Here is a 288358-nt window from a genome sequence, read left to right as displayed (position 1 = left end):
GGCGGGCGCCAAGAGTGGGGAATCACTGGGGAGTAGGCTTTTCCCTCAGTGAAACCTCCAGAGTCTTGGGCCACCCCAAGCTCTGTGGTGCACGGTGTCAGGGGTGGAGGCGAGAAAGTAGAGGAGTCTCTCTTGGATTGAAGTTCCCAGTTTTATTAGGTCGGGGAAAAGGCAGAACCCACATTGGAAGGGTTCAGGCCCGAGAGAGCCTCATGCACTTCCATGCAAGGAGTTAAGTACAACCCAATCTCCAGGGGAGGATGCAAACCGTGGACCAATGGGGAATCTCGAGTAAGGGGAGGGGATCACAGATTCAGGACCAATAGAGATACAGAGAGGGAGGGAGCAATATACATTAACCAATGGAACCTCAAGGGGAAAATGATTGACACAGAAGGGTTTGGAGGAAGGGGTGGGGTTTACAATGATGGATAGGGAATAGGGGCAGGTCTAAGCTGACTGGCAGGGAACATTTAGGAAAAATAGGAGGGGTTTACATAACTGACAACTGGGGCCAAACCGATACAATCAATAGGGGGAAATAAGAATTTACCAACAAGCTTTAACGAACCTTTAACAAAATTAAATAAACGAACTATAACATATGATAACTGTATAAAACAAATTGCCATATTAGGTAGAAAAAACCCCTTTTTCCAATTTACATGGTGTTTTTCATTGTAGTCTTCCTGTCAGACTTGCAGAAACAGTGTAAAGGGATACTTAAGACAAAAATCTAAAATGCTGTCTGAATTTTTCAGCTATGTTGAATTTTGCACAGGGCTCTTAAGGTGAACTCTTCTTTGTGAAAAATGCTATAGATTTTGACTATTGCTGAATGCTGTAAATATTCCTTTTTAGTTTTTCAAGAAACATTTCTTCTGTTTGTGTGTTTGTAGAAACTGATTTTTAAGGCCTGCTGGTGGTATCTTTGTGGATATTAAGAAATCGGTGACTCACTATCTTTCATTTATTTAAAAAAAGTTAGCCAAATATTGGAATCATCTAACATAAATGGATCATTGTATTGAACCAAAAAAATCAATCACACAGACTACTGTTAATTTATGAGTGCCTGTTGCTGGTTTGTACCAAGTCCTGCATACCTCACAAGAAATCTTACAACTCAAATTTGTTCAGAAAATTGTGAAAATTTTCCACTGAGTAGATATTTTTATATAGTTACAGAGAATTGGCTATAAAGGAACATGCTATTTTTGCTCACTGATTTAATGAAAAAATTATTCATTACAATGTAAGTTCTCTCTGAAGCAGTGTAAGCTCCTGATACTGAAGAGATTTATATGCATAGTTATTATAATCATAGATAAAGTTGGTAGGAACATCAGCCAGTGAATTTAATAAGAATGTTGCCTGTCTGCATTTCCATCACTGTGAAGTGGTTGCATTCATTACAATTCGGATGAAATGTGTTTGTAGATTTTTGTAAAAATAGGATCTTCATTTAACTAGGTTTGCTGGGGTTTTTTTTTGCTCCCCAATTCTTAGAACTAAGTTCTAAACTAACCATTTTTGATTGCAGATTTTTGTGTTATTTATGCAGGCAGAATTCTGAAGCTTTTTTGATGCCTTATTAAAATTTTATATGGAGATACAGGGATGTGCATAACCTTCAGCTAGGTTTCCAGTAGAACCATAAAGAAATCACATTGTGTTTCCACCCTGTGTTTCATATTATGGAGGCTCCCCTTCTACACCCATGCTTGGAAAATTCAGGTCCTATAATATGGGACATAATGGGTTTATTTCCCAACTAATTGATTTCTGCAGTTAATATGGAGTGAGTCAGGTGGATCTCCTGCAAAAGTCAAGAACAGACTATTATAGTATATTTGACAGGATTTAGGGAATACAATGCATAAATCAGTGTTCCTGTCTTTGTTCAAGTATATTAATTTCTCAACTGATTAAAGACAACTGGAGAGTAAGAAAAGCTTTATTCGCATAATAACATCTATTTTTCTTTTGTTTGCATTTAAAAGCAAATGTTTGCTTTCTCATGTTTGATCTTGTTACAAAATATATGCCCATATAAAACCAGAGCTCAAAATATTAATGTAATATTGAAAGAATGAGATGAAAGAAAAATAATTACCTCTAGTCTAGGAAGTCTTTAAAGTTTTTTTACAGACAGGTTATGAACATTAGTTTTGATTAATTCATTCAACCAAAAAAAACAATAGTTTGGATAGTTGTAAGCTTTCAGTTTAATTCCTTTACAGCTGTCAGTCTGCTGTGCTGAGATGCCTGCAATGGAATTTGAAGTTATTGGCACTACTAAGGCACTACTGAATAGTTTACATGTAAATCCATTGCAGTGGAAATTCTGTTTGCCTTGTAGAAATGGTCAAAACTGTCCAAATTATCGTAGTCAGTTTTGGTGTGTAGAGTCTCATACTTTAATGCAGTTAAGCACAGTATGAAAAAGGAAAATTTCTGAGTGGGCAGAACTGCAAAGTGAACCAGGAAGAGAATAATAAGAGTTTGTAAATTTTTAATGACTTCTAAATTCTCTATGTGAATTAGTTATTTGGAAAGTTACTGAAGCCCTTACTGCCTTAAAAAAAATAAATTTCTATGGGCATCTGTTGGTTGGTTTAATTTAATAGCTGGATACTAGAAATCACAAAGAAGGCACACAGTGGCTCCAGACAAACTTTTGACAAAGGCTGAGACCTCATCATCAAACCACTGCATCATGTAGTTGAGAAGATGCTGTTTCCTTCTGCCAAGGCATAGGATTTCTTTGCTAAGGTATGAGCCTTAAGTTCAAAAGAATATTAAATACTTGTAAATAATTGTCCAGAAGAGGAAAAGTAATGTGATGTGTTTTGGAATACCGTTTGAACAGTAACAGACTGGCAAGGCATGAACTGTGTTAGAAAGTGTTTTGGTTGACTAGCTCAGAGTTTTTTTGATCCTTTTTTCCTACAGGAGAAAAAAACCAAACACTTTGTTTGCTCCATCCTTCACCTTCCCCTTATTATTTTGAAATGAAATGTTGACTAATTTAATCCAAATTTAAGAGAGGGATAAATGTGCTGAGGAAAATATTTTAATATTAGAATTGGGGGGAAAAGTATTAATGGTGATACAGAGGAGAGACCTGTGTGAGCACTGCTTGCAGAGAGATCTTACATTTTACTGTTCTGTTTCCTAGCAAGATGATCAGCACATCTTTTCTTCTGAACCAGTCATGGGCCAAAGGAATCTCTTATGCATTTGAGATCGAGAAGTCCTTGAACAAGGCAAGCACATTTTGAATGAGAAGTACTCCTAATGTTTTATTATGAATCTTCAGGTGGAGTCGATGATATTGGTTTGATAGTTTCTTGTTAAATAATCCAGTTTCTATGTACAAATGCTTAGAAAAAGAATATCTGGAATATATCAGGTTTCAGACTGATCAATACCCATCAGTATACTATATGGGTTTGTGACAAAATATTTTAGAATAGTACTAAATGGTATTATCTTATAGACCTGTAACTACCACTTGTATTCAAACATTTTTGAGTTCTGTCTTAGGTAGAGGAGGATACAATTACCTTTGAAAGAGCAGGCTTCCTGGGCTGGCATGAGGCCATTGTTACTGTCCTTTCCTTACTTGTTAGATTCTGTAGGAATATGGTTAGCTATGTTCTAAAATGTAATTTCCCAATTAGTTGCCTTCACCTAAATGAAATTAAAGGCATTCTGCATATTTTGACTGTTCAAAAACACTGAACTAGAGGATCTTTATTTTATTATTTATTTTAAATTGAGAAAATGTATTGCCCAACTAGTTTTAGCTAATTAATTCTCTGAATTATGTTGTTATTAATCTAAGAATTAAAAACTACCTTTTTCAATCAAAGCTCTATAGGAATATTTTTAAAAGATTTTTAATGGTCTCACTTTTTATAAAGTAGTAAATGATGGCTTTTAGAAACATGCTAAGGATTTTAATGCAACTTGGGTCTCCCATTATGTGACTGACACAAGATTGAAGCAGGGCCAAAGGCATTCATAAAAACCAAAACCAGATACAAACAGTAGGTCCTCTCTCAGGAAGCTCTGCATTACACAACAAAGATTTGTAAAGATGGCACAGCTCTCCAGGCTAACAAAGGAAGATATTAGAAGTACTTACATAAAATTCTGCTATTTGTATTTCAGAACTTCAGCTATAATCTTCAGGTGGGTTGATGAAAAGTTGGATATGAAACTGTTTATATTAATTTATTCTAATATATAGAACTTATGTACACAGAGGGAAGACTAACTGAAATAGTATTCCTGGGTTTTGTAAACAGTTTTCATTCTTTGTGAGGAAAATTGTTTTTTAGTAACTAAGAGAGCACAAAGTAGAAGGAAATCTTTGTGATTAGTCTTGATATTTTCTGGTCTCATCAGTTACGGATTTTAAAAAAAAGTTTGGAATCATATCTTAGTATTTCTGGAATGCACATTTTTATTATACACATAGCAGTAAAAATTAAATGAAGGTAACAGAAGGGGAAGGGCTGTGAACTGAGGTAAGAAAGAGGGAAATGACTGAAACAAAAAATACTGAGTCACAATGCAAAACAGAAATCGAAAGAAATAAAAAAAAAAGCCAAATTTTTTTCTTAATTTCTGATTACCTGCTTAGGCTAAAAAGCCCTAACCTCAAGCACATGTAAAAACACATGCTTTACTGAATTTGTATTATTTTGAATTATGTTATAAAGTTTGAGTTTCAACTAACTAAAACTGAAAATGTAAAGAAATTCCCATGTAATTGTACTTGTAATATTTCTATCAACTCTTAATCAGCAAGGACTTGTGATACAACCCTGTGTCATAGACTCACTTCTTTTTATAGATACGGCATTCCATAGAGAGGGTGAACTGACTTGAAATTGAGGAACCTTTTGAAATTTACTCATCATTAATTTGCAGTTTGCCATTCCCAAGAGTCTTGGTTTGTTTGGATTCTGACATTTAAGTCACTGTCAGTCAGTGTAAATGACATATATAACATGCATACTTGGCTAAGAAACCTGTTTCTATTGAGTAACGCAGAGCCTTAGCTTTCAGTTTAATGCCATTTAGCTTTTAGGCAGAAGAAAGCAACCCCTTAGGATATGGTTGCTTGTTGGTTTTTTTTCGCCTTGCGTAGGGTACAGTGATCTTAAAATGTTTAATTGCTCAGATGATGAAGTGTCCCTTACACTGGAAAATATTTATGTTGATGTTTTTGTTGTCCTCTTTATATCTTGATGTCTGAGTCATAGTTAGAATTGAAGGAAGACTGTCTTCTCTCTCAAAAGATGTTTGACAAGAGCTCTTGAAGCATGCACACCTGCTGCACTGCTATCATAAAGTAACATCAGGAAATATATGTGAAGTAAACCTCAGGTGTAGCAAAGAATGAGTACAACTAGCTGGAATTTACCCACATCTACTTGGACAACGCAAAGTTTACTCAGTTCTTACCTTTCACCTGTGGTGCTGAAGTCAATGATTTTATCTCTCTTATGAAAAACTAGTGCAGTTTTGTCTGCTGGTTACTCTGCTAGGCTCAGACCAGGAACTATCAAGCAAATACTGGAAACATTTGAGACTAAGTCTACCTGTTGCCAGTTAAAAACAGTGGAGTGCACAGATCCTGGGTATCATTTTGTTTCTTCTATAAATTTCAGAGGTGTAATTGCTGGAAAAATGTTAATTTCCTATGAGCCCGATGGCAAGCTACCCACATTGTGCCCAGTCACAATTTATATGTGGTTGAGATCAGGCACAATTTAGTTGATGTAACAGGTGTGCTTTCCAGAATATTTTTCTGATTTTATGTTTGTGTTGTTATGGTACCCCTTCATATTGCAGTGGTCTAGATCATTGCAAATTAAATGAGATTAGATGAAAGCTTCTTGTTTGTATTTGCTCTACTCTCTAAGTGTGGCATATGGTATTGTACAGACTAGGAGTTATTTCTGTGCCAGATGAAATACTCAAAATGTCAACAGCATATGAAAACTAAGCAAAAAGAAGCATGACAAGAAAAATGGAAAGCACAAATTAATATCCATAAGTGTAAGCATATAATGTTAGTGTCTTTGTGTTAACAAACGCGTCAAAATCCATATAATTTTTCACTCTCTTGTAGAAATTCAATGGCCCCAGAGCATTAGCTCATGAATCACTTGCAACACTGAAGAAGTTAATATTTCTTATCTGTTACAGCTTCTTTGTGTATGAATCACTAAAGGAATGGGCTAATATGGGATCTGCTAAGGCCTATGAATTCCTTTTGGGAAAAATGGGTCAAGTGGTGAGACTTTCTCAATGGGAGAAGTGGTGACAGAATTTAATGTCATTTGGTTGTGCTAGACCCAAATGTACACTCTATCTATTCTTCCCCTGTGTATTACTGTTATAGGAAGCCAGGGGTCCTTTGAAAGGTGACTTCTCTTGCTAGGGAACCTCTCTAAGAGGCTCTCACAGTTTCAGACATTTAAGCATGTGCCTGTATGAAGAGGGCTATAAATGACATTGATGTAAGGAGGAGGTAAAGGAGGGTTTTCTCTGACTGGACAGAATTTGGTAGTGTAGGGTACCAGAATAACACTGATGGTAAGTGCAGTAAGTTTCTACACAGGATAGAGTGTGTACAAATCCTATGCACTCTCTGGCTTGAACTCTGTCCCACACTAAGAGTACAGCTTCCACCCTTCCTTGTTTGGATTTAGTATGTGTCTGGGGTTTTTGTCAGCTTCAAGTGTGTTAGTCTCTCTGGGGAATGGGAAGCTTTTCCCCTCAGGTTAGTTCAGGTTGGAAGCTTCACACCAACCAAAGCACTTCCGTGTCTTGTCTATTGAGAAGATAGTTCAGAATGCTACATCAGGCAACGGATTGCTGGCACAGTTTGGTCAGAAGGGAACTGGAACCTTAATAAGACACTAGAGCACAAAAAGCAATCAAGAATGTGCTGAGGAGGATTAGAACACTGAGGGAGGAATTGGGTAAAAAGCTTCAAGAGAAGGCTGTGAAGCCTCAACTGCAGTAGAGGGACTGATGACAATTCTCTCATCAAGAGAAGCAATCAAGTAATATACTGTGATCTGTGCTGTTTGAGGCAGTGCTGAACTAAAGATTTTGCTTAGATAAACCATCTCTCTTGCATGGTGTCTTTTTTTCTTGATTTCTGGTTAACAACTCCAACTACCTTTTCTATAAAATAGTGTTCACTGAAGAATGGAATAGTTCAGCTGTGAAAATGATCAGGAATTCATTTTAATATTTGAAGTTTGGAGGAATAATTCTGAAGCTCCATCAAACATTTCAAACTCAGAAATACCACAGCCAAGATATTTACCAGGTTGTGATAGAAACTCTGGCTTCATAATTTAACAACAGCACAGTTTTATCTTTATTGTTCCTTACATGTAGGTGTGAATATATATGAAAATGTGAGTTCAGGAGTACCTTGGAATTTATTTCCCCTAAACCTCAAAATTACAAGCAATTATTTAGGACTAAGTGGATGTGGTAGAGTGTAAGTTAGTCCATAGACCTTCATTTCTGAAAGCACGTGCTGAAGACAAGTGGTTCAGTTCACCAGCAGAATGAATTGGATAAACTGGAACTTTATACACATTCAGTCACTGAGCTGGGATATCCAGGATTTGGCATTAAGTGGGACAGTAACTTATCAACCTTCTAATGCTCTCCCATGCATCTTAGCTTTTTATACTATGCAAAAAATTATCATTTAAGTTGCAATTAGTCTTTCTGATGCTTAATGGATCAAACATTTCCACCATTTTTCCAGTCTTGCAGCTAAGAAAACATGACAACAGTGATTAAAAAACTGAAAACACTGACATGTGCAAATCTAGTGAGAAATGTTTTATTACATTGAAAAAAATTCTGAGCAAAATAAAATAAATAAATAAAGCAAAAAAGCACTAAAATATAAATGATATAAAAATGTTTCCTGTCTAAAAACAGCAAAGTGGCTGTCAACTGAAAAAAATGAATATATTTGCTCAATAATTTCATTATTAGTTCTTGGATTTCATTTGTATGTGTAAAATTTCATGGAAAATTCTTACAAATCAACTCAAAATCAAGACTTCATTGTTTGGTTGAGCATGAAAATTCTTACCTAGTATTCTCAACCATTTGGTAATAACCCTCCAGAGGTACAAGCAGACTAGGAATCCTGGTCAGTGTCCAATTACTGTACACTCAAAATGATTGTGAGCACTTGGAAAAAGTGGGAGAGAAAACAATTGATTGTTGTGTGAAACCAATGACCTGAAAATGAGATATGCCTGGTTTTGTATTTATTGATGGCTCATCTTAACAGCTCCATAACCACAAAGGAAATAGTACTCTCTCTATAGTCCCTTAAAAGAAAGCCATCTGAAGAGGGCTTATTGCTTTCTATCCTTCATGAAAAGATGTGGCTTTTAATGAAATATGCATAAAAGTCGTTTTAGATATGTGACCTACATAATCACATTCATCCTGAGAGGCCAGGGTAAATTTTTTTTCTATTCAGAATAATTAAACTCCCCCTTTGTATTACTCCTCATTAATTCAATATTCTTCTAAAAAATAAAGCTCCTGCAACAGTTTTAGTAATCAGCTTTTCAGATTTATGAGCTATTTTTATGCTAGTATTGTTCTGTGAGACAAGGCTGCTTGATCAATTGCCAGGTAACTGTTTCAGTCCTTTCCCAACACTCTGCTAATCCAGCACATTAAATTATTTTTAATTGAGTAACTTCATTATTCAAAAAATCCCCTTTTTCATGATTCTGTAAACATTAAAAGTGTCTTATACAAACAATTATCTAAATATAGTTAAGTTGCTTCCTTCATCCCCATATCTCTCTTGTGCAGAAAAAAAAGTTCTCAAGCAAAGAAGGAACATACTGGAAAAATTAAAGAAGCTTATTATCATTGAAATAATTCCCCAAAGTACAAGACCAGTTTTAATCAGAGGTCCAGATATAAGACAGCTCTAAGAAACATTTTTGAGAGGTGCTTTCAGTATACTTTTATGTATAAAAAACCAGTTGTTCTATTTGTCTGCAAGGAAATGTTCAAACCTTCGTAAGTACACATAAAATGAGAATGTGAAAATTAAGCAGAAGTGATTCAGGTAGTGTATTTTCAGGTTGAAATAAAGAAGAGATTACAGGAACAGTTTGCTCTTAAGCAGTATGTTTTATGTTACCCAAAATGATGGAATCATTGAAATTAATGTTCATGCATTCTTTGTTGCATAGTTACAGGGCACCAGCTGCCTCCTTTTCAGCTGAAGAGTGGCTTTTTGAGTTCAAGTGCTCCTCCTGAAACACTTTATTATTCCAGCAACAGTCACAACATAGCCTCTCCTAAAAAACACCCAGGAGAAAATGAGAGGTGTGTCTGAAAGGATCGAGAGGGACTGAGGAGGAAGATGGTGTAGCTGCCTTTTCTGCAGCATCTTTGTTCTCATAGTGACTCCAAAATGCTTGACATTCATGACAGAAGAAGAAATCTTTGCTCTCTGTAGAGAAAACTTTATATTTTGAGTTCTTGAAAGAATCCTTCACATAACAGTATTCTTATTTTTACCAAGGGTGAGAAAAAGGTATTTATATCATCTGACATATATTCAAAGTATGTTCTCTTGATCAAAACTTAGGCCTCCAGTTGTCTTGCAGCAGATTAAAAAATGTAGCTGTAAAACATACCTGAGCTGCCATTATAGTTGATTTTCAGCTCTACATGCTGCTGAGGATCAATTATTATCAATTATGTTAATTTTTCACCTAACAGCAGCTCACATAGCAGACCTTGTTGCACTGCTGTCTGTTCATGACCCATGCTAAAGGTGACAAAGACAGGAGTTTCCACCCAGACTTCAGGCAGACCAGTTGTACAGTAGCTGATAGGTCAAATAAACCCCTCTCTTGATGGAAAGAGAAACCTACATGGGTCTTCAGTGAATGTGGTGTAACATCACTTCAAGGAATCTAGACATCTGCATGGATGATTTAGAGCCTCTATAGTGAGTAATTAGCAGTTGATGTGTATGAAAGGCAAACTTGTGGAAATCAGCATAAGAAATTACAATCTGTGCTGATATGATTGTTTTTGTATAGTGCTTTGTGGGAGCCTGTTTAGATTAGATAGAAATAGATGTGAAATTTGGAGGCTGGACTGCTAAACTTTAGGCTGCACCTTAAATGTATAAAATTAGGCAGTGCAATTGTCCTCCCATTCATTGACCAAATACCCCATTACATGTTGAGATATCATATGAATTAATGTCTATTTTTGCTAGTAGTGTTAAGTACGCTTTTACTTTTCCTTAAGTTCTTTGATGAATTTTCTTAAGAAAATGCATCTGGTTTACAATCCAAGTAATTCCTGAGTAGAGGCTTGATCTCCAGTCAAATATTCAGTTGATTCAAACTGATCTTGTGAAGGCAATTCACTTCCCAATAAATGGTTGCTAAACTGAATGCAGTAGTTTTTTCTTAATGAAGTAAAGTGTGTTGTTTTGTGTAGGTTTTTTACCATTTTGTATTCAGTTTTTTAGTTTAAAACCTATTCATAATTTGTCTTTCTGTGTTGAAAGACAAATTTTTTATCCTGAAGAGCCATGCTGCATGGTCTCTAGTTATGCTCTCTGCCTAATGTCTGCAAGTGCATATTAAGGTGTTGAAAGTGCCTTTTTTTTTTCTGTTGATTAGAATGACCACAGTTACACCTAAGAGGTCACATGAAGGGTGCCAAGGAGCAAATAGCAGCCTGCACATTGATTTAAGTAGATATGAGCAAGTGCCACTACCTATGTACTTTACAAATACTGCAAAATCTGAGTGCAGTAGAGTTCTTTAGCTTGGTTGCCATGGGGTAATTCAAGATGAAACCCACCCATCATGACAACTGCTGATCTGACTGAGATTAATACTAGCTATTAATAATGTAGTACTGGTACTACTGCTGCTACTAATGCTGCTATAAGCTATTCCTCCTGCTACTGACTACTGACCATGCAGTCATTTCTAAAATTCTACTTTCTAACAGAAATTACCCTGCTTCCATTTGCTTTTATAGCTGGTGCTCTTTGGCATTTTTGATAAGATGTGTGTTAGAGCATTTAAGACTTCTTTAATGCTTTGCTAATTTAGTCTTTAACAGAAAAGGTGAGTGCCATATATATATGTATGCCTGTTGAGCTTTTTTTCCTTCTCAATTCTGCCTTTGTGCAGGCTTGTACCACTTTATTCATAAACTATCCTTGCAAAGAGTTGTGTGTAGAGGTTGATGGTAAAAAATTTCTCCTGTTGAAATTGCCTTAATACCTTTATGTGATAAGTATGTGGTGGGTGGTTTTCTTCAGTTTCTTTTGTTTGAGGTGACTTGTAGTATGAAATACATAGTCCTTTGCATATTTTTTCTCTACAGGCAGTTCATTGATGCAAAACAAGTTCTCTCTTTCTAACTATCCAACCCCACTCACTCATAACAGTTAAAGACATGAAAAACAGCAAGGGATTTGATTCACTGCCTGTTACAACCCATTCAGAAAAGCATAATGAATGAGATTTTTATTCCTACAATTTAATAGATTAAAAAAAGAGTTCCAGTCTCTCCGGAAATATGGTGTCATGCATGGTAGTGTACTTGATTTTCTCTTCCTGGAAAGTTTTGTGTTTCTTGTTATTCAGTGGTCTGAGTCACCATTTCTGTTGTCAGTGTATCCTTGAATGCAGGCTATTCCTATTTATACTACACTGTGTGAATCTTGTCAATCATGCCTGCATTTCTCAGTTCATGTCCCTGCTGTATCTTCCTGCCTTGTGTGTTTTGTCCAGCTATTTCCCAGTTTCTCTCTCTGGGAGTTTCCAATCACAGTGGCTGACTGTGCTATCCATGATTCTGTGTCGTCCTTCTCATTTGGCCCCTGATATACCAGACTTCTGTAGGACAATACATAGTTGTCTCTGAACTGGAAAAATCACTGGCTAAATACTAAGGAAAGAACTAAAAATGCTCTTTCTATTAAATCCTTCCTGTTCCTGTGGTTTTGATGTTTTTTTTCCTTTGTTTCGTATGATTTCATTGTGAACTTAATTCTGTGTTGATAACTAGTTTGTATATTCAACATCTGTATTTACATTTACATTATACATATACATTATATCTTAGTTTGTATATACATCTATAATTTAAATATATACTACTGATCATCAAAACTGGGAAAACTTCCTGGGGAGAAAATTGTTTCAAAGTCCTGCTTCCATAATAATTTACAGTTGCTAAAAACATTTTTGAATTTTGAAAGGAAGAAATCAAATTATTGGTGTAACATGGATCAAACAACAAAAGATTGATGGAATAAAATAATGCATCACTGTTTTTAGTGATTTCTTTGTACTTGAGAGGAAGCCAGGACTAGAAGTAAGGTTTTTCAAAGGGAGTGTCAATTCCAGTGCTCATGATTGTATACATTTTATATATAGGCACAGTTTGAGGACCAGTTTGAAAAACTCAAAGGATACCTAACACTGCAGCAACTAAGCTAGCTGCCTACCAGATCTCCAGTACTGTAGTAAAGATCAAAGGTTGTTACTGTAGTGTGCTATGTGCAGAAAACGTGGTTACTAAATGATCCTTGTAGATATCTCAAAATACAGTAAATTAATTGAAATGCTGGGAGAGGTATTCATGCTTTACTGTGTCTAGGATGATGAGGGGAAATTGCTGATCTGATGAGGAGAGGAAACCCAAATACCTTTGAAGTTGGCAAATAGCATGCAAATGGCACTCCTGAGGGATATTAATGGAAGCAGGAGTGGGACACCCTGGTTTTGTCTCCCTGGAGAGCTAGTGCCAATACTCTGGGGCTCCTTGTTATAATTTATGCATTTTCTAGAAAGTTGGGATGTTGTGGTACTAACATTAATCCAAGCTTTTCAAGTTTTGTATTTTACTGAAGGAAGGTTGGAATTCATAGAAAGTAGATAGTATGAAGAAGATAAAAGGCTAAGTGTGGATTTGACCTTGTATTTAAAATTCCAGAAATGATTGCTATTAGTTAGTTCTTAGGCTTTTGAATCCTTCTGCTTGATGAAGCAATTTTATTCTTTCCATTGTGTGCCTTTTTAAACATAGGGTAGGGTTTTATGTACATCAAGGCTATACTTTGTTTTACAATATTGATTTATTGTTAATTGAACTAAAATCAACTCTGAATATACATATTTCCATACATTCTCCTGTTACCATTTATAAAATGAGGAAAAATTAGATTATGGGGAAGTGTACTTTTGGATGGGCCTTTTCAGGGACAGAAGCCATGAAATACATTCTTGTATTCATACTTCTCTTTCACAGACACTTCACTTGGTGCACATAAATCTTCCTGCTCCTTGTAGCAGAGGAGCAAGACTTGCCTAGTCTTATGTGGTTTTGCAGGTACTGGAAATGTGTCAGTCCATTTGGCACTGAGAATTTTGGTTTATACAGCTCATTTTTATTATCCAGCAGTTCAAGAACTATATTTTTATTCTAAAGATTTTAAAGGAAGTTTTTCAATTAATAGGTCTGATTTTTCTTGTCTTTGAACATTGTTTTTGATATCTCTTTCACCCTGGAAGCCTACCACACCATTTGGAAGCTGATCACAAGGCTCCAAGTGATGTGTCTGCCTGTATTTACATTCTACAGCTATCAGCTTAAATTATTGTGCTTAAAAGTTAATTTATTATAACACGAAGCCATTCTTTTCCTTTTCTCTCCCTTGTCTCCTCTTGTCTTCTGCCTCCTTTCTGCTTTCATTAACAAAGACTGAAAGACTTTGGTACTCAAAGGCAGATTTACGTTTCCTCTATTTCCAGTCTAAATACGTTCCATTTGCTTATGAAATTAATTTTAGATGAAAAAAAAGTTCCTTTCCAATTACGTAGTAGTGTAGTAGTGGTTTTCTTCATCCATCACAGAAACTTTATGGAGCTTTAGTATTGTATTTATCCTCAAGTATTTATGGATGAAATAATGTTAATTTCAAGCTATCTCTGCCATTTGCAATACATAATTTCTTAAATTAAAGCATTTGTTTCTTTTTCTCTGTGCACAGGCTTTAAAAACTTATGAAGTACAATTTATAGATTAAGTTCACTCTCCTGCATTGGAACTATGGGATCTCTTAAATGCAGGTTAAATGTAGCAGGACAAAAGTAGTTTCAACACCAAAGGAGATAAAACTACACTAAAAGATCAGGGAAGCTGATAATTAGCTGTTGAGGACAATTGTCGAATATTTGGGATTTTAAGTTAGGATTCTGTGTCTGCTTTCCCTAGACACTATTATTTAGTTTGTTTCTTGAGTTTTGCTTGCTGAGTCTAGGACCATATGAATGTTTGATGACAACATCAGTGAGGAAAGAAGAAAAGTCTCCAGACCACAGTGTTCTGGAGTGAAGGCTGAGGAAACCACTGGGCTCAGAGTATGACAATAGCCAGATTATACCCTCTACACTCCCCCTTAAATGCCTGTGTAGTTCTGAGGATACTGACTTCTGGCTTCCTGAAGTTCTTCACTTGCTTGACAGTCTGGCAGTAAAGCAATTGTCATGCTAGCTAGGAAGTAATTTAGCCTAAACCGGCTAAAAATGGTTAGATTATTTTAGATTATATATTTAGATTTTAATAATCTTAAACTTTATGCCTTAGAAGGTGGTAATTTACAAACTGATCCTGAATCTATCTAACTTATCTACCTAATAGATCTGTCTAATCTATCTAATCTATCTATCTAATCTACCTATCTAATCTATCTATCTATCTATCTATCTATCTATCTATCTATCTATCTATCATATCTTTGAAATAATTTTTACAACCTGCACCTTCTAGAATTAGCTATAGCAGAGTATTGAGGGTAGTTACCTGGTAAGAATTTTAATTAAAAAAATGCTCATGTAATTTCACATTTTGCATAACAAAAGATCCCAGGAGCTGAGAATAGAAAACTGCTATTATCATAAATACATATGTCATGATGAATATTTAACATAGCTCTTCAGTCTAAATGTAAGTACATTTGGTTGTGTATTTAATTTCTCCTTCTTTTCTCTGATTTTCACCTAGTTGGCTCTATTTTGAACAGGCACAATGAAGAAATTAGTAATGCCTGAATGTTAGCCTGGCTCAGCCTAAAAACAATGCCAAAAGGTAATCAAATGTTAATGTAGGTCAGCATCATCCCATGAGTCAGCACTGGCATAGAGTATTAGATACTTTTATGCATTCAAGGTCAGCATCAATTTCTTCCTATTAATATTGTTTGTAATATTCAGTGAGGCACAGGTTCTGCTCCTTGTATTTGAATCAAGATTTTCCTTTTGATGCTACATGCAGACATAGAGCATTCTGAGCTAGCATATTTTTTCAGTTATGTGTTTAACCATTTAAAACCTGGATAAAACCACTTCATAATATAGCTTCTCCTTAGATATATCTTTTTAAATAATCTTCATAATTTTTAATTTCTCAGAATTTGAGAAATACAGAACAATGAAATGTCTCACAAAATGGCAAAGCAGTCCAGGAGTGCATGCATTTGTTGGTGTGTTCCTCATAAAATTTGTCACACTGTAAGTGATGATTCCTTATATTGAACTCACAAAACAATTTTAACAGATCACTGTATTAAGGAATTATCTAATTCTACATTTTAAAGCATGCATTGAACAAATTTTAGTTTATGATTAGTAAAACAAAAAAGCCAGTTCTGTTAAATGAATCAAAAGACTTGCATTCTTACCTCTCAACTGTTAATTAAACCCCAAATACTGGAAACACCTGGAACATCAAACATAAAGGATTGTGAGGAATTACCTCTAGAGTCAATTTCCTGTGAATTCTTTGTGAAGAAAAAACCCAGGCCATTTGGTATTTTTAGAATCTTGTTGAACATCCTGACTGAACATGAACATGCCATCAAATAGCAGATGTCAAAGTAAAAAAAATCCAGAATGCTAAGAGATGTTTAAAAGTGGTTTAAATACCATCATCCTTTTATATTTCCTATTGAAAAATAGAATGCAGGGCGCAGGCATGTAAAACCACTTGAAAAGACAGCTTGTCATACTTCTGGATCTATTTGGGAAAATAACACATTTCACTGAAATGCCATGGAAGATTAACAAATTAATTATGTACAAGCTGACCTCTTATATCCTTGGGCTCTCACTGCTATCTCATTCTTTCTCAATGCCACTCTGATACAAATTTAATTGGAAGCACAGTTCCTTATGCCAGCTTGAGTTTGGGTTCTGTTGTTTTTACTGCTGATGCCTTGTATGGGGAGGATTACATCTAAAAGCAGGAAACATGCTTTCTTTGTTTTTCCTCTGCTTCAAATAAGAAACCTAATTTTAAGGAATATGGAATGCAGAAACTGCTGAGCTCCATATTGACATTAGGATTAAACAGAATTTCTTTGTAGATTCCTCAAAAATAAAACAACAGCATTCTGTAAATAGCATTTATTAAGTACATTACATGCAAGAAAGCTTTTAGAGAAGAGCAGATGCAACAAATACATATAATTTGCTCAACTAGTTCACTACACCTCCAGTATAAAGATTTTATGCATGTTTTTCTTTAGTGTTTTAGGGACTATTTAAAAATGAATCAAGTGATGAAGCAAAAGAAAAGCATCAGTAAGCAAAGCTCTGCATTTTCACCCCTGAAATTCTCTCTTGCCTTTGCTTTTCATTAATTCATTTTATTCATTTATTCTCTCTGCTTCTAATGACTTGCTATTCAGAACACTGTCATTAAAATATCATTTGCACAGAAGCATAAATAGTGTCAAGAACAGGCTGCACAAGAAACAGCATAAACAATAGCAGAAACTTTTTGAAACCATATGTCCTTGAACTCTTTACCGCTTACGTGTTCTTCCTTCATGGTACTGGAGGTGTCCCGAGGGCACAATTGTCAGAACACTGTGGGGAGCCACAAGCAGCCACATCGTGTAGCTGCAGACAGGAGCACAAAGTGAGCCTGTTCTTTCCCTCTCCTAACACTGTACTGCATGAGTGAGTGCTGTAGGAAGGAACATGCTGTTGTAAGATGAAGGAATGTACCCATGAATGGAATAGATGTGATTTGAGGTCATAGTGTGGGGGGTAATAATTGCTATTTTTTCCAGAGATTTGCAGTGTGTATTGGTGGCGTATCACAGGCCAAGTCTGGAGTCTAACTTCATTCTCCAAGGAAACCCTTCTATGGTGTCAGTTGCACATACATTCTCCTTTTCCCTTGTTAAATTTTCTGTCAGTTCAGAAACAAAGCTATCTGGTGTAACACAGCAGATATCCTATATCCTGCAGGTTTAACCTGACCTTTAGAGATTAAATTAACACACTTTTATCAGTAATAGTATTTTTTTTCTCTTTAAATTCCTTGGGCCTGCCTGGTCCCTCAATATTATTGATGCGTTTCTGAAATTATTATGTAAATTGTTATGGAAAATTTCCACTTTATGCTAAGCCATAAGGCAATAGCTGTGGGGAATAACAGCACAGATGCTTGAACATTGTGAATCCAGTACTTTAGACTCTGCATTTTGGAGGGAGGTGTGAAGAGAGATAGAGGTGCCCTGGAGCATGCTAGAGAAATGCTGGAAGAAGGAGATAGGGTTGTTTGATGGGGAAGAGGGGTGCTGTATAGCACAGCCCATCTGGGAATGGAGCCTGGGGCTTGCATGGTAGCTGCTGCTGTTGTGTAGAGTCCTAAAGCAGAAGAGACACTGCTGCACTGTGTTATGAAGTTAGTTGATGATTATAGTGGCAGCAGAAGATCAAAACTCAGTAAAAAGGTCTCTTACTGACAGGTTGAGACTGTGGTAAAAAAGTTAGTATATTCCTTCTAAATTCTAGAAATGCATACTTGTAAACTTTGGTGATGTGAAAATTAGTTTCCAAACCTTCAGCTTCAATATTTTCACAGTTTATTTTCCAGCAATGTTTTTCTTATCTGCTCAGCTGCAAGTGAATGTAAGTATGTGCAAGTTAGGGAATAAGAGATTGAAAGATTTCAGCAATGAGAGTATTTAGAATCTGATAAATCAGGCCACTTTGAAGCTTCAAAGAGAACTGTACTAGAGTGGCATTTAGTAACAAGACATATTGCCAGTGCCTCATTTGTAAAATTCATTAATAACTGTCAGCACTTCAGAGCAGTCAAATCTTATTAACAAGGTTGTCCTAAATTAATGGTGGTGCCACAGAGCTGTGCAGTTAGTGCTAATGGATATGGTTGTAATCACTGAGATTGAGATATCAGGCTACAGGCCTCTTTGACGAGAGGAGACGGAAGCATAGTGGGTAAAGCCAGCCTTCCCTATATTTCCTCTCCCACTGTAGGTGTTTCTGTATTCCTTGCCCATTTTGTCATTATGTCTTATCTGCATTACAGAATGGTTATACATGATGACCGTGTATGTTTGTGTTAATTTAGAATACCTATGCCTGTATTCAAGAGAAGCAAATATTAATTATAACCTGCTCAATATATTTCTACTTTATGAGTTAAGCAGGCATCTGCTCTTGCTACAGCAATGTAGAATCTTTTGCTTTATTTATTTTTGTAGCAAGTGTAGTGTGTGATTTTCCTGCAGTCCAAGCCTTTCTAATGTAAAATTTTTAGGTACTTGCTTTGGAAAAAATGGTACATACTGAGTTTATGTTAGTGTCTGGGAAGAGCAGAGATTGCCAAAGCATCCTCTCTAATACAGAGGGGAACATGTCATGGTCAGCCTGTGTGGATTCCTTGGGTTCAAGCAGAAAAAGAGCTTCACTGCTGAAGGAAAAAGTTATTTCGTTCCCTTCTAGTGTCAGGAAGAGGCTGTTCAGATGAGCTGAGTGGGCAGGGCAAAAAAGAAAACTCAGCCTTTGAGAATCGGTAGATGCTGCTAGCTTCTCACTGGAGCTTGAATTCTGGACCTTCTTGTTCATTATGTCAAAAGAACAGAATGGCCTTTTTGCCTTTCTCCATATTTTTTAGCTTTCATGATGTTGTTAAAGTGTGAAGTGTTTCATTTTTACACTTTATGGGCTTTTACTACTTAGTGACTTATACTACTGTAGTGTTGGATTGTGGTGGCTCTGACTTGGTGGTATGTGGCTTTCTGAGCATCTGAGACACTGATTTCACCATGAGGTGGTCTCTTGGCACCTGAATCCTAATGGTTTACAGAACAAAGAGCTTCTTTGTACCCTAGATGAATAATAATAGAAACTGCATGGCAAGCAAAAGCCCTGTCTGGATCAATACAAAAAGGGCTTCCCATGAAAAATTTTATGAATACTGAGATAAAATGTAGAACCAGGTGCTTATTTAATTTCTGTGTATTTGTTATACAGATGTCTCAAAATATCACCTCTGAGTAATTTAATACCCTGAAAAAATATTCTGTTCTTTCCTTACTGCTTGTTTCATTTTTTCTTTCTTACAGTGCTCTTACTTAATAAATAAAAGTTACTAGCCTTATGGTCATCACTTGTCTTTTTCTTGTGTTGTATTTTGGCAAGATTGTAAGTGTTGTGACTCTTGGTTTTTTTCCAATTTCAACATCCCCTTTTTCTCCTTCAGCATCTCCATTTACAAACATGTAGAAATATTTACATAGAAATATATGGTAAAGACACTGAAAAGGTAAAGAATAGGAATTTTTTATTTCAGCTTAGATTTTTTCACATGTATCCAACTGAAAGTTTCTTTAAAACATGGAGTGTCCTGAGCTCTGTCACAATTTAAAATGAGATCATTTCATATTCCTTTTGCTTGGCAATTGCTAAATGAGATCTGGAGCAAGCACAGCTTTGATATCACCTTCAGACACCAATTTTGTGCCTAAGCACAGCAGATACGTTTTTAGCTCTTCGCCTCAGTGCTTCCTATGACTAATCCCTGTAGCATTATCTTTTCTCCCCAGTTTTTAGTTTCCTTATCTGCCCCCATAATTATTGGCAGGTTTTCTGTTTCTCAGCTGGACTATTTCACGTTGTGCTTTTTAACACTATGCTTTGAATAGCAGCTTTCTCTAATGTCTTGGTACTTTTTCTAGTCATTGTGGTTTTGGTTTATAAAATGATGTTTATTTTAGCCAAAAAAACCCAAATCTGAAACTAACCAAAAGTTTAAAAAGAAAATTTAGATAAAATGATAAAGATGCAACAAATTCCCTATTGCTTTACCTAGATGACAAATTCTTCAGTACTGCAAATACCATGAAATTACAAAGGAAAATTTTCTTTTCTGTGCTTTCAGTTTCTTTTTTTTTGTGGGGAAAGTTCCCCCACCAGAACATTTGGTAGCCAGTTGCCAGTTAAAACCCTCAGTTTTCAGTCACCCCTGGTGACAGTCATGTGAGGTGAGTGCATGTAGATTATGGATTCTTAGAACCACAGAATGGTGTGGGTTGGAAGGGACCTTAAAGATCTGTGGGCGGAAACACCTCCCACTAGACCAGGCTGCTCCAAGCCCCATCCAGCTTGGCTTTGAACACTTCTAGAGATGGGACATCCACAGCATGTCTGGGCAACCTGTGCCTGTGCCTCATCACCCTCACAGGGAAGAATTCCTTTCTAATGTCTAATCTAAACCTATTCCCTCTCAGTTTAAAGCCAATCTCCTTTGTCCTAGCACTGCATGTCCTTGTAGATGTTTAGAACTTCCTGTCTGAGTAGCATGACCTCAGCTAATCCTGCTGCAAGGCAGTAAGGGAACACATCACTGTGAGCTCATTGCTCACCTGACAGTGAGCTTTATTGCAGGCAAATCTGGCTGAATAATACTGTCTTTCCCCAGGCTAATATGTCAAGGTGTAGAACCGGCTCATTTTGTTGCAAACACAACAGGCATTGGCATTGTGTTCTGGCTGTGAATTTCCGTATTTTTCACCTGATTATATGTTTCTCCAAGTTTTTGCAGTCTTCAAGAGAAAGAGAAGTTTGGCAAAATGTGAAGTATGTTAGGAGCATGAATGAGAAATATTTTTCTTACTCCTGAGGACTCACTCCTTTTACTAGAGTAGTCTGCTCCCTTAAGGACCTTTTATGATTACAGCTTTGTGCCTTTTAGAGAATTGGTGGCTAGTAAGGAAGGTAAGTTGTTAAATGCCCTAAATCAGCAGGTAATTCAGGATGATAACCAACAGAGTTAGAAGGGAAAATGTGTTGGCTTATGCTACAATATTTCTGACAAGTGTATTTCCCATTTGTGTTATATCTGTGTTTATAGGTAGTTGTGTTGGTTTTTGTTTATTTTAGAGTATTGAAACACTGTCACTGGAGTTAGTATATTTTAAAATAATTTTTGTAAATGAGCTTCTGTACTTGCAAATATTAAAATTATATAGAATTGGGGAGGCCAGTCATAGTAAACAGTGCTGCATTTAATTGTTTTTTATGAAGAATCTTATACAACTGAAATGCTTATTTAGACTTCTGGTTGGACTAAAGTTTGAACCCTAGAAAAGCAAAGCTGTTTTTTTTATTCTAACTAGAAATTGGCCTAACAATTGGAAATCCTAGGCAACTGATTGTGAGATGCCCCCTGCCCAGGGAGGCAAAGATTCAGTTTCAGATAAGCATTGATAAGTGAGAGGTGTGGTTTTAAACCTGAAATTTAAATCTGAATTCCATTCCTCTGCTTTGGGGGATGGGCCCTGTGAATCCAAGAAGAGTTTCCCCACCCCAGACCCCTTGTAAGATGGCAGCCCAGGGGTTTCTCCCTTGCTGTGTTCCTAATGGTCCCTGACCCTGAACTCCACCCTGACTCTGTCCCACAAAACACATCACCCTACCTCTGTTCAGGGCTTTCTGTCTCTGAATCTCCATTGTTCCTGTGCTGAATAAATGGTTTCATGAGCAGAAGCCCGTCTCGTTGGTGTCCCATGCTGGTTCCTGGTAACTGTAACTTCTCTGGGGGCGATCCTGCAGCTGAGGAATGCAACAATTGGTTCCTTTGGTAGGATTCGCTCACTCTGAAACAAGCAATGTCAGATCATCCTCTCATCCCTAAAAATTTTCCATGTAAGTCCAAGCTGAGATGTGGTGGCAAATAAAGAAAATTATGTTCCTTTTTACTTGTGGCAGAAAGTGAATCTTAGAAGAAATTGGGAGAGTCAGATTAGAATTCTTTTTAACTTGGGAAAATAATAGGAAATCCTTTGGTGATCCCAGTGAAGAATATGCTAAATCTGAACTGATAGGAGAGTAGGAAAAGAGTGCTTGAGGTTAGAAGGAGCCAGTGAGGGAGAAGGTCTATAACAACATGTATTGCACCAATGTAACAGAGCTGACACAGCACACTGCAGGTCAGATATATTTTGGAGAGTACCATATTTTACCAAAACTCTAGTTAAGCTCCAAATGTCTACTTATGTGCTTTTCTTTTTACTTGCAGATAGTTTAGATATTTACGGTTGAATGTAACCACTGTGTCATACTCTGTCTCATCTTTTTTCTGTACTTCTGTACTATCAATCCAGTTGTCCTTTCTATCCTGTCTTTATTTGTATCAGGTCAGCAGATCTTGTCCTGCAATGATTTCCTTTCCTTCATCTCTTAATTTGCTTAGAGTTGAGACTTCTTCAGAAAGAGATCTTGTCAGAACTTTGAAATCCTTGTCTGTTTACAGTAAATTAAAAATTGTGTAATAATTGAATTAAAAAATATGCATAATATATATGCACATATTGTGAACCTCTATTGTTCCCCCAGCAGGAGTATTCACAAGGAATGTGAAAACAGAAGGATTTTAATAGCTTTTAGTTATGACCATGTGTTTCCAATAGATGTTAGAAAGTCTATTTCAAATTTAATGTTTTCAAAATTCAAAAGTCTATGGCATATGTTTACCATCAGGCAGTAGAAATAGATTGTTCCCTAGAGAACTGGCAGTGACAACCAAATCATTTGTTCTTGTTCAAACGGTGTGTTATGAAGAAGGGATTGTGGGAGATGATATGAATCACAGTCCATCTCCTCACCATAAAAAGAATTGCAATTACACTGGGAAAATATTGAGTCAGCTACATGTTGTGAGAGGTGCTCTGGTTTTGCACTTTGCAGCCAGAGCCATTGACTACAGCAGATCACTGACTAGTTTAAAGATCTACAAATCAATGTCAGAGCCTATAATTCATCGCAGTGTCCTAAAAGAGAGCTGACAATTTGTTCTGAAAGGAGTTTTCTCCTCCAAGGTGGCATGGGGGTAATATTAATGCAGGGAATTACTGGGTCAGACTGAGAGTCACGCCTGCGAGGATCACCCAGGCTTCTAATGGCTAAACGCCTTGTTCATAAAGAAGTTAGAATCTTCATGAATTTAGGAAATGTAGGTCAAAAGCCTAATCCCTAGTACAACACCATGGACTTCAGCTGGATTTATATATGGAAATGAGTTTTCTTCCCACAAACTTTATGGCTTTGTAACTATTTTAACTGAATGAATCATGCTTTATAAATGTTTAATAATCATTGTAGGAGGGTGTCAAAGAGTGTTCCAACTTATTTATTAATTTTTATAAAAATTGGCCAATATTTCATCTTCCTCAGAAGGCAATTTCATGTTTTCCCAGTACGTGGTGCTAAACAGGAAGATGTTTCAACTGGAATGCTGCAGTGAAAATGTTCCTAACACAAATATGATAAATTTAAAAGAAAAGGATGGATTTATGGTAACAAATCTAATGATGCTGTTTTTTACTCAAGTAGCTGCTATGATTTTAACAAAGGTATCACACAAATAAGGAGCTTAAAGTGTAGTGTAAGTGAGAGCTTGTCATACTATTCTGGGTTATCATTTAGGTAAGTTTTAATGTTGCTAAATGATCTTTAGACACAAAAGATCAAAATTACTGTGTTTTTAAATAACTTACAGTTCTTTTCTCTTAATGTGTCAGTTTATAAATAACACTGTGCTTAGTTTTTATATTTCAGTTCTCATTAATCGGTGAGAAAGAAGGTAAGTATTATAATTTTCTCACTTTCTGTGTGAGAAAAACTATGGTTTTCTTTATGTGACTCATCAGCAGAATGGAGACAAAAACACAATTCTGTTAAGTTGCCTCTAGTATACAATCCAACAAACCACTTTTAAATTAAGTTCTTTAGGTTATTAACATGATTCAATTCAATGATGAAATTCTCTTTAACATTCAGGAGGAAACCTGCAGGATATCCTTCAGAAGCACTTATGCAACAACTGCTAGAACACATAAACACCTTTTATATTGCTTTACATAAAGGCTAAGCACTCTTCATGATCTTCTGTCTTGTTCCATGCCATAGGAAATGAAGTCAGCTGCTTTGTGATTTGCAGATGATTAATTTAACTACTTCAACACTATCTTAAGTAATTCTCTCTTGCTTCATAGAGTCTTCATTTGTAGTGGTGACTATGGTATAAACTCCAGTGGAAAATCTGGCCATGTAAATACCACCGTGGTCTGAGTGTAATTGGGTCTGCTTTGAACCAGACAAAAATTATACAAGAAAAACTATCTGTTCATAATTTTTATAAATTAACTTTTAGGTTAAATTCACTGGAGGCAGTTTCTGATCTCAGTTGTGCTTATTTTAGACTACTCTAGCCATTACTATGTAGCTCACATTTCTCATCAGTGTGAGGAAGGAAACCTGTTCATAGAATGATGTGGTTTGTATTTATCTTCATACTTCAACACTTGCATTTCTTTCTTCAATGAATACAAACTGTATTTTTCCATGTAATGTGTTGGATTGAAGTCTGATTTTTTTAATAGTTTTTTTTTGGTTTGGAATTCAGCACTACTAACAACCAACGAACCAGAAAGCCTTCCTATAAGCTTAAGAAGCTAGTAAATGAAAGCAAGCGTAAGTCTCTTGTGATGTTCTTCAATGCCAGTGTAAAAGGAAGTCAATGACTGATGCTTTGCTATCTAATCAGTAAATCACATTTGTAGAAATTATAGCCGTTTCATAAGAAATGTTTTACTTACTTTTCTGAGTATACAAGTGAGGGATAGAAATAAAACTTAGACCAGTGAGTGTACAGCACAGGAAAACTGAACCTGGACTAATACTTTCTGTTTTGGGTAGCAGTGGAGCAGGAGCATGAAGATTAATTAGAAATAATTAATGGGAAAACAAAAATATGTACAGTTATATATATGTACACTTTAAAACTGTGTAAGAGCTATGCATGTAGCTAAGATTCTACTTGTTGAAGGATAATAAAGACATTCTAGCTAACATTTTAAGTGAGAAAATAATGTTGGGAATGGTCCAGGCAGCAAGGAGGCATTGGCACAAGTCAGCAGCAGCACTGATGTTACAGGAGGCAATGTATATCCATTAGAGACATGAAATTTTGGCATAAGGTGCAGGGAGTTAATAATATTTCCACTTTTTATATCCTCCTAAGACTTTCACTTTCTTCAGTCATGGAGCTGTAGCCATGACAATCTGTGTATCAGGTAGAAGTTTTATGAAGGGAAATACAAAAAGAAAAATTACTTTTTGGCCCTAGTAGTAATGCTGAAAAAACAGGACAATCTTTGGAGTGTTTAGGATTTTGCTCATGTCACTGGAAATTGGGAGTTAGGTTGACTAGAAATTAATAGGTTACAGTTGAGCTTAGAATAAAATAATACTAAGTTCTATGAAAACATGCTTTTAGGTATGTTTGAATTACTTTGATTAAGGGAATCTCTTAGCCATCAGTACTAAATTATCTTTGATCTGAGGGTCTAATGTGGTTAATGATTGCTTACAGAGTCCAATTAATTACTATGGACCTTTCAGTTCTTTCTAGCAGGTAGACAGTTCTCCTTTTGCTCTCTGTTGTAGCATAGGTTGATTGCCCACAAATGGTTCAGTCATCAGATAAAGTTTTATAATGATTTTCTGGTTAATATCTATATAACAGGACAAGTGTTATGTCTGTGGTGTTTTGTGAATAGCATCATATACCTGTTTTTTAGCTGGGTCAGTCACTACAACACATAAACAAAAATTGCCACTACAGTTGAATTATTCTGTTTGTTTTTCTCTAAGACAGGAACTGTGGTGGATGTTTGAATTGTCATACTTCACTCACTTGGCTATGGAATGTGATGGATAGATTAATAGATGCACTGCAGTTATAAACTGAGGAAGGAAAGACTTGCCAGCTCTGAAGATTATCTGTAAAGTAGTAGCGCCCCTGATAATAGTCATGGATGTTTACAAGGCTCTAGAGCAGCCACTGGCCAGTACAAGCTTAATACCCAGGAATCTTTCCAGGGACTTGAAAGTGGCGGGTTCTCTGAATTAATTTTAAAATAGGAATCTGAGCTTAATTTTGTTTTCCATGGAACTCATGATTTATTTCATAATTTATATTAAGGCATGTACTTAGGTGCTTTTCTCTCTGATTGTGTGCATGAGAGCAGAATTCTAAATTTCAGGAATTACAAGAACCTCAGGCATCTCACTTCTTGAGTATGTCATAGAATTGTGGGATAGTTTGGGTTTAAAGGGATCTTAAAGATCACCTAGTTCCAACCCCCTGCCATGGGCAGTGACATGTTCCACTAGACCAGGCCACTCAAATCCCATCTGCCTTGACCTTGAACACTGCCACAGATGGGGCATCCACAGCTTCTCTGGATAACCTATTACAGTGCCTCACCATCCCCACTTTGAGGGATTTCTTCCTATATGTAATGGAAGTCTGCCTTCTTTCAGTTTGAAGCAATTCCAGGTCATGTGATCTGGTTTCTAAGCCATTTAATTTCTTAATCACTTGGCTGATTAGGATGACAAGGATACTGTCAAAGTAACCCTGGTTTTGTCATCTCTGTTTCTTTAAAATATAAAGAATTAAAAAAAAGGGAATTTCTAAATATTGCTCTTTTTACTAGGCATATTCCATATGGATATAAAAATATAGTTTTCTAGCTGACCAAAACATAATAATAATTTGAAAAAAAACCTTACTAGAAGAAGAGCAGAGGAGAAAATGCAATATCCAAAATGGTGTATACTCAGGTTAATTGCTTGTTGTGACACTTGTCAAGATTTTATATTCCAATCTCAAAGTTTTATAAGGGATAAATGTAGCAAGTTAGTAGAAAAATACTAGATCCATAAATTATTTACATTCTTATTTTAGTAAATCCATCTGGGAGAAACAGATTCATATTAATATATTTAGAAAGCAAGCTGGATAAAAAATACCATCTTCAGGGTACAACTGAAAATACTGTGCTAAATACAGATTATTATTACAGAGCAGAATGGTTGCATAAAGAGTAAATTGTGGGTTTACATAGGTGAGATATTATGTGTTAAACTCCCCACTTTTTAAAATATAGTTTTAATCTTATGCCCCATTGATTTTTCACCAGCAGAGCTGGAGTCAGGCTTGGTGGTTCTGGTGATGTCTGGTTATGCCAGCAGAAGTTTTGCTTTGACTGGAAAGTTGGGCACTGTTTATGTACTGAAGTTACCTTGAGGTGATTTACTGTGTGCCTGTTGATGTGATGATGAAAGCCAACATGCAAATTTGCAAGCAGTCATTGAATGATAAAGAAATAAAGCCGGTAATAAGTACTGCTTGCTTTTGTTCAAAGTTGTATTTTTCTAATTTATTTTTTTTTTAATATAACACTTGTAATCTCTGTTTAGGGGAGATTATAAATACACCATCTGTGTGTTAGCTTTTCCAAATAGTTGTTTTTGAATAGGTGTGTAAAAAGTCACATCTTGAAGAAATATTTGAAGAATAGAAGAAGAATTTGAAGAATGTAATTTGAAGAAGAATGGTAATCCAAGCAGTGCATTTGATACAGCAAATGCAAACATACTTGGCTGGGAGGGGGAAGCAGAACTCTTGATATAGAAAAAGAGTCCAAATTTGGACTCTTAAAATGGGAAAGGGCCATGAATTGTAGTGTAGAAGAGAAATTTTAATTTAAGAAAGCATTTTTCAGGTAAATGAAAGAGCTATTATAATTTGATATTTTTCTATGTAAATAGTGACTTTAATACAAATGGTATGCATTTAAATAAATGTGCTTTTGAATAAAACTGTGCACAGTTTATTAATAAAAAATCGTATTATGCTAATTTGTATCTGCTAGGTATTCACTATTTCTCATGCATATAATAAGTATTCATTTAGAACTTTAAGAATACTGAATTTCAGTGTTTAAACAATGACAACCTATTACAGGAATTAAAGGTTACACCTAGCAATTTTAATCTTGTTCCAGCAAGATGTATAGAAGTATTTTGTGGTACTGATATTGAATTGCTGTTAATTTCCAGAGCTCCTTTATTCTTTTAAACAATCAAGTATACAAAAGGTAGTTTTGATGATGGGGTATGATTCATTATATTTTAAGAAGTTACTGTTTCTCTGCTCTCTGAATTTCTTTGCTTTGTGGAACTTGTGTTGAGGGTTTTTCCCCCTTTGCTTCTCAGCTCCTGTATAATAACTTAAGGAAAGTTCTTGTACTTCCTCACAATTGGCTTCAACAACTCTGTATGGAACATTTTCACTGCAGGGTTTCTCTGAATTATTATCAAAGTAGAAAAGAGACACTGTACTGTTAAGTTGAAAGTCTGAAAAATATTTGATTCCTTAAGATTACCTTTTAAGAGCAGAATTCATGCTAGTCAAACAGTTATTTTACAGCAGATGAACAATGATGAATAATTACATTTTCTGTGAAGCTCCTGGTTGGTGTAAGGTGTATCCAGCAAGGCAAAAAACCAAAAAACTAATCAGTAAGATTATAAGAAGCAATTATGAAGCTAACAAGACTGGTTAGTTGAAACAGTGCTTGCAGGTACTTGAAGTCTTTCAGGATTTGGCTGCACATAGCCAAAATTAAAGAAATGTCTGAACCTAAATAATATCTTAGGCCCAACTGTGTCATGACCATAAGGGAAGTGATCAGTTATACTTGAGGTTTGCTAGGCCCCAGTACAACCGCAGTGAAGAGTGAGCTGCAATTGATTGTAGACCAGAAGGCTGTAGTGACAAAGATGCATTCAATAGTGGATTTTTTTAAAATTGCAGTGTAAATTCTTCCTGAAAAAAGGAAAACTCTGACCCTAATTCCTAAATCACTTTGAAAATTCTTAAAATTCATACTTTCCTGTTCTAATACACTGGACATATTATAGAAAGTTGTGTTCTCTGAGAGTCATTACATCTCCAGTTGTTTTATTTAATTGGTGGAAAAAAGTGGTATTAACTGACCACTCATTTAGCTTTTAAACACAACATAAAGTTGCCATAACAGCTTTTAAAGCCATTAGAATTGTTTAAGTTTAGTCAGGAATATAAAGGATTTTGAAACTTTTGATGCACTTCCTATGAATTATACATGCAGTAATTTTTAAGTGCCATGGATGATTCAAACTTGCCTGTGAAATTTTTAATTTTCTAATTATTGCTGTTTACACTTGTCTGGCTGTTTACAAAATTTTGGATTCTCATTTATTTATTCCTTCTGCTGCAACTTCGTGTAGGTATTAAATGGTGTGTTTCAGTAGGAATAGATAGAAGCACACCACAACCTCTATTATAAATTGAAAACTTTAGCATGTATGCAGCATTCACACAATGACATCCCAGAAGGGGAGAAATAACCTTTCCCTTAATTCCCTAAATTAAGGAAGAATTGAATGGATCTGGTAGTCTCAAGAGTACAGCCTGTATGTATGTGTATGTGTAATCCTTTGATTACAATACATGTAAGAAGGCTAAATGCAACTTTAGGACATTGATTATTGTACCTTTGTAAAATAATATTTTGTATTGAATATTTACTACCTTAGTGCTAATCCTTATATGAGAGATTTTTTTCTCTTGATGTCTGAGCAGTGCTTGAAATTTAGAAGTTGAATATACTAAATGAAAAATTAAGATGATGCCTTAATATGCTAATGGTAGAGAAGCATCAGCACCAGCACAAAATACAGATCATAGCTGGAAAAAGACTTGAGGCTTTGTGGGTATTTTCCATGTTTCATCACGCTAAAAGAAAAAACTTTTTTAGTCTAAGCCTAGTCCCATGTATGTGACATGCCTCAGAGTTGTTGCCCGAGACCTTTGTAAGATTAATTACTATAAGATGAAGTCTGGTGATGCCTCTGACAACCTGGACTATGACAGAGGCCATATGAAGACAGCATCTTTACAAATGTACCATAAATCTTAGTGGGTCACATGCTGCATGAAGGAAAAAAAGAGCTTATTATAAGAAATAATTTTAACAGAATGGTTAACCTTTATTAGGTGCATATAAGAGTAAATTGATTTACTAAGAGTTCATGGAAAATGTTTTCTTGTCTCTGTGGATACTAGCTTTAAGATTTGTCTGGGAGAGTTAAACTGATAAATAATATAAAAATAAATGTAACTGCATCCTCTTCATGGTTTTCAGAGTGTTTGGAATTGATCAGTGTTCTGTTCAAATAAGAACAGTGAATTGTTCAATTTAGGGTTATTTTGTGCATTGCACATCTGTGACTTGAATTTCACTTGAAATTACTTGACAGTATTGCTCAGTGAAGATATTGAAGATGTCCTTGTTATCTACTTCTAGAAAGGTCTGGAAGCATTTTAAGACACCAGTAATCCTAAATTCCTGCATTAAGATTAATTCTGTTGCCTACACTTTTAAGACCATCAGAAAGTACAGTAGTTGAAAGTGGTGTGTAGAACTGGACTCTTTTCAGAGCTACAAATAAATTTAAGGCCTTGATACTTGTTACTTTTTATTTCCGGTAGAAAACATGATCGTTTCTCTACATTGATCTAAAGCATCTGATGTTATCACTGGATGAATAAATGATTGTATGTCAACTTTTGACTAAAAGGTAATGGACAGACATGTTCACACCAGAGCTTAAAGATCCTCTATTCCAGATGAACAGAGTCCATAACAGAAAATAACCCCACAATTGCTAATTAGAAATAGATCTGTATATTTCTGGAATCTGACACAAAACACCATCAGCTGAACTTCTCTTTATAAATCCTTTCCAATAGAAATAATTTACAGTTTTTATTTAGAAGGAAATGGGCCATGGCTCTGTTTGTATCTGCAGTCTGCATTACTTTTGTTCCCTTGTAAATGAATGCTGACAGAACTTAGCCAAAATGGTAAATGCTGGCCAATACTGTTTAGACTAACAGTATAAATTAGAGCTCAAGAGCTCTCAGCATCCACAAGGCATGTAATTAACTACTCAGCAGCCTCCTACCACCACTTACTCAGTTTTTATATACCACTAGTGACAAAGGTAATTGCCATGGTTCTTTTATTGGAAGATGTGCACAGGAGCCCTTCCCAGTGTGGTTACCCAGGGTGTTGCAGGTACTCTTACTGGGGTAGATGCTGGTAGCCCCTGATGACCAACAGAGAGGAGGCACTGCCACACCACGGGATGAGCAAACACTGAAGTGTGTAGGGTTTGTCTCAGCTTTCAGCCCAAACTGCTGGGACAGACACAATGTGCGTGAGGCATTTTTCCAACAAGCAAAGTGACTGCTGGGATGAAGGAAACGCTTTGATGACAAAGTAAAAGGAGAATGGAGTGGTAGAGTGGCAGTGAATCAAATATACTGCAGAAAAAGAGAGAAAAGGAGCTCTGAACAACCACTTACAAAACATGGGGAGACAGAACTGAGGCATAATCCTAGAGACTCTCGGAGTGTCTGTTGTTGGGCTGTTTCTGCACCTGCTATTTTCAAATTACCTTTACTTCTCCAATAGGATGAGCTTCTAGTGTCCCTGAAGCAAAGGAAGGATTTTCCTTCCTCTTTTGGCTTTTTTTTTTCACTCAGAATTTTTCATGCTAAAACCAAATTAATGATAAATTACTGGATGAAATTTTACTCTGCATTTTACCAGTATCAATCGGATGTTACTGACTTCAACTTGCCTTCCTGGTTTTTTGGGGTATTTTTTCCTGTGTGGATGTATCCAGACCAAATTTTCTAAACAAAGTTTAGCCCAGTTGGTTCCTAAGGGTAGAGCTGTGAATTGTTTTCTGGGGATACTATAAATTCCTGTGTTTGTGCTACCAGTTACACTATGAATAAAATTACCACAGATGGGCCTCCAAATGAGATGTCAAAAAGTGGTGTGATGTGATTTTAATGATAGAAAATAGCAGAATGTGAAAAACAATGTACAATATTTAATCAGTTTATCTCTTATTTTAACTGCCACAGTCTGGAATTCAATAAAACAAAACTAAATAATTTCATGGGCACCAGACACAATGGTAAATTTATTTTTACTTTTTATAATGTAGTGAACATATAAAGTACCTCACATAGCAATAGAAAGTTTTGCAAGAGGACAATAATCATAATACTCAGGTAACGATCAGAATACATGCCATTATCTGAACTGTTCACATTTTGTATAAATTCATGATCCGCTTCAGAGAAAAAGTTACAGTTCACAAGGGGGAACTGTGAAATGGTTCATCAGAGAGATGGGGAAAGTACACTGACCCCTCCCATTGTGAAAGTTCAGTAAAAGGTGTTTATAGTTTAACAGGAAAGGGGCAGCACATGGACAGAACACTCTGAGAATTCAGCCAGTGTAGTCTGGCACAAACACAGAACTACTACCAGACAGGCACCAGACCAAACTAGGAGGAAAGGCATTTTATCATCTTTATGTTATTATTTACCCACTTTCTTTCCTATTTCTGAAAGGCAGAGGAGTAGCAAAGATGATATATTGTCCTGTGCAGGAATTAGAGGTGGCAGATGTGCAGTATTTTGTGAACCATTGTCTAGATGGCTAGAAAGTCAAGGGAAGTAATCTAATTTTTGTTCTGCATAAACCCCTTTTTTTGCTTGTTTCAAATTAATCACTGGATATTTCAAAAGGTAACAGGAATGTCAGATGAGTTAACCTTCATTGCTCAGATGATGTATCAAGTTTCAGGAGCAAAGAATTGGCCTCTTTTCTGCTCCATTAGCTCCACTGGTATCACAAGGACAGCGTAATTATTTACTCAGCTCAGTGGGAAAGATCAGCTGTATTCCATTTAGTGCTTCCTCTGCTTCATATCTGTAAGCAACGGGAACCTATCATTAGGAATACTTTAACATTGTAAATATACTAGACAGGCATGAGACTGCCCAGAGAGTAACAATGCAGTATCTAGTAATTTTTCATGGATTCAAATTTTTTTTCCAGACTGAGACTGCTCCTTGGTAAGTCCCTACTATTGTATGTTGCAGAGCATTTCATTGCAGTGAAGTAGTTCGTAAACATTTTCTGAATTCCTACTGTATTAATAAGTTAGTGCTAAAATATATAGAGCTATAAGTACTAACTGTTGGATCCAATCTTTAAGTTTAATGATGAAAGATTTGTACAGCTTGTTTGCAACTTCCTTGTCACCCCTCAGTTATGCAGCACCCCTTATCTAGTCAATCATTAAAAATACATTTGGGATCTTCATAGTATCTTCAAGATGATGGAATGGAAGATGCTGTAAAATATTTTTACTTGTATGAAAAATAGGTATTTCATTCAATATGTGAAAAACAGCCTGATGGGAGAGAGGAAGCAGTTGGTTTTTTTTTACCTTTTTTCTTTTTTAAGAAGGAAGCTTTAAAACTTTTTCTGGTTTGTACTCCTTGCATTCAGCATTGTGATGGGACTTTACAGTCTGAGCAGTCTTTTCTGTTTGGAGCAATGCAAAATGGTGCTTTTCTGTCACTGCTAGGTCATCCATGGTTCCATGCCTCTTTTTACTGAGTGTGTAGTGTTTCCCTTTGTGAGATGTAAGAGAAGCAGGTATAGTCTTATGATTTCAAAATGTGTAATCCATTATGCTGATTTCACACGAAGAAGCTATTTTTGAAACTCTAAATTAGTCTGCTTAAAAGACTTTGCAGTGAGCATCTTTGGAATGGCAGAATTTTCAAGTATTTCCTTCACTTGTTTCTCATATTTCCACAGACTACACCCTTCTGAGGCCATTTACATCCCTGCAATATTTTGAATATTCCTTTTTTGCATATTTTCTCTGAAGCTGGAATGTGGTAGCAGTCTGGTTTTGCCTTTTGAATTTTTTACTATTGTTTGTTAGTGTTTAGGTAATGAGAAGATGTAGTCCATCCTTCTTAGCTCAATGGAATTTACATATTTTATAGAAAATGCATCTTCTCTATAAGGAATTTTGCTACAGTTGCATAAAAAATAACTGGGATATGATGTTTCTACTCCAAGAAAATGGAAGTGGTACCAGGTGATACTGGGAAGAGTAAAATGGAGGGAGCATGGATATGTAAGAGGATACTGAAATAACTTAAAACTCTGAAACTGTACTTTACATTGTAAGAGAAAACAAATGTTCATCATGAAAAGTTTGGTAGTAGGTTCCTAAACAGCATTGTGTAGAGATGTTAGCAGATGCACATGACAGAATTGTCTTCAAACCCCATCTCAGTTTCTTCAAAATGTACTGTGTTTGAAAGAACAAGCTCTGTTTGCTTTGAGAGAGAGAAGAGAGAGAGAGAGAGAGAAGGGTGGGTCAGCCTTCTCATATTAAAGGAGGATGAGAATTTTGACAGTGGAAAGGCAGTGTGTAGCACTAAAGCTAGGAGGAAGATCAGGAACATGAGATGGCTTTAGATAATTGACAGCCCAGGATTGTATTTTCCAAGGAATGTCTGCATTTTAAAGAGCCCAAATGGTCAACCCTGGAAGCGAATGATTTCAAGTCTATCTACTTAGTATGCAAACCAGGCTTCTTCTTACCTCTCTCTTATGCATTTGGTACCATGCTAACTGTCCATCTGTTTCTTTCACAAGTCCCTGATAATTATTGTGCTTTTCTTGCTTTCCTTGGATGACGTTTTAAGGTTTGGGATATTTTTCCACTACAGGCTATCAGCTAGAAAAGAATAAACTGTCTGGAAGACTGGGTGGGGCCAGGCCACTAGCTCTCACCTGCTGAACACTTGAAGCCAATGTTATTTTTTACCACTTGGAAGCAGCGTGAATATCTAATTTCTTCCATTGTGCTCTTTCCTATTGATTTTCACCATAGCAGCCTCACTTGACTTAACTCCTGGCAGCCAGATGAATTTATATCAGACTGATAGCCTGTGTAGCATCAGCCATCTATAGAAGCAATGCATAACTGCTTAATTCTCCACAGAAGATACCTGTGATACTCTTATATGAAAGAAATGTGAGAAATATGTAAACATACTGGTTTTATACAAATGGTGTTCAGTAATGTAAAACAGTTGTAATTTTGCATCATACTGTTTGTGCATTAAATGAGTTTTTATTAAATTCTGTTATTAAACTAAGCACATCCTTGACAGTATTTCATTATTGTAGCTTAATTAATACTTGTAGAAGGTGCTTTTATAAAGAAGTATTTAAATGCAAATGCAGTTCTTCAGACAAATGTCCTTTCTTGTGTTTGGACAGTGAAACAAAGCACTGCTTGTTACTGATTCACTGCAAGGCTGTCATTTTGCACAGTTCAGTCTGCGCAACATAAATCTAAAGAACAAAAGCAAATAAGTAATTTCCTCATTATGGATGGGACCAAGCATAGCACTATAACCTGCAGTGTCTGTAATGTATAATGGGGTATAGCTGTGTCACATGCAGTATTTAACTCAGCAGAAAACAAGCGCTATGATAAGCCTTGCGATGTGAATACATTGACCTGTTTTCACTTCTGTTGCTGTTCACTGCACATTGATTTTTGCTAACTGATCCTGTTTATATTACTTCATCTTAGTGTATATTCATATATAGCCTTCATTGCTGGGATATGGGAGTGATTAAAACATAAATTCCTGGGTATTTCAGTACACTGTAATGCAAATTCTGTGACTGTTATACAGTGCTTCTCTTCTGCTTTTAGAGAGTCACTCTGATAATTTAGGTTTCATGCTTAGCCCTCCATTACATATAAATTGTTAATGGAACCTTTTAGGGTTTATAAAATGTATCTGAAGCTTATTCATGCATTAGTTTTTCAGTATTTGCACTGAGCTTGAGTGGATTTAGGGAAATCATTTTCACCATGAGGACAGTTAAACAATGCGGTTTGCTGAGAGAAGCTCTGCCGTTTCCATGCTTGGGGATTTTCAAAACCAGACAGTATAAAGCCCCAGTCAACCTGGTTTGGTCTAATAACTGGTCATATTTGGTTTCTAGCATTAATGTGTGTAAATTAAAATTCCAAATACCTTAGAAAAAGCCTGGTCTATTAAATATCTGGCTGTGCTGTGTTGATATCCATTGACTATAATTTCTTGAGACTGGGATAACATTTTAAAGTGGTTGGATAGCCTATGATTACAAAATGACTTTAGTCATCTGGGTGCACAGAGATGAGCAGCAAGTGAGAAATCAACATGAAGTGATTGCAAAATGCCATTGCTACTTTATCATGTAATAGTTGTGTTCCCACAGTAAAGTCATGCCCAATGGTGGTAATTTGACTACAGACCATGACAACATCACATGTCAAGACAGAAGAGCCACTGTTCAGCTGAATTACAAGCATATAAATGAAATGCATGGATATCTGTGAAGTATGATTATGGATCATTTGCTGGAGAACCACAACGTATGGTTGTATCATGGTACTCATGATCACGCTGTGTAATTACTACATACTCTATCTGGTGTCCCACAGCCAGTGGGCTTCATCTCTGCCAGTGTGCATTCCAGCTGCTGTGACATCCCTCAGCCTAGATCTCTCTGTAATAATTTCTATTTGCCATAGGCCAGGAGGATCTTCCTCCTTTGCAATTTTTTGTATCTGTCAAGATATATCATTAGTTGCTATTCCTGAAATAAAACCAGAAAATCAAGCAAAAGATGACGAGAGCCTGCAATTTTAAAAAAAGAGCAGAATGTGACAGATTTATTCTTAAATCTCCAGAATTTTTGTTTTGTGAGAAGATGTGTTTCCTGAGTTCTATGAAACACAGGTAACAAAGATTAAAGACCGTGAGCCACTGTCATGTCAGTACTTTTGACCTGGTTCTTTTTCTGTCCCAGGGCATTCATGTCAGACTGTGTTGAGAGGAAGAATTCTTGTTTTCAGGAAACCAGTGCCCGTTCTCCTGCCAAATACTGCCTTTGATATGAAAAGCACTTTCTTTGTGCTTTCCCTTCTTCCAAGTAACAATGCTTTTCTCCTGACACAGGGTTTTAAAGCATGTTTTTTGTGCATGAAAAAAAATTATTTTTTTTCCTTGGTGTGTCTACCTGGGCAGAAAACTTGTTGCTTCTGCGAATACCCTCATGTCGAATTTAAATAGAATATTGTAATGCAAATTGTAGTAATATATTTCTATTTCATTTGTATGCAGTCTTATCAACTGGATTTCTACCCAATTAGGAAAGGAAACCTATTACAAAGGGATTCTATTTATTGTTCTTTCTGTTATTATGCATTTTTTGTGTTTCTATTTTCCTGAGGAAATGTAATATTACATTATTACCATTCTGTGTTTGCTTTGTCCTTTGTTAATCATATGCTCCTCAGTTTCAATAGCATGAGCGCACAGGTATGATCCATAAAAGAGGGGAAAGCTTCATCCAAATCTGAGTGAAAAATAGTAGGTCTGAATATGGTTTCAGTTTTGGAAATCTATTTTCCTACGGTCAGATTTCAGAAAATTCAGCAGTTTATAGGAGCAGATTGCTTATTTATTCATTCTTTTGGTAGTTTGGCTGAGGTCAGAAATTGTGTGTGCAATCTGAGCATGATTACAGATCAGACTAAGTGCCGCTGTACTGAAATAGTAACAACTTGTGATATACATGGTGTGAAAATTCTTTCTCTTGTATCCTTTTACAACTGCAGTTGATTTTTCTCCAGTATAGTATGCAGGCTTAAATTTTAGGAGTATGCAGTCTATTTCCATATTTATTGGAGAAAAAGCTAGGAAACTGAATCCTTGAAAATCTTTCTGCAAGCATACGTGAGAACTGCAACGCTAGCCTTTCCTTAGACCAGCAGGTCCAATTGCATGAATGAAAAGCTTGTATTGGTCTCTGAATTGTGAAAATTTTCACCTTGAAAATCTGTCTTTTATAATGAAACAAAATAAAAACTGAATTCTGTTACTAAGTTACAGATGTGGGACCATATGGCAATGAACTGAAAGGTCTGTGAGAGATTAATTGTAATATAGTTTTCCAAGTCCAGTTTGACCTATCTTCTAGTACTAAGTCACTCAAGATGTAGGTATTGTCCTGGTGTTGTAATTAGGATGGCTTAGACTGCATTAACCTCACCAGTTGTGACAATTCCTTTTTCTTCCCCCTCCTGTTCTTGCTTTCTTTTAAAAGCATCAATTTAAAAGAATCAGTTTGATTCTTCAGTAGAATCTTTTCATTGGCTAAGCTGGATTGGAAGAAAAATCAAAAGGACATAATTTTCATTTTGTCACCTGTCATGTAATGGAGTTGTTTATAATAGTTGTATACAAATGTTTATACACACACATGCGTGCACACACACATTTACCAAATTCATTAAACTGTAGCTATTAAATATTGAGTTGATTTCAAAGCCTTCAAGTGACAAAATAGAAGGCTAATGCTTCTACTGAATCTGCTTGACTCTTATCAGTGAACAGAGTGCAGCTGTTTTTCATCAAAACTATTTCTAAAAAATCTCTTTTATATTATTCTCAATAGTCAGAATGAATAATAACATATTCAGAAATCTGGAATGCCAAATTATACCTGCTTTGCATACACATAACCATGTAGTCCTTATAAAACAGGTAAGTCATGTGAACCCAGAGATGGATAAGCCCCTTAGTTTATTTATAATAATATATATTATTATTATTATATTATATAATTGTTTATAAATGGTAAAACCCAATCTGTGCCCATATGTGTTTACTTAATAAATTGATTAATATTAATTAATACTTAATTAATTACTTAAGCAATTAAGCAATTACTTAATTATTTGATGTAATTTACTTAATTTCTGATAAAAGGGAATCTTTAAGGTTTGATCAAGTGCTTGCCAGAGAACCAGAGAGAAGTTAACAAATATTTCTTGTCTTGTAATTGACAGATCTTTCTGTCTGTCAGTCTGTCATTTGTAGTTTTCTCTTCATGCACCTAAACTCATATTCACTTTATTCAGGTACTTATGTTTGGGAACAAAAATATTGAAAGATATCTTGAAATAGAAATTTTTTAGGAGAATCAGCAAAGTTGAAAAGCATTCCTATGTTTGAGAGGAATGTCCATAGAATTTATTGTTTGAGCTCACCATCCAAGTAATTTTATTCAGTTCCAGCGCTTGTTTTACAAATGTTCTGAAAACCTGTGTTTGAGACTCTCAGGTGAAAGACAAGCTATTTATTTAATTTGTCAGGTCTGGCATAAATCATAACCCTGTTGCACTTGATGTTGTACAAACAGAGTTAATAAATGATCCTTGCCCCAGGTGCTTAGGAATTAAGTCTAAGACATAAGGTGGTGTGTAGGTATGACAAATAGAAGAGGAAAGAAACCAAATAAATAGTGCCAGTTTGGAAGACAGATTACCTCCTGGCATGTCAGCATCAAGGGTTTTGTAGACTTCCCAGAAAGGCCAGGTTTACATAAAGGATTTAAAGGATAGGGGGAGGGGACTATCTTTACAGTATTTATAGAGAAATCCTAGCAATCATGAGAGGGAATGTGGAAGAAAAGCTGGAGGTGGCTTGTATGGAAGATAAATAAACAAGTAAGCTTTTTATACAATTTTAGGGTGTAACATTTCTGACTGAGGGTAAGGTGTGGCTTGCTTTATTAGAATTTTCCTCTAGATTTAGGACATAACTAGGAAAAAAGTAGGTGGAGGTGTTAAGTAAGATACTCTGGAATTGCTAAGGGAGATTCCAAAGACTGTTACTGTTCTTCCTTCCTTATTTGACTGACAGCCCTGAAGGCTCAGTGTTAGAACACTCTGGATTTCCCTTCAAATATTTCACTTCAAATTGCATGAGCAAAGAGTGGTCTATTGAGAGTTTCCTAGTCCTGATATCAAGATGAGTTTGGGTAATTAATTAATTTAATGAGTAAATAGATAGATATATGTGTATATATATCTATATCTTGAGAGGAACATACATAAAGAGAGAATACTGAGTATCCCATAACAATGTAATAAATGACTTCCTCATACCAATAATAAAAAAGCAAACTGGCAGAGTATCTAAAAATGCAGAAGTAAAAATAATTTTAGTTCATCATTTAGAGGAAATTATCCATTGAGAAGACTGGTAGACTGCCAGTGCCTCAGCCTTCATACCCAAATGCATGGGAAGAATAGAGAGGCAATTAATGAAAGGATTTTTTTTTTTTTGTAAGAGAAAAAGTTTTTTTAATGGTTCTACAGAAACTGTAGTAATTGAAGAACAGCACTTGTTCCAAGCAGAAATCTGAATATATGGGTAGTTTGTGCAAGCCCTCACATTTGTACTGTAGAATGAACAAAAAAATAATTAACCACATTTATTTACCAAGTAACCAAAAGCAGCAAAAGCTTTTAGCTCCGAGAAAGCACTATTATGAAAGTATATAAGGCAACAGGATTAAAAGAACTAACTGAAATCATCCTGATTCAGCAAAGCTGGCTGAAGCACTTATATGTTCCATGTCAAGCAATCTTTCTATCAGAATGTGATCAGACTGAGCTAAATGTGCATAATCCTTCAGCAGCTTGCAGCCACCATAAGCTATAAGGAAGAACACAAATGCTGAGGAGTGTCTGTGGAAAAGAGAAGAAGTTACAGTGTACTTTTGAGTCAGTATACAGCTATCGGTGACAGTTCAACAGGCTGGAAAAGGTAGATTGTCTCAAGGAAAAGCATGGCAAAAAAATTCTTGATTAAAATTGCAAACAGCACATAACGCTGCTCTAAAGATGTAGCATGGTTATATCTGAATACTGTTGGTTTCTGTTACTTAACATAGGTCTGGTGTAACTGTTATTTTCAATGACTGTACCAATGTCATTCTTTATAAACATGGACAAATACGTGATGGAAACTACAGTTTCTCTCATCCTCTGGAAGAGGATAATTCTCTTCTGATAATTGTGTAAGGCTTCCTTGAAAGTCCAGTGTGGGTGGGCTTTTTGTGTGTGTGCTGGTCTTTCTGGTTTTATTTCTTTGGTTTTCTTTTTCTTTTTTTTTTTTTTTTTTTTTTTTGTAATTTTTCTTTTTCTTTCTCTTAAAACAAACCACACAAGCTGTAGTAATTGTTTGTTCAATACTGTGGATCTGGGATAAAACATACAGTATAATAATCAGACCAATTTTTTTGTGTAATTGTAACTGACAGATGTCTGAGGCTCACAGTCATTTTAGCTTGACATTTGCAATTATTGCAGCAGTATTGATGGAAGAGGATTAAGGAGCTCTCAGATGCCAAACCTCATTATTTCAACTTTATGTAGAGCTGTCAAGTCCTAATAATTCCTCAGGGATTTAGCCTTTACAGTGTAAAAAGGCATGCAAAAGGTTTTCATAACAATCTTAAAACTATTATGGACCATCAAAGTGTAAATGATCATAGTTTAATGAATATCTAATGACTGTATTTTTTAACTTTCACTTAGTAATTTTAAAATTATGTCCTATTTTCTAAGTGGCATAGTGGTCAACAGTAATATCCCTTAAATAAGTCCTAAAACTGTATTTTTCCTGGCATCTTAGAATTGTGATTCATGAGAGTGCATATACTAGTCCAATGAAAATATATCCAGTGTGCAATAAAATGGATTGGATAGTTTTTCTTTTCATCTGACATCTTCATGTCAACAATCTGCAGTCTGGTCTTTCAAGTCTTTTCAAAGGGAGATAATTCATAAAGAGCTTCTGTGCTTTATTTTTAAGACACTTCCATGAAAAATGAGTCATACTCAGTACATTGCTGAACTCTTTTGTAGTATTGTGGGATACTGTAAAATGAAATGATTCCATGGAGAATTGATTTTAGTCTATACCCTCTTCTTTTGGAGATTCTGAATATTGTAAAATGCTATTTTTTAAATCTTACTGTGCTCAGGAAGCTAACTCAGGCTTAAAATCTCAGATGAAAGAAACATATTCTTTGTATTAGACATAGCTATTTCTCTTTAATGACTTTTTTTCCTGACACCCTTTGCTAAGGCAGATACTGGATTGTCCCTTGAAGATGACCCTTTATATCTCCTGGCAGACCTTTTACCGTAAAGACTTTTTCATGCTGAAGATTCTATTCCTTTAGTAGTTTGAAATTTCACAAGAAGTTTACATGAAACTTTGCACTTTCACCAGCACAGTTATTTCATCTTTATGGATGAAAGAAGCTGATGTTTTTGGAGATAATGAATGGGCACTGAAAATGTATCCAGAGACAAAGTAGGCTCTTATGGAATTCCGGTGTGTTCCACTCAGCTGTATTTATCTGTTGAAACCTAGATTGACTGTATTCCATTTTTCTAATTGGATTCAGCAGTGTTGCTTTAATTCCACATTTGTAACAATGAATTACAGCATTCCAACAGAGGAGGTGAAAAATATGGCAGTGAGAGGCCACTGTATATCTGTTTGACTGAAATGGACCAAGGTTTAACTGCTGTGATAATGTGTTTGTTCGAGAATAGCAACAGTTCTATAGGCTTTCCAGTCTTCCTAGAGCTCTTCTGGGGGAAAAAATACCCGTAAAATGTAAGCAGACTTCTGTTCACTCTCTCAAAGTTGTTTTTGGTTTTCAGCCACAGCTGGTAATAATTTCATAGTCTGATAAAGATGCTGAAATAAAATCTATTTATTATTTATTTATCCATTGATTTACTGAAACATATTCATACTTCTGACAGCCTCCCATGATGTCTTTGGCTCTCTCAGGATGGAAGATGTTGCTTTATAGTGACCAGGCTTTCATTGCCCTTTCCTCGTTGCAATTAGGCATGGATTAGAGACCACTGTAAGAGCCCATTTGAACTCCAGCTTTCTGCATTGATCCTTTCCAAGGACTATCCAAACTTTTCAAGGTAAGTGCTGGAATATATCCAGTGAGTTTTAACACTAATTTACTTTTGAATGAAACTGTTGGTCTCAGTGATAAAGTAGATGCTCACTTTGTGAGCAACAGACCTCCACAGGAGAAAATAAAGTCATGGAATATCTTGATTTGGAAGAGATTCCTAAGGATCATCAAATCCAACTTCCTACTACATCAAAATTAACCATGTAACTTAGAGTATCATTGAGATGGTCTTTGGTTTCTGACAGGCTTAGGACTGTCACCACTTCCTGAGGGAGCCTGTTCCATTGACTGATCACCCTCTTGGTGGTAATTTTTATTAGAATATATAAAAATTCCATTATTAAAGAGAATGCTTGTTTTTTTCAGTATAGCCAAAAGCCTGTGATTAGTGGATAATAACCCTTCCAAATCCTACCTATCACTTTTGGATTTTGAGAAAAATGTAGAGACAAAAATCCAGCCCCTTTTGAAACATAGGTCTGTTTCTTCTTCAGAATGCCATAGGACTGTGAGAGTAAACCATGATATCAGTAAACCTAAAGAATCCTTTGTGAGATACAAGACTCAAAAAGAGAAATAAGAATAGCAGAAACAAACAGAAATGAATTTATAAGTAAGGCAAAATAAAAAAAAAACCAACCCTATAAAATCCTTTGCCCAAATCCTGAGCCTTATTCATTTTTTTATTCTGATTTACATTGTGTAATTCCAGTGAAAATTGATCTACAACAAATAAAAAACCACAAGGTATATTGAGGTGCAGACAGCAAAATGGTAAGAGGACAATTTTGTGCAATTGAAAATGATGAATAAATCTCTCTTTCTATCTAACAGTGATAGCACTCTAGGAAATTATGTGTCCTTAGGGAAACTGTTCTTTGGCCAGAAGAGTTAGAACTCTGCTAAAGTCATAGAAGTGCAGTGGGCATGCTAGAGGGAGGGAGGTACATAACATCACTGACATGGAAGTGCATATGAAGTTTTGACCTGGCAAAAGTGTTAATCAGTTCCCGGGCTGCAGTACTTGCTTATTGCATTTTTTTTTGTTTAATTTTTTGTAACAATCAGTTTTTATCTGTTAGTCATCAAGACATGGTAGCTTTTTGTGTATTCTTCCTTGGCAGCTCAAAAACCATCAAGAATTTGGCTGTTGGTTTGACTTTTGTGTTTGCTGTGAATGATTACTGTGTATCTTACGCTCACTCTTTTTTCCTGCTTCAATTTGTAGTTAGCTAGTTTGCCTGGAGCCCAGTAATTTGTTGCTATGACTGTTGGATGCTATCCCATGCTTGTGTCTTTAATGAGCTCAATGGTTTGTTTTGAGCTTCTGCATCTGGTAAAGATAATAAGGATGACATCTCTGTTAGTCACAACCCTGCCTGCAGTGAAGGGCACACTGAGTTTTGGGCTTAAAATAGATTTTTCTTCTGTAGTCTGTGTGCTCAAGCCTACAATAATTACTGAACAAAATGTTCTTAGACATTTGCCTGAATAGCATCAATCAATGGCACTGTTTATGAAGGAGAAAGCTATTTCTGAGACATAAAGAGGCTATGCATATAAGCTGGCATTTACTTTCCTGTAGTTCCAAAATCTAGACCTGACATTTTGTTTCCATTGTCATTTAATCAATAGCTACACTTTGATCAGACAGCTAAAACTCTGTGTGTGTTCCTTACCTACAAAACAACAGATGGGGAGGGCAACTCCCTTTTGTCCTGAAACAATAGACCATTAGCTCTTCATCACAGCAATAGCCATATTGGAGTGGTTTTAATGGAAGCTCACATAGTTCATCTGTGCAACAGGAAACTGCCAGAAACAGGAATAAAATCCAAGGAGATACTTCACATAGTGAGTGACCTGAAGAGGTGGGGATTTTTTTATGCAGAGAATAGGGATTGTCTTGGTTTATTAAAATGGGCTTTGTCTCTCTTTTGTAGAAATTCTCCAAGACTAATTTAGCCTCTTGTTCTGCAAGTTCTCTTCAGGAATCCTCCATGTAACAGGCAGAGCCTTAAACGAGGTAGCTTCTATAAAGATTCATGTCTGAGCCTCTTCCTTTGAAAGATGCACATTAAGAATATATCTTTTGGGGCCGACTGTTGCAGCTATTAATAGTCACAGTGGGGAATTATCAGCACATTTCTTTAGATATACTGTAAAATGGTCTTAAATGCTATAGATGATGTAATATCTGGTGTCTGGCAGTTCTCCATAGATTAGCAAGTCATGAAGTCCTATGGTCATGTGAACAGGGCGGATGAGTAATTAGAGCACAGTCACACAAATGTTGCTTTGGAGTGACAGGTTGGGGCTGGCTGCTGATCTGAAAGAACTGCCACGGGGCACACTCTCAGTCAGCTGCAAATGCAATTAGCATTAGCTGAGTACTGCGACTTGTCCAGGCATGTAAGCCATTACTTAACAAAATATTGTTTCTGATATGCAAGTTATTAAAGAAAGACAAGGGAGTAGCTATGTTTTAGCCATAGGGTACAATTAGCTTTTTGGGAAATGGCAAAGTTTGGAGAAAACATCAGATAAAACACAATTAGGACAGCATAAAAAGTATTTTTAAGTTGGAGAAGAATGAAAAAGGAAGAAACATAACATTTCAAGACCTTTCCTCCTCATGTGATGACAACTGAGGCACATGTGGTTTTGAAGAAAGGAAGAGAGTTTCATGATTTCTTCTATCAGGTGAAAGAAGCCACCAAAAGTCACCAAAGCCTCATGGCTGTGTTGAATAAATTACTGCCAATGGCTCACAAAGGCATCATAGTTGATTGCCCTAGACCTTACACATCTGATTTTTTCTTTCCACTTGAAAATCAAAGCAAAAATGAACATATGTAAAGATCAGCAAAGGAGAGAATGTGTGATTAGTTTGAGAATCTGTAGAACCTGGGTCTCCAAGTGAATTTACAGTGGATCTTCTTTAAAAAACACAGTGGTTTTTAAAGGAGCAGTGGTCTTTTATATACCAGCAATTTCTGAAGAATCTTGCACCACAGACATAAACTGTGAAAAATTATACAAATAAATAAATCAAGAAATCCAGTAATAGCATTTAAAATCAAATATGTATCTTTAGAGTGCTTAGAAGATACTGGTCTAGATTTAAAAATGTGTATTCATATTTGTTTTGGTTTACTACTGCTGAGGTAAGATATGTAGCCTGTAAACAGTTATTGTTATAGCAAGCCAAATCAATGTCCTATTGACAGGAATTGACAACGAATAGTTTCATTGCCTCATTTTAAAGAATTCAATCTTGTCTAGTAACTTGAAAAGGTAACTATTTGAAAGCAGTATCTTTCTGAATTGGGGTATAATGATGGAAAAATGATTTCTCAGCTCGAGGTGCAATTTGAGTTTCAGATACTGTTGACTTCTAAATGTAAAACTGCCTCTGTGTGCAGTGACATTACTGTTATCACACCTAAGATGTGCACAGGGTCTAGGCCATGCGTGTTCACTAGGTTTTTATATCTGGATCACATTCAGAGAGAAAGACAGACACATCTGTGAATCTGGTCATGTTTTGCTGCTGAATGCTTCATGGAAATGTTGGTGGCATTAGAGTTCTGAACTAGTGGAGAAGGCTATAAATGAAAACCATGGTATTTCATGGAGAAGAGTTGCAACACAAAGGGAATAAGTACAAGTTCATCCTTTCTAAAATCAAATAGAATTAAAAAAAAGTCAAGTGAAATAGTGTGAATTCTTCTGTTATGTTTTGGATGAAAAATCTGTCATGAGAAGTAGGAATAAAAAAGTAGCTTCTTGTCCCATATTGCTATTTTTTTATTACATTTGTATTGACTTAAAATTTGAAAATTATCAAAATAAACCCCACTTCTCTTTTGACATTTAGTTTAGAATAGTAAATTCTTACAGAGACAGATTTTTTTTTGTGCCAGGCATTTTGCTGGGTGATGAGCTGCTAAATAAGATTCTTCTTTCCAAGAATTTTAAAGATTTATGGGCAGTCTTCATGAACCCTCTCCTTTCTCCATTGTTCTCTTAATTTCTGCACCAAAATTGATACCTGTAATTTCAATCTGTATATGTAATTGCTACAATACCAGTTAGGGAGGCATCCAAGAGTGAAAGCATCTGTACAGTTTTCAGATCTGAGCAGCTTGTGCTTATTTTCCTTTCCTAACCCAAAGTCTTGTAGGGCTTGAAGGGAAAATTAAGTTTGATAAGCACTGAAGTGAATCTGCAGTTGGACAGGACTTGTTAAGTCTCTGCACAGACTATATTAATTTAATCCTGAAGAATGGTGACACCATAGAATGTTGGAATTTCTCAGTGTTTCCTTATTTATTTGGACAAGAAGACACAGAGACAATATATAAGAAATACCTTTTCCTTATCCCATAAATTTTCCTTAGAGCAGTTTCAAATATATGTCCTTTAAAAAAGGTAGAGGTAAATCTCTACAAATATTAGTGCTTTGAAAGACATATCTTTCCAGATGAATAAATTACATTAAACAATATAATTAATATGTCATTATATGAAGCTCTTATAATTCTATAAAAATATTAATGTTTCAAAGTGAAACTTGGCAGCTTCTCTAGTGTTCCCATAGAAACCAATAGGATGTCATAGGAGGAAACAATTGTAGTTTTGCATTGGTATGTATTTCCAAGTTATATATATATATATATATATATATATATATATATATATATATATATATATATTTATTTTTATTTTTATTTTTAAATTTTTTTTTAAAGTGGGTGCAAACTTCAAAGTTCTGGCTGAGGTCCTGCTATCAGCCGTGGCTGAATTTACAGCAGGTCTAAGGCCAACATGTCAGGATACCTGGAGAGACAGTGCATGGATTTAATATCGTTTGCCAGTGGGAATTCCTGGGGCTCAAAGTAATAATGTCTTCTACATTAATGTGCAGTGAAGTGAGTGTAGCATTAATCTTCATAGAAAGTTCAGTTCTCTTGAGAATGTGGAAGGATAATATAAATCATGGTAATAGGAGATAGGAGCCAGGTAACATGGGGTTACTTATATGTAATTTCAATCTGATTAAAGAAAGTTAGAATTTTCTCTCCGCAATTTGCCAGAAGCATGGTAAGATGGCAGATACGAACTGTCTCAAAAATGAGAGCATGTGTATGTGACTCATAAATCTTACTTGAAATTTAAAGATACAATTAATAAAAAGAATTATTTCTATGTTACTGTAGCATCATAATTTATGCCATTGTTCCTGAGAAACTGGATATTATAAATGCCCTCTTTTTCAGAGGCTGAATTTCTGCTATGAGAAATGTGCCTTGGTCTGAATCATAATTCATGATTTACCAGCCAAGAATAAATTATTTTCTATATTATCAGTATTTACTAATGTAGCTAGAATTTGTTTGATTGTGTATGGGAAAGGGATAGAAAGCTGGCTGACTTCAAATGGGCTGACTTGGTAGTACAGAAGTGAACAAATGAAAATGTACCACTGTGGTTTGTTTTTTGCCTTTATAAACAGAAAAATCTTTGTATTTGCAAAAGTAGTTAATTGTTGCTCCTTTAATGAAATGAAGTGTGACTTCGTAACTTTCTCCTTTCTTGCTGTCAGTGTGATTAGAATCTCATCAATTGATTTTAAGCATGACTTCAGGATCAGAGAGATGTAGGGTAAGAAAAAGCAGAGCACGTGACCGTCATTGAACTTGATGTTGCAATGGAGGGAGTGCATGGGAGAGAAAATGTGCCAAAGTACAAGAGGGGATTTGATAAAGAGGTCAGAGTTAGCAGGAAGATAGACTGGTGATCTGATAGGAGAGCTGTGCCCTGCATTCTTTATGAAATGTTGTGCAGGAACAGCAAGGGCTTTTTTTCACGTGTCAGAAAAAGATTTCTGTCCCTATGGCTAATCCACGTGACAGCCTCAGCTCACACTTTCTGTCAAGGTCAGCTCCCCAAATACTTGGACAAAGCAATACTCCAGGGATGTAGGAGGAGTAAGATGACAGAGGGATGCTAAAGTTCATGTGTATTCACTGAACTGTACCTAAACCAGCATGACCTTACCATGCCCCATGTCTGCCCTGCCACTCAGCTGCTGTCTCTGTACACATCAGGCATTTCAATTTACTTGCTCTGCTGAAGCCTAAGCACAATTTTCCACACCCAAGTTTTCTTATATGTCCTTTGTCATTTTAGAAATAATTGCTGGATCAAATCCATTCATTTTTGTAGCTGAGGAGACTGGACTAGAGTTGTGGTTTTCTTTGTGCAGCAGAAATCTCAATGATATCAAGGGAATAGGCCTATACAATACCTCAGTTTACAAATGAGAAAGAACACAGAATTTCTGAGGTTTAATTTATGGATGTTCATACAACACTTCAAAATTTCTGGATATATGTATCACTCTGCAAGAAGTACAGTGCAGCCTCCTCTTACTGCACACAGGGGCGACCCAGACTCTTGCCAAAGGTCCTTGAAATCAGTAAAGCCAGGCAGCTGAATGCAGTTTTGGTGGGAGAGTATTTTAATTATCCCAGATGACAGTGAACAAATTTTAGATAGGTGCATGTTGTAATACAGTATCTAGATAGAGACATACCTATTTTAGTATTACTAGGTTCCTTTAAGTGTCAAACTCTTGATTTTTTCCCAGGCATGTAAGATTTTATGAGTAATTTCTTTTACTATCTGCCTGATCAGTGGTATCTGCTCCAAAAAATTATTAGACTTCCTTATCTTCTCAAGCATGGGCCACAAATTCCTTTTATACATAATAAGATACATTGAATGGTGTGACAATTAAAGACCTTATACTTTTTTTATGCTTGAAGTTTGTAGTCCAAAGACACTCATAGATAAAGGAAACTAAAACTCAGGTCGGGACAAAATTACAATCAACCAATAGGTTGTAGGAACTTTTGCCTTCCAGATGCCTTCAGAAGGTGAGGGAGGCTTTGCTTGGCATTACAGAGTTTTTCACATACACAACTAATGGACATAAATATCAGAAATCTTAGGCTGCTGCAGTTTTCAAATATCTGCACTGAAGTGAAATGGTCAGCACAAATTCCCTGAATTCTCTAAGCTGGCCATGGCTCTTTCCATCCAGACCTCAGACAAATGGGACAGTATCCACTGCTGAGTTCCTCTCAGGGCTTTCCTACTGTTCTGTGCTGATGTGGTGAGGGAGCAAGAGGACAGCTTTGATGTGCTGATGAGAATTATGGCCAGGTTTCTCCTTTATGTGGGGTGTGGGCTCTGATATTCAAAGACAGAACACCATCTTTGCATCCGTTACTCATGACAAAGTCAAGCAGGAATGTTGTGGGTGTGAATGTTTCCACTGACAGTGCCAGCAATGGAAAGCATATTCAGGGAAACCTGAAACAAAAACATCAGTACCTGGGTCAGATATCTACCTTTCAGAATATATAGCCACCACGTCTTCCTAAAAAATAGTAGTACCTTAAGAAAGGCAGATCACCTGAATGAGCCCTTAAGAAAAAAACCCCACAAATCATGCTGTTTTAGTGATATATATATATATTGTATTCCATATATGTGTACATATGTATAAGCATGTCTTAACTGTCACAATAATTTCAGAAGTATATTCAAAACTAAAATGGTTCTTCCTGTGCCTTTTCTCTGTTCTTTGTAGAATACTGTGTTACACAAAAGGACTGCAAAGATTGATTTTTAAATACCTGGAGTGTAGACAGCAGAAATTTAATAATTACAGCTAATTAGTTCACCAGATAACAAAGGGCCATGCTTCATGCCTGCATGCTGTGAGGTTGTGGGTATTTAAAGCGAAAGGAAACAGGTAGACTAACCTGCAAATTAATTATGAAAGGAATTAAAATAGAGCTGTATTTAGGACATCAGAATTATATAAGGTTGAGTTTTTCATTAAAGTCTGAACCTTTTATAGCTTCTGTCTTCAGTTGCTTAGAATTTCATTTTAATGTACAATATTAATTAATATAAATTGCTTTTTAAATTATTTTTTCAAAGAACTTCTCATTAAAATAAATTCTGACAATTCAAGTGTTCTACAAGGAGTCCACAGTAAATTCAAAAGGGCTTTTCCTATATTACACATGATGGGCTTCTCATTGTTTAGTTATTTATAGCTGATACAGTAGTGATACATTGACTTTAATCTTGCAGTGGTTAATATGTGATAAGGTATAGAAACCAAGTTAATAAAAAAGTATAATGAAATATGAATTCTGTCTTTCTGAGATAAGTTAAGTGCAGAATTCAGACCTGCATTTTCTCTTGAGCCAGGCAAGTAAATGATACTTGTAGAGGAAGAGTGTTCTCTTACAGTATGAGTGCTCTTTGTGGGTTTCTGTCTTGCTCTACACAGCAGTGAGTTTCTAGAGTGCAGTTTGTAGAATAGTGTTGGGATTTTTTTCACTGATACAATTTTTTCTAAATGGTGAAGTGCTAAGCATCCCCCTTTTTTGCTGCTTTTCTTCACAGTTACTTGTTTATCCACTGAAACCTTTTATTTAATTTTTAGATTGATTCCCTCCACACCCTCCCCCCCACCCCAATTTATCTTGGTCATTACATCTTTCTGTATAGTGCTGAAATTCAATCTTATATTTAATGAATCAAATAAAAATCATTGCTAGAAGCAAATGATCATACAGACATATTAATTGTTTGAGCTAATAACATTTCTTTCCACAAGGCCATGAGTTAATGGTACAGTAACAGAAAAACTATTCAAAGCTCTTGAAAAACACTCAAGGAAATTTTATATGTCAGCTTGAGAATACTCTTGCCTAGAGATTATAATGCACAGACATTAGAAATAGGGTTTGTGGTTTTTGTCCCTTTTTTTTTTCTGAAAGGTGTGAAAGAGGAACAATTACCTGACTAAATGCAGGCTGGAGCTGGGAATTGTAGTTATGGGGAGAAAAAAAATCCTACATTAAAATGCAGATAAAATGGAAAGTAAGGTAATTGATGATAATTTAATTAAATATAAGCTATAGAATATGCTGTTGTACTACTAAAAGTTAACGTACATATGAATAGAATTGAATACATTTTTGTCTGGTTCAAGGGTTCCACTGAATTTTCTTCCAAAGGTCTGAGATATATCCTGAAATAGGAAAACATTTTAGGGAAACACCAATTAAGTGTATTCAAATGCTTCCGGAAATTTTAGAAAGCATTCACACTTTATGTTCTCACATAAGACAGCAGCTACAGGAGAGAACAAAGTTGTTTTATTATTTTATTTTTACTGAGCATGCAGTATTTTTGTCTGTCTTTGGGGCAGAATTTAGTACTGGGTATATGGTGAGCAAAACTTCAGTTACCATTCAGAATCCCTTTGATGTGTGGAGACTGAACAGGGAGAGCCTGAGAAGATGCTGGAGGAATAAGGAAAAACTTAGTCATGCTTTCAGAAAGTTAATTGTAAGTAAAAGTGGTAAAATTCTGGTGTGAGTCACTCTGAAGTCAGGGTGATTTGGTATGGTATAAAGCATTGATTGAAAAATTCATTTAACACATGCTTTAGTAGTTTGAGAAATTGTGGCCAAACTGGGCAGCGTCACTGGGAGAATATAACTAGAGAAGATTAAAAGAGGTCCAGGAACACAACCCAGCACTGAAGTTTCCCAAAGTTTGAAAATCAGTTTCACTGCTTTATCATGAATCATTAGTTTCCATCAAGTCAGACTTGCATGCAAGGTAATAGAAAAGCTGAAAATCATTTTGGGACAAAGAGAGAATTTTTTTTTAATGTATTTCATGATCTTTCTTTTGTATTTCAACCTCTTGTCTTTCTGTAGCTATAATGAAGGGAAATCCATATTGCAGACTTGTGATTCTAACTCCTTTTTGTTTTCTACTGAATTTTGTTTTAGGCACAACAAAGCTGCTGGATGAAAGTGTCATAGTCATAAAATAGAAGAGTGGGTTAGCAAATGGAGAGGTTATTTTCTAAAATAAAAGTAGAAATGGAGAGAAACTCTGTTGATTCCTCTTATCCTTCCTTGCAACAAGGTCTCACAGTACTTCATACTCTGTTTAATTAACATTATTCATACATTAGCAATTCCCTTCTTTATTATTGGTTAGAAATTTTTTCTACTTCACTGGGGGCATGTATAAATAAAAATAAAATAAAATAAAAATAAAATAAAAACATTGTGGCATCTTCAGATGAAGATTCTTGTCCTTTTACTGTAAAAACAGAAACAGTTTATCATGTAAAATATTTTTTAAAGGCAATGTTAACTCATTGTTTCAAATTTTTGTAGAGCCTCCTAGGAAATGCATGTTCATGTAGAGGATGTTAGTGTTTCTATCTATAAGGGAGTTGGGCACTGCTTGTACTTAAATATTTGTTTAGAAAACTAGATTGATTTGCTATTTAAAAGGGAATGATCTTCTGGTTTTTATTTTAGTCTCACTTGCAGGACATATGAGATTATTCTGGAAAAAAGTTGCTTTCATTATCTGTGCAATGGAGGTGGATCAATATTCCTTCACAGCTCTTGTGGGATGTAACATGGTTAAATTCAGGAGTGAGTTTATCAGTAAGGACAAGGGCTGTGATGAGGAAGTGGCTGTGTGCCTGTTCAGCCCTGAAGCCAGATGACAGCTGGTTCCCCTTCTCAAGTACAAGTTGGTTTCTCGACTACTTATATTTGCTTCAGTGAAATCTAGACCAGCTTGTGATTTTTGGAGACATTCTGATCCATTTCTGATTCCATCACTGGGGTTTCCCTGCAGACCCATTGTGAGTTAAACATTCAAAGTCTGAGTGCTGCTGAATCCTGATGAGATGAATCTTCACACTGTAAATATTTCTTTGCCCTATTGTGTAACAACAACAAATCTTGATCTCTTTAATGGTAGCAATTTTTTGTTCATGGAAAATTATTTACTACTTACTGTTTTCATATACAGTATAATTGACATGAAGGAACTTTGTATATGTAATTACACTCCCCTGAGATTATTCAGGCTAATGGTTTATAGATAATTTAAGCATTACCTTTGTAGCTTAAACAACAAATTATTTCACATGATCTGTGTAGTGCAGTTTTAGGCAAATACAATATTTCAAATTCTTTGCATGAATTATTTTGTCTTACATTTTCTTTTGTCACTTTAATGCCAATCCTATTTATGGATGTTATTCTACAATAGCTACTAGTGTATTTAAATATTTTATTTATTACATGCTATTATTATCCTGGCATGGAATGATTAGTATTTTTTATGTCTTTGAAAAAGAATGTTCTGCAGCATTTTCCAGTCTTTGGTGTTTCTTTGTATAAATAATAAATAAGAAAATAGCTATGTATATATTGTTTGTAAGAGAATGCAGATTGTGTTTGTACTCTGTTATCACTTTATTTTTCTCTTGTTAATCATGCTGAGCTTAAACTTCCTCTTTATTGACTTAAGCAGATGAAATGAGTGCATTTAGAATTAGGTTATACTTGAAATACAATTGCAATATATAAAGTATATTAACTTTTAGCAGCTATATACCTCTCTGAGCTTCAGCCATCTCTCAATAGTCAAAGCAAGTTTCTCTTCTGTTGTCCCTTTTTGGACAGTAGTTGTTTTCTGAGATGAAATAGATTGCTCTTGGTATCACAGGTGTCATTTTATGTGTCTGTGATGTCAGAAAGAAAAATCTGTAATCTATAATTTTGACATGATAAAATTGCAACAAAGCATGCTTTAATAGCATAGTTACCTAACATTTGTTGTTACAAGTGCAACAATGCACCACGACAGGGTCTGATTAAAAACATTGATCAATCCCAGTTCTCACTTCCTGCTGTGGACAGTCATGGGAATTTACTGAAACACCTCATGTTTCTTATTTCTGATTTTTCTAGAGGGAAACTGTGCCATGAAAAAATTGGTCAGTGTATCTGTATTTACAAAAATTACCATGAAATTTATTAGAATTGATGGATAAAGACAAAAACCGGTAATTTTTCTATATAATTTTTGCTCTTCTTACATCACTTCCAATACACAAGTGCTTAGAAAAACAATCTATTTGATTAACAGGGTTTTCACAATCCAGGGCCATTTTCTTCCGTATTAGGAAAAAGAACATATACATAAAAAAATTACATAAAATTTACCTACGATACTGTGTTTGTAACAGAAAAGTTCCTCTTTTTTATTTATTCCACTTTTCCCTTGTTCTGTCCACTCCCTATTGCCTGCCAAAAGGGATTAATTCTATTGCCCATGTCTGCACATGAATCAGACTGGGCTCTACTTTACTCTGAAGTCTATTGTGCTGTGCAGAGTGACGTTCAGATAACTCTAAGTAATTGCATGAAATATTTTAACAATACACAGTGTAGTAATTCACTTTTACAAAGCAGTGCATTAATTATGGTTTGATAGTTGCTGATGCTGCAATACTTTGAGAGAAAATTGATTTGTTTATTGATGTCCCTTTCATCTGTACCTTGCTCTTACTTTATATGCCTTCCTCCTTTGCTAGTGTATGTGTAAACAGTCCCAGTTTAAGCTGATGCATTCATTCTGAGGCCAAAAAAGAGGCTGAGGGAAATTCAGTGGCAGGAGAGAGATCGAACTGGAAGCTTCTGAGCCCTATGCATGACCTATCATGCATTCTTTTTAATTTCCTAAAATGCTTCAAATAGGATAAGGAACCATATAATTTTAAATGTTTGGATCTTACAATATATTTTCTGTGATAGCTTTTTTTTAAGATTGCCCTCTGTATTTCTGTATCTCCTGTCCCAGGATAGGTGTGGAGTGATTTTGCCTTGAGATGGAAGGTTGGTAACAAGTCTTTACGTGTCCTGGATGTAGGAGGCAAGAATCGCTATGGCTTGATGAGGAGAACTGCTTTTATATGAAGGAAAAAAAAAGTAGTGCCAACAGAGATGTGTGGGAACACCATATGAGCCCTGCAAAGTGATGCTGTGACTCTGGCATTGATCTCAGTGACTAAAGCAGCTCTATTGTCCTGGATTTTAAGGGGGAATTCAGATATCCTGCCTCTGCCTTTGTTATCTCTGTAGAGCAGGGTTTTGGTCTACGACAATAGTGGATTTCACCCTTAGATAGCTATCGAGATGCTTTCGTCTACTCTGAGGTTTAAACTGGTGCAGGGCATTGTAGCTTGAGAAATTATGCATTATTATTTCTATTAGGTTCAGCAAAATACTTGATAAGAGGTTTGCTCCAGAGATTATCTCCATGGCTGCTGCTTCTTTCTTTTAAGCTGAAGAAGCCATGCCACTGAGAAAAAAAGAACCTTTGTCAGAAGATAAAAAAGCTGGTGATGTCTGTGCTTGGTCAAACATCACTAGGTTAAATTTGTGATTATCAATTAATTGGTTCTCCATATAGGCCAGCTGACAAACAAGTGACTACCAAGTTCTAGGAGTGAAAGTGTGCTTTTAATTAATTGATTAGTAACAAAGACATTAATCCATTTGTTACTCTTGATCATTACTCTTACTATTACTCTGACCTCTAAATATTCCTGTGGATGAATACTTTTTATTTTTGCCTCACTGTTCATAGAACAACATCATCTTACCCACTTCCTCATTAAAGACCTGTTTTTATCATACACAGTGATGACAAGAAAAAAATTGTTGTCTTTAGGAGGAATAGGAAAAATGATACCACTATTTAATCATCCACCTTAAATACCATCATCCAAGGACTCTGAAGTTTAGTCTCTGGACTCCCCAGATATGTACTCCCCAGATCCATTTGGTATTAGATTTGTGAAGAAATACACTCTTTTGCTGAAGTTCTTGCTCCCACAGAGCAGAAACTGACACCTAGGTTTAGAGATTACACTGGGTGTAGTGAGTTAATGATTTTCTATTTATTGTCGAAGTGCCGTGTCTGAAAACAAAGCTGTATTGCAGGGCTCTTGAATAGTCAGTTTCTCCCATACTGTGCTGTTCTGCATTACACTTTCCACCTTCTTCTGCCACTTTCCAGAGCAAACTTTACAGATGCTGCACAGTTTGTTGCTTCTATTTTTTTGGAGGAATACCTGGAGGGATGCTGCTGAGAGCACTATAAGATGTAGCAAGGGATCTGATATGTCATGAATCATGTTATTACTAGGAGCTGGTAGATTCTGAGTTTTTCTTTCCTCTGCTTTTTCTTAGAGAGAAAAGTGAATAAACCTCATGAAAGATGTGCTTAATTTCCTCCTGGTACTTTCCATTAGGGATCTTAGAGCTTGTTTCATTCCTTTTGGAATTCTGGTTGAGCATATGGAAGCCCTTCATAAAACTTGTGGTATGTTTCCTTTTTTAGTATTAATTTATTTAGGATTATGAATTTTTTCTTTCTGCCTTAATGAGGTTTAAAAAGGAAAATCAAAATCAGCTGACTTACAAAAGGGAGGACTTTCCACCCATATGAATATGAAAAGTGATAGTCACCATTTAAAAAGATCCAATTCGCTTGAAAAAGCTTTTTTTCTCTCTCTCATATTAAAAAGACCCTTATGAATGCTAACACCAAAAATGTCTAGAAGATTAAAAAAGTAGCTCACCCTAAAACAAAAGCAAGCATAGATGTGATGTGCAGAGCTTTCAGTACCGGATGACCCCTGGCTATGGACTGTATCTCTAAAAGGAAGGGTTTCTGTTCCCCTCATTCCTGAGGCAGCAGAGTGTTTATCTTTAGATTAGAGTGAGAGCCCACTATGTTGTACAAGATATCTTATTTTTCTTGCACTTATTTCTACTGCTGTTTCTCCTGTCTGACAGCATGTCACTTGCATTCATTCTGTGATTGAGCTGGTTGTGATTGACCACATATAAGTGGTTTGGTTTTTGTGTTTTGTTTGGGTTTTTTTCCCTGCACAGCTTTATTTTACTTTTTTTTTTTGCTTTCATATAGTTACCAGTGCTACAAGTAGGGTGGGGAAAGGGAAGCATGTTTCTGACAAGGCCATTGGCCTTGTTTTTATTTGATGGCACTCATAGCTAAAATCAGATCTGTCACTGATGTCAGCACTTAAAGCTGCCTGGGTTTCTTCACCACTGTTTTCATCCTCAGAATTGTAAATCAATACCCTTTGATCTAAACATAAAAGCCTGGGAGGCTTATGTTGAGGATATCTTCCCTTGTGTCTTGCTTCATTCAGTTCAGCTGCTAAATCTGGTCTAAGGAAATCAAAAGCGATACTGAATTGACATTTAATAGCTCTCCTCAAGACTGCCAGAAAGTAATTTCTCAGAAAGTTTGAAGTTTGAAACAAACTTTGCATTTTACTGGTTTATTATTAGCACTCTACTTAGCATATGCAAGTAGGTTTTTCAAAGCAGCAGATAATATCTGAACTAGGAACTATAAATGCTTCTGCTTTAATTAAATTGAATTTTCTGAGGAATATTCAAAGGAATATGGAAGAAGAAGAATTCCTATTGGGGAATTCTGAGGAACAGATGTGCTTTGTCAACTGGACCAGTTTGACCATATGGAGTAAACTGCAACTAAACTAAAACACAGTTGCCTCCAATTTTTGAAAAATGAATTTTTAAGCTTCTCAGTGTCTTGTTAGTTCACTTCTACAGACTAATACTCAATGGTGTGTCTCTTTTAGTTGCTATTGCACAGTAGGAATTAGTGTTTTTTTCCAAGGTGCCAGGAATCCTAATGTCTATTAATCAGCTGCTACAAATCTGTGCTTTCTTTTAATTGATTCTGTAAGGCAGTAATGAAGTTTTTATTCAGAAGTTTGCAACACATTGGAAAACTAAAATGTTGGGAAACATTAAATGGCTGTTTTTGTTGAGCATAAAGTAAAAAGCAGTGTCTCTGCCAGTTGGACTAACCTGAGGAGACTTCCTGTAAAAGCCAAGATTTTTCTTGTGTAACTTCTGTTAAAAGGGTGGGGACTTATATCATTAGCTAACTCATGTCTTCAGCATTGGAGCAGTACGTGCTGTTATGTCTGGGAACTCAGCCCCCTGGACTGAAGGAAACCTTATTTCTGTTTGTTTGCTGTTTAGGGGCAGCTTACCCATCACAAATGGTTTGTTTGTGACGCTTTTCGAATATTTTCAGCTGAGAAAGCTTTGATATGGCTTGCAGTAGAAATATTTTATTCTGAGGAATATGGATATATGGGAAAAATGTTACTCCCACAAAAAACTTCACACAAAAAGAAACCTGGTATGACTAATGAAGCCTGTTGTTTGCTCAGGAATTATCTCAGCATAGCTGAAAGCTGATTTTGACCTATTATTTTATGCTTTTAGATTTTTATTTATTAAAAAAAACCTTATACCTCTTAGATGTAACATAGCTTTCTGTTTGCTTGTTCAGGTAGAATTTAAGTAAAACTAGAGTTATCATTGATGGGCAAAACCTTTCATGGAGAAAAGTCAATGAAATTATGCTGGGAAAAACAAGATTGAAATTTAATGAACAACTGTTACAAGCACATTTCTTATTCAAGTTCTACAGCACTTAATATCTGACATCTGCTGCAAACTAGTAATTAATGAATCTTCATAGAAATGTGATTTTAAAGCACTGAACTACCTGGGGAAAAAAAAAAAAGCTGTTTTGGTTAATTGCACCTTTGCAATTGGATTTACTAAAAAGCATAGCAATTTAATATACTTACAGAAATGGTGAGGTTTTCTGCTCTCAAAAATGGTGTTGAAGTGATTTCCCATTTAAATGCAAAAATAATCATGCATTTCTGAGATAACCTAAGTTTTGTAAACTCAATAGCATCAGGAACTAAAAACACTCCAAATCATTACGCCCGAAATTGTCAGTCCAGTTTTCAGCTTTCACTCCAACTCACAACTAGAGTTCTAAAAGGTTCTAATAAAGATTTTCCTGGTTTTTATTTTATTAACTTCTAAATGTATGTAAAATAAGCAAAATGTGTATTTTAGATATTCTCTGTATTTTATTTTGCAATGGGTATTTGGAACTGAAGCACCCATATTGAGAAAATCTTGGCTTAAAACTCAACAGGTGTTCCTTGGCCTTCAAGGAAAGAAGGTGTGTTGTCCTAGCAAGAACTGTGTAATGAGCCATCACCACTCTTTTATTTTTAGTGTTTTTAAAAATATTTTTTTTAGGAAAAATGCTTTGAGAACCACAGGGAGAAGGAAAAAATGCAGAAATAAGTACATTCTCTTTCCAAATTGTATGTGTGTTTCACAGGATTTTGTTACAATAAAAAATTTCTACCTTGCTTCTTCCTGCTTCCAAAGGAATGGTGACATTCTCTTTGATTTTAATCTTAGCAGTGATGTGAGCACTGAGTGTTTCTGGCAGTTGAGTTCTCTCTGTGACAGGTCTGTGGACTAAACCAGCCAATAAAGCAGGGAGGTGGGTTAGTTGACTTTTCTTTGCATGAATGCAATTTAAAAATACAATGGTTTTCAAAATGTCATTTCCTGATTAGTGCTGAGTTTTATTAACATTACTGTGGTGTGGGCTCACTGTTTCTGCTGAATAGAAATATATTTGGACTCAGTAAAATGGCAACTGTTTTATTGCAACTTAGTAAGTGTGTGTATTGCAAAAAAATGCAGTGTGTTGCATGGCAGAAGTGAAAATGTAAATACAGGTGGTACTAAATACAATAAGAATGAGAACAGAAAGAATACCTGTGTGTGTGTAATAGTTCTTATCACAGAACTAAGATATTGGAGGTAAACATGATAACCTGTGTTCAGCCTAGCAGATCAATAACAATATCCTTAGCTGATGCTTTCATAAAGCTCAGGTGTCAGTGATTGTCACAGCTTTCATATCAATTTGACTAAATTACCATAACTTTTATATTTTATTTTTATATTGTTTATCAGTGTTCATAACTCAGCTGAAGCTACAATGGTATTTCTTTTGGTAATGTATTTCTGGTAATTACATTTCTATGTTTATATCAAAATGCCTAAAATGAATTTTAGTAATTTTCAATTTATTTCTACTCTTCTGGAACCTAATAATGAAAATTAAAGTTTTGTCCTGCATGTTAAATATATGAGGCATAGATACAGGACAGGAGCTGCTATTTCTTTCAGGTATTTTTAACTGGAGTTGCTGTGGCATCATTCTGCTGGAGTTGTACAGAAGTCAGTATCCTCAGCTATTTTCAATGTCAGGGATGCTGAATTCTTTCATCATGATGATGATGATGATGAACATGATGAACAGTGAACACCTGAAGTATTGCTACAGAAGTTGTTTGCTGTTTGCTGTTGGATCAGGAGTCTAGAGAACATTTTGATTTATAGTGAAATTTGCAATCTGTTTTCTGAATTGTCATCATTCCAGAGTGAAAGTGATACTTTGATGTCTCATGTTATTCATCATCACACAATGTGGGAAAACTAACTATATATACTGATAACAGTGAGATACATGGGGGGACCTGTGCAGGGCCTAAATATTCTATTGAATTGTCTCATTGCTTCTCTGCTTAATAACACTCTTCCCTTGCTACTACCTTCACATGGATTTCCTATATCACTTCCAGAACAGAGGAGAATATGATGGAATCTTATTTTATCTGAGAGATAAATATTTTTGTCCTCTTTTATCAGTCTGAAGTAACAAACAATACAAGAACAGGGAGTTTAAAGGCCTTGCTGTCTCCTTTCAGTACATTAACCCAGGACTTCACATTACTTTAAACTAAGAGTTTGTCACATAGTTTACTCTTCTTATCAGCAGGGCCTCTAGTCAGAACTAAGTTCCTGGGACAATCTCCGAGATTTTAAGTTGCTCTAGGTGCTACTCCAGCCGTCTGAGGTGGAGGGGTCACAACCAGAATGTGTCATTGCCCAGAGGGAGCTCTCAGCACTGCTTGTGATGGGAGCATTCAGAGCTGCCTGATTGCTTGATGCCTGATGTTGAATGAGATTAAATTTACCTGAGGAGGTCAAGTGAAGTCTTTAGCAACCTGTTGTTTATAAGTGCTTTTTATACCTGAAAATTATTTTCAGGCATGAAATATACTTAAGTAGACACTTCAGGTGTGTGTCTGTCTATCTATCTATCTATCTAATCTATCTATCTATCTATCTATCTATCTATCTATCTATCTATCTATCTATCTATCTATCTATCTATCTATCTTTATTTTACTGGTGTACTTTGAAATTCCAGAAATTCCTCAGAGATTTATTTGTTGGGACCAATTATATATCCTGACATGTTAATCAGTATTGCTGTTGTATTTGTAAGACCATATTTTCCTCAATATCAGTGCCTAACTGTCCCTTCCCACCAACATAATTCTCATGGTTTTCCACTTCTTTGTGTAATTTAGTGGAGTTAGTGCAGTTTGTGAAGCCTTTTTATGGCTATAGGGATGTTCAAATAACAGGAAAAATTTATAAGTCTTATAATCCCAACTCTAAAGCAAGGCCTGTTTGTCAGTGGAAATATATAATAAGAGTTTTCCAGCTTTCCTAAGGGAGGAATAGCTTTTCAAAAATTTGAAAAAGAAGATTTTATTGAGAATTTTTTTGGAGAGGTTAATAGTTAAATATGTTTGGATGCTTGAGGGATAGCCTTTATCCATCTTGGATACTGTGTAATGTGGAAGGTGGTAGTACATTGTGTGCTTTAATAGATGGGAGTTTAATTTTAAGCTCTTTTCTAATGAATTTGTCATTTTTCCTGTTTGAATTTTGAATTTTATTGAAAGGAAAATAAAGAAATAAATAGCTATATATTTTCTCCTGAGGAATTAAAAAGGTGGGTTTTGAACTTTTTGGCTCACCTAAAACTGCAGTAGCTACACATCTATGGATGGTTGAATAATAGCAATGACAACTAGCCTGAAGTTTTCTGAAGAATATATTTTACATGGTAGCTTTTCAAACTGCAAGATGAGATCTAATATATAATCTTTACACATATCACCACCCAAATGCATGATGCACGTGTTTGTATAAGCTCAGAGACATTAAACTATTCAGAAATACTTTAATAAGACTGATTTTTTTTATGTTTTATGTGAGCAAAGCCACACTGTCTGAAACAGCAAAATCTGAAAGTCTCACAGACTTTCAGAGAGAATCCCTTTCCTCTTGCTTCCCCCCATCACTTGCTCTCCTGGGAATGTACAGTAGTCTGTCCATGACACAGAGAAGCTGCATCTTCCCAGTAATGACAGCATCCCTGATGGCTTCTTCCCTCAGAATCTGATACTTCTAAACACAGTTCTGTCTTTTCCTGGATGAAATTCCCAAATCTTTGTTCAGACACAGTCTTCTTATATCTGATGACCTTTCCATTTTCCCATAAGTGAAGTGGAAGTTTTAATATGATTTTTCCTATTGTCAGAGACATTTTCTATTATTTTTAATATTTATGATTTTGCTGGAACAGATTTGGTTGTGTGTGAACAAATAACTGTATAAGTTCAGAAAAGAGCCCTAGTCCTGCTTACAACACAGAAATCTGGTGCTGCCAGCGGTGGTCTGACAGTGGATATGAGAGTGGGAATTACTTGTGCTGAAATGTTCAATGGGGAAATAGAGCATTGGAAATCTCAAGGGCTTCTGAAATATAGAACATGCAAGAATGATTTTGAGAATATGTATTACTTTGCTGCTTCCTCTCACACCATCTACCAAACGTCTCTTTCCTCTCTTCAGTTTCTAAAAATCAATTTTATGTGACTGCCTCCAGTTTGAAATTAGTATGACATAATCTGGTACAAGAAAAATCTCTCTCCATGGAAAAAGCCCAAATGGGAAATCTAATGATAGCATATTCCCCAAGGAAAGCTGCCACCTTAGACAGTGTCCCTGTAGGAGGGAAAGTGAACAGCTGCAATATTTCCTGTGTAAAATGTGTGTGTGCATGTGTATGGTGACATGACACAATGCTTTGTGACAGCTCATTTTATTCTGGGTTCTTCACATGACAGATGAAATGATTTCTGTAATTATTCTTAGGTATAAAACCCAAAGTCAGTTCTGTTAGTACTTGGACTGTTCAGCATAAAATACATTTAGGTATCTCATTGGAGCATCCCTCTGAAAAAAAAGCCCTGGAAATCAGAAGTGATTGAGTGGATGAGCTGCAACTGTATTGCTTCTAGGCCCAGAAAAAAGGCAAGTGTAAGGGGCTGATTTTCATTTCAAGTGTTTCATTTGAGGTGAAGTTTCATCCCAAGGCTTACATAACTAGACTAGCTTTTTTTGTAGTTGAATTAGCTCTTGTTTTACTTCTAAGTGAAATTAAGATCATTATAATTTTATTCTAAGGAGTAGGAAAAGTTTAAATATATCCTTGCTTTAGAAGAAAAATGTACATTAACCATAACTACTTGCCACTGCAAGCTTTTACCACTACTTAGGATTAGAAATAGATCAATTATATAATTTGACATACTTCTGGGGAAATTATTGTACATGTATCTATGCCTTATTTTAAAATAATTGTTAGGTTTATAATTTAAAGTGAATGTAGAATATTTTAAAAATACATACTACAATTAGTAAACTAAGTAAGAAAAATCTATGTAATCTCCTAAAGATTGAAGAGGATTTGTTGTGTCTGTATTTGTTGTACAGCAATAATACAATTCTTATTATTCATTTAGAGAAAATACTCTTGAACTTTGGTGAAAATTCTTTTTTCTTTCTGAACAGTCAGTGTGACTGTCATACGTTTTGAGGTTTCCAGCTGGGCTGGTTTGCTTTCATTCAGGATTGAAGTCCGTTGCTATATTTCCAGTGTTACTGAAAGATTGAACCTTTTCAATGATGTATAGGGTCTACAGAATAACAGTTTTGTAACTTATATGCTTAAGATAGAGGGAATATATTCAGAAAAATTCACTTAAATCATCTCTCAAAGGTGCCCGCACAGCTAGTGGCTTTATTTCTCAGGAAAGCACAGAGAGATGGAAAGGCATGAGGGGAGCTTTTATCGATTGCTTTCTGGAAAAATTATTCTATGAATTACTTTTGCAAAAAATGTGATTTGCCTGGGGTATAGCAGGAATAGTATGAAAAGCTTCAGGAGAAACAGTTCCCTGATTGATTTTTTTCAGTGTGAAATGATGGTGTTCTCTCAGAACCAGAACTATATCTGTTCCACAAATATCACTGGAGGTGGGTATGACTTCATGTGCTTCATAATGCTACAGGTAACTTTTGAAAGATCTACTGGAAGGAAAAAATGGAAAATGGGAAGAACAGAGATTTTTACTTCTCAATGCACTGTTCATGTAACAACAAAGAAGGCAAATAATTAATTGTGGGTTATACTGACTTACAAGGCTACTTTCTTTCCCATATCTGTGCTGAAAGCCTTGAAAATATACTAGTGCAGGTTATGATACTTTTAACCTGTACTGTAATGTTTACTGTTTTAAGATCTGAAGCCAAAACCATCATCCTTAAAATTGAAACTGGGACTTTTACAACTATCAGTTTTTCCACATAAAATTCTATGTATATGGGTGCCAAACTGTGATTCAGATATAGGCCCACCTCCCACAGGTGAAAGCAGCTTTAAAAAAAAAGTAAAAATTAAAAAATCTCAGTTTAGACATTATATTATTTTATGAATTTGTGTAATATTTACCATTTTGCAGTATTATAGAAATGTGATAAGTGAATTGAAGTTGAAATTGAAATTTATATAAATATTCATGGAAAACTATTCTTTTATAATTAGGGAAGAAAAGCAATATTCAAGAAGATAAAGCACAAAAAGAAAAAAGAACTTGGTGTCCCTGCATGTGACAGGTGGAAGGTCTAAAGTCTGAGGAAATTGGATGTCACTTAGTTACTGTCAATCCTCATTGCTCACTGTCACCCTGCAGAAGAACAGTTAATTTTTTCTGAGTTGCAGAGCCTTACTGTACAGCCACAAACTGACATCATTTCACATTGGCATTAATGTACAATATTTGTAAAACAATCTTGTTGCTGGAAAACCTTGCTTTGGTAGTCAAAGTGATGGAGCCATGTTCTGAATTTAATTTTGATACACTATATTGTTTCTTAGAGCAATTGCAGGCTGTGTATGTATTTTTGTGTTCAAAAATCAAGAATGTATTGTAACTCACCTCACAAGAAGTGACTTGTTTTGTCCTCCTCCAGACTAAGAAGAGACCCATATAATTTGAAGTTCACAAAGACAGCAACCAACAAACCAGCAGAACTGTAGATGAAGAACTGTTCTGTGGTGAGTAACCTGAATCTTTCATACTTTGGGCTTCTTGAATGAAGATTCTGTGGCACATGCCTCATATAAGTAGAAATGACAAAGTATCAGTAACAGATTGAAACCTCAAGGAATTGTTCTTGCAAACAATAAATATAAAATAAAAAAATAAAATGAAATATTTATTACTGTTTTTAGCTAAAGTATTCCATTCTACTGCAGACCTTTATTTTTCTTCTGGTTTGTTGAATATTCTCACATTTTACTGTTATTTTTTGACATCTAATACTACATATTGTAGTTTCCTCCAACAATTTCTGTAGCTGATACCAATTAAGCACTTTTGATTGGTAAAAAATCTAATCTTTAACAAGCTTGTATCTGAACATCCCATCGGTGCTTTAGTTGCAGTTAAGTACTGTGGAGTGGCACTTCAGGCACTGACTGTGTAAGGACCTCTCTGTTTTCATCTGTTCTGGTCACAGTCAGCAAATAGATAAAGCCCATTTTTGCCAGGTTGCATCAGTTCTCGCTGGAGATTGTAATGTTGCTCCATGAGGATGCTCCTTGGTGCAGCCCCTGGCCAAAGAGCTGAGAGAGAATTGCAGCAGCCAGACCAGGAATCTTCCCACAGGGCTGAGCCCTTGAATGCAAAGCACTTCCTGAGCTGGGTGCAGGGGTTCTAACACTGCTCCTTTCTCTCCTGATATGCACAGTCTCTGCTTTTCTGGAAAGCAAAGCCCAAGTATCTGTAAGTGATTGTGAAAATACTGAGCTTCTTTCTTGTGAATTTTCTCCTTTTGGAGCACTGACTGCACAGGGGAATAAATAAAAAAGGAACTAAAATTTAGGAACTTTTTTTCCCAAATTGTCTCTTACACTGTTTTACTGAGGCCTTGACTTTGTTTAGTGGAATAAATGGTGGAATAAATTAATATTCTGAAAATTATTTGGCATGCAGATACCACATTTTATAGCTGAGAAATTATTTTAAGGATCTCTTGATAGTTACAGAGAGAAAACCCCACAAATTCTAGTGAGATATCCATCCATAAATCCTTCTGAGCCAATATACTGGTCAGTAGCAAGAAGATGATGGCTGGAAAAACTGTTGCCCAAGTGAAGACATTTTCCTAATTCTCCTTCAAAAGGAGGCAAGGCTGGATCTGCAGTGGTTTTCTAGAACATACAGAACTTGTCTTAATGGGTTAGCCACACTCTCTTGTGTGGCTTTTCTCCATTGTAATTGTGCAAGAAAATGTGTTTGCTATGCAGAAGCATTGAGTGACTGCCTCATCCTCTAGGGAAAAACAAAAAGACTTTACAGCAAAGTAGATTTTACTCCTTAGTAGTTGTAATGAACCACAGAGAGCTTGTCAGTAAAAATTATGTATGTGTATATACATATATATATATACAGATATGACATGCACGTCTTTGTTGTTGTGTATGTATAATATTTATATTTGCTATATGTATGTATATGTTTAGTAAATGCATGTGTATTTAAATGTATTTATAGCTATATATGCACATATGTGAAAAAGGAATCAGGAAGTGGTCTTTAAGCTCTGTGGAAGAAATAGAAGATAGTGCTATTACTTCCAATATATGTCTCATGGGAAGTATCACTTAGCATGATACTTGTTGGCTGGTAATGACTCTTTTCAGTGTTTGCTCACTTCTTCAATCAAATGTAAGACTGCTGTTAGAGCTATTACCTTCTTTAGATCTATTACATTCTTTCCTCTGTTCTTTATTTTCTGCCCAAAGTTTATTGCCCCATCCAAAAAGCCTTTAGCTGGTACTTTCTGGATGCATTTGCACTCAGTTCAAAGGATTTTGTACTTCTCTGGCAATGGTGCCTAAAATGAAGAGCTCCAACACACCTTGTGATTGAGCAAGCTGCCAGCATAACAGATGGATGTGATTGCTGGCAGCCAAGAAGCCTTATGGAATATCGGTGTCAAATGGTTAGAGACAGAATTTTTAAATCAAAAATACATGTTAGATGCTCTGGGTTTATGCACATGGTGGAGCACAGTCTAATTGGGTTGACTGAGTTATTTTAAATTTTAAACTATAATTCTTTGGTGTACCATTTGAGTGTTAGTTGCATAACTTTCAGCTGTTATATTTCTGTGACTTCAAGAGTTATATTTACTTTTCCCTAAAAAGAATTGTGTTAGGAATAAGTTCAAAGATTAATACCTGTGCCGGCTTCTTAGACCATGTTGTGTGTGATGTGATATGGTATCAGTATCATGCCATATATCCTGATCCCTTGCACAAATCTAGATCATGTGGAATTTATTGCAGACATTAATTTTCTTTTCTCTTTTAATATCACATATTGCTGCATTTTCATGTTGTATTCTTTTATTTTAGCTAACTTAGTTATGCTGAGGTAGGGTGACATTTTTGAGATAAAACTGACCTACTACTTTTTCCTCTCCTTTTCTGTTCCACATGGAGAGAAAATATTTACAGGTAGAAAGCAGGGTAGGTATTTAGGAGATCCCACTGGATGCTTGTCTGTATTCCTTAGTTCATAATTACCTTGGAAATGAACCAATTAAATAATGTTAAACCATACTGATTTTTATTAGGGTTTTGTGACCAAAAATCAAGTAAGTGCTTTAAGACAATTACCCTAAATAAAAAACAGTAGGCTTCCTTTTTGGAAAAATTATTTGGTTATCCTGTTGAGTATGAAATGCATATTCAAAATACTTGAGATCCTCTGGTTTGTTACACTGCTTAGCATAATCCCATAAAACCAAGTTCCTGCCTTATTTGTTAACATGTTATCATGTATTTAATTTAGTTAAATTAATTTAGTTAATTAATTAAGTTAATTTAATTGCAAGAGAGCTTTCTGTATCAGAAGGTGAGAGGTGTGATGGTATGTGGAAGATTTAATTTATCGTAACATAGTGTTCACATCCAGATAAGTGAAATAGAAACAAAGTGTTCTGAAAAGAAGATTCACAGCTTATAAAATCACTGTAATGTGATAAATTAGCACATTAAATCTACTCCCATAAATCAATTTTAAGCTAAACACAGATAGTTCTATTTCATATTTAAAATTAATGTCTGAGGATATTTTTTTTAAAACTGAGATAGTTTCATTTCAGCAACTATCAGTATTATCCTCTGAAATCCAAAGCACTATTAAAGAGATAGGCAAGCCAGTAGATAGCAGGTTGGAGAGTCATTTAAAAACACGAAGTTCCATATTCTTATCATAAATATGCTGAAATGACAATAGAGAATGTCATGAGGAATTTAATGGAATTTCCTTCATCTTAAGGTTAAGAAGGCTTCTGAGTTTGCATTTATTGTGGTTCTCAAGTATACTTAGGATACCTGGAAATGAGACATCACAAGCACTTAAGACTGCATGAATATAAAGTACAAGGAGAGATAGAATAATTTATAATGCAGTGTTGATGTTTCTGATTTTAAAACACCATCATGTCAACCCCATTTTTTTTCTCTGTCACGTTAAAAAGAAAAGACATATATTATTCCACAAGAGAGTTTTACTTTAATTCAGGTTTCATATTATGCTTTGCTTATTCTGCAGCTGCCAAGATATTTTCATACCAGATATGATAATGAAATTATATACTGGATGAAAGTGTATAGTCAGCATTTAAAAAAAAAATGAATTTTATAGTCATCCAAAGTGGCAGATTCTAAGGTGACAGTAGAAAAACTTCACCAATGTTCATGTAGTCGTGTATATTTGTAAGATTCTTGCCTATTCTGTAAAGTAAGTCCAAATTTAGGATGTTTTAATATTAGACTTGAACCATAAAACCCCTCCATAATTTTTAGTCATGTGTTTGTTACTAGAGGCTCAGCCTGTTCCTTTTCTTCAAATATATAGAGAACTAGAGTTTGGTGTGGGAACAGGAGAGATCACCCTCATACTGAGAAAGTGATGACAATATGTATCAGTGCACACGTCTATACCCTAAGGATATGGGGAGGGCCATTACTATTACTAGGAGGAAAATTCATCCTCTGTATTTCCAGGGCTGACTCTCACTTTTAGGCATAGGCACTCACACTGAGAACTATGATAAGGTATTGAATAATTCCAAAAGCCAGGCCAGCCTTTGACTGCAAACCTCAGAAGCAGGATGCCTGCTGATGCAATTGTAAGAATCTTCCAGGAAGTCAAGGAAATGCTCTCAGACTTGTTCCTTGGAAAATGCCTTCAAAGGAGTTTTTGCAGTGAAACACCTCTACTGCATTTCAGCTCTCCCTCTTTTCAGAGCAAGACAGGCCAATGTACACACTATTTTTAGATCTACTGTGACAGCATATGCTCCCTCTCTTACTGAAATAATTTTATTTGACTTCTAGAAAAGCAGCAGAACACAGCAGGTTGAAATGGTGCTCTTTTTGGAAGTGGCAGAGCAGTATGTCAGTGTTCTGTGTGATGCTGTCTCTCAAATGAAAGTAAAGAGAGAGGATAATTTTTCCCATCTCCCATAATAAAACACACTTTGCTTAAGTCAGAAAATAATTTAGATTAGTTTGTGAATTTTCTACACTGCTTTTAGGGGCAGGGTCAAAATGTTCTAATTCTAGTTGATAGGTTGAAGCTGCATCAGCAGAGATTAAAATGCTGAGATGCATCTTTTAATTCATGGTACTGACTGATGAAATGAAGTAAGGAGGTGGTGGTGTAAAGCAGTGCAGGACAGTGCATGGGATTTGGATATAATTCAGAGTGAGCTACAGAATCCAAAGGTGCTGCCAGGCTCAGCAAAGGACTGATGCTGACCCAGCACTTAGGTCAGTGACTTCAGTGGCTGAGTGAGACACAGTAAAGGGAAGAAGAGATTCAGGGTATTGCTACAGTTCCAAAAGTGCTGGTAAAGGCTAATATTTTATTTCTAGAAAGAGTGTCTGGAGTAGATTTAATGTATAAAGATAATATATTTATATATATGTATATGTATATGTATATGTATATGTATATGTATATGTATATGTATATGTATATGTATATGTATATGTATATGTATATGTATATGTATATGTATATGTATAAATAATAACACATGAACTGCAAATACAAATGAGCTAGAATAAGGTGTAAATTCAGAAAGAGGCTATTAACACTAATCTAAGACCTGAAGCTGGCTAGCAGCATTTGAAACAGCCTTTTAGGTTAAGGTGGGGAAGTATCACTAAACTGGGGATAAGTGATTAGGGTTGGATTTTTGTCAAGGTTCAGGTAGCAGGTTCATCAAGTTGGAGAAAAGTTTACCTAAAAAAGGCTTGGTATTGATAGTGAGGGGTCATTGTCTGGGGCTGGGGACTTGTGCAGGGGAAGGATGACATGTCCAACTTGCCCAGGCTGATCACTGGTGATAGCACTGGCTACAGACTGCTGATGAGGCTGCTTATGGGTGTTGGACACAAGGTACTTCACTTCCTTTGGCAGCCGTTCGTCAAGGTGATGAATAGCTGTCTTACATGGGGCTGTGTATTCTTTGTGAAATGAAGATATGACTGCTCAGACATACACACCATGAATAGCTGCTGTTTTGGCAGTTACAGAAATTAAACACATTCAATTGTGATTCCCTACATGTAATATTTAAATCAACTCTTTTTTTAATCAGTAGGTTTGTAAAAAGAAGATAAGGCAAAAGGCTGTTGAGGTGGGTGCTGCTAGAAAAAGGAGATTGTGAAAGTAAAGAAAATTTAAAGAAACCAGAGGAAATAGAAATCAGAGATGGCTGGGTTTACTCCTTTCTATTTGAAACCATTTGCTTTTTAAATCATATTAGCATCTGCGTAACCTTTATCACCATAACAGTCCCTTTGATTTCAGTGTATTTACATGGGTAAAGTTAGAGATGTGCAAGAATCTGCAAAAAGTAAAATTAAGGTAGACATGGTGGTAATATATTTATACTCTTTCACCCAGCTATATTCTAATGCTGCGTGTCGAAATCCTAATGAAATAACACACAGAACACCATGGTAGTGATAAGCATTCTAATTCTTAAGTTTCCCACTGGGATTTAAATTAGAATCTGATTTGCAGACATCAAGGCTACATTCTGAAGGCAAGTCAAGTCTTGTTGTAATTGCACAGGCTCTGATTTGTTTTCTAAACCACCTGTTTCTATGGTTGTGCTTATTTTAGGAAATAAAGCTTGTGTTGGATGGGAAGTGATCTGAAATCTTACAAAATATCCTCTGTATGTGTAAGCATTTAAGACAAAGACAAATTAACTGTTTTGAAAAAACATAAGTACAGCAGGAATAGAAATGTAATGTATAGATTGGACAAGGCTTTGTCATTGGAAAATCTATCACATATTTAGGTGAGTTTTCCTGTAACTAGCTACTTTTATACACCAGTATTTCAATGATTACTGCATGTTTTTTATTCAGCAAAGGCTGTATCTTCCCTTCTGGCCATTGCTGCGCTTCCAGTTTCCCTCAGTGGAAGCTCTGCCCTGTGTTCCAAATCTACTCTGCTTTAGCATTTACCAAAAGCTTGGCAGTGGTGGTGGTTCAGCAGGAGAGATCGCTGCTTGGCTCTCTAGTATAATCATAGCACTTTTGTGTTTTTCTGTGATCCCTTTCTCTCAGCCTTTCTCATTTTCATTGAGACTTATTCCTAAAATAGAAAGTCTCTATGATGTGGGGTGTTACAAACATTCACTTTTAGATACAGTGAGAGGCACATCAGCTGCTTGAGTGGACAAAGGTGAGCTCATGCCTTGCAGGGAGGTATCAGATCACCAGAAGCCTTCTGTCTGAGAGCTGGTTGGAGACACTGCTACACTGGGGAACTTCACAGTGCTTGGCTTCTGAGGCCCTGAGCTCTCTATGGCACTCCAAGAGCTAATGCAATCCAGAACACTTGATCCCTACCTGTTCAAGGTCTCCATCTCCTCCCCTCTTAAACCTATATTCTGATTGCCAGGGAGAATAAATCTGTACATCAAGGTCAGACTGAAGTCATGTCCTTTGCATTGGGAGCAGCCCCCAGTGTGAATCTGCAGGTCAATTTCTAAATGTTCCTGTCTTTGTTGGTAAGGGTTAAATATCACTTTTCACCCTCTTGGGATTGATAGAAGACCTGAACTTTGTCCCGAGGGAACCAAGTTTTCCTGTTTTGATGTGGTAATGATCATACTTTAATAACTAACTGTGATATGAGAAGTCCAGGTTAATTTTTCAGTTTTGACCAAAGCTGTTCATCTTCCTGGCATGTGGTTCTTGAGGATGCCTTAACCATTATGATGGGATAGAGAAAAAAGAGCAAGGGAGAGAGTGAGGGAATTGTTTAAATCTGTTGAAATTTTTCCCCAAATAGTGATACATACCTCTAGTGGTACAGTGAAAAATTAGAGGAACCAAACCCAGGAAATTAACATTTTAGAAATGTTTCTAAGCATGTCTAATCCTTTCAGATCCCTTGAAACAGCTTTATGAAAATGAATTCAAAGTAGGAACAGCTTATGAAAATTAATTTAAGCTAGGCATATACGTGAAAAGCTGCTGAGCAGTGCTACTGAAACTGAGTTACATTCAGGTATTCAGTCTTTGGAGACCTGTACAATGAACAGCTGATGTTTCTTTCTGGTATGAGCAACTTCAGTGTTAAGTAAAACTCCAACAGAGAGTTTAGGATAATTTGGGAACTGGGCTCTGGGTTTTCATGCAAATATTTCTTTGATTGCTTTTCTTGAACCTTACCCCATTTTTTTCACATATCTTCTAATGAAGTGTGTCCTATGACTAAAATTTGAAGACTACTCCAAATAAAATAGTAATTAAAAAAGTATTATAGCAATATCACTGCCAGTAAGGTCAGTGGGATACACACTCTTCTAGATAGTATTGTAGAGTAATTTTCACTATAGTTTTATTAATAATACTATGAAATCTATGAGAGTTCTGTTTTTTAGCTTCATTGGGTAGTAAATCTCAGCCTAGATCCTCTACCTCAGCTGTGGTAAAGATATCTGAATCCAAATAGTTCCTGCAGTTGCACTGTATGAATTGAAAATGTATTGAACATTTTTGTGTTGTTACTTCTGAGTTATTGCATCTTTATTTGAAAGAGAACAGAGACTTTTAAAACATACAGTTAAGCTAATTAAAAATAATGCAGAGTTGTCCTACCACATTGATTTTGAGTACGAAAACAAAGTATGCTGATTTGCACTGAATAACTGATAAGAAAGTGTCAATAACACACACATCCCCACTCATTTTTAATGCTTAAAGCTAAGCCTTAAATTGTAGCTTTTCTCTTGAAGATCTCCTGGAGAATGTTTGCTGAGGAAATTAAATTCTTGCCTTCTCCTAAGGGCCTCTCTCTTTTATCAGTATGGGGAAGAGTTTTGGGGACTAATTTAATGCCTCCATTCTTCACTTGTGAAATATTTTATCTCAACTGGATTTGTCAGAACTGATGCCCAGGTTAAGTTAGACCAATTAAACAGCAAAACATGAGTCTGTCAGATTATGCTTTCCTCTAATTTGTGTAATTTCATTGTGTGGGATTAACACTGATAATTCTGTTTTATAGTGTTTCATTATGGTAAAATGTGATCTTTCTAAACACATCTAAAAGAAATGCCTGTGCATTCTAGTCTAATTAAAATCAACAGTTCTTCTCAGTAGGAAATATTCCTATTGAAGATCAAACTATTTTGCTACTTTTTAAGAGTGCTTCTATGAAACATTGAGTTCAGCAGGGTGTATATACTTGGAACCTCTGAATTTTCAATGTGATTCATGACATATTGTATATATCATAGGTTGGTAATTTGGTAATATTTCTCAGGGTGCTGTTTAGATGCTTCTGTTGAGTGATGTGAATTGATATCTAATTCCAACTCTTGATAACATTGTTCAGTCATTATTCAGTGCTGTGAGATGTAGAGAAGCTGATTTATGCAAAGGAGAAGCCTGTGGGATTAAGCATGTGTTAAGCAGAATTTAAGTCTTATGCTGGGCTGCAGCATGTGAGTGGATGTCATATTGAATGAATGTAATAATTAAAAAAATAAACCTTTTTCATGCTCAAAAGTCTTTAATCAAATCTCACTAACTTAGAATTTATTAAGACTGGATTTGAGGGAACTTTTTCAGAAGATTGAGAGCTGGTGAGCAGACAAATATTTCATAACATGTATTGAAAAAACTCTTAGTTTGGAGAGCTGCAATAATTATAGCAGGAATTTGGTTTTATGCAGTTCAGGAAAGTCAGTCTTTGGAATCATATCAGTATATACCATTTTTTTGATAATTCCATCTGTATTTTGTAAGTTTAATGCTGTTAAATAAATAAAATCTATTCCTGTTGGAAGTGTGGCACCATGTGTGACACTTTAAAGTGAATTCATATCCATGTGATCATGTGGGACAGAGCAGGAGGGGATCAGAGAATGGCACCAGCTCTGAGAGAGCCAGAGGGAGGCTGTGAGCCTGTTTGCAGCAGCCAGGTGAACAGAACACAGCTGCAATGTGCTACATGCATCACCTTCCTTCTTATCGCTTCCTTTGGGCTTTCTTATCTTCTAGAGCACCTGTGCTTTAAACACAGGCTCCTGCCAGTCTGTTTGTCTCTCGCTGTACTGATTCAAGGCACCTCCTAGCAGTAGTTTGCTAGTCATTAGGATGAATCCCCATGGAAGTAACTGGGAGTCAGATAAAGACTGGGAGCCTGGAAGGTGAAGCTGACATTGGCTTAAGTTTCCTCCAATTTTGCATAGCAAACTGCGGCAAATAAAGGAAGTGTTTTAAGCACCCCTACAGCCATTTTCATCTCTGTGACCATATTACCACAGTACCTGTGCCCCGAGCCAGTGACCAGTCCTCACATCTGGGGATGCACTCAGTGCTCCTCACTGAGAGACTTCAGTGTGGCCTCGAGGGAATGAATTGAGAAAGTTCTCACTAGTTTAATGAGGTTAGCGATAGACTTTGAAAGAGATCACTTGATTGATTTCTTGGAATTACAGAATTCCTCATTAGGATGTCTCTTTCTGTCTCTCCTAAATTATGGTGATCAAACAGTCCAAAGCTGTCCAGGAAATCAACTTATGAAAGCTTTTGTTTAGGGCAGAGTAAAGTGAGCAATTTAGAATATACACTTGATTTATATCTAGGTAATGTTAGTTCTTATTCCTACATTATTTAGGTTCATGATTTTTGTTGCTGCATGTCCAGTACAGCAAATGTAAAGTTTCTTTCTAAATTTTTTTTTGTTTGTTTGTTTTTTGTTTTAAAAAGGTGATGAGGGGACAGAATTTGGTAAAGTTACAAAGCTTGGGATAAAACAAGACGCAAACAAGTTCTTAAATTAGGTCTTTATCTCTTTCTCCCAATTTTACATTAAAATAAATATATATTAGAAGAAATGAAGTACACCTGGGTAGTTTAAGTTTTTTGCATTCTCCTGAATACTTCATATTCCACTATTCCACCATATTCATATAGCAATGAAACCTATGATTTGAAAATGCTATCCGTGGTGTAGGAAGTCATCCACTAGCCTATTAAAAACATAAACCTGTAAAAATTGGGTCATCTCAGCTATTTGGAAGTTTGAGACATGTGCAAATATTACTCTAGCTCTCCTTGCTTGCCTGTGGGCAATTTGTTGAAGTTGCACATAGTTGATTGTCTAGTTTGTTCAAGTGAGTTGTCTCTCTGTGGGGATGAAAAACTGCTAGCACCAGATTTATAATTTGAATGCTCACAAAAATATTGTAAACATGTATTTTCCACTGCATTTACCCACCACTTAGGGGGAAGAAGTGAAATCCTGAGGTAAAATAATTCTAAAAATCTTACTCAAATAATTTCTAATGTTAATTTAAACATTATTGAACTGCTATTCCTGTCCACAGGCTGAATGGCTACCAAAGTGTATGAAGGTCATGCAAGCAGAATTCAATTATCAGTGCATCTCTGTCTTATAGTCTTACCTAAGGAGACATTCCTTCATCATTTGCCCATTGTTAAAACAAAATGCCAGGCTGAATGCATCTGTGGTTTTCGCTGGTAGTGCCTTCTAGCAGTAAACAGCAAATGCCTGTTGGCGACATTACAGCTGCAGTCCCACACACTTCATGAATATTCATTAAAAGAATAAGATTATTCATTGCAAGTAAACATAGAAAAGAGGTAAACTTAATATAAAAATCAAAACACACAAGTGAAATTTCAGTGCTCTTGCCAACAAAACTACCATGGAAACTTTGATACTGTATTTTTAAAATATTCATCATTGTTTCCTTTTCAGTTAAAATAGTCTTGTTTTCAAAAGGCACAATTTTTAGGAGATACAAAGCACTTGGCTGGGAGACCATTTGGGGATGAGGGAGAAGAGTTGAAGGTTATTTATAGTGAACTTTTAGAATATTTTTCCACTAGAAACAATTCCCAGTGAAGTAAAGACATTTAAGTGGAGTATGGTTTGTATGGTTTGTGTTCTTTTTTTGTTTGTTTGGTTTTTTTTTTTGTTTTTTTCTTTTTTTTATATTCTCTTGGTAGTTCTCTCTTAGAAGGTGCCATCTAACTGATCTGTTTGATTTCATGTAAAGAGTAGCAAAAATACCAGAATGCCACTATATGTATTTTCAGAAAGGACAGAGTAGAAACACAAAGAGATATTGTGTATTTGAGGAATTAGATTGCATGCTGTTTTTCTGGTGTATCTTTCTAAACTGGTTACATTTCTAGCTTTGGATTTCCCCAAGGGACAAATTCCTGTAGAATTTCTCTTTTGCTCTGTCATCCTTCACAAGGCAGTAGATGTGTGGGTCAGACATAATTGTTTTCTGATTTATGATTTATACATTATTATTTATATATATACATAGCCACATTAACTGGCTCTTCAAATGCCCTTTTTTAAATACTCAGTAGAAGAGCAAGAGTCCTTATTAGGTAAACATCTTTGCAAAAAGGTGAAACAATTTGGTTATATTTTTGAGCTTTTTGTTATTCTCTTCTTTGAGTCCCCTGCTGTTCTTTTATGCCTGCCTAAAATCATGATAAAATATAGCAGTTATTATTAGTATTTCGGCAGGTACTGTGGCTGCTACCTCAACAGCTAAAAATGTACCAATCTCTGAAAGGTTTAAAAGCTGTGCTGAAATGCAATTAATCCTGCAGTGTTTTGTTGTATTTTTATCATCACAGATTAAAGTCAAGGGGGAAAAAATCTATTAGGAAAAAGAACTTGAGATATTTCAGAGGAGGAGGGCCCATCTCTCCTGTGGCATTGACCCCATTTTGATTACAGCTGGCCAGCAGACACCAGGAAATCTGAGACCGTCCATCAACTCTGTTCTGTAGAATTGAGGCTGACTTTAATACTTTATAGCATTTAATTCCCCTTGCTGCTAAAGAGAGAAAATTCACTGAATTGAAGTTATGGTTGAAGCCTTAGCTGTATGTTCAATTTGTTCAGGACAAGAAAGTTGGCTGAATGGGACTCAATTGTTTAGGTTTTGGGAATGTGGGGCATTTCAGTAGCAACACGGTTTAGTGGAAATCCAGCTCTTTCTTCCTTCCCATTTATAAGCTTTGAGAACACAAGCCATGCTTTTATTCTGTTTTATGAACAAAAAGGGTGTTAATCCATGGTTTATGCTACTCATCTCTACCCTAGTACACCTCAGCAGTGAAGTGACAAGTGGTTGCTTGATAATAAACAGATTATTGGACAAGGTTTGGGGGACATAGGTGCAGTGGGGTGTTGTTTTTTTCCCTTAATCAACTTTTAAGAAACATACAGGATCAAAGGCAAGCTTTTTCTAACTAATCCTTCCCATGATCCATTTGAAATTGAACTGTTTGAAGTGTTTGTGTATTTTATAAAAAATTAGGGCGGGCATGTTTTGAAGCCTACTTTTTTTTTTTTTTTCTTATCTGTATTAATCTTTGTACATTCACCAGCTCCTAATATGTGATATGCTAATTTGTAGCTAATTCTAAGTGGATCTTCATATCTCTTCCTAGTAGTGTAAGCAAGATGATTCAATTTTGGTTTTGTCTGTCTCTTACCTAACCTCTACCATTTGTTCTACTGTTTTAAAGTACTTATTTTTCTCTGTGACATTCAAGAAGAAAAGATAGATCTTCCCATGCTTCACTGCACAGCTCTTAGGTTTATCTTCATATTTTTGATGGACTGTTACTGTATTTTATTGATCCATACTTCATGGTTGCCATTAAGCATAGCTGGAACTGGAATACTCTGTCCTCTAAAATAGAAAGTTTACTTTTAAAAGTATTTTTCCAGTCCATTTACAGAAATGGAGTTTCTTAATATAAGTGTGTTCTTTTTTTATTTTTAATGAAAATTAAATTTTTAGTGTAGCAGTGGGTGCTACACTATTGGTTTTGTTTTTTTCAGCAGAGAAGAAGTCTGTCATTAGAGAATAGTTAAATAGTATTTTTCTGGCTGACAGTGATTGCAAGAAAAATTGAGATATTCAGAAAATCTTGCAGTGGTGTAAACTTAAGTTTTGGTTCTGATCAAAACATCTAAATACTGGTATCATTACAGATTTTCACACTCCGAAGAGCTAATCATGCTGCCCTCTGTAACTGAACATATACTGGGCACTGACTGTGAATGACTGTGCCAAAGTGTAATTAGAACACCAACTGAGCTGCAGAACTGCAGGAATTTCTCTTTCAAGTGGGAAAGGGATTCCATTTCTTCAGTAGTTTTCCTGCAAGCCACAGCACTTGAAAGGTTTTCTTAATTTGCTACTATGTCACCACTGCTATGTTTTAGAAGAGCTTAGGAACAATCTTTTAAACAACTTGAGTGCAAAATCCATCTCTCACTTTTCTATATATCCACCGCTGCATATTGCTGAGGTTTTTAGTTTGTTCAGAGTATTTGCAAGACATCATATAAGCGTTTCTTGCTTCCTTTTCAAAATCTGAGCCTTAATGATTGTAATTTATTTGCAATTGCAGTCCTAAGCCATTGCCATGGTTTAAGCTGAAGGCTTGGCATTGTAGATTGTTTCCTCTTCAGAAATCTCTTTCCTTTGCACTGATCTTTTGGAACAAGATAAAGTAAAGCAATATATCTTATTTTGTGTCAATCACCACAATTCCATTCTTTAAAAAAATTGCTCTTGTTAACCTTAGGTTCATGTCCTTCTCTTCATGGCTTGTCTTTTTTAATGTTCATTCTCAAGCGTAACTAAAAAAATAACTGGAAGAAATGGAAGTAAACATGGAGTGAGATACTATATCTATGTAATGATTTCTGATGCAGTTTTCATCATGCTAATAGTAATTATTCATGTCAAATCACGTGATGCATAGTTAGCTTCATCCTCACTATTAATAAAGGGCTCTGTTTTGCAAATTATTCTGAGCAATTAACAATAGTTTTTTTTTTAATTTTAAATGAAGAAAAATCATTACTCTAATGTTCTCTACAGATAATTAATTTATGTGAAACAATGTCACTAGGTTCAAGTTGTATGTTTTTTTGTAAGTGGAGTTAAAGGCAAAATTAATATTCATCTCTATTAAAACTCTCAAATGGACAAATTGCTATAGAACTGCTGTTCTTCTAAAATGGAAATAAGTATGTCTACTTTTTAAAGTGGTTAATAGTCATTTTAATACTGAAAGACTTTAATTTAGTATGGAAATTCACTCTAATGTTGTTAAAACAGCACTATGAGTTCGTCATATGTAACAAACATTTCCTCACACAGTTCTCAATAGCGTGGGTATTTCTATTCTGTATCATGACAGTGGTTCAAAGGAGCACATCAGGATTGATGCTTCACATCCCTCTGAAATGACAAGCCAAAGAATTAATACAAAGTCTAGCAAGCTGTCTCTGTGGTTGCTACAGATACTAAAGAGAATCCCACCAATTTTTTTTTGTAGATAAGTAGAAATAGTAGCAAGAGTTTTGTCCGAGGTTTATCTGGATGTCTTTATTATCAATTACAGAAATAAATACACAATCAAAATCTTCTCATTAGGAAATAATTTTCTCTATATATGTGCTTTTTACAAAATATATCTACCATGACAATGGTGTAAATACATATGCTTTGGTGAACACTGTGGAAGAGTACAGAGTATTGTTTTGGTATGGGGAGATTTGTAAAGAGTTGTATCATCACCCTTAACTGGCCAAGAATATTCCAAGAGACAAGAGTTTGTTCCTCACCGCTAGTGTTTAGTAGCTATTCATCTGTCTTGAGGAATGGCAGCTAAAAGTAGAAACATCAGGGGATGTAATACAAGGATCTGCCTTTCTAAGCTGCTGGATATTGATGGCACTGAAGCTACTGGGGAAATATCCTTCAATTTTCTTTGGGAGTAGTACTTTTGGTTTTAAAAGTTTGGAGTGAAGGCATCAAAATAGGTGTTTTTGAGGGCAATGACTGTGCTAGAGCAGTTAAGAGAGCTCTACCTCCCGTGCACTCTGTCTGACAGGGAGTGCCCAACACTGGAGATGCTGCAGGGGTAGTGGAGGCTGCAGCTGCATGGAGACTAAAATGTTACTTAATTCCAGATAAGTCTGGTCTAAGGCCTTGGCCTAACCCTATATGTATGCAGGATTAAAAAAATCCAAAGTGCTCTTCATGAAAGCGTTCTGATTTGTCTGCCTGTCTTTTAATTTTCTCTGCATCGCTTCTATTTCCCCTGCCCCCACCAAGCTTTATTGCTTACATTGTTCATTCTGTACATCAAATATTAAAGGTATAGCCTGAGATAAATAAAATCATTCATGCTGTTTGTGTTGGCTTGGGATCCTGAGAACTTTGTTGCTGTCAGTTGAAGCTGCTGTGTTCAGCAGGGCCTTGATGGATTTGACTGCTATATGTAAGGTGGAGCCTTTTTGATTTGGGAGCCAGAAAAAATCACCCCAATTTCAGCTCCAGCTAAAACAAGAAAAATCCCTGTTTTGGAGAAATAGAAAAGGACAAGAGCAGAAAGGAAAACTGAGTAGTTGGTGCCTGTATATTGCAAGCATTTTAAACAACAAGTGAATACTTGGAAATTGTGCTCTCACATCATCTGATGAAATGATTTAGGTTTATTCAGACCACATGAAGAAATTGAAAAATTAAGATGACAAATTAAAACAGGTTGGTTGTTCTTTAATGAAAGAAGTGTGCTTAGATCAAAGTGAAAACTGAAAAGGGAAACTAAAAGGTTAGCCATACATTAATAATTCAACATTCCTTAAGATTACTTTCATCATAGTAATTTTAAAAAGTGCCTTAGTCTGTGTCTTCATGTTCATCACTGAATTTGTGTGAGTCTTTAAGTTGTGATATAGGTTGTCACACAGGCAAAATATAGCATTTTGGTTAGCTTGGCCCTTCTGCTGCCTGTGGGAGGCAGTTTATGAAAAATTCCAGGGCTTCAGAAAGATCTCCAGGACTTCCAGGGGACACTGCTAATCAGAGAAGGTGAAGCTGAGAGGGTTAGCTGAGTAAGATACAGGTATTCTGCCCAGAAGTGATCCTTGGAAAGGGGAGTGAGGTGAAGGAAGCAGCAGAAGAACTTAAGAACAGAGAGCAACCTCAGGATTAACTGCAATTCATTTTTTTTTCTCATTTATTTGTGGTATCCTACTGGTGGTATGATGCATACAACAAAATAAATTAACAGTGTTTGTATGATAACAAAGGTGTCTGTATTTTGAAAATCTAACTTTACCTTACATTCTTGGATTATTGGGGAATGCTGCATGTTTTCATAGGACAGTGGGTGTGTATGTGTACACAGTGCATGATGTAATGTATAGACCTTTAATATGCAAATATCAGGTGTCGCTTTAAATTATGTTCATACATAAAATGTATCCATAACAAAAAAAAATTGTACCTTTTTCTTGCTATAATTAGTTATTGGATATTTAGCATTGATTTTTACTATGCACTTTGGTTTTGTGCATAAACTAAAAATAATCGGAATACGTATCTGTGCTTGCATGCCCAAATGTCAATTTTGGTTCAATAAAGAGTTGTCCATACGTTAGGCAGCTGTCCATAGTAGTCCCTGCAGTTTAAAAGATTTAGTGAATCTGTTTTCCCATCATTAAACTTACAGTGAACACATAGGCAAGACTGAAGTTGTGGGGTTTTTTGAATTTATTGGTTTGGTTTGGTGTGGTTTGCTGGTTTTTTTTGCCCAAATTAGTAAGGGTTTTTTTAAGTTGTTACACTGAAAATCACATGACCATTTCCAACTCTAAAATTGAAATGGGAATAGCAAAGAGCCAGGCAGACAAGATTTACAAATATCTAGCCAGGGGAAAAACTTCCACATCCAGCCTTGGGAGAATTCAACACAAGTCTTTGGTTTTTTACAAGCATGGTTTTAATTTTGGCCTGGATTATTTGTGTGCTTGCATTTTATGTTCCAGTAAGAATGGCTTTCATTAAGTTTAGGATGCTCTTAAGTGTTTCCTCAGGGTTTGATTGAATTATCATGTTTTAAGACTTTTTTTGTGACAAGGTAATTTATTAGACCACTATGTTTTCAGCAGGTATGTTGTACTTCTACAAATACACTCACTGCAAACATGGAAGGCTGCAGGCTTGGAAGTAAAATTCTGAGAGAGAATAAAAATGCAAAAGGCAGAAATACTTCACTCTGAAGTATTATTAAATGGGATGTCAGTCATATTTGTGGAGTGCTAGCAGAGAGATCTTGGCAATGATTTATGAACTTTCACATAATTTCATTGCGGGGGACTCCATTTTCCCTCTGCTCAATGCAGCTCTTTAGTTTCTTTCATCCCACCTAGGATTCCTCCTCTGAACATGGTTTGGTGAGTCATTGTATATTGTGTTTCAATAAGAAAAATGGTGTGCTAAAGAAGTAAGAAAGATAATTCAAAGAAAGACACCCAAAGAATTTGAAAACCAAATTCTTTTAATCAAAATTCTTTCCAGTTTTTCAATAAGAAGAAACAAGAGTAGCTCGGAAAGAAATGCTCTGCTTGTATTTGTGTTTGAAGACGAAAGTAATAAATATTAATTTTGGACCATATAGTTGACGATCAACAAGATGACTGACTTCTTAATTGTCTACCTTAGAATAAGGTATTGCAGATCCCAAGGCTTGTATTAATTTATTTTCTCCTTTTTCACTAGGACAGATATTGGTTATGTTGGTTTATGTAGCTATTTTGCTTTGAATTATGAGATAATTTAATCTTAAGAGTAGGTCAAAGGAAAGTCCATTAGCTACTCTATTTGCCAGTAGAAATACAGCCTTCATGTTCTCCCCTCCTCTTCCAGTGGCACAACACAAGGTCTCAATTGCCCTTCCTGGTTATTTAACATCCTTTTACCACTATTCCAGCCCTCCCAACAGGGATAACTTACGTGGAAACACTTAATTCTTATAATCTTGGCAGTGTACAGCATTTCAGTGTGCAGGCTCCTCCTTCAGCACCTCTGCATTTGAAACAGCAAGCGTGCAGTGCATGCACTTCCTGCTGCTCCAGACAGCTCCTGCTTTGCAATCATCTGGGCAATCCACATCTCTGCCTCACCAGTCACTGCTGTGACACAGAACTGACACTGGACAGGTTTTCTTCTCCCTTGCTTTTATGCTGTGGCCAATTTCTAGTGGCTTTTAACCTTTTTCTTAGCTCCTGTAAATTTATTTTGTCCTAAATATACTAAAATAGGTAATACATAATCTATTTGAGTCAATGTATTAAATCCTAGAAAGAAATCTTTTAAGGACTCTATAAACAACTCAGAAGGGTTGGTTTTTTAATGTATACTAATGTAATCTACCATTCCATTTAATGCTTAGCCCATTTCAAATTGTTAATACTTCCCAGTTACTCTGTGTTTGAGATCTCTAATGTGTATTTCTTTTTCAGCTTTGGCGGAAACTTTGCAAAAGGGTTGAAATCATTTGCAGTGGATACTGTGCAGAGTCATTACAGAAGCATTCCAATGTGCTTGAATATGCAACATATACAAGGTCCTGGTGGGATTTGTAAATTATTGCCGTAGAGCAACTGTGAGATGCAGGACAAGTGGTAGAAAAAGTAAGGCAAAGACCAGGATAATTGGGAGAAATGGGTGCTGTGGATATCTCAATACTACTTTCTGCCATGTCCCCCGTATTTATAAGCTCTCCAAATGCCTTGCAGATCCCATGAGGGAGTGTGTGTGCAGTGTGCGTGCAAATATCTACCTTGCCACTACTGCCCATTACTGTTGGCATCCCTGTGAGGCAGATAAAATGTGTTTAATTAAAGTAGTGATTCTCAGCCATTGCAGCCCAGGTATGCCAGGTGGTATGTGCCAGATGGCATAGCCCTGGTGAGGGCTTCCAAATACCCAGCTCTGAAAGATGAGGGAAACATCAGTGACAGAGTGATACAGTGTCCCTGTGCACATACTCCCAATACTGTTTGTATCGCCTCGGTATGGATCTTAGCAGAGAATTTGTAAAAGCCAATTTGTTTTCCTCATATTTCATACAGAAGTGGAATCTCCTGTATGGTGTAAATACGAGGCCATACAGCTTCAAGCACAGAACTAGCCTTACTGCCTTCATAACGTTAAAATTACACACAGGTTCAATTACCTCAGTCATTTAGGGCTTTTGATTGTTTAACCACCAGTGAAACATTTCCAACACTTATGTACTTTGCTAGGCTATGTGGAGTGTTAGCACAGATGAAGACAAGATAGCAAGGTTCACAAAAAGGACTAATAGATCATTAGACTCTTTAGAAAGTAATAATTGCTTTAAGTGGTAAGCCTAAAAGCTTAATTGTCCTTGGATGTTCTGATCAATATTGCCAAAACCAACTGTTTCTTCAGGTTGATTAACTGTAATGCCACAGCCGAGGTTGTTAGTGCAAAATTGAAACAAATCTTGTTCCACACAAAAGAAGAGAAAGATGGAACAATAGAGAATTCCTGAAAATAATTTTTTCCTTAAGTTTAGGGAAAAATACTGTTAATTCTCATTGCAATCAAATTCTTATCAGCTTTAAAAATGGCTAAGCAACAGTAAAGATGATAGATGAAGTGGATAGATATTTAAAAAAAATTGAAGGGAAGAGGGAAAGTGAATTGAGGAGGTGTATGTTTGTATCCAAACGGACTTTACCACTGTGTCTGGGGGTTTTCATGCCATGTCTTTTTATTTTATGGCATTGAGTAGCTTTCCTGTAGAAGTGAGATCTTCATCTGAGCAGTCTGGTACTTGTTGAGCTGAGCTTTCAACATCTGACATTCTTGGCATGGAGACCACAGCTGTGTAAATTCCTCCAGTATTTGTTAGTGCAACCTGTTTAGCCATCATTTTCTTCCTGCCATTTGACATGCAAGTCACAGTCCCTTGTTGTTCTTAAGTTCCAATTTAATTATTTTATAATGTCCGCACCAAATGCATGCCCAGTCAACCTTAAAAGCGTAACATAATACTAACCATTAAAATTAAACTGCTTTTCTCTTTTGGCTTCTCAAATTCCTGCAGACACTAGAAGTTTCAAACTACATTAATTATGCTTTGGGTAATTGCAGCAGAGTTGCCCATTTTTATGATGTTACTTAAGGTCTCTCAGTATTGACAGTCCCTCACTTAAGCTTTCCCAGATAATTTAAATGATGTTGGATTAGAATATCAGTGTCTCTTCTGTTTTCTTTTTTCTTCTTCAGAATTGGTCAGAAATAATTTGGTTATGCTAGAGAGTGATTTTGGTCATTATTAATTGACCCCCAAAACATTTTCCCCACAAAGAAATTGACAGTCTTTTTTGCAATGTGAATCAGGTGATATTATCTTCATTAATTCATGTTCCATTTTTATTCTTGTGGAGTTCACTGTACACCTTTAGAGACATCTCTAGTGCAATTGTTAGTATAGTGGACTAGATTGCAATGAGAAGAGGTCAGTTCAACATCTGTCTTTCCTATTTTGCCTACACAGTAATGCAGAACATTCTGCTACTTTATAAATCTCTGGAGCACAATATAAACTGGTATTTAATGACTTGGAACCTGCTGTTTCAACTGATACTCTGACAAGCTCCTAGCCTGCTGTAGCTTATGCAAGATTGGTTGTTGTTTATTTCAGACTGCATGATTTCACCAAAACATTTTTAATCACAAACTTCAGGATATAACTAGTGGATACAGCAATTTCTTGAATGAGAGACTCACCAGAGTTTAACCTGTCCCACTAAAGTGTTCCTCAGTGTTTTATTAATTTTTGCTTTCAGATTCTCTTAGGCTTCACTAGTTTTCTGGGAGGCATATCTCTTTCTATGACATTTATCAATGCTTTACAATAACAAATGTGTGACATGCATCAGAAAAAGTGATTGATTTTTTAACTGAAGTCATTATGCATGTCTTATACTCCAACAGGTTACAAGCAGCAGGCAGTGCGAAGTTGCCATGAACATCAGTATATCAGAGTTGGGTCTTGGTTGCCTAAGTCTAATTACAGATATCCCATGTCAACTATAGGAAATTACTCTGCTTTTACTGAGATCTGAATGTTGTGGCTTTTTCTTTCAGTGCAGGGTGTCCTTGAGTAAGCATGTGCTTTTTTGTTATTGCAGGGTTAGCAAGAGGGTAAACTACTTTTAGTTAATGTGATTAAAAAAAAATCAGTCTCACTTTGCAGTAAAGCAGAGCATGGGCTATATGTAAGATTCTTAAACATTCTGAGCTTACTTTATTCCATCCATTCTGGAACATATTTAAATCAGTGAAAAGTTCTGCATAAAAAGAGATTTTGCAGTCGTTTTAGTAGAGGAGATTCTGGGTTTGGGGCTTTTTACAGTCATTGAAAGTTAAAGTAACAGTTAAAATTAATACATTAAATAAACATGGTTAAAGCATTGTGTCTGGATTTATACATTCAACTAATTAGTATGTCAATTAAAAATTGATTTATTTATTTTTTTAATTGCGGGGTACTTAAAGAAAATGCCCTGCAATTCAAAAAAATAAGATATTTGTCTTTTCCTAGTAATTTACTAGTTAGGTACCTTCCCTTTGAATATTTTTTCTTCAATAAATTTCAATACAAGTGGATTACTTTAGAAATACAAACCCATGTTCCCCCTCAGAGCACTTTTCTGTGGAAATGAAATGTTGGCTTCTATTCTAGTAAGCCTGTGACTGCTAAAACCATTCATGGATTTGGATTTCTCACCTGACCAAACTAAGACTGCCTGGAAAATGGGACAGCATCTGTAGGTGCCTTGCAAAGCCTGTCTTTGGAAACTTGAGTTAAAATTAGTCTCTCCATACCTGATGTTCTAAAACCAGGAGGGCAGGAATAACAAGCATATGAGTTATAGTGTGTTTTCTTTTTAAATTACAAAACTCAAGGCCAGATTAATTCTGCTTTCCTTGTCTTTTTTTGAGGGAATTTTTTGGTCATTCGTACTCTAATGAAGAAGACCAAACATTCTGATTTACAATAGTGTGGGTTGCAGTTCTATAATCAAGGTAAAAAAGATAACCTTGTTTTTTAGACTCAGGATATATGGGATTATAATACAATCATTTATATTTGTTTGTCTGATCAAATCTTTCTTCTAATCTACTTTTTTAACCTGATAAGAAGCTGACGGGAGATTTTTAATGTTATTTATTATAACAACTAGTTGAAAATTGAAATATAATTTGAGTTTGTTGCCACTTCTTGTAATCTGTTCAGGAACCTAAAACAAGAGTTTTAACACTTGCTGATGGCTCTGGTCTAGCTGAGCTCTCACAGAATACTACTAATATTAGAATGAATAATGACAGTAGCAGAAAATATATTACTCTTTAATTGCAGTATTTTGGAACTTACCGCAAGTGCCAAAATGTGCAGTACACAGCTTTATTTTTTTCTTAAGTTTTATGAAAAATCCAGTAATATTAATAATGTATTATTCCAATATGCTTGGAATCTTAGGAAAATGAATTTATGTTCCTTATGTCCTACAATGCTACATTAAAAAAACCTCTCCAACTTTCAAGAACTGTTCAAAGATTTGAAAAAAAATTCATTTCAATAAGAAGTGATGTAACTGTTACATTGATCATGTGAACAAGTGATGCCAGAAAAATATCCTCTCATAAGTCACTGTTAAATATACTGTGTAGGTTCTGTTCTCTCCATTAACCTGTAAGCTCAAGGTAAATAGTATCTGTTTCAGTAAATATGCCCCTTTTTATTGTATTTTATGTTCCAGATGGCTTTCAGCCAGGTTGATGTTGAGGAAATATTTCTACCAGGTAGTAAGGCAGATTAAACCTTTTTTCTGGTTTCCAAAAATAGGAGATTTGGTTGCCATTCTGGTCAAACTAAATTACCCTAGATCCAGAGAGTCTATTGATTTTTTTCATTATTCACACTTGAGAGGTTCAGCACTTATTGCAGTGAATTTTGAAGTGCAGTCCTAAAGGACTGAAAATTTGCAAGTTTTGCCTCTAATTTTACTGTAACCATAAAAAATGCAAGACAGTGCAAAACCTAGGCATTGAAAAATCCTAAATAATTTCTGTTTATTATGTACTAAGGCTGTAATTGTGTCTTGGCAGCTCTTGTATAACCAGCCATTTTTGTTTTGGAACAAGTTAACAGCCATGGTGAGTCTCCAGACACTGTGATTTTCCAGACCAGCTGAACTCTCCTCTGTAAATACCTGTCACTGCTCCCCAGTGCAAGGATCTACAATACTGCACAACCTCCACCACCAAATCCTGTCCCAAGACTTGCTTTGAATTGCAGTCTCACTTTCTGGAACTGTTCTCTGATAACCCAGCTTCCAAATAACAAGGTCTATGGGAGACCTATTATTCCATTTTGCTCCTCTGGTAATCCAAACAATAAAATTACCTTCCAAACTGGACAGTTATAGAATCATCCTAGAAATCTCCTTGGGCTACATATTACACCAAACATCCTGATGAATTTTAAAATGTACTTTGGTGTTTTTCCAGTTTTTGGTTTTTCACTGACCTGGAAATTCTATGTGCATGTTCCTATTTCTTGTAGTTTTCCTTTGACACAAAAAACATTGACATTTTCAGACTGTTTATCATGAAAATGCAGTATGAATATTGTCCTTGATGTCCTTTCTGGCTGATCCAAGTTTGTTTCTTCTGCAGATTATCTCATTTTCTCGCAGCTGTGAAACATACACTAAACCCGCTCATTCAGTGAAAAAGCCAGAGAATTGCATTTCCTTGTCAGGTTGCATTGCTTCAATCTGTGCAGCGCATTTCCCTTCATTCCTTTAACCCTTGCTGAGTCAAGATCACCATGATTTTTTTTGATGCAGCTCATCTTCAGGAATTAATTCACTTCCTTTTCCATTGGCAAGGGAGAAGACTTATGCAAACCCCACTGAGATTGTGGTCAGGTGATGGCATTTAATTTCAGCAGTGGCAGCAGGTATTTTTTTCAGTCTTTGTAGGATCTCTAAGATTGCACAGTAGGTTTCTATTTGCCATGCCTTTATTAATTTCTATTCTGTTACAGAAAGCTCCCTCGTTTTCCTCTCAGAATGTATGTTGGTGGTGTAGGATTGGGGAGCCTGGCATTTGAGAAAAGGGTGTTTCAAGGGGAATGATTAGATATTTTCTTTACAATCTGAGCTACTTATGGATGGGCTGGAGTCATAGTATCACTTTTTATGGATTTCATAGGATTGTGGAATCATTTTGTTTGGAAAAGTCCCTTAAGATCATGGATTCCAACCATTAACTTAATGCTACCAAGTCCACCAAGACTTTGCAACACTTCTGCAATATCTCTGTTAGGACTGTGATCTGATCTTTACAGATAGCTCAGAGTATCTGCCTTATGCACCCTGTGAATGTGGGAGACGCTATTGAATAGCTGAGTTCATATTAAACAGAAGAAGGTTTTCACTGGTTTGTGATAAATATTTTAATTTTGTGTAGAAGCTACACTCACTGGTGGAAGCCTAGAATGTCAAATTTGTGCATCAGATGTGTTACTGAATCTGTACCACTAGCATCTGAAAAGTTGCAGTTTCAAGGGGAATAGGGAAAGTGTAAATAAGCAAGTAAACAAAATACTCAAAATACCTTTTCTTAAAAAAATAAATTACCCAAACCACCATTATTTTCCTTTTATTTTCCAACTCCCTACAGGGCCCTTCTGAATGCCACAAGTCAAGTTCTGTTTTCTCTATATGTTAAAAGGGAGAAAAGCTTACGTTCTGCAAACAAACCATATAACTAAAAATAGCATGTTTTGCTTTTGTTTGCTTGCTTTTTTCACCTTCTAGTGCAAAAAGCCTGAGATTTCCTTAACTCAGCAAGTAGAGGGCTGAGTGTCTCAAAGACTCTAGGGCTTGCAAATTAACAGATGCATCTCTGCAAGAAATCCTTATGCATACAGGGCTGTATTTAACATGATCCTGTCATTTAAATCAAGATTACATAAGGAAATTCAGAGAATTGTTTAAGCATCTCTTGAACTTTTTCTAAGTCCTTTGGTCTTTGTGGTATTTTATATTCAGATGTTCTGATAAATGTCAAATTAGGAAAACATTCACTCTAGAGAGAAGAAAGAGATTCTCATGATTGAGCACATTAACAAAAGTGTGATAAAGTTAAGTGTAGGATTATGTGTGTTGAAAATCCAGGGCCTGGAAATCACATATTTAAAATGCAGCTCTTAGCCAAAATGATGTTATTTACTATTCATTCTGGAGTATTGAAATAGACAAAGGAACAGGGGAAAGCAGCTATATCACCTTCTTATCTGAATATATACATTACTGTGTAACTAAATTAATCATTATAAATGATATAGGGTTTAGTTACCATCAGCATTTTTAGTATCCCTCTTCATTGGTACCCATTAAGTTTTTTGGGGCTTTTTTGAGATCAAGTGGCTGATGATGATTAATGACAATCACACTGCCATATTTTAGATGCCTAGCTGAATCTGAAGTGTTGGTTCCCCTGAAATCAGAGGACAATGTTGAATACACAAAGAAAAATTCAAGTTCAGCTGTCCTAGGAGAGACAGTAATGATTTCTTTAATGCCATATATAGATGTACCCCCCATATTACTCTTTACTCAATTCTTTTTAATTTTTGGGTTCCAGCCACAGATTTTCCAAGGGACTCTAGGCATGAAGCCCAGATAACTATCTGGAGTGTCTTATAATGCTGTAGATTTTTGTGAGTAAGATAATAAATAATTGTATTTTTAAACACATATTTGTTGCAAGCATTACTTAATCTTCTTTAAAAAGTTAATTTTCTTTTTGCTTACATTCTTTTACTTACATTTTTGCTATATGTTCCTGAGCAAATTGTGCTGGAGGCTGCTTTTACACCATAGAGCATATTTACTAACATTCTGATTGAGGACATTTAAATTAAATGCTCTCTTCTTTATTACATTATTTTAATTGAATGTTATTACAATTTATACAAATTTGTATAAATTAATTGTATAAATTAGTATAAATTAGTATAAATTAAGGGATTTCCATGTCTTTGAATTATGGAAATCCCTTAATTTCACCTTAAAGGTGTCACATATCCTATTTTTGCCACTGTCTTAATAAAAAATATTCTGGAGTTTTTAATTTGCTCATTTAATATACATTAATCATCCCAGCTAATGAGCATCATTTCTTTCACACAGAAGTTTCATTATAACTTAAAAATTAATTGCTCATGACCTGGAATGATACTGTGTCTCAGCTGTCATGATGAACACTATGGTTTTCAAACCATATTTTCTTTTTTGTAACCTGTATAACATCAGCTGCTATTGATTGAAACAAGCTGGTGCTGCCAACTATCTTACACTGAGTGCAACACAAGAGGATTAGCAGGAAAATCATTAGGCCCCAGCAATCAAACACACAAGGGTACAAATTTACACCACTGTCTCTTAAAACACAGTTAATTTGTTCATGTTTTCCTAAGAGCAATTAGCAGCAGGCAGGAGTTTTAATGAAATAAGCTGGTGTTTCCCACAGGGACTATTTATAATGAGCATTACTGAGTAGCAACAACTTCGAAGTGTTTACGTTAAAACATGATTAATAACAAAGCTGTTAAACTACACGTTAGGTAAAATGAAGACCCAAATCAAGGGAAATTTCTAATGAAGTAACCTGATCCATTGGCATATTCCCTGCCTAAGTATATTGTTGCAGAGAGGAGATGTGGAATTTACCTCTCTTAAAATTTTTTTGTGCAAAAGCAACAGAATTCAAGTCACTTCTTGCACAATGATGTAGTTGTTTTCAACAATGTAATAGTTCAGTAAAGTGGGTGTTGAAATGTTTAGAAATTTCCATTAGTGTCTGTTTATGAGTTGCTGGGAGCTGTACAAATGAGCTTTTAAAGGAATTAATTAACTTTCTGTTAGGGTTAAACAGGACATTAAACATGCTAGTGGAAATCAATTTTGGGAGTTTAAAAACTGCCAAAAGTTTAATAACCAGATTCTTAATTTCCTCATGACTATCAAATCAAACATTTCTTTCTTTTTTTTTTTTTAAAAAAGAAGGAGCTCTTTAGGTGAAGTAATTATCCAAAACATGAGACATTTTTTTGAGAAATTTCTGCTAGAAAGTGAAATTTTTAAAGAACCTAAGTGGTTTAGAACCAAAACCACCACTTGAAACCAAGGAGATTCATGCTTCTAAGGAATGTAAGTACTTACAGAAATATATGGAATGATAAAATAAATCCCTGGATTTTTCAAAATGTCAAAGCATTGTTCTACAAGACACTTGCATGTTCTGTGAATTGTAGTGTGATGTAATTTCATACTTATTGGTGTCATTGAACTCAACTGGTATTTGACTCAGCTTGCTTTAAAATACTGCTGCAATTAAAATTCCCTGTTGTGTTTCAGTAACCCCAATGAGTGCCAGCCTTTTGACTGAGAGGCCTTGATGCTTTGGCACAGCCCTTGCCTTGCTGTTCACAGCACGGGGCCTTTAATCTGATTCACTGTGGCAAGTCTGGAAATCAGAAGCAGTTGTGCTTATAGCTCCTGACTGAGTAAACTAAATCTGCTCTTCTGATTGCACTTGTCTTACTGCAGTCCTTTAAAAGTGGGACATATTAAGTAAAAAATTGTACTGCCTTCATTATGAACCCCCCTCCCAAATCAACATAATCAAAGAGTAATCAACATTTAAATATGGTGTCTTTCCAAATCAGAATAAACTCCTTTATTTTGGATTCACAATTTTTTGTTTATGGAGTGCTTAAGCATTTATGTGAGAATAATCAGTTTAATGTAATTTGGAGTTGTTTCTGTTGAATTTGTTAGGCATTCACTTGTGTTTAGGACAGAAGTTCTACCAGGGACTCTTATTCCTTGAGGAGACCAAGAAAGGCAGCACAAATGGGAAGTGCAAGTGAAGGAGCAGCTCTGCTCTGCACTGCCTTACACCACCATGGAAAGAATTTGGCCAGGATGCAAAACTACACTGCAGTAACGTAGACACACTAATGTGAGTGCTAATGCATGAATGGTCCCATGGACAAATTGCCACTGATTTCTATTAAGCTTAAAATTTACTACAGTAAATTCTGGTGGTGCTTTTATTTTTTGCTGAAGTTGCTGTGTTTTCTATGCTACTTCAGATAATTAGGAAAAAGAAAAGCTAAATGTATAAAAAGCCATGAGATAATTTATATTTATAAAATTTATTGAATCTAATACTGGGCCGAAGATTTTGTGGCCTGATCTTTTAATAGAAAAAAAGAACATAATATTTGTGTTGGCGGACAAGACCTTAATTTTTGGTTTTCTTTGGGGAAGATGGATGGTTCCCTCTACAAGGACAGGTTAGGTGAAGAAGAGGCCCGAAGTCATTAGAGGATTTAGTCTATTAATTAACCCTTCAGATTTAGAAAGGTTACAAGTATCTATTGAAATTACTCATATGAAGCTCTGCTTCATTAAATATCCTGCATTTTTCTCTGATGATGATAATTACCCACAGTATTCAAATCCCTTCTCAAGCCTTTGGTAAGATAAATATACCAATTTCTTTGTAATGCGCTTTAAAAACAATATTCCTGTTGAGGCCACCTTCTTTCTAATCTTCTCTCTTTTCTAGTAATTGTTTTGCTAAAGCAATTGTAAGGAGGATTTTGCTCTTTCCAAATAAATCCAGCTTAATAATTGCTGTTCTCTAGCCTTGAGTTAATCATTAATTCCAAAGCTATTACAATGCTGCTATAAAAGCACCATTACACATTTTTATCATACAAGCCAATTATTGATGTAAACATTTGTACCTACAGGATAAGCTTATAAATTGGGAAAATATAGAATGATTTTGTGAATAGAATAAAATATCCTAATTATGAAGGGAAAATTCATGAAGGGATTTTTTTTTTTTTTTTTTTTTTTAAACACAGTGAATCCAAAAATGCATTCCATTTTGGTTTGTGCCCTGGTGAATATAGCACCAAAGAATTCACACTGCTTCTTTCTGGGTCTAGTCCATAGGTTTTGTTTGAAAGGACATAAGGAAAAGTTGGTTTCCTATACAAACAAGTACAGCAGTGACTTTAGTAGAGGACCAAGTGTTGTGAGACAAACACGTACCTGATGTGATGGACTCGAGGGCTCCTTTAAGTCAGCTCTTGGCCCCAGAACTCCAGTTAGTAATACAGTGCTCTTTCTACATTCCCAAAATGTTGGCATGCCACAGTCTGCAAAACTTTCTTTCCAGCATGGAAGGATAGCACCATGCCAGGGAGTTTCAGAAAGCACAAGTCTCTGTGAGCTTAAGGACTGTTCCAGCTGCAGAAATGCAGTGAGATACTTGCCATAAAATTAAAAAAAAAAAAAAAACAAAAAAAAAAAAAACAAAAAAAAACCAACAAAACATGGAGTATGTTCTATATTAGAAATAAAGAACAATTCTGGAGAGCCTGGATGAAAGGGTGGACGTTAACATTTCTAAATCTAGTAAATCTTTTAAAACAGCCATTATAATCATCCAATGCCAATGTAATTAAGTATAAAGACTGCAAATCATACATTAATTCTTCTTTTTAATTTTCAGCATCACTTCATAAAAAAAATCCCAACTACCTCTCAGCACATCTGTTGATATATTATAAATTTGCTATTTATAAAATTTTGGAAAAGTACTTGCCTCTGATTACCCCATTTTCATTATATACATATTCAGATGTGTAATTATAGCTATTCAAATGCAGTGTGTATAGCGCAGTGTTAAACACAAGACAGGTTTCAATTAGAAATACAGACACTATGGGGTTTCTACTTTTTATTTCTATTGCCTATTTTTAGGTATTTTTACTTTATATTTAAGTATTTATTTTGGTATCTTTTTACTGAATTGTTGTATATTCAGTATTATTTCCCCCCCCATTCTGTATATACATAGTCTTCTATGTCTGACTAGAGGAAATCTATGTTTATTCTGCCACCTTAAATTATATTTTTCCTGTTACTCTATCTATTCATAAAGATTTATCTTTTTTTTCCTTTTTTCTGAAACCATATGGTTTTCTGAAATATTTATTATCTTAAGAAGCAATCTTTATCCTCTGTTCATTTTTGTTAAGGTAGCTTTCATTTCAATATTGATGCTGTGACCAGTAATGTTCTGCAGTGTATTTGGCATAAATGAGCAAGCTTGTTCTTAATAGTTCACAAATACCTTATTCCTTAAATACCCCAGTAAATTATGGTTAAATACATGGATTAAACCCCAAAATATTTCAACAGCCCATATTGCATTCTGGTTAGTTTGGTTTGTTGTCATCCAAGTGGAAATGAAGGACTGCAGTTGTGCTGTGTACACTCAAAAATTATAGCAGAACAAAACTCTCATAATGGAATATATCTGCATTTGAAATATGGAGTTCATATTTGAAATATGGAAATGCAGAGTTCCAGCCTTCTTATTCCCTCGATAAACATCGTGTGCAGAGAGCTTTTCCCACTGAACTTGTGTGAGTTGATTTAAGCTTTGTTGCCAATCTCTGTAGAGGACTGGCACTCAGGTTGCTGACAGAGGAACCCTGCAGATTTCTCGGGGGCATTTCTGCATCACTTCAGCTTCAGCTATTATCAGCTTTTTAAAGTTCTCCTTGAAGATGGGCTGCAGCAGTTTGAAAGGCAAACAATTCTGGTAACAACACCCACCCCCTGAAACTCGTAGCAGCAGATGACTTGTCTAGAAGACAGAAGGAGAAGTATTACAATCAAGTTCTTGGTGATACAATTGAAATATCGTGGTGATATAACTGAAATAATTACTTGCAGGTCAGTGAAAAATCCTGTGAATTTGTGTGTTGTTAATTGAGTGTGTCTTCAGGGATAGTCCTGCCACAGCATAATGAAGAGTATGGCCTCAGCTATTCTTTCTTATGAGAAACTTAGATAACAACACAGAAAAGTGATGGGATTTGGAAAAAATATCTGTTGGTATTTGTGGTCAATGCTATGGGCAAATGACAGGGTCTGATTGTAAGTGGGACTCCTTTCTGCACAAAAGGTAGTTCAGTGGTCATCTCTTAGGAAATTTGAAATTCTTTTGAAATGGCTGCTTAAAATGACAATTTAACTTTCTCTCTTTAGTATTTTTTTTAAAAAACTTTACATTTTTATAATCCTGTCAAATCCATTGAAAATTCTCATTTTATGATATTACCTCAATTTCATCAAAATAGGTGTTAATGAATAACATAGTAATGCCCTGGTATGGATAATTTAAATTCTCTGACAGTCTTTACTGAATTATTATACAGACTTTCCATAGTTCCAGATTACCAATCACAGTAGAGATGATTATACATGAGAAAAGTTATTTCTAGCTAAACAAATGAACTTTGTCTTACAATTTACTAAATTACTAGAGTGCCATTATGCATGATTAACCCCGAGTTTTGATTACGAACTTCAGTGTTGGTTAGAATCATGTCAAACTGAAGTTAACCACAACTGAAGTAGGAAATCAAACCTAGTAAAGTGTAATATTAGTCTAGGTGTTGCTAATACAGTTGCATATCTTCGATAATGCAGTTTAATAATTGCTCTTTCTTACAGTCAGTTCTACTGTAGGAAATCCATGCTGTGATCTGAAAACCAGGTACAACTCCAAGCATTCCTGCTCTTTTCAGGCCAGAATGATTCACAAACATACACCTTCCATGAAAAGGAAATAATTCTTTTGTTTTCTCTCATTGAAATCCAGTTTCCTTACAATCTAGTTGAAAATCAGGCCTTCCCCTCTTACTGGGCAGTCTCCTGTCCAACCCATCCTAAGTTTGACTATCATTTGTTTGCTGCCTGCAGTTTTGATGACACAGAGGTGGTAGCTCTATTCTGCCTTCCCTTGAACCATGCAAAAGATCTTCCCTCACTACACAGAATGAGGATGAGCAGAACCTGCTGAAGCTGCAGAGAATTTGGATACGAAAATTTGGAGGAAAGAACGAGGAAAGCCCATTTGTAGGTGAGAATGGGATTAACTGAGTGGGTAAGGAAGATTGAAACTAGGTGGAAGCATGAAGAGCAGCAACAGAAAAGCAGTTTTTAATGGTGAAATAGAACTGGAACTATGGCTACCATAGCTGTTTATTTTCCTGAAGCTAGAATAGAGCTGAAGATTGTGAGATTTTTAACATGTCTGTTGTTAGCAAATTGCTGGGAAGCTCCGTGATTGTCCTGTGGAACTCTGGTTTGCATCTAAGTTATTGAAAATATGAGCTATCATAGCTGTAGAAAACTGCAGGAGAAAACCACGAGGGACTCAAAGATCTCAGTACTTATTGTCTGGCTATATATTGTGCTGTCATCCCAGCCATTTTATAATCCTATAAACACTTCAGTTCCCAAGAAAGTACTATTCTCCTTTAAAAAAATGTGTCAGTTGCACATAAAGTGCCTGAACTTGTTACTCTGTGTAGTATGTTTTTTGTCACAATGTTACCAAGTTTCCCTTTTGAGAGGAGGAAAACAGAATAAAACTTATTCAGGGAGATGGGAGCCATCTGTGCCTGTTCCAAAGAACACCAAGGGGATTTCATCACTTTTTAGTTTTTTAATCAATGACAGATTGTGCTAAGTCAGGCACCCAATAATTTAAGAATTGCCAGTTTCTGATTCATAGAGCTTTCTGAAAATTGACTGAGGGAATATCTGGTGGCCCATATTATTTTTGAAAACAAGTTCAGTGTATCTTTCCAAAGCAAACCATATGGATGTTTTAGCTGATCAGATACAAATGAAAAATAAACATTTGAGCAGCACATTTTAAAGGCAGTATGCACCAATTAATATGGAAATAATTATTGCTAATTACTAGACCTGAACAGGAATGGGATTTTATTTTGGAGAAGAAAATATTTTCTGCAGCTTTCCAAAACAGAATAAAACAATACATTTTACAGAATGAAATAAACTCTACAAATACTCAGTCTGTCAGCTTGATATACCAAAAGAATTCCACTTTGTTTTTAACTTTAAAAAAAGTGTTCACTATGCTATTCAAATTTACAAATGTATTTATTTTCAGGATATTATTATTTTTCTTATTTGCTATACTTATATTGAAAGTAACATTTTTTTTACATTTTCAAGAAGTTAGCTTAGGTGACTAGCACAAGGATTTTTCCTTTCTTCTTCCCCGGTTCCTTTTTTAGAATGAAGCATTGCTGACACACCCTACCAGATGTTTTCTGTTTGTCAAAACTCCAACAAACCCTTGGAATTTGCTGATAAGTTTGACTTCTTTCATATGCATAAGCAGTTCAGAGTTTTAGTAATGCAGATAAAATACCCAGTAAGTTTGCTTTGCTGTATGTTCTACTTTAGTGAACAACAGTGTAAAACAGGTTTTCTTTAAAGTATGCAACAAAAATTAAGGAACGCTTAGCCTAGTGAATTTCAATTATTCCAGCTTTTAAATTTTTATTCTACTAAAGCAAATTAAAATTTGACTAATGAGAAGAAAGTTTTAAATTAAATTAATATTTTCAAAATACAAGGTCTGCTTTCAAGCAGCACAGTGGTACTAAAAATAAATAAGAAAAAGAAGCAGAAGCAAAATTGTGTTCAGAAAAAATTCTATGTAAGAATAAAGGAGAATGGCAGACAAGAATGAATAATATAAGTCTTAACCAACTGGCTCTTCAAAAGAACTGTCTTACTAGAAAAACATTCTCTAGCAACACATGGAGGGCAGAACTTCCCTTCTGGGTCATGGATACCATGGGAACATTTGAGTCATCACTTGGAAGTTTGCTCCAATAAAGGAATTGCAACTCTAGGTCTCTGTGCTAGAGGTGTTTACTCTGTGGGAAGTGTCCTGCTACTCATAGTCTTTCTAGTGTCCTTCACCCTGTAGTTACTGGGCTGCTACACATTTTTCCTCAGTTGAGATGCATTCTCAGTAATTTCAGAATGGGTTATTAAGCTATCATCTTCCCATAAATAATGTTACTCATTAGTGTATTCTAACAGCAAAGGCTGTCTCATTGGCTCTGAAGTACTATGGAAGATCCAAATGCAAGAGAAAAGCTCCATGAACATAAGCAGTAAAAATACTTTACTCTTAGGAAGTGATTTTTATCACTTGGCCCCACAGTCTGTATCTAAATGTTTGCATGTCTGTCTTGTGGTTGGGTATTTTGGAGAATAAAAGGACAAAGCAATTGCTTAGCATCAAATAGCACAGCTCAGAGAAACCTCCTGAATTTGTGACTTAAAGCTGAGATAAAGTATGCTATTTTGTGTCTGATGCAACCCACCATAATTAGGTTCATAAAAGGAATGAATAGTCAATCCAGCTGATGAGAGAGGAAGCCAAATTTTTGTAGCAAATATGATGCAAATTGTGATGTTTTCATACCTTTTTTTTCCCCATCTGTTCATGTTGATTATATCTGTCCTTCCCATATGTGGCTGTAATAAGAAAAGGAATAACTTTGGCCCTCCTCTTAGAAAGATTATTGTTTCAGTAATATACATGAATGATTTGGTGTGAAAAGATGTGCTGGAATTACCACAAGAAGGTATTTTTCTCCTAAGTTTTTAGTTCTATATCATAGAAAGGCCAAGTCATTATACATTTAGATTAGATTATTTTTAGGAGTTAAAGCACCTTTCAGTTTTCCAGGTTAAATTTCTCCTAGGTAATAAACATTTGTTGTTATTGCCACATTGTTCTAGCTCCCGTAGCTGTCTTTTTCCTTCTTCCTGGTTGAGCCTTCCAGCAGAAAACCAGAGCTCCTTTGATCTTCCTTTCCTAAGCTCCCTTTGAGCAAGCTCTCTGTCCTCTCCACCTGTAATAAACACATTAATTCTGGTAATGCTAGCAGCCTTTCAATTCACTTGTTTCAGTCTGAGTTCAAATTGAGCATGGATTACCATAATTGTGGTAGTACACTTAATCACTACACTTATTCAAGATGCTGCAGCTGTGTTTGCTTTCCCTGAAGATTCCAATTGTTCCGTACAATTCTAGCAAGAAAACATCTTTTCAGACTCCACTAGTTTTAATTTTAGTCAGGGAACTTCTTATGGGAATTTTAGTCTACCGAAGTATATAGTATTTGGAGTTGCTTAAGGCAGTTCTGAGATTCTTGCTTACAGATATATTTGAAAACAATTGAAAGCCATGGCTATATCTCAAACACTGCAGGGTTTGGTTTCCAGCATTGAAGCTTATTTTTTCAATAGAAGATTCCTAAAAATTCTACTCCCAGAGTACAAATGAGAAAACAAGCATTCATATTCTAAGTGAATGTTGAGATGGAAGTGAAAGCGGAGTGAAATCCTCTCCTTTTCGTGCATCATGACCTTTCATAAATATTCTGTAAGCTCAGACCCTAAGCTCCACTGTAGAAATTCATTTTGCAGTGAGGTGGCATAACTATAATTAAGGACAGAAATGACTCTGCAATTTGTAATCCAGTTCTGGTCTTCAGTGGGTATGAATTATCAGATGTTATGAACTTCATTGGAGCTGTTCTTATTTATTCTTGGTACCTGACACACAGTTCATAAGCCTGCCAATACTTGTTGAGGGAAAAGAAAACTTGGTTCACTTTCTTCCTGGCTCTTAAGGCTAATGCAATTTAAAAATGTATTGTTTTCTATTCAAGTAAGAAAATGAGACTAGGAATACAAAGCGGAGAATGGAACAGCTGAGTTGGAAGATGACATTTAAACAAGATCATTTATTGTAGTGTTTTGTATTTGTAAATTATCACATACTATGATCTAAGTTAGATGGCTAAAGTTCTGATTGTAGGATAAACTCTGCGCTGCTATTGTCAGGGTAATTATCTGCCAACAAGATGCTGCAACGTACAATATCCCCACTGTTGCTATCTGAAACAAGTGCCATTTGTGTTCTTCCATTTTTGTTTTCTTTCCTTTTTTTTTTTTGTAACCACTGATTTCACTTTCAGTTGAATTTTTGTCTTACTGTTTTAGCACAGCTACATTTCACAAGGTTCAAGCAATCTCACATCTTAGTTATGCTGTATATTTGAAAGACTATATGCTGTGAAGAGATTATCCCCTGAAAACAGATTTATGACTATAGAAAAAATTCAAAGATGACAGTTGTTGGATGATAGCAGCTTGTACAACCTGTGTTATAAAACCAGAGCCACTGTGTGATAAATTGATACCAGGTCATCCTTTTTCCCTGTGAACAGGTCTCACTCCTTAGGTTTCCATTCAGTTGATGTGGGGTCAATACCCATGCTACCTCCTTTTTCCCAAGTCCCTGTGAGCCTGAATCCTTTGTTCCTGGGTGGCAGCAGCAACCATCTGTAAAAGCCAGAATTTGGGGTGTTTTCTATGACCTGTGTTACCTACATAGAAACTCACTCTAGATGCCCTGCTTACCCTGGCCCTTGCATGCATCTGCTGAATCCTTTACATAAGTTTATTATGCTCAAAACATTTTAGGGTGTGCTAGTTTTTCTGAGATTATAACAGCTCTTGTCAAACAATGAAAACAAGGCTTAATGAAATTTTGATTTTTCTCTTAGGATACTTAGTAATATTATGAGCAAAAATATCTATTATAGAGAAATATTTCAGCAATCTGTGTGAAAGAGCTAAAATAGAGTGTGACCTTAAGTACAATTTTAGCTAAAGAACAGGCTATAAAGGTAGAGCAAATCCATCTTGGAATGACTGCAGTCTCTGATACTTGATCATGCATGAAAAGATGATTGATCTTCTGCTGTTAAAAGAGAGTATGCTGGGAAGGCCTGTATAAAAAAAGTCAATGGGAGCAAAAAGCAGGGACATAAGGGAAGCTGGAATAGCTGCTTGATCCATAATAATGTCATGTATTTGATGTAACTGCCTGACTTGGGAGAGCAGGATTATAATGAAGAGGTTATATATAAAAGAGGTAGATAATATTCCATTAGCTTTAAAAGAAAATTGAAAAATTAGATTGGAGGCCATGTTTCCAAATCATTACCTACAAGCAAAAAGTCACAGACAAATGCTCATGCAAGTCCACCTCAACCCCTTAGCTGTGGCACACTTACAGCTCTCAGGAAATGGGGATGCAAACATGCCTCTACTTAAAAAGATAATGAGGGGAAAAAAAGAAAAGAGGACGGTGTAAAATTATAAACTTTGGAGGAATAATTAGCCACAAAGATATCTATGATAAAAGCAAGTGTGATGTAAGAATGGATGAAGTTAGGCATTTCTAGGAATGTGGGTGCTTTGTTATAAAGGCTCAACTTTAAAAAAGAAAAACTTGAGAATAACATTGGCCAAAAAAAGAAAAAAGACACTTCCTGGTAACAATTTCAGCCTGCAGATGAAAAATCTTAATGTGTGACAACTTATGGCAGAAGAATATCCTTGGACCTTGGTGGAAAAGTAATCAAAATGTTGATGTTTCTAGGGATTTTGACTTTTATTCCTTCCATGCTGGAAGGAATGTGTTAAACCTGGAGAGCAGAAACAGTGCTTTCTTAGGGAAGTTTTGTTTGCTGAAGGAGCTCATATGTGTGGCTCTCTTGGCTTTTGACAGATGTTGAATGAATTGAATGGGTTACACTGCTTGTCTCAAGGAATATAACTCAATCACGCCACAATAAAGCAAAGTGACACCATACCGAAAAAAACCAAAAAAGCAAACCTATCTTTTTTTTCAAAATACCTGTGTACCCTGAAATTGCCCCATGATCAGTGCCTCTCCAGAGCCTGAGTCAGAAGGTTGGAGCATTAGCCTTCATTTTTCATACAAAGGCAAGTGCTGATCTGTGCATGGACCCAGTGCAAAGCCAGCTGCCACCAGACTCTTCTGACCTGCAGACCTGGTCTGGGAACTACAGGAGCCAGTTCCAGAAAAACAGTGCATGATTTTTCTGTGCTTGACTTCCCTTTTTGACCTGATTGGAGCTGAAAACCTTAGCTTAAAAACATTCTGCAAAAGGATCCGATTCTTCCTTTTTGTTTCTACCAACTCTTTAAATATGCGAAGTCACTAATTCTCTTGCAGCACATTACACAACTGTAGTTGTGGAATATCCTCTAGAGAAATTCAAACCCATCTGGGCAGAACCCAGAGGAACATGCTCTAGGGCACCTTCCTGAGCAGGGAGGTGGGACCAGGCTCCTTTGGTGCCTTCCAACCCTCCCCATTGTGTGTGTGATTCTGGGATAGCGCAGCTTTGGGCTGTGGCTGGCAATCCTTACTGCGGGTAAAGTCTCTACACTCAACCCTGTTCTTATTGGGTGCCTTTGGCTTCGTTTTGCCATATTTTTTTTCTTAGCAGATCAACCTACATGTTCATCATTAACAATGGTATCATAACAAAGTCACAATGTCTTTTTTCTAAACCTTTCTTTGTGGCAGAAAATAGAATGCTTGTGGAGAAAAAGAAAAGTTTTGGAATCATACTATTAATTAGAAATATATTATTGGCTCTATTTTTTTGGCTAAGAAAGTAATTTTGAAAATATAGAAAAATTTCACTGTGGAGAGGAAAGTTGGTATTATGTCTTAAATATTTTCTTGCAATAGTAAAATGTTTTGTCCTAGACAAGAAACTTTGCTCAGTACGAAACTTTGCTCATAACGAAAAGTTAATGAATTAACTAAATGCCTTGGGTTGTTTGTGTTTTGGGTTTTTTTTTTGTTTTTTTTTTTTGTGTTTTTTTTTGTTTTTTTTTCTTTAAAAAAAGACATTTTCAATGCAATTCCAGAATGCCAAAATTAAAATTCACTATTGGGTAGATATATTAAATAACCAAGACTTTTAATCTACATGCATTTCCTTGCCAATGGCTGACCTGTTAATTGCAATGTCAGCTGGTGTGAGGTATGTTTTCTCATAATTTTCATATTTAAGATAGTAAATACAAAATATGTGGGCTCTCACAAACGTAAATTTCAGTTTTTACATACACGAATATCTGGGAGACTTAAAATAAATAATATTACATCTAATATTTTCCTTACTCACTTAACTGTGGTTAGCTGTGAATTGAAGACCTGTGTATCTATTTATGGATTAACAGATTAGTGTTGTGTATTCAAGATGCAGCAGCATCTCTTAGACCCCAGCTCCACAGTGTTACAAAAACCACATTCTCAGGAAATGATGAACTTTTGCATTACAGAAGCATTGTTCTCAGAGATTTTCACAAGGTTTTATTTCAAGGGACTGAAGGCAATATTAGAGAAAATGGATTTCCACTGAGTCATGATGACACAATTATAACTTTGCCCCTGAAAAAGAGATACCCGAGTGATATCAGGAATTTGCACAAGGCCCATTTCTCTGCTCACCATAAAATAAGTAATTTGGCTTGGACATTTAGCAATGCTTATGAAAGCTGTAATTTGCTGGGCATTTCTCTTTGCTGCATTACATTTCCACTTCTGATACTTGGTTTTAATAGAAGGGTTTCTGCAATACTATACATTTGTTTTGATATTTATTTGATTATGTCAGGAGAAATGATTCATTACATTTGTAATAAAATAATTTCCAGAACTTGTGTTTAAAGGGAAAGGTACATTGAAATGAACTACAGTTAATATCAATGTTTGAGACTAAAAAATCCACTAAAATTTCAAGTGCCATGTCAAAAGTGCAAAACCAAACTATATTTATTTCTCTGTTTTACAGAGTTCTCATGTCAGCATGTACAGGGTTAATGTGAACATTAATCTCCTAAGATTTTTGTTCCTTAGGCCCCCCCTTGTTGAATGAAAACCCTAGATGGATACGTCTGCAAGAAGTGGGGTGATGCTGGAGAGTAGTGGAATAATTTCACGACTGAGAAGACAAAACCTGCATTTTGCACAGTTGTGATGGAAGTCACCAGGCAGTGAAGGAGAACAAAGAATCTTCCTTTTGTGAGAACATTGGAATGTTAACAAGAGCTGTGGCTTCTACAGTGGCAAGAAAATAGATTATAGAAAACTTTTTTGGGGAGAGGTGAAACCCCAAACAAACACTCAAAACAAAAGGAAAACCTTTTGTGATTCCCTAGCATTTTATACTTTTCTCATGCTACTTACCACAAATTACATAAAGTGGGGCAAGCCTGTAAAAACAGCATTTTGTTCACAAGATGGAGGCAAAATGCTTAAGATCTCAGGGCAATGAAGTGCAAAAGAATTGGGTGTTATAAAGAAATTTGAGAAGTGGGAGAATGGAAACTAAGAAAATCACCATTTTCCTTATAATGACAGAAGTCTGATGAGTAATAGCTTTTCTGTGGCAGAATTTATCATCTTAGTTTGATTCAAGACACCCTTCAGTCTTACAAGGGTTATCTGACCTAGATTCTTGCCTTCTTAGGAAACCTTTGTCTCTTTATTGCAAAGTCTTGTAGCTGAGAGCAAAGTCTTGCCTTCTGGGTTGAGTATTCTGTCCAAATTTACTTGACATTTTAAAGAATCAGCCTACATTTCAGGAAATAATGGGAGGTTTTTTGAAAATTAATTACAATATTGGGGATTCAGTGTAAATAACTTGATGCAGGATGTAGATCTTTATGGATATATTACTGTTGAGACAGAGAGGAGGACAAAATGGAGTTAAGAAAATATGGGGACTGTTTGCAACAGAAATGCAGGCTCAATTTCTTTGCTTATAAGGTAAGAACAAAGGTAAAGACTAGGAGTTCCTTTCATTAAGTACAAAAGTGTCAAGGCTACTGGTCATTTAGTGACCCTTCACCATCTCCTTGTAAGGCTAAGTTATTCTAATATATGTGTTATACTGGTAGGTATGTCAGGAAGGGAAAGAAGAGCACACATGTGGACAATCTGTAGTAACTGAAAGGAGAGCTCTCCAGTTTATCTGTTGTTATCCAAGCCTTACTGTAACTTCCACTCTGCTCTCTGAGCTGGCTCATCACCACATAGACCTGCCACTTGGTAAGGGAAATGAAAAAGGCAGATCTACCTTCTTTGATAAATAATTTTTAGGCAAGGTTTGTAAGGAGTCACAATGTAATTTCATAGGTGAAGCTTCTGAAGGGTTTGTTTTGAATAATAAACCTTCAGCAGAGGAGCATTCCTTTGTGTGTTGCAGTGGCAGGTCTGAAAACTCCTGTGACATTTCCAGCTAGGTGAGCTGCTAGTCAAATGTTCCTCTCTCCCTGTAGGTTTTGGCTTTTATTTACCCTTAGGTCACTAAGCTACAACAGCTCCATAATCCAAATTTCAAGAGAAGCATTTTATATAACCATACAACCATCTGATCAACTCCACGCTGAAGGACAACTTCTAAAAAATTTTAAAATATTAATAATGCAAATAATGTTGATAAATTACTGCAAGTTTCCTATTTGCATTAGGTTCAGATAGAAAAGGAAAACAAAAAAAAAGTCAAAGACAAGGTTGCAAACAGATAATAAGAGGCTGAAATTAATTAAATATATTCATTCATTGCCTATAACTTTGAACAGAAGTGATCATAGGGACAGCAACATGTGACAGCATCATGACAGTACTGCAGAAAGAAACAGTGTGGATATGCATGTGTGTGTGTGTACTTAATGCCTAGAGCTCCTCAGCCAGTTCTGCAAATAATTCCAATAATGAAATACACATTCTGAAACATAAACATGGCTTTAAACTCTTGACAGGCTTTGCTGATGTTGCACATGAAATGTGTTTGCTGAATGCATGACCATCATCTGAGAACATTACAATGTCTGGGTGCTAGGATGTGTCATCACTGATCGTGTTCTAGCTGCAGTGGTTTTGAAAAGTAAAAAATGCTTTCTGATTATTTTGCCTTAACTGTCTTGGAGAATGTTGGGTAAGTTGCACAATCATTTTCATTTATTCTTCAGGCACTGTTGTAGATCCATCCTTAAATTAGGCTGTTCTAGGATAGGCCAACAATAAATCCTGTACCCTTGCTGACGTTGCAATTAACAGGTCAGCCATTGGCAAGGAAATGCATGTAGCTTAGACCCCTGAAATAGTAAATGAGGATGGTGGATTCTTCAAGTGACATATTAATGAATTACTTACTTAACATGAATACAATAACCCATACATTTCTCAGTGTTGGAAAAAGTACATTATATTCAGCAATTAATCATTATTCTTCAAAATCTAATGAGCCCTTAGGAAAAAGACACTGGAGTAAACATCATAAGATGGCTAAAAATGCTTAGAGTGAGTGTTCATTATTACTTTTTGAGCAAACTGAAATATAACTAGTCCTTAACATCTTTCTGCAGTGAGAGAAATGAGCTTGCCTGACAATTTACCATTGTAAAAAAAGGAAAATGAAAAAATGAACTTATATTAAAGAAATATAAATGAATGTAGGGAGGAACTGGAATTTTAAGACTTGGTTCTGTACTCCTCTACATTCCAAGGCCATAATATTGTAGTTGTGTAATATTAAGCAATGTATTTTCAGCATAATCACAAGAACAACAAAAGCAAATATTTAAATACGAATAGAGTTGTAAGTGTCCTCAATAACAGTATCTACAGGTGTACCTAGGAGCTATGTTATTTCTGCTCAGAGATGAGCAAAGCAGCTAAAACTATTCCAAAGAATAGTGATAAGCACAAGACATAGGAAGAATGATTAAAAAAGGAAGTGAAAATCCATATAACAAAGAATGTAAGAATGGTTATGTTGTTCCTGTTAATGGATTGAACCATGTGAAGTGGCAATTGTTAACTGATACCTATGCAATTCATTTATGATTCTATGTTTAGCTCATATTACTGCCTTTGGAAACATATCAACCTATCTGCCTTAGTTGTTTTGTTTGGGTTTTAAAAAAAATGTAGCAATGGAAGAACTACAGAATTTAATTTGATTTTCCTGATTGTAAAGCAATGCATTTCTTTAAAATGGTTCAGCTTTGAAGATGCTCCCAGAGTTTCAGCCTGTTTGCTCTCTGAACTGAAATAATGATACCAAGCAAATGAAATGGGGCAGTTTTCCTGAGTTTCCTACAGTGGTAGAATTTTACAGTGCCTGAATTCTACCCTCAGAGGGAAAGGCAGAGACAATTTGAGTGAAGTTTATTAAAATCCACGAGGATATTCCTGTATCTGTGCTTTAATGTCATTTTCAGTGCCTTTATTTCAGCTTTTATGCAGAATCTTGGTTTTGCCCTTAAGCCATCACAGACAGGGAATTGAGGAGTCAACTTTCATTATTTTTCTCCAGTGCTTCAAAACCACAGTATTCAAAATATACAGTAATATTCACCAATAATTTTTTTTTTTTTTTTTTTTTTTTTGGTCTAAAACATGAATGAGAAGGATGACCTAGTAGTGATGAACATCTTTATTACTTTCAACACTTGTTTTGGGAATCTTCCATGTGGCTTTTCCTCTTTTTTCCATGTCCCAGCAGACATCACAATTTTTTTTTTCACAATTCATGTGTGGTACCCCTTGCCTACACATACTATTCCAGAAGTCTGATACAGAATTCTTAGATCAAAAATATAAAATTTATAATTTTTCAAATGCAACAGTAACCAGTTCTAAACTAACACCAGGTCACCCATTAAAATGACATAAAAATACAGTCAAGATACAAAGTAACATTGCCTGAAGGAGCAATAGCATGTGATTGATAGTGCAGATACAGAGTTGGATAGACAGAAGAGAATGGACAATTTCAGTTGCAAGGGACATACAATGATAATCTACTCCAACTGCCGTAGATAATTTTGTTTTCCAAGTATTGCAGTGACACTGGAAAAAAGAGAAATTACTATAAAACAAAGAAAAAAAAATATCACAGAATGCTGTTGCTGGGTTTCCTCATGAAGGTCAGAAAATTAAATGCCCTCTTTCAAAGCAAAAAATGCACACTGTATTTTCCATATGAGCAATCTGTTTAAGGGTGACTGTGCTTCTCCCTTTGGAATTAGAAGGCAGTGTTATTTAGAAGATTATTAAATTATTTGGCTTTTCATTCTACCTGTTTTATATCATAATTAGGGCCATATCTAATGGCAGCAGGATGAGTCTGCAAACCCAGTTGTGCCAGATATGCAGAACTGAGCACTGCATGGGAAGTGTAATTGCTGAGCCCTTTATAGAGCATTCACTGCTTGACTCCAAACTGGGAAGGGCTGCTGCAAGCAAATTTGAAAACAAGAGTAGAACTGAAAATAGACAAGTAGGTAATATTAAAAAAACCCACCAAAAACCCAAAACCTAAAAAATGGAAGGCAGTTCTGTGAAGCCAAGTACAAAGTATCGTGCTTTTTACAATACTGGTAATCAACTGCAGAGTAGAAGGTGGGGTATGGCTGGCTTAGGAGCACTTTAATTGAATCTGTTATTCTGCTGTAAAGAAGAGGAAGGAAAGCAAAGTGTAAAGGGTATAGAACAGTTTGTACTATTTTTAACATAAGCTTAACTGAAGTTCCAATATTATCTTTAGGTGCATGTACTAGACTGCAATTTAAAGATGAGAAGTTTACTTTGGAGAAGGGAAATAGGAAGGAGCAGGTTACAAGACAAGTTATTTGAGAAACAGTTGCAAGCCTCAGGTTGTTTTGTTTAGGCAAGCTAATATATAGCTGCTGTACTGAAACCATCAGAATTATTTCCTGTCAGCTGACCCGTGAAACCCATGAGATGGCTCATATCTTGCCTCTCTTGTAAGAGCCCTTGCTTTTAACTTCAGCTGGTTTTATGCACTTCCCTTCACAGCTGAGCCAGGAAAGAACAGCTGAGTTATCCAAGGTGGCTTGGTGGGTGGCATAAACACATGACCTGAGCTAAATTTAGTTTTTTGGGTTTTTTTAATAGATCATCACTGAGAACAGTCTTCAAATGTTAAAGATTACTGCGAAGAGGAGACTACATCAATTTCCATATTCATTGTGTGTGAGAGAAAAGTATGGCAAGTACAGCATGAACATTTTAGATATTGGTTTCCCAGCTATAACAAATGTTAACACTGCAGGGCATTTCCTAGGAAGGCTGTATAGTCCCCATCAGTTGGGATGGTGAAGAATGCACTAGGCAAATATCTATCAAGAACTGCTTAGGTGTAGTTGAGCTTGTCACGAGGACTTTTTCTGAAGTCTTCAATGAAAAGAGCTCAATTTTTCTTGCTTGCCTGTTCTCACACACATAAAAACCTCAGAAAGTAATAACAACACCCTCTCCTCCCCCCAACAAAGCCCCAAGCCTAAATCAGCTTATTTCTAATTGTTTTATATCAATGGAAGTGAAAACTTAAACAATAAAATTTCTAAAATAAAAATTAATATGTATGTCCCAAGCCAGAAAATGGCTACTGGCATATGATCACATATGGATTTTTTAAAATTAAATGCTCTGACAATAAAGGCCAGATGCAAGTTATCCCAACTTTTATAGCTTCAAGCTGGCTTTATTAAAAGCTCTAAAGACTTTCTGAAGTAACAGAATTGCTCTGCTTTGCTTGTAAAAAGTAAGTTTAACTCTCTGATACATACAGAGTAATGTCAAAGAGCCTCCTTCAAATTTAGCTTCTGACAATTTTTCTGTTGATTTTTTTTGCAATGACTTTTTGGAAAAAAACCCCACACTTAATTTCATTCCTATTTATTTTTTACCAGAATAACTTTAAAAAAAGATGTTCAGTCAGTCAGTGGTGTATTCTGGCAAAAGACAGCTGGGTAAAATTATAGCAGATAATGAGAAACTCACATTTATCATACTGACTGATTTTTCAAAACATTCAACTACATCAAAATGTAAATACTATCAATCTTTGCCTGGTATATAAATCTTCCTGAGAACACACCCTACCAGAGCAGTTTCAACTGGAATCTGCTAATTTCTCTCTCCTACCACCTGAATGCCTCTATTGCCATGACAACTAACATGTTCTAACTCTGGTCAAGGTTGCAGGGGAAAAAACCAGTGATTTGTAACCAGCTGATGTGCTTCAAAAATTACACAAAGGGAGTTTTTTTCCAGCTTGTTAATGGTGCATATTCAGTACATAATTTTTAGCAATGCTGCTAGTTATTTAAAGAATGGATACCCACTGATTAAAGGTATGTCAGAATGAGTAATTATGTATGTAATTTTGTAGGTTTTTTTATGAGACAGATTTCCTTTGGAATAACCTGTGTCTGGTTAGGAAGACTAAGGTGGAAAGAAGTGGCTCCATCCCACTCAAGATGACACATGCAACTCAAAAAAGTGGGAACTTTGAGCTGGTTGGAAGTCAAGGTAGGCAACAGACAACTAATTTAGTGTATCAAAACTTTTAGCCCCAGAAACATCAAGGCCTGGAACATACAGTTGTTCAAGTGATTTGCATGCAGAAAAAAATGGTGTTTTCATGCAACTGGGTGAAAAGCCTACCACTTCACCTGTTTTTAAAAGCAGGATGTTTAGATTTCCTTTCTAAGAAATGAAATTCCTACTGACTAGGCTGAAGAGCCTGTTTTGATTTAAGTATTAAAATTGAACATGAAGGCCCACCTGATGATCAGGCTGTTAATCTATTGATCACACTTTGGTGGCATTCTTTTTTTTTTTTTTTTTTTTTTAACTGCAGAGACCAGGATATAGGCACCTAGCTGTAAGCTCTGCTATTCCCCGCCCCTTCCCCAGTATTTAATATGTAGCTGCAAGGTAAGGTATGTTTCTAGTTTAGGAATGCTGCTCCTTTTCAGAAAAGAGCTCTGAAAGCTTAGCCCCTATCTTGTATTTCAGTGTGGATTCCACTAGAGGACTGATTGTTGTGGGCTGTGTCTCAAACCTTGATCTGCCATTGGCACTGAGAGGAATCTAGGGTTCCTCTCAAGTATGTAGAAAATTAAGTCCTTGGTTTTTTCTGTATAACAAGTTGTGAAGAAGATTAGCAATTAAAACTAGATCTATAGAGTTGTTTGCCTTTGAGGATACAAAGATTCAGTGAAAAAAAATACTAGGTTCTTCATAAGTCTTGACCTTTTGAGAGGCGAGAGAGAAAATCCTGCAAATATTAGATGGAAAGGCTTACGGTTTCCTAAAAAAAAGCCTTGGTATGTTCTCATCTCTCTCAAAACCCCTACTCTGTGAAGCAGAATGCTTAGGAATAATTCTCATTTTTATTTGCAGTTAAGAAGCTAAAGGACTGAGGAGGATGGGATGGCAAATGAATTGTCTGTCTCATTAACAGAAATTCTTGGGGTTGGCAGAGCTTGCAGGGTCCACAGGAGAAGTGCAGTGAAACATAAATTGTAACAAGCCTGAAATCTCATGTGACCTACTATTGAACCAGAACAAGGGAGACTGCAGACAAGATGTATAGAATCTGAAATCTGCACCATCTGAATTTGTCACCCATATTAACTGCCTGTGTGTCTTTGGACTCTCAGCAAAAAGAAATTATTACAGCTTTTAGATCTAAATCACAGCTGCTTAAAACACTATGACCTTGCAAGGGAAAGGAAGGAAATGTTTGTAACCCAAGCAATAGAAATGCAAGTTAGAGGTGACTTGTGTCTTGCAAAGGCACACAGACCTTTCCTGGCGGGAGCTTGCGTACACTGTGGTGCCCCTGACCAGTGCCACACCATGTCCTGAAGTTCTTTGTCAATTCTCTCTACAGCTGAACCACAACCTCCCTTGAGGTGGGGAGAATGGATGAGAAATAGAGGACTGTGTCTAAGAATGGAATTCAAGACAAGGGGAAGAAACAGAGGTAATCCACTGTGTTGGAAATATACTTTCTTCAATTACCTGCTTAAGTTTCAGCACATAAAAGGAAAAAGTAGATGGCTTAACCTGAAAAGGTGGCTGAACAACAGGTCGGTAGGTTCAAACCAAAGAAATAACAATGAGATAGTTGCCAAAGGAAGTGATTATATACAGATTATATACAGAAGTATGACAAACTTCAAAATCAGTGACAAATGTCTTCAAAGGGTAAAAGAATAGAGAATGCTTTCTAATAAGAAATGCAAAGATTATTGTATGTCTAAACTAAATATTACAATCTAGCTATTTAACAGCTTTCTAGAATTAATTGGTGATGGATGAAGGTTCCAGATCGCCTTGCCTGCTTTTCTGAGCCAAATAAGGTTTAGTTGGAGTCAATAAGATTCACACAGCCACTCTGTTTTAGAAACTGAGAACCATACTCTAACATGAAAATGAAGAAATCAGAATCATTAAGCTTAGCATGTAGTCTAAAAATTAGTATTTGTCACAAAATGTATATCTAAATCCAGAAAAATGAAATTAGTTATTTTATAACACGAATAAAATGAAAACTTGTCCTAATGAAGCTGTGGGAGTTGAACTCATGCTATGGCAGGAGATGGATTGAGCAGAGCCCCACTGCTCTGGAAGTGGCAGAATACAATACTTGAAGCAAAGGAGCATTGTCTTGAGAGGAGATGCTGAGGGCTGACTCAGAAACATATTTCTGCCAAGAAAGCAAATTTCCAGTCCTTTTGTGCTTTGAGTACTAGCAACTCTATTATTGATTTGCAAGGAGAGGACACTGACTAACAAGTTGTATCTGACAAAATTTCTTTGAGAGGTATTAAAGTACACTCAAAGTGGTTTTGCTCTAGTCCTACTTCAGATTTTAGTTGTTATATATAGAAATTGGAGAAATGGAAGGAATGAAAGTCTTCCAGGAACATGTGTGCTTGAATCTGTTTTGCATACTGAACTGTATTTTTACTATTTTGAATTTAGAAATTATGGGCTTTTGCAAGTATTAGTTAACTTTTAGTTTCAATGAATTATTAGTTTGAAGGGGAAACTTCTTATTTTGCTGGTGAGAACCAGTCGCGATAATCAAAACAAACATGTTTTGGGGAGGGATGGGGAAGGAACATTTATCAGACTTTGGTCTTGGTAGCAAAAATATAACAGCTAACAAAATCCCACAGAAGCCAGATAATATTATACCAAGTCCACCAATTATTAATTTTGAAATTGGTGTAGTCTTACTCTGTTATATTAATCTAGTAGCTGATTTTTACAGTAAAGTAATTACAATATTTCAGTAAAAGGTAAAGCAGAAGAAGGAATTTATGACAATAGTAGTAGTTGCAAGTTGTCTATATAAACCTAAATAAAGTCAATCCTGATAGCTGAGAATGTTCTGAATTAGCTTTATCTGAGTTTCCCAAACTGCAAAAGAAAAGGAGAAAAAGCTGATGTAATGCCTAGTGAAGTACCATGTGAAATGAAGCAAAATGTGAGACAAGATACTGAAAAATAGTGCATCTGACTTGTAATACATCCTACAAACCAAATGTCCTGGAATATTAATAATCTGGTGTTGCGTTTCAGGCTTTTCAATTTCAGTGGACAACATGGGAACTCAAATTATGGCTTTGCTTTTTCAAAGCCCTGTGAAACTCAAAAAACTGTGAAACATATCTTTGAAACAAAACAATGGATTGAGATTTCCTCTTTTTGCTGGATGTGACTGACTGGCAATGATGGAAGATGCAAAAGATCTTGTCTTTGCACAGTCCAAGTCTTGTTTTTTGCCTTCCTGGATACACAAAGTTCTATGGCTATTTAGAACCAGGAATGCAAAATGTGGGCTTTTCTTGCAGCAGTGATGGAGGATTGGACAGTTGCAGGACCAAATTTTTTAGGGAATTGGAATAAGCTACAGAATGAGAAAATTTCTGCACTATATTGGTGGTGCTTGTGCAAAAACTTTCACTTCCACACTTTTCCTGGAAGGCCTTTTGAGAGGTGATTGGGAATATAGTACTCAGTGCAGCCTGTCTTTCACTGATTCCCCTGAAGGATTAGCCAAGCTGCAATGTGCCTCTGAGCCTCTTATCATTCCCTTAGGGCTTCTCACTCTGCAGGACAAGCTAGACAAGGATGCAGCTCCTTTGTTTTTTCATTTGGGGAGATCTTGGTGCCAAGTCTGTAATTGGCAAGGGGCTATGGAACTGTGACTACTGTTGTCCAGAATGCCTTGCAGCATCTCTCTATGACTGAACTTTTGTATCAAATTAGAACATATTTTATCCTTAACAAAGGTTTATTGCTAGAAGAAGTAATTGGTTCATTTTTTTAATGACTTGAAGGTCACCTGGAGAAATCTTTACACACTTCCAATGTTCTCTGAAGGGACATTTTGGATCAGAAGAAAACAGAGATCTAATCTGATGGTAACTTGTTTGTTCCTTGGGTTCATCATTTGGTGTTTTCTGATATTAGCTGTAACATACTCTAGTAAGAGAAATCACCATCACTTATTCCAGTGGCAATGGTTTGATGGAAAATGTGACTGCAATATCGTTCCGTATGAAAGACAAACTGTGAGTGTTTGATCAGTGTACAAAGAAGAAGAAAATATATATGAGGCAATAAAAAAATAGGAGCTAGAGCAAAAAGCTAAAACATGCAGAATGAGGCATAATGTGTCAGGTAAAAACTTCTTCCTCATCATCTTTTTTTGCTCTCTGCTGAGGCTTGTTCACTATCTAGTCCTGCATGTTGGAATTGAGCGTCAATTTTGCAAGCTAAACAATGAATCCATCAGTAGTATTTCTCTTTACAATAGGTAATTTACTGTATGATTGAAACATAAAAATACAAGAAAGTGTAGGAAATAAAAGCATAGAAATCTGAATAAAAGCTTGATCTGAATTATATTGGATATGCCTACCAAATTTAGAAAATTAGAAAATTACCCAGGTGCTAATCTGAATAAATTTTGAATTCACTCTTTTGAACAACAGAGCTCTGATGTGAAAGAAGTGACTCTGTCAGCATGATATATATCAGGCTGCAGAGCCTATACATTGAGGTGAAATTCAATGCTATTCTTCAAAGAGTTGCAGCTCATAACTCACACCCATGGAATGGCCCATGGCACAATTTTGAAAACCCCAAGGAGCTATCTAAATGAGTGCAATCTGTCTTTGCCTACAGGCCAGCAGTGCTGCAAGTTCTCTGCAGCTCTACCTGCAACAGTCCTGTTTTTGAGGTCCTGCCAGACTTAGCTCTCAGCTATCTGCAGTAGAATTAAGAACTATATAAATCAGGGTGGAACTTGGTGTGTAGATTCTAAAATGCAGGTGATATTTTTTTCCCTTTTGAATAATTTGGGATCCAGTTTTGAAGAACTGTCATGAAATTAGAACTATTGAAATGGCTGAAAGCCATTGAATTCTGAGAGTCCCTGTATATATGGAAAATAATGTTTCAGAACAATACCAGGGCTGTAAAATTGTATTAAGTCACTTGGGTAATGAAGGGTTAGAACTCCAGCATGTAGACTTGCAAATTGTACTGTTTTGGGTGACACCATGTCAATTTACACCACCTGAAAAATTTGCTTTAGAGTGTTGAATAAAAGATAATCAAAATCCATTTGAATAGGTGACTTTTTTCTTTCTAAGAAAAAATGTTTAAAATTGTTTTATATGCTAGCTATTCTAAAACTTTTACTTCTGGATAATCTTTCACTATTCATCTGAATTCTTGCAAATAAACACATTTTTGACTTTTGATTGGAAACTTCAGAACTATAATTTAAGTACCTTGTTAGGAAAGTTACATCAAAAATATAATCACAAAAGCAAAGCTTAAGGTATGTTCCTATGTTAGAATCAACTGACTTTATAGCTGGCATAATTTCTGCTTCCCCCCCCTCCCCGGGAAGGAAACTCACGTGGCTCTTTTCCCCCACCCCCCAACCGGTTCGGGAAGAGATTTCTCTGAGAGAAGTGGAAAAAACCTGTTTATTTCACAGGCACAGCACCACCCAGCACAAAAATGAACGATATCAAATTACAAAACCTCTCGCCGTTCAGAAGAGATGACAAAACTTCAGAGGGTCTCTTTCCTGTGGGTGTTCGCTCTGTTATCAGTCCCTTCGTCGCTGGAAAATGCCGCTGCCCAGGCTGGGCTCCCGGTAGTCCACGGGTGCAAGCTCCCGGTGCTCCCCCGAATCCCCAGTCCAAAGCAGGTTCGATTTGTTTCAGAAAAGGGACCGAAAACAGTCCAGGAAGACTTCTCTGCTCCGGCTAGCTGGAAAGCCAAGGCGATCTGTGTCTTGTTGTCTGTCTGTGCTGTAGTCAAAACTCCCGATGTGGGGGGGGAGCAAGTACAGTCTCTGATAACAGACTCGGTGCTTCTTTTCCACTCACTTTTAGTCTTAGATGGAATTTTAAGAATATAAAACCTGTCTCTGGGTTAGGTGGACGAATGGGGATACAATTTAACATCATAATCAACCCAGGACACAGACACAGCATTTTGAGGTTCCAGACTCAGGTTTCGGGTTTCTCGACTCGGGTTTCGGGGTTCTGGGCTCAGAAGTTGGGGTTCTAGACTCGGGGTTTTGGGGTCCTAGACTCTGTAGTTTTTTGGGGGGTTTTGAGCCAAATTTTTGGGGTTCCAGGCCCAAATTTTTGGGGTTCCTAACCTAACCCTTCTCATCCCAAATGTTTGGTGTTCCAGGCCCAAAGTTTTGAGTTCCTACCCTCACCCTCCTCATCCCAAATTTTTGGTGTTCTCATCCCAATTTTTGGGCATCCTGCCCGAACCCTTCTCAATGCAAATTTTTGGGACCCTCATCCCAATTTTTGGGAGTTCCAGGTCCAATTTTTTGGGGTTCGCATCAAAAATTTTTGGGGTTCTTACCCTAACCCTTCTCATCCCAAATTTTTTGGGCTTCTCATCCCAAATTTTTGGGGTTTCAGGCCCAAAGTTTTGGGTTCCTACCCTCACCCTCCTCATCCCAAATTTATTGGGCTTTCAGACGCAGAATAATCCAGGTTACATTCTCAGTTTTTTGGTTCTAGACTCGGAGTTCTGAGGTTCCAGACACAGCATTTTGAGGTTCCAGACTCAGAATTTTCGAGGTTCCATTCTCAGGTTTTGGGGTTCCAGACTCGGGGGTTTCGGGGTTCTAGACTCGGAACTTGGGGTTCTAGGCTCGGAACTTGGGGTTCTAGATCGAATTCTAGACTCGGAACTTGGGGTTCTAGATCGGGTTCTATAGACGCGGAACTTGGGGTTCTAGATCAGGTTCTAGGGATATCTAGAACCGTTCCTAGAGCGCTCTAGAACGGTTCTAGATCGGGTTCTAGAGTGCTCTAGAACGGTTCTAGATCGGGTTCTAGATCGCTCTAGAACGGTTCTAGACCGGGTTCTAGAGCGCTCTAGAACGGTTCTAGATCGGGTTCTAGATCGCTCTAGAACGGTTCTAGACCGGGTTCTAGAGCGCTCTAGAACGGTTCTAGATCGGGTTCTAGAGTGCTCTAGAACGGTTCTAGATCGGGTTCTAGATCGCTCTAGAACGGTTCTAGACCGGGTTCTAGAGCGCTCTAGAACGGTTCTAGATCGGGTTCTAGATCGCTCTAGAACGGTTCTAGACCGGGTTCTAGAGTGCTCTAGAACGGTTCTAGACCGGGTTCTAGATCGGCTCTAGGACGGTTCTAGATCGGGTTCTAGGTTCTAGATCAGGTTCTAGACTCGCAACTTGGGGTTCTAGGTTCGGGTTCCAGACCCTGTGTTCGGGTTCTAGACTCCGTAGTTTTGGGGGGGGGGGGGTCCGGGCCAAATTTTTTGGGGTTCCTAACTTAAATTTTTGGTGTTTTTATCTTAAATTTTGGGGGTTCCAGGCATCCCAAATTTTTGGGGTTCGCATCTCAAATTTTTGGGGTTCCAGGCCCAAATTTTTAGGGTTCTCATCCCAAATTTTTGGTGTTCTCGGCCCAAATTTTTGGGGTTCTCATCCCAAATTTTTGGTGTTCTCGGCCCAAATTTTTGGGTTTCCAGGCCCAAATTTTTGGGGTTCCTACCCTAAAACAAAGGTGTGTTTTATTTGCAGTAGGTCAAATGTTGTCAAACAATGAAATATGTATTATTTTTACCAAAAAAATATTTTAAAAGTTTTCTTAGAAACTTCCACTGTGAGCACTCCTGTATTAGTGCCATTCAAAACAATAATGAAAAGTAAGACAAAACCTAAGGACTAGTGAAGCAGTGCACAGCTAAGGTTAGAGAGAACTTGGCAAGGAAAGGAAGTCAGGCTTCCAAGCTGTCGGGTTCAGCCTCAGTTTGCAATATAAACCTGCCTGTTCATCCTTTCAGCGCTCAGTGGAACTGAACTGATTGGCACACAGTGTTTTCCGGATGGTTTCGATGAAGCAGTGCAGTCTCCTGAGACAGACATTCCCTCTCCCATTGAAGATAAGCTCTCTACTTTTCCTCAGAAGTTAAGGCAGGGTTTTATGCTTACTTGACAATGTAAAAATAGCTCTGCTGAATATGCTTTTAACTCTTAAATCTGCTTCAAACTATTTTTTTTTCTTTTTTATCCATAACATTAACACTGCTGTGGAGTGCTAGTCTGAAAATTCTGCAGCTCTTGGAAGAGAAAGTGATCACCATGAGAGATTTGGTCCTAATGACCTGTGAGCTGTACAATTCAGCAGGGACTTGCTGAGCACCTCTTTGCCAGGTGGTCAAGACAGATGAAACCTTCTGATAAAAGGCTTTCTGTGGTGTGATACAGGCAGCATGGGCTTAGCAAATGAGGCTGTAAGCAACATGCTGGCTAAAATATCCATTATTTTGAGGAACACTTACTGGATGAAAAATTAAATTTAAAATTTTTGAAATAATTCTTAATTCTAATTTTTTTAAGCCTATTTTTTTTTTTGACAGCAGACTGGTTATCTATCTCTGGAATGTTAGTTCTAAAATGTTGTAATTTCTGGTAAGAGCTGCGAGGATTTAGGAAAGAAGAATCAATATTTAAAATAAGATGTCATTCAGGACTAAGCAATATATTTTCTTGTACATATATTTTTTCCTACAAAAACTTGTTGTCACTCATTTAAAAAGGTAGTTCTTAAACACCTAGCACTTGAGTAGCCCTATGGACAACAGGAGTTTGAGGAATGTATGGGTAAAGCAGCTTTAGCAGACTTATTTTTGCTGCTCAAACAATCAAATTGCTTTTTGTATGAGCAATTACTAAATACTGTGTGAACGTGTCTTGAGGTAATGTAGTATTGTGTCCTCCCAATGTTGATAGAAAATAATCAGATCAAAGATTATCTCAAAGATTATCTCAGTTAGTTCTATGGTGTAAGCCCTAAGTATGGCAATTAGGAAGTGGTGCACATCTGGTATCTTATGATAATGGATCATCAGAAATGAAAATTACGTGACAGTTTTATACAATGTATAGTTCCAAACCCACAGAACTCTTAAAAGACAACATTCATGGGAATAAGTGGTGGGTGGAGAGAGATTGATTAGAACCACCTGCTGTTTACTGTGAGCTGTTACAGGTGATTATGATATAAGGAAAAAAACCCCAAAACACTTATTTCAATAAAATTAAGGATAAAAAATTACATCTGATGTCACTAGAAAGGAATATAAGAACTGTTAAAAATTATAAGATCAAGCTTCTAAAAGCTGCAAAGTATTTAGTACATAGCAAGGTAGGGCAGAATGTTAAATAGCTGCAAATATGGAAAAATAAAATATGAGCAAACAGTACTACTTTTTTATCATCAGTAAGTAGCTTTAGGCATAAATAGTTCTCTTGAAATCATCTAGAATTTTTTTGTTCTGTGCAAAAGGAATAAAGTTTTTTAAATAAGAGGAAAAACCACTAAAAATTTAATAAGCACTCTGTGAGAATTGTGGTAATTATTAAAGCCCTGCAAGGTCATTATTGGTAATTGAAATCTGATCACTTTTAAAACCCAACATGCCCAAGCAATTGCAAAATGTTACACACTCTTTAAAACATTCCTTGAGGGAGCATGAAACAAAAAGAGGAATTCAATAATTTTAAAACAGCAATATATTTTTTTAAACTTGTTTAGTAGAAGTTTAATTGGAAGTCATAGATTGAAAAGAAATTATATGAGAAGGTGGAGAATTCTTTGGAACTGAGCAATGGAGAGGAGATCTCAGGTTACATTTTCAAAGCTGTGTAAATGAGTTACAGACATGGGCACAACAACTTCCATCACTAGGAGACAGCCATAGAGAAAACATGGGGCAACAGTGTTGTGTCAGTCCCAGAAGTGATTTAAGCCTTTTGGACTGTACATTCAGAGGTATTTGCCATAAATTAAATGTGGGAGTTTCTTTGGAGAGTCTGTTGACTTCCAGCAGAACTTAGACACTTGAATACACATAAATAGAAATGGTACTGGGAGGTGAAGATGTTTAGCAGAAAAAAATTGGAACTGATTATTTTGTAAATACAATGCCTGCAAATGAGGAAAAATGTTAATGCAGAAGTGGAAGTTCTGTGGCCTTTTTATCTGTTAACTAGAAAAAAAATTAATAACAGTACAGTGAACATAATATTCATGTGTGCAAACTGGGTGACAGAAGAAATAGACAAATCCAGTAATATCTTGAGTAATTTAACTTTTCTAGTTCCTTTATGCCAGTCAGTTATTCTGCTGTGTTCCCCAAGCATCCAAGGTGAAGATTGGCTGGGTTTGAAAAATTGATTTCTCTGTACTTTATCAAACTTTCAGATCTCTTTGATGACAGCTTCTTAGATCAGTCAGTCAGACTCCCATGACTGCCTAAAAAAAATGGCAGCTGGATTATTTTCAGACAAAACCAATGCTGCCAAATGCCTTTCAGTGACTCTCTCACTAATTTGTCATACTTTTTGTTTCTACATAAAGAAATGCCACCTTGTATACCACTTTAATTTCCTTTTTTGGGTGCTTGGGTATGTCCTATACACTTGCAAGGTATTCAGCTGCTATGTGAAAATGTATTACCATCAGCAAAGTAAAAAATATCATTCGTAAATGCTAATTTTTTTTCCGTAAATCAGGAGGTATCTAGAGTACACATGAATAAAGTTTTTTTTTATTTTTCAAGAATTAGAATGAAAAAATCTCTGAAGATGATTAAATAACAGTACTGTGTTACAGGTTTGGCTAAAATAAAAGAAAAAGCTTTAAAAACCCCCCAAAAAACTTTGAAAATTGCCTTAGTGAAAGCAATTCTTTATACATGTCAATACATATCAAATAAAGATTAAATTATATTTTAAATTGTCCTCCTTAGAACAGTGCTGATTTGAGAAAAATTCTGATTTGAGGTGGGAGAAAACAACCTCAGAAAACAAGCTCAGAAAATAACCTCAGTGGATTATTGTTGCCAAAGCCAGAGAAAATTCTTGTTCAGAAAAGTGTTATTACCTGTACAGACCTTGTGTGCTTTTAGACAGACTTGTGCAGTCATGTTCCCACCTGTCCTGAGACACTGGCATCTGGGAATCTATTTCAATATTTATAACCCTTTCTTCATTCTGACTGGTTACAAGCAAGGGAAATGCTGTTTCACACCTGCATGCTTGTAGAGCTGACTCCACACAAGCAGCAAGGGAGGTCCGGCAGGTCCGTGGGATCACAGATTTCAGGAGGAATACCATTCCAAGCAGATCTTCAGGAGTTACAGGAGCTTTAAAGTGCTGCTGGTGGTCTGCACTTTGTGTTCTTGGCACTTGGCAGTTTCTGGCCTGTTGTGTTCCTGGAGTCAGGCATTTCCAGCTTACTGCATGAACACTGGCAGCTCTAAATGAGCACTTCCATCAGAATGCAGTTGCTGCTCAGCACTTGGGGCTCCTCTGTTGTCCAGCTGGGTATGTTATGACTTTTTTATCCTCCTCTGTGTAACTGTTTGCTTGGATGACTTCACCTTGCTGGGTTTCCCTGACAGAACTCTGGGACATGACAAAGATTCTAGTCACTGGCATTATGGTTTCTGAGAAAAGTTTTAAAGCTAAGTTTCAATATCTGATCACAGGAATACAAGACAGATGATCCACATATTGAATAATGTTAGAAAGAAGGCATTGGTAGTGAAAAGTAAGTTATTTAATTTCTGTATGATGTTTTGTAGCTTTTCAAAATCAACAACACTGTGAAAAACACCACAATATCTTGATGAGTGATAATGGCCATTCTAGATTTTTCAACACTTTTGAAAAAAAGGAAATACAATTTACTTATTACTTTTATGGGAAGTATCTGAAGGCATCAACATTGAAAGCTGTCTCTTTACTTCCCATAGTGAAAGTAAGATGTGGCCCTAGCCCAAGAAAAGGGAAGAAAAGGAATCACTTTTCCATTTGACAGAACAAAAAAATGTATAGCAAGAAAAAGAAATAAACAAATTACTTTGGACATGATATCTTAGACAGTGTCTCCTTTCCTTTTTTAGGTAGTGCCCCTTGTCAAGCTCAGAACTCTCCATTTTGTTGAGATAAATGTCAGTCCTCAAAGTCCTGCATATACTCCCTCTCAGATCACACATGGGTAGAATATCTGCGCTGATGGAAACCCTGCATTTGTGAATTGTGCTTCTCACTGAAGTCTATTTCCTGTTGTGCTGTTAGATAGAAATGCAGTTTGATGTGACAACTCCCAATCCCTGTTGTATGAGGTCATTAAAGATCCCATTATCTATTTACTAAAACCTAAGCCATACGTTCTATTGTATGGAATCTTCAGCTGGATTCCTTTCTTTTATAATACATTTCTTGTAGGTATAGTAGACATCACATGAACTGAAGTGAAAAGAAAAGAAAAAAAGCTGATTTATGACCTATCTTCTTCTAGTGAAAGACTGAAAGGTTATTCCCTAGGAAATGTTGAGGTAATTTGTTACCTTGTTTTATGAGTGTGCTGTTAAATAGCTGATATGTTTCCAATGAGAGGTGGCTGCAGTGGTGAAGTTAAATCAATTGCTTTGGTGAAATAATCCCCAGAGCTTGGTAACTGATTGCATTTTACTTTAGGTTTGCACAGTCTTTTGATGTTATTCAGGATCAAAAGCAATACAGAATTAGAAGGTTGCTTTTATTTATTAATGAGGATTTTTTAGCACTGAATATAACTGAATGCAAAGTAGAAGTTGAGATATAGAGAAATGCAAACAAATGAAGATTATGTCTTCTCTCTCTCTCCCCTTTCCTTTCTTTTTCTCCTTTTCCTTTGGCAATAACAGTTCATTCTCTTGGTTCAGGAAATTTCAAAAATTAAGGCAAGTGAGTGCAGGATTAAGTGATTAAATAGATAAAGATAAATCAAATCAATAATCTCTATTATAACTTTCTTTTTAGGTGATGTTTGGGTTAGGTATAGCCCGACCCTAAGGACACCACGTGATGGAGAAAAAGAATTAATATTAGCAGAGTAAAATCAGTACTAGGGGAGGATTAATAAAGTCTGTGTATCTACCTTCAGACCTCATCTCTGAGCCAGGATTAGTTTAAACATTGCGTATTAGCACTTCTACATACTCGAGAACAACGGCATCAGGTATTTTGAGACACTATAGTAGCAGAACAAGTTGTTTTAATTTATCTTTTGACTTTGCTAATTTTTTTTTTCTGCAGAGGAGCTCAGATGAGTTTCTACATTTCTTATACAAACATGGTTTGGCATTCTGCAGAGAATCAGGACATGGCGAAGTCTGTCTGTTGCTGATGTTTCCTTTGTTTTGCTTACAAACATGAGACAGCAGTGTTAAAACTACTTTGTCTTTAATAATTAACTTGGGCAGCCTAATCAGTAAATCTCTTCCAGATGACTGCTGCTACTTTGTATTGCAGTGTTTTAGAGCCTAGAAATTACTGGTAAATTTATAAATTTGTCGGAATTCTGCAGTCTCCCCAAAGGGCAGCTGAGGTAAACATCAACACCAGAGAAACAATGCAGAGGGGCACACACAAAGCCTTTGCTTTAATTTGCTGTCCAGCATTTCAGGTCAATATATCCTAATGCAGAGTGTCAAATTTTCAAGTAAATAGAACTTGATTTTCCAGGTATTTCCTGGTTACTTGACATCAAATACACTTTTTTTTTTTATTATTATTATTACTAAATCATTCATATCTTGCATGCCTGTTAATTGTGTTGTAACTGTATTCACCATAGTTTAACTCTTCTCCAGGGTTTGCTTAGCTTCAAGAGGCAATTGTTAAATAAAAAATACCAACAAGGTATTATGACAAACCTATCTACAAGAATTCCTTTGCTGATGGTATAAGAACAATTAGAAAAGCTCAGATGAGCAGCTCTGCATTGTTTCTTGGTTTATGTACAAGAAGGACTACACATTCATATGAGACCCAGAATCGGTATTGAGCAGCTGTGAGATAATCACTAGAGACTCAAACTTCAGCAACAAGACCCTCTAAGGTCAGAAACATCCTTACATTTAGTTTTTAAAAGGAGAATACTCATTAGATGCACTTTCTCACTGGACATCTGAAAGAGGGAATATAGTATTCCAAATAAATTAAGTGTGGAAGAAATTAAGAGTCAAAATGTATCTTTCTTCTTCTTTTTGAGGAGAAAAATATAAATAGTTTCTTAATCTCACAAATCCCTACTTTTCAATATAAGAGAAATTTCCAGATCATATGGAAGCTTCAAGATCAGAATGGGATGATTAGAATGATAATACCATACTTAACATCAAGCTTTAATTTAACTATTGAAATTATGACCCACTACAGAGTGAACAAATTTAAGATCAAGAGCTCTAAGTGGATCTGGCCACAGCTGCTTCTGAGCATATATTCTGAGGTGGTGACATTCTGTAAATGCCTTTAAGACATGTAAATGACTGTGCCAGCTACAAGATGGTTCATAAATGGTCCCAGACAGGAGGTCTGTAGCTCCAGTGAGCAGATCCACCATATGTTGATGAGGTGAGCAGACAAGTGGAAATTTGGAAGGCATGAATTAAAAATAGGTGGGTAGTGTTATATGAAGAGAAGGATTTAAAGCTAAAGCAGGAAGGTGGGGGAGGTGGGATGAACAGGGCAGTAAAGAGAAGATACTAACATTGCTTATGGGCAAGTGGAGCAGATGATCACTTGGGAATTGATGTAGGCACTGAATTCTGAGTCTGGTTAGTGTAGGTCTTGTATTTTTTTGGTTTCACAGTGAGATCACCACAATTCAAACATCATTATCTCTGAGGTTTAAGTCTAAAAATATGGGAAAATCCCTATGCAAGAGCAATGTTATTGCTATAGGTATGATGTTTTTGATATTAACTGGTGATGGTTCATCTCCGTTAATGGAGATGAACCATAAATCTCCAGATTTTAAAATTATGAACAGTTGTAGCATGAAACAATTCTTCCCTGACTGAAGATGAGTTGCTTGAATTTGCTGAATCTGAAACTGTAGTGGAATCAAGATCTATTTATTCATTAAAAAAGTAGAACAATCTTATAAGGTGGCCAGACATGTACTTATGAAGAAGGGAAGCTGGGTTTCATGCTGGGTTTTCTCTTTAGCTTGTCTACAATAAAATGTGCTCTCAGGATGATAGAATAAAGTATCCATTTCTTGCCTATTGGGAATACACTGATCCAAGTATTGGAGAGGAATTTAATATATTTATTTATTTCTATTTAGTATATGTTTTTTTTTACCTGCAGAACAGGCAGCCTATCCAACCTGTTACAAACCCTGTTAGCATTAAACATTAAGTTGAATACCTGAGTATAAACAGTGCTGAACAGGGAAAATAAAAGAAAATTTCTTGTTACAGTTTGAAATCTTGAAGGTGAAATTTTGGTAAGGAAAATCTTATATGATTTTAAAAAGTATTTTGAAGTGATAGTACTTAACAGATCTCTATTGTATAAAATTAACATGTTTATTTTTGAAATGCAGATGACTGATGATATGGGTAACTTTCAGTACTTACTTTATCTGTCCACAGATTCTTGCTGTGATAGAGTAAATGTATCTTATTCCTGTTAGGATGACTTGAAAGGAAAAAAAGGTATGGGTCCCTTCGTATCTTCCATTTAGTGTGTACAGCTCAGTGAAAGCCCTTAATTACAGTGTGGCTTTGAGGAATCCTTATGTTTCCTTATTTGAGGCTTTGCTCTTTTTGCAAGAATTTAAATATTTGGCTTTATTTCTATATTTAGGGGCTTTACCATATTTAACCTTCTTGCTAAAATCCTATGATCTCTTTTCTTATATGATTCTTGGGTAGCTTCAGTAACTGCAATGGGAGAACTTCTGCTTGGAAAGGTCTTCTGGGAGTTACCGATTCCAGGCCCCCACTTGAGGTGGTGCTGTAATTAGAACTTGGTCTGGCCAGTCCTGGCCTTGTTTTGCTGAGTCTCAAATAGCTCTGAGGTGTTCTTGCTGAACAACCTTTCCTGTGAGCAGCATTACCTTTCCTGAGAAGGTAACCCAGAAAAGTGGGTTTTTTGATGTCTATGTGACTCGTTTTTTTGATTATCACTTTCATATTAATCTTGAGCTTTTGCAGCAAAAGAAAGCCTTTTGCAACTTGAATGTCTATCCTGTTATCCTGTTATCAAGAGCTGACAAAATCCGTCTGTGGTTTGTTGTTTTTTGGGTTTTTTTCCATTGAATCTTGCAGTATCATCAGGTAAGAAAAAGTTAATGACTTCTAAGAATTCTGTTCTTTTTTACAGACCACAAACTTTTTTTAAGAAGTAAACAAAGGGAAAAAGGAAAAGATTTTCAGGCTCCTTAATGAATGAAAACAAAGTTTTGTTTCCTTACACAAAAGGAACACTCCTAGTGAAAACTTGTGGTTTGGGGTTTTGAATAATAAGTGCAATAACTGACCATCAAAAATAACTTACAAATTTGTCTGATTATCTATTTATAATTTTATAATATAAGTTGAAAATAGTAAGGCAGAAATCCCAGTGTAGTGGATAGTCTGGTAGCAAGGAGCTCTTTGAAATCATTTTACATCTTCAAAGCGCAGTGCACTTCCTAATGCTAACGGCACCTCATGGCTACAGGATTCTTAGGGGAGCTAATTACTGCTGGCCTAAGGACACCTCCCCAGCACGTGCTCTTCCCAAGGCTTGCTTATGTACTCAACAAAATCTGTACCTGCAATGAATGCAAGTCTGCTAGGGCCCAACAATGACTTCAGACAACCACCCCTTACCTGTCCTCACAAAACTGGAATCTCAGTGACATTTATGGCTTTTGAAAGTACCCTGGGTTAAAAATAATTTTATTTGATAGAGTCCTGGCCATCTGAAGCTGCAATTTAAGAGTATGGTGGGGTTTTTTTTACAATTTCTCAATCATTCTATGTCCATAAAGAAAAATGAGGAGAATCTTCTAGTCAAGATTTTTTTTAAACACAGTATTAGAACTGAAATGGACTTCAAAAAGTGGTAGCAAAACACTTGTGTGTTGTTTTGCAGTTAAGTTATAGAGTCTGTGTCCAGAATTTTCGGTCTCTGATTTACCTTTTTGTTGAAACTGAGACCTCCTATGATCTGAAACCCACTAGGACCTGGGATCTCCTATGACCTTCCCACACAGAGAGCAAAAAGCCATTGATCTGTAACCTATGTCACCTCTATGTCCTCCAGGAAACATTGTAAATAGTTGATCTCACTTCATTATGAATGAGCCGGTCTGAGGGACAGGATGCTATTCATGCAAGCAGCCTGGAAACTTGGGTTTTTTAAAAAAACAAAGAGAATTTTGAGAACAGGTACATTGCAATGTGATTGCCTGTATCTTATTTTCTGTTGGTGCTGGAGAGTTCCTATTTATAACAAACAAATTCTTTTTGACAGTTGAAGTAGAATGAGAAATAGAGTTCTGGATAATACATTGATCTAGGCTGTCAAGCTGAGGGTTGATTTGAAGGTCAGTCAATACATATTCTTTTCCCACATATCCATAAAATTATGATTATAATGATATATGTGTAATCTAATTTGGGAAGAACAAAAAAGGGTTTTCAGATTTGACTATATTGTACTAATATATGAAAGTAGATGTTTCCTTTTGATTGATACAGTTTTAAACATCATTGTCCTTGTACTGTTAGTTATCAGAGTCAGGCCCTTTTTTGCCTTAAGTGTAAAAACTGACAGAATCAGAGCAAGCTGTCCTGCATGAACTTGTTCCTGATGTGGTGAGATTTCAAGGGAAGTGGGATGTCACGTCAATGGTTTTCCTCTCTCCTCATAGAGCAGAGCAGGCCAAAATCCTGAGGAGGTGCAGCTGCAGTGGCAGTACTGGGGTTAGCTATTGTAACACACATTGGTCAGGGAATTAGACAAGACAGGTACGTATAAATATGCACGCTGAAAAATACATCAGTTCAACAATTACCAGTTTATTTGACAATTATCAGTTTAGCAGATTAGATTTGATTTACATAGTCCCAGTGTGGGCTTAAAATAGCAAATATGAATACATGGGAATACATTTCTGGAGAAGTGGTGTAGAGGGGAAGGCCAGAAAGAGAGCTGAGAAGCTCTTCAAAGAGAAAGCTGCTTCCAAAGCTAGATTCATAAAAAAAGGTTAGGAAAAAGGCATGTTAGCATCAGAAATATAGATTATAAGAGCTTAGTTAACACACATGGATGTAGATAATTTACTGGACTGTGGCTTACTCACAAAATTGCAGTTTGTGGTGGTTGTAGCTGGGGTTGGTCTCCCTTGCTGGTGGGAAGTAGTTGTGATTTGACCCTGCTGATGGATTGAGACATTCTGAGTTTGGATAGCATCACTCTTGCTCCTCTTAGCTCTGTTTCCACACTCATAATGTGACTGCTGTATCAGTGAGAGGTGAGTGATTTCTTCTGACCTACCTGCTGCATCTGCATGTTCACTGAAGTTCACTTTGAGCATCTTAATTCCCCCATGGCTAATGTGGAAGGAGAATAAGTACACAAAGGAGTACATATAGGAACACATCCTTAATGAAGAAGTTTCTTATTCTGCTGACATTTTTACTTTTAATTTCAGAGAAAATGAAAATTGTGTTTATGAAACACATCTGCATCTAATCTGATCTCATCAGGTCATATGCTGCTACACAGTGGCAAATCATTTTGCTCCTAAAAAAGCACTAGACTTATAAGTTGTGCACAGCCCCCATGAGTTCATTTCATACAAGAGCTGGGGAGCAAACCTGAGATGCTGATAAAAGTTGATTCTTTGGTGAAGTGAGGAGTACTCAGTCAAATGAATATATTCCCTTGAGTGTGCATTTTAAAACTTATGAAGATCAGTACTGTAAAAGGCAAAGCCATCCTCTCCCATCCATACATTTTGTCCTCAGGAATTACATTTCTTTTTCTACCAAATATTGGAGGCCAAGGACTCATAGTAAAAGACTGTTACATCAAAAGTAATGATGAAAATGTTGAGCATAGTAAGTGCTGGAGACAAAATTAACATAGGGACTTTGTACAGCTATATGGGATTAATCTGGTCTGGAATCCTGAATCCTCCATGATCAGCACAAGCTGATTCAGAGGATAAACCAGCAGCAGGTACTTACTTATATGAGACAGTGTCTTCAAGGAAAGTTTTACTTTTTAAGCATAGTAGTTAGAGATTGTAGCTGAGCTTCACATGGTATTTAAAGAGTCTTGCATCTTTCTAAGAGCTCGGTATCTTGAACATCTGCTAGATATTCAAAAGTGATTCAGATGAGGTCTCTAAGGAGGAAAAGTAGCAAGGGTTTGTAAATATGATCAGATCCTACAATAATAACTGAACATCAGTGCCAGCACTAATGAGAAAAACAGAAGGTGTTAAAATGAACTAGAAAGTTTTTAGGCCTATTAGTCTCTCTGCCAAATGAACTTTTGAGCTTTAATACACAAGCTTTTAGGATGCTCATGCAGTTAACTCTCTATGTTTTATAATGCTTGTCTTGTCAGTAAAAGATACTAATTTCACTGAAATACAACAACTTTAGTGAAAATATCTGCTATTTCTTGATTTCTTAACAATTCTGATTTTTTCCGATTTTCAATCTCATTGCAAGAATTACGAGTGAAGGTGGACTCCTATACATCAGCTTCAGGAGTTTTTTATCCTCAATGGCACATTTATTTTCCATCTGAGTCTTTGCTTAAATTGCATTTCATCCCTCATTTATATTTCTCATCTACATGGTAACATTGTGCACACTGATGCAGTTTCTCCTGCTGTCATCCACACGACTCTTTGTGACTTCATTTGACACTGTATTAAGGTAAACCACAATCTTGTTAATGGCAATAAGCACCAAGGTGGTTGAGTGCTCCTTTGAATGAAGACAAATGAAGGTAGGGAAATGTAATGACTATGCACACTGTGAAGTAAAAGGGTTGTCTTAATGGACTAAAATCAACTTATGTGGATAAAATGACTTGACTAACAGTTGAGATTAACTTGACTGATTCAGCCAACAACTTGCTTAAGGTATCTTAGTATTGCCATATCACTAAGCTCTAAATCAGAACAGGTTCCCTGAGTGATACCTCTGGTAGCACTCATGTCTGTAAAACCTAAATTTTACTCCTGGGTAGGTACTTAGTCTAATTTATTTCACTACCTAATGCTTATTGCAGAGAATATATTTGGACATAACATTTGTTCTCAAAGTTTTTGAAACAAAAACCCCCTCAGCTACCAGAATGTCCTATAAGAACAGATGGCACAAAGAGGGTTGCTAGTTCAGAGAATTTTCAATGAAACTGGCTCTGAAATCACACTAAGCTTTTCTCTATTCTAATATTATGCACTAATATTAAACTATCAGTTGCTAGATGGCACAATATATTTCCAGTTCCAATAGGCAGTTATGCAAACACTATATTATACAAGCAGGAAAAACACATGATAATGATTTAATTTTGGTTCATGGAGCTGTAGAACTCAACATGGTGGTACACCATATCTACAAAAAAGGTTGGTTTTCCAGAACTTGCTAAGACAGTTAAATTGGTATGAATACTGGTAGAAAATAAACTTTAATATTTGAAAGATGGTTGAAATAAAAATACTTTAAATCCAATGCAGGATTAAAAAAAACCCAAACAAACAGTTTGGAGTTCTTCTTCAATCTTTATTTTGTACTTTTGTTTCTAACATACAACATCACTGCCTTTCAATTTTCAAAGGGTTTTGCTTTTTATTATATCATTACTTTATTGTGTCTTGTAGCAAGTAACGTCCCTGGCAACAGATCAATGTATGTGTATGGACAATTTTTTCCAGTAGTTTTATTTAAAAGTTTTGATAGGGTGAAGTGTAGATGTAGCATGTAGTATTCTTCCTATCCTAGGAAAGATGGATAACTCATTTGCCAAGAATTCTCTGGAGAGAGAGAATTTTGTCATGTCTTTTATTTTTGAGAGTGAATTGAACTCATGGTTCAGTCATGGATCCAACCAAAGAACAGACTTTAAGGAAACCCTGGTGTCTTTTGGTTGGTTTTGATGCAGTATCGGCACACAGAAGATAATGAGATGGGAAAACAATGCCCTAAAGCAACTTGGGCTTTGGGTGACTTGTAGCCAGTCTCTTACTCCAGTGGTGCAGCTGACTCTGTGGAGAGTCAAAGCAATGGCTGCTTCACCTGGCCTGTGCTGAGCTTCTGGTACTGTCCATTACAACCTTCTCATGTGCAAACCATGGACACAAACTCCAGGTAAATGCCATGACATTACATTCAGAGTCTTAGTGATAAAGTAACTGCCACACTATTTCCAACTTTGCTACGTATTTCCCTGTTCCTGACTCAAAGCAAGAAGCTGCTTTACTCAGAGAATAAATATCAGAGGTCATAACTATGAATGCTGCTTTGTTGTTTACACTTGGAGTGATTTTTTCCCTGCTACCACAGTCTTTGAAATTTCATTTTCCTTAATTTACTTTCAGATTCCTAAATAAAACAGGCAAAGGGAGGGACTGCCATCTGATTCTCCTGTGATGCACAGTACTTGTTGCTGTGCTGATCATGTCTGAAATGCTGTCCTACTGTTTTGCAGCTTACCTTTTTTTTAAGCAGACTTTCTTCTCCAAAATCTTATGTCAATAATGAGAGAGCAACACAGTAAATAAGTAGGTACTTGACTAGAAAGTGCAACTACTGATCTGCCTGCTAGGGATGATTTTACATTTCCCAGCATGCATCCTTTAGAAAGTTATTGAGGGGGATTTGGACTTCCAGGCCACTGCAGTATAATCACTGAACAGTTATTTGCTGGAGGCAATCACCATTATTATGGCCCTTACTCCACATCTTTTGAAGACACTGAAGGATTGATATTGATTTTTGAGTAGCATTTATAAGGGGCCTGTGCATTTGAGAGTAACTGGACCATATCATTAGATTACCTAGGGGATTTTCCATCAACTATATTTCTAAAGGTAACACTAGTAGAAGAACTCTTAACCTCTGAATCAGAAGATGGATGTATAAGAGACATTGGAATTTTAAAGGAAAGAACTTCAAGAAAACAGCTGCTAAATGACCGTTTGAAGTCATGGATCACAAGCTAACTCTTGATTTATGAAGGCAGCATAGTAACAATTTTCTAATTAATTGATCTGATTGTTCTCAAGAGTGTTTGAGTCTTAATATTCACGGAAGTCAGTGATTAGGAAAAGCTATTTCTTGGCATCAAAACAAAAGGAATCCTAAGAATAGTAAAAGACTGTGAGAGGTGCTTGGCCACACTCATTGCACCAGTGGCAGCTGATAATGTAGCATGTGAGTCCTGGCCAATGGACTGGCTCCCCCAGCCTTCTCCTGTGACATGGTCCCTCTTCTGCTCTATCAGTATTTTGGGTATTCCCAGCTCTGCTCTGAAGCTCCCTGGCTCTGACAACACTGGGCACTCAGGAGCAGTGGCTACAGGTGCAATGTGACCCCAGTCCATGGGCAAAGCTGCAGCTGGGGCTGCCAGTGTGACCCTGTCCCCCGTGTGGTCTGAGATACACTGGTTTGTGTTAGGCTTTAGATTAACACATCTGAATGAGTTGCAGAAATCCCGGAATTTTGTAACAGGATTTTAGAGTCAGGTCAGGTTAAGATAACTGAGATTTAGGTGAGATTATAGTAAATTTCACTTATAGTTAGCTGAGAGATAGCACCTCAGCCAGAGAATCTGCCACTCTTTTTTAAGAAAAAAAAAAGATTTCACACCCAAGTTACAAATAAGACTTTAACAGCTTAACTTGGAAACAATATCTTTTCTTAAAAGAGAGTATATGTTCCCAGGGTTTTACACTCAGAATCAAGCAAAAGCATGAGGAAAGTAGTCTTCAGTAGCTTTCAGATTTTTCTTTCTTACTACAGGTTGGTAATTATCTTGGTCACCATCTTAACTAGTAAATTTGCCCACATACCAGTTCCGCATTCTACTAACAAAATGCCTATGAATAACTTGTCCAAATTTGAGAAATTTTTTAAGAAGAAATATGAGCTTGAGAAAGCCAGCATATTTTTATGTTTATTAGACTGAATATGTCCTTTGAAAGGACACAGAGTTTTCCCAAAAGTTTGGCTTTAAGAAGTCAAAAGGCTTTTGAAAACATTTGCCTAAACCACAAAACTTTGCATGTGTTTCCCTTGTAAATAAAGGATAATGTAATGCAAAAGAATCTTATTTAAACTTTGCGTACAAATATGCATGAATGCCAATTAGATTCAATTTTCCTGACTTAATTTGAATTAACTGATGGGTCTTTTGACACAAGCTGTACTAATTGTTGCTTATTTGGGTGCACTATATCAGTGAGCATGGCAATCAAAAGCTCAGCCAGATGTTCATATTTTCTTTGATTGCCCACAGCCTTGGGTTTGAAGAAAAGTCAATCAGCAAAATTATTCTTCTTAGCATCTGTCAAGGTACTGATCACATTACCATAATGGCAGTCAGAAAAGCAGAATGTCTCTGATTCCCTTTCACTTAACCTGGTGTCAGCCTTCAGCTCTCTGCAGTCTTGGTTTGATACCATCACAAAACATGGAAATTTTGTGAAGTTAGTCCAAGTGTATTTATAAGTGGTTGAGTTCATCACTGAAGAGTGAATGTGTTTTTATCTTCATGTAAACTTATATTTATGTGAGTAACTTTTATAAAAGTGTATTTTGTGTATTTTATATTGGCATATATTTACAATGTCTTTTTGACTGAAGGGATTTTTTTTTTCAAATGTCACATAAAAGCTTTTGAGAAGTTGAAAAACTAAATGCGTTCCACCTATGTACAGGAAATCTAAGCCTACTGAAACAGTTTCTTTTGATATGCATTAAAATTTTTGGACACCTGTAAGATACATAATTTATATTTACAGATCAAGCATTTTTTTCAATTAATTACTATTTTCATGAAAGCATTAGGGAAAAAATAATTTTTGTGGGTTTGGTCTTTTGCAAGTATTCTAAAAGCATCTGCCAAAGAGAGAATTTGCATTTGTTTTCAGATGGGATACAAATCAAGACTGTCTTAACCTTTCCCTCCTTTCATCCCTAGGTGTTTAAAGTGTGTCTGCATTTCCTGCATAAATGGATCCTAGCTCATTAAGGGTAAGATTTTTTTTTTTTGCAGTCCCCATAGGAGCAGTGCCTAGCAAGAGAGAGTGCATAGTTTGCACCTTTGCTAATTTAAGAATTTACCATGGCCTAGAGTTCTACCCTGCTCAGGAGTGTTTTAACTTGCAATCCCCACCTGCCTACCTGGCAGCTGAGTATTTTGAGCAAAATTTATCATTCCATTTGTTTCTGTAGGATACCTTCAGCCTAAGACAATTCACAGCTAAGGATAACCATGGGAAGAGAGCCTAGCCTAAACCACAACTTTAATTTCCTGCTTGTCTATGTGTAAGACTGGTGCAGGTCTCTCACTGTTGTACATGTTGCATTCTTTCTAAAGCTCTGAATGTGGACGAATCCTTGCCATGGTCCTTAGAGGTGATGGACTGTGGACAAGAGAATTCTTTATTTTCAACTGTTAATCTTTAAAATTCTGTTTCATATTTCACCAAATTTCCAAAACCAGACCTGTCAACAGTAGCAAAACTCTGCTGCTTCTCCCTATTGAGTAGTGAAACTTTTGTTCCTTGTTTAGAGACCTTATTGTATGTCACATCAAAAAGATGAATTTAACCTGACAGAGGAAGATGAAAGGGACCTGACAGGGGAAGATTCTGAAAATATTATTATGGGTGATGAGCTCCAGCAGCAATTAATTCAGGAAGTTTACTGAAGGAAGCTCCCACGCTCAACCACTAAACTCTTAATGTGGCTTAGCTCTCAATCAAAGCTTTCAGAGAAAGATATTGCATGAAGGAGGAGCTACTGTATCTGCCACAAAGCTGCTTAATATGACTCATGTCTCAATGGAAGTATTTGAAGCATAAAAACTCTTTAGATAGTTCTTCAAAACCAGTGGCACACATCCCTAGCTCATTTATAGAGTTGATTAAATATTTGCATGCCTGCTGTTCGAATATTCACAGCTACTCAGGTTTTCAGCCCATTCTACTGCAGAAACACCTGGGTAAAAAAACAAACCCTTTTTGTTCCTTCACTCTAAAAAGATCTCTCACCTCAGGTTGCGGACATCAGCCTCTGGAAAGAAGACCCAGAGTGGTGCTAACTCCTGGGAAGCGCTTTGCATGGCATGACAGGGAGAAAGGTCAGAGTGCCATCGCCCTTGAGCATCATGGGCAGGGATTTGGAGCACATGCACAGGTTTGGAGGAGGAGAGGTCAAGGTTTGTATTTGGTGGGGTTTCAGATTTTGTTGGTGTTCTTTTTTTTTGCTTTAATTATGCCTTTGAAGAGGTAACAACTAAATGAGAATCCACCTCTTCCACATGTATAAAACCCTGTGGGTGCTGCAAGTGGTACATTTTTAATATGATGCTTTTAGAAGAAATGAGAATTAAGGGGAGGAAAATTCCCAACAAAGAGATAATGTTGGGTTTCAGCTAGGGGTAAGTGGAGGTTACCCTCTTTTGACACACACATAGTCTCAAAATTATCTTGTGGGCTTTGGAACCACCCAGAGCACAGCTCCCCCTCAGGCCAGGCTCACAGGCCCTGAATGGTCACCCAGGGGCTGCTGCTGAGAGCACCCAACCCAGGCCTCTGCAGGGAGTTTTGGTCAGAACAAACATCTAAAAACATCCTTAAAGCCACCTCTTAAAGAAGGGCTTTTGAGTATTTCCTGGAGTATTAAACTCTAAGTATCACCTTGAGTGCAGTTTTGGGTGCCATAGTAGAAGAAAGTTTTAAACCTATTGGAGACCTACCAAGACAGTGAAGGGCTTTGAGGGGAAGCCATCTCTGGAGCAGCTGAGGTCACTTGGCTTGGTAAGTGTGGAGTAGACACAGGTGAGACCTCAGGGCAGTCCACAACTTCTTCACAGGCAGAAATGGAGGATCTCTCTCTGGTGATCAGTAGTGGGACTCAGGTAACTCATGTGAAGCTGAGAAGAGGCTCATGTTGGATATTAGGCAAAGGTTTTTCCCCTTGTGGGTGTTTGGGTACTGGAACAGGCTCCCCAGGGCAGTGGTCACAGCACCAAGCCTGGCAGAGTTCAAGAGGTGTTTGGACAATGCTCTCAGGCACATGGTGAGTCTTGGTGATGGGCCTGTGCAGGGCCAGGAGCTGAACTTCAATAATCCTTGTGAGTCCTCCTGAACTCAGGGTACTCCATGATTTTATGATCCCCCAGCTGTACTTGGTCATGTTCCTCTGTAACTTGTCACACATACATTGTTTGCAGGCCCTGGACTTCATCCTTTTCTGTTTTTTGCTGAGTTGTTACAGCCCTGATCTCTGTGTGTAGGAGTCACCCTGCATTTATTTACAGAGATCTGGAGGCACATATCAAGCTCTGTCTTCCTTCCCTGTGTTGAAGCAGAAAAGGGCAGTATGCTATCTGGCTATTGAAAATATTCCAGTGTTGAAAGAGAGCCCTTAATTACTTTGTGCTTTTGCTTCCTCTGAGTTATGTGTCTGATTAGAGTTAAATGTTATCATTTCATACACCATCACAGCTGAGTTCCACTTGGGTAACATGCATCCAAATTTGCTGTATATCTATATGGTGTATTTATTGTTCTGCATGTTAAGAGGGTATTAACTAACTGTACTTGCATATGTTTCAGCCCTGAGTTAGCTTTCAAATTTGTGATTTTGCTTTCATCTTAGTTTTATAGTAGATAATTCTAACCTTCTCATTAAGTTTAATGAGTAATCACATTGGCTTACTGCTGTTTCTACATGGCACTCTTGTGCATACAGTCATCAGAAAGATTATGCAAAACATGAGAAATGAATGCACGTGTGCAAAACTGCATAATACACTGAAATAGTCAAGAATAATTTAATCAGGAACATTTTCAGGTATCCTCAGTTCATGTTGACTGTCCATTTTAAAATTCTTTATCATTTTTTTCAGGAATATTTTCATGGAAAAATGTGATGCTAGTTCAAATGTGGTTCCTCAAGATATTGTGTATTTTGTTTGAGGTTAATATGTTCAAAACATGAAATAGGTTAATTTTAAAGTGCAGAGAGAGAGGTTTCAAAGGGTCAGTAGTGTGAGCTGGTTTCCCCATTGTTTTTTTCTGTCTTTCCTTTCAGAGACAGTCGTCAGTGCTGCCTGGTCTGGATGCTTCTCTGTGGTAGGGAAAGGACAAAGAAATTGCTTGTTCCTAATCTGGATGGTCCAGACAGGCTTTATGGGTCTGGCAGCATGTTAGTGTGAGTGTATATTGATTTCTGAGCCTGCTCACCCTCCTCTGCCATCCATTCTCTCTTCACCTTAAAAGTTAAGCATTTCATCCCCCCTTTCAGACCTCCTGTGCTCTCCAGTGCCCCAGCAAAATGTGGGTTCTCCACAAGAATTGAGATCCTGTAGAGTGTGAGGAGTGTCTGAGAGAGAGGTGAGTGTGGGAAGGAAGGGGAGGGAGGCACAGGGATGTGGCTGCAGGCAGTGCTGTTTCCCACAGAGGCCTGCAATCTTTTCTACTCTTCAGGTGTGTGTTTTTATAAACCAGTTTTGCTGCTGCCTCCTAACTATGGGGCAATTTCACCCAGCCTTTGCATTGACTGTGAGGAACAGACCTGAGCCCTGCAGTACCAGTGATCACATGGGATGCTCCCAGACTGCCCACAGAGATTTCTCACCCTCCTGCCTGATGTTGAGGGAAGCAAGCTCTCCTAACATTCTTTTCCCATGTATTTCCCCACTGCTTACTTATTTCCTCTTTTTCCCCCTTCTACATTTTCATCCTTTCTGTTATACATTGAGAATTATTTTATTGTGCCTTTCTTTTCTAGAGGTGCCTTTATTTCACTGTTAGTATTGTACTCAGCTCTTATCTCCCAGCACATGAGAAAACAATTTTGGTGAGGGTCCCAGTGGGCTTCCTCCAATCAATCAAATACTTTCAACGAGTTTGGACAAAAACATCTCATTATTTCAAGTGGAAACATCACAATTAAAAAAGGGGGAGAAGTTGGAAGGTGAAATGTACTTCGTTATTTTCAGAATTTGGAGTGCTGTGGTAAGTTGTCACAAATTAGAATTCCATTTTTGGCCCTTTCTGACAGTAAACAGCTTTGATCTTAATATCTGTGCACTGAACAACTCTGCAGGCTTAGAGCAAAGTGGATATTTCTAAAATCCTTCTGAGAAATGACAAAGGGATAAATGATCCCTATATATCCAAATCAGAAAGTTACTGAATAGTGAATGTTAGGAAGATTATCTATTTATGTATTCTCCAGAGCCTGAGCTCTGACATTGTGCTATTTTATTTTGTGAGCTATTTTGGGCACCAGGACCACAAAGCATAGCTACTTTCTCACCTGAGCTGCCATTGAGATGATATTGTAACAAAAAAAGGCACAGGCTTAAGAGACTGTAAGGACAGAATAGAAAACCTTACCTTTTTATTTATTTATTTATTTATTTATATTTAACAGAATAGCTTTTATGTCAATAAAAACAACTTCATTCTAAATTTGTCCACTTCTCATTCCACTTAATATACTTTACTGCTGTAATGAGGTGGACCTGCTCTAGAAGTCGTGCAGCTCCATGATATACCCTGGCTGACTTGTGTGGGCTTTCTGAGTAACATTCTGGGTAAACTAACAAACAAGAAATCGATATTTCCCTTTCAGAAACAACAATTATAGTGTAATGTTTTTATTTTGTTAGTCACAATCTGAGTCTCTTCATTTAGTTATTTTTAATTGAAAAACTCAGCTTTATGGCTCTGCTGTAGCTATGTTTACTTTTTACTTGTGCTGGGGAACTTCAGAGCTGGCAGGCTGGGTCTCTGCAATCCTCGACTCACTGGCCTTGCACGGCTGCAGCCCACAGGGGGCTAAGGCCATATGCAAGAACTCTGGCTAAGAAATATTTCAGGTGAGAGGGGAGCTCAGTGTGAGGCTCCTGTGTTCATTCCTGTTTATCAAGATGACCTTGGGGCTCTGGGCAGCTTTGTCCAGTCCTGTGAACTCAGAAAGGTTCTTTTAATTAACCATTGAAAACACAATAGAAGATCCAGTTTAGAGAACTTCTGGGGCTAGAAGAGAATTAATTTGGTTTCCATCCAGCACTTTATTGGATGGACTGAATTTTTAATTTTCATACACATTTTAATCACAGTGCAAGCTGGAACTCTTTCATGCTTCAGCAAGATTTAGCTACATTGCCTTTTTGATGTTAAAAAAATAATTTCTTAGATTATAATAGCAAGCTGAGTTTTTAACAAGTCTTGTCTGTCTTCATGAAATTAGGTGTTTTGATGGAGATCACTTCTTCCACCCTCGAGATATTGGAGACAAAGTCAAGGTCTGCCAAAGCTCCCTGGACAACGTAGACAAAACATGTCCATTGTGGGCTTTGCCTGCATCCTCTCTCATTAGAACACAGCCTTCATTCACACAGCTGAGAAAGAAACGAGGCCAATTTTGGCTAGAACAGAGTGTCTGAATATCTGTAAGCTTGCAGCCTTCCTCACCGTATTAATCTTCAATGTTCTTATTGAAAACAAAATATATAAATAGCTTTAGAGCCATCTACTCCTTGGCAATAATCTTGGCATTGCTTTTCACTGAACTAACAATGAGTGGCTGATAATTTATGTGCTTTCGAAAGGAACACAAATAAGACACGTTTCCAGGTAAATATAATAGACATGACATTTAATATCCTGTCTTTGTAATTTTCAATTTTTTTTGGTGCATCTACAATAAAAGATGTTATTTCACAGAAAAATGAGTGTGCTTGCAATAGAGAATAGTGGCTATTAGAGCCTCTCCGTCCAGCCATTAGCATGTGAAGATTAATTTTAAAATTAACAAAGCTGTTCCCAAGGGGAAGAATCTTAAGGAGCTCACTGTCCTTATTTTTTGTAGCTTTTCATGTTGCAAGGTGACTGTTGATGTTAGCCATAATGGCTCTCACTTGGACTGGAAAAAATATCTTCATTGCATTTTATGAAGTTTTCCAAGAGATGTGCCAGTCATGGTCAGTTGATACTACCCTATCCTGGGTGAGAGAGAGTGAGATACAGAGGCAAAGAAGCTCTACTCAGAACAGTTTCTGCCAGTCAAGTCAAGTAAATCTTGTATGTCCATGTGATTCTGGACAGAAGGCTGCCTCAGTCTGGAGTATCTTTGGGCTTGCTTTGCCATCTGCTGAGTTACTTCATTTCCGTGCAACACAACCACAATCTGTGTTTGCAGTGAAGAAAGCATCTTCATGGAAGAAACCATGGCTTTCTGTTTAGAGGGGCTTGAAGCAAACTTTCAAAACAAATTGCCACTCTGCTTTAGATAGGGTGAACCCTCAAGATCTCAAGATCACAGAAAATCCAAGTTCTGTTTCTAGAGTAAAATCCAGATGTCATGTAACAATTTCAGTCTTTTTGTGATTGCACGTCTTTAATTTAGAGTATGAAGAATATTGATCATTGTTTTATTTTGGGCTTGCCTGAGTAAGGAATTTGACTTGCATGGTTTTGGAGGTTTGATTTGTTTCCATGTATTTTATAATACTGTATGATGAATCTGAGGTTTTATGTTTTTGTGGCTATTAGGATTTATTCATAGGAAGACCAATATGTGAGTTTTGTTGTGAAATTTCTTTCTGTTCTGAAGTGCCCTTCTGGTTTGTTCATTTGGGTTTTAAACACTGCTAATAGGAGACTTCTTTCAAGGGAAAAACAAGAGCATAATTTTTGCTCGAAGGAAGAATATATAATGGATTTTTTTCACCCTTTAATCTGAAAGCATGAGAGAACAAGAACAGCAGATTGAAAAAAAGAATGGACAAAGAGGAGTTAGGTAACAAGCAATGATGAGATCATTTCATGACAAGGATAAATAGTAAGGTAAGTGGTTAAGACCTAAGGAAGGTTAAAGGATAAACCAGATGGGTCCTTTCTGAAAAGTGTAGAAGACTCAAGTTCATTTCCTCTTTTGTGATGTTGCCAACACAAACCTTGGCAAGATGCTTGGACTAATTCTGGAAAAGATCTAGTTCCATTTGGCTGCTTGAATACATCACTGCATTCTTAGAAACAACATTCTGCTGCAGACTAATCCTGACTGCCAAACCGCAACCATCATTATTTTTCACCCTAAAACACTCACCCAAGGAAGTTTTTTTTTTTAGATAGGCTTGAACAGCCTATCTAAAAAGTCAGGTGAGTTCCTGACTTAACCCAGCCCCCTTGAGCTGGAGAAAGTGGTTGCTTCTTTGCCAAACTTATTGCAGTTGCCCTCACATCTTATTTAGACATATCCAGAGTTCATAAAGAATAGGTAGCAGAATGAAAAGAGAGAAGGTTTTTTAGAGAAGCGGGCATATGTTATGTCATTGGACCCATCACTGGTTCCACAGTCTAAATCAATGTGCTGGACATTTTGTGTTCCATTATTTTCCAAATCTTGGTCTTGTTCTTGTCTTCCATTTCCTATTAATAAATAGGGTCATTTGCCTGCCCCATGGAGTCCTACAAGGATAAGGATTGAGGAATGGACAGTCACTGTAGGTTGTGAGTTGCTGGGGAAGGGGTACCAGGCTCCTCTCTTGTGTTTGATGGTATTATCTGGACTGCTGGAACTATAAATCCATACCAATGAGGTGTGAACTTATCCCTGCTGCCTACTGCCAATGGCCAGATCAGCACCCTGTCTGTCAACACTTCACAGTGCTGTTGCCCAATGCTTGCCAGGACATGTAGTAACATTCCTTTTTTTTGAGCCTGGACTGTCTGGAAGCAGAATGAAGTTACAGTAATGGCAGTGGGTGATTTTGGACATTGAAATAAGAGAATGACCAATCCAGATAAACAAGACTTGATTTTATTAATAAAATTTGTATTTACCTCTTTGAGGTGACAGTTACAAACTTTGGTTCAAAAATAAAAGAAAATATGAACAGCAAGAAGATGACTTTTGGAATCTCACTTTTACATGTATAAACGTGCATAAGAAAATACCAGTTGGAAACGAGCCAGCAGAAACTAGTACTATTTAATTTAACAATTTATAAGAAATAGAAACAAACATTTCTTTTCAAGTCTTACATATATTATGAAAAATAATTACAAAAGGATTTGTGTTGTAAAGCTAAAATGTAATTTCTACTTCCAACTACCTGAATAAAATGTTCAGAGGGAAGGCCAAACCAACATGTTTTTTGGTGAGCTTTGAATAGTGAAATGTAAGGTTTGGGTCAAAGACAGCTCTTTAGGAAGCAGTCCCTCGTCTGTTGCTGTTGCTTAGCAACTGTGTAGAATCACATGACCTAGACATATTGCATCCCTGGCCTTCAGGTGGAGTGACAGTAAGAAAAGTAATTCATATTAATGGGACGGGCAAATATCGTATAGACTATTCTGTGAAACCGTTAGTAGCCAGTTCAGGAAGAAAACATCCATCATTGCTTACACAAACATCTAAGTAAACACTTAAAAAAATCCATAAATAACTGTTTCAAATCCAGTTTTTATACTTATGTAGCCCAAATAAGCACAATGGAAACAAATCCAGATGAGATTAAAAAAAATAGCTATATGACTAATTTATTTCACAGATTTTAAACAGTTCTCTTACACAGAAGTTTGGTTTTTTCTTACATATTTTCCCCACCCAAAAATATAAATTTGTTTATTTTAGGTATATACAGTTATCTTATGAAATTATGGAATTAGAATAGAAAATATAAAGTCTGAGGTATAGCACCATGGAACACAGCACCTTTGAAAGTGCTTTCATTTCATTATCTAAATTCATTGTCACAGAGTGATATCAGCAGAAAAGAGTTGTTTGAGTGTGCTGCTCGAGATCTTCCAGTTTTGCCACCTTAATTTTACTGGCGACTTCAAATAACAAAGCTCTTCAACAACAATATATACAAAGGGATTTTATTATTAATCAGAAATGGAATTGGCTTCACTGGCAATTACAGTTTTATTTTTTCAGAATACATACACAGTATTGACAATGTAGTTTGTAATTGTAAAATAAAAGCCAGATGCAATTCAGAGACACATGCAAGTTTTGGAAGTGGACAGAGAAATCACAGTATAGTATTGTACATAGAATAATTACAGTTTATATTAAACACTTTCTAAACACCTCTTTGTTGTAATGGAAGGAGCACCATTGTGGTTGGTTTTTTTACAGCACCAAAGGAATCCAAAGGGGGTGTTCCTGAAGTGAGCCCTATGTTGTCTGTCTGTGCCACAGCATCTTTGCAAAATAAGTTTAAGTCATGTGATTCTGGCCCTACAAGGGCAACAATTACTTTCTAGATAAGACATACATACACAGCAAGACATTTTCTATGCCATCCTTATTCAAAACTTGCATGTGGCATGAAGTGGGTTGGTAGCACCAAAGTGCAACATTTGTGTTGATCTGATTTTGTCTTAAGCTTAACCGAGGAAGCAGACAGGACCGACCTCAAATCCAAACTTCTGGTTCTGATCACCAAAGTCATTGATCATCACATCAACTATGGGCACTTGGTCTATCTTGGGCGTGTTGATTTCCAGCACCGTCTTTGCATAGCCCTTTCTTGACTGTTCAAAAAAGAAGAAAAAAATCCCAAACTGTTATAGATCTGAGCATTTAACATGTGCTGTAGATCTTCATAGTTTAATCATAGAATTTTAAAATTATTGACCTGTTATACACCAGATATTGCAAACCCTAAACCTTATGTTTTCTTAGGATTTAATTTTAAAAATCTGACATGGGATGTTCTGATTTTAGATGGAGAATGGCCCATAGGTTACTAAAATAGGCCAACAAATGAGAAATAATCAAAGATAGCTCATGCTTCTTAGACAATTCTCAGTTCATGTCTGTACTACTTAATAAACAATTATATTCTCAGAGCAGTGCACATCTTCCCTGTGAAAAAAATCACTAATTAGTTCTGAAAGACAGAAGATCCACTTCTAAGAAGAAATACTGTAACTGCCTCACAAAATATTAGAGCAGCTGTTTGGACAGCAAAGAAAGTAGTATTCTGACAGAACTGCCAACTGCTGCACTTAGAAGCCAGCTTTGAAGGCACACCCTTGCTGCCTGAAGCAGGCTCTCTAGCTCCTGTGTGTATCACTCAGCCCAGTCATCATGTCACTTATCAGCACTGCACTTCCTTTAGATGGTCTCTCATATCTGCTGAGACCCCTTTCAGCTGTTCCAGGGTCTTGGAGGTCAGATGAGCATCCAAGCTGACAGATCAGAGTGTTCTCAGTTTAGTGACAGTTGCAACTTCCAGCTCTCTCTGGAGCTCTACATTTATCCTCTGTGGATACTAAAATGGAAGTGAAAATGCAAGGCACATAGAAAGGCTGACATGAAGCAGTTGTGTATTAGCCTCACTGCTGAGGGGAGGTGCTTTGCACCTCCTGAGCTACATCGCTGCCTCAGAGCCAGGTGTATCCTGGCACTTTCAGGTCTCTAATTCTGTATCTCTGACTTCTCAGAAACTGCCTTCTGAGTACTACTATATCAAACCCCAAAATAATCAATGAGGCTTCAACTGTCACTTGTTCTCTCCATGTCTTTGTTTCAAAATGTTAAATAGAGCCATTTCTGAGAAGTGGTAACAGTTGCTATGCCCACACAGACCCTGAAAGAGGAGTGCTCTGATGCTTGGAAACCTCTGGGGATTTTTAGCTAAAGGAGGATTCTGAAAAGTAAAATCCACAAACTTCACCTGTCTTTGAATACACAAAATAAGAAAAGGAAATACAAAGTCACATATCACACTATTAAATTAATTCACTATGTTTGGGTTCATACATAGGACTTAGGAGATACATGTTTTTGCTGCATTCAATAAATATTCTATTTGTGTATACCTTGACTTTTAGTATAAATATATTCTGCTTATAGGCTGCCTCCTCTCATTATCTTTTTTGCTTCTGCTCTTCCCTTATACTGTGCTCATACACAGTAGCAGATAGTCTGCTTTCAGCACAGTGGTGCTGACAGTCTGCATCCATTCCAAGTTTGTTCAGTTGCTGCTGTATGGTTGGGGTTATTTCTTTTTTTGGTACATAGGTGAAAATTGAATATGACACTAGTGTACTGTGGTTAAAAATCTACTAAAAATCAGTATATGACAAGTAAAGTGTTTACAAAACTTTTCTCAGAAGAAAGCTGTGAAAAAATAGATTTGTTTGATTTCTACTTTAAATGACAGGTTGGTTTTGTAGACTCTTTGAAGCTCTACTTACTGCACAGCCATCATGGAGAGCTTTGATGTAAGGATTGTTGTCATAAGACATTTCTTCATCATTGGATCCTAAGAACCTTAGTGCTTTGTCATAGCTGTCAGAGGGTGCGTCGTGCCAGGCTACAGACTGGTGACAGTTGTAAGTGAAATTTTGTCTGGCAGAGGCACTCAGTAGTTTAAGGAATGTCATTTGGACCATGTTAATGGAATTGCCTTCAACATCCAAATAGGAAAGCTGGAAAATATGAAAAGTTAGATGAATATTTATCTGTTTTCTTTGGTGCAAAGCAAACCAAAATTATTGTTGACAAAAGACAACTAAATAATTGCCCTTAATAAAAATATCAACCAACACATAACATTTTATGAAGTTTTAAAGGTTAATACAGCTATGACTCAGTAAATAGATTTTCATGATGTAGCAGGACATTTAGGATGAAGAATTACATATTTCAGCTTTTTTCACCTGGGAAAGACAGAATTACTCCTACCTTATAGTGTAAAGCAGCAGAATCTGTTTGGTAATCTGTTTTTAGTTAATCATAAAGTTAGTCAGCCTGCAGCCTCACCTCTGCATACTCAGTATATTTCCAGTTACCTAGACTGGGGTGGGTGATCTGTGCTCCAGCTGCTTTCCTAAGGTTTGGTGGTGAGGTGTGTCTGCCAGAGGCCAGATCCTCACCACCAGCTGTGCAGGTCACCACTGGGATCACTGTGGGACAATACAAATCAGGCTTCTGCTGTCCAGGAGCAAGAGGCCATGTAGCTGCTGTAATATTTAGGGCAAAAAGACTGGGGGTGTTTATGTAAATATTTATAAAATTCCCTGTGGTCTGCTGATCACTGAAAACATGTGCCTGATTTATGAATACAGTTATATTGCAGTGACAACTTACAAGTTTGCCTCGCTTAAATTCACTAAACCAAGATCCTGGATTCTCCTTTGGCCATGATGAAATTCTAACCTGTGTGGTCAAACAGCAGAGATAGAAGTATTTGAAATATATGTTGACAGATATGAAGGTTTTACATTACTTTGGACAAATATAAAACCAGATAATAAAGAATGGTTCTTCCTGAAATCTCAGCCACTTTAGAGGTCTAAAATAGAATATTTTTCTTGTAGAGAATGCCTTCAAATTGGTGACTTCAAATAGAATCCAAGAGATAGTCTTTGGGGGAGATGGTTGTAATATGTTAAGTCAGGTAAACTGCTGGTATAAATTGCAGCTGTGAAGTATCTAAATGTTTTCACCAGTGTTGATACTATTAGACCCCTGTCATTTGGGCAAGATTTCAGAAAGCCTTCCTCTACACCATATGCCCCAGCAGATGTAATCTATAACAGTGAGTAAGGACAGTGTTAATATAGTCTTTTACATCTACTTTGCATAGGAATAAATGAATAGATATAAATGAGCCCACAAGAGAAACACAGGAAGGTTTAGCTTTTAGGTGATAAACACTAGATCATGTACTGAAAGTGGCTGTTCAGCTGTGTTACATTCTGAAATGTAGTGAAATGTTAGCAAGCAGGTGCATAGATTCTCTGTCTGAAGTTGAAAATGTTATTTTTTAACTCTATATACCGTTTTACTGCTCCATTCAGATATATGCAAATGTAAATGTAATTAGAAAGACAGATACATGAAAATGTGGCAATGTAATTATCCTGTTTAGTTCAACATTGTAACAGCATAGTAGGAACTGTCAACTGCCAACTGAAAACACAGATTGGTACTTACTCCTTCAGATTTCTTATCTGGGTAGATGCAAGTTTCCCCACCTGCTGTGAAATTGCAGTATACTTTGAAGGAGTCTCCAGAACAGCCCTGGTTAGGATCAATCCAATATTCCCCTAAGACAAATGAGAAAATATTTGCCTTATTCAGTAGAAATGGTATTCAGAAGAGCCAGGCTTTACTGCTACCTAATGGTTCTCCAAAGCTTGTAGGAAAGTTATTTTATCTGAATGGTTTAGGTCAGGGAGAAAAATCTGGAGGGATTTGCATCCTTATCTGGATGTAAAAATTGTCTGCATGGGGCTTGGTTGGGGTTGTAGCTGGCACAAGCACCACTGAGAGGGATCCACCTCAAGCAAAGGCCTTTTTACTCATGGGTTATGAAGCTGCACCACCAGTGAAGGCTGGGCATGAAAAGAGCTGCAGCCCACCCAAGGTCCATTCAAAGTCAGGGCTTTTTAAAACCTGCTATTCTAATTAGAATGGTGATTTCTGTGATGAGGGTTCTTATCTTCAGATGTTTCACAAACAGGGCAGAAAACTACAGTTCTAATCCAGCTTCAAACAAATAATGGAGGTTTCAAAGAGAAATGACAAATCCTTTCACCAGTTCTGTCTTCTGAATATAGGGCATAGACAAAGTATTTATGGAGTGTAACAATTCTGTTGATTTAGGCTGTATATTGAAAACAGTCTTTCCTTTCTGTAAGTCTTATCCCTGGAGAATTTTGAATTTTAATGAACACATTTGCTTTTATTTTAACCAACATAAGATTATTTTTATATGAAGACAGCTCTAAAGAGGAAGCAAATACTGGTAAATGAAGAAGGTGAATGTGTTCTATGAACACATTCCTTATTAGGGAGGGTGCTGAATTGTAAAATTGTAAAATATGTACTTTTCATATAGCACATGCACTGCTTAACTACTCCTCAAGGCAACCATCTGTTCTTATCTATCTAGAGTGAAAGCAATAAAATATTATTAAACTGTCAAAATCTATTTTTCCTCCCATTTAAAAGCAGAAAAATATTACTTTGAACTGGGAAAAATATGCATTGCAATTGAAGAAATTATGAAAGGATGAAAATTTAGTGAAGGCTGGATTTCATTTAAACATTTTCAGAGGGGTAAAATTATTTAGAAGAAAAAAAAAAGAAAACAAAAACCAATAATAAAATCAAGATAGTTCTCAGGAACATTGGGTCTCTTCATATTACTTTGCATTTTATTATACTACTACTTGGTAGCATTAAACAGTATCAAAGAAACTTCCCTGCCTCTTTGCCAGCTCATCTAGTAAAAACAGTGCTGATGCAGTACAGAAAATTACTGCTAAAAGACTAGTAAACTTTTTGAGAATCATTACTGAACATGAATCTCATATAATACCAGTGCTGTTTCATATTGTTACACTAAACTCTTTCATCACACTCCTGTTTGATTGTCCTGGAAATGTGATGCTCATCTTTCAAAACAATAATTGTTTTTTATTCATAATTTCAAAAGGTTTTAACTCAAAAACCAGATCAGGTTATGTATTTAAAGAACTTTGACTCTTACCAAGAGAATATATCTCATATTTTTAAACTTTTATGCCTGTAAAAATGGAAGCAGTGAGACTGTATTTGCTGAGCAGCTGCATGAGCCATCCACCAAGGGGGGTTTAATGCTGCCCAAGCGCAGCGGTGTGTGCCTGTGCTGTGCAATATCAGCTCACCGTCGGGGAACTCTGGGTGGCAGAGCTGCAGATCTTTGCAGGTCCGGGCCGGGTTGTTCTGAGTGCCCATTGGAAACTTCATGTGCTCAATATCTTGCTTCAGTGAATTCAGGGAGCCAAAGATCTCCTCCATGCCATCCGAATAATCCAGAATATTATCACCAGCATCAGATAGCATATAGTCAGGAGATCTTCTTGTCTTCTTGGGTGACTGAATTGGCAGTGGCTGGATTACCTCACCTGGAGGGCCCTAAGTGGAAAACAACATATCTAATTATATATATCTTTCTGTAGTTTTTCAGCAGAGAAAAAACAGAATGTGGCTTGGAGACGCTTTGAATAGGCTTTCTTCTAGGTATTAATTTCTTTATTTCACCTGTTTTCCTTTAGATTCATACCTATGGGCTTTGATTTACTTGGGGAGAAAAAAAAAGAAAAAAGACTGTAAAAGGCCAAACCATTGTTGTGCTCTAAACTCTTCTCACTACATTGCTTTTTGGGGAAGAGTGTGCTGCCCTCACACAAGTGACATGCAGAAATGATTCACAGTTGCCTCTGTATCCCTGTTAATTCCCTCAAGCACAGATATATTCTATGAAAATTGAAAACTCTGGATGTTTCCTATAATAAAAGTTGAAAATTCCACTTGGGGTCTAGGAAACAATATTTAATTTCAAGAAATTGAAACCCTTCACTCAGATTTGGACTCTTCATTTTAGTTTGTTATGATATAAAAATATATGGAAACAGAAGAATATCATCAGGGGAAACCAGAAGAATTCTGCTTTCTGTGCTTCAGTGTAGCACATTAAATAATTATTGCACGAGGGGCTTCTTTGTTTCGGGGGGTTTATAGGGATTTTTTGGGTGTTCTTTTTGGTTTTTTTTATTTAAGTTTCTTCTGGCTCTTTCAGTGAAGATATGTATTTCTGTGCCCGGTGGATCTGTGTTTCCTGAAAAATAAGTTTTCAATCATTCGTATTTTAGCTCCCAAATGTTGTTTTCTATCCATGTCAAAACGGGTTCATCATGTCAGTGTAATACAAGAATTCTTACTTACTGGAGGACCAGGTGGACCAGGTAAGCCACTGTCACCCTTCTGACCAGCAGGACCCTACAGAGCAAGGAAAGAAGTGTTGACCATGCTACACAACATTTAAAAATAACACACACAAAAGCTAAGGAAAAAAGGAAAATGTATAGAGGAGAGTTACTCACACTGGATCCTTTGGAACCTTTGGGACCCTGGGGACCCTGTGGGCAAGAACATATAACTCTGGTTGGGTGTATTGTACACAGCTTGGGGATGGTTAGAACAGGAGGGCTGGATGAAATTACTTACAGGTAATCCAGGAGGACCAGGTGGTCCAAGTGGACCAGCAGGACCAGAAATTCCCTAAAAAGGAATAAGAGAATAAGCACAGAACTAAAGTATTCTACGTACTGGACTGTGTTAAAAAATCATATCTTTATCTAAGTGTCCAACTGTGGTGAGTTTTGAGTTAGGCCACTTGCTAGAGGCTAAAATAGCTGGCTAATCTAATATATTGTCTGACAATCTGAGTTGCTGGTAGCTGTTCTGACACCGTGCAGTGGTTTGTCACAGCTGTGTTCCTCTTCAGATTGGCTCGCAAACCTCACATTTTACACAGTGCCCTAAAAACATGGCTTAGTAACTAGAAAAGAGGGAGCTGCTTTGGGTAACGCAATTAGTAAATATGATGAGATTGCTGCTGCTACTTTTATCTTGTTGCTAACTTGTTCTGTGTGCATGTTGGGGTGTATGCATTTCCTTCATTTCCTCAAACACTCTATGATATCATTTTAAGATGTTTAATTTTGCTGTGTTTGTACAATGCCTAAGAAAGTTCTAACCTCTTGCAGTAGTCTCTGGGTGTTAAATGTTTATAACAACTTTATGTCTTTCAAAAGGAAGCCTGGAAAATATATATATATATACTCCTTGCTTGCATGGAATGTGAATGGAAACACAAGTATGTTGTACTCACTGCATCACCCTTGGCTCCAGGAGATCCCTGTGGGCCAGGAAGACCCCTATCACCCTTTTCACCCTGTTCTCCTGGAGGTCCAATCAGGCCAATCAAACCAGGATGTCCCTAAACAAGATTTAAGAAAATACAGTTAACATACATTAAAGTAAATGTGTTGTAAACATATAAATTACACCTTTCACATGTTACCACTGTTGCTTGTCAACAATCGACCTGAAAACAAGTTATTCTAAAAGCATATTTATTATATTTATTATAACATATTTATTATATGTTTATTTACTATTTATATGTTTCTTTAATATTTATTTATGTTATATTTATTTAACACATTTATTATATTAAAAGCATATTTATTATATATATTCTAAAAGCATATGGTTAGATGGTCTTTCAGATTTTCAGATTACTTACAAGTTGTGACTATTTATTCAGTGAAAGATCTAAGTGCAAGGCAGCCCTTACTGACACCGGTACAGAAATCACAGTACCCTGGGCACAAATTTCATACCAATTTTCACATGTAGCTGCTATTAGCATCTCACAGAGCTCCACATGTGATATGGCTGCATAAACAGCTGATCCAAGAAGATAAACAAAACCTGCAGTTCACAAGGCACTGTCATATTCATGTCACTTTCTCGATAGTTTTTCTCTGATACACAGGCAATCAATATATTGTTGGGACTCCATAGGAAAACGCTATCCCAGATGTCTCAATCCATTATTTCAAAAGAAAGTATTATAGCTTTTAAATATTTATATTCCATTCTTTTAAATAGCAATCGCCAATACTCATTATTTCTACTTGCTTTGTTCTTGTAAATCTGGCAGTTGTCTTTACATCAATATCTCCAGGATTTTCACTGCAAGGATCACATGGTCAATAGATTACCACACAGGCAGTAATCTTTTTCTTTCTAGGTGTTTCCAGGATATCAAATATGGCTTAAAACTTCATGATGACTGTAAAGGCTGTGGGAAGCTGTTTGATAGGCATGGTGCAATGCCTTGCTGATACAAACCCTACTGCTTCTTTTTGCTAATTTTATACAGATTTTAGACCAGACTGAAGTTACAAAGCCACAACCAATTAGCAAAGCATACCTTCTCTCCTTTGGAGCCTGGGTCTCCTTTCAGTCCAGGCAAGCCAGGTGGGCCCTATGTAAATCAAGGGAAGTAATGTTAAAATGAGTTGTAACATCCCACTCAGATCATGTTTTCTTGAAATGTTATTAAAGGCAGTTCAAATCAAAGTACACATTCAGTGGTTGATGGTTGTGATTGATGGTGTGATTAAGAGTTCGAGATGAAGTATGTTTAAAAAATCATAATGATGCTACAGCGGTATTTCCTTTATAATTAAAAATCTATAAGGGGTTGTATGACTAGAAATCTATGAAGCAGAGGGTGAACTAAATGTGAGAAATATTTAGATTTTATAAGAATGGCTGATTTTGTGCAATTTGTACAAAGTGAGGTAAAAAATGCAGGCCATGCAGTGCCTGTACAATAGACATGAATTTTTCAGAAGCTGTTAATCTCACAGTGCCCATGTCCATGAGGAGTAGAGCCACTACACTGTGTCTGTCTCCTCACCACTGCTCTCCTGGTGGCAGTGGACAACTTCTGATATGAATAGGAGTGATAAGAGACCTTTTCCACCTGGCACATATTCAAAAATGCCATAACATTTCATGTACAAAATATTATTCAGTGCTTAGGGTTTCCATCTCCACTTCAGGATATCACTAGATGCAAAAGCCTAGGCAAATACATAATTCATGAATGAAATGTGAAATTTTTAAGCTTCTGGAATGCAGAATCAGACTTTTCACCTGCAGTGTGTTGTGCTCTACTGCAAATCAGGCTTCGTACTCTCCTGATAGCAGTCTCCTGTGGAGGATGGGAGGGAAAGGAGGGAAACCTAACTCAGAAGCATAACAACTTTATTTTCTTGAAATCCAAAATTAAGTTGAAGCAATGCATTGAAAAATTCTTGTTGAGCTGACAGGAAGTCTGTGCATTTGTAAGCATGTAGTTATTATGTTTTGTATGAAATAATAGTTCATTAATATACTCAGCTCCAGATTTTAACAGAATATTCAAGGTCTCAAATGTTAGAAGAGAGATCTTTGGTGATGTTTTTGGAGGCTTCTGTGACTGACATGTGGGAAAAGGATGCTCACCAGAGGTCCAGGAGGGCCATCCTGACCTGGTGCTCCAGGCATACCTTGTTCTCCCTAGAAAAAACAACAAGCTGGTTTTACCAGAGTATAAACAGGAAATGCAACATTTAAGCTATTTTGTGCACTGTTACTTACCACAGGGCCAGGAATGCCCCGGAGACCCTCTGGGCCAGGTTTTCCTGCAGGGCCCTGTGGACCAACTGGCCCTGTTTTTCCAGGAGCCCCTTCTGCACCAGGTTCACCCTGGAAAGAACAGACCAGGTCAGAGAGGGGGGATAATCAGTTTGGCACTGGAGGGATGTACAAGAGGCAAAGTGTTTTTTAAAAGCCAGAGTTCTGCACAGGACAATTTCCTGAGTGAAATGGCTCTGGCTTCATAGAGAGACGCGGGGCCAGCAGAGCAGGTTCCCCTTGCTTGTTACAGCTGAGCTGTGTTGGGCCTGCACTGCTGGCTCCACTCCATTACATATTCCTACTAATTCTGGGTCTGAATTTGGATTTTACAGATTACCTATTATTACTTTGAAAAGTTCCACACTCAGTGCATCATAAGCAATTTACTTTTAATTTATAAACAGTTTATATGTCTATGCTTCAAAAAAAATCTTCAGTGTATTACCTTTGCACCTTTTTCACCTTGTCTGCCTTCAGCACCCGTTGCTCCAGGAGGTCCCTGTAAAATATGGACACTGAGCTCATAATCTCAGGTTTTTTCAAATATAAATGGTGAAAAACATTCTGAAAGTGCAATTCCTGCTATATTAATAAGTAGAAAATGCTTACAAAATAACATTAAATTTTTTTTTTTTGACATTTTATTCACAGGATAAAAAATACCAAACAGGTCTTATTCCCCTATAAAATTTTCTGGGTTTTTAGAATATCTAAAAGATGATGATGTTCAAACCAAAGAATTAGCTTGGGGAAAAAAAAAAAAAAGCAAAACAGGATAGAAAAAAGGCAGTACAAATTTATATGAACAATAACAATTAATTTTAAACTTGTTTTGCATTGACTTCTATCTATTCACTGTAGTTTATCCACTGATTTCAGAAAGGCTTTTCTTTCTGCAGCATGGCAAATACTTTATTCTCTAAGTCAGGGATGGGCTCAGTAAGGTGCCTGATTACATTTGGACATCCAAAAATTGACATATGATCCACTAAATATGAAAGTGAAAAATAAAAAGACATTTTTCTCCTCCAAAACATCAAGGGCTGTTTTTTAGGTCAGGTAATTAATATTCATAGCTTCAGTTATGAACAGGAGCAGTGTCTAGAATTTAATGTACTCTTCTGGAAATGGTTCTCTTATATGCTTAGTTTAGAAAAGATGCACTCAAGATAATGGACCAACTGTTCTCCTACAAGGTTAATTTTCAGCCTGGGAAACGTCTTTATTACAAGTAGCTATTTCTTTCCAACCAATGAGCAGCTTAAAGGAAAATGAAAGAGAAGTGACCGTGCTCAAATGCTGTGATTTTGTGAATCTATATAAGACTCATCTGTTCATTAATGCAACAAGCAGATTGTTATGTAGAAACTAAAAAAGAAGTTCTGAAGACCAGCAACTAGAAAAATTCAATCACTTCCATTTATTTACTGCTCTTTGCTTCTTAACAACATACAGAAAAGCAATTCTGGCTCCCTAAAGGTAAAGCACCAGAACACAATTTTAGTTTTACAAATACGAACTGTACTTCCAGTCAAGCATCTGCCTGTTTGCTTTATGAGCTCAGGGTTTTGGATCAGTGTTTGACCTAAAGCCATATTTTATACGAGAGTTGAATTTAGCCCACATTTTTTATAGCCTGATATATTTCACTGTCCACTGTTACTGGCACATACCTTGAGCAACTCCACTGGTTTGAATTCCAGGAAATTTATATTCATTTTATAGCTATTTACATAGAAGTATATTAAGATAATTTGCTTCTGAAATTAAGCTTTCTCCAGGGTGACACTGAACATCTGCAGCACTGCATGAACCTTTTGGCCAACAGAGATACCTCAGACTTTACGTCAAAAATAATGCCAAATGAATTGCCCACAGAGGACTTTGACCATTTGCTGTGGGTATCAATAGCTTTTTTCTTTGGTATTTTTTAGAGCTTCAAGGGGTAAAGGACTTAGTTTTAGTTCTTCAAAATACAGAGAAGCTTAAAAGCCAAATTTTGTCTCTTTAAAACAGGAAGAATATTTTAAATCGCGGCTGTTCCAATAATAATTATTAATGTCTGATGCATGTACCCCTTTGTGTAGTTGTAATTTGTTGGGTGGATCAGAGTTTGCAATGATAACAAGAAAGATCAACATGTACATAAATAAACCCAGAAACATTTTAGAAACATGACTTTTTTTCTTACATGAATTAATTTACATGTCCATTGTCTTTACTGCTTGAAAATTCCTTTCCCTGAAGTTCCCATATGTATTATAACCCACCCTATCTAAGAAACTGAAAAGGGTTGAATGTGGCAGTCTGCACTTGAGAAATATGGTCCCTGCATAATCTAGAAATGCAGCTGCAGCATGGATTAATTAGCAGGGCTAAACCCACTGTGATGGCGAAAATACAAATACAATGACTGACGAGTGCTGAGCAGGGAGTGCTCATTTTAGCCAGTGCCAAGGCTGCCCCAGGCACAGAGCTGCTGCAGGAGCCAGTGGCCTGGCACTGCTGGGCTTCTGCAGAGACAAACTGCTCATTATTATTTATCTTACCTTCCTACACTGCCATTGGTGGAGACTGGGAAATTTTAACTGACAGAAAGGAATTCTGTAACAGTATTTTACATTAGTGCACGATTCTCCCCTCACCCCAGCTACCATGCTGATTTTTATGAACATTGCGCTGTAATTTTGGACATGCTGCTTGATACATTTTATGAACCAAGAAGACAAAAGAAATCATGCAGAAACAAACTTGTTCTCAATTTTTGTTATGTGAATCTATTGAATTTTTTTCTCTGTTCTTCCATATTTCATTAAAATAATTTAAATTGTTGTTTATAGCTGTCTGTCATCTGGCTTAAAACACGACTTCCAACACAGAAAACCATTACCACATTTCATTTGCCTGCTGAGATAGGAACCTGGAGTATTGTTAGGTATTCTGTGCATTTGCAATCAAGAGAGAAAATCAGTTTAATTTTTAAGTGCTGAGTACATCCTGCTGAGGCAGCACCATGCTGTACCCAAAATGGAAAAAAATCTCCTTCATAGAAACACTTTATTTTTTCCAAAGTTATTCAATATTGTGTTTAAAGGCAACAAATCAAATAAACTTCTGCTTTGCAAAACTGCTGGCTTTGCTTCAGTGTAGACGTCTCCTTTTAATGGAAGAAGATGGTATGGCCTCCAGTTGAGAACAAAAATATATCTTATTCTTGAGCTTTAAATTCTAACACCTTTTGGTTGTTATGTGGAGGTTTATGTGTATGTGATGTGGACATCTGGTTGTCACTCCTGGGGAAAGCAGCCCAGCAGCAGATCCCAAAGCTCAAGTGCCTGGCACACTGAAGGGCTGGGAGGAACACAGGCAAGGAGTGCTGTCTGTGCTGGTCTGTATTGATTGCATATTGATCTGAAGGAAAAATACTCTCTGATGGTGTCTTTTCCTCTTTTTAGCATTTTTCAGATGGAAATCAATGAATTCAATCTAGACTACGGTATGGCAAACCAAAAAGAAGTCCCAAAAGTAAGAGCAAGGGACTAAGTTTCAGAAAAATAATAATAACAACATAACTGTAGAGGGGTTCAGTCTGTATCTCTATTTCTAGAGAAGCAGCCACAACTACTACCATTACTTGCAGCTAAATTACATTGATGTATAAAACCTTCTGAGCATGCATTTTTCTGATCTGTTGCATACACAGATCATTTAAGAAGTCAGAATATGTAAAATAATAATTACTTTTTAATGAAAATTTAAAAAAAATCACTTTAAAAGACTTTATCAATTAGTCACAATCAATGACTTTATCAACGTCACAAAAGTCACCCTTTGTAGATTATGGTTTTGTCTTTTAAATTTCTTAGATACAAAGGAAAAACTATTTATGTCCATGTCTTTCACTAGAATTTGCTTCTCAGGGAGAGCTGGAGAAACTTTGTAATTCTGTAACTAAACAGAGATTGCTCAAAACTCTTACATCTGGTAATAAACATGATTTCAGAAGACCGGGCAGTAAAACTGAGGTCAGGACAGTTACAAAATAGAATGGAAGAGGGGAATGAAAATGAATAATAAAATAAGGATCCTACTGTTGAGGATTTCAAGAGCCTTTAACTAAAAGTATGAATTCTGAGCTCTGCCAGCTCATTATTTTAGATAGACAAACAAAAAAATGGAATATTGCTTTCTAGTAGTATAGCCAGAGTTGCACCTCACCAACAGCAATATTACTGCTGAAACTGTGTCCTCAATCCAAATTAAAAGATTCTTATTGGGGCTTTTTCTTGAAATTGATTCTACCATAAAGTGATGAAAACTAATGAAAAGCATTTTTTCCTGCTAAGTATGAACCTTTCAGTCTTTCACTGTTTCTTTCTAGTGTAACATCAATATAATACATATTCTCTACAAGCTTGAAACATTCTGGTAGTCAAGTAATGTAGAATCTGATTCTACAAAATGTTTTCTTCAAAATTCAGAAAGGAACTACATTGCAATATTTAGCCATGCATTTTTCCTAGACTGGAATGTGTCAAATCACAATTTCCCATTTGACCATACAGGTAACATGGAATTTGTGCTTCAAAATTGTTTTTTTTTTTTGTCTAGGTGCATATAGAATATAGCCCATCTGGGAGGAGTAAGCTATTGCCTTTCTGTATGATAAAGCAGGAAGATTGAATTTGATGTCAAGCAAACATACTAATTGCTAATATTCAATTGAACCATTTTTCAGTTCTAATAAGGTTGCTAATGCTACCATAATCATTTAGAACATTATAAATACTTTGCATATTGGTGGAGCAAATAGATAACTGTGTAAAATAAATAAAACTAATTAGGCATGTCAGTTCACTCAAGCCCATTAAATCAAGAAATTTAACATATTTTGTTAAATAATTCTCAGCTTACATTTAATAATGACACTTCTGTTTTTTAAAGTGTAAAAGCTGCATCTAATTGCTCTCTGGAGCAGACCTAAGGGTTGACGCATCTACTACAGTTCTATGACTGCAACATTATTTACTGGGTTTGATTAACTATATTTGTAAAGCCTGTGAACCTTCAAAGGCCTTAGAAATAATGGAATAGCTTCATAAATTACAGGAATGTCTGCCTGTTAGTTTTGCAGAGGGGATGACACACTTTTTCACAATAGCTGCACTGAAATGATTTTATTTCTGAGACTAAAGACACCACAAGACACATTCTTCCTGCTCCCTGATAGCAGATATGTGCCTAAAGGTGATGTCTGCTATTACTGTCCTACTAACTTCTGTCAGCAGACTGATTGAGTAGACACTGAATTCTTGAGTGAAAAGAAAAAGCACCTTTATAGATAAGCAATACATTCTTCCCTAGGTATTTTTGTTCTTATATTCCATGTTAGGCATGTTAAAGGACTTTCTCTGCTGTTTCTATTTTTTCATTTCTCTCATTACACTACTTTAAAGAAATCACAAATGTCATATATGAGTGTCCCAGCATAGAACAAGTAGCTGAAATTCTCTAGGACACAGTGTCTCAGAAAGAGGAGTGTACAAGAGAACATGAGATTTTCCTTACTCTTTTCCCAGGAGGACCAGGTGGGCCAGCTTCACCTGAAGGACCTGGTGGACCCTGCAACAGAAAATTAAAAACTCAGCAGTAATAAAGGATGAAGTCAAGGATCTTTATTAAATACCACAGATATCTGCCATGTGTTAGCCTCTTTCAGTGGACAGAATCTAGAAATAGAACTTTGATGCTTAATATGGGTATTGGTCAGATACTGCTTAAGATCTTGGCATAATTTCATAAGTTCAGCTAATGAAGATTATTTGGCTGCAGCATTTCTTATGCTCAGATCTGCTCTATTTTTAGTGCTCCTCAGCAGCTCCAGCACAAATCCTTTAACACATCACTACTTCCAAAAGAACTTGAGCTCTTGCTTATGTTACTGTAATATGGGCAGTTCTACCTCTGCAAGGAAATAAATAGTGGTTTTCCAGTATAATAGAAAAAGCATCCACTCTGAAAATATTTTTAAGAGTATGACTGCATAGAAACCACTGATTTGGCTAAAGATACTTTCTTATCATCAGAGAGATCATGCAGGTCAAATAAAATGAGAGAAAAATCTTACAGGTTGACCAGGATCACCATCTTCACCCTTCTCTCCACCAACACCATCCTGACCCTACAGAATCAAGGAAAATAAACAAAATTAAAAATTCAGCTAATTTAAGTCACTGACTTTCATACATGAATATAAAAGCACTATTTTTCTACAGAGCATTTTTCCAACAACATTATTTTTCAAAACTTTTTGAAGATTTCTAAATGTTTTTAAAGCCTCGAGAAATGAGTGAACAGAAAAGCAATGGATCTTACAGGCAAGAGCTCGTGCCCAGACAAGAAAGAGACAGGGTCAACTAGAATTAAGTGCAAACTAAGACTTCGACATAAAACTGTTTTTAAGCTATACTTACAGCTGGACCAGGTTCCCCAGGGGGACCAGGATCACCAGGAAAACCAACTGGGCCCTAGATCAGGAAAAAAAGCAAGGAATGTGTCATCCATTGCCAAGCAGGTAACACTTATCACAAATCTTGTATGAAGCATATAATGAACGTAGTGCAGTTGTAGAAAATGCTATGGTTCTGTATTCACACAACTTCAGCAATGCTTCACAGTGGTTTGGGTTAGAATCATGAAGCTCACTTACTGGGTTACCCTTAGGCCCATCATCACCTGGAGGTCCTTTAGCACCTGGTGGTCCGGCTGCTCCAGGCGGACCAGCTTCACCTTTTTCTCCCCTTTCACCTTTGGGACCCTGTGGAAAACACATGAACACAAAAATGCCATCTGGAAATGGAAGGGCCAAAAAAATGAATCACAATGGCAAACTAATTTTTTTCAGACAAGGCCCATGTCTGTCACTCCTCAATAAATACTGGCATGTGAGTGGGAAATTAGGACCTTTCAGGTCAAGTGCCAAATTCTGTACCCAGTTTGCATCAGTGAACTGTTTCCAGAAAGAAAAAGATGCAAGTCAGAGTGAATACTTATGGAATGAAAAATAGGTATTCTTTTGAGAAATCTCCATCCTCTGTTAGTACAAGATGTGGCTAATATTATATGGAAACAAATGTCACTTTAAAGGTGTAAGTTCTTCACTGAAAATTCAAAGAAAACATGCACAAGGACACAAGTGATCTGAGGAAATTCTTACCAAAGCAAGTACTGTCAGATACCTCAGTTCACCATAATAAATATTAATGATAAGACAGCAACATAATACTCACAGCTGTTCCAGATTCTCCAGGAGGTCCAGGGTTACCAGCTTCTCCAGGCTCACCCTATAGATGCATAAGAATAAATTTATTAGTCATCAGGGAGAATATTTCTATGAATTTACTTCTGTTACTACATATTCTTCCCATGCTTATTTATAAAAACAACATATAGGAACTGTTTTTTATTTGGTCTGCCAAATAAAATGGGGTTATATATATGGTTTTGCAGAACTGGAATTAGAAATTTGAGAGATAATACATCAAACAAATGTTTTCTTGAGCCAGGGAGGCTAAACTTCCCTTTGGGCTTTGGGAGATGTTCCCCTTTATTATCACATATACTGCAAATTTCCTCTTTGTGATTATTGCTATAGCTACTGTTAGAAGAAGAAAAAAATTATATAAAGACCTAAGGATGAACTAATAGCATCAGTTAGAAAAACTTTCTCCACAGGCTTCAGAGCTGTGTGTTATGTATTTACCACTGATGGAATTTATTTCGTAAAGTAGCTGGCTTTCAGATGATACTGTGTGAAAAGAAAATCTCTTCAAGTCAAAGATTGTGCTCTACTAAGTGAACATTTAAGATAACTCAGTCTCCTTCTGAGCTAATACACAGTATTAGCTCAAGGACTGTGTTTTCAATTCTTCATTTTAAAGTTTAGTTATGACCAATTATTTTCTAGCTTAGTGGTCTGATGCATAAATTTTTATAGAATACTCTTCTGTTACTATGATATTTAGTTATTAGCATCACAGAGACACAAATCATGGAAGAGTAACAGAATATGCTTTGTGATTGTTATGAAGTGCTTAGATAAGGAACACATACTCTTATCCCAAAGGATTTTTCAATCCAACTGCTAATGGGAGGAATTTTTCCCCCAAAATATATTCTTTTTCCAAGCCAAATGAATGTTGCCAGCAATTACATCTACGAACAAGAATAGTTCAGTGCTGGAAATGCATTTTACCAAATCATTTACTGCATTCACAGAATTGGAATAAATTTGTGTGTCCTTCCTAACCTGTGTGACCTGCATGCCCCTCTTCATTATACAACAATTCAATTAATTCATGCATGCCTGTCATTCTCATGTGGTCAGTATAAAACTATAAATCACAAAATACAATTTTAAAACAAAGCTTATGGTGTATATACTGAACTTTTTTCAGTGAAGATCATGAAGCAGCATGATAACCTCACAGGGGCCAGAATTTGGCCCAGTGCAAATATTTCATTAGATTAAAGGAAAATATTTCAGTACCTCTCAATTGAATTCCAGACTAGGATAATTGACAGCCGATATTTTAGGAGCAATATTAAAATGTCCTTCAAAAAGAGCACTATGAAAGGGTGAATACACCTTTAGAAACTCAGGTATGTTTTGTTAGATATACTTAAATTTATAGGAACCTCAAAAATTAATGATCCCTTTTAGTGTCTAATACTAATTTTCTTTTGTGATGTAGCATTCATTTTAAAACAAAACAAAATCCATAGTGGATGCTTCAGATCAATAAGCAGTAAGTATATTTTCTAGGAAAATTCATACTCTTCATTTCCTTATTCCCTGCACAGCATTTACTGAGTCTGCAGCCCCAGTGGTAACTGGGATTTTGTCCATGCCTACTATCAATCGATTGAGATTTTTGTAGCAACAGAGAATGAAGTCTGCAATCAGCAAAAATATGTTATTCAAGTCAGTAACTATACTATAGCCACAAAGTGCTCTATATAGAGCGTTTCCAAAGGTGAGCCCATGGCAGGACAAAACAGAGCAGTGACATAAGAGCACTGATTGTGCCCAGCCTTTGCTGGCAGGCCCTTGTGCAGTGTAATCCCCTTGGCAGCTTCTCAGAGGGAGAGTCCTTTTTCTGCCTTTCTGCCTAATGATATTGTAATTTATAATGATCCACGTTAGATTTATGATATGATTCTTACCCTTCCTGTTGACAAACACATGTTCATTCTATCATGCCACACTGGGCTGCCTCTGACCTGCAGGTGGGAGCACTGGGGGTGCCTGCTCCAGCACACATGGAGATGTTGGTCTGTGCACAGCAGCTGCCCAGCAAGCAGCAGTGTGGGAAACTGAGAAATTGGAAGGGCTAGAAAATGTCAAGATGTTCCCTTAAAGGGCATTTGTGAAAGATGAGACCAGTTAAAGTTTCATCTCACATTAATATTTCTATATCATTGCTCTACTAAAAAATGTGCCTTTTCCATGTATGCAGTCCTTGTTTTATCTGACAGTGATTTTTATATTCTAAGTATTAGGTTCTATGAAATGCTATATTTGGTTTAGATAGCTGTTAAAGGAGTTAAACAGTGTTTTGATAGAGAAGATTGTAGATGATATATATTTACAGAGTGCATATTTATAGCTACTAAAACCTGTGTAATCTATAGTTGTTGTTGGCCCTTGTCTTTCTTTTCATTTTTAATAGCAATGGCATTCATTCAGAATCTGATGCACCTTCTCCATGAGAAATATTTTGTCTTCTATTGGGAAACAGATTTTATGATCTAATAATAGATTTATTCCATCTCTGGAGATTTTTCTCTCTTTTGTTAGCAGTTCAGATCTTTTAAAAGTTACTGTGGTCTTTCTTAGGCAAAGCCTTCCTCTGACAGAATTTCAACAAGGAAAGGCAGACATCTTAAATTAGAAAGGATCATGTCATTTTGCAGACATGCTTAATTCTGAAAACCTCCTTGGATTAAGCAAGCAAAATGGTTTCTACCAAGCTAGGCAAATTAGTTTAAAAGTTAAAATGTAAAAAACATTATTAAAAAGTTTTAAGGTTTAAAAAATACTGTTTTCCTTATGATCTGTCCATACAAAGCACAGAAATAGTGGATGGAAGGCTGCCACCTTTTGGTTAAATTCTGGGATGTGGTGTTTCATTCTATAACAATGAGAGGAAGCTTTGCAACTGACAGTGTTGTGAAAATTTAGTTTTGCTCCTTTTTGCCATTCTCACAAAAAGCAAAAAAACAAGAAAAACCCCAAACAAACAAAAGAGAAATTGTAACTTTAGAAGAGACTCTCCTTTGCATAGGTCTGCATATGTGTTATAGTTAATGGCTCTATGGATAACTAAATTTATTTGAGAGAAATTCTAAAGGCTGTGTTTTCTGGGAGGGCTCTTGTTTACAAGCATGTTGGAGAGATGGAGAAGGATGAGAAAAAATCACAGTCAGTAGGTCATGTAAAGTTATTGAAAGTAATTTGTTAGGATGGGTATCCAGGTAGCCTAAACTGTCACAGACACACCTTGATTAGGTATCTTAGCAATGTCTACACATATGTGTATAGAAAAATGATATGCATGCATAAACTTGTCTGTGAACACTTATCAAACATGTTTCTAAACTTAGAGCCAGGATACTCAATTGATTTTGTTCTCTCACTTCCATCTGCAGTACAAATCAATGATTAAGCATGAGAACTATTGATCTCACTTGTTTATTGTGTGGGACTCCTTATTAGTGCACTACTTTGGAAAGTTTTTAGAATAATATAATAGGAGGAAATTTAAACCCAGATGAGTATAGTGTTTTTCTAACACCAGACTTTTTCATGCAGTAAACCAGCTCTGAGAGGCTACAGAACAAATGCTTAGGTTCTGCAGATGCTGAGTTTGCACTGCACTCTAACTCTGATGGTTTATAATGTGCTGTGGAAGGAAGTAGGGGAAGAACAGCACAGTGCTCAGTGTGATTGTGATTAATATTATCACAAATTAGTTATCACAAATTAATCCAAATTAGAAAGGCAAATTTATTTCATTAGGTTTTGTAGAAGTGTGGGGTTAACATTACTTAATCTGTTTCCCCTGTGTTGTAAATTCTTATGTACATTCTAAGGCACAGGTTAGAGAATTCACGAGCAACTTCCTGGCTATTTAGAATATCTGCATGTTAGACCTTTGATATCAAATCAGAGATAAGTGCATGTAGGTGTAGGTACATTTTGATTTTCCACTTCTTAATTAAAAGCAGAAGAAAGTGACTGCTCTTGGTGTGGCAGCTGGATTTAAGTGGTTCTGCTGAGTGTCAGACTCCAGGCCCTTGGTGGAGGTTACAGCATTAATAATGCAGGGCTACAGGAGCATTTGCAGTGCTGATGCCTTTGAGCATTCAGGTCCTTGTGTGCAGAGCAGGGGAAACAAGAAGCTAGTTAAAAATGCATGGCACTAAGTGTGACAAAATTTGTGTATCTCTGCCAGAAGATAAGGGGACTTTGAAACCCCTGTATTAATGAAAAAATATTTCCTGGTCAAACCATAAAAGTATGCAAGTGAGCAAACCTGATTCAACAGTGACAGCGATGACGCCAAAATGTTTTTCCACATTCTTCACTGACTGCATTGAATTATCTGAAGTATGGTGTGCCTTTCCCAAAAGGGGTGCAGGGGCCAAAGCATGCTGACATAACACGGAAAACATTGGAGGAAAAATGTGTGGGAAGAAAAAAAAAAGGAAAAATGCATGTTTTGTTTAAAAGCATGACCTGTCCTCCCACTGCAGCAGCTCCCCCTGACAAAACAACTCTTGATGATATCTCAGCTTGAAATCTCATTAAATGGAATTGAAATTAAGGAAGATATCCTAACAAGGAAAATACCCTGGCATGTACTAACACCTGAGGAGGTGGAGGAGGGAGGAAAGTAATTACAATTAATATAAACTTCCAAAATAATACTCTTGCAAGCTTCTCTTTGTTAATGTAGAGATATGGAATATAAGCTAGGAAAATAAAAAGCAAGGAAATAAAAAATGACAACCAAGTGATAAACAGTCTGAACTTCACATTCTTGAATTAAATTTCATGGCCTAATCATCACAAACAGTGATTCTAAATCACACAGATGAGTTGCAGGGAGAAACAAAGGAGGAAGGAGTTCAATATAAGGCAAAGTGTTTAGAAAATGGCAGGAATATAATTTGATCATGAAATGCTAATAAACAAAGAGGTGACTGAAACCAATGGCAAAATTCCCATCCAGTTTAACAGGCCACAGTATTACACAAGGTGGGTTTTTTTAAAGCACTGAATATAATTCGGTGCTACCCTGAATGTTCTCATAATTAACAGTTTTCTCAGTATTGGTCACAGGAAAATTTTTTCTTCCTACAATGCCCATTATTTTCTATATTCCAGGGACACACAGCCTCTTTTCCCAGTAACTTTATATTTCTCTCAAATCTTAGATTGTGTCACATTTTTGGTACTCCTCCCAGAGAGAAAACTACAAAACCTGCAGTCCTCCACAATGCCAAGATCTTTTTTAAAGTAGACTGGATGAACAATGCCATGAACTTGGGACATTAGAAAGAATAGCCTTGTTAATAACACAGTCAAACAGGAGGGCATAGTGTTTTGAGTGTCTTGTACAATTTTGGGGAATAAAGATTGAAAACACCAGAATGCTGCTCCCGAGAGGTGAGCTGATCCTAGGATCCACATCCTGAGAAAAAAGCACTTCAGTGAGGCACTGCCAGCTTGACACAATGACATCTGCTTGGGCTCACTTCCCTCTGCTCTCAATGGACAAGGGGGACAAAGCAGGGTATTTCTCCATCAAACCAAATATTATGTTACATTATTCTAGGACACTCTTCGCCACATCCTAGAGCACTAGCAAGTGATTCAGTTGATGGGCATGTAGAAAAAAAAATAAATTAAACACCTGAAGATTCTTTTAAAAGACTATTTTAGTTAGAAAAAGGGAAATCTTGCTTCATGTTCTGAAAAGTTAATATGGAAAGCTTTCTGAAAAACTACCAATACTGAGATTCTTAGAGATGTCTTTCTAGGATTCACTGACATTGGTGTTTGAATATATGTGATACTCTGCGGCAAATTATTAAAAACTCAAGAGCAATCTACATAGTTTCTCAATAAGCAATTTATAAAGAATACATTTCTATTTTTTTCCTCCAACTTATGCATCCATTCTTTTCCATTTCAAAATTCAGGAAAAAAATAATGTTAAATCTGTAACATTACAGCAAAAGGCTTTTAGGCTTACATAGGTGATGTGGTCAAGGTCATGTAGCTTGATAAAATAAACATAAACAAGCATTTTAAGACTCTCTTTTGAACTTTTTGCTTGCTCAGCACTATATAATAGTTTACTCTGTTGCTTCAAATAAATCACAGAAAAAAAGCCCTTATGTTCCTGCATTCCTCGTCTTTCCTTTAAGAACAAGGAAGATACAGTCTAGCATGTTCCTTGGGTAAAATATGAAGATAACAAATCCCAAACAAACTCACTCCATATCCTGGCAGAAAATTTTCTGAATAGAGAACTGAAAGTAGTGATGAAAATAATTTTAATGAATGAATGTCATGTAGCATTCCTATTCCAATGTTTTCTCTTTCTATGAAGTTTCCATCCACACTCACCTTTTCACCAACACCTCCAACAGAGCCAATTGAGCCTGGGGGGCCTTGGGGACCCTAAAGTGATAAAATATATTTGTTATCCCAAGTATCATTATCCAAAAGAGAGTGCTTATTACTCAATTAGCAAGACAAAAAAAATAGGTGGATTCTTACATCAGCTCCGTTAGGACCCTGGGGACCTCTTGGACCTGGTGGGCCAGGTGGACCCTGTATCAAATAGACAATGTGATATGACAAAATCATAGAACAGATATAATATAGTTACCCTCATGAAGAATTTCTGGCCAATGGAAAATAATATACTCGATCTGTAGAGGGCTTTTAATCTTTGCCATGCAGCAGGGACAGCAGGGCCCGACTGCTGCCTGCTGGGTGAGTTCACAAAGTGACAGGATACCCAGGCTGTGTCACACAGTACCTGAGCTGGACATGACCCAGTGCTTAGGAGCCCCTGAGGACTGGTTCCTCCCCTACAGGTTCTCTGCATGCCCACCCCACTGACAGAGACCCTGGACCAGCTCAAGTGTCTGTGACAGCCCTGGGGCAGAACTGCACCGTGGTGCCTACAGATGGGCAGGAGTGAAGCATCCAGACCTGGCACAAGGTGCTGGGGGTGAATGTAGAGTAGAGAGCTTGCATGGCAGTCAGGAACAGCCCACAAGGCATTCTGTCAGCAGGAGAAACAGCTGGAAAATGCATCACCCAGGGAAAGTAAACAGAGCCAGAGTGTTTACCATCTCCTGGCCTGCAGGTACCTGACGCTGTATGTTAACAACGGCCAGAACTTGAGGAAGGCAGCTCCAGACTCTCTGGTGCAGTGGTACCTACTTTTCATCTTTCTTTCCTGAACCTGATTGTCATTGTCCTGTCTCAGGCACACAAAGCATCTGCTTTGCTATCTCTTTTTCAGTATTTTCTCAGGTCACGTTAATCCCTGCATTAATAATTAGTGTATAGATGTGGGAAAGCAAAGTAAATCCCAGAGAGAGCTTATGTTACAAAAATGTTTCATACTTAGTCTCCAAATTCAGGAGTAGTATCTTATCAAAAGGTGACCTATAGAGAAAATGCAATAGTATATGGAGAATATTTATGTCCTTCAGAGTGACCAGTGGGGAAGAAGTCTTACCATTGGGCCCACATCACCATTTTCACCTTTTTCACCTGGTGGGCCAGGCAGACCCTAAAAAACACAGAGAAGAATACTGTAAGTAGCATCCCTGGAATATTTACTTATAAATATGAAATATTTATACAATATGAAACAATATAAATCAGATCTCCACATCAAACTTTTGAACTTGGGCAGGATGGTGTAATAAGAAGAAAAAGATCTATTTGCACTAACATGGAAAGAAAGGGAAAGGAGTTTTTCATATTACAGTAAATGTATAGATAATCCTAGGGTGCTTAAACTAGGTGACACAATAAATTTGGGGGAAAAAGACCCCAAAAAATGCACACAGAAAGGTTAAACTGGGTGATTTTAAATCACTGCCAGGATTATCCAGAGCTCAGGTGGGAGTCTGGATAATTTATGCTGTGATATATATATATATATGTATATGTAAAGTCCTGCTGCATAAAATCTCTGTATGCTATAATTTATTTAATAGAAGACAGTAGTAATTTACTTTCTGACACAGAAATCAGTGTTCTTACAGATGTAAAGTAAAATAATAAAGGAATTTACCTGTAAGCCAATAGGGCCTGGGGGCCCAGGGAAGCCTCGAGGACCTTCGTCACCTTTTTGGCCAAACATCCCTTGCTGACCTCTTGGGCCTGGCTCTCCATCACCTCCCTGTTGGGAAACAATGAGGAGGAAAACTATCACAGCTCTGATAATAACAACAGGAAAAACTCCATGATTGGAAATGGCTGGAAAACAACTACAAAAGGTCTCAGAATCACACCAGGTGTCTTTACAAATGCATGTTCACCATCTTGGCTGGATGAAATCTGTTACACAAACAGAATACCAGCACATGCTCTGGTTTAATATAGGTCAGTTAGTGCTGCATGTCTCACAAAAATTTTCCCTGAATTCCCCCTCTTGAGACATTCTTTCAACTGCATCTGTACTGAGCTGCCAAACACACCACCAAGCAAGTTCACTGAAAGGATGGCCCCCATTCACTATTTACAGTATTTCATTTTGAATAACTTTTTCAAATTATTGCCCTGCAGTAAATCTGCCACACAGTAACACCCATGCAGGCTTGTTTACAATAAAGAACTGCACGTAAGTGGGCAGGGACAGAACTGTTAGTGCTGTTTTGAAATATATTCCTGAGGAAGGAGCAAACAAAGAAGTCAGTATCAGCTGAGTTATGCAAGGTTGGGGCTGGCTCTGAACAAGCTACTTACAGCTATACCCGGGGCTCCAACGGGACCCTGCAGACCTGGTGGACCCGGAGGACCCTGCAACAAACACACATCCAAAAGGACAAGTTAGTGATTGTGACATCTGCAATGAGACTAAAAGCAAATACAGACATGAGAGAAAACCCGACCTGCATGATCAAAATCTATTCAGCATTTCCATGTTTCTCCATAAAGGATGTAGCATCATTCACAAGCCCGTTCCCTTCAGTACAAACTATTTCTCTCTCAAAAACTCAGATTTTTCACATCTATAATAGACAATGCTGGCATTTGTTAGAGGCTCATTTTTAATGGATAGATAGAATAGTTTCAGAATAGATTTCCATGCAAAAATGAATCAAAATGAATTTTTTTTTGCAATTAAAAATATCATAACTGAGATTTATGCAGAATATCCCTCAACCTTTAAAGCACCATCTAAAAATCTGTCTTTAATTCAAATGCTTATTATTTGGAGTAGTTTTTATGAAACTGCTAATTATTTTTGCAATGGCACAAAGCTTATTTTGACCTCCAGGAGACATGAAAAAGTGCAAGTTCTTGCTGAGCACTGGGAATCACATTCTCTTTGATATTGGGTCTCTTTTCAACTGAATGGTAAAAAAATCCACCAGTCTCTGAGAGGAACATATTTTTTTCATTCTCCCTGCAGAATAATAACTAAGTTATATTGCACATAATTAGAAGTCAGTCATGCAGATGTGATATAATGAAGCTATCAGAGTACAGGAATGCAAGACAGTACTTTATGATGAGGTTCAAATGACGTGTTTGGATCTTGTTTTTGCAACACTAGAGGAAGTAGGCTGATAGACAGTGACACTAAGAAAGCACAAAACAGGCACTAACCTGGCCTTGGCTAACTCTAGTCTATTTCAGATGCCAAGTTGCCTGCAATTTCTAGGCTTCAAACTCTGGTTTAGAACTGAATAATGCTGGGATTTACAGACTTTGTTAGGGCTAAGATTAGATTATTGTGCCCTTTATAAGAGGAATTAAATAAAGGGACCTCTTAAGTTTTGTAGTTTATTTCTTTCTCTGGATTTTATATATATTTTGGAGCATTTTATTTTCTAGGGAGCATGAAGCATCAAGTTCCGTATTTCTTCCCTTTTACAGTTTTGGTTTTGTCCCATACCTGATGGCAATACATGAAACAAAGCTTTCTAGCCTCTGTGATGACATATCTAAATGAAAGGACTCCAAGGAATGCTCCAGCTGACTGGGAAGTGTTACCATGAGAAAGGGATTTGGCATGCATGGATTTTTCTACACTCTTTGAGATGCTTCAGTGTACTTCTTCATTTTATAGGCTCTGGAATGAGGCCTATCCATTTTTAAACTCATTTAAAAACCCATTTTGATATAAAGCACTGTTGGAATGTACTCTGCAATTGATTAATGAGGAGTTATTTGGACACATGGCCAGATTCTTTTTTCCCATTGCTCTGGAGGGCAAATGGAGAAAGACTGATCAGAATCATGAGATAATCTTCAGTTAATTAAGACAGCTGTGGTAACTGTGGAGGTTTTGAAGTTCAAGAGAGGACAGCACATCAACAAAATTGTGCTGTCTTAGCTAGAACACACCAACATAGTTAGGCACAGTATTTTCAAACCTACAAAAATAAACCTTTGTTAGTTTCAATGGGAATTGAAGATTTTTCCAGCTCTTCTTAAACAGGAAAGATGAATCAGTTCTTTGATCAGGATTTTTTTTAATCAGGATCCTTGCTGTGATCAGACTCTAAATGCCCACCAAGGCCTTTTGTGGTGGTTTGAGATTCTAAATATCTGTTCTTTATGTCCTGTGTTTTCAGAACTGGGTACTTCCTCTTCAGAACCTTTCAGAGGTGACCAACAAGCCCTTTCTCCTTGCCCCAATAGGCATCTGCTAGCATGTGGAAGGGAAAGCAGATTTAAAATAAACACATTCTGAAATTGTCAGGGTTGAACGACTGCAATTGAGGGCAAATAGATTCAAGACATGTGACTTCAACTGGAGTTACATTCACTTCAACTAAGGACTCAACACTGAATCCTGTATTTCTAGAAAAATGTGTAGTATTCTCAAGTGCGTTAAACCTCGAGACTGGGAGTCCAGGATACATTCTCAAATGATAATTCTGAAGACACTTTATTTGTAAAGCAGGTCTTCTGGAAAAGGCCCAAATGCATCAGTACTCACTATGGGAACAGTGGTCACAGTCTAATGCTCAGCATAACTAGCTGTGCTCAAATTATCTGAAACAGAAGAGCGCAGTTTGTGTTTTGTTTTTTTTTTAATTTCTCTGATGCAAAGCATCTCTAAAGAAGAGGCATGGCAAAGGGGAAAACAGGATGTGCCTGTGATCCCATGCAAAGCCTGAAGTGGAATTGGATCAGAGGTTGGAACTAGCTGATCCTGAAGCTCATTTCCAGCCCAAGTCATTCTGTGATTCTGTGATTCTATGACCTGTGATTTTCTTGAGTATGTACATATCCTCCCATAAACATCCTAATATGTATTATTGATAATATGATAATAAGATAATATGTAAGCCATAAATTTGGTGTAATTTTTAATAGTAATATACTGTTCTGTAACTTGTTAATGTCAAAAAATCACACTGTTTTCAAGATAAATATACTTAGCCACGAATACCCCTGTGATGAGTTTGGAGCTTTGCTAATTGTGAATAGTGTTGAAATATAACAATAAGAGGGAACATTCTGCCATTACTTCTCAATTTTAAGGAAAAGTATTCAGTAAAGTACCACTTTATCTAGAAATTGAACAGAAGTGAAAGCATACAATTTTGAATTTTTGGGAAAGAAACAACAATCAAACAGAAATAAATAAATAAATGCTTGTTTTATTCCTTCCAGCTTCAAATTTCACAGTGAAAAAGTTTAATTTTATATGTCTGGCCTAAATAAAAAGCAGAAGTGTCTGAACTTCAGAATTAATTTTTGAAGGCAGAAAAATGTCAAATAAAAGTAGTTAGAAACCTGGTTAGTCCTAGGTTCACTAATAGGCCTAATGATAATATATGAAAACTTTTATAAGCCATTTCATCTGCCATCAGTTAATTGTGCTCCCCAAGAATTAGATAACCTCTAAAAAAATTAAAAACTACATTAGTAGATTCCTCTAGTGTGTCTCCATAGTTTTCATCCTCCAGATCAAATGCAGAACAGAGGAATTTCACTGATACAGGAAAGGTGCTTAAGAACGTAGTTTACATTTGTAATGATTCTGTAATCTCTAGGAATATGAGCAATACTGAATACATGTTGGGATTTGTAGGTACACACCTCTAGTGTTGCATTAAAAGACCATTATTTTGAAGGAACATTTTAAGTGTCTTTGTTTCTGCTCACTTATGTAGCAAGGCTACCTGCATACTTCATGCATGAACACCTTTTATTTATAAAGAATAGATGTAATGCACGAAGGATTTTGCTACTCACGTTTTCTCCTTTGTCACCTTTACTTCCTTTCTGACCTGGTTCACCAATTTCACCCTGTAATTAAAATTAAAAGTTAAACTTGTTTACAATGGTCTCCTTCACACTTAGCTGAAGTCAGTATCACAGTATCTCTAAATGTTCCCTTTGATATGACTATTTTATGTTTTATGCTGCTGCTTCAAGCCTAAAGGGAGCAATTCTGCAGTGATCATTAGTATGTCATATTAATCCAGATATTGATTTCTGAATTGAAAAGGGCAACAAGACCAGGCTTTGAAGTATAATGCAACTAAATACAGGAAATTGTGTTGCTCATGCTGCCTTCAATATGAACTTATAATGAAAGTACTCTGATTTACAGACTCATATAACTGTCTATGATGGAACAACTGCTTCTCACTGGAGTGTACAGTATTTCAAAACCTCAAAATTATTCAATTCACCAAGAAACCACATTAGAAAACAATCTTTTCTTTATACAATAAAAAACCACAATTAAATTAAATCACAGAAAATACTGTCTGTGGGATAAAAAACACTCATGCATCACAAAAATGAATGTTGAAATCTTTACCTTTACCCTGTGCTAAGTAACAGAGAAGTGCTGGGTCAAGCAACCACACCAGATGATCCTGAAAGGTGATGTATGCTAAACTCTGCCAGAAGTCAACAGAATATCTCTACTGTGAACATAGTTATTTTGACACCCTCAACCTATCAGCACAACTTCTGGTGGTTCTAAATCTCTGTATGCTACTGAAGCCATTTCATCTTACTCATTCAGTAGACCAAGTTTCTAAAATAGGCAAAAATCAATTTTGGCATCATTTCCTTATTTTGCCACACTTCCATCCTTGTTTCTTTGCCAGGATAAATGTTATTCCACTAGTTCTTTAACACAAATCCCAATGTCCCATGGCATCTGTCCTTCAGACATTTGCTTATAGAAGAGGTTTTTAGGTATTTTTTGCAGTAGGCAGAGGGAATTCGGGGGAGGCAGGGATAAGATCAGTTGCTTCATCATCTTATTTATTGTGATGAAAGCTACAGAGAACTGTACTGACATCTTCTCCTGATGCACTTCTCCCAGATGCATTAATACCAATTATAATGATTCACCTTGTCACCATCTTCTCCAGGAGAACCACTAGGACCAGCAGGACCAGGAAGTCCTACAGGACCCTGTATTCCATCACGTCCAGCTGGACCTTGGGGACCTTTTTCACCCTAGTTTTGAAGAAAATGAAGCAATCCACATTATCACAGGAGAGTAATGAAAACTTCAGCACAGTGCCAATACAAAATTAATAAAACTCACCACCCTCCAAAAAAAAACCTCCAACAAAACAGAAAACACCACAACAGAAAGAAAACTATCAAGGGAAGAGAGTATATACGAGAATTCTATGAAGTAATAAAGGAAGCTGATGTCAAATACACTTGTACTCTAATGCAGAGTGGCTGGGTACAAAGTTTTAATGAAAGAGTGATTTATAGCCACTCCTTGCTGTGGCATTAGCAGGTTTAACCCCTCCTGGTCTAAGAGAGCGCAATAAGAAATGCTTTACTATGTACGTATTTGTAACTCTAAAATGAGTAGGTTGGATATTCTGAGGATACATATTGAACAAGCAAATACCAGAGTGGTTACAAGTAGCATTCTGGAATGAAAAGTGTGTGCTGGCTCAGTTTTGTGGCTCTGTGGTTACTCACAGGAGCACCCTTCTCTCCGGCGGGGCCCGGGGGCCCCTGGGGGCCAGGGCGGCCGGGCAGACCGATGGGACCAGCAGTGCCCGCGGCTCCACGCTCTCCTGGCGAGCCCTGCAAAGAGATACCGGGGATGAAGGAATTCTGAGACAGCCCTGGTGATGCTGGTGGTTTTCACAAGGCAAGTCAACAGAGAAGCTGTTTAGCAGTGCGAGTTCAGCTGGTTGAAGGTTATGCATCCATCGTGTGTGCAAGTAAAGAAAAAAGGCTGCAAGGACTGACTTGAAGTTTATTCTCAATACAGTTCATACAACACTAATTCTATTTTTTGTAAATACTACTTCCTGTACTTGTTCATCATAATGAGAGTGTCCTTAAAAACAGCCTGTTTTCAAGAACTTATTTCCCTCTATGTTTTCAAAATATATTAACACATTACTTTGATAAAAGAATATTCAGCACATCAAAATCCAGAACTAAGCAACACCACAGCCAAAACTAATGGTAAAGTTTTGTGCTGTTCATTGCTGTGATGATCACATTTCTGCATTTCAATTCACCTCTGTAAAAATCCATTGAAGTATAGTGACTGTTTTAGAGCGTTCTACAGAGGAGGTTTTTTATGTACAGGTGTCTTCAGATAAGCACAGAAAAAGTTAAACATAGAATATTAAAAATTAAATGTTCTCTGTCTTTAAATAATTTAAAATTTTTGCATTAAGAGAGTACTGTTAAATGTTTGTTTGCTGTACAAAAATATTTCCCCAACTTTTCAACTTTACACCTTTAAGATAGTTTGCAACACTTCAAAGTTATGATTGGTAATTTCACTTCTCCAGTTGATATACTAGAAGTGGAATGATACATCACAGAATTGAAAAGTAGTAGGTGGAGTACCCTGAGACTCTAAATAGCCTTTTTTTCATGTTAGAGCAAGATAAAATTTGCTGTATTTTAGATACTGGAATTTTAAGATGCTTTCACTTATGAGCACCCTATTTTTTTGCTTTTACTCGTGACAGACTTGTCCTGGACTGATCTCATCAGCATAACTGGTACTAATTTCATAATAAGGTGCTCTTCCCTCCACATAAATGTGACAGAAAAGAGTGATGAATGGTTTCTCAAAGTATTTTAGCAAGTTATTTCAGTAAGTTCTAAATCTGCATGAGTGTTTAAACAAAGTATGTTTATGGAAATCATAGATGACATTTTCCTTCCAGGTGTTGGGGCTTAAGTCTGGGTGGTTGCCAAAGTTTCTGTCCTATTTCTGTTATTTTAGTTCCCAAGGCTTCAGTGAATTCAACAAGAAAAAGTCATTACCCTACAGCCATACTACCATGGTCTCTGATCTTGTCAGCTCTCATAAGCTAAACAATTTTAGGTCATCTCATCAGGAGGATGTAAGAATAGAGTGGAAAAAGCCCAGATACTCATAGATCTTTCCTGTGTCAGACAGCAGACACTAACAGAGGACATAGCTTCCAGTAGCTCTTTTTAATCAGCCAACTTTTCACATTTATCTTGGCATTTCACATGAGTTATGAAGAGGGACTACACCTTCTATATTCAAGGAACTTTCTTGGAGAGAATGCCTCTGAGCGCAGCAGAACATATTAAATTATAGTCCCAAATCAGAAAAGCATTTAAAGCAGCTTCTTAAGTCTGTTCTCTCTTTCTGTGTTTGTTTATTTTGTTTTGTTTGTTTTTTTTTCTGGTCACTCTGTCCCACTATAAAACATGCTCCTTATGTTATGAGACTTGTTAATGTTTGGTCTTGTGATACTCACATCCTGGAATCTTTTTATTAATTTGTTTGGGTTTGGATTTTTTTAACTTTTCTACAGAATGGAAGTGTCATATTTTGTCTTGTATTGCTGCTGTAAATTCATTAGCAACCTGGGTTTTATCTCACTTGCTGTGAGGAGATATGTAACAACAGCAATTGTGTACATTGCATATAGCAGCAATACCTTTTACTGAGGGTTAACAAATGTTCAACAAGTGAACATGACTGTAAACTGTTGTCAGATAGATGAAGATAGCTCTAGATAGTTCAGTACTGATAATTGGGTAGCCTACAGCTGGCTTATTCTGAGTCTAATTTGAGCATCCTATTCCTAAATGAGCAAATGAAAAATGACTGCTTGACATTCCAAAAGCTTTGTCTCATCAGCATTCAGCATTCCACACGGTAGTAGGAGAAGGGAAAAAAACAAACAGAAGCAACAAAGAAAGCAGATAAAAGAGAACTGCTAAAAAAACTCAACTCCCCCAAAACAACAAAAAAATCAACCACAACCACTCCCCCCAAAAAACCCTCACACCATGAAAATATACCCCCTTCAATCCTGCAGAACCCCCTCTTGCTCTGACATGCATTCATGCATCTCTTTCTTTTGTTCAAATCCCTCTAAACAGAGTAATTGGCATGCACAGTATTTGGAGCAGTCATTTGTTTGGTATGCTTGCAGATGTATGCACCAGCCAAATAAAGCTTATAATTGACTATATATGCTAGTTAGAAACAATTGATATTGGCAGGGAATCGCAGGAAAGTCAGCCAGTGGCATGGATTCTCTTCCTATTATAAATGGCAAATGAAGACTCTACTACAATTACACTTCTGTGTGTACCCGCTCTTGGCTAAAAATAGATGGGAAAATATTTTCAGACTATTTGATGCTCATGGTCTGCTCTGAGCTTCTGTGAAAAAAAGCAAGCAATTGTGGATTAATTGTGGCTCTTGAAGGTTCACAGAAACCCAGAATTAAGGGCACCTACACACCTTTATTTCACTGAATACTGTTTCGAGATAACAAGTTAGTAATTAAAGATGAAACAGATAAAAGTCCTACTGAGGACTATTGGAATACTTTCAGGGCAACTTGCTCCTGTTTGTACCTCAAGTGGCCTGCTTGCACTACAATGAGCTCAAAATATATTTAAAAAATTTTTAAATTTTACCCTTCAAACTCTCTTTTAACGCCTGCTACCACTACATGTATTTCTTAAAGACAGGATAAAACTATATGCAAAAAAATCTCAGCCTCCTAAGGGTTTCTTTCTTTGACTGTTTACCTTAGCAGGAAGGGTGGCCCCAACAGGAACAGTTTTATGAACTGAAGTCCTCGGTAGTGTGCTCCTGACACCCATACTCTGTGTGTTTCTGGACTATAATTAATGATGATTGCAGTCTGGCACTGAACTCCCATTAGCTGGGGAGCATTAATGGTGCTCCTGGATTTTCTCTACCAATTTAGTTTCACATGAAAGGAATACTATTCATGAGCTCTAAGAGAGCTCCGTGATTTGAACCAAAGTCTGGTAAATGGGGATAATTGAGACATCCTCCTCGAAAAAGCCCTGATGTTTTCAACTGAAACACTAACTTATACACACCCTATAAGATTAGAAAAACATGGACCATCTGAATTTCAATTCAAACATATGCATTTCAGAATACAGACAACTATCACTAAATAAGGTGTGCTTTTGCCTCACATCTTGTGTGATGTGTCTTTCTGAAGACCCATGACATGACAGCTCCTGTGTGGACAATGCTGGCTGGCCAAGGGGGCTGTGTCACACATCAGCTTTGCCTGTGCTGGCTGCTCTGTACGTGCTCAGAAGGGCTCTGGGTCACTGCACCTGAAGCATCTGCTTGAGAGGTCAGTCCAGCCTTAGGGGCTTCTTCAACAAAAATCTAGACATGACCTTTAGATTGAAGAGACTATTCTGGTCTATGCTTTCTTGGCTTTGATTTATCCTTTCTTTTAACATTTCAGGTTCTTCAGACGGGTAAGATGATATCCCTTTTGACTCTCCCTACTAGATTCCATTCCATTCCATTCCATTCCATTCCATTCCATTCCATTCCATTCCATTCCATTCCGTTCCGTTCCGTTCCGTTCCGTTCTTTGTTTTGGTGCTTTTTGGGAACATATGTATATGTATGCACAGTGTTAAGAACTGTAAATTCAGGTTATTGGCATTAAGAATTCAATCATTCATTTTAAGAATTCAAGTCCCATATATTACTTGTACTGTACCATGTGCTTTTTATCCTTGTTTAATGCATTCTAATCTGAATATGAATTGCATGGACATAAGAGAGCTTTGTTGAAGCACATAGAAATTCAGCTCCTCCATTACTTTTTTTTTCTAACATGAATAGCTGTGATGATTGATGCTTTTCTTTTTTAACCTCAATTGCACTGAATAAAAGAAACAAGTTGACAAGACTGTCAAAATCAACACAATTCACACAATTTGGGAATAACTCTACCATGTTTTGAATGCCAGTGCATCCTTGCAGAACTTCTTTGCATAAAGCATGACAACAGAGAATGGGTAACTTGAAGAATACTTTACTACTGAGCTTAAAATGCCAAGAAGGAAAATTGCTGCATGAGATGGTTTTATACAGTTGTACAAAGGCAATGTAGGAGTGCTGGGTTTGCATGGCAAGGGTTTGGTAGCAGGGGACTACAGGGCTGACTTCTGGGAGAAGATGCCACTTTTCCCCATGTCCAGTGGAGCTGACACCAGCTCCAAGATGGGCCTGTGTGCTGAACCCATAAGTGAGAGGGCTCCACACCAGAGCAGCCTGCTCCTGAAGGACTGCACCTGGGGGGGACCCAGGCTGGAGCAACTCGTGAAGAGCTCACGCTGGAGGAGTTTGTGGAGGACTGCCTCACAGCCAAGGGACCCCACACTGGAGCAGGGGAAGCGTGTGAGGAGTCCTCCCCATGAGGAGGAAGGAATGGAAATGTGTGATGAACTGAGGGCCATTCCCTATTCTCCTGCATTGCTTGGGGGAAGAATAAAGCAAAAATCAGAAGCTCAGCCTGAGAGGAAGGGAGGGTGGGGAGAAGGTGTTTTCAGACTTTGTTTCTGTTTCTCCTTATCTATCCTACTCTGATTTGATTGAAAGTAAGTTAAACTCATTTTCCCTTCTGTTTTGCCCATGATGTAGATGGTGGTTGATCTCCCTGTCCTTATCTTGACTCACAAGCCTTTTAGTGCATCCTGTCTTCTCCTGTCCAGCTGAGGAGGGCAGGGACAGAGCAGCTTGGTGGGCACCTAACATCAGCCAAGGCAAGCCCACCACAGCAGCATGAGTCCACCAGTCACTATCCATGGACTTTTCCTCTGTGGAAAACCTCTCTCATCTCAAAACCAATCTGTCTAAGTGACAAGTATTGAGTGGCAAATAAATGTCATAACTAAATTTAGTGGCAGAAGGCTTCAGATATTCTCTACCTTCATAATCCCTGTATGTTTATTAGTATGCATATTTAGTAGAGGTCTGATCTGTCTGCTGCTTTACAGACTGCATTAATGAAAACACCACAGCATCTAAAGAAGAAAAAAATTTCTTAGGTAATATTGTTTATATTTCCATAAAATTATTATGTTTACTTACCATTGGGCCAGGTGGACCCTGTGGACCTTCCCCTCCTTTCAGACCAGCTGGACCCTAAAAAATGAAAAGGAAAAAAAAGCTTGTCTAGTAAACTGGAAAGTTCAAGAGTGATTTTGCAACACATACAATAGGAAAAATAAAAAGATCCAAAGAAACAAACCAGAATAAATTCCTTTCTTCTTATCTAGCCAATTATACTTGACAATGTTGGATGCTTGATGTCTATTCTCTTATTGCATTTATTTTAAGCACAGTAGAAGACTTCATGAAATAAATGAGTTAATACATTGTTTCTTTTATTTAGAGATATCATGGCAATTGCTCTAGTGCTTATATCATACCTGACCACCTGGAAGGCCTCTCTCTCCAGGGAAACCCCGAAGACCTGCTGGTCCATCTTTACCAGGAATGCCTTGAGGGCCTGGATCACCCTGGGAAACATATTAAATTTTGATTAAAAAATATGCTTAAAAATTAGGTGCACAGTGAGTGATGAAAATTAACTACCAGACCCTAATTATAGTAATGAAAACAAAGAATGTGTCCCCAGCTATTCACCCACTAATTCTTTTATCAATACAATAGTCTGGGGTTAAATTCATAATGAACGTTGACAAAATACAGTACCAGTTATGGAATACAAATAATGAAAAACATAACAAGCTATAAAAGCATGTTTAATGATACATTCAATAAAAAAATTTGTTACCCACTTATAATCAAAAATTGAGTAGAATTACATAGTAACTAGATAAGTAATATTTTTCTTGTTCCCCAATGGTAGCCAAAAATTAAGCAAGGAGTTACATTTAGTCAGTGAAATTCTGCCTTTTATTCACTACTACACATCTGACTTTAAATGCCAATGTGCAATTTCCTACCTGGGTGTGCATATGTCATTACTAAGTATGTCCATATTGAATGCATAGTATATGCAAACGATTTTTTAAAAAGGTTTTATTACAAAAATATTAATTTTTGGCTCAAGAGAATTCTCATTATTTCAATGGAAGCAGACACAGCTCTAAAATTGGAATCTTCCAGTCTTCCAAGTCCTTCTGGGGGAAACCTGCCAATCATGATTTTACGCTGTACGTTCTGATTTTATTCTGTGTATCCACATGATGATTTGAAATGTCACACTGTCAGCAGTTTATCTGTCCCTTCCTGTTTGTTCCCCAAAGCCACAGCCTACCTTAGCACCTTCTTTTCCTGCAGCACCTGGGAGGCCTTGTTCACCTGGGGGACCAGGAGGACCTGGATGGCCTCTTTCACCAATCGGTCCAGTCTCACCAGTAGGACCCTAAGCACAGAAGTACAACTTCAGTCGCCTGAAGTAATCGAATGTCTTGTGGGGTGTGGGAGGAAGTGGAGAGGAGCAGATTCTCAATATCCCACTGTTATGTTTCCAGAGTTTTGCCATTGGTTAGCATACATTCCTCACCTTCCCTCCAGGCAAGGCTGACTTACAAAATATCTTTGTCCTATAAAATAAATCTTGCATTGCATTTTGCCTGCAGACACGTCTGTGCAGCTTCCAAAGAGTGAAATCCTGACCTTGTTCCTTAAGCACTGAAGCTTTAAAACACAGCGTGTATGGGAGAAGGTTACAAAAAGGACACGGAAGAGAAATCCATGTACTATTCTTATCTTGAAACACTTCTGTACTCTTGTTTTTCTGAATAATAAGAATTGTAAGGCAGGAGAGTTGAAAGATCTCTCTTTAGATTCCCTATCAGGAAAGTTCCACTGAGGGAATTAGCTAAAAAAGCTCTAAATGCTTAAGTTGTAAATTAATAAAGTTAAATCAAATAAAATTTCGAAAATTGGTATCTCCACAATATAAAAGTTACTGATAATTTTTCTCTGGTAAGAAATTCACACATTGCATTGTTCTTTCTAAAATGTTTAATGGTAGAGAAATCTGTCTCCTTGACATCTGTAAACCACCAATTTCATAATCACATAAAAAGCCCCTGAAACAACAATAAACCAACAAAAAAACCAAACTAAAGCATAAAACAAAGTGTAAAGGTAACCCAAATATTTTCATATCTTTGTGGAATCAGTGATGATTACTGAGTATTGCTTTCTATTATTGTTATGCAACTTCTGTTACAGAAGTTAATATAACCATTTTATTAACTTTTGATAAAAAAGGTCCTTTTAATACAGTAAGAGCAACTGCCGTATCCATAATGCAACCATTGAATGTTGGTCTCATGAAGTCAATTATGAGATGAAATTGTGTACCTGAGGGCCAACAACACCACCAGGACCAGGAGGACCAGTTTTTCCTTGAAAACCCTGTGAAATAATTATAGAATATTACATTACTCTTTACAAGTTATAGAAGAGCAAAACTCATATGTGTGCTGAAGACGTGAATGAGAAATTCCATGTCGTACATTACTTCTCTTCAGGAAATAAAAAGAGAAATCTTTTTTTGTCTGTATATGCTTAGAAGTGAAATGCTGATTAATCTCCCTTCTATCTGTCAGTTCCCATCTCTCTGAGGTGGTACAGCAGTAAAAATTGCAGTGAGTTTCATAGATCTCTCTAGGAGAACTTGATTAGATGAGTTTGAATGCATAAGTGATGCAGCTAAAAGACAGTTGAAAATACATTTGTACATATGTATATTATGAATCATAAAGCCTGACATAAAATTGCTTTTTAAAGAAAGACACAGATAGAGGATTTATTTGGAAGGGCATTAAAGTGGAGGCGAGACAAAAAGAAAATGAAAAAAAAAAAAGATCCAGGGAAGGTGAAGGTTATATAGAAATGGTAGAAAAGGCAACGTGAGTTCCATAAAAAGAATGAAGATAATGAGAAATCAATGTGATGTCAAAAACACAATAGAAAGGAAATACTTTTGAGACAATTTTTTAGAACATGGGCAAATTTTACAGAATTTTCATTTTCTACTCAGTGCCCCCAGATTTCAGGCCAAAATGAGTCAATAAACTGTATGAGAATGTCACTTTCTAATAGCACTGTTTAATGCGTCTTGGAGTTATGCTAAATTATTTCTTTCAAATATTGGAAGAGTGTTAGACAGTGCATTCCTGCTGGATCACATTGGGGTCCTACACAATACTGCCCATGTCTGCCCCCTGCTCTGCTCACCAGTGAAAAGCAAAGGGGTCATCTGGCCCAAATTTTTTCAAATATTGGGCCCTACTCAGCTTTCCTCTGGACACAGTCTGACTGATATTCCATCAATTCCTGTTTCAGCTTTTCTGCCTCAGTCTGATTCTGTTCTGGCTGCCACCCAGATGTTACCAGGGCTCAGCCTGGCCCATAACTCAGGCACTCTCTCAGACCTCTGAAATGATCCGGATTAAAAAAAAAAAAACAACAGAAAAACCCAAAAGTACCCCTTTGTTCTAATGACAGAGAATCAGAACTGCTCCAGGTGGAATCATTTCCATGTCCCTTCCTTTACTCAATCAAAGCTTCTGCTGTAAGCCTGTTGTCAGGAAAGACACAGAATGTTGAGCATCACCCACTTGCAGGAAGCTCCTTGAGAAGACCTGCTAGTCCCGGTTTTGCAGAGTGCATTGATACTTTGTTTGCATTATTGATGCTAATGATGGGTTCACTTCCCTGCTTTCTGTCTTCTGTTGCAAGCTTATCTATTCTTACAGATCCAGATTTTTAAAAGATGGAAAAAGCAAAGGAGATTTCAGTAACAACTACTCATGAAGACCTGAACCTTCCATGGCTCCATCTAAAATATTTAACAATGAAAGAATTACACTAATTACACTTAATTAAAAAAAAAATAATTACACTAAATAAAAAAATTACACTAAATTTCACTAATGTCTCATGTGCATTTTAAACTGCCTATTTATTTCAACCTTCTATATTTTTTTTGTTATTTTCTGTGAAAGACGATTTCATGAAATGATTTACTGTAGCAAGGTTTTCAATTAATTCTAATAGATGACACAGGTAGTATATTTCTGTTTTATCTTTTCACAAGCATGAAAGACTAAATTCTTCCACAACAGCAGACAATCTAGCAATTTTCACTGTTGATGCCTCCTGCCAAACTGAGATTGACATCACTGAAATTTATAATCATGTCTAAGGACAAACTGGCATAATATTGGTTTTCAGTATAAAGCTTATTCCTACATTTACATTCTAAATTATTTATCAAGGTATTACTGTTCCTATGTCTACAATTTCAACAACAATGTCAGTTCTTCAAAGTGTATATGTCTTACTAGGGGGAAAAAGTTGCAGCCTCTTCTCCACCAATAGTTACCTCGGTTGCTGTCAATTTGTGCTTATTATTCCATAAGCAAACTGCAGAGTGCAACCTGGGAATCTGGCTCTCTAATTTGTTAAGCTTGTCTATGTCTCTTATCCTAATTCCCTAATTGCCAAAATGCCCATATGCACCAATAAACTTTATAATAAGATACATGTCTAAATAAGAAACAGAATTCTTAATACCCTTATCTACCACTGAGTGCAATGAAAGCTTTCTATTTATACATTTTTTAAAAACTTGAAGTGGATATGTTCATCAGGAAAAGAAAGTCAACAAGCCTACTGATTGATTTATAACCATCTGATTTTCTACAAAAACACATATATGAGAACCCATGGGGGAAAAATATTTTAAACATAGTTTTGGTCCAAGTTTACAAACGCACAGGGCAGAAAACAGCTCTAACGAAAAGCTGCATCTGCTCCTAAGTTATTCGGGTTTTTTTATTTGTACAACTCTACTGAAGCAAAAGTGAGAAAAAATTAGAGAACCATAGTGCTGAGTGAATCCTGAGGGACCTGGTTCAAATTTCACACAGTAGCAGAGACCACAGTTTCATTGTATTTTGAATATTTTGTTACAAGTCTTATCACGTAATCAGAACGGTTGAGGTGGGAAGGGACCTCTAGCGTCATTTTGTCCGACTGCTCTGCTGAAGCAGGGCTGCTGAGAGCTGGTTGCTCAGGAATACATCCAGATGGCTTTTGAATACCTCAGATGGAGCCTCTGCAGCCTCTCTGGGTACTCTGTGACAGTGCTTGGTCACCCTCACACAGAGAAAGCATTTCCTGATGTTCAGATGGGACCTCCTATGTTTCAATTTATGCCCATTGCCTCTTGTCACTGGGCACCACAGAAAAGAGCCTGGTTCCATCTTCTTTCCAGCTCCCTTCAGGCATTTCTGTACTTGGGTAAGACCTGAGCCTTCTCTAGGCTGAGCAGGCCTGGCTCCATCAGTCTTTACCCACAGCAGACATGCTCCAGTCCCCCTTTCCTGGCACTCTCCAGGAGCTCTCTGTCCCGAGGAGCCCAGAGCTGCTCCTGGCCTCAGCAGGGCTGCACAGAAGGAAGAGATCCCCCTGCTGCAGCACAGGATGCTCTCTGATTCCTTTGCTGTACTGGCACATAACTGGCTCACGTTCAAAGCAGTAAAACCAAAGGGAAAATTGTAACTTTTTAACAGCAGACTAAAGAACAAGTTTGAGCTTCCTGTATTGTAAACAGTGATTACAATTGATCCTTATGGTACATAACACAGTCTTTGCATCATTGCAAAGGGAAAGAACAAAGCAGGAGTCAATCATGTTTCACACACAAAAAGCCACTATGATTGCAAAGCATTACAGTGTCACAATGCTACAATACTAGCAGAAGAAAATAGAGATTTTCAGAGGGATGTGTTACTCAAGTTCGGTGCTCCTCCTTCCAGCAGTGGAAGTGACTCAGCAGTCACTAACAGATTTCTAGTGAAGCTGGAGCCTACATTCTACCTGCTGAGAAAATTCCTCAATAAATTCATTTATGGCTTTCTCTAGCTCTGAAAATTCCAAGTGAGAATTTTTATTTTATAATGCAATATGAGTAACGTTCTGACACTACAGAAATAGCATGATTTTTAAAGATAATTTAATTAGAAGTATAACATAGTATTTTTTTCATTTTGATGACAGAATTTATTCACTGTGATTCCTGGCAGAGTTACATAGTTTCAAAATTTTACTTTATTTTAATAGGTTCAATCATCCCTGATCCTACTTTCCAAAGGTCTTGGTTTTCAGTTTTCTAGCTGTTTATCAGTGAGAATTTTTTTTATATTACTATTTTTGGTACATGACATTCAGTGAGAAAACTACTCTATAGTAATTGTCTGAAAAATCTTAATTTAAATTGAGATTTAAATTATTCTATTGAATATTTAATCTCATTCTGGTATTACTAACTGTACATAGCAAAGAATAACCTCACACATATCATGGGAGTAAAATAGAGCTTTCTCATTCCCCATTTACAAGGAAAGTACAGTTACTTAACTTTTTGGTGCCAGCCTCTTTCCCTTTTCCGTGTTGTCTCTATTTCTTTGGTTTTGATCACATAATCATGACTTTTAGGACAACACTAACACAGCAGAGTACATTTACTTACAGTTTCACCCCGCTGTCCTGGGTGCCCAGGCAAGCCATCTTTTCCAGGTGGACCCTGAAATTATAAAATCCATAAATCAAGCAATTTCTTCACCATCTTCAAAAAAAGTGTGCAATCAGCTGTCAGAATCTCTGCTTTCTGTTTATTTCTAGACTAGTCTTTAGTAAATTTTAACTGCATTATTTAGCTAGGATTTTAAGAATATTTTAACCTTGTGTCCTTCCTATTGTGTCTTAACAATTGCTTGGAGAATGACTGTTGTCACCTGCAAACATGTTCAAAATAGATTTCTCAAAATTCAGAAATCATGGAAAGTCCCTATACTTCCATTTTTCTTTTGTTAATGACTCAATACAAATCGAAGCATTACAGAAGTAATTGATGAAATTTCAGGTTTTGGAATTGGAAATAAAAGTAACAAATGCATGGGAGAAAAAGGTTACAGGTGGTTTGTTTCTTTTGTACTGCACAGGAGCAGAGGCACACCAGAAGAGCACCTAAAGTGGTTTAGGGGGCAGCTCAAAGGTGCTATTTCTTCTGTATGTTTCTGCTACTAATGACTGCCTCCTCCCTCTTCATTTTTCCTCAGTGAATCAATCATTTAAAGAAAATATGCAGCAGCAAAGTAGCATTTTGTTTGAAGTCACTGTGTCACGTGGTCACCGGCAGGACATAGCAGACGTGCAGTTTGGTGCATTACTCTCAGTCTTAACAGCTGCACCAGTGACTAAGTTAAATAAGTGACTGCAAACCCTTAAGGCTCAACAAGAATATTTGTAATCTATACATAAACCATCCCTTCACATAGATTTTCAGCTATTCACGTCAGAGGCAGTCTACAAAAACTAGCATTCCTGTTGTTGCCCATACTTAAGAAAAGAGATACTTACTGGAGGTCCCTTCGGTCCAGGGAATCCAACAGGCCCCTGAGGCCCTTGCGGTCCCTGGATTAAAGGCAACCAAACAAGAAAAGTTTTACTCAAGCTGGATTGAAAAGTTTGTTTCAATTATAAAATATAGGAACCCTGCAGGTAAGGCCTGGATTTAAGCATAAAGCCTCAGCCACACTGTCATAAATATTGGTAGCAACAATTCACATGCACAGACACTGGAGGGATTTCCTGAAAGCAATGGTGCTTGTGTAGGAATGCAGTAAAAAAATGAGGAAAACTACTTTCATCAGCTATGTTTTCATCTTACCCCTAAAACTGTGCATGATAAAGTAGAAACCGCCTGTGAGTTAGAAGCACTGTTCTTCCATGTTGCATAAACCAGAGGATTTAATTAATAATTTGGTCATCTTTTTAACTTTCAGTCAAACATTCATCTTTGGCAATTCCTAAACCCTGACAATATTTCAAACCAGTACAATGGTACAAAATTCCAAATAGAACAAACTATTCAGAGGTAGCTGGGATTAAATTCAGCATTTTTGCTGTTATGAAAAATAGTTTAAAAATCTTATGATATATGAAAATTTTATTTTTATAGTTTTGTTTATATACAGATATATGGAGAGAGAAAATTTTCATGCAGCATGGTTTTACAAATTTAGCTAAAGATGATCAGCAGAGTGCATTGTGTGCACGTGCATGTATGTTCACATGTAAATATCTATACACGTAGATATTTACACTAAGTACTAGCTTACATGACTTTTTCTGAAGTTGTTATCAAAAAAAACCCAGAGAACAGCTTTTAAAATTTACTGTTGACATACTGAAAGGTACTATGTCAGCTTATGAAAATCTTTTTTGCTCTTTATTTTATAGTGTACTAAGAGAAATCTTATGAGTCTTATTAATTTTCCATGGTTCCACAGCTGAGTTATGTACCCATGTCATATGTGCAAGGCTTTATCCTATTCTGTCTGGTGTATGATGTATGGGTTTGCTATGACATCAGCAGAAATGTTGCTTTGGTGCAAAAGACTTGAAGCAGGAGGCCACAGCTCCCAAATTATTCTACCCTTTTGCTCCTCAGAGTTCCATAAGCCTCATTGCTTAGAGCCCAGGCTTGCAGAGCACAGCTGCCTCCGGCAGTGGGCAAAGCAGGGCACAAATGTAGCTGGGGAGAGGAACCCTTGTGCCCAGCCTGAGAGAATTTGATCTGAAATGAATCTTATTCCAGGACAGACTTCTATTATACTGAAATACTAAATCTGGATCAATTAAGAAGTATTAGGCAAAGAGAGAAATCTTTGTGATCGTACTGCCTGAGCCATAATTTTTATTTTTTTTTTTCAGAAAGAGATATAAGTCTGTTTCTGAAACCTTCATAACACAAATATGCTCCATATGAGGGTTTGGGTTTTTCTCAATATGCCATGTCTATGAACAAATGAACTTTCCTCATTTGTTTCTGGGTATAACATAAAGCTTAAAAAAAAAAAAAAAAGGAAAGGTCGCACTTTATAGAGGAAAACTAATAAAGTTGACTCAGCTAAAAATACCTGAATTAAACTGGTCAGTCTCAGAAACTGGGTTATAGGAACACAACTCAAAGTTTTACATTTAAATGCACCTTCTTTCTCAATCATCTCCCCTGTTCTCATGCTTTGAGGCTTTCTAAGGAAAGAATGTTACATTTTTCTTTTCATTCACAGTATGGCTTGCATGTTTCAGGTCAGTGGACTGATGGATTATGTGGTAAAAAGCACTAGAATACTAACAGCATGCTATCAAAATTACATTTTTATTTTTTTTATTAAATTTCATTTTAACAGTAGCTACACAGGATAGATTATTTATTATTTTCATGTTTGGTAGCTGAAATAGTCTCAGAGGAGTAGAGATGACAGTTTTATTTTTTGGCTGACACTCATCCCTCTTGGGAAGCAAATAGATACCTCACACTTATGTTACACAAGTGATGAGAGACATGGTGCTCTATGATTCTTCATCTCTGCTTTTATCAGTTTCTCTCCAGGGATGCCCTCATCTTGGATTGATCTGCTCATTGTTTTAGTACCCCCACAATTTCTCTTCCTTGCAAACTCTTGGAGCTGTCAGCAATCTCCTCTTCCACAAGGATCTGCTATTCCCTTTCTGGTAGGCTGCCTCTGATCCTCCTCTGAGTAAAGCCACCTAAATCTCCTTTGTTGGTCTATGCCTCATTCTCTCCATCCCACATCCTAGCTAGTGCCAAAAAAAGTGACATTATGGAGTGGGGAAAATGCACAAGGAGCTCCCTCCTGAGGAATAACACTCTTTCAGAATATTGGGACCTTGCCATGGATACAGGGAGATCTTTAGGCTTCCTATATGAAAAAGACAAATTTAATGAAATACAACTGCAAAAGAAAAGTTTAAGCCTGGCAAAAATACTTTGGCAGAAAGCTCATCCACTTAAACTGACTTGGTTTTCAAGTGCTGCCACTACAAATACGATTTATTAATACTCTTTCTTCTTTACAGCGCTGTACAATGAGCTGCGTAGTGGATTTGTGTATTGATTGTTATGATAATAGCAAGCAGAAAATTTTGTTTTAGAGAGAATAGGATTTCTGAAGCATTTTCTGAATTTTCTGAAGAAAACAGGTTGAAGGGAATTCTTAGCTGATCAGAACAAAAAACCTCAGCTGCTTTAAGAAAAGAATCTCCTGGATGTGTCTTGAGTGTTTGCTAATCCAATGAACAGGCAGTAAACTGCAGTAAGTGAGGAATTCTGAAGAGCCTAAGCTGTGAGTACACCTGTAATTCACAGGGAAGTATACAAAGCACATGAATGGAACACAAAGTGTGTATGTACTCTCTGTGACCTATATCTACATAACTGAGATGCAGTTGGAAAAAGCTTTCAGAAAATTTCAATCATCCCATTCAAAACTTTGTGAAAAGCATCATTGGAACTGAGGTTTTGTTAGTTCTGGTTACTCTGGTCAAAGTAGCACAGAGATATGAGAGGGAGAACTGAAAACAAAACAACCCTCCCACCCTCAAATCACACTCTCATATAGGGGGGAAAAACATGTACAAAGATGGCTTTCACAAACCCTTTCGCCTGGTGGGCCAGGAGGACCATCATTGCCTGAAGTGCCCTGGAAAGGAAAGAGTATGTTCAAGGATTTACATTTATTTAAAATAAATAGCCTGTAGCCAATCTATACAGTGTGCTTGACAATTACCTTTGGACCTGGTTTACCAGTGGGACCTCTGGGACCTCTTGAGCCTCTTGGACCCTGTCAATTTGATACAAATACACTTGATAATAAAAACTGGATATTATAATCTAATAAAAGTAATTCACAGTATAGTGGAGGCAACTTACACAAGCTTCTACATTGCAAATCAAAAGAACTTACTGTTGGTCCTCGCTGTCCTCTGGGTCCTGGTTTGCCATGCAATCCCTGGAAAGAAAAGTTCACAGAAATCATCTTAGCAGTCACTCTGTTAGTGAGATAAAGTTTTTTTTACTGAAGTGTAGGCAGAGAGCAACTCCCTTAAGTTTAAATGTTATTTTACTTCTAACTATCTACTTTGCATTTCAATTTACAGAATCATGGTCCTTGATAAAACTGGTTATCTTTCTGAGTTCACTGAGACTTGTAGCTAAGTGCACTAAATTTGCCTGAGAGTCAGATTCTTTCAGAGGCATTAGACCATTTTAAACTACATTAAAACAGTATTGAAGGTGGCAGAACCCCTCTGCAATACTCTAAAGGAGTAGGCATCGTGAGCAGCCTTAAAAACAAAGTTCCCAGGTTCCTGTGGACAGCTCCACAGGTTAATATTGAAAAGAAAGGGCAAGCCTCTTTTCATTTATAACAGAAATGGACACTGTAATATCTACCAAAATTATGCATACTCAACAGAGATACTTGGTAGAATACCAATACTTAATTTTTTGCTTTAAAATCAATGTGATTTTTTTCTTTAGGCTCTGCACTGCAATGTCTGTGCTTTGTAATGCAAAGTATCTTAAAGTTCAAGAAAGTATTCTTCAGGTAGAGAAAGGAACTTGATGGTACTTTCTCATCTCTGAGGTAAACAAGCCAGCAACAAAAAAATCATCAGAGATGTTTTAGCACAAAGCTGCCTTTTTTATTGGAAACCAATTAAGTGCATTCACCTGTTTTCTTGACAGGTTTTTTTTTCCTTTTCTTTTCCTTTTTTTACTGTTGGTTTTATTTCACTTATCAGAATAAAATTTATGTGTTGTTTTTGAAATGCTACTCAGACTGCGATCTGCTCAAGGACAGGGACTGTCTTTCCTAGCACCTGTATGTGTGGTATCATAAAACACCATGATAACCCTCTAGGCAAGATTAACAATAATATCTGATTGTCATTACAAAACCTACAGTTACGGGCTCATTGATGATCAGCATAATATTTCAGTGTACCAGCGGTTTGATGCTATTAATTAAATAGTTAATACCCTAGCTGAACTTAAAGCTTTATGAAGGCCTGAAAACAAATAAATATAGTAAGATTTTCACCATTTTTAGCCTCCTGTTTGATCCTATCATTTTGCTTTTTTTTCAATCTGCTGCCTTTATTAGCAGTTCCCTCATTTCTTTACAACACAGATGAACTGAGCATTGCTTTGTTGCTTGTGCCTGTACATAACAACACAGCTAAAATAATACAAGGACAACTTAGACTGTACATAAGTAATGAGAATCCTATTGGATTTCATTTATTTCCTCTTAAAATAATGAATTTCTGTTTTTAGAATAGCAATCTATATTACCTATTTGACTTGATGTTGCTATCAGCTATGAATTCTGAGTCATCTCTTAATTTCACCATCTTTCTAACATACCCTGCTATAGTCAATTGAGTTTCAGAGACAACAGCACAGTGACCTTCTTTCTCACTTATTTTTAATTGTTATAGTTTAAAGAACATGCATAACACATTTCCCCTCACCTGCTTCAAGCAAACAAAGCAGCAGAAGGTGTAATTTTACATGTTTAAAATATATGTAATAGCACATGTTCTTCATTTGTCTGGTATATTTTGCCTTTTTGAAACTAAGCCTAAAAAACCCCCCTTTGTGGCAAGTCAGAATATTAATGAAATACAAGTTGAATTTCCTTGAGGGTAAATTGTAGCAGGATAATTCATGGGATACAGGAAAATAGTTCTTGCCAACTCACTCAGCTATACTGTCTTAAAAAAACCCCAAATCCTTCAGCAAAGGTGATTTTTAGCCTCTTTTTCAAATTATATAATTATGGCAGTATGTGCAGCACGAAAGTGTCCAAGTTCTTGTATTTAGTATATTATAGATTATATTTAGTATATTTAGATTAATACCTTAAAGATTTGTAAATAATTCATCAGTATGTCCTGTTTTACATAAAGATAGAGGTCCATCTTGAATGTGAAAAGCCTGTTTTTATCATTCTTTAGATAGTAACTTGTATCCTTAGGTTTCAGTCTTTTCCCCTAGTGCTGAATTTTAGAAGTTAATTAAGTGTTATGCAAGAATGAATTATCATACCCTTGCACCTTTCTCTCCATTGGCACCTGGAAATCCTGGGAAACCAGTTGAGCCCTATGCAAGAAAGCAATGCAAATGTCAGAGGATTATATAAATGCAAATGTCAAGAGCAAAACAGTGGTAGAGCCAACATTTAATGGACACATAAAACACAACCCCAAACTCATGTACATTGTACATGTCAAACTTGCAACTGTGACAGCTGTAAATAAACTTATGAAAACTGTAAATAAACTTACCATAATGCCTCAAGTCCAGAAAGCATTAAAAAAAAAAAAATCAATGCATAGAATGGACATTATTTGTCATCTTATTAGACAATAAAATATTCATTAAATCTGCACCTTTTTTTTAAAGTAGGAAAGTAATAATAAGTAACAGTCCTCTAGAAATAACTGTATCATAATGAAGACAAACAAACAAGGCCTGGTTGCCTCACAGTAAGATAACTCTTTTAAAAGATAATTACAGAAAATGGTAAGGATTTGCCACATCCTCTATTCACTTTACTGAGCTGTAAATTAATTACTTCTTTATTCACTATAATGGACAGTTTCATTTAATTGATCCATGCAACTCATACATAAGCAGAATTTACGAGATTATCTGACTTGAAACTGCTCTCAGCTCTATTCCTCCTCCTTTTTTCCTCCCCTTTCCTTCTGCTGACTGCCCATTCCAATGGGAACAGTACTGTTTTCTTCTTTGCTTCTGGCATAGAGGTTTGGTGGGACAGTAGACTTTTTACCTTCTTAATTTTCATAAGGAACTTGGGATCAAGGAGGTGATAATCATGGTAAGATACACTTTTAACTGACTGGTGATGAAAATTAAGAGAGTTTTTTTTGTTTGGTCAGCCACTAAAATTTACTGGCCAGAGTCCCTGCTGTCACAATGCATCTATGTCAGTGCAGCTTGCTGTTAGCATTTAGGGGCAAATAAAATGCATATAACAAAGCCCTAAAATACAATTTCTTGGTGCTCTTTGAAATGAACATTTTTTCACTTTTTATTTCTCTTGTTCTTACTCCTGTTTTTCCTCTAATGAATCTGGTTTTACATAATCATTCCAATTATCCATAAAAGACTTAGAGGCAGTACAACTTCACTAACACAGATTCTAATGAAACCCTTACTGATATTGACTGGTGGCAGAAAAGTAATATTTTTCTTCCTTCCCTTTCCTTTTATATTCCTTTTCCTTTTACTTTCATTCTTACTTCTTAATTTTTCACTAGTTGTAATTTTATATAAGAATAAAACTAAAAATTCTAGTCTGGGAAGTCCAAGCACATACTTTACAATTAAAAGGATGGAAAAAAGCCAGACCAAACAATGGGGCACTAGTAGTCACGGCTTGGTTGTAAATATCTTCATGTAGAGTTTTTGCAACTGTGCTAATCAAGAGGACTGGATCGGAGAGAAAAAAAAGTGTGCTGAGAATTATCAGATAATAGGAGAACTCTGAAAACAATTCTCAGAAAAAAACTTAATGAAAACAATTATCAACAAAAATAATGATGTCAGCTTTCTTGACAATACTAGGACAAGATTTCCTATTTGTTTTACATAGCTAATACATTTTTCTGGTGCTTTTTTCTCACTCATGTTTATTTGAACTGGCCTGTGACTCAGTTTCCAAAGAAGTCGCCAGTGAGTTATCTATTGTAGATGTCATTCATCTTTCTTGGAAATTCAAGCAACAAATTAGAAGAGCAATAGTGAATGCAGCTTCAGAACTGTTTTCAATTTTAATGTGATAAAAATGTAATGCAATGAAGCTCTTGGTCAAGTCTTTGTTTAAAAAAGAAGAAATCAACTTTTATTTGAAATATGACATAATTTTTGTTCTTCAAACTGAATAATGTAAAACTCTTATCTTAGATTTTTCACAACACAATTCTAAAGGAGAACAATGACACTAAGATCTCAGACATTTTGAGTTAAGAAACTGAAGCCAAAACCCCTGTGCCTTTCAAGGTGAATAGTTTTCATGAGTACTTTTAGCAGTTCTAATATTTTTAACTGATGCAGTGTTCAGTGAATAAGCATTCTTCAGGTAGCCTACTCACTTGACTAAAAAGGGTCAAAGTATAGGGCAGAGTCAGAACAGCCCTTTGCCAGTCAGGAAGTTGTATTTCATCCAAAACCCCCCATAATTTCAAATGGAAATAGACATAAATCCAAAGTAGAGCAGAATTGAGGATTTTACTGCAGGTTGATTGTTCAGGTGTGTAGGAGTGGTAAGGGATTCTTTTACTTGTGGTATTTACCTAGGTGGGTCTTCTTTGGGAGGGGCTGGAGCTACAATGTCTCCCTAATGGTCTCCCCTACACAGTGTCTGTAGAACTTTACTTTTATTCCATCTTTTTTCTTTCTATCCCAGAAAAGAGATCCTAAAATTAATTTAACCTGCCCATTTCCTAAAGATGTGTTAGGATGAACATGATAGGAATTTGTTTCATAAAAATGTTTTAAACCAGAAGTCCCTGTGTGGTTTTCTATTGCAATCCAAATATGTAAAGTAGCTGAAGGATAGATATAGTCACTTAAATTCACTAAGGATTGTGTTTTGTCATGTTTGTCTTAAAAGAAACTAAAGGAAAACATGAAGAAAATTGTAAATGATACATTTCAAGGAAATATGGTTTATTCCGTGGAAGAAACAATAATCACACAAATGGAATCCCTGCACCACACTGAAAATTCCCATCAATACCAGCATCCATTTAGCCAATATAGTGCCAATTCTCTTTCAAGAATGTCAGCAATTCCTTCCTTTTCCAATTGCTGGCACAATACAACTCAGAAGAAGATGCTAAAGGGTACTATATTAAGAAGAGGAAAGATAGTGCTCCATTAAAAGCCTGACCTAGGGGATCCCACATTGTAGAAGATTCTACTTCAGAATATGACCGTCAAAAAAGAAAATGGGAAAATTTTCATTTTTTTTGATGTCCACACTCTGCTTCCCCAAACACAGAAATGAAGTAAGTGCCATTGTGACCAGTGTCAAAACACTCAACATATAGCTCATTTACAGCTCACCTTTGGACCTTGTCTTCCTGGATATCCTGGCAGTCCGGGTACACCAAGCTTACCCTGCAATGAGAAGGCAGTGTTAAATTTTACTGTATCCTCCTTTGTGGTTCAGCAAGCTTCCATACAAATAATTTTTCCACAACACAGAGTGATGATACTCTGTGGAATATAATATTAAATTAAATCAATTTCTCACTTTCATAATTAATCACCAGTGGGCTTAGTGTTCCAAATGTAAACAGAAATCCCTCTCCAATGATTGAATCCAGAGAAACCTCGAAGATTTTTTCCTCCATGAAGTACTGTGCAGTTCTATGTGGTTGAGATCATCAAACAATAATTATTCTCTAAAAAATCAGGTTGTTAATAGGTTTAAGTGAGAAGAAATTATTTTTAATTAATACTGTGTGATGGTTGACTTTCATGAACAGGCATTTGAAGAATCAATTATTTTCTTGAGTAGTTCTAAACTGAGACTATGATAAATTATACCCCAATGGTTACTTGCTGACAATGGATTTGTCAACAACCATTACCAACTTGCTATGTTCAGAACAGACTGATCAGCACTGACATCAACTATTCCCAGAAATGAAATACAGTACTCTACTCCATTGAGCTGGTCTCTTTAGACCTCTAGAGGATGAGTGATGGCCTGCCACTTTCAAAGACAAGGGAAAGCAGCTCCAGACTTTGAAAGATGGGAACTCTGGGGAAGAATTTCTCTATGTTCTAGAATATCAAGTTTAGGAGAAGATCTCAATGGAAAAGATGATTGTAAAGTACCATATGGTACTCTGCAGCAATCATAGATAATATAAAATAGGAAGGAGAGACTTGCATAGGGAAGGAAATTTCCCCAAAAACGTCTATTAGTAAAAAGCCCCACATAAATAAATAAACATGTTGAGCATTATCATATTCATGTAAGCACATGTGTCTGGTGAGACATTATTGAGAACAATTTTTACATTTAAGAAACTACTTGTAATGCTGAATACTTATAACCCTGAAACAAGCCACATACATTGCAATGATTTAAATGTTTTGCAGCATGACAGCACATCAAACTCTTGCCAGATTCAGCGGAAGTTTTGCCCCTGATTTTTTGAGTCAGTAAGCCCACTTGCAAGTGTGAATACAGATTATTTTTTTATTATGAGCTCATTTCTGATATGTTCCTAATTTTTTTGGCACCCTACTTGAAATTTCATTAACCAAGCAAATCCAGCTTAAGACCTACTTGGGAAACAGGGTTTTCTTATAATGGAATCAGATGAACATAGAGAATAAGAAGTACTACAGTACTTTATGAAAGTACTTTCCTTACAAGAATATTACTTTTATTACAAGAATAGTACCTTTGCATTAAGTAAATCATAGGAATGATAAGGGAACGAGATATTTATATCTGCTCTTCCTTCAAATATCTTCAAATATCTTCAAATATTGTGGGAAGATCTAAAAGTTCACAATGACTATTCCAGTTTTTGCACTCAAAGACCAGCAGGTTTTTAAGGACCAGCACCAAAGAATTCCTGTCTGACCATTCCATTTTGATCAAGTATCCATAGAATATCTACAGAGGATGTGTGCCTTCCAGTGGGCAAGGAAAGCTGTAAATATTTGTAGAAAAGATAAAACTGTGGGTCTAAACTTCCAAGGCCAGCTACTAGAGTTATTAACACCAACATTTTTTTTCACAATCTTCTGATATTTAGGGCGTCAGATTCTTGTATACTGTGAGAGTCCCAAATATGTCACAGTGAAGAAGAAATGGTTGAAAACCTATATTCATAGTGAGTAATTTGAATAAGAAAAACTAGAAATAACTCAAATTTGAATTTAAAAACTACCAAGTATTAAAAAAAAGGATTGTTTTGTTTGATTTGGTTTATGCACCCTCCATCCTATGGGAGAACTAGAATTGATGTTATAGCTCACCAAAAAATTTAAAGGGAAATATTTTCATCGGTATCTTCTCACTTAAGTGATATATATTTACTTTTATATGTATATAGCATATACATTTTTGAACCACCATTTTTATGTTATTTTATATTATCATATTTCTCCAGTTATTTATAATACTACTGCTGAAATCACCTTTCCTTTCTGACAGTACCCACACACACATTTCTCAGCCTCCTTTCCATCCTGTATACCAAACTCAAATGGTTTTGTTGAAGCCAGGATTCTACAGAGATTTTTACTTTGTGCTTGATCTCTCTTTTTTCACCATCCTTTTATCAGTCCCCCCTCTTAACAACCCCTTTCCCTTTTGGCAACCCTATTCTGGATTTTTATTCAGGAAATGTTTTCCATTTAAAAAAAAAATCCAAGTCACCATTTGTTGTAGTATGACTCAATATCAATTCACTCTTCAGCAGCACCTTTATCCTCCTTTGTGCCCAGCTATTTTATTTGTATTGAGTTTTCCACAGCTGGCATGCACTGTATGTAATTTGGGATAAGAATGGAGCTGCCTTATGTTCTGGTGGAGTACTACAATGTCTCTTTCTATACTTACAAGATAAGGATTCCCAGTCCTTGATCAAATGGGAACTCCAGTGGTCTGTTGCAGCAGTGTCACAAAAAGACTTTGCAGATCTAAGGGCTTATTTCTGAGTGATGGAGATTACGGGTTCCATCTATGCTATGAAGCAATGGCATGCTTATGTTGATTTCTGGCTACTGACCTTTTCCCCAGCTGGACCAGCAGCACCTGGGTCCCCAGATGGACCTGCTCGACCTTTTGGACCTTCTGGGCCATCTTCTCCTCGTGGACCTGGCTGACCAATTTCTCCCTAAAATACAACAATGGCCTTCATGCATATATTGGGAAGATTACCTACAATTGCTTGAAAATAAATTTTCAGTAAACCTAAACAGAGAATAGAATCATAGAATAGTTTGGGTTAGAAGGAACCTTTAAAGGTCATCCAGGCTTCCTGCAGTGCACAGGGGCATCTCCAAATAGATCAGGTTGTTGTAAGCCCTGTCCAGTTTCCTATTAGAAAAATTTCACTACTTATGTTCATTATATAAATGCAAATATATAAAAATTAGGCATATCACTTTCAGAGTGATATTAGGAATATCACTTTCAGAGTGGTCTTGCCTGAAGACAGCTGCATTTGAAAAGGGTATTTTTATTTTTCCTTTCCTAAATTTTTGAGAAGGCACCCTGGCAGTCCATAGAAAGAGAATTGTCTTTAACTAAGTACTTATGTGGCTACCATCTTCACAGTTATTTATGTACACAGACTACAGACACAGGCCAGGAGCCACTTATGAAAAGCTTTTTTACAAACTTCACGACACTTCCTATAGTTGTGGAAAGGAAGTAATTGCTCATTGGGCTAAATAAACAGCAATTTGGCAGAGATGTGCAAAATGTTGGGCTGGAATGGAAATATCTTTATCCTTGATAGATAATTTTCCTCAGGCAAATACTGGAAATCTTGGAATCTGGAAAAGGACATTCTCTAAGAAGAAGCTCAGTGAAAAGGATATTCACGACTGACATTCTCTTCCTCCTTGTGATTGTGCCATTTTTGATTCACAAAAATTATATTTCTGGATCAAATTTGTGCATGCACAGGGAATAGAAATATTTTAAATACTAGCCTTTATTTTATTTTTGATTTATTTGTTCACTTCAGTGATCCTTCCAAAAAATAACAGTTTAGAATATATGGGCTATGCTTACCCGGTCACCTTTAAGACCCATGTCACCTTTAAATCCTGGAAAACCATCTTCACCCTAAGAAAGGCAGAAATGCATGTAAAGACTTAGTAACATAGAGGAACTTTTTTTTTCCTGAAAAAAAGGTAAGAAGATAATTTCATAACAGATGAAAATAACCTGTGTAGGTAAAGTGGGGACTTCAGACACCAGAAAATCTAATCTGGCTACTACTGCTTTATAAAAAATACATCAGTGCACTACACAAAATGAATTTTAAGTTTGGAAATTCTTAATACCAGTTGTTCAAAAATCTACTTAAAGGTAGAAACAATATCATTACTCTGTTTCAATATGAATTGTCATGAAAAGTCCTTTCTTAACCACTGTTTTTGATTATTATTCTTTTAATAGTCATGCATTAAATGACATTTAAAAATTGGTGACAAATAAATCAGCTTTATTGTTTTGATAGAAGAATTTCCCTCTTAAGTAGTTTTTATTTTAATCTAGTGCCTTAATAGAATCATGAAAGGAATCAAAAAGTTGACTGCTTGTAACGTCTTAATAAACTGACACAAAACCCAAACATAATAATGTTTATAACTTAAAAGAAGGAGTGATCTCTATACAGCAGTTTGATATGCTCAGCCCTGCCCACTCTCATTGGCTGAAGTGATTGAAAGAAAGTAGAAACAAAATAAGCATTAAGACTGAATCCAAATGGGTGCACATTATTGCTATTTCTAATAAAATTATTTATTTACTGTCTAGCAAATTCTGGCAGGGAATCTACTCCAAGCAATTTAATTGGTCTCCACGTTGAAGTGCAAGCACAGTTTCATTTACATGTGTATGAGTTAGCTCAGATACAAGCAGAAATCTCCAGATGTGTTCAGCAGAGTTGTTTAAGTCTTGCTCCAGCATAAACTGATCAGCTTGTGGCTCTCTCTTTCTGAAGTTTAATATGTCCAAGTGATTGTCAAGTCCTGTGATTTGGCCACAACAACCCCTGCAGTGCTGCAGGCTGGGGATGGTGTGGCTGGACAGGGCCCAGGCAGAAAGGGACCTGGGGGTGCTGGTGACAGCAGCTGGACATGAGCCAGCAGTGTGCCCTCAGGGCCAAGAAGGCCAAGGGCATCCTGGCCTGGATCAGGAATAGTGTGGCCAGCAGGAGCAGGGAGGTCATTCTTCCCCTGTACTCAGCACTGGTGAGGCCACACCTGAGTGCTGTGTCCAGTTCTGGGCCCTCAGTTTGGGAAGGACGTTGAGACGCTTGAGCGCGTCCAGAGAGGGCAACGAGGCTGGTGAGGGGCTGGGAACACAAACCCTGTGAGGAACAGCTGAGGGAGCTGGGGTTGTTTAGCCTGGAGAAAAGCAGACTCAGAGGTGACCTCATCACTCTCTACAACTCCCTGAAAGGTGGCTGTAGTCAGGTGGGGGATGGTCTCTTTCTCCAGGCAGCAGCTGACAGAACCAGAGGACACAGTCTTAAGCTGTGCCAAGGGAAATACAGGTTGGATATTAGGAAACGTTTTTTACAGAAAGGGTGATAAAGTATTGGAATGGTCTGCCCAGGGAGGTGGTGGCGTCACCATCCCTGGATGTGCTTAAAAACAGACTGAATGTGGCACCCAGTGCCATGGTTTAGTTGAAGTTAGGGCTGAGTTGGACTCAATGATCTTGAAGGTGTGGGGAGCTAGGGCCCGGCACTCGGAAGATAGCGGGATGTAACGGAAAGATAGAGTCACCCCCCTCCTCCATAGTTTATGGTAATGACCCCTGTAATTAGCCAATAGCACCTAGCTGTGATGAAAGCAGATGGGAGTGACACTGTGAACCTAGGTTATAAAGTGTCAAATTCTTCAGCAATAAACGCCATTTTTGCCATCCATCACATTGGTGTTGTGTGCAAATGGACTGAGTGACCTGGGATTGGTCACTGTGCCATTCCTGAATCAGGGTGTCTGCCTCACAGAAGGCAGCATGAAGGTCTCTTCCAACCCTGTGATTCTGTGTGATTCATCATAAAACTATTGTTCCAAAATCCAGGCAACAAATATTCCGTTTTCATCTGATGCTTAGTTGTAACATGGCAGCAAAGATCTTTGAGATAAATAATAACATAGTAAAACATTTTACTATGATGCTATGAGATTTTTATATGCTAAAGTAATACTGCTGACTTAAAACATGAATAATATTTGGACTGTCAATAAAACTAGGAGTGACAATATGCTCCACACTGAAGAAAAAAACAAAACAAAAAGAAGCAAGCAAGCTTTGTATTAGTACTCATGTTCAAAAAGAAGTTTGCTTTTTGTATTCCTGGGTCCACAAAAGTTTTATCTTCTCCCTGATCACCAAGTGAAATGGACTGCAGAGCTAAAGCCATTTTTAATTTGGAAGTAGTCATACAGTATGCAACAATAATCCTAAATAAGTAGATCTTCTAGTGGTAAACAACTCAAAATAGGCAAGCAGGCATCAAAAACCAACCAACCAACCAACCAAACACAACAACAAAAAATAAACTAAAAAACCAACACCTCAAACAAGCAAACAAAAAAACCAAACCAAACCAAAAAAAATCCAAACCAAACCAAAAAACCCCAAGCAAAACAAAACAAAAAAACCCAAAACAAATCAAACAAGCAAATATAGTTTTTCAATAAAATGAGCTAATGTAAAAAAAAACAAAAACAAAACCAAAAGAGGTGACACTATAATTCATTGAAAAAAATATACTAAAAACAAGTCTAAAAGCAGTTTTCCCATGCTTTCTATATCATGAAACAAAGTTTTATGTGATCATCTTATATTGCATAAATTAAAAATTTAAGATGGCTTTTCTTAGTATTTAGAAAGAAATTAAAAAGGCAGTGTGAAGACTACATCACAAAAGCTGCATTTGTAAAAGTTGCTCAGCTATGGCCAGGAATATGGACAGTAATAATTACATGAGAACCTGGACTGACCATGTGCAACCACTGACCAAATGGCTGCCAAATGAACTGAATCTCTTCTTCAGCTTTCACTGTGAGGTTCCAGCTGTTGAGATCTACAAGAGGCTGATTTCAGTCTGTGTAGGAGGAGAGAGCTGGATGCTCTATTTCCTCCTCTGCTGGTAACAAAAAACAAAATAGCTAGAGTTCTAGTCACATGTAGTGGTCAGTACAGAGATAGGTCTCCTCTGATATCCCTGGACCACTCCAGATCTGTGGGGCTTCCCTGAATGAAAAGGTTATTTATTTAATTCTCTTGCAGTGCTATTCCCCATGTTATGGCATCTGAATAATTACAATAAAAATAGGCCTGTGAACACACCCCTGAAGTACTGAGAGAATAATGAAATATTTTTGTGTGACCTTTGGAGGTATTCAGTAGAATTCACTATCTTACTGCAACTGTGAGATCAGTTTTAGGAACACAGAAGTATTGTAGACATTGTGATAATCAGTATTCACTGATATACACAGATATATATATACACACATATATGAAATGTGTTTATATACAAATCCTGTATTTTGTCCAAGCAGGATATTAATCATCCAATAAGGCACAAGAGAAAACTGGGGTTTTGAACTGTCCAGTCTCCATGGATGTTAAACAGACTCTTTTTCAGCTTAGATTTAATGAGCAACTTTAAAATGAGCATGCAGTCTAGACAAACTGTGATTTAGGAAGGCTTGAAAATATACAGCAGCTCTTAGCATCTGAGCCAAGTTCTGAATCCAGGCTTTTTGGCAAGACTAAGTCTCCTTGCTTTAGAAATATCTATAAATATCTATATACCTATATATATATACACACATATATATTATCCAGCAGAGCCACAAGAGTGGATTTGCCTGTGTGGTCAGGAGGTGACTGATGGTGTCTGTTGTGTCTCTTATTTTGAGTGCTGAAGGAAGTGTGACTTTAAACCAACATTGGCTGCAGTGTCAGCCACCGCAGACCATCAGGAGTCAGCCCAGATTGCAGTGGTTGGTGTTTGCTCTAGGAAGAGCTTTACGCACAGAATTAATGGTATCAGGGGAAATAAGAGTTTTCTTCAGATTTTATATATATGGATCTGACTGGGGCTGTCCATCACTTCGGCAAAGCCAAAGATCTGGGACAAAATGCCTTGAGTCTAGAGCCCAATGTACATAAAAAATACAGATCTATCTTAGGGCTCTACCAAAACAGATTAAAAACAGTATTGTCACCACAAATCTCTCTGATGCACAAGCCTCTCAATACCCACTACACTACCTACTAATAAGGGAGGGGATGTCTAATTCTCTACTCAAGGCCACTTTAGAGAGTAGCTACCTAAACACATACAAAGAGGATTGAAAACTGTTCTTTTAACTGAGGGTTTTATATTCACTTTGTACCAATATAAGTAACCACGAAGGTCGCTGATTTAGGCACTGGGCTGGGTATGTCTTTAGAGAAAGGCAAAAATAAATTCACTGCTGTGAGATAAAGCACACTGCAGTAAAGGAGACAAAAGGGGCTGCAGTGTAAAAAGGGAAAAGAATTAACTGAAGTCAAATTTACCTTTTCACCTTTGGATCCCTTGAGTCCACGTACACCATCAGCACCCTAAAGGAAGATTATAAAAGGTGTGAGAGGAGGAATCCAGTGAGATTCAAATCGAGTGAGATTCAAAAGGTGTGAGAGAAGGACTCCAGTAACTCAATCTTACCTTTACACCACGAGGACCTGGATATCCAATTGGACCCTGAGGACCTGGAGGCCCCTAAAAGATATTGAAGCAAAGAACCTTTGTTTGTACAGTTTTTGATTAGCAAGCAGTTCTCTTCAGAATCTAATCCTTATTCTTTCACTATAAGGTATGAGACAGCAAAATAACTGGGCTGCATGCCACTAAGAAAAGCTAAGACATTAAAAAGCACCATTAAATTATTAATAGAATAATGAACTTGTATTAACTTGCTTGGGAAGCATCTATCCATAACATAAATTATCTGAAACAATGGTAATTTTAAAAAGGAACAAACAAACAAAAATATTCCAGTGAGAAAACAGTGGTGTCTTATTGGAGAAAATTTATAGGCTAATTATGATGATGACACAAGTCAAAAATAGAAACCAAAATAATGGGAATAATAAAAATCATGGTCTTAAAAAGAAAGAACAAAAAAGACACCCCAAGCCTGGAAATCTAAAAGGCTCATGGTATTATCAATATTGACTGGTGCCTGGATCCTTTTAGTGACATTTTGCTGAGTATTTTAAAGATGCTCAACCTGGATCTATGCAATCTGATGGCAGGGCCTAAAGAAACTGAGTTCTGTGAAGAGTGGAAGCCTGGAAATGTGATAGCTCTGTCCAAGGCTGAGCTGCTCTGCTGATTCTCCCATGTCTGAGATTGACAGATAACAAAATCTTTTACTAATGGTGACACTGACAGGGTTTTTTCCTCTCTCCAATGTGTCTTTTCACAAAACTTTCAGACTGTTAACATCTCTGAGAAACTGAACTTTCTATCAAATTTGGCTGAAATTGATCAGTAAATTCAAAAGACAGAAGAACTGGCAGATGGCCACGTCTGGACTTTCAAAACATTAACGCTGTGTGTAAACTTTATTTTCTTAAGAAATCAGGATAAAATTTACAAGTCTTCTACAAATAATAACATTTTTGACAAATATAATATGCTGATGTCAGTGGCGCTGTACTTTCTGAAATGTCCTGTTAATTCACTCACCCTGTAATTCAGAATACAGCCTTTAGTGCTGCTATTGAAAGCTGAAACTGAATTGAGGTGCTATAAAGGGTAAGCAGAACACTTTAAAGAGCTCCAAGGCCCTTTCAGGGTTTCATAAGGTAAAAAAAAAAATACACTGACATTGAGCTGAAGATGACCTAAAATTGCACAGTGTCTGCATGTATTTTTATACCTTCAAAAAAAGTAGGCTCTGAAAAACACTTGTGAGTACTCCATAAAACAGAATTGAAAACTCAGAATATCTGCAAGTAGTTTGCATGAAGTGTGTGGAGCTTTGCCAACTCCAAGATGAGGTTTGATTTAAAAGAGTAATCTTTATATTATTTACAATTTCTAATATTTTTATATATATGTTTGTCTGAGAAAATATGCTTTCAATGTGTCATGGGTTTTTTATTGTATTCCTAAATAGTTCTTGTAAGCAATAAATATGTCATAAAGATTAAAAAGTACCAAAATTTTTCTTGAAATTTATGCAAAAAAAATGGAAAAGTTTTAAAACTTACCAATGCCCCTTTATCTCCAGACTGACCCTCTTTGCCAGGGTGACCCTGTTTAAGAGAAATATATCTGAATTGAAAAGCAATAATTTTTAAGGAGTGACTTTTTTATAAAAATACAATTATTTAAACATTTGAATTTCAGGTCATTAATCACATATCTTCTATATTAGAATGGACACACAAAATTTTGAGGAAAGGTTTTACTTTCAATACCAATTTACTTTACATAACAAAAGAAAAACTGGACAATAGTTACATTCATGTCAATATTTTCAGGAATATGCTGACCAGTCCTTCAGTTTAGTTAATGTTTCAGCAGTAAGAGGCTTTTAATGCGAGAGACTCTCACCTTTGATTTTGAAACAAGGGTAATTTATTTTGTAGCATGAAGAAATTCCTAGAAATATTTTTAAATTACAGAATTTATCAAAAGATTCAATAGAAGGCTGATTTAGTTTCAATGTTCTATGTCTTTATTCTAAACTGTGGCTTGTTTTTTAAACAAAATAAATTCACATTTTAGACTTTGCTCTATATCACTGACATCAATACTACAGCACTCAAAACATTAGCCAAGTCACTTTTCCTTTCTTACAAAATTTGCATTTAAATTGCAAAACTTAAGGACAATTTAATGAAGCTAAAGATGAACAGATAATTGTGACTAGGCTGCAGGAGGGCAGCTGTGAGGGGACATAGCTGGCACACTGTTCCAAACTGACCAGGGAAATACTCCATTCCATATGATGTCATACTCAGTAATAAAAGCTCAGGGAAAGGAGGAGGAAGGAGGACATTCATAACCATCTTCCCAGCAAGCGGCTGGCCAGCTGCCTGCAGATTGGCAGTAGTGAATGAATCCCTTATTTCACTTTGCCTGTGTGCATAGCTTTGTTCCACTTATTAAGCTGTTGTTACCTCAGCCCAGGAGTTTTCTTGCCTTTGCCCTTGTGATTCTGTCCCTGCCCTGCTGCGGGAGGAGTGAGCCAGTGAATGAGTGCTTGGCTGCTGAGTGGCATCAACACCCCACAGCAGGGCTGTGGATCAGGGACAGACCTGTGCTCACACCTGATTATCTCTTACAGCATTTCCCCCCTGCTTTGAAAGATGCAGGTGACAAATAATGCTTGTGTTTGGAAATGAACATTGTTTCCAGTATACAGGAAAGAATAAGGGGAAATTTTCAAATGTTTAGACAATCATTCAAGACACAGACACTCAGCTGGACTATAATTGTATGCTTAACATTTCCCATTAAATTGGTACTTTGGCAGACAAAAGGGTAGATTGTGAGAAACCTGGGAACAGTTCTGTATTTGCAATATATTTGCAATGACCTTGTTAAGCCTTGCTAAAAGTCAGGTTTAAGAAATGCAGATTTCACCTAAAAGAAAAATTTTAAGGGACAATTGCATGGGGAGGATATACAAGGTCTCAGAAATAATATTGTCTAATGGCTTTTAGTGGCATAAAAAAATTACGTTTTTGCTGCAAGAAAACAGGTGTATGGCATGCCCTTATGGACAATGATTCCATTTAAGCTGAATGCCTAAGCTATGCTGCTTAGAGCGATTACACTCTCTGTTCTCATGAGCAATTGCAGCCTCAGAGTGAAGCTGAATCCCTTGGAAATCACAAAGTTTGTCTTAGGTGTGTCCCAGTCTAGACAATGCAAGAAGCACCTCAAACACATAATATGTACCAGGAAGCTGAGAAAGATGTGGTCTGTTCCATGTTTCCTCAGAGAACAAGTGGTGAGCATTTTTACAGGTGATTTGCTCTGCCAGACTGACATGGTAGGGTACAGTGGAACAGTATCTGGCCCTTTGTGTGTTAGTAGGTTATTTATACATCCCTGAAGATGTTTCAGATGCATTTCCTCATCTGGGACCACATTTTAAAAACCCACAGATGTTTTTAGCAGCTGCTTCAAAAACTTAATTCTCAGTTTTAACAGCTCAAATGATACAGGGATTTTAGACAGATTTTATAATGCTGTTGCCAACTAGGACTACCATTTTGTTTTTGTAACACAGGTATCCAGAAGTATTTATCACTTAGTAAAAGTAGTTAAACATTCAAATGATTAAATATTTCTTTACTTACAGGAGGCCCATCAGAACCGGGAAGGCCAGGGAGGCCAGGCTTGCCCTGTGGTCCCTAAATGCAGTAACAGACACACATCTTAAAAACAATAGCAAACGTGTCCAAAACATGTGACCCTAAGAGCTAAGGATATAAAATGCAGTCATACCTAAATCCCTTGAAATGGATATCATGGATATGCTAAAAATAAAACTAAAACCAGAATGACACTTTCATACCATCTATAAGAACAAGGCCAGTTCTTAAAATCTTTAGCCTACAAAAATGATCCATAATTTTCAATTAGATGCTTGCCTGAGAACAGGCTTCAGGAATTACCCTATGAAAGTGCACACATATAACACAAGGTGGGGAAGAGTTCTCCAGTGTACAAAATTAAGTACTATTTAGAATTTCAGGAATAAGAGGATTCACCAATGAAAGTTATCAACAAGTACAAGAGGCAAAGAGCGCAGGGTACAGTACCCAGTGCTCATAGCTGAAGGGCCTGGTGTGCCTTTGTGAAAGCCTGGGAAATGCAGATATCACGGAACTTGTCCATTCTGCTAGAATAATACTGAATCACACTGACAGGTAAAAAGTATTGATTTCTCCACAAGAATAAACAGTGAACAGAAGAAAAATCTAAGAATGAAGTAGCCGGAATTCAGCAAAAAGGGGAGAAAAATAAAATTAGCATAAAATTAAATAGTGACATTTTTTAAATTAATAAAAGACAGGTTTCAAGCCACAAGAACACATGCAAACAGATGAGGAAAAAGCCACCAAAGAACACTACAGTATGCCAATTACTCTGCAGATTTATGTCATAACACAATCCTTGAAAAAAGAACAGAATCAGACTTGAATAGGTAAAACTTTGTTATAAAAAAGAGATTAAGAAAAATAATTTTTGCAGCTTGCTGTGAAATTAAGTAACATACAAGTACAAATTGTTTAATATTGTAGACAGTATTGTATCTGAAGGTATTGATAGAAAATTAATCCAAAATAGAGGCAGGAAGTTATGCTTGTGAAAAAGTGTCTATGAGAGGAAAGCCATTAGGTATTCATTGGTTATTCATTTACTTGATGATTTCAGGAACATCTAATATTTAAATTTAACTTACTATTCCATAAAAGATAGAAAAGCCCTCAAGCTCATAAACAAAGTGGCACAGAACTGACTGTAAAATAACAAAATAATGCTGTAACTTACTTTTTCACCAGGAGGTCCAATAGGACCTTGAGGACCAGGAAGCCCCTGTTAGAAAGAAACCAGTGTGAGAAACCAGGGAGAACAATGTACATACATTCACCCTGCTAAAGGTGCCTCATTAATCTGTTTAAACACACGGGCAAATAAAAGTGGCTTTTTTTTTCCCTTACAGGTTAGATCAGGAGTTTTGTGCTAGCCTTTTGCACAAGCCACTGCTCTGGCAGTAAGTCTGTAACAAGATCCTATTCAGAACCCTCCTCCAGGTGTGGCCATTCCTGCTGCATTCCAGGAACACTGAATGAGTCATTTTTCTCCTGAATGAAAAATCCCTCTGAAATCTTACTTGAAAACTCTGCTCCCACTGCCCTCAGCACATTTGCAGCATTATTTATAAAATCCTTGAAGCTTTATCGGTTTTGCACATGAAAAGCTAACCTTTTAGTAATATCCATTTATTAAACATTTGCTGCACATTACATCGTATTTCTTGAGTTCTTTTACACTTACTTGTGGGCCTGGAATTCCTTGCTGACCAGGAGGTCCTGGTTCCCCTTGAGGACCCTACCATGTAAAAAAATAGTAGGACATTAGGTTTGCATTTCTGCAGTACAGATCTTCATTGTCAGGACTAAAAGGAGTACAAACTCATCTTTGTTTCTCTCTCTTTAAAGTCTACCAGCAACTTTCTCTCCAGTATGAATTTTTTCATGCTAATAAATACCATGACCTTTTCTTTAATAGAGAATAACAGCCCACACATAGGACCTGAGCACTGGAGTCCATGGTGCTAAGGGAGTCTGAAAGAAAACATGGTCAGGCCTTTTGGCTGAAAACTAAGAAACAGAAGCCTTGTCTTTTCCATATAAAATCATAATGAATCCAAATAGTTGACATAAAAGTTTAATTAAATGGAAGGGATGGCATAGTTGCAGGGATGAGAGAATGTGGAAAGCATTCTTAGAATCTTTCTTATTCCCAGTTTATTTACTCACCATGTTTCCCTTTGGGCCTGAAGGTCCATCAATACCTGCAATGCCCTACAACAAACAATATAACAAGAGCCATTTTCAGTGGACTTCCTTTTTCCTTCTGGAAACTGCAAATACTCGACAGCTCATACGTACAGGTTGTCCAGGGGGCCCAGGTGTTCCTCTGGGGCCCAGCAATCCCCGGGGACCCTGCAAGAGAAGAAACCCTTATTGACACTTGCATGATTATTTCTGAACAGAGATGCCTGTGAGCAGGACTGGCCAAAGAATGGAATGAGGAATAGGAAGAATGAAGGGAAGGCAGCATGGGTGTTTAGGAAGAAAGAAAGGAAGGAAGAAAGGGAAAAATTCACTGCTAATAGATTTTCCTCAAGGGCAGTATATTTCTGAATAGGATGTCAGTGGAAGGGCAAGCTGTGATTTAGGCCCTGTATGGTCACTTCAGAGAAAGGTGGGAGATTGATATTTATATTTCCTGGTGCAGAACACTGGCACAGCATCTTCCACTAAAATTCCAGCAGTGTCTTGGCCTGAAGGTCTGACCTGAACAGTAACATACATATTTGTATTCCTTTCTTTTGAAAACATGGTTTATTTATACTACTATTCTAAGTACAAGGGAGTGTTTTTATCTCTAGCAAGGATCCAATAAGTAATTAAAAATTGCTATTAATTTTATTACAATAATACAATGCACTCTGGAGACAAAAATTAGATTATTTGCACTTATCTCTAAAAACTTTCACAAAAGACCAATGGCTATTCTCATAAATAAGGTGGTCTGTAACATAATCTTTTGGTACCAGTTTTCATTATTGTGTCATCATTCCTGCTCTGCTGCTAAAGTAGGCAGAGCTGAGTCTCGAGTCTCCTCATGTATGATACAGTCACAAATCACTGACACTGACTGTATCAGCTTCTTTGTGCTTTGTGAGTAGGCAGTGGTAGATCAGAAATTTAGGGTAAAATTCCCCTTTGTGAGGCTTGATTTCTTGCCTGCAATGCAGAACTCTGTTCTGCAGTGACAGCACCTGCAGAATTCCAACTGACAGGGGTGGAAATTCTGTACGTGCAACAAGTGTAAAATACCCAATGAAGCATGTGTGAAAAAAGAGGAGAACCCAGGCTCTACTTTCTAATAAGTAGATATTTAGGTAACACTTTAAAAGCAACAGGGGCTTGGCTGTATTCTGATGTATCAAGGACAGCAGTGACTGATTTTACACAATTGGGTAAGAAATAGTATTTGTGATTCTGGAAGTTGTATATACCTAGCTGGATATATCCTTGACTTAATTCTAATCCTGTAAGTGGCATTTCAACCCTAACAAAACTGTCCATTTGATTGCTTTTCAGCCAGAAACAGTATTCTCTGTGTACAAACACATGAAATAGTTTTTATACCTGTAATTCAGAACAGTTCAATAGAATGGAAAAATATCTGAATGTGACTTTATTTTTGTAACAGAAACAGAAGAATAAGAAAGAATTGCTTACAGCTTCACCTGGGAGACCTCTTGGTCCAACTTCCCCATCTTCTCCCTGTTTTTGTGCAAAAGGAAAACAAGTCTTAGAAAAAAACCACCACATTTATTGTGTGTTTATTATTGATTTATGAATCCTCATAATATGAGGATTCACTCTAGATTTTTCCTGTGTGAACAGCAACTTACTCTTGATCCATCTTCACCAGGTAGGCCAGGAGGTCCCTGTGGGCCACGGTCTCCCTGTAGGATAAGCAAAGTCATTAAAATAACAGCTGGAAACTTTCTGCTGCTGGAAACAATAATGGATGGGAAGGGAAAAGAAAACAGATATGTCAGCTGAAGTTTGATGCATCAAAACATGTCTTGACACAGTGATACAAATCTGCAAGTTATAGTACTCAGTAAAATCTTTCACTACCTTAGTATAAGAACAGATGAGCATTTTTGAAACAATGAATAATTTTTGTTTGTTCAATTTCATTCTGTAACAAGAGTTGGACTTGGTGATGCTTGTGGGTCTCTTCCAATTTAGAATATTCTGTGATTCTGTGACTGTTTTTTTTGGCCCCAGAACATACACAAGCTATGTCTATGAAAGGTAGTGTTACCCACATTTTCCTTTGTCTCATCACCACCTTCCCTCTCCCCTACACAATGTATTACTGCAGTAAAATGAGACGTGTACATGGAGAAGAAGTTAAGAAACCAGTTGCAGGGCCCAGGAATATACAGAGACTTACTAAACACCTTTTAGAACCACACACCCTGGCACCAGCTACTGAGAGCCTTGGGACTGGTTTGTCTGAGGCTTTGGAAGGCAGCCAGACTTACACACTTCCCCTCAGAGGCTGGGGCTTTTCAGGTCTATATATGCACAACCTCAGTAGATTCTGGACCATACTCTTAGGATTTATTTTTCTTTCCCAGTTCCTAAAGAGAACTTGTGTGCTACAGAGCTGAAACACCACCGACAAACCTCCTTCTGGGCAGCGGGCTTTGAGACTGTGACTTCCTTCTGGCATTGGACAACACCCAACTATTCATGCTGTTTGCCTTAATTTTATCAGTGTCTCCAAGGAGCCTGACCACTGCTGGGGATTCTGGTGGAGATATATGGAGTCACTGTTCAGTGGCTCTGTTCTTTACACTTCCAAACCTTCCTAGAGAATTTTAAGTAACCCTCATATACCCAGAGCACATCCCCCAATACTAGGGATGCTAGGATTTTATTCTACTGCCTTTCTGTCCTCCCCCAGCATTGAAGAGAAAGTGAAATTTTATGAAATGCTCTCTAATACCTTCAAGGTTAACTCATACAGCAATTATTTTGCTAGGTTCTGCAACTACTCTATGTTAACTGCAGGTAGAGAATGTGTTCTTCAACATGTTAGATCATACTTGTGAAAGATGACACACGTGAAGCATGGTCTTTCCTCTGGCTTCTCATTAATATCCAGGTGAAGACTGACTTAGGCTTTCAAATACTGAAATAGTTCATACTCTTAAGGGCTACCTTTCTTTTCTTGCATTCACATGGTAGTTAGATATAGATTGCATTCAGTGTCCTGGTATTGTCATTAGTGAGAACAAAACTTATTATCAGCATTCTCAGTTTTTCAGCTCTATTTCTTCCCTTTAAATGTTCTCTTAAAGCCTGAATTTCTTTTTCCTTGGACCTATTTTAAAAGTATAATGTGTCTTGCTTTTATACTGAAGAAGAGTTGTGCATCTGGTAAAACTAAATAAGAAAAGTTCAAAGTCACAGATAATGGTGTTAAAAGAAATATCACATTGTGTGATGTGATCTGCTCTACACTGGAAGTCCAAGAATCTCATTCAGTAACTCCTGTCTGAAAACTTGTTTTTGACTGAGACATAACCTAGGAGAGACATTCAGTTTGCTACTCATATGTCAATATGACTAATTCTAGAATCAATACTGAAACTTCTACTCTAAAGTTATAGGTTTTCAATATAACTCCAACAGAAGCATTTCACTTGTCTTGCTGTTCATTATTGCAAGCTGAAGAGAGCTGAACATTTGCATTATATGTTGTCACTTTATAAAACTCTGAGAGCTGTAACCATCTTATATCTGGCTTTGAACTGAGCTGCTTTCACCAGGACAATAGTGCACACTTTCACAGAGATTTCCATAGAAACACAAGAGTGTAGTAATTTTTAAATAGTGGGGTGAAAAAATATGAAAAGAAGTCATTCTTTTCATTACTATTTTGAAAATTTAAACCCAAGCTTTTTTTTTCTAATTTTTTGGGGTAGGGTGGGAAGGTGTGTGTTATTTTTTTATTTTGGGATGGAAATATGGAAAAAATTTAATATTTGAAAAAAAAAAAAAAAAAGTCTTTATGACTTGGAAGGCACCACATACAGGTCTAATATTCCAGGCTGAAAAGCAGACACACACTGCCTGACCCAGGGAAAATTTCTGCTCAGCCCTCTGAGTGCAGGTGGCAAATGCTTAATGCTGAGCCCCCTCTGCTGCTGGCCTGCTGAGCACGCTGGGCTTCCATTATGGGATGGCACTGACTGCTTTACACTCTTTAGCTAAGCAGGGATGATGAAAGAGGAGTAAAAAAATTCTTGATGACAGTAGAAGTTCTTTACCCATTGTAAAAGGAACTCAAAAGAGTATCCTCAGATGCTGTTAAGAAGAACATTAGGGTCTGGTAGCCAACACAGCTGAGATTTTCTAGGAAGTACAACTGTGCTTACCCACTGAAGGGTGAGGGTGAGGTAATAATTCCTTGGTCACTGAGCTTTAGCACATTTGGAAATGGATTTGCTGACATTCCCATTCACTGTTTCTTTCATGGTGTGCTGCACTTACCAGGACAACAGAAAAGGAGGGACACTCAGCAGGGTGCTAGCACCTACATTAGTGCTATAAACTGAAGCAGAAATCCCTGGCTGTGATTATTTCTTCACTTTGTAGGGAAAGATGAAGTCTCATTCCATGGATTTGTATGACAAAAGGAAGAAGTACTTTAGTTGTTTTAAATATCTCTAAAAAATTTCCCTAATTTATCTGACTTGACTATGACCTTTCTTTAAGCTGCAGTTGTTGGAATAAGCCTCACTAAACAATTCATTTTGTAATTGACATATTCATATCCATTTTTTTGAGCAAGCTTCTATGCAAGTTAAAATTTGGCATGTTCCTGATACAGAAACTTCATGCTGATTTCCTTTCCCTATTACTCCTTCCTTTAGAGCAATGACTTAAAATCCAACAGGCGAATTCCTGAACTAAGAAAAACTAGAGCAAAACCTAGCTGAAGATGTGTTCTAAATTCTGCAAATATATTTAAACTATAAATGTATATATTTTTTGTAGATTGATATTACTCAAAAGTTTCACAAGGAACACATTGCCTGATAGTACAGCTATTATTTGTAGAGTGAAAAGCTGACATACTGTTTTCACTTTCTCCTCAGTTTTAGTGCTGTTCTTAATGAAAAGTAAATTATTTCTGGGACTCTATTAGTTTGGTGTGGTATAAATGTACATATTTTTCTTCTTACCCGGTTACCTTTGTCACCAGGGAGGCCAGGAAGACCATCAAATCCTCTGTCACCCTAGGAAAGAAATCACAGCTTTAGTAAATGACTGTTAAATTGTCTGAATAAATAGTGCCTTCCCCCTAAAAATTAATTTCTACCCTTGGATTGCATGTACGCTTTTTTTACTGAATGAAACACATGGGGATTAACATATAGATCAAACTCAAAAAATCTGGTTCTACAAATTGTAGCAAGAGAAGATGCCACAGCTTTTTCACTGTGCTGTAGTTATGCTATTTATAAAAATAATTTTCACATTGAAATGAAAAGTTTGATTCTAGCTGCACTTTGCAGTTGCAAAACTGACTTTACTATTACTGATACTCTGTACCTAGAAACTAACTCAGAGAGAGAGAAATCATGCCCCAAGAATCAAGTTCCTTCAAAGTCTGACTGCTAGGAATTACCATTAATTACCATATTTTAAATGGATGATTCATTCTCAGCTCTTGCATCTGACACAGCTATCTGAAATCTCAGGATTTTCACTTGAAAAAAATTTTGGGTTGGCCTGGATGGAACAGTGGAACCTACATAAATTCTTTCTAGCCCATTCCAAGGCTGAACTAAAGCCTCAGGTCTCATTATTATTTACCTTTGCACCAGGTTCTCCTGGCATTCCTCTGGCACCATCAGCTCCAGGACGTCCCTACCAAAACCCAAAGGGGTAAACATTTGAAAATGCAACAGAATCAATTAATATTTAAATACATTTAAATAAAAAACTATTTATCCAGAGCAGAATTGATCTCTATGCTACCTACCCTTTTGCCAGCTTTTCCACTTGGACCGGGGGCACCTTGGACACCACGAGGACCCTGAATTTAAAGAGGGTAATACTTAGAATTCTATTAATGTCAGCAAAAAGCCAGAAAAAACCTCACCTCAAGAACAAGGTAAGATTTTTTTCTACACAAAGCTGCATTTTTTCCCCTAGGAGATGGATTCTGGTTCCCAGATTCCCATTAGTTTTAGTAGTACATGGGCATCCAAACTGGCCTTAGCACTACGAATCTTAACACCAGTTTTCATGAGATGGCACAATACATGACATAGGTCATCCTTTTAACATGTAACATTCTTTTCACGCCTTTAAAGATCACAGTCCTGTAGTTTGAAAAACCTTCTTCCTCTCATGCCAAAATTATTTTATTCCCATTATAAATATTTCTGAAAACATGGGTTTAACTAGAGAGAGATCGAACTACCCCAGACTGAAAAAACATTACACTTTCCAAACACATGTAACTTCCACTGACAACTGTGTGGGTGTAACTGTAAAAGTTTTCTCAGCCCCCATCCAAATGCATTTTCAGGTGAAAAAAGCAGTGATAAGGACAAGCCATGCAAAAATATTGTGCAGGAAAAGAAAAAACAATTAAAAATGTTAGTAAGCAAATTGAAAGACTGTACAACTGTTTGGAATGCTTTTTTATCTTCTTTTTTATTGTTTTATTTTTCTACTGCAAGTATCCATGTGCAGTTTTAAGACAGGCATTTAGTAATGTATCAAATCCATGATACTACTTGAGATCTGACAAAATCATTGTTCTGGATACTTCCATCATATTTCATGATTTCTTTCACAATCTCCTTATTGGTTTTAGGTTTAAACTGAAAGATTTCCATGTGTTTCAGTGCTCTTTGACATCATTGTGGAGAATTTTATAGAATAGTAGGCTGAGAAGCAAAACATGCACTGCTTCCTAAAGATTTATAATGAATTCATGGACCATTTTCTATGTCACATCTTGAAAACAGTCTGTTTAATTACCAACCAAATTCAACCTCCCTCATCTTATGAGATCTGGTAAGTTCAGAACCCAAGGTCATCCAGTTGCAGACTAACATATCATTACTGAACAGAGAAAAGAGCCTGAAGTGACGATATTAATACAGGTTTTCAACTGATGGCACTCTACATGTGATAATTGCTCTTTATTATACAAAGACTGTTACTTTCATATCTCAGAATGAACTATCAAGCTATTGATTTTACCTACAATTTTAATGTTGATCAAGCTATTGAAATGATAAGATAGTATAATGAAGGATATTGTTCTTAAATTGCATGCAGGAAGCATATAGTTGATTTATTTCTTCTAATTGATATGAATAAATTTTCTTAAAGATAAAACATGCTTAAGTATAATAGGGAATAATACTGTACCTGGGGACCTGGTTCACCACTTTCACCTTTAGCACCTGCTGCCCCAGGTCCACCCTTGATGAAAAAAAACCAACATATATAATTTAAGGATACAAAAGCCTCTTTAAATTAATAAGTTACGTTCCATACATAAGTATATTTCCATACATGAATTACATATTACATTACATTTCCATAATGAAATACAGGGAGAAATAATCCTCTATTCACTAGGAGGTGTGAATTCACCATTTGTGTCTACATATTCATCTACCTTGATTTATCATTGTCTAAACATTGGGCAGAAATATTTCTCTTACCAAAGAAAACTCCCAGAGGTTTGAATGTAAACTCCTTTTTCTATATTAGTATTTGAGAGCTAAGTGTGAACACAGTAAGAACATAAGTAGTGCAATCAGAAGTGCATCCACTGTAGGGAATAAGACAGAGCTGAAAGTCACCTCTTTTTACCTTCATTTCTGTGTTGTACAGAAAATAACAGTCTCAGTTCAATCCAAAGATCAGTGTAGTCAATGAAAAATACCCTGTCTAATCTTGTAATGAACTTCAGTGATGTTTTAATCAAGTCCTTTGTGCACCTGGCCCTGAAGAAGTGGAGAATCTATATAACTATATCTCTTTATTATTATGAAATGAAGATATAAAATTTAAGAGTAAAGTTTAATCATAAACAGACCAAAACCAGATATACATTCATACTGTACATGAAATCAGAGGCAGAACTAGTGAAAGCAAGTTAGAGGTCTCACAAAAACAGACAAAATAAACCAAAAAAGTCTTGGCATGTACACAGAGAATCCAGTCTCAGAGAAAGAAGATAGAGGAGTTCGTTACTCTATGAAAAAGAGTAGTTGCATTTTTGACCTTTGAAACAAGTTGTATGTGACCCAAAGTATGTATTTAATATGAAAAAAAAATGTTGCGGATCTTGGAAAACTGATAATCTACTTTAACATTGGAAGAAAGAAGTAAACAAACGGCTTGGCTTAATGCTGAGTCTCACATCCTGGAGTAGAAAGATCCCCACTGACCTTGCAGATATTAATTCAAGTCTTAAGCAAACTAAAAATCAGATCCCAAACTGGTACTGGCAGTGGTGAGAAGATTGGTTTTGGTAGGTGGTAACTCTCTCTTGGGGTTTCTCTGATGTAACCTCTGCTTTTAATTAATAAAATTGATCACATTTACTATCTGTAGGCAGAAATGTATTTTTTGTGCTATGTTAACTAAGCATGTGAACACCAGACTCATCTAATGCTAGACTGCTAGACTGGGGCTTTGACACTATGTTTAAAATTTTTAGTAACTAATATGTTACAAATGTATCTTATTGGCAACTAATTAATTTAATAAAATAAATTTCATATAAAGAGTGAAAGTTTTCTTTTTTCATTCTTAAAAGAAGCTGTGTAGAACAACAATTAACAGACCAAGAAACTTGCTTTTGAAACTGTAGGCAGAAAATGTTTCTAGATCAAAGAGTTGGATTTCTAGAGCCTCCTGGTGGTTTAGAAGCAAAACAACCATTAATACTATTTATTTCTTGAACTTTGCATACAGGCATTCATAAGGTTTTTAAAACACAAAAGCACGAGTATGAAGGCAGCTTATACTTCTGCTAAAGTGTAAATTGTCAGTCTCATATCAGCCTTTGCAAAGTCCTCCTTGCTTACAGCAGTTCCAGAGTTTTGTCTGTACAGACTGAATGTTATCCTGCAGGTCTCTTGAATTAAATCCATTGCTGGAAATAGTGTATGAGTTTGTTATATAGACCAAATATATTTGACTCTTTAAGTACTGCATATCTAATTGTGATGAATCAGGAGTCTGTGAGCCAGATTCTCTGCTTGGTATCTGCTATTTACTTTGGAAGAATTACTCTAGAAAAGAATTGCTCTTGTACAGATCTGCTTAAAAATAGAAATGTACACGCTACATAAAAATACTAAGATATTTTAACATCCACAGGGCCATTTCCAGATCATTTGGTGTTAGCAGTTGAGTCAAATTCAGGATTGGAATAAAAAAGTGTAATTCTTTTAGAAATCTGTGGCTCTTAATTGCTTATAGGAATGCCTCTTATAATCTTTTCTGATTTAGCTTAAATACTGAGCAAATGTGATTCTGCAAACCCTTCCTTTACTATCTCTTTCTGTAGAGTTTCATATTTACTACAACAAATTGTATTAGCAGTATTACGGAGATGATTGACTGTAGAGGTATATTTATGTAAAACTATTCACTAGTTTTGTAAGTCCAGTAGTGTGCTCTGTCCGAATACCACAAAACCTACAATAAAAACCCATTTAGTATTTATGTTGCATTGCAGACCTTGAATAAGCATACACACTATAGTGATAATTATGTAATATTAATTTCAAAGAAGTACAAAATAAGTACAAATACAGAGGGGTAGGCAGGGCCAGAATGAGATCCATGGGCTACATCACCATGTTCTTAAACCTGTGCCCCTGTTTTATCTACTTACCACAGGACCTGGTCTTCCAGTGAGTCCCATAGGACCAGGTGGACCTCTCATAGCAATCTGAGAAGACAAACAAACAGACCACCAGGTGTCAAGAAAAAGCTGCCAGCCAGCATACATATTCTATACTAACAGAGTTTTAGAATGTGCTAGCAAATAGCCCCCATCTTTGACTTCACATCCTGCAGGATATAAAACAAATTAGCTTTTGGCTCCTTGTGCTCACCCTAGCTTGCTGAAGAATAGCTTGTGCTTGAGCTTCCTGAGCTGAGATTGTTGGGCCCTTCTCACCATCTCCACCAAAGCGGAACTGCAAGTACCCAAACAAGAAAAGGATTTAGAATTTGTCAGATCTAAATCATACCTGTTACTTGCTGCAATGGTGCAAATCACTTCAAAGTCACAAGGTCACAGTCTCTAGTCCAGTCTACTAACTGCAGAAGATGGCTGCATGGAGGCCACTGCATCCAACATGAGTATGAAGTCATTGGTGATTGTAACTGAAGTCTAAATGTAATCCCTAATGAGCAAATATTTTCCTGATTTCATAGGATTTTGGTTTTTGTTTGTTCACTTGTTTATTTAAAAAGGGGCCAAAATAGATTTTACTTGCCTGTAAAATTTCAATAAAAATATGTACCAAAATTAATTCATTGGTAGTTACTCACATTAAAAATGTAATTTACTTTAAGGCAGACACAAATTTGAAAAATGTTTGGTATCTAAAATAAAACAGTTTTGTGTAATTTCTGATAATTTCAAAATCAATTACAGAATAAAAATTTAGGCACTTGTTCCTGTGCTCCTGCACTGTTATTGCTAATAAAACTGCTGGTAGAAGCTTTGCAATGTTGCAGAAATGCTAGGCTGCAACAAGAAGCACAGCTTTCCAAAGGTGTGACACAGGCACACTGGCTACCAGGACCATGAATCTTGCACTGCCCACAACAGTTTGTCCAGTTTGCTTATGCACAGAGTTGACACAGATCTTTTTCATCCATACACACACTTAGGAATAATTAATTCCAAGCACACAGTGCTTTTCGTACCCCAGCTCTGCAAGATACTTTAACAGCTTTGGGCTTGTTCCTCCACCTGCTAAAACAGATGGTGTTTTGCTTTGACTCCAGTGGGAGCAGAGCTGGCTATGTGCATATATTTCTATTCAAAGGATGCACTGACTCTTCAAAGATCTGACTGAAGTCCGATTTGAATTATGGAATACTTAAAAATCTCCATGTCAATGAGACTTGAAAGCACACACGCCTGTTGGGAGTACAGGCTCTCTGTACAACAGCAAACTCGTTGTTTCTGACACATAGTAGAAAAATATAGTTACTGTTAAAAATATAAGGTGGTTTTCAGTGTCTAATTCACTTGTGTAGGTTCCAATCTGTCAGCCATGCAGGAGCTAAAGCATTTAAAGGCATTTTTGAGGAAAAAAAAAATGCACCATATATATGAATTTCAAATGCCAACACCATAAAAGAACTTGTGTATCATTCTCTCATTCCACAGATAAAATCAGATGAAGAAAGAAAATACCTATACATTTTTTGAAAGACACTTCCAGTATTTGCAGGCTGCTTACCCTGTAACCATAACTTACCGGCAGCATTAACATGGTACCTGGGGGACCTGCTAAACCATCAGCACCAGGAAGACCAGGGCGACCAGGTGGACCCTAAGAGAACAAGGACATGAGAGAAAAAAGGTGACAACAAAAAGACAGTAATGTAAGAGAAGCCTTTTGAGTCACTTACATAAATTTACACTCATACAAATGGCTTGGAAAAGACCTTAAAGATTTAGTTTCAACTTCCCTGCCATGGGCAGGAACATGTTTTACTAGACCAGGTAGCTCAAAGCCCCAACCAAGCCTGCCTTGAACACTGCCAGGGATGGTGCAGCCATCTGGGCAACCTATTACAGGGCCTCACCACTCTCAGCATAATGAATATATCCAATATATCCGATATCCAACCTAAACCTGCTCTCTTTCCATTAAAAAAACTTCCCCTTTGTCCTATCACTATAGGCCCTTGTAAAAAGTCTCTCTCCACCTCTCTTGCAGCCTTCCCCCACAGCTCAGCCTGTTGTCATAGAAGAGGCACACAAGAGTGGCAGAGGGGCAGAACCACCTCACTTGCTGCTCACACTTCTTTCATGCAGCCAGGATACGGTTGGCTGCAAGTGTATGTTACTGGGTCATGTCAAGCTTCTTGTCCACCAACACCCCCAAGTCCTTCTCTGCAGGGCTGCTCTCAATCCATTCTCCTCCCAGCCTAATTGCTGCAATTATATATTTGTGTCGTGTCTGGTCCATGACAGGCACATGACGTGCTTAGTCAAGAATTTCCTTATGATGAATTAAGTAAGCAGCCGGTTACAAAACTAAGTACTGTCAGTAGTTATTCCATTAACTAGGTGTTAAAATTCCCATTTTACTAGTTCAAATTCTAGAATATTTAATTAATCTACAGGACAGAAATATGAAAGTGTGGATGCTGACTTATTAGCAACATATTGTTGGGATATTAATATTATCTCATTATATAGAGATAGCATCTTTTCAACATCTTGTATATATAAATATAGCATGAGCATGCTGAATTAATGAGTAAACTATCACTCATAAAACACAGGAAAGTTTTTTAGTAACTTATTTTCATCAAATATTTAGGCTGTTTTAAAATTGTGTTTGTGGTGGCAGTAAGAAAAGGCTTACGAAAACATGAAGACTAAAATAATAGCTTAGATTGTAACTAGTTTCATGACTGGATAGGTTTCTTAGGTCATAAGTTATTTAATATGGCAAATAAATTCTTCCAGGATCATCTAAATATTATCCATCACTTTCAATATTCCCATGTGTTTTGATTCTGAAAGCTTGTTTTTATCTATATTTGTACATATTGTAGCTGAGGCCATACTGATTTTTTAAAAATTAATTCAAATCCATGTGAAATGTTTGTATCTGTTACTTCAGTATATTTCAAACCACATCAAAACAGAAAAAATACAAACAAATCAGAGATTAAGCCTCTTCCTGTATTTACAGCACATATTTCTACTGCAAAGAAAATGTTTGTCCATATTCTCAGTTGATTTGTTTAGCTGAATGAATCAGCCTCAATTCCACTGAAGTTTCTAACCTCTGGATCTATTTCAGATCAGGATTTAACTCACCCTTGAAACAATTATTGCAAGCTATCCCATGAATGCATGGGATACTCTGTTGACTTACCCTTTCACCAGGGTCACCTGGAGGACCAACAGGACCTTGTAGACCTGGGGGACCTGTAAGACCCTATAGAAAATGAATGACATAATTATGCTGAATGCTTACAGACTTCTGAACTATCTTTTCTCTGGAAAGTTATGAAAAACACATATTTGGATAAAATAATATATAAAGCAGCATATTGTTTTTTCTTACAAAGATTTATAGTCAACAATCAAAGCTTAGATTTGCATGTGCCCTCAGCTTGTAGCCTGTTGTCACTGAAAACACGAGATGTTCCTTTTCTATACCCTTCTATAAGTGTTAAGTCTGAAATACATTTGGGAAATATAATTAGACCAATATTGTGTTAACTCATGAATAGAAAAGGACAGTGGATGAATCAAATGCAATAAAGGAAATTGTGATTTATCTACTTACAGCAGGTCCTCTTGGTCCCGGTGGTCCTTCAATGAGCATACCCTAGGGGCAGATGAAACACAACATTACATTTATTATTTTGTAGAAAAACAATCTTTCCGTCTGAACTATTAAAGTTAAAATTTCTTAGAGTTTTGATAAACTTTTCTAGGAATCTTCTCTGTACAGTTACTAGAATGAGAATCTGAATTGTTGCATGGCATTAAAAGTGAGGCAGACCTCCTTGCACTTGCTGAAACCTGTAGTGATGGTGTTACCTGTGCCTAAGCTGAAAGTTATCTGAGTGGATCTGTCTAAGATGTAGTTATTAGATGGCCTGCAGATCAGATCAATAGTCTGTTTTCCTCTGCACAAGATTCTCTTTTAAGGAACATGTGGTTAGTCCTTCATGTAACCAAAGGGGTAGCAGGAACAGGCCACTGTCGTAATCAGTTTACACCATCCACATGACAGGGACTGTCACAGAGATCATGGATAATGTGGATGCTGTCATCCTGTCATGAACAACAATGTTTGATAGTGATTAAATTCAATTAACAGTGAATATATGTTATACAGTGCTACAAAAAAAACTCCATGACATCTGTACTTACAGGTTCAATCACAGCTGGCTCTCCCTTTTGGCCTTTTTCTCCATAAGCCCCATGTCCTGTCACCTGGCCAGTAAAAACAATCCCAAAAACAAAAATAAGTAGAAGGTCTAAGGACCTGGTACAATAAAGAATTGCAGCAATCTGTAACTGAAAGCTAAAGCTGGAATTGGTCTGTACTATAAAAAATACATCACAGTTAGAGGCCATATAAATGAAAAATACTTAATACATGAGAAATGGAAAGAGCAAAAACTGTATGCCTGCTTTCTCCATTATTGGATATTGTCAATTCATACTTTTGAATGAGATGTGCATCCCATGAGTATTTACCCCATGCTTTACATTTGAACTTTGAAATTAGAATCTAAAATTTCTGTGTGCAAGTCACAGCATTGTTTTTTTTTTTTCTTATTTGATTGTAAATATTCTTGGCAATTGACAATGATTCTTCATGGCTTTATGAATTAACCAGCCTAAATTAAGATGGAAAGAAAGATCCCTTGGCCCAATATGGACAGTACCTTTCAAGTCCCTTATTTCATTCATTAGACATCCACAGGATGTAAAGTAACCTGAGAAGGGTCTGTGATTTTATGGCATAAATAAGAAAGGAGATAAGTGGCACTGTGGACACTAAAGAATAGCTCATGGATAACCAATGATGCCTCATCACTACCTGCCAAATTCTTTGAGGACCAGCTCTGTGGGAAGTTTTAGGTTCAGGATTAAGGTAAAAGAAGTACCTAAAACAGTATGTCAATAGCACAAACTAATGGAAGACATGGATTCAAGTTTCAAACAAGGAAAAAGGAACTGTTTTTTTTAAAACACGAGATAATGTGTTTTTCTTCATAAGTACCTCTCTTGATCGCTAGCATATCCTCTAGAAATTAAGTTCTGACCAGTTTAAAATTAAAAATACTTTTTTTTTTTTTTTTTTTTTTTAATTTCAGTAGAGTGATTCAACATTTACTCTAAAATAGCTGGGGATTAGTAACAATAGTAAGGATATTTCTATATGAAATATTTTGGAATGGGAAAACAGAGATTCACAGACTGTGAATTGATTGCATTGATTTATAAATGCACAGATCTCACTAGTAATGATGTTCATAAACCCATTGGTAGTTTATAAAAATCAAGCAGAAAGAGGAATAGACAATCATGTTCTATTAGGTTGACATAAATTACTTGTAAAAAAATGACATCAGGGTCTCCATCTTTGAAAATATTTCCCCTTTTTGAAAGTTCCCAAATACTGAGTACTTTCCATCTTGCCTTTTTTATCATAGGTAGAACCTGAGTTATTCTAAATACATCCACGTGTCAAAGAAAAATGACATTTCTGGTTCAGCAGATGAGAACTGTAATAAAGCTTGCACAGACCAGAGCCTGTGTTCTAATCCAAGATTCCTGACTCCTTCAGCTTTGTATCAAGGCATTTGAAGTTGAAATTTACACCAGGGGATAGAGTCTACACAGTCATTTGCTTAATGCAGGCACAAATGGTGCCTTATGGGCTCTGTGCTTCACAGATTATCTGACCTCTTCTGTGTCATTCTGCAACAGGGTCCCCATCTGGGCTAGAAGGAAAAGGGTACACTTGTATCACATTGCACAGATAAGGATCATTAAAAAGTACAATGACCCCAAAAGGGTTTAGAAAGGAGCAGTAAATGAAATACAGAAGGATGGGTTTCAAGGTTGGCAGAGAAAAGCAACCTCACAGCATTTGCTGTTATTTCTTGGATCCTTTGTAAACTGAAGTTTTGTCTTTGTGAGGAGAAAATAAAGATAAGACTGAGCAAATAGTGCAAACAAAATTCTCCTTTTCTACTATATTGAGGGTCTTCCTAAGTAAAAAATCCAAAGAGAATTTGTTGATCCTTCCAGTCTTAGCCATACATAGTTTTCTTTGCAGCTTCCACAGCTGGTCAACTGGTAAACAAGGATCTTGGCACAACTAAAGGAAAGTTAAAGCCTTGCTGTTTAGCCCGTGATTAAGTCAGAGGGAAAGAAAGCTGTAAAACTCAGAATGAAGAGCATGATTCAGAAGATCCACCATGTCATCCTATCCTTCTTTATATATACTGAGCTGTTAAATCACTTCTGCAAGATCATAAACCTGTCACCATTGACTAAGCTTATTTTTATGAAAGGGTTCAGGCCTTAACCTTCCCACTCATGAATTTTCTTCTTGGAAAGCAGCAAAAGCCACAGGTTTCTAGACACCTATATGCATTTCAATTTCTTAAGGTAATAATATAAAAATATGAATTACAGCACTTGTACCTTCATTAGAACTCATGTTCTTTCCAGCTTTAGCTCTAGTTTAGAAAGATTTTTAAACTGTTCATTTATAATTTATTTTTTTAATTCCACCTCCTCTTTCCTTTCCCTCCCATCTTCCACCCTCCCTTACTCCCTTCAGCAAACAAGACAAAAAATCTTACACGATAAAAATAAAAAGTTCAAGATTACTTAAACAAGAGGACGGCCTTGATCCAAATGTTATCAGAAATCAGAATGCATCTAATATGTACAAGGAGCTCTGGATCAGGGTCTGTGCAGTTCTGAGACTGTGTAATTATAAAAGAATTGCTAAATTAGATTAATCTGCATTATGCCTCCAGTCAACTTACGCTTGTTTCTGTGATATCGGTCTCTGCAGGAACACCTGGACCAAACTCCTCATTAGTGGAATCAGTTGGTTTCTCTTCATATTCTTTATATTCATAAAAATCATATTCTCCTAAATCTCCATCTACCAGCAGATCAGATTCACTGAGGTCTACTCCTCTGCTTCCATATTCAGTTGCCTCAGTTTTTTTATCATAATCCTCTCCAGTTATGTATTCTTCAGCAAATACTTCTTCAACAGGATTTTGCTATTCATATCAGTAGCAAAGATTTGGGAATAGGAGGAATATGTGGGTTATTGTTAGTAAAGCAATGTAAGCATACGCTCATCCACCATGATGACTTGTCAAAAGAAGAAAGAACAGTAGAACTACAGCATATTGTCTTTTAATTAGAGTCTGAAGGAATGGAAGCTCAGCCTTTCAGAGTAATTAAAAGATCTTTGTATAAAGTACAAAGAAGTAATGTTTTCATATGCTTTGGTTTTTTTATCCAAAACCACTGAATTCAATATATCCAGCATTATGTGTACTGCTTGTGTAATGTTACTTTAGTGCCAAATATAGCTGAATTTCGCTGCTTGGTTTCACTCTTACAAGTATTTATGAATGAACATATGCAATGAGCAGTGAATAGGTTCAGATCTTTTTACAATAGCAATGTGGAGGAGGTGCAAGCATCACTTCAGTTAAGACCATCCTTTTTCATTATTTTTGGTCTATAAATACCAATGTTGAGCTAAACTTCTTTTCTCTTGTTAATGATTTTGAAGTTTATTTATCAGTAAAAGTCATGACTCATGTGTGTCATGGTAATTTACATATTTTTTGTCTGAGTCAAAGTTCCACCAGTACAATTCAGATTAATTTTAAGATTTCTGAAATCTAAGCTTTCATCTTAAAGTATGTAAGCTGTCAAACCAAGCAAACCACTTAAAAGCACTAAAGCAGTTTAAAAGAATGCTATATTTGAGATGTACAAAACTATTTGTGAAATAAAAGAGGATTGCTTTATTCTATTACAGAGGTATTTTGATAATTTTGCATACAGGATAATTTTGAAAGAAATTGAAGTTCAGATACTGCTAATATTAAATGATCAGACAATATGAAGTAGTATGATCTTGAAAATCCTCAGAAGCTAATCAACATCCATTGTAATTTAAAAATCTTGACCTAATAATGACACTGAAACATTGCAATTAAAATAGAAGGCTAGATTCTGATTTAACACTTGCCTAATTCCATTAGTTACAGGAGTATGACTTCTACGTTACAACTGGAATAAACACACAACAGAACCAATTCTAAGACAAATTTTACCTTTATGAAGAAATGCTCTCACCAAGGACAGCATTTAGCACTTTGATTTTACTTCATTACAGCTCTACTATTGTACAATCAGCTTAAAATTGCCCAGGAAACTGAATTATTTAGATATATCTGTTGATCCACTTGTGACTAGCAAACATGACACTGAACACAAGAATGCTTTACAGCAAAATGAGTAAAACATACCTTAATTCACCTTCACCTTACAAGATATATAGGAAGAAAACCATAGAAAAAATGGGGACTCTTTTTCTCTTTTCAAATGGTAAGGGGACAGGGGGAGTTTTGTACATCTTTTAAGCAACAATCTTTATTTTGAAAAGAAAAGGCAAAAGAAAAATGAGAACAATATTTCTTAAAATCTGCCATCATTTTTCTATACATTAGTGTTAATTAATATGCAAACATATTAATCAACACTGGCTTAGGTGCAGTAACTTTAACAAAATAATGTTTAGACCTGTTATTGTGGCTTTATAGAAAAGCATTTTCCAGCTGAAGTCAAAATAATAATTTTATCTTTTTTGACAGCTCAAGTTATAATGTTTCTTTTGAGTAGAACAAGTGAAAATCAAATCATTTGGTTTTGTTAGTTGAAGAACTGTGAAAATGAAACAATGGCTTCTGACTCAACTTCCATATGCTGCTATGGTGGCAGCCATTCTTTGTCTTGTGTTAGGCTCTTTTTTGTGCTGCACCTTAAAAATTACAGGAAAAATTAGAGACTCCTCTTTTTAGATCAGGAGGACTATGTCTAATATCTAACCTAGTTTATGCTAGACATAGCTCCATTCACATCCACACTGAAAGCAGCAACACTACATTCCCACACCATATATCACTGAATTATTTCCAGAATCACGAACTCCGCAGGCTGAAGATTGGGCAGATCTGTACAGAATTAATGGGAGTTCTGCCCAAGACAATAGTTTCTGATATTGGTTGAGAAAGCATAAAATCACATTAAGTGCTGATAGAGTTTGTATCTTTTACATAGAAAACAATCCTTTTAAAATGCATTTGTACTTTTTTAATGAATGACACCTGGTGGGACAAGGATTTTCTTGAGAGTCCTCATTACCTCATTTGCTTCAGTAGTTCTCGAGGGAGCTTCTGTCTGGGGCCCATAGTCATTTTCAGCTATGCTATAATCTTGAAATCCATCAATAACGTTGGCCTAGTATAAAAATAAAATACATTATTAAAAAAAAAATTCTATATGAAAAAATTCAACAGGTATTGCTGTTATTCAGGTTATGGTATTAGCCAGATGTATTCATCTAGTGGGGTTAGGTAATATTTTTCTTATTATCAAAGATCTTCCAGTCTTGGTCTGAGAAAGATCTTGATTAATTCTTGGCTACCTTTACCCCTAGTTTGCCTTTTGCTGCTGCTTGATAACTTTTCTTCTTCTTGGATGCATATTTTTCAGATTTTTTTGTTGTGGCCTTTTGAGGTTTGTCCTTTGAGCTAGCGGCCACTGTCCTCTTCTTCTTTTTGACCATGGCTTTCTTTTTCTGCAAACGTTATGAAAGATGGAATGGGAAAACATAAATAAAATGAAGAGAAAATTGAGAAAGGGTGAATGAAAGAAGGGTAACCAAATGGAAGATGAATGCTGTCAGCCGTGAGACCTTCCATCTCTAACTGAAAGCAAGGGTTACAGCTACAAAGTAAAGAAATGAGTGAGAGGATAGCATCAAGCTCATATAAAAGACACAAACTGACAAACCATGTGGTAGGGGACAGCTGGACACCACACAACAAACAGATCAGATTCTGTTACCTCTGTTTGTGCTACTGTCTCTTCGAACAATGGGAGTCCCTCTGTTACAGAATCAGTTTCTTTATAATCTGCATCCCCATACTCATAGTCATATTCGATAAAATCTTCTGGTGTGTACTACATTGCAAATGGAAAAATATCAGGCATTCCCATGTTAGTGGTAGCAAACCAGATTAGCAATACTGGAAAGTATCTTCCCCTTTACTTAGGAATAAAGTTTAACAAAATTAATGCAGTATGAACAATTCAATGTAATTAATCATTTGGGGAAAAAAACCTGACAACTTATTTCTTTGAAAGCACAGTACAAAAGTAGTAAAAAAGTAAGTAGTAATGCCATGAAAAAACCTCTCTTTTATTGGACTACAAAGAAGAATCAAGTATAATTTGGACTACTGTGAGCACCAACAGATCTTTGTGAAACCATGTATTTATTTAATCTTTAAATTTCAAATAATATCTTTTACCTGTATTTTTTTCAGGTGACCAGAAGAGCAGAGATGCCAATATCTGACATTGATAATTTCAGATACAGGAAAGAGGCCACATCTCACAAGTAAACATGGCTATCATCTTCTTGTTTGATGTTGTGTTTGAAAGCCAGGGCAGCTCCATAGTATAAATTTCCTGAGCAAATGCCTCAAGAAGTAATTTCATTTCAGATTCAGCTTCTGTAAATTGCTCCATAGCTCTGTTTCTATAATTTTTATCAAATGAAGATTTGGCACACAAATTTTACAAGAGAAAGTAGTTTTAGAATTGGTTTGTGTAGTGTTATGAGCACAATCTAGGGAGCCAGGAACTCCTGAGCTGTACTCTTGGCTGTGCCAAGAAAATCCCAGCCTCCATATTATCTGCAGCAAGTACAGCTCATCAGAACTGAGAAGAAAGGGCAGCTTCAAACTACCTTTCCACTCCTACAGTGCTTGAAGCTACAAAAACTGGTTGGTCTGGTAAATTAAAGCAGTCTCCTGGCTGCTACCAGTTCTCTTTATGCACCCAGGGAGGTAAAAGAAGGCAGAATTGTGGCCAGAGTCTGGACAAGTGTTTGCTTTCCCTTTAGGGAGAAATATTCAAATGTGCCTCACGTGAACTTGTCCCTTCAGAAATCTCTCTCCTATTACAAATCAGCATCATTGTTTGTAAAATGAAGACAACATCTGTTTGTTTCATTATATTGATGAGAGAGAGAATTAGTACACTTCACTTCCAATCCAATCTGAGGATTCATAGAAGTCATCGTTATCAGAAAGAGATGGACATGTTAGAAGAAATTACAGATTAAAATAGATCTCCATATTCCAAACTATATTCTACCATGTGACCAAAACACTGGTTTAACTGTTCCCTCGGGCAGTGTTTTTTGATACAAACTTTTACTTGTGATTTTAATGCACAGAAGTTGATTTCCTCAGCAAGTATAAGACTAATGATGAAAGACACTTAATCACTTTAAAAAAATCCTTTTACATGGGTTTCTATTACTCCACTCCTGTGACTCCTCATAGTCTTACTATGATCAACAGCTTTTCTTAAGAAGAAGACAGATTTTCTTCAGAAGGCAGATGCTTTTTGCTCAATTGTCCTTTGTTTATTTCTACCCTTGCACATATAAGCTGATTAGTCATGGGATTTGATAAACCTTTAAGAAGGATGCAACATACTTTTGGTACTCATTCAAAACTATATTGCACATTAATAAGTAACTTCAAACTACATTTAAATAATAAAATATCATTTTATCTTTGTGAAGTATATGGGCACTTTACATCAGCCTCATGTAACATAAGCAATGCTTTGATTTCATCAGTGGTATCTTTTCTATTACCAATAAAAATTGACACTACTTATACTTTTCAAAACCAGCAGCATTTTAGACTTAACCATGTGAGTCTAAAGTAAGTCACGTGGCTATTCTTTCCATGTTCGGCAAATTAAGGTTCAGTCCTAACCCCAGTGAAGTCAATCAAACATGTTTGACCTATAACTGGTATTGCTGAAGAGCATCATGTGCAGCAATGATACATTTACAAGTCTGTCAAGGTATAAATGCACATTTTCTGGCTTGTGCAGTCCTGGAAATGCAACTCAGTACAGCTGGTCTCTAAAGAAGTGTGCCACTGCCAGCCAAAAAAGAAAATGCGATTACAAACTTCTAGGAGACCACAACCAGCCACAGAAAGGAAGTAAAGGAAGAACCACATGGAAATAAATAGACTTTTTAAAATAGTTACAGAATAGCATTGAAATTGCAGTATATATTTGGAAATTATAAAAATGTCTGCAAATTATTTGCTTATCTTCTCTGGAGAAGTCCACACAAACAAGGTTTATCTACAAGGCAAAAAAACTTATTCAGTGAAATACACTTCTCTAAATTCAATTATTCCACCCTAACAGTGGTAACCAGTTTCATCCTTTTAAATGCTTCCTCAGCCAAACAACATGAATCAAACATTCTGCTATGCAATTTTTACTGGAACCCAAGGAAATGACACTACCTATGTTAAATAATAGCCAATATCTTAAGAGGCAAGTGGAATAACTTTTTTGAGAGAATTACCATGTCGTTAGCCAGATTTAAGTTTAATATGCTGTTATGAGTTTGTTTTATTAACTTATAGACACAGATTTCTCTTCAGTAAGCATTGCAAACCTATTCTAAAACTGGAAGCATTCATTCCATAAGTCACTTTGACCAACTGACAGTTAAAATATAACTCTGTGTTGCTCAGTATAACTGTTTTGCAAATCTCAGAAAATTTGGCTTTCCTCAAGGTAAGCTGCATGGCTGTGCTGAATTTTGCCAACCACATCACTAATAAAATTGCAACACAGTGGGTTACAAGTAGTTTTTTTCAGAGGCCATAAACTAAACAGAAATGTAGATTGGGGAGAAAAAAAGGAAGGAAAAATATCTGTGCCAAGTTAGTATTAAAAAAGAAAGTAGTGAATAAGCTGATATTTATGCTAAGAGGCCTAGTTCAAAAAGTCAGGAATTTATGAATGAGAACTAGAAAACATACAAAAAAGCACAATCATGTGGACAGGTCAATTGCATCATGCATAATTACACAGAAAATACTTTTGGGTATAGTGCTTCACTCATTTCTGTTAAAGAAAGAGAAACTTTCCTTATATGCAAAATGTGATCACAAATACAAGAGTATATTTTGGTTGTACCAATATGCAGGCACACAGAAGGAAATAACAGGGATGGATGAGAAGTGGGGAATGCTGGAGTCAGATTACTGCCAAGCAGGTGAAGATCTTTTATTTAAGAGCACAGTATCAGAGGGGTATCACGAAAATTTTTGTAACTTACAAACTAGGACATGTGGCAACAATGCCAAAACCATCTTCAAGTAGTTTTGAAGTCACAGTACTTTGTAGTCCCACTGATACAAGGAGGACAAGTTAAAATACGTAATAGCCTAAATGTTCTACAAGGTGAACTTTATTCTTAGCAATCCTTCCTTTCCCTAGATTTTTTTTTGTCTGAAAGACTAGTGACCCCCATCTTTCACAGCAGCCTATAAACAGAGAGTAAGTTTTATATTGAACTCCAGGGGTCCTGCTGCAAAGAGTTAAATATAGATGCAAAATCTTCCAGGTGTATTTCCTGGGGCACAATCTGTCCAGATGGAGGAACGCATCTCTACACCTCTAGCTGATGTAAAGATGCACATTAGAAATATGATTTACTCACAGAATGATTTTACCAATTCAACCTGATGAAGGCTGTTCCCTGTTTTTAATAGGAGACAACAGGACTAGTGAAGGACTAGTCAGGTAAATGAAAACTAAATATACAAACAGCAGGGACAGATTTAATGGCTTTAGTCACCTGCTGTGAAGCTGGCAACTCATACTTACCCTGCCATTAACAGTTAAGGCTGGGCATGTGGCACAAACCCCTTATTTTTCTGGAGCTACACAACCAAAATGTCACCTTTATCAGATGACCAGAGACAGAGGTATGATCCACTCAGTTTGACCTCAACAAACCTTGAGAAAAATTCCTTTACATTTTGGATATGCAAAACCCAGGCCCTGCTGTGAGCTCACAGAAGATAGGGAGCTCACAGAAATCTATCATAGTTGTAATACTAATCAAGGAAAGATAATAAGTAGACTTTTGAATATATAGGAGAAAGGATCTAGAATTTCAAAATAAATATTAGGTTAAACTTGGCGAGGGATTTCAGCTAAGAGACGTCAGGTGACACATACTTCAGATGTGATGCAATTTTCTTCCTCTTGCTTTTCTTTCTTCTCTAGTAAGACCACCAATAGTTACTAAACAGCCATTCTTGTAATGAATATTGCATACGACTATTTTCTGACAAATGAAAGGAAGAATGAAACCTGCTGCTTTTTGATGGGACAAAATGTTTCCATTATGACCTCATGCTTTCTTTACCAGAGTGATTATATTACACTACCAGATCATCATGCAATTCCAATTTAAAGAGATGAACTGTTTTCTTCATCAGATGAATTTTAGAAGCAGAGGATCAGCAGCATGCAAGGCCTATTTGAATTGGAAAATAACTTAAATATACTGAAGGAAACTTTACTTTGGAAACCGATTCTTCTGCTATCCGTACTCTAAAAACCTAACTTCGCATTCCAAAATGTAGAATTTATCAATTTTTGGTTTACATTTCCAAATTAAAATAATTAATAAACTAAATCATAAACCAGAGAACAGTCATAAGCTAAATATTACCATTTCCTAAAGATTATGCTAAATCATGAGCAAGCTAAAGAGGCAAAGATGACTTTGAAATATCCTAGGCTCACTAACACTTTACAAAATGCAATAAAATAAAGGATGCCAAGCAAAATGAGTGTTTTAAAAATCAGCTGCAGTAATATAAACAAATAAATGGTAAAAGACATCAATCTTAGGGCAGAAGCTGAAAGATTTAAAGGATGGCCTCTTCTACCATATAGTCCTTTTATTGTTCATAAAAGTGATACAAGGAGATAAAAGGAGACAAGAACATTATCTTCAGTTTCCAAAAACATCTTATTTCAAAAGGAGAATAAGTCTCTTAAGGTACTTTATTATGTTACTTCCTTATATAAAATGTCTATATATCTATGCAAAGAAAAAGAGAGCTAGGAAGATCAGTACTTTTAATATCTGGTAAATTAGCTAATTGCAGTTCTAAATATAACAATAAACATAAAATTAAACATAAAAATAATATTTCTGCATTTTTCAGAAAACTAGTCTTTCTGATCAGTCAAACACCCAAAAGGACACTAAATTAACATGTCCTGAAAGGATGCTTGAAGCTTCCAAGTCAACATATTTGGGGGTCACTTGCACTTTTAATTTACCAAATTAATTTCATTAAAGGAAAACATTTCATGTCTCCAAATAATCCATTAGTTTGGGATAGATCCAAAATAAATGAAGCTGAGTTCCTTTAGGGAGCCATTTCTTCAGCAGAAGTCAGACTGTGTGATTCACTGGGTTACAGAATAATCCTCCAAGAGAAGATTTGAAAGCCTGATTGCTTGCTCCTTTGAAAACTAGACCTGATGATACTCCAGAAAATATACTGCCCAACATCAAGGATGATGAAGACTGGCTAGGTCTGTCACTGCTCTAATCTCTGAGAGCTGGCCAAGCATATGTGATTGAACTGGAAAAGAATTTAATACATTTCCATTTATAGTAAAAAGGGATTTGAAAACAAGACAAACACCAGAATGTTCACAAGGTATTTATAAGAAAAGCATAGGTGTGTATCTTTAAGAAAAGCAATGCTGATAATTTTAAAAAACAATTTCAAACCCATATGGGATCCTTAAAACCAAGTCATACATTCAATGTGAAAAAAACCCATAGATTCATCAACTTCTAGGCAACACTTTATTGTGTAGTGCCAGCTGCTGAGGTCATAACTCTGACCTTCACAAGCTACAGAGATTCATACCTGGCTAGTCACAAGCAAGAGCAAGCAATGCACACTTCAATTAAAACAGGTCTTGAAGATGGAAATAAATTACAATAAATAACAGAGTAAAGTGTGTGGATATTACTATTAATCTACTGCTTTCCTGTTTTCAGACTGAATGACACTTGGGTCTGATGAACAAATGCCAGTGGAATAGAAGTATTCTGTATAGGGAAGCTTCTGACATGCACCTATCCCATCAGCTGAGTCTGAACTGCTCACACAGAGCTCACAGCCCTGGCCAGCAGCCAAGTGCAACACGTTCTGCAGAGCCTGAACACAAAAGGTAGTTACTTAGAGGCTGCCCAGTTAAATAATTCTTGTTTAGACATATAACACAGTCACTTGGGTCCAGAAAGGAACTGACTGAATTAAAATGGAAATATAAAGACCCAATCAGGTGCAAAACTTATATCAGCTATTAATTATAATTTTAATTATTAATTATTATCAGCTATTATAAAGCTTACATCAGGCCACCCCTTATAGGAAGGGAGAAGTGAGGATGCAGGAGCTGACCTTGTTGAGAAAGAATGGCATGGGGGATCAGGACAGCACAGCTGGGTAAGCCTGCAGACAAGGGTAGAATTTAAGATATGTCCTCCCTTTCTAGGCTGACTAGTTCTCTGTCTTTATTCACAGCTTGCTATTTTTGTGAATCCCACTGTGAGATACTTGATTCTTCCTGAATTGTGTTTTGGGTAAACTTGGAATTTGATTCAGTCATGAAGAGATCCTGTAAGTAAAAAGTAGGCACTGAAATCCTCTTGGATCACCCTAATTGCAGTTTGAATGAGATGTAAAAGAAAAAGAAAATTCAACAAGAAAGAGGAAATCTCAATGTAGCACTTAAGGTATCATTAATAAAGACAATTTGATTACAAATCAGTGTCCAGTAAATTTACATATGAGAGTACAGTGAAGGCCTTAAGGCCTTGAGAAAAACTCTAACACTTTAAAAAGCAAATATTTCATTTCTGATGTTGCAGTGATGTGACATGCACTCTAAGGCTCATTTAATGGAAACTTACCACAACATATTCCATAATTTTTCTGATTTTATGGTTGGCAATTATTTTTAGTCTAGATGAAGTCTTAGACCCTTCCCACAACAAACACATAGACAATTCCACCAGCTGAACTGGAAAGAGGGCATAGGGTGGAAATAAATTCAGAAAATGACTCATTTAAATCAAGACTGCCTATTGAAAGAAATGCCCCCAAACCTAAAATGTTGGATATTTGATTATTTGCTTCTTTGGAGAAAGAAGCACTGCCTAGAGCAATAAGGATTACATTCAGCTAAACAAAGTACTTATGCCCTTAAACCAATATCTTTTTATCTAAATCCTTCTCTCTAGATGCCTCTTTAGTGGTCTAAAAATAATCCAGCTTTTCAGACTGAATGCCTTCCTAGGCTGTGAGCTTGCCAGGAGTCAACAAAAGTGTGCAATTTCAAGAGAAATCCTATTCATCTTCCTAAATGCAACTTCACAAATACAATTTTCTATTTTACTGATGAAAAGTCAACCACTTCCTTTGGATTTTGTAATCAGTGTTGGAAACACCCATTAATAGGCTCTGAAATCACATAATTTATCTTTAAGCCAAGTATCAGTTTCTTATTCTGGACTGCAATAATTCAAAGGCTCAGAGACGTAAGGCCAAAAGGGACTATTAGACCACCTTGGCTAACTCTTGTGTACGTGCAGACTTCAGAACTTCCTACAGTCACTCTGTAACTGAGTCAACTAAAGTATGAATAACATTTCCCCAAACTTTCAGAAAGGTATCTACCCTTGCCTTGAAGATATCTAGAGATTCACCATTCCCATAATTTGTTTTTCTTTCCTAAAATTTTAGTATTTTCCTAACTGAAATTATCTATCTTTCATCTTGCCCCACCCCATTTGTCTGCACTCAGTATTTTGTTTTTGTTCTCGACCTTTACATACAGTAAATGAGTCACATATGTGATGATGCAGTCCATGTTTCAAGTGACAGTATACAGAGGTAATATTGCATCTGTATTCTTACTTCTTTATTTACAAACCAAGACATGCACTGTATTATTTTGGGAAAAACTCTTTCCCTTCCTTCACAACCAGAATATTTTGAGGCTAATGCCCAACAAATATTTTCAGCTTCTGCTGGTTTAATCCAGACTCTGAAGACACAATCCTGCCTAGCCTTTTGCCCAGTTTTCTCTCTTCCCTCTTCCTACCACAAGAGTTTGTGTGAAAACATTGAAGATCAAACCATGAAACCAATCAAGCTGAACAATAACCTTTCCTTGTTGGCCTTCAGCATGATTAGTATCCCAGATGGGGACAATCTGCTGCAGATGAAAGGTTCTGTTACCAAATGCACGCAGACTGTTATTGCAGTGTTCTTCTGAGTTCTTCATGTTTGCCCTGCAGTTATTTCTTTGGCTTGTATGTGTGTAACATTGCCTTAAGTTGTGTTACATCATGGTTTACTGCTCTGCAGTATCATAACTGACAAATTTTAATGCCATCCATTTTACACACATTATATTTCTAGCACAATTACTATGAAACACTACTATAAATTTAATTCAGTGACAGCTTGTTATAGTAATTTCTGAAATAAGGCACCCAGATTCTGATCTATTTGTCAGGTACTTTGCCATACAATACCTTTTTTTAAAGTTAAAATATCATATGTTGGCAAGTCAGAAGCTTTGCAAAGGTCTAAGTCTATAAATTCTACCAGATACCACTAATCAAAGTTGTAATCTCCTCAAAACATGTAATCAAGCATTTTAAAACAATCATTATCCTTATAGACTAGATGCAAATATATTTTTATCTTTTAACATCTTATTTAGTTTTTCAATTACAGTTTACAAAATCAGCACTACTATCTTGTATGACTTCTTTCAGTACCTAAATAAAGCTTGTTTCATTTATTTCCTTAAAATAAATTATCTGCATGATTTGACAGCCTGCTTCTCAAAAGATAACAAAGTAGCCTGCCTCAACAAGCTGGTTTTTTACTATTTAGCAGACAATTCTGTAATTCTATAAATTCAGTAATTTATTCTATTGCATATTTATCACATTGGTAGCATTGCTGATGTGATTTTTTTAGATCACTATTACACATTGAAGACATCTATTGACTTCACTGGGAATATTTATGTAAAGTGATACATAAACTCATGAAGCTCAACAAGGAAATTGTGTCTTAGGTCAGAAAGCTAAACAAAATAATCCAATCATCACTCTCAGCAAGAAATGAAATAAATAGAAATAGCAGTTTTCCATTTGATTAATCATTACATGCTTTTCCATTTGTTTTGAAATTCTTTTTAATATGTTACACTACAAATGAAGATCTTTGATTTTACTTTTTTCTCTGTAGGTACTCCCACAAATTCTGAGAGCTACCATGAAGGAAGAATAAGCCTTTGAAAAGCACATTAAAAACTACTAAACCCAAGAGCAACCAAATAGCAGCAAAGCACAAGAAAGTTCCCAAATTTTCTTTCAAACTTAATTATGAAAAAAGAAAAAAGTTAGATCTTGCTATCTTTTTTTTTTTTTTTTTTGTCTTTGCATAAATTAACAGCAATATGCTTTCAATCTGTTGTGGTTTGGAATATGGAGACCCAGGTATGCAGACACACAGACATCAGATCCTCTGGGATCCTCCTGAAAAGCCCAGACCCCACACACTGTAATGCAGTGTAAAGTCCTCTCCCTGTGTGTAGGTGATTTGACACATCTTGAATGACACCTCAGATGGAATGGATGTGGGAGGGAGTCCCTCTGTAGAAGTTCTGCACCCTATGGGCCTTTGTCTCCTGCTGACATACTTTTCAGTCAGAATAAATGGTAACAACAAATAAAATTACCATGTGTTTAGGAAAAGTTCAGTCCCAAAAAAGACTCAGAGCAGACATCTATTCAGCAACTTTTAATGCTAATCTCTAGAGCAAGCAGTAGTAATAACCAATCAGATCACACGTGGTGTGCATACTAGCTGTCCAGAGACAAGTTCAGTTATGACTTGTAACATTTTGGAAAAGCTTTTCCCTTTACACTGTTCAATGCAAGTATTTAGAATGTGTACAACAATACATAAAGTGCTCAGAGGTCCAATCTGAGGAACTAACTTGACCTGGGTGACTCAGTTTGTGACTGTGAGAACTGTCTACAGTGACTAATGGTTTCTCTAAATATATTTCTTGTTTCTGGGAAAAAAATTCTGTTCTGTTTCATCCATGTTGGTTTACCTCCTATGAGTGGAACTGGCTGAAATACTTTTGTGTGCACATGCATTTGTGCGTGCAGCTCATTAAAACTCAAGGCACTTTTAACAGAAGTTTACAATTGTGGGATACTCAAAGCTCCCACGTCTTTTAAATGTGGCATTTGTTGATATCCAGCATTAGTACAATTATAAACCTACACAGGAAGAATAAATATGCACAAGTAGACAAACTCATACTGCTATAATTTTTTGAAAGAATTATAGTTTCACTTCATTGAGAATGCTGCTTGTTCAAATACCACCAGAATGATAGGTTCTTTCAAATGCTTGACATAAATGAATGGACAGCAAAAATGAATGCACTCCTGCAACCTGATTTCTTCACCTCTAGAACAATGCATGCCATTTAAGTGTTCCTTGGGTAACTATTCTCCAGCACAACCACTAATGTGCAATAAATCCAGTAATACATGACTGATTACTCACCTCATCAACTCGAGGATCTTGAGCCTGAGCAGCATTGGGCACTGGGGAGTCACAGTCTGGGCTATAATGCTCACAATAGTCAAATGCAGCTCTGGGATCAGCTATAATCAACAGCTGCTGGATCTCACCCTGCAGAAAAGCACATGCAGATTAAATAATGAAACCAAAGGTAGTCTACAGTTCATCAGGAGTACAGAGTTCACATTCAGAAACAGAAATAAGCACAGAATACTTAGATATTTCCATCTGTGGTTATAAATAACATACCCACTTAATTTCTGCTGCTGTTATAGAAAACAACTATTGCTCACATGGCAAAACAATACAAATTAATACCAAATGGACTAGATGCAAAAATTCTGGTATAAAATCATGTCTGGTTTTGGAAGGAGAGAGTGGGAAGGTGTAAGTTCTGATCTGTGATTTTCATGCTGTTTGTTTACTTCTTCACTGGGAATCAGTCTAAATTCCTAAGATTTAATTCAGGGCACTTCCTATTACCAGCATGCAGCTCAGCATGCAAGTGATCAACAGTATAACTCTGAGTTTGCATCACATATGCATTCTCAAAGAAAACAATTAAATGAATTAAAGTAAAATAGTCTGTACCAGACAGTTTATTTGAATAAAATGCAATTAAGTGAGCACTGCATAAATACACACTATAGAATGTGCTGAAAAAAAAGGTAACTGCTAAAAAATGCTGGTTTTACCTCAATTTCCATCCATCATGCATAAAAACAAGATAATAGAATATTACTCACTATTCTGGATAATAAAAATGGCTCTGCTGAGATCCCCTACAGAGACCTTATATGTTTATCATTTTCCACAGAAAGCTGTCTGGTATGCAGTGTATTTCTTAACATAGTGGTACTATTTAAGCAGCATTAGGTTAATTCCTGCCAACATTTCCACTGTAAATTTTCTCATCCAGGAGCTTCTTATGCTCACATAATAATAAGTTTGTTGGAAATTGGCACACATTCTTGGTCAAAACCCATTAATTTCAATCTCTCACTCCTTCCCTACAAGGGGCTAATTTTTAAGATTTATATACTTCTAAAATGGTTTTATTTTGGTTTTACCCAAAATAGGGGCAAATGAATACCTTTGTTAGTATACCTGTGCCTGTCTTGTCTTTACAACAAGATATAACTGATGAAAATCTACAGGTGGGAAAATTCACAATTCTCTCAGTAGCTCCAGAATCACTTTATATCTATCATAACAGTAACCTTTCACAAACTAACGAAACTGGAGAATATTTTAAAATAGTAAATAACAATTGCAACATTCCTTCCTTTCAAAATTAAAAACCAGAGACATAAGCAAAATTTCCTCAAAATGAAAGAAAAATAAATCAAACAGTAATCTGCAATTTTATTAGTTCTACAACTCTTTCACTATTTTTTCAGTCATAAGGTAGGAAATAGTTTCATAGCACATAATAGCTATATGTTACAAATCTGGTTTTTACAGTACTCATAGACCACTTCTCTTTTATAGACTCATGTGTGTCTCAGATTAATTTAGATTTAGAATAAATTTTTTAAGCTTCCAGAAATACTACATATGCAGCAGTTTGTTTCTCTGTCAGCAGTTCTGGACTGTCTCCTTTATTTTCCTTAATTCACTAATGCTTCCTGATCTGGATGTTTTAAAAAACCTACTACACACACAGAAAAATTCCCCTTCTGATTCCTTCCATGACTCCCTCAAGAGCTGGAGTGCTTTGAGACGCTTTGTACAGTCACTGTCAGCCTGGGCTATGCATCCCCCATCTCCAGCAAAGTGTTTCCAAAGTGCTCTTCCCTTTCTCTTTCACCAACCACATTAAAACCAAGCGAGGCAGAGGAAAAAACGAGCGAGAATAGGCAACTGTAGGACAAAAGAGGTAAGTGACCCTTTTGGGCAACCTAGAGGTGGATGTGTGGAACCTCTGTCCTCATCCTGCTGAGTTCAAGTCATGGTCTTGCTCTTTGGCCCTGAGCATTCCTGGCTGTCTGAGGTGCCTGGACAGATGTCTGTGTCCACAGAGTGCCAGCCAGCGGGAGCCGTGCCCAAACAGCTCCTGAAACTACTGTTTAGTCGGAGAGCCTAAGAGAACACAGGTCCAGGAATACAGCCAGTACTCTGGAGCTTTCTGCTGGCCTTGAATGCCATGGAATTTTGGCACTGAGCTCTGTTGGACTGTGTGCTTGCAAGAAGCACTCAGTATGTTGTTACCACTTGGCTTAAATGTTCCTAAATTGTTTAAAGCTGTTCCTGATCCATTGACTGTATTTCTCAGCCCCGCCTGTCTGCCTGTCAAGGCTCCACATAGATAGAGACCCTCAGAAATCCTGTGCAGACTACATAATTTTTTTACAGAATACATAAATTTCTACTGGCTATTAATTTGTGAGATTACTGAAGAACCGATTGATTTTACATTTGGAACCCCAAATATTAATTTCCCTCTTTTTCCTTCAAGACGTGCTATATATAAAAAATATTTTCAGTAAATTATTCATCTTCCTTTCAGTTTTTGGTTTTAATTTTCTCTTTTCTAATTAAATTGTTTCTCTGAGTATTTTGTTCTGTGAAGTGTTGGCTGTACTATAAGAATAGTCCAAGAGCTGTCCTTTCAGATCAGGTCAATCATACCAGCTCATGAAGTTCCACACACGTTACTGCAGATTTCATTACTGTGTTAATGAATTTAGGTTACCATTCTAAGGTATTTGTTGTTATATCTACACTTTCTCTTTGAAAATTTTTCACAGAATTGCTTCAGTCTTTACAAATGCATTCTTTGATTTTAACTGCTTGACTTTATGAGACCAAAATAGAATTTTATAAAGTTCCTTGCAAATAAACTACAAATAATCTGGTCATATTTCATGACCTGGAGTCATAAATGAGGATCGTAAAGATCTACCTGCACAAGTCCTGAGAACATTGAATTATGGGTTATTAAGAATTCTAATAGCTGACCTGTAAAAAAATACTGAGGTATCTAAACATATATGCTTATGTCATATCATTTTTCTTAAATGAAAATTTCAAGAAAAAAGGAACTCTCATGGTGTAGAGCAGTGAAAGTGAGAGCAAAAATGGAGGAGGAGAAAGAAAAATTGATTAAAATGTACAAAAACATTTGAGCATCCTTAAAGTACTCCAAAAAGTGCATAGAGAAAAAAAGGAAGTGCAAAAGGCTACTGTGTCTATAGAGTAGTTCTTCCTTCTCTATGAAAATTTCATGACCACATTTGTTGGCAAAGACTGCTCAGGCAATTTTGAAGTTGGAAGACATCTATATGCTAGATATCTAACATGTTATAGAACTGAAGCCTTTCACATCTCTGCTGAGCCAGTCTTCCACCTCGCTCTGGTGTCAGAGGCAAGTGGGATGACAGCAGAAGGCAGCCACAGAGAACATCTGCTGAGGTATCAGGTATACACTGCCACTCTTTCATATCAACACTTGTAACATGCTGCATGCTTAACTTGCCCCAAAAAGCTCTAAAAGCCTAGTTCACCTTTGAGAATCATAACCTACTGCCTTGTAACAATCTCTTTTTACCTGGGATAACACTTAAAACAGTGTATTTTAAACAATGGTTTGTCAGATACATAATATAACTTGCTAATTAGGGATAAGAAAAATGAGAGCTACATCTCAGTTGCCTAGAGGTAATGGAGAATATCCAGCAAGATATTGTATCTAACATTAACTATACAAGTATTTTGGAAGTAATGGGGACCAATTTTAAATCTTAATATTTAGCTTGGATCCTAAATTCTTTCTAGAAAAGGCATTAAGTTGTTGTCAAAGCAATATATAACTCACAAAGACAATGCACAGTTCAATAATTCATTGCAATATGGAATAAAAATAGTTAAAGTCCAATGAGCATTTTCATTCCTCTCTATTTCAGGGGTATGTTCATAATTAAAATCAGATACTTCTGAATCAGCCTCATGGTTATATGATAAAAGCTGCCTGAGAATCATAAAATATCTTGTTCACCAATCATGCCTAGTGTGAAAACATGTTACAGAAAGATTCCTTCGAAGAGGTACTCCACCAAATCAGTTATTCTTTGCAGAATCCTCCAAGAATATTAACAGGAGCAGTTTTGATTAAGGAACTATTCTTCTTTGTTGCATGCCACAGCAAATGTGGAGAACTAGGCTAGAGAGATCGAAGGAGAAAATTCTCAAATCAGTAGAACTCCTGCCTGCTGGAAGAACAGACATTCTGCAGTGATATCCTGGAATAAGAAAATTTATATGTATGTACACTTCCAGGACTTACTGAAAAACTCAGAGCAGTCATGCACAAGGTGGGGTATCTGCACTGGAAAAATAGCTTTGATATGAAAACAGTGCAACACTAGAGAAGTGCAGTGTTGAACAACAATAAAAGAAAATGGATACCAAATTTGTAGGAAAGCAGTAAACTAACAAGTTCTCTTTCCAATTCTGGCTAATTCTTCATGTAATTATTGCTTTAGTTTCCATCATGGCAATAATAGTTACATCTGATTCCAAATTTTGGGAGTCTTCCTTAGATTCCACAGCAGAAATAGGAACAAAGAAAATTTCCAGTTAGATATGGTGTCAGATTTTCTCAATGGTGTAAATCATCAATGACTAGTAAGGAACTAATTATTTTATTGTTATATTAATAAATGCTAATGGCTGCTTATTACCTTAATTGACTTCATAAAAAGTTTTATATATTATCTGTCCTCTTGAAACATTCTCTTCTCATTCTAACTAGGTAATCTTACTAATGCTTTCTAAATATGGTGCATTAGAGAATTACAACCATAAAGTAGTCCATTTATACTCTACTTATTACCTAAAAGTTCCCATCATTGAAAAAAGACACCTCTACTATCAACTGCCACATTGTTAAAAAGGCAAAATTATGAATTCATAGAAGGCTGTAAGGCCACTGTATGAAGAAATCAGTGCAAAAACTATTGTTTTCTTACAGTCTGTAAAATTTTAATGGTCTAGTTGTTCTCTAGTTCTACAAGAGAGAGGCAAGTTCTACAAGTTCAGAGGCAGATTTTGGGATATCTCTTTTACAAGAATCTTAATAAAAAAAATAACCCTGTCAGGTGAAAGTTATTTTTTCCAGGGAACAGCAGGTAAGCATTACTTCAGAAGCTCTGCAAGGAAAAAAACCCCAGCAATTACTTAAATGACTAATTTATATATTAAAGGTTCAAAACTTCTTTCTACAAGAAGGTGTGACAGTTAGAATTAGAAAAATACATCTTCCTCATTCACACTGGATAAAATTAGTACCTCTTATGTGCTCATAAGGAGAATTAGATTTTAAATATATTTACATAAATGGTGATACAAGCAAAACAAAATCAGTGTTAGGCACTAAATCAACTCAGAAGAACAAAATCAAAATCTTTCATTTTAATATTATGGTTAAAGCTTAAAAATTACAAAGTTAATTTTTCAGTAGATCAGCAGAAAAGAGCAAAAATATCCTAACTTGAGTACTTCTGTCAACTTCCTCTAATTAGTTATGTGACAGTACAGCTATAGACTCCAAAGAACAAAAGTCTAGACAGCATGGATATTATTACTATAGAATTTAGAAAAACCTGCTGCAGAATTCATTTAATCTTCCTGCAAAGATTTGAGGGATTGCGGAATTCCTGGAGCTTTTAATATAATATTCCATAACCCAGGCCCATTGTATAATATAGCTGGAGAAAGATACCTAGAGCCTGCCAGACCGATGCACTGTAAAAGCAATATATTGTGGAAGCAGAATACTGTACAGGTCAAAGTTTCCACAGAAATCAATGTCTTTGTGATTCTTTGGACACCATGCTTATAGAAGAATAAATTCAGCTTGATTAAGAAATAGGTTGAAATGCCAATTATAATTTTTGACCTTCAAAACATAGTTGTTCTCAAAGTCAACTGCAATTCTTGGCTGAGAGATTAGATTTTACTACAATGCATTTGCAAGAGCAAGTGTACATAGACACAGGCACGCACGTGTGCCCAAGGACATCCTATTTTCTAGATAAAAGACCTACAAATCTCCTACTTTTTCATGTATCTTTGAAATCTTATTTACATCTCTTTAAAACTGAAATGTATTAGACACAAAAATAAATGAGGTGATAATAAATCCTATCTGTTCAATCTTTTGAAGCTGATGCAGCTTGTAGCATTCTTTGATCCTGGGTTGTTAATTTTAAATGTAATTACAGACAGTTTAGTCAAATGACCATTACTTTGTTTCCTGGGAACATTCCTTGAAAATGAACTTGAATTCCAATGAATTACCAGAACTTTGCCTTATTTTCTCTCCTTCCTGCTTCCAAAAATAAGAAAGGGAAACTGGATTTACCTTTGTTCATTGAACATAAGTTTGGAAATACTATAAAAAATTAATAAACACCAGATCACCATTCTTGGAGATAAAAAAGAATAAGTAAAACAAAACAAGCCAAATAGAAAGCTTTTGTAAGAAATCCTGTTTTCTTTTAATTAGATGCCTCTGAAATGAAAAAATTGTCTGCTTTGCTTTACATTTATTTTGGTGCTGGTTTTCTTTTTACTTCTCATTGCTCAAATTGGCCACTTACTCTGGTTGAGTAAGTGTTGATACCTAAAAGGCTGATTCTAAGTATTTATGATTTAAGTATTTTTGCCTGGAACATTAGACATTTCTTTTTAGTCTGACAGACAGTCAGTGGGTCAGCAGCAATTGCTACATTACTATAGTGGGAATAATTTTGGCAGTGTCTCCAGGAGCTGGTGGTGCAGCTCCACAGGCCATGTGAAGCAGAGGATACTGAGGACACCTCTTCCACACCACATGCTGCGGGGGCATTTTGGGCTGGCTGCTCTGTTTTACCTTTGCTGCACAGCAAATCTGAGCAGTCAGTAAAGCCCTGCTCATTCTGCTCCAGCCTGCTCTTCCACCCTGGGGCTTCCCATGCTCACAGATGTGTGAGGGACAGGTCCCCAGCTGCAGGCTAACCCACACTGCTGCCAGGGCACCCCATCCATCCCCATCTGCTCACTCAGCTATTCCTATTCCCTTAAATAGGAATCCCATGCTGTACACAGGTGTTTTAGTGCTTTTTTTCATGAGAACAGATTAATGCCCAGTATCAAAATCTAAACCCTTTATTAACAAGTATTACTGCAAGGATTTAATCCATAAACTCTGTGCTGTTAAAGCTTTCATTGGCTTTAAATGGGAGTCTTATACATCAGGGTTTGTCCTGTTATATTCATTTACAGCACAGTGCCTAAAAAAACGATGGTATTGTTCTGATGTGTGGAGTTTTGAAGGAAAAATGGTGTCTATAAGGAAATATCTGCATAAGGACTCTGTTCGTTATTAAGTTATTATAAAATACTTATAAAAAACTTGTATTGTTTCACACCAACAGTACTAAATGAGGAGTGACAAATCCTTAAAGCTGGCAAAGAATAAAAAGATCTCTATTATTTATAAAACATTTAGGCTACAAACATATTTCAATGGATACAATTCAAAATTCTTTTACTAGGTGCCATGTACCAGCATCTCACTAAATATTTGTTCTTCTTTTTTTTCTTTTTTTTCTTTTTTTTCTTTTTTTGGTTTCCTTTTTGGAAATTATTTTCTTTGCAGCAAGCACTTACAAACCAGCTGTTCTTGCAATATGTATTTGAAAACACAGAAGACATTAATTTCAAAAGACACATATAGAGGTTTGGGGAATGTTGTGACAGCCTTTCAAAAACAAGCATTTACAAATTAGTCTCACTGCTATCAAAAGATTCACTTCAGTGAGCAAGGGCTTAGCAGTGTAAATGAAGGTCTCATAATTTGGCAGTTAATAATAACACAGTTTCTAGACAGCATAATTTTATTATTTCAAGATTCACTCATGGTTTATAATTTGCTTCTCATCATTTGTATGCACCTGATGTTTAGTGCTTGCTGAATTCAGTAGCTGTTTTTTAACATCCTATTGATTTCCATATTAACAAAGCACAATGCCATAAAATCTCAGATTAGCACTTATATTCAGGAATAAGCAGCAGGCAACTCCAAACTGGAGTTTTCTCACATAAAACACACAACTGCCCACTAGATTTAGAAAACATTTTGGATAATTTTTTCTTGCTTTTACAGCTAAACCAGAATCTTTCTGACAGCACCACTATAAAAACGCCTCTTAGCTTTAGCACCAGTAGGTAAACTTACCAGGGAATATTTTGTGTTTTGGATATAAAAAACCAGCAAATTTGGCAGTGAGTTATCATGTTCTCAGGACATTAATCAGCCCTCTCCCTTTTCCAGTGATCTACCTGATCTCTGGACACCCAGTATGCTTACTTACTCAGAAATTATTGATGATCATAGGGAAGTTATGTCACGAGGTCATGTCACACCTATTAAAACGTATGAACTTAAAATTTGCCAGTATGCTATAACATATTCTTGTGTTAGTAACAGTCAGACTGCTGGAAGCAGAATAAAGATAGGACAACTGTCTGGAAAACAGAGGTTAATATTAAGAACAAAAATAAAAGTAAAGGAAATAGTTGATAATTTAATTTACTTAAATCTTGTATTACAAACTTAAAATAACACAATTAGAAAAAAATAATATCTGAGCCACTGGGATGTAACATTGTTTTAAAGTAAATGTGAAATGTTCCTCACAGGAACAGTATTTATTCTGAAGCTTCTAAGTGAATGATCCATGCAAATATGTTAAAGCAATATGACTGAAAGTGTAATTTCTTTTTCAAAAGATACAATCAAATTGTGAGGGGGTCAGAATAATGTAATGTAATAATATGTAATTATAAATGTAATAATACCTCATTTGTGTACACCTGCTCTCAATGGGAGTTACCTCAGAGATGCAATAGGGTTTGGTGCAGCTGTGCTCTGCTGCAAGCATTGGTTTAAGACCAAAAAGAAACAGTATCATCTTCAATTAGTAGGTCACTGAAGTCTAAGAGTACACTATATGTATCTACAGGTTATTATTTCCACATTTTAAATTTCTATTCAGTTTGTGGAGACTTAAGAGTGCTCCACTGCTCCTAGGACCAAATAATTGGCTTATTTTGAGTAAAAATATCATTATTACCCAAGATAAGATGACTTTTGTGATGCATGGATACATATTAATCCTTCTGACACAAAGGGGAATTGTTTTTAGGGGCTTCCTACATTTAAGCTAACAAAGGCTATAAGTGTCATGAAAAGTCTGTAGAAAACAGTTTTAAGTCTTGAACAGTTAAATCTAATGTCATGATTATATAACTTCTGGAATTTCCTGCACAAAGAATTAGACACATTGTGTTATGTGTATCCTCAGTGACTGTTGTGGTCTCAAGATACAGTAGGGTTCATAACACAGAAATACTAACAAGGAGACCTGTGAAATCACCAAGTGTCACTCCAAGCTGCCATGAATGAGAAAAACAGAACATTTAACACACAATCACAACACTTTCAAACAGGGATAGATTTCAGGAAATGGCACCAAACTTTAGAAATTGTAGCAGCAGTAACTAAGGGATGGATAAATTCTTGTTAATAAAACAAAAATAGTGCTGGTTAGAGAGTAGAAAAGCAGTAGGCAAACTCAAAGCAAACTAGATTATGTTTTGTTTGGCCAGACTAGGACAGAGGTCATTTGGCTTGCTCATCCTAGAGAAGAGGAGAGAGAGGTGAGAGAGACATTGCAATCTGCAACTTCCTCGAGAGGGGAAGAGGAGGGGCAGGCACTGATCTCTTCTCTGTGGTGACAGTGACAGGGCCCAGGGAATGGCCTGAAGCTGTGTCAGGGAAGGTTTAGGTTGGCATCAGGAAAAGGTTCTTCCCCCAGAGGGTGTTTGGGCACTGGGACAGGCTCCCCAGGGCAGTGGTCACAGCTCCAGCCTGGCAGAGCTCAGGAAGCATTTGGACAATGCTCTCAGGCACAGGGTGTGACTTGGGGTGGCCTGTGCAGGGCCAGGAGTTGGACTCGAGGATCCTTGTGACTCCCTTCCAACTCAGGATATTCTGATTCTACAATCCATTAAAAATGTATATGGCCCAGTACTTTGTTTAATCTTTGAGGTACATTCTATTTTCAACATGCACTTTTTTACCTACAGATTCAGATAATTGAACATAGGTATAAATTATTCCATGGTGGCTGTACAGTAACAAAGAAAGCAGAAACCTATCCCAAAAGTAAGGATTGCAAGCCTCTAATTTAAGTGAGACTAAATCTAAACCATCAACTTCAAGAACAGCCTTACAAGACAGTAGCTGATTTCTCTGACTAAAGAAAGAGTAGAGATGTGCACTCAGTTGAGTAAGAAAACTTAATCACTGAAGAAATTCAGAAATGTACAGTGAGGTAGAAATGTTGCTGTTCTCTGTACTGAATCTCAAGATTCAGCCTCTAAACTGACCTTACAGACAGCTGCACAATTTCTTTTGTGAGTCCAAAGCCTCCTTCTCAGTGGGTGTCAGCTGGAATTGAAGCACTGACTTGCCATGTCAGTGTACCAGATTTCAGAAAAAAAAAATCGGGCAGAAAACCAGCTACCACTACTTTCTTTTTCCCTCCTTCCACAAGTGACAACACCCTCAGAGAAAAGTAATTTTAACTCATTCTAGCAAATTCTGTGAAGTTATAGCCCCACGTCCATTTTGACTTTAGACAAGCTTGACTTCAAGAAAAATGCAAAGTTATTTTTGAGTTTCTTCAATTAATGTGGTAATTGTGATTTAAGAGCTAATTTCAATTTGATAAGCTATGTCTTCATCCACCTTTACTGATTATTTCAACATTTGTTCACCAAAAAATAATTGCATTCTACCACATTCCTTCCAATATTTTAAGGTAAATTAAAAAAAAAACCCTCCCTTTATGCACATATTATAAAAAATTATTTCCAAACAGGTATGTATGGTCACTTCAGCACCTCTGAAACTTCAGACAGATACTTTTTTAGCGATTTCATTGAGTTAAACAAACAAAACATTAATGTGTATTTCCCTGCTTGACAACTTTTGAAATGGTTACAAACTTTGCAAGAACAAGCCAGACCCTGCTGCTTTAGCTTGTGTTATAATCTAAAATCACATGGAAAACACTAAAAAGAAAAAAAAATTGTTTATCTAATTTTATTTTTCTCTGAAATCTTTTTTGCTTATGCATAAGCAAATGCTTATGCATTGCACACATTTTTGACAGTTTATTGTCAAAAATATTGGGGAAGCTGGTTTCTCACCTAAGAAAGGAATACTAATGAAAACTTAAAGTAATTATCCCATGAGGAGACCAAAAAATCCTTGTCACATCTCAGACAGAGGAAACTGTGGAATTCATCTTCAAACAGAAAATAATGTTCCTCAGATGTGCAAACTGTATTGGGGACTACAGCTGAATTAAGCTGCAAGCACCAAACATATCATACTGGTTGATCCACTAAATTACCCCAGAAATTTCCATATTCAAAAGGCCCACAATTCATCATGTCCATGGAAAACGAGGATAACAATGCCACAATGTTACACTCCAAATTCCTATTTTTCCCCTCTTGATACCTATGCAGCTTCTCAAGTGGATGTTCCACTTAAAGCTAGGATTAAAATTGTAGACATTTATAGAGCACAGATGTTCTGTAGATGGAATAACAACCTGTAATTTCTTATTTTTCATTTTTAATTTAAATTTAACCATTGCATAACAATGTTAGAAAAGAAACTCAATAGTGTAGGTCTAAGAAGCTTCATAATTAGTCTGTAAAAATAATTATTGACATAAGGATTCTACCCAGAAAGGCCTCATGATTGGCATTTACTTACTTCCTTAAAGGCATTTTACCCTTCCTATATGTACTTCTTGGCCAGTAAATGATGGAAACACATATGTCCTTATTGCCAAAGTATGTTCCATTTACTGGAAAGAGTAATAAGTGGGATAAACACTAAAACAGATTCATATTACACAGAAAACTTTCCAGGTCCTTCTCCCCTGCTCTCAAATACTGCTAGCACACACATAGACCTGCAAATGTTTAAGAAAGACAAAAAGACAATGATTCAGTATCGTACTACACAACTTTCCATGATTAATTCTCCCAAATATCTCAGGTATCTCAGTATTAGGCAGAAAGACAAAAAAAGCAACTTTCTTCCAGATACAACAAAAAAGGCAGAAAAATGTACCCAATCTTCCAACAATACTCTTCCCTATTTTACTTCTCTTTTATTTCAGACTATCCTAACAGGTTCTATAAACCAGAGTTTCTACATTATACCAGCATTTGACCTGAAAGATTTTTCTGGTTTGCATTAAACACCTCACTCAATACAAAATAACTCAATTTCATTTGTCCATTATTGATTTGTACCTCAAAAACTTCTTCATCCAGAATCCTGGTTCCAAAGACAGTGATGCCATTGGTGTCCACAACTGTTTTGTCACTTCTGTCAAGTGGCTTTGTAGTTTTTTTGTTACAGTCAACAATCATTGTAACACTCTTTTTCTCCACACTGATAGCAACTCGATGCCACCTATTAAAAAAAAACCCAATATAATTTGTCTGTAATTTATGTTTTTAAAACTAGGTCGTTGTGCTCTAATCAAATCAGTTTATAGGAGATGTGCACCAATTAATTCACTGATAAAATTTAAAATGTCTCCTTTTATTCCTTTCCTTCATACACACAGAAGTGTACAAAGTGTTTTGACTATTTGCTGCATACATTCTGTCCCTCAGCACAAAGGAGTCTGATCCATAGCTCGTTGTGAACACCCTCTGTAATGTGAAGCTCAAGCTGACCTTCTCTGCAGCTTTAACCAGAGAACATTACCGAAATCAAATTAGAAGCCAGTGCACAGTATATATTTTAATAGACTGAATGATCTGACATGTGTCTGATTTTTCAAATTATATGTGCAAATATAATTAACCCAGCAGGCTATTTTTTATAATTTAAAATTTACTATTTTTCCTGTGTGATCAACAACTGAAATTTTACCATGTTCTTTTGCATATTTGAAGGTAACCCACAGCTATAGAGATTTTTCAAATGCATACAACACTTCCAACACAGATACTTTTTCAGATAAATATATATTCACAAATACTTGGCATGTTCCTGCAACAATAGCCTTGTCTATGTAATACTCACCAAAAAGTGAATGAAGTGACTCAGACTACTTACAAGTGACTTTATTTTAGAGACATTTTAGAATAAAGGTTTTTTCCCAACTCTTCTATGTTCTTTGTGAGACTTTATGAACAATCTTGACAGACTACATTAATTTTGTGAGCCACTCTGCTCTGACAAACGTTTAACAACAAAAGCAGACCACTCTGTAATCCAGCATGGAGCAAAACGTTAAAGAATCTTTGATAGAACTGGGTAAAAAATGTAAAATATGTCATACTAGTGCCTGGTAAGAGGAAGGCAGGAATCAAATTATTTTAGTTGGCATTTGGGGCATTAGAGTTGCCTAAATCAGAGAGAAAGCTTAGATCATTGTTACAAAGAGTGTCTGTGTATCAAAAGGAACACCTTGAAGCTAATGGAATCTGACTGCTAAACAGTATCACTGAGCCAGAACTATAATTCCATGTTTTCTCTGGAATGGTGTTAAACACTATCATTATAAAAGCAAACTGGCCATGCATCCTCAGGCACATTACGCTGTTCACACTTCTAAAATATATCTCAGTTTGAGATGAAGATTGTTGTCCTTGATCCTTCATAAAATAGCCGAGTCAGAAGAAAATTGTTGGCTTATCTTTTGAAAGTGTGTAGAAGCTGAAAGCATGAAATCATAGCTCACTGTGTCTAGGATTGACTCCAGTTGATTTAGAAGTTGTATAGTCTCATTGTAGGAAATCGTACCAAACCAAGTTCATTTTTATTTCTTCATTTTTCCCAGTTTACCAACATTTTGGGTGAAATTCTATGTCAAAACTTCGCTATTTACCAAAAGTCCATTAAAAAAAATGCTGTTTTCTTTTTTATCACTCCTTCTTCTAGGGAAATTAATCAAGTCTAGTTTTCATTATATAATTTCATTGTCTGGTAATACTAGGCCAAGTAGATAAATTATTTTTTTTCTTTTTTTTCTTCTTTATTGCTTTATAAACATATTTCATTATAGTTCAATTTTTGCCCTTCCTCACTGAGTTGTTTTCTTTTGCTTTAGTAAAATTTATTTCTGTGTGTCTCTGAAGACTGTGGCTGCTCCTCTTGGACTGCAGCACAACAAATAAAAAGCCTTTGAAAGAATGAATGTCCTTTTACAAGCACTAGAATGACATTCCCAGAGAATGATTGCTTGTCTACAAAGCTACAAAAAACTAACTGCATTACTAAAGGAATGGGTGTTTGAGATTAATTCCTTTACTGGGGGTGCAGTATAAATCATCGCAGCGCTTGCGATTAACTGTTTATTATCAGATAAATTAATTGTTTATTATAAGATTAATAAAAGCTTATTCTTTCCTGATGTCCTTATACATAGGATTTCCTTATACACAGATATCTCACACTATTGTATTTATCTGCTGGTTTGGCTCAGGATAGAAGAAATCCTATGCTGTCTTGTCAACTTGTCTTCACGCTGCCTACCACTTTCAAGCGGACCAGACATTTCTTTTATTGAGACTATTCCTTGAGACTTTTTGAAAACAACTTCTTTGTATATTGCACAGGAAGAATCTTCATAGGTTTTGTTTGGGTCAGATTAACTTCTGTGACTATTTCCTCACCCTCAATTTATAAAAATGGCAGATAAGAAAGGTGGTTTGGTTCATTTATAGCTGTATGCACCATTTGGAGCTGAAACTGTATCCTGCTGCAAAGCTTCTCTACGTTTGTACTACACCAGTCCAACTAGCTAGAAACTATTTTACTGACTTATTTAAATATTTGAGGAAACTGTTTGTAAATAGATAATCACATATGCAGTGGTCTGCAATACGTTTTCCATTTAAAAATTTTACACTTACTTGCCATCAGCGATGTTGACTGTTCTGAAAAGAGGATAGTCTTCTGGAGCAGGTTTTCCATTTTGGTCTTCAAACAGGAAGACAGGGGATCTACCAACTTCAACACCTACTTGCTGAATTCCTTGTTCATTGTAGATAGACAAAAGGAAGGACTGAATACCCTTTTTAGGTTTTACTGTCATTAATATTGAAAAATCTTCTGGAAAACCTCCAACTGTAAACAAAGTGATATATATAGCTATAAATTCAGAAAAGATGAAAGCATTTTTACATTTTTTTTTAATAAACACATAGGATCCAGCTTAAAAACTGCAGGGTTTTCTGATTCTCAAAAATGAGTGCAGAAAAAATTATATTAGTAATATTTTCTGTCCTTTTTTCCTTTCTGGTCTCACTTGAGTTCCAGAAAGGTATACCTTAATGGTTCTTAAAAAATAACTTTAAAATCATACAATGATAAAATGGTTTGGGTTGAAAGGGATCTTAAAACTCATCTTGTGCCACCTCCTGCCATGGGGGATGATGCCACACACTGGACCAGGTTGTTCAGGGCCCCATCCAAGCTGGCCTTAAACACTTTCAGGGTTGGAGCATCCTCAGCTTCTGTGGGCAACCTGTTCCAGTGCCTGGCCACTCCCTGAGAAAAGAAATTCTCGTAACATCTAGTACTACTCTTTCCTCTTATACTTTGAAACCATTCCCCCTTGTCGTGTCACTACCTGCCCATGTAAATAGGCACCCCTGTTTTTTTATAAGCCCCTTTAAGTACTGAAAGGATTGAGAGTACTTAAAGGTTACTGAAGGACCCCCACCCCATAATGGGGTATACTCAGAGCCTTCTCTCCTCCAGGCTGAACAAGCCCAGCTCTCTCAGCCTGTGTTTGTAGGAGAGGTGCTCTAAATCTATTGAGAATTCATGTAATAGTACAAAGTATGAAGGAACCACGGTAGTTTCACATTCACTGCTTTTTAAATTCATCTTCTGTTCAGCAACCCTCTAACTTAAAAGCGGCACTACAATTTCACTCAACATAACGAGCATCAGTACTATAGCAAAGAAGACTCCCAGGTACTTCAGTAGTCCTTGATAACAATTTATTTTAGTTTCTCTGTAGCAATATATCTTTGAGTCTTTCTGGAATTATATCCTGTATAACATTTTAAAAAAAAAAGTAACTAGTTTTCTTTAATGGTAAATCTAAGCAAAATCAAAGAATATTACTTTTCACTTATTTCCCAAGGCTTTCTTTTTGAAGAAGAGATGATATATCAAACATTGTTTTCACCTTTACCACTAAAAATAAACAAAATTAAAAGTAGATATAGTTTATAAAGGAAGTACTGAAGTACTGCTCCTGTTGAATCTTGTGGTAAATCTGCATTTCACTTGATGCAAAACTCTATTACCCTTAATAACAAACAAAGTGTAAGACTGTGATTCTAAAATTCAGAATATGCTCTGCATCCATGTGGCTTCAGCTGTAACTTGACATACAAGAAATAGATGTGAATCTAATAATAACATTGGCAATGAATATAACTGCAGCTTTGTGTGCAGGAGAGTGGCTAAAATGTTCTTAAACATTTTAATATAATAGTAGAACAAGCTTTAATAAAATAATACCTTGTGGTTTTGGAATGGATTAAAGCACGTAAGAATTCATAAAACTGATTTTGGAATTTCTTCTTCCAGTGGGGAAAATATAAGATTGTTTCCAAGACAGGTATTGTTGGAAAACTCCAAAGATTCTAGATCCTTCCTTGAAGACAAGTTTTTACTTCTTGAATTATAATGTGTAAACAAAATGTGTAGAATTTCCCCTGCTCTTTAAATGACATACTACCCTTCTAAACCAGAAACCCCTGGCCCTACATCTTTATTTTGACTGCTGCAATGATACTTTATGTGCTTTCTACCCCTTTCTAACTTTTTATGGAAGTTTGTTGAAACACTGTAGTAAAATAAACCATGTTTATACATCTTTTTGACATCTTATTTTGAAGAGATCAAAGCTCAACAGATAGGAAACATTTAATTTACTCTGGTGAGTCATTGGTAAAAGTTTTTCATGACAGGGTAAAGCACATTAAATTAAACTGCATATTATACCTTCTAATGACATAGCTAATAGATGACAATAAATGGAAAAGAAAGATGACTGTCAACACCGGCCAAAGAAACTGCCCTATCTGCACAGTTAATCTGAAAGATATGTTGAAAGTGCTTAAGGCAGGTGATAGTAATTTAGCCTGTCTGGGCATGTGCTCTTCAAACACATAACATCCTAGGGGAAAAAAGTGAGCTGTTTAAGAAAGGTGACTGAAAATGAGCCACGTAGTCAGCTCAGTAATTTCTATAATCACTGCTATGATATAATATTGCCAAATGTTTTATCTTGAATCTCCTTTGTGTAATCAGAAAAAAAAATTTCCTCCAAATACCTCCTTGATTGAAAAAGTTGGAAAAGAAATTACATTTTAACATTATATATATATATATATATATATATATATATATATATATATATATTGCATCTAACATATAAAACTAGATGCATATATAGTTCATGGACATATATTTGGAATAGTCTTCAAAGCCTTCTCAAATACTTTTAAATTTCTTGTTCATTGGAATGTTTCTATTTGCACAGTAACTGTGGATAATAAGAACTGGAGGGAAAGGATCTAGAAAAACATTTTTATATATCTGGGTTATGATACCTTTATGCTTTTGTAAAAGATAACTAAGAGCATGTACAACAACAATACCACAAAATTCTAAGCAGTTTACATATTACATATTACAATCATATAATGCCTTCTAGTCAGTGAAATCATTCTGGGAAGTTGGTAAATTAAATTAATTTCTTAAAAGATGGAGAAATTACTGGATATTATAGTTCCTGAAGAGTTACAGGAGTTAGAAGAAAGCAAGGATGGGACATATCAAAATGCGTATTGTTTAGCTGAAATGATATTTCACTGCTTGATCTTATCTTGGATATCTTCTATAGTCTTTCCACTTCTACAGAACATTAAGAAAAAGAGACAATCACTCAAATTTCTTTAAGAATAGTCTGAAAAACGAGGGTTGCTTCTGGTGAAGAGAGAGAATGCCTGTTCCACAAGATTGAAAAGGAAGTAATTACCATAATCACTTCCAACAAATTGTTTTGATTTTTTTTGCTACTGTAAAGGATAGCAGGACATTTTCCATTCAACTTAGTTAAGAGGATATATTAAAACCTGAGGAACTGTATTAAAAATAATATAAATATTATATCTGTAGTGAATTTTGCTTTGATCTTCCACCAATAAGAAGTGATGAGTTAAGGGAATGTGTAAGTTACTCTTGAACTGTGTATAGCCGTTTCTCATGTTGCTCTGGGAACACATTAGTACTACAAAATAAAGCATGCAAGCATGCTTTTCTGGATCTGAGTGATATCTATACAATTGCTACTCTGAAGTTCAAAAAATTGAAAGTATTTTTCTTTGCCACTTATAATTTGTATGTATTCTGTATGACTTGTTCTAACTCTACATGATGTGTCCAAACAGAAAATTTAAATCTTCAGTGGTTTTGGGTTTTAATATTCTTACTATCATTTTCCTCAACAATTTGAGTCAAGTGACAAGTGATAGCAAAATAATGAAATAAAAGTCTCTCCATAATATCCAAAGAATCTTTCCCAAAATATGCCTATTTCATTTTAGAGAAATTTGAGAGAAGATGGAATCACAGCTATCCACAACTAGCCTTCTTTAGTCCCCAAATACCCAGATAGTCTGAGGTAATTCTTACCAGATGGTACTTCTGGGAATGATTTTGCAATGGCCAACCACAGTTCATTTCTCCCACTGCAGCATTACTCCAGAAAGTACAACTGCTCTTAAATGCACCACTGAAACCGGTGGAAAGTTGCCAAAGCCACGGAATTAGGACTCCATCAGATAGCATCATGAAAGAACAGGTAATATGACTTACAAGTCAATTCCAGCAGTGACAGAATTTGACGAAGAGCTTTATAACTGAAGCTGATAAAAACTGAGCTATTTCATGGATAGAGCCCATCCTGCCATACATATGCAGGTCCAACTCTAGGGGTAAGTGAAGTGTTTTGTGCTACTGATGGTGGACTACACGCCATTCTTTAGAGAACATAAAAACATATGCAGCAAGGTGATGTACAAAAAGTAGCAGCTTTCTGCCAACCTTACCTGGGTACAGCTGCTTCGTTGGGGCACTCAGCTGGGCAGTTTTTGAAACTCTGTAAGCAACATCTGATCCTTTTGAATTCCTTCTGTTTGTGCAAAATCCTGCTGTTCTTGTTACTCCTTCTGGAGAATTGTGAAATTCTAATGCTTTTAGCACATCAACGGGTTCAGCTGACAAAGATAAAAAAAAACAAACAAAAAGAATTATTTGTCTTGCATGTCTACGGCATGCAGCCTTAAAAACGGCTTTTAATTCCTTTATAAAAGAACTCTAACCAGAGCAATAGCTGCATCCAATTTTGAATAACTGCACATTATTCCTACATCATAATATTATTTTAACAGGATTATTCATTTTTAAATATGTAAGAGTTCACCCCATCCAATGTGATTTTTATGATCAGATTTTCAAACTACTTTACTATACACTGAATCACCAATTGCAAATGCTGACGATCTTGCTGGTTGAAACTTCGAATACACACTTTTAATGAGTGACTTCTGAGAAGCAGAACTGATCTTCAAAGTTTGCACAAAACTTTCAGAAGCATTCAGCTGCTAATAATCTGCTACCACAAAATCATCTCTTGCTAACAACAAAATATATTCTGATTACTGATTCCTGAGACACAAAGGAATAAGGAAGCAGCTAAACTAATTTCACATTCAAGTTAGAGAAAGAAAAATGTACCTGCTGCGCCTGCAAGGACTAAATGGACTTGCAGTGTTTCATTATTTCCAAGTTAAAATGCAAATTTATACTTTAGAGACCAAGTACAATAAGATTGCATCTGTGCTTAGTGTCTAACAATCTAAAGTTTGAAATCCAGAGCTGTTATTGCACTGATAATGATGCAAATCACAACAAACAAAAAAGCCTGCATATATATGTAAAGCCAACAAAAAACTTTAATATAGCAAAGTTCTCCATGGCAAAAGGACAGTATGGAATGGACAAGCACTTCAAGAAAGGCAGTGAGAGAATACAGCATACTGCATGACTTCTCCTAGGAAAAATTAGGATGCTCATTCTCATACTCCCTACAAATCATGGCTTTTTAAAAGTATTTTTTTGAGTGGAAACAGAATTTCAGTAGACTTTTTTTCACTTGGATTATTCCACAGTTTTGGTGAACTCCTAACCACTTAATTTGGGAAGACAAAGTTTTAAATTACTTTCAATGTTAAAGCTGAGAAATGAGCTTGGTAAATTTGACTTCACATCTTTGAACTACACTGTGGCATTAACTACAGCTCATTTGTTGTCTATTATCATTCATTTTATGTGTCAACAAATACCAACTTTAGGTTCAAAATTCACTGCCTGAGACTATTAAAACAACTATTTGCACAGATATGAACAAAGTTAAGTTTAAGTAGCTCATCCTATTCACCTCCTGACACTGTCGAATATGAAAAAAACAACTTAATGTGGTTAAACATGAGACTGCTTTCTCAGTCAGCCTAGAATGCACATAACTTCTTTCTTAAAATAGATTCACAAGAAAATGCTTGTAAACTTTTAAAATTTTTCTTTACATCTTGCAATTTTTCATTTCCTTTTTGCATTGGATCATCATTTTGTTATTTAAAAAATATTTATTCATTTATTCAATATTAATTGTATTATTAAACAAATATTCAGTGTTTGTTGCAAGCTAACACACTGGGAATGAATGCTACAGTACACACCTGAATTTACCTAAAATCTACATATATGGCAAATTCAAAAAATTATGTTTAAATATTCACAAAAGAAAAGTTTCAATAGTGTGAAAACACTGTGGTATTAGTATAACTTCACTGTTGAGTAGTGAAAAAATAATTTCAATGGATATAATGTATTTTCTGTAGGTGTTCCACACAGTTCTGAAGGAATTGCCACACATACTGAAGGAACATTCTGAAGGAACTGCCACACATTTTTTTCTAGCAACCAACAGCTATTTTTTATGTACCTATGTTAATTTGAACCAGTAAAGTAATGTAGTCACCAGAAATATTAGTAAAAATTTCAATCCACTGTGTAAGTCAACCACTTCTCCACTTCCACATTCCTTTATCCTTTGCTCTTTTCTATAATTTGTACCAGATTCTTCATTATTTTTTAGAATAATGGTTTTTCTTTGCCTGACTGACTGGGAGACTATGCACCCATAAACAAGATTATTCATTACTCCCTGCTAGTTCTGCTGCTAAAAAACTTCCAGACAAGAAACAGAATAATAGGACAATTTTCAAACCACAAATTCCAAATAATAAGAACAAACATTCTGCTGATAGTCCACAGTTGACTATTTATTTATTTCCACAGAGTGTGATTCACAAAACATAAAATAGCAGGACTAGTCAGTTTAAAGTAATTACTAGAAGTGTAATTTTCATAGAAGCAACAAGTTAGGTGAAATGACAATTTATACAGAAATGACAAGTTACACAAAAACGACAAGTTACATGAAGTAATTAACACAAAAATGTCTATTCCCAAAGATAATACGTCTGACCTATTAAATTCATATAGATGACAAGTAACAGCAACTGCTTCCCTAATTTATATTAAAGTGTTCAGATAGCCATTTTAACCAATGAGTAAAAAGCAAAGTTCTTTAGAAGTCTTATCTATGAGGAATACCAGACAGGAATGTATAAGAAGCATGAATCCTTCTGTGTCATGGCTGGGGCTAACATATAGAGAGGTTTCTGCAGAAAAACCCTCTTTTTGTCCTTAGTGATTTTGTCTTGGGGAATTTCAGGATTTTATTTATTTATTTACTGTATCAAACCTTTAGTGCTATTACCTTAGTCTGAAAATTCTTGATGAGCTGACTGTGCCTGCTCGGATAACCTGCTCAGTGCCTCTCCAGAAAGCAGCAGATGCTGTTGCCACAGAACACACACATGTAGGAATACAGTCTAAAGGAAGCAGCTCCCAAAAAAGCGCAGCTCAGGCCCAAGTGGTTACAGGTCACCTGCTCAAAGTGTAAAATACAATGAGCAGTCCTTGCACAGCCAGAACTGCCTGCTTAGAAGACCAGGGAGAGAGGTAGAAAGGCAACTCATAGGCAAGGAAGAGCAGAGTCTGTGGCTTCTCTCTGTGTTTCCATAGGTTCCGCAGTGTTCAGTGTCACTGAACAACTTCCTGACAGCTTCTGTTTCTTCTGAAAACCGCCTCTTCTCTAGCATGCTGCTCCCACATGATTTCTGGGAATGGTAAGCAATAACCAGAAGCAGCACCAGTGCTAAGAGCATGAAGTTTGCCTGTTTGTGTGGTCCACAAACTACGATCTCAGCTTGTACTCATATGGGGCAACATTAATATAAACCATATACTGACAGGTCAAGGGTCCTTCAAGAGACCTTCCTTCCAGTGCATAAAACAGCTTGCCTAAATGATTTTACCTTTCCCCAATGGTTTCCTCAAGGAAAGAAAAATGCAGATGAATGCTATATAATGTAATTATTTTGTATCCTTACAGTTTGGCATCAAGATTTCAGATGACAATGAAATAACAAATAAGAATCATGCAAGTAGCTCTGTTCATCAGTCCTTGGGATGGAATTAATTCGCCTTACAAAACTTGGATATCAGCTTTGAAATCTCAACTCTGTTTGCCAGGGCAAATTTGACAAAATAAAAGACCCAGACCAGAAAGCAAGTTCATTCATGGCAATGTTGCACTGCTGCTTGAAGGCTTAAAGGCCACCACTTGCAGGCAAGCCATACTACGCCAGAAGACAACCCTGTGAAAAAAAGCCTGTGCTCTGCAAGCCTGCAGTCTGCAATCAAAATGCAAATTTCTACTCTGCTACTTTTGCAGGGGATTACAATTGCTGATGACTAAAGCGCAAAGTTCAATGGCGTTATGTCCTTGATTCAGGAGTTCAGAGAGACATGTGCAGCACTCACTGTCACTTAAAAACTGTACAGCAGTGGCCAAAGCAAAAATGTTAAAAATACCAGAACTTCTGGAAAGACAAAGGTGAATTCTTCAAAAATCCCCTTTTAAAAATCAGAATTGTGTGAAATGGGAACCTGAGCATACCAGTGTCTTTCAAGATCATTTAACTCCATCATAAGTTCCTGCATTTTGAAATATAAAGAAGCTAAAACACACAAAGAAAAATTAGTGGTGTCACATCTCAAGATCCAAAATGACTTGTAACTTCAATATCTAAAAATGTAGAGTCAAATTCTGGTCTTCATTATTGTGGTATGACCAAAGTAGATCCATTCACTCAGTGAGCTTTTCGTATTTACATTGGTATGGATCAGAAAATTTGGTCCAGAGCATTTCATATTAAAAATAACTCCAAAACCATATTCACTCTTCCTTTCCTTTCCTTTCCTTTCCTTTCCTTTCCTTTCCTTTCCTTTCCTTTCCTTTCCTTTCCTTTCCTTTCCTTTCCTTTCCTTTCCTTTCCTTTCCTTTCCTTTCCTTTCCTTTCCTTTCCTTTCCTTTCCTTTCCTTTCCTTTCCTTTCCTTTCCTTTCCTTTCCTTTCCTTTCCTTTCCTTTCCTTTCCTTTCCTTTCCTTTCCTTTCCTTTCCCTTCCCTTCCCTTCCTTTCCCTTTCCCTTTCCCTTTCCCTTTCCCTTTCCCTTTCCCTTTCCCTTTCCCTTTCCCTTTCCCTTTCCCTTTCCCTTTCCCTTTCCCTTTCCCTTTCCCTTTCCCTTTCCCTTTCCCTTTCCCTTTCCCTTTCCCTTTCTTCCATTAGGAAACTTATGAAAAAAATAATCATAATATCTCTGCTGGAAATTAAAAGAATTCACTGAAGCTAAGTATCTGTAAACTGGATACTAGATCACACTTCTACATCGCCAGGTCAGGAGAGTATCAAATATCAAATATGTGAGGGGAGCTTCATGTGTTTTCTGTTTACTTGGAGAGGGAAAAAAATGCACGTAAAAATTTACTTCCAATTTTGGTTAGCCTAGATTTCTTCTACAAACAATGATATGTTTGTTTTAAAGGCTATGACAATGCTTTCTATTCTATTAATTCATAATCCTATATTGTAAAAGTAGAATGCCATTAAATATTTTAAAAGTCTGTATAAATCTACACCACATTATTATCATATAATAACGGTTGAAAATATCATAGCTTTCATTCACTCTACAATATCTAAATTGAAATGGAATCTGTGATGTATCATTATTAATGATACTGATACAACACATATGGATCAAATTCTGCTGCCTTTACATTGCATTACACCTAACAATTACTGTCATTGCTCAGTGTGGTGTCATCTGGAGTTAAGCAGAATCTGGTGAAAACAGCAGATTCATTTCTGACATGCCCTAATGTCACAAATATAAACATTCATTATCCAAGCTCAGAGGACTTGCTTCCTTTACTTAGACTTCTTGACATTTGAGCTGGAATCTATTACACAACATGGCTCTGCCTTTCTCTTGGTCAAAACTGCCCATGGAGGAGGTTCTTAGGTACCATAACAATACAAGTTATGATAGCAGAAGGAGGCACTGAGAAACTGTAAAGGAGGGCAGAAACTGACTTCCTCTGGACACACAGCCTGTATTCATGACTTCTTCAATGTGCTACATCAAGCCTACTCCTCTTAAGGATGACCCCAGTTTTCAGTAAAAATGCTTATCAATTCTCTGTCTCCCTGTGGAAATGCTTCTTGTAGATGATCACACAACCTTAGGTAAAAGAGTAGACATTACAAGAAAGGAACAAGTTGAAACATATGCAAGGAAATCTGCATTGGAATGGACATGTCTGGTTCATTACATTTGGATTTATCTAAAGGTAGACAGTAGTGAAATGAATGGTGCTCAATCCTATCTTCTCAGTTTATAAAATACATATCCTGTCTGTAATCAAGATCATGGTGAGCTTAGTACCTTAGTAAAAGGCAATAGAATTCCTTGCCTCTGCTTCGGCAGCCACCATTAAATTTCATTAAATTGTGATAAAGCCTATCTGACCCTTCAAAGGCAAACTGCAAACAACCCAAAAAAGATGGATCAGCGGTCCATCAATGGTGGATCTAATGGCGGTAATATCAACTTTGGAATTATAGGAGCTGCTATAATTTTGAATAAAAGAGTAATTGTTATATATATTATCTTCCTATCTACAATAACCTTTAAAGGTTAATTATCTTTACTTATCAGACTTTGCAATATTGAAAATGTTTTGATATACAACATGGTTTTTACAATGTTTTAGTCAGATCAATTTAGGGAGTGATATTATGGTCAGTGTGCGATTTGTAAATGTTAGGCCATTAATACACACTGAAAATAGAGCTGTACTCTTTCACCTAATAGAATGTTCTGTCCTGTATCACCCTAAGTAGCTAATGTGTATGTGTCAATAAATTGACACTTAAGCATATGAAAAACCTGATTTTCTGTTTATTAGTATACATATCATCTTCCAATCACAGTATCTTAAGTAATTTAAGCCTGCTGTAGTCACAAATAAATTGACAAATTCTGTATCATATTATTTTCATTCAAATAAAATGACATGAACACTTTATTACTGGAAATTTCAAAAGAAAAAATTTACCGCATACCTGTGCTTTTTCAGAAATATTTTTTGACCCACCTAGGCTAGCTGGCTCTCAGTCAGGTTTCTAACCTAGATATAGCTGTATTAAGAAGTGGTTTATGTGTCAATTCCATGAGTGGCTGCAATTCCACACTAGTGTGGATCTCACATGGTATTTCATGTCTTACTCAGATCTGAAGAGGTCAAACATTTAGCGTGATCTATTGCAGATGTATGCAGTGGTCCTCAGTAGACTTGGAATACATACAGATTGAAAATCTATTACTCACTGAACAGAGAACTTCTGAGTGAGTTTGATTACTCCTTAAAAGATAACCATGGAAGTCACAATGGGCCTATCTAAATGTCCAGCACCTTTCTTCCATTTAACATGGAATATGCTGCAAGCCACTTACAAGCTGCAGTGGGAAAGGAGCCCTTTGCAGATAGGGTGTACTAAGCTTGACATCTGTTCTCTTGCTACAAACTGCATGGCAAAGCACTTTTGAACTGCAGATGAAGGTGCTGGTGCCTAAGGACCAGATAGTTCAAGACAGTTATTAAAGATTGGTTAAAATCATATTGAAGATAGGAAACCATAATCTGCATTTTCAGAGGGAGGGACTTGATCATCACACCTCAATGTGGAACCCTCCAGGACTGACAGGAAAGCGACTGTGGTAGCAATGTCTGGCTACAAAACTCATTCCCATAAGAAATTGTCCAGGGGATGACTCTTTTAGACTGAAATATGTTTATTTCTGTCCAACTATATAATAAAGCAAAGAAGTTGAAATCCTATTATATTTAGATTTTATTCTGTTAACTCCTAGATGTTAGTCTCTTATGGGAGAGCACAGGTACAATGATCCTTCACTATTTAAAGGCTGTGTTTACATAATTTACAAGATGCTTCAGATTGCCTGCTGGGGGACATACTTTAAATGCAAATAATAACATAACTCAAAGGGAAAAAAGGAAAAGAAGTATTCTTTACTTTATGGATACACCTTAGCAAACTGACAGTGCAACTCAGTGTTTGCTATACTGTTAATACCTATAGTAACTTTGCCTTTCCTTCTTTTTGATAAAGAGTGCTTTTAAACAGTATTATACGTTTTTCTGACATAATCAACAGATAACTTACTGAGTTCTCATGATTATTCAGAAATGCACTTTTTTGATTGATGTGAAAGTGAAAATTTATAAGTGTTCACTCCACAAAGAGCCTTTAAGAGTTACTATCAATAGTTTCTAATTGGGGAGATACAACGCTGTAGTAGAAAAGACCTTAAATTTCCTCAGTACAAAGAGTTATATGAGAAATTCAGGAAGACTAATGTTTCTAAGTTACTATTATTTTGCTTCATATTTTTCCATGGAAATAGGCTTAATTCTGCCAGTAATCTGTTCCAATGGAACCACTGCAAAAACTAAAACTTAAAGAGCCTTGAAACATTAATCTTCAGTTCTAAATGAAGTGTTTTCTCAAAGTTTAGTCCAGTTTTATGTCACTGTAACAGATCATTTAAAACCCACAAGCTGTGATGGCCTGGTAGGCTGAAATGTGTGTATTTCTTGAGTACTAATAAAGGGACTCCTTATATTTGTGGACAAGATTTTTCAAAAGAGGCTACTTCTAGTTGGATTTCTAGGTATATATTTAAGGACCTAATTAGAAGGTATTGACTGCACCACAGGTTTTTTAAACCATGCTACCTATTAAAGACAAAATAACCTATTGTTCAGTTTATTTACTTTTCTTAAAACTTTGAATCTTTACTACTCTAAGAGCTTATTCTAAGGACATTCCATGTATTCTATAAGTAAGTAAAGATAAATAAACACTACTATGATGTAAGTTTCTAACTGACACTCGTTAAATGGTCCAAGACCTAATGAATGTAAGAGGTCTTCACCTCATTTTACCAGCAACATTAGAATCTGGATTTGACAAACTGATAGTTTGTTGACTTGTAGGATACAAAACAAGACCCATCAATTACTAGAAAAATATGCTATTTCTAATGTGGTAAGAGTATTTCTGTTCTTATTTTTACTCTTGGACACTTTTACCTACAGTGGGAAGTTATATTGGATATCCTTTAAAAACAGAAATACATATTATTATCTACACTTATTATTTTACTGTGTTTGTCATCTGTTAGGTACTAATACAGAACATCCAAAAGCTGGAATTGAAAAGCATGTTATGCCAAACTGCTTCACTGAGCTTTGCAGTTCTTAAAAAGGACTCTATTGCCTTCCCACTGCAGGCTCTAGCCTCTGTATCTCAAGAAATGACTCCCTGCACTTCAGCCATAGGTGTCTAAGCACCAGAAAAGGATCAGGCACTCCAGTCCTCACCATTTCCTACTGGCCAGCTCTGGGCAGAGCTGTCCTTCTCACAAGCTTTTGGGCTTGGCAGTCTGAGAACTTCCTGCCTCCCAACTCTGCTGAGAGCCCAGTCCTGTAACAGAAGAACTGCTTTGGGAACCAACATCAAAGCACTGATTCTGCAGTGTCCTTTGGGAAGGTTCCAATACTTTTCATAGATGGACTTCATAGAGCTGGATAAAATGAACTCTCTGTTTTATGGGCTGCAAAAGTGAGTTACAGAGCATCTTCAAGGTACAAAAATGAAACCAATTGAGTTGCCTAATTACACAGTCCTCCTGAAAATTAAGCTGGTTTTTTTCCTAGGAATCTGAATATAAATCTATGAGATTAACTGAATATATGTTGAATATATATACTTCTAGGAACATACTTCAAGGTTGTTTTACCTGTTAAGAATTTTCCTACATGAATTTTCTAGATGAATTATGTAATTGGAATCTTGACTGGTGACATTTTTAGGAATAGGTGTTTTTGCAGTGCATTCATATTTAATGCTTACAAGAACTAGAGATTATCCAGATGCATACAGGAATGCTTTAAATAGCCTAGGACTGACTATTTCACCAACAGAGGCTTCTGTGAAACTGCTCAGAACTGGCTATTTCTGTTTCCACACCAGTTATTTGGAATTTTTTCATTGACTTCCTATGCTGCAAAATCTACTAAATGCATTATAGTATTTTAAAGGCTATGCAGACAGTCTAGGCATGTACAGGAGGCAATTTAGATACTCACCAACTACTAACTTTATCTCATTTTAAAACCAACCTCTAACACTCATACAGTGCAAACCAAAACCCCAAAAGCAACCCCAAAACCCCAAATATCCTCTCCCCGCACCACTTATATCCTATACTGAAACCAGTGGAAAACTTGTATAGGTAAAACAACACATTCAGATTTTTAGCAACATTAGCTAGTAGACTGATTTATATACTGGACATAGTCAGAAAAAAAAATAATAATTATTTTAAGTTTTCATTACATTGCATAATTCTGAAGTGTGACCTAGATTTTGAGGCTTTTTATCATAATATTTTTCACTTCAAAATGGGACTTTTGTGTTATTCAGAATCCTCTTGAGACTGGATAGATTGTACTTTTATCACTTGTTTAGCAACATTGCCATCAAGCACTAAAGACCTGATGGGGATTCCATAAAAGGTTTCACTTGCTACCCCCAGAAAACTGGGCTTGTTCATCATCTGTGCAGACCTGTATTGATCCATTATTTTACAATAATTTAGAATTGTCTCCATATTTCTACGAACTTATTCTTATTTTGCACCACAGCAAAACCTTTTAGGACTGTATTTCAAGTGTCCAACTATATTGAGGCCTCTGCTAAAGATTCAAAAAGTTCTTTTTATACAGACTGCACACACAGGAGTTTCAGCTGGGAAAACTGGCAAAACAAGTATTACGTTCTTGAGTACCCTATTTCTATTACCACATAAAAAAGAGACACAGTCTAAAAATGGTCCATTCTACAGGAAGAGATGAGGTGTTCCCTCAGCAATTAAATGTGAAAGAAACTGAGTCCACTTAAAAGTTTTGTCATGAAGGTATTTATTGAGAAAGAATTCAAATAATAGTTAAAAAATATCTTCCAATAAATGAGAGTTTTCAAAAATGGAACATTTGTACACTTTTCAGCTTTAAGCATAGAATACAACCAAGGACAAGATTTAGAAATTATGCCATTTAGCATAATCTTATTTAATTTGATAAAAACAACTTGTACAACTAAAGTATTTCACCATATTTTTCCTGATGTCAAAGGTATCTCTCTTTTGAGAACAATGCAAGGAAATCAGATTTAATTCTGTATCCTACCAATATTAGCAGGAATTTGTATTAAACAGCCACCAAGGTTGTAAAGTCTTGAACTATCTATAAACTGTGAATATTTGATAATCTATCAGATTACTATGATAATTTGAGTAAGGTAAGGTGCACAGGTAAGGGACAGAGTAGGTAGCACTTAGCATACTTTAAAAATGTGACCATAATTTGATTTACTACTAATTTAATTTCTATCATAGACAAAGCTTAGCTGTCACTGACATTATTTATGGCAGGATCAGAATCTAAGTTGTTTTTTTATTAATCTTTTATAATACATCTTTCAATTTGGTTTGCAGCAAACACTGCTTCTATAATATGAGCTCTGGCAAATACCTTCTATTTCACACACTGTGTACATTAACACTTGGACTTGCAGTGAAGTCCCAGACCTGAAATTCACAAAGGTTTTTACAGTCCCTTATGTGTGGTAATGTGCTAAAAAGAATTTAAGTTCTGCCAGATTCTACTACTATTGTAATAACCGGGTCAACAATTAATCCTTACATTTACAGTCTGTAAACTTGGTATTTAATACTGAGTAGAACAGTTATAAGCCCTTGCAACAGGCATGTGTGTTAACCTAATTCCTTCTAAGCCACTGTTCTCTATTGTGTCCATCCAGAGAGCAAATCTCTATCACTGCATGAGACTTCACATTCTTAGAACATTAGAGATTTCTCCCAAGCTCTGCTTAATTTATTCCCTCCTATTATCAACAAATACTCAGAACAATGATAAATTACCCAATGCTAGGAGGATTTCTTCTGAAAAGAAGCAGAACGCTCTACAGAGAAAAGAAAAGCAACTTCTTAATCTTGCTGGCAGATGGAAACCCTACTGTTCACCACTGTACAAAACAAATCCGGGAAAGACATAATTGCTCCAGTGTGTTTTAGGTATAACCTCAGCAGTAATGTCATGGCTCCTTTAGAATGCTGAAACTGTCTCAGAATTAAGGGTTCTCTTTGGGGGACATCAAGTAACTTTGGGCATGACAGTTGTAAAAATGACAACTTTTTTCCTTTTATATCTGCTGCAGACACCAATTTTACAAACAATTGGCAGCTTTGGGGGTGGGTTGTTTTTCATGGGGGTTTTTTAGCAATCAGAACAAAAGATAAGACCAGGAAAGTTTTTATATCAAAGATTTTTTTTTCCTATTGTCATTTCTATTACAGGTACTAGGGAAGAGATTATTTCAAGCCAATCCCACAGAGTATTTGTGCATCTATATACAGTTAAATTTGTTAAGATATACACAAAACTGAAGCTGAGATATTTTTTTTTCTGCAGAAGTAGGAAAGAGACACAGTTTCCTGCAGCCTGAAAAGTTCCTTTCTTGTATCCATGTGAGGTCTCCTTCTAAATTCAGTGCAAAGATACACACTCTAGAGAATTAGCAACACATACCAGTCATTTTTTCTGTCTCTGATGTCTTCTGCTGAAGTTGAAATAATTATTTTACCCTAGAAACAATTAGGAAATCAAAATTACATAGAAAAACAGATGTATACATGCAGGTGTCTCTTGCATTATTCGAGGAAGATTGGACCGTTTCACCTGCTGATCCCTGGGACTCAGAAAAACTTCAGCTAGAATCACTAGCTGCATCTAGTGAAATCACCCTTTGATTATTAATTTTTGCCAACTTTGGGAATAACAATCTGAGAAACACAGATGCAAATTATAACACAAGACAATTTCACTGAAAAACAAAGGAATGCTTATAATGTTATATTATTTTTAAATATTAAAAGTTAATTGATCAGTTAAAATCAAAAGTACTTTACATCATAAATTGTGCTTAAAAGAAATTCCTACTTTTCTAGTTTAAAACACATTTTGTACAGGTTTAGACTAGCTGGATACATTCAAGGGCTTTCATTCAACAAACAGATCCATATCTTCCCTACTAAGCAAATACAAATAAGTAGCAGTGTTAAGTGGGCATCTACAAAGAAAACTCTCATTTTGCCATCACTAATTGGCCCAGTTCTGCATTCCTTCTGCACCTAGAACTCCCACTGCTGTCCAAGCCTGTGTGTGGGAAGCACAAGGAACCTTTCTATTTCCTAAGATGACAGCAAGAAGTATCTATTTATTTTAGAAACAAATCTGCTCATCGCTTACACAGAAGGACCAAAGTTTTCTATATATAGGTTCATAGCCTCATTTTCAGTAAGGCTTCTCAAACCCTTTTTTCACTCAGATTAAGAGCTAGATTTCCATTTGCTTGAAAAAGCTTATAAATAATAAAAAGGCTGATTTTTCATTTCTTGCCCATGAAATTTAAATCAGCATCACAATAGTGCATTGATGTCAAGCCCTTACAAAAATTTATAGTGTTGAAGCCATGCCATTTTGACTAAATGAGTTTATTCATTCCAAACACATTACCAACAGCTTTAGTATTAAAGGTGAGGAAGGAGAAAGGAAATCAAAGGATGTCTTTAAAAATACTGAATTTTGTTTACTTTAGCCAAGTCATAAAGCAAAAACATTTTCTGAAAAGAGCTACTTAAGAGCTAGTGGGTACTGAGCTGACCAAGTATGAGTCACTGCTTTTCCCATGCAGTTGATTCTCACTTCTGTAACTTTTTCTGTCTAAAGAATAACTTGAGAGCTCAAACACTTCTTTGCACACCATTTCTTACAGGTATGACAGACACCTCATACTTCTCTATGTTTTGGGTGTTTTTGTTAAATAAAGAAACTTTAAAAAAAGTCAAGAATTTTAGGAATGTGTTGAGGTTTGTCTACATGGAATGGTTTCTGTTGTCTTTAAAAAGTCACTGGAAAGATTAACACTTTATATGAATATACCATGTAATTTTCTTTTCATAGTGATAGTTTATGAAAAGAAAATTGAAGAACAGAAGATTTAAAAGAGTTTAAAAGAGCAACTTATATGTTTCCCAGCATTTATATTTTATCCAGCATTTTCATTTAGTCATTTTGTTTACTTGCCATTCACGCTATTTTATTTTATTCCCTGGTATTTTCCCTCTCCAATTTTCAAGTAGGAATCATTATGTCCTATGTTATCTTTTAACTACTTTAAATAAGATTAGAATGCATAACAGATGATTCAGAAATAAGTCTCTTGTACTCTGTTAGAGAAATTAGGTCAACTTCTAGTCTCTCTGTAGTCAATGGAAAAACTCTTACTGACTTCAATAACAGATCAAGCCCTGAACACACAGCTCCCTGTAGTTCCTAAGCAAATAGCATACTGTATCTCAGAAAAGGTCAAGAACTAATCTATTTTCTGAATGCTTCTACAAAGAATAAGAACCCTGTAGTTCTATATTTCTGAAATGTCCTTTATTCAGAAGACTAGAAGACTATCAATACAGCCTTTTAGTTTTGAATAAAGTTACCACTACCAAATTAGTCTACCTAGTGTTGCTGAATACGGTCCAGTAAGTATCAGTTCTGTTGATTTCAGTGTAAATTCTGTTGATTTTTCCTGTGGTTGTTTGGGTTTAGATTTTCTTTCAACCTGTCATTTGGATCCAACTCATTATGTAAAGAAGGTCTACATAAACCCTACTTAATTTAGTCAGTTCTACTGTGAAAAGTGGCATAAGAATAGATCATGCCTTGAAGGATTGTTTTCTTCTTGAAGAAATTTAGTTTCCACTTAGTAACGAGTAGCCGAATCCTTGAAGCTCTGCGAGGTTAATTCACCCTGGTGTAACTCCAGCGAGTCCCTGGAATTGCAAGAGGGATGAAATCTGACCCCTCCAGTCCCTGTCAGAAACGGGGCCAGCAGGGGGCAGGAGCCCTGATTGATCTGACACCGTCAAGGTTGTGCCCAGGTATTAAGGCTTGAATGGAAACCGATCACCTTTCCCTGCTCCCTTTAGGACGCCTGTTGATTCTGGATTCAAATCGAGAAATACTTCGTTAAAATAATAAATACATAAAAAATTAAACCTTTCATTTCGGAAAGTTAAGCCCCTTCATTGATGTCAGACCCACAAAAAAATAAAAACCTCAGTCCCAGCCAGACTGGCCTCCAGATGCGCCTGCGGGCTCCGGTGGGAGGGAGGAAGGAAGGGAGGAAGAGGCAGCGTTTTCACCCCCAGTAGATGAGAACTCTCCCGCCACCGGAGACTCCGCACTGCAGCTCGGCGAGCAGCGAGCTCAGCCCAGAAAAGCCAGCTGGGCTGGCGGCGGTGCGGGGAGCGCAGGGAAAGCGGTGCGGACGGGAGAAGTGCGCAGAACGCGAGGGGCGCTGCGGGGGAGGGGGCGGCGATTCCTTTCTGCTGAGGCTGCTGCGCTGCTGCCTGGCTCTTGTTCCCCCTGCAAGTCCCCCGCGGGCCGCACCCTGCCCACCAGGTCCACGGACACCTAAGGGACCACGCGTACCCCGGGGAGGCTGCAGACTTGGGAGGAGGCTGGGGACGGCGCCCCGGCGCTGCCGCCGCCCGCGGGGAGCCCAGCGATCCTGCGGCTGAGCCCCCCGAGCCCCCCCGGGCATCTCCGGGCCCGGCACCGCTCGCACCACCTGCGGGGCGCCGCTGCCCCGGGACCTGCCCTCCGCAGCGGCTGGCAAAGGGCCCCTGCAAGTGCATTTTCTCCTCCGCTCGCGCCCTGGAAAACTTTTTGACCACTAAAACCCGTTGCAATAGGAAAAAATAAAAGAGAGGAAAAAGGAGAAAATCAGAGCAGAGAGCCTCCGCCCCCAACTTTCCCTTTCCCCTCCGAGGAGAAGGCAGATACTTGCCGGTCAATTTCAGTCACAACCTGGTGAACTTCAGCAGTTCAACAAAACAAAGTTGGACGCACAGTCCACAAAACAAGAGTCCAGTGCTGGAAGAGGGTAAGTTCAACAAGTATTTCTTTCATTTTCCCACCCGGCCAGTGCATCTCCTTTAGCTCATTAAAAACACATCCAAAGTTTAAGGCTGACCGAGAGCCGTCCCTCCGCGGTACCTGGGAGGGACGTCCCAGCCCGCGCTGCCGGGGGCTCCCCGCGGCTCTCCGCGCCCGGAGCCGGCTCCGAGAGCGCTCTCGCCTCCCCAGCACCGGGAGTCGCTCTGACAGGTTTCCTCTGAAACGCGGCCTCAGCCGTGTCCTGGCTCCTTTCCCCGAGGAGGGGAGAGAGGCCACCGGACTCCCGGCTACCCTTTGCTTTCTTACCTCCTCTGACCTCTGCAGCCTGGAGAAGGAAAGCGAAGGTGATGAGCACGGTTACAGCCGAGTCCCAGGGCCACCTTCTCGTTTTCCACTTCGTGGACCATCTCTGCATCTCCATGCTGGGCACCCACAAGTGTGAATTAAACACGGGCGCCTTCAGTTTATACCAGCTCCGTCCTTTCCACTATATTCCCAGAGATGATTTCTCCTATAGAGCCATACGTGATAAACCGAGAGAAGGTTTTCTCTCGCCCCGCTCCCGCTCTGCCCGGCCTTGCACAGGCCACTCCGACCCGTCCTCCCCGGTGCCCTGCCTTCACACTGAGGGGAGATGAGGGGCTTTAATCAAAATGCAAAGAGCTCCGCATCCCCCTAAAGGCTTCATCCCGTCAGAGGGCTGGGCGAGCGGCTCCCAGGGCCACCCCTGGAGCCCGACTGACACGCCAGCCGCCGGGCGGAGGCCAATCGCGGGGCTCCCCCGGCCGCCCACAGCACCGCCCTCCGCCTCGGCGGCGGCACACCGGCCGCTCCGCGGGCACCGCCGGCCCCCGCGGCAGCGGAGAGCGGCCCTGCCGAAGGCGCTCGGGGTACGCAGAAGGCGCGGCGGGAGGAGCCGGGGACGGGGCTGGGGTGTCCCGTCCCCGGGTCACCGCCGCCCCCCGCCCGCTCACCCCGCGCCGCGCGGGCCCCCTCGCCCCGAGCATGCGCAGAAGCGGCCGCGGCGCCCCGCGGAGCGAGGGCGGGGGCGCGGAGCGGGGACGCGTGGGGGACGGGCGGGGGGCGACACTGGGGACAGGCGGGGGAGGGGGACGCCGGCAGGGGAGAGAGCGAGGCAGGGCAAGATTGAGGAGAGCGGTGCGCGTGAGAGGAGCCGGGGCGCTGAGGTGAAGCGCCTGCGGGGTGGCCCTCGGGACTCCCCGAAACAGCCGGCTAGCGTTGGTGCGGTGGCAGGTCCGGCCCCGGCGGCCCGTTCCTCTTCACACTCCTCCCTGGCACAGCTTGTTCTCACACACCCTTGGGGGACCTCCGGGGGCTTCGCTCTGAGGCGTCTGTAAGAAAGGAGGGAGCGGGGTGGTGAAGGAAAAGCCCGCCACCGAACATTGCCCTTCCCCGCCTCACGACGTGGTGCAGCCCGGCGGGCCAGGGGTCCGCTCCTCACGGGGAACCTCCCGCTCCCGCTCGCGCTCCCGTCCGGTCCCACCTGTGCAGCCAGCGGTAACAGGGACCGGCCCGCAGGCTGAAACCTCTGGCACAGCCTACTTGTGCAGCAGGTCCAGCCGAAACCCTCGGCTGAGGTCAGGTTCTGCCCCGGCTTCTTTGGAAAATGAGAGAAAATCACGGTCACGTTTTAGCGGAAATGTATATAATTTATTTTAAAAATCGGCCATCACTAAGATCTTTAATGCCTTACAGCAATTAATACATAAATGGTTTATCAATAAAATACATGTTTATTTTATGCATCAAATTATGCTTCCGAAATTTATTAACTTTCATAAAATATCTTACATTTTGCTGCACTCCATTAATAGTAGCTCTTTCTGTTCTTGGTTTCCTGAAACAGTTGGTATCGTCATTAGGTTTGCATCTGAGGGAACAGAGGTACATAGCACGGTTCCATATGAGCTCCCTTAAGTGCTGTGCATGGGGTGCCATTCAGTGAAGAGATACTCAAGGTTATTCTGGCACTTCAGTTACTTACCCTCAGTACAGCTGTGGAGCACCAGAATGCTGTATGTATCCAACCTTTCTGTAACACAACTTACATATTGGCAAAGACCTTTAAGATCATCAACCATCTAACCCAACGGCACCGTCTGTACCACTTAACCATCTCCCCACTGATCGTGAGGCTACTCCCAGCTGCTCATGGAATATTTCAGCCTGTCTTACAGTTGTCTGTCTTACACCCTAACTCAGGTCCCTGAAAGTCAGTACAATTATTGTTGCTCTGCTGGTCTGTGTAGTTCTCAGCCATTTACTAGATACTTTATAGAACAGACCAGATAAACTTGCTGTTTCAGCCTCCTTCCTTACAGTATCAGTAGGTAGACCCAATGGCAATTTATTATTTTTACTCAATACTTTGTCACGGGAAAATCTCATACTCTATAAAGTTTTAAGTTTCCTCTTCATGCTTATACATCTTTGTCACCAGCATTCTTGCTTCTTCCAGCCTCTTATCACACATTGCTTCTCTGTTTTGAGCCTTTCTGTTTACCTGAATGAATACAGCTAAACTCTTCCTTAGTAAAAAGGAAAAAAGTCTGGCTCTGCCCAGAAGAAGAAATGGACGAATTTCAGATAGTGGTGAAAAAGAACAAGTATTCTCACAGTGCAGAGAATAGTAATTTCACACAGTACCTTTACGGTTATTTAAGTTTAGGGGATGTGGTTCATCTCCCAAACTGTCAGTGGAAACTACTACTGATTTTCATGGTTCTGCATCAATCCAAAGCAGAACAAAGAGGAAAAAAATGCTAAGTATTAATTCGGGAGAGGTACCATACTTATATTAACATAAAAATATGTACAATTCTATATGAATTCTGGTACCAGGACCACTTTAATTTAGAGCTAGCTCAGTTATTTTTGCATGCCAGCATGCCAAGCCATGTAGACATGTAATAAGTTGCAATCAGATTCAGCAGTTACAAGAGAAAAGTTACATGCCATTTAGGTTAAGGGCCACATTTTGCCACCCATCAAATTATTTATTTAGGAAATATTGATCTATATTTAATTGATTTACATTTAGCTTATTTTCCTAGTTATTGTTCATAATCTTCTAAATTGTAATGATGGTGTTCTAATGAAGTGCAGAGTGAAATAATTGCAGCCATGAAAATATGTCAAAGAATAGATAATGATTCAGAGCATAGATAAGCTTTGTGAATGCCATAAAATTAAAGATTTTTGTTAGAAAGTTTCCTAGATGTAATTTCAGGAGAAATATTTTCTTTCTTGAATCTGAAAGAGGGCTAAAATGTGAAATAATATTTTCAGAGAGAAACAGACAGGAAGTGAATGATGTTATTTATTAAATCATGTGTGATCCACAGTGGTTTGTTCTTTCTGTCGGCTTTTTTGTTCCTCATTACTCTTCAAGACAGTTTTACTGAAAAGAAAGACTAAGCACTGTGACATTCATTATGTTCTGTCCCTGATACATCAACGTTGGCAGATTAATCCATGTTTAAATATTAGGAATTGCTCTCTTGTATGTGCACAGATGGGTCATTGTTGTATTTTGGGGCAGAGAGGGGGAGGGGCTAGGAACTATGGAGAAGAGAATATGTTTCCTTGGACCACTGTAGGTCACAAGAAATTCACAGCAGCAGCTCTCTCACATTCTTCAGGCTATAGGCACCATAATGAAACAAAACTGTAAATACAGTGTTCTTTGGCTCTCTTGCAATCACACTGTGTTTTTCTAACATACTCCTTGACATCACCAAAAGTGATAGACTTCTCTCTCTATATAAAGGGGTTATTTCATTGGGAAAAAACAATGCACTGTAAAGAAGAGTATGCTTTTATTGTTGGTTTACCTGTATCTCAGGGATATTGACTTTTTTTTTTTTTTAATATCGCACATATGTTGATGCCCTCTCCAATTCTATTCACAACATATAAAAGAATATTGCAAAATAAATGTCTGCCTTAAAAGTCATCACCCACTGCCTTCTCTGTTGCTTTAATTCTTTTGGTTTAGGTAGGTGGGTATTATATCATTGTCTCATTTCTGATGCAAATGTATGTTTGCTGAGAGTTTCCTGTTACATGATTATTATTAGGAAGAAAGGTGAGTTTATACTGCTTCAGAGAAGCAAACCCTTGTAAAAAAAGTTGTCTCACCAATGGAGATCAGTGGAATGATCTCTGCTAGGTGAAGTACCAATCAGCTCCTTTTTGTAGTTTTAAAGGGAGAGAAATATACAAACACATGCATATACACAAAATAATAGAAGCGTTATTTACCATGATTCTCTTCAAGAAGAGTAATATACCTTTTGCTAATATGAATAATAGCTTACAGCTTCATTGAATTCCCCCAGTTCCATTATCCAAGGTTTTGAAGAATGAAGCCAAGGCTTTCTCTGGCCCTCAGCAAACCTCTTTGTGCTAGGGAATGAGTGCGCCCATTGGATTTTTCTTTCAGATTCCCAAGAATTAGGGAGGAAAAAGGATAGTAAAAGAAGTTAAATACAAAACAGCATAGTTCAGTACTCATTATCTCAGGTACCACGAGGCTACATAAATATTAGCGCTACTGGTTTTTTTCCTATGGAAAATGTATTGAGAATGGCATAACCAAAACTGGAGTGGCAGCTGCACTGTGCAACCTACACAGATTCAAAAGCAGGTCTGGGATGTGGTCAGAAATTGTATGCATATTTTTTGCTGTGTGTATATTGAAGGTTGAATTTGTACAGTGTCTGGTGAAAAAATTCTTACAGTTTTAAGTTGAATGTGCACTAATGGGAGTTTCTACCAGAAACACAAATATGAGAGTTTAAAACTTCTAGCCTGTGTAAGGAATTAAGTCAGTATTAAGGTTAGAGTTAGGGATTCAAGGGGTTAAATGACATCTGCTGTTTGAAAGTCTGCTGAATTAGAAGGGGGCTGTAGTTGGTAGGAACTTACATGTTTTTTGATGCAGGGGTTTATCCCATTTTTTAATTATATGGTTAAAACTGAGTTAAAAATATCAACCATCAGACTTGCATCCTGTTCCTCAGCATCATGAAGATGAGAATAAATTTGTAGAAGCTTATCTCCAATGTTCTTCAAAGATAAAATCAAAGCAAGACAATAACCCATGCTGCTTTTCACTTCAGGTATGATACCTCAGAAATGAATTACTAGAATCTTTCTTCCAGAACTTGGTTGACAGAACATGGGATATTGTTAATAATAAGAAAAGGGAGATTTGGCACAGGGGTGGATTGAGGGTTTTCAAGTCTTAAGAAGGCAGATTGTTCCTGCTGACCCCTGGAAATAGTAATTATTTTGATAGAAACCTGTGCCTTGAGCTGTATTAGTCCTGCAAGAACTAGAAGACAACTGCTTAGGAATTGGGTATGACAACTGGGTTTAGACCAAAGGTTTTAGCTAAGAGTCATAATACCATTCTACAGGTTCCCCCAAAGTTAAGTGGCAGAAATCATTGACTAATGCTGCCATTAACTATGGGGAGCAAACCTTATGTGCTAGTTAATTCAAGTTATAGTTAGTATTCTAGTTATAGTGTTGGGGTTTGAGAATTGTAGCTCAAAAATGCTCATAAACGCTGCGTAATGCAATAAGTAAGACTGCCAAAGATAAATAGCAGGGAGGAATTAATAGACTCTGATGTGTTGTATTGTGGTTTCCTGTAGAAACTTGTGCCCTTCCTAAACTACTATATGGAAATTACTTTAATGCTGATATTTGCATTCTAAATTGTCACAATTTCCTCTTCCATTTTGAATCTATGGGAAGGAAGAATATAGGAAGTAGGTAGGCACTAATAGAAGCCAGTGCTTTATACCAACTGACAGAAACCAGCGCATTAGTCTCCTGTAGGCTGGGAAGAAGTCTAGCATAAAAGAGAGGGTTTATGTCTTAGAAGCATAAAGGATCAGTAGGTAAATTCATTTCACTCAAATGCTAAATCTTGTCAGCAATCTTCGTACTAACATAGTTGGCAGCCAAAGCTTTCATGGTTTTCTTCCTCACAGGAAATATTATTTACATCAGGTGGAGAAAAAAACTAAGAGTCCATATTTTGTTTTACAGTGCGAATTCATTATCTAGATCTGAACAAGGCTTCTGCCACATGAGAGGTTAGGGTTTTTTACTATGATGTTGTCTGTATCCCTGAGTAATATTCAGTTTTACAGCGTCTCCTGCAGGGAAGCACAGAAACAGTACCAATGGAAAGCAGAGACTGAGACCATCTTACATTATAACAATAGGTTGCTATGTGTAGATTAGCACTGGACTCTGCACGTGCTACAAAGATGAGAATTGGGCAGATACTGTTATAAAGCTTATCTTCTTTCAGTGTGTGTAGGAATACTTACTCTAGGAGGGTGTTGTTAGGATTTGAAACAGGTTAAGACTAGGACTTTGGAAGAGGATGACTAAGTGCAAAGAACATACTTTATGCAGCATCTACAGTGTTTCCAGAAATAAAAATTAATAAGACTCAGCTCACATGAAGAGAAGCCATTGGCTGTAATTGATCCCATAGTTATTAATAATGCAAGAATTACAGTTGGGAGGATTAAGAATTTAGGATTAATGTTTGAGAATTTTTAGATGGAATCTGGTAAATAAAATGGTCCAGGGAATGTTTTATGACCCTGAGGTGTCTGGTCTTCTGGATGGAGTTGATGTAAGATTTACTATCCAGAGTCCAATTTACTGTTAGTCTCTGGATGGTTTTTAGAGTCAGGGAAAAAAAAAAAGTGATGCTAGAAACTGATGCTATTTGTTCTTTTTCAGTAATGATTTACTGTCTTTCAGATTAAGATTAGGAAAGTGTCAAGACTCCAGTTTACAATCAATTTTTTTATAGATCTGAAGTGTTAGGAAGGCTGCTGTCAACAGTAGGAGAGGTTGAAGTGAGGACTATAATTCATAGACAACATAGTTTATTTGATCTAGAGATACAAAATGATCTGGTATCATCAAGGTCTAGCATCTTATTTTCAGTTTGCTATCTTTCTGCCAGGTCTATATACAGTCTTCATTAAGGTTATGCTTCAGGAGACTGAGTTATTACTGGGGAATACAAAGCAGCTTACTTCTATCAGTGGCAAATGCCTTTTTTTCAGCAATGGGCATAGTGAAGGTTAGGGATAAGACTGAGTTGAAGGTTAGGATGGAAAAAGAATATTTTCAAGATCCATGTTTAAAGCAAGAGTCTTTAAAGCTTGAAGGAATAGGTTGTTCATGGAATTATCATTTAAATTCTTTTTGATACTCATGTATCAAAATATATGCATTATATGTATGCATATAAAATTAGGAGTTGGGGTGAAGTTAGGAAGCATCATTCAGAAATTAAAATTTAAATATATGGGATAATTGTTGGGGATAATGGTTTAATTCTGTGCAGCTCCCTGAACAGCTCTCATGTTTTCCAGATCGTGTATGCTGTAAGTGTTGCAAAACAGGCTACACCTGACATTACAATTTACCAAAGCTTGTACTGATCCACTCTCTTGCTGCAATGAAAATGATGTTTAGGACTGGAGTTATGTTCAGTGCTTCAGGCAATAAAATTGAAGAGTCTGGTTTTGCCAGACTTTGGGGCTTGCCGATATTATGAGAATCTTTTGTTATAAGTGCTGGTTACGTAGGTAGGTGTTAAAGGTTGGGCTTGAGAATTCTCTGGGAGAGCCTGAACTGTCAGTTGATTTTCATGCTTGCTGTGATTATTGGTCTGGTTATGGTTTTGATTTAGGAATAAATGGATGAAAAACCCTCCACATGTGGGTTCTCTGTGCATCAAATGGTGAGGAAAAGAAACTATTATTAACAGAACTTTATGCATTATTTTCAAGGTTTGGTTTTGTGGTTGTTGGTGGTGGTTTTGTTTACATAGTCATAATTGAGATGCTTGGAAAAAAAATTAGTTTATTGCTTGCTTCTGACCTGTCTGCAGACAGGATGAGAGCATGTGTTTTGAACTTGAGCCTCCTACCCCTACTTTGATGCACACCTCCCTGTCACACAGTCACCTTCCTTCATGTGTTCTACTCCCTAACCCTCCTTTTGATCAGCATGCTTCTATATTTTTATATGTGAGGAAAAGTAACTGCATTTACATAAAATCTTGCCACAATTAAGAAGCACCATTTTTTCATTAACTCTGTTCTTTTCATTGATCAATGTAGTCTGACAAATTTGTAATTCTCTATGAAGTTCCTCCTTTCTTGCTTTATATAGCCTTAATATGCACAAACATAAGCAGTGTTTTGATGCTGATACAGGTGATCTCTTTGAGGAGCTACCATATATTGACATTTGTGAATGGAATATATTCTGACCAGAATTTTTCTGGAAATGTGCTATGTGTTTGACCTCAGGTTAAAACAGAAAGTAAATAATGTCTGCCTATGAAGTTCATCGGAGAAAAGCAGCAATGACTGTGTTTCCTGGTGTCATTGACTTAGCTGAAACTTAATCATGACAATTTTGTAGAATAATCTGGTCTTCCTACACCTTCCTCCCAGAAAAATATTGCTGAATTAGTGTTTTACAGCATATAAACAGCACATCTCCATCCTGTTCAGCAAGCTGCAGGAAGTATCAAGTATCCTGCAACATTACTAGCTCAGCTTTGTCATTCGGTTCAACTTTTGGGAGGCTTATTGCAGCCAAACTCCCCAAGCTTTCAGGGCTCACCTACTGGTATTACAGGACCGCACTGTGTATCTGGTACAGCAACGCGCCATTCTTTTCATTTGTATGAACTTCTTTTTGAGATCATAGCCTGTAGTGTTGTAAATCTTCTAAAATAAAATGCATAAGGGATACCAGAATTTTCCTCATTTAAGACAACTGAAAATGAGACACATATATTTGATGCCATTTCTCAGTTTCTCTTTAGTTTTTACATATTGCTATTACACACCAGAACTGCCAGAAATCTGCATTTTGATTGCCATTTCTGAATTTTTCCAAAGGCTGACTAAAACTCAAGTCTCTAGTTTTATAACACAACACTTTCAAATATTTGTTCCCAAGTGTTTTTTGGGGTTTTTTTGGGTTGGTTTATTTTTTGTTTGTTTGTTTGGTTTGGTTTGGTTTTTTTTACATTTTATCTGAAACTTCCTTTTGCAGGAGAGTTAAAAGGGGACAGTGTGGGCAGGCTCAGTTACTCACATTGGCAACTGTTTATCATATTATCAAAGAGAGTGTTCCTGTTTAGTTCTGCTTTAATCAGTGTTGTTCTTGAATGCAGTGGGCCTATATCTACATACCACAGTCCATTTTTAATCATGACTTGGGACAAATTAGGAACACAGATGTTTAAGAATAAAAGGCCTCTTAGAGTCCCTCTTCTGCATTGTTTTGTGGCATTGTTTTGTGTTGGGGGAGCACTGGTGGCCTATCTAATACACAAGGAGGCAGTGCAGGCACAGACTAATGGTCTGCATGTGTCACACACTTGTAACATGTTTATTAGATTTTGGCAACATTAATGCTGTCACCCTCAGAGTTCCTTTTGAAAGGAAGAAATTAATACATGGAGAGAGTTAAGAAGGTGAATTTATGTCCAGCCATGATAGTTCTGTACTTCTTCCTATGCGTAGAAACCTCATAACCAATCACTTGTTAAAGCACTGTGATGTAGAAGAAAAGTTTATCCTGTTCTGTAAGAAAGAACACAGAGAGAACAAAGGCAACATTTCAAGGAGGCCTTGTGCCTCGCTCCATTTCATACCTGCCCAGTTTTGAGAAGATGAGGGCCAAAACATAAAGTACATCTAACTAATAATAAAAGAAAAAATACATTTGTAGTCCATAATTTAATAAATATAAAAGTCCCATTTTATTTAACTTGTTCTTCACAAATGACACACCCTCTCATAGAAGTCTCTGAGGTTGCTAAGTGATGACTGCTTTGGAATATGAGTGCTCTCAGACTTCAAATATTTCTCGTTATCCACCTCAGATCATAAAATAATGGTCATTTTAGTAGTCCAAG

At 36.7% G+C, this 288358-nt stretch overlaps 1 protein-coding gene across 1 annotated transcript; it reads right to left on the bottom strand.

The window, feature by feature from the left end:
- Window positions 1-144971: 144971 nt before the first annotated feature.
- On the bottom strand, window positions 144972-278997 carry COL11A1 (collagen type XI alpha 1 chain). Its single transcript, XM_058843143.1, has 67 exons — window positions 278656-278997; window positions 262736-262903; window positions 258515-258728; window positions 255896-256058; window positions 243491-243619; window positions 232791-232907; window positions 232086-232181; window positions 229676-229921; window positions 227034-227096; window positions 226441-226482; window positions 226024-226086; window positions 224386-224460; window positions 223003-223086; window positions 222780-222836; window positions 220292-220345; window positions 218886-218939; window positions 218717-218770; window positions 218083-218136; window positions 214726-214779; window positions 214550-214594; window positions 213188-213241; window positions 213056-213100; window positions 212571-212624; window positions 212064-212108; window positions 210866-210919; window positions 208763-208807; window positions 207210-207263; window positions 207062-207106; window positions 202535-202588; window positions 201522-201629; window positions 198829-198882; window positions 195781-195834; window positions 193634-193678; window positions 193457-193510; window positions 193325-193369; window positions 190221-190274; window positions 189331-189384; window positions 185151-185204; window positions 184093-184200; window positions 183239-183328; window positions 182898-182951; window positions 177476-177583; window positions 176882-176989; window positions 175763-175816; window positions 172292-172345; window positions 171618-171725; window positions 171054-171107; window positions 170078-170131; window positions 169925-169978; window positions 163515-163568; window positions 162935-163042; window positions 162699-162752; window positions 162353-162406; window positions 161794-161847; window positions 156671-156724; window positions 156187-156294; window positions 156052-156105; window positions 154970-155023; window positions 153860-153967; window positions 153193-153246; window positions 153069-153104; window positions 152911-152964; window positions 151851-152100; window positions 150133-150245; window positions 149284-149352; window positions 148389-148622; window positions 144972-146717 (listed from the first exon to the last, which is right to left on the bottom strand). Exons 1-67 carry the CDS (start codon window positions 278768-278770, stop codon window positions 146571-146573), a joined length of 5424 nt encoding a protein of 1807 aa, XP_058699126.1. The 5' UTR covers window positions 278771-278997; the 3' UTR covers window positions 144972-146570.
- Window positions 278998-288358: the final 9361 nt, after the last annotated feature.

This window comes from Poecile atricapillus, chromosome 7 (assembly GCF_030490865.1).
Source record: "Poecile atricapillus isolate bPoeAtr1 chromosome 7, bPoeAtr1.hap1, whole genome shotgun sequence".
NCBI classification, from domain to species: Eukaryota; Metazoa; Chordata; class Aves; order Passeriformes; family Paridae; genus Poecile; species Poecile atricapillus.
The sequence above is the reverse complement of the archived record's forward strand: the minus strand, read 5'-3'. Positions and strand labels throughout refer to the sequence as shown.

Coding starts and splice junctions, on each gene's coding strand:
- COL11A1 (XM_058843143.1), bottom strand. CDS start 278,770: ATGGAGATGCAGAGATGGTCCACGAAGTGGAAAACGAGAAGGTGGCCC. Junction 256,059..258,514: donor GTCAACATCGCTGATGGCAA/GTAAGTGTAAAA, acceptor TTTTTTTAATAG/GTGGCATCGAGTTGCTATCA. Junction 218,940..220,291: donor GTGGTGAACCAGGTCCCCAG/GTACAGTATTAT, acceptor CTTTAAATTCAG/GGTCCTCGTGGTGTCCAAGG.